This window comes from Takifugu rubripes, chromosome 5 (assembly GCF_901000725.2).
Source record: "Takifugu rubripes chromosome 5, fTakRub1.2, whole genome shotgun sequence".
Classification (NCBI taxonomy): domain Eukaryota; kingdom Metazoa; phylum Chordata; class Actinopteri; order Tetraodontiformes; family Tetraodontidae; genus Takifugu; species Takifugu rubripes.
The window spans coordinates 7,647,430-7,899,904 of NC_042289.1; the positions used below are offsets into that span (position 1 = coordinate 7,647,430).

At 49.1% G+C, this 252,475-nt stretch overlaps 23 protein-coding genes, 1 long non-coding RNA gene, 1 other non-coding gene and 1 pseudogene across 44 annotated transcripts in view; 13 read left to right on the plus strand and 13 right to left on the minus strand.

Annotated features, from left to right (window-relative positions):
* Positions 1-5,250, minus strand: part of LOC101071501 (axin-2-like) — a 14,776-nt gene extending 9,526 nt beyond the window's left edge. Inside the window, 2 exon segments of the mRNA XM_029836012.1 lie at positions 1,153-2,069; positions 3,273-5,250. Of these exon segments, the coding sequence (XP_029691872.1) occupies positions 1,153-1,964 (812 nt within the window). The 5' untranslated portion in view covers positions 1,965-2,069; positions 3,273-5,250.
* A 4,568-nt stretch (positions 5,251-9,818) lies between these two features.
* Positions 9,819-73,593, minus strand: cep112 (centrosomal protein 112). Of its 5 annotated transcripts, none has more exons than XM_029836007.1 (27): positions 73,500-73,593; positions 73,081-73,186; positions 72,715-72,905; positions 72,453-72,616; positions 68,814-68,889; positions 67,579-67,656; positions 65,661-65,708; positions 65,495-65,572; positions 61,563-61,649; positions 59,803-59,902; positions 59,306-59,424; positions 58,490-58,633; positions 56,763-56,917; positions 56,552-56,681; positions 56,381-56,473; positions 56,243-56,302; positions 55,477-55,556; positions 48,688-48,823; positions 46,573-46,680; positions 42,983-43,165; positions 37,706-37,936; positions 29,066-29,128; positions 26,065-26,214; positions 17,064-17,153; positions 11,378-11,479; positions 10,343-10,407; positions 9,819-10,149 (listed from the first exon to the last, which is right to left on the minus strand). In XM_029836007.1, exons 2-27 carry the CDS (start codon positions 73,178-73,180, stop codon positions 9,996-9,998), a joined length of 2,985 nt encoding a protein of 994 aa, XP_029691867.1. In that variant the 5' UTR covers positions 73,181-73,186; positions 73,500-73,593; the 3' UTR covers positions 9,819-9,995. The 5 variants fall into 5 exon arrangements, with proteins under 5 accessions (XP_029691867.1, XP_029691868.1, XP_029691871.1 ...); XM_029836008.1 differs by having other exon boundaries at positions 9,819-10,040; positions 59,306-59,448; XM_029836011.1 differs by lacking the exon at positions 9,819-10,149 and having other exon boundaries at positions 10,339-10,407.
* Positions 73,594-75,272: 1,679 nt separating this feature from the next.
* On the minus strand, positions 75,273-76,724 carry LOC105418400 (uncharacterized). The gene is made up of 4 exons (XM_029836230.1): positions 76,628-76,724; positions 76,501-76,553; positions 75,473-76,292; positions 75,273-75,406 (listed from the first exon to the last, which is right to left on the minus strand). Exons 1-4 carry the CDS (start codon positions 76,645-76,647, stop codon positions 75,394-75,396), a joined length of 906 nt encoding a protein of 301 aa, XP_029692090.1. The 5' UTR covers positions 76,648-76,724; the 3' UTR covers positions 75,273-75,393.
* A 1,247-nt stretch (positions 76,725-77,971) lies between these two features.
* LOC115249840 (uncharacterized) lies at positions 77,972-80,278 on the plus strand. The gene is made up of 3 exons (XR_003888466.1): positions 77,972-78,111; positions 78,251-78,282; positions 79,928-80,278. It is a non-coding gene; the product is annotated as an uncharacterized lncRNA (long non-coding RNA).
* On the minus strand, positions 78,410-84,771 carry LOC115249839 (centrosomal protein of 112 kDa-like). 4 transcript variants are annotated; one of them, XM_029836234.1, is made up of 7 exons: positions 84,636-84,771; positions 84,217-84,322; positions 83,851-84,041; positions 83,589-83,752; positions 79,948-80,023; positions 78,670-78,789; positions 78,410-78,572 (listed from the first exon to the last, which is right to left on the minus strand). In XM_029836234.1, the coding sequence occupies exons 2-6, from the start codon at positions 84,314-84,316 to the stop codon at positions 78,691-78,693; spliced, it is 630 nt and encodes a 209-aa protein (XP_029692094.1). In that variant the 5' UTR covers positions 84,317-84,322; positions 84,636-84,771; the 3' UTR covers positions 78,410-78,572; positions 78,670-78,690. The 4 variants fall into 4 exon arrangements, with proteins under 4 accessions (XP_029692094.1, XP_029692091.1, XP_029692092.1 ...); XM_029836231.1 differs by having other exon boundaries at positions 78,410-78,789; XM_029836232.1 differs by having other exon boundaries at positions 78,410-78,789; positions 84,632-84,653.
* Positions 84,772-85,530: 759 nt separating this feature from the next.
* LOC101071034 (protein kinase C alpha type) lies at positions 85,531-133,124 on the plus strand. Its single transcript, XM_029836236.1, is given in 26 exon segments — positions 85,531-86,167; positions 86,253-86,284; positions 104,547-104,629; positions 119,331-119,442; positions 120,248-120,376; positions 124,680-124,807; positions 124,809-124,837; positions 124,938-125,072; positions 125,202-125,211; positions 125,213-125,296; positions 127,194-127,247; positions 127,250-127,297; positions 127,300-127,335; positions 127,404-127,416; positions 127,419-127,492; positions 127,495-127,578; positions 127,658-127,719; positions 127,721-127,747; positions 127,841-127,893; positions 128,016-128,092; positions 128,094-128,135; positions 128,137-128,166; positions 128,801-128,881; positions 128,965-129,072; positions 129,282-129,422; positions 130,993-133,124. Coding segments are annotated over 26 exon segments (2,154 nt in total). The 5' UTR covers positions 85,531-85,850; the 3' UTR covers positions 131,158-133,124.
* LOC115249838 (uncharacterized) lies at positions 86,412-87,924 on the minus strand. The gene is made up of 4 exons (XM_029836229.1): positions 87,765-87,924; positions 87,638-87,690; positions 86,610-87,429; positions 86,412-86,545 (listed from the first exon to the last, which is right to left on the minus strand). Exons 1-4 carry the CDS (start codon positions 87,782-87,784, stop codon positions 86,533-86,535), a joined length of 906 nt encoding a protein of 301 aa, XP_029692089.1. The 5' UTR covers positions 87,785-87,924; the 3' UTR covers positions 86,412-86,532.
* Positions 133,125-134,991: 1,867 nt separating the features above from the next.
* LOC101067609 (voltage-dependent calcium channel gamma-5 subunit) lies at positions 134,992-137,403 on the plus strand. The gene is given in 7 exon segments (XM_003964620.2): positions 134,992-135,187; positions 135,514-135,567; positions 135,570-135,599; positions 135,690-135,830; positions 135,910-135,977; positions 135,979-136,056; positions 136,359-137,403. Coding segments are annotated over 7 exon segments (828 nt in total). The 3' UTR covers positions 136,620-137,403.
* Positions 137,404-137,942: 539 nt separating this feature from the next.
* LOC101070808 (cytohesin-3-like) lies at positions 137,943-157,472 on the minus strand (annotated as a pseudogene).
* Positions 157,473-165,086: 7,614 nt separating this feature from the next.
* On the plus strand, positions 165,087-168,963 carry LOC101067160 (ras-related C3 botulinum toxin substrate 1-like). Its single transcript, XM_003964618.3, has 6 exons — positions 165,087-165,431; positions 166,189-166,260; positions 166,624-166,741; positions 166,915-166,977; positions 167,300-167,459; positions 167,540-168,963. Exons 1-6 carry the CDS (start codon positions 165,397-165,399, stop codon positions 167,668-167,670), a joined length of 579 nt encoding a protein of 192 aa, XP_003964667.1. The 5' UTR covers positions 165,087-165,396; the 3' UTR covers positions 167,671-168,963.
* LOC101070580 (serine/threonine-protein kinase 19) lies at positions 168,855-170,919 on the minus strand. Of its 2 annotated transcripts, none has more exons than XM_003964633.3 (7): positions 170,791-170,919; positions 170,214-170,306; positions 169,988-170,130; positions 169,674-169,909; positions 169,497-169,594; positions 169,272-169,419; positions 168,855-169,186 (listed from the first exon to the last, which is right to left on the minus strand). In XM_003964633.3, the coding sequence occupies exons 2-7, from the start codon at positions 170,302-170,304 to the stop codon at positions 169,141-169,143; spliced, it is 762 nt and encodes a 253-aa protein (XP_003964682.1). In that variant the 5' UTR covers positions 170,305-170,306; positions 170,791-170,919; the 3' UTR covers positions 168,855-169,140. The 2 variants fall into 2 exon arrangements, with proteins under 2 accessions (XP_003964682.1, XP_011602258.1); XM_011603956.2 differs by having other exon boundaries at positions 170,779-170,911.
* On the plus strand, positions 170,909-173,501 carry dxo (decapping exoribonuclease). 4 transcript variants are annotated; one of them, XM_011603955.2, is made up of 8 exons: positions 170,938-170,981; positions 171,251-171,318; positions 171,524-171,966; positions 172,053-172,279; positions 172,388-172,607; positions 172,694-172,829; positions 172,904-172,998; positions 173,075-173,501. In XM_011603955.2, exons 3-8 carry the CDS (start codon positions 171,530-171,532, stop codon positions 173,193-173,195), a joined length of 1,236 nt encoding a protein of 411 aa, XP_011602257.1. In that variant the 5' UTR covers positions 170,938-170,981; positions 171,251-171,318; positions 171,524-171,529; the 3' UTR covers positions 173,196-173,501. The 4 variants fall into 4 exon arrangements, with proteins under 4 accessions (XP_003964681.1, XP_011602257.1, XP_029692839.1 ...); XM_003964632.3 differs by lacking the exon at positions 171,251-171,318 and having other exon boundaries at positions 170,909-170,981; XM_029836979.1 differs by having other exon boundaries at positions 170,980-171,318.
* An 872-nt stretch (positions 173,502-174,373) lies between these two features.
* Positions 174,374-177,665, minus strand: slc25a17l (solute carrier family 25 member 17-like). The gene is made up of 9 exons (XM_003964631.3): positions 177,390-177,665; positions 177,241-177,301; positions 176,633-176,699; positions 176,397-176,551; positions 176,205-176,321; positions 175,988-176,133; positions 175,622-175,717; positions 175,289-175,368; positions 174,374-175,215 (listed from the first exon to the last, which is right to left on the minus strand). Exons 1-9 carry the CDS (start codon positions 177,462-177,464, stop codon positions 175,068-175,070), a joined length of 945 nt encoding a protein of 314 aa, XP_003964680.1. The 5' UTR covers positions 177,465-177,665; the 3' UTR covers positions 174,374-175,067.
* Positions 177,666-178,509: 844 nt separating this feature from the next.
* On the plus strand, positions 178,510-181,244 carry anks4b (ankyrin repeat and sterile alpha motif domain containing 4B). The gene is made up of 2 exons (XM_003964617.3): positions 178,510-178,776; positions 179,863-181,244. Exons 1-2 carry the CDS (start codon positions 178,616-178,618, stop codon positions 180,977-180,979), a joined length of 1,278 nt encoding a protein of 425 aa, XP_003964666.1. The 5' UTR covers positions 178,510-178,615; the 3' UTR covers positions 180,980-181,244.
* Positions 181,245-181,557: 313 nt separating this feature from the next.
* LOC101069892 (kelch-like protein 20) lies at positions 181,558-185,842 on the plus strand. Of its 3 annotated transcripts, none has more exons than XM_003964630.3 (12): positions 181,558-181,693; positions 182,054-182,356; positions 182,436-182,570; positions 182,638-182,829; positions 183,081-183,224; positions 183,427-183,613; positions 183,769-183,915; positions 183,995-184,123; positions 184,353-184,529; positions 184,610-184,756; positions 184,833-184,998; positions 185,170-185,842. In XM_003964630.3, the coding sequence occupies exons 2-12, from the start codon at positions 182,075-182,077 to the stop codon at positions 185,324-185,326; spliced, it is 1,863 nt and encodes a 620-aa protein (XP_003964679.2). In that variant the 5' UTR covers positions 181,558-181,693; positions 182,054-182,074; the 3' UTR covers positions 185,327-185,842. The 3 variants fall into 3 exon arrangements, with proteins under 3 accessions (XP_003964679.2, XP_011602254.1, XP_011602255.1); XM_011603952.2 differs by having other exon boundaries at positions 181,575-181,702; XM_011603953.2 differs by lacking the exon at positions 181,558-181,693 and adding an exon at positions 181,738-181,787.
* Positions 185,843-186,205: 363 nt separating this feature from the next.
* On the plus strand, positions 186,206-189,862 carry uqcrc2a (ubiquinol-cytochrome c reductase core protein 2a). Its single transcript, XM_003964616.3, has 14 exons — positions 186,206-186,347; positions 186,976-187,071; positions 187,153-187,302; positions 187,422-187,486; positions 187,586-187,642; positions 187,763-187,887; positions 188,008-188,105; positions 188,183-188,240; positions 188,577-188,672; positions 188,745-188,944; positions 189,017-189,097; positions 189,180-189,256; positions 189,333-189,486; positions 189,585-189,862. The coding sequence occupies exons 1-14, from the start codon at positions 186,315-186,317 to the stop codon at positions 189,666-189,668; spliced, it is 1,374 nt and encodes a 457-aa protein (XP_003964665.1). The 5' UTR covers positions 186,206-186,314; the 3' UTR covers positions 189,669-189,862.
* A 527-nt stretch (positions 189,863-190,389) lies between these two features.
* Positions 190,390-199,815, plus strand: mosmoa (modulator of smoothened a). The gene is made up of 3 exons (XM_003964615.3): positions 190,390-191,379; positions 195,266-195,478; positions 197,785-199,815. The coding sequence occupies exons 1-3, from the start codon at positions 191,274-191,276 to the stop codon at positions 197,967-197,969; spliced, it is 504 nt and encodes a 167-aa protein (XP_003964664.1). The 5' UTR covers positions 190,390-191,273; the 3' UTR covers positions 197,970-199,815.
* Positions 199,816-203,356: 3,541 nt separating this feature from the next.
* sdr42e2 (short chain dehydrogenase/reductase family 42E, member 2) lies at positions 203,357-208,527 on the plus strand. 2 transcript variants are annotated; one of them, XM_029836047.1, is made up of 12 exons: positions 203,357-203,466; positions 203,854-204,296; positions 204,681-204,776; positions 205,021-205,078; positions 205,150-205,268; positions 205,351-205,426; positions 205,763-205,845; positions 206,327-206,464; positions 206,572-206,637; positions 207,075-207,138; positions 207,219-207,292; positions 207,930-208,527. In XM_029836047.1, the coding sequence occupies exons 2-12, from the start codon at positions 203,859-203,861 to the stop codon at positions 208,152-208,154; spliced, it is 1,437 nt and encodes a 478-aa protein (XP_029691907.1). In that variant the 5' UTR covers positions 203,357-203,466; positions 203,854-203,858; the 3' UTR covers positions 208,155-208,527. The 2 variants fall into 2 exon arrangements, with proteins under 2 accessions (XP_029691907.1, XP_029691908.1); XM_029836048.1 differs by lacking the exon at positions 203,357-203,466 and adding an exon at positions 204,418-204,478 and having other exon boundaries at positions 204,151-204,296.
* A 235-nt stretch (positions 208,528-208,762) lies between these two features.
* Positions 208,763-208,844, minus strand: trnal-uag (transfer RNA leucine (anticodon UAG)). Its single transcript has one exon. It is a non-coding gene; the product is annotated as a tRNA-Leu (tRNA).
* Positions 208,845-209,106: 262 nt separating this feature from the next.
* Positions 209,107-213,698, minus strand: cdr2a (cerebellar degeneration-related protein 2a). Of its 2 annotated transcripts, none has more exons than XM_003964628.3 (7): positions 213,465-213,698; positions 212,253-212,365; positions 211,624-211,772; positions 211,357-211,533; positions 210,636-210,935; positions 210,307-210,556; positions 209,107-210,238 (listed from the first exon to the last, which is right to left on the minus strand). In XM_003964628.3, exons 1-7 carry the CDS (start codon positions 213,541-213,543, stop codon positions 209,963-209,965), a joined length of 1,344 nt encoding a protein of 447 aa, XP_003964677.2. In that variant the 5' UTR covers positions 213,544-213,698; the 3' UTR covers positions 209,107-209,962. The 2 variants fall into 2 exon arrangements, with proteins under 2 accessions (XP_003964677.2, XP_029691909.1); XM_029836049.1 differs by having other exon boundaries at positions 210,636-210,977.
* A 171-nt stretch (positions 213,699-213,869) lies between these two features.
* Positions 213,870-217,093, plus strand: mfsd13al (major facilitator superfamily domain containing 13a-like). Its single transcript, XM_003964627.3, has 7 exons — positions 213,870-214,426; positions 214,547-214,861; positions 214,937-215,356; positions 215,428-215,582; positions 215,668-215,751; positions 215,835-215,966; positions 216,418-217,093. Exons 1-7 carry the CDS (start codon positions 214,214-214,216, stop codon positions 216,557-216,559), a joined length of 1,461 nt encoding a protein of 486 aa, XP_003964676.3. The 5' UTR covers positions 213,870-214,213; the 3' UTR covers positions 216,560-217,093.
* Positions 216,167-219,137, minus strand: si:ch211-139g16.8 (immunoglobulin superfamily member 6). Of its 3 annotated transcripts, none has more exons than XM_011603949.2 (7): positions 218,947-219,137; positions 218,633-218,721; positions 218,227-218,556; positions 218,051-218,148; positions 217,932-217,964; positions 217,655-217,762; positions 216,167-217,583 (listed from the first exon to the last, which is right to left on the minus strand). In XM_011603949.2, the coding sequence occupies exons 2-7, from the start codon at positions 218,679-218,681 to the stop codon at positions 217,533-217,535; spliced, it is 669 nt and encodes a 222-aa protein (XP_011602251.1). In that variant the 5' UTR covers positions 218,682-218,721; positions 218,947-219,137; the 3' UTR covers positions 216,167-217,532. The 3 variants fall into 3 exon arrangements, with proteins under 3 accessions (XP_011602251.1, XP_029691912.1, XP_029691911.1); XM_029836052.1 differs by having other exon boundaries at positions 218,227-218,389; positions 218,486-218,556; positions 218,633-219,137; XM_029836051.1 differs by having other exon boundaries at positions 218,227-218,413; positions 218,486-218,556; positions 218,633-219,137.
* Positions 219,138-219,274: 137 nt separating this feature from the next.
* LOC101066257 (ER lumen protein-retaining receptor 2-like) lies at positions 219,275-222,974 on the plus strand. The gene is made up of 5 exons (XM_003964614.3): positions 219,275-219,525; positions 220,781-220,881; positions 220,960-221,118; positions 221,205-221,457; positions 221,928-222,974. The coding sequence occupies exons 1-5, from the start codon at positions 219,435-219,437 to the stop codon at positions 221,960-221,962; spliced, it is 639 nt and encodes a 212-aa protein (XP_003964663.1). The 5' UTR covers positions 219,275-219,434; the 3' UTR covers positions 221,963-222,974.
* Positions 222,631-226,629, minus strand: LOC101068971 (promethin). 2 transcript variants are annotated; one of them, XM_029836050.1, is made up of 6 exons: positions 225,925-226,629; positions 224,634-224,721; positions 224,322-224,409; positions 223,946-224,114; positions 223,722-223,861; positions 222,631-223,628 (listed from the first exon to the last, which is right to left on the minus strand). In XM_029836050.1, the coding sequence occupies exons 1-6, from the start codon at positions 226,064-226,066 to the stop codon at positions 223,575-223,577; spliced, it is 681 nt and encodes a 226-aa protein (XP_029691910.1). In that variant the 5' UTR covers positions 226,067-226,629; the 3' UTR covers positions 222,631-223,574. The 2 variants fall into 2 exon arrangements, with proteins under 2 accessions (XP_029691910.1, XP_011602249.2); XM_011603947.2 differs by lacking the exon at positions 225,925-226,629 and having other exon boundaries at positions 224,523-224,658.
* A 5,908-nt stretch (positions 226,630-232,537) lies between these two features.
* gpr139 (G protein-coupled receptor 139) lies at positions 232,538-241,431 on the minus strand. The gene is made up of 2 exons (XM_003964625.3): positions 240,903-241,431; positions 232,538-234,538 (listed from the first exon to the last, which is right to left on the minus strand). The coding sequence occupies exons 1-2, from the start codon at positions 241,048-241,050 to the stop codon at positions 233,553-233,555; spliced, it is 1,134 nt and encodes a 377-aa protein (XP_003964674.2). The 5' UTR covers positions 241,051-241,431; the 3' UTR covers positions 232,538-233,552.
* Positions 241,432-246,862: 5,431 nt separating this feature from the next.
* Positions 246,863-249,984, plus strand: proza (protein Z, vitamin K-dependent plasma glycoprotein a). 2 transcript variants are annotated; one of them, XM_003964613.3, is made up of 9 exons: positions 246,863-247,021; positions 247,586-247,715; positions 247,954-248,096; positions 248,170-248,194; positions 248,270-248,383; positions 248,457-248,591; positions 248,717-248,832; positions 248,909-249,026; positions 249,106-249,984. In XM_003964613.3, the coding sequence occupies exons 2-9, from the start codon at positions 247,637-247,639 to the stop codon at positions 249,633-249,635; spliced, it is 1,260 nt and encodes a 419-aa protein (XP_003964662.2). In that variant the 5' UTR covers positions 246,863-247,021; positions 247,586-247,636; the 3' UTR covers positions 249,636-249,984. The 2 variants fall into 2 exon arrangements, with proteins under 2 accessions (XP_003964662.2, XP_011602248.2); XM_011603946.2 differs by lacking the exon at positions 246,863-247,021 and adding an exon at positions 247,046-247,175.
* The last annotated feature ends 2,491 nt before the right edge of the window (positions 249,985-252,475 follow it).

Below are 252,475 nucleotides of genomic sequence, written 5' to 3' on the forward strand. Positions count from 1 at the left end.
CCTCTCTGTCTTTCCTTTCTGCTCTTTCCACTCACTTCTGCTCTAGAATCCTGTCTCAGAGTTGTTTTGTCTTTTTTTTTAAAAGAAAAAGATGAAATGGGGGCGGTTGGGGGGGGGGGGGGGGCAGAGGGGAATCAGAGTAGAATTGACACAAACTACGGATGTGGTGGTGGTGGGTGGGTGGGGGGGGTGTTGATTCTCTACTGAGGCGGCTGCCATTGAAGGTTTTCTTTTTTCATAAAAAAAGGAAGTGAGATGAAAAGAGAGAAATGGAACGGGGGAAATTGCTTCCACATGTTGTGAATCATTAAGATGACAATGGGAGAATAGAAAAAAGGAAAGAGGGCGCCGCTCGCCGCTGAGCCAAGCGCAGTTTCAGCTGGACGGGGCCGTTTAATTGGACCGCTGACCTCATCCCAGCGTACGGGAACGGGGAGGGAACCGATTTATCGACTCTGCCAAGAAGGGTGGAATTAGGAACCGTAAACTTGTTAGCATCGGCGCGTTTGAGTCGCAGAGCAAACACACCACGCAGTCAGCAAGTCGCACAAAGGCAACAGACGCCGCTTCACGCATCCGCACGAGTTGTGCAACCTCGTTATCTGGCCCCAACCACCGGCTTCACACCTTACGGAGTTGGGCTGCAATCAGATAACAGATTTGGCCGAACGCTGCGGGACTTTTTAGAAAAGCTATTAGCACTAGTCAACAAAAGATGCTAGCTGCCAGATAACATAAGCTAACGGTTACAAGTTTTGCACAGCTCGCGCAGCCCGAGGTCAAAAGGTCACAACGTAGAACCGGACGAACAACCCACAGGTGTACAACAGGGTTAGCGCTCCGCCAAAGGCTGCGGGACAGGACGAGGCGCAGCAATGTCATCATCTATTATCTGCTGGCGGGGGCCGGAGTCAGTGGCGCTCTGGTGGAAGTTGATCTCTCCTCCTGCTAAACTATTTCAAAGCCCCGGAAACCCAGGCGAGTGCCAGCAGAGGGCTGCTGCTGGAGATGAGAGGGGCCGGGGGGGGCAGAGGCAGTTTCACATCAACTTTGAAGGCCAGCCTCCCGTCTTTAAGGGAAATAACACATGTTGCACTTCTGCCGAGGCTTTTCACCAAAATGTGAAGTCTTAGTTTGGGAGGGGGGACGTACCTGTAGCTCTGCTCCAGCACCTCCATCTCCCTGATGGACCCGGGTGCCTTCAGGGTCTTGGCCGACAGTCCGACAGCTAACGCTTTAGCCTTGAAATCGCAACTCCACTCCTCCTCCTCGTTTAGCGTGGGCAGGTATCCACAAACGGCTTTCAGGTCGCCCAGCCCGTTGGGGTTGACGTGATTGGGGTTCTCGCCCCCGGTCCTCACGTACTCAAGGTAGACGTCAGAGGTCAGAAACATCTGGTAGGCGTTCTCCTCCATGTCGGCCTGGATCTCGGTCTGCGCCTGGTCGAACATGGCAGAGTCGATGTGCTGCTTCTTGATATTATCCCGTATGAAGGTTTTGGTGGCGGGCTTCAGCTGCCTGGCCACCACGCCGTTGTTCTCGATGTAACGCTTGTAAATTGCTTTGGCGACTCTCTGCGTTTTAGTATCCTTGAGGTCCATCTGCCTGAAGCCGTTGCAGGCAAACCAGAAGTCTAGAGTGTCCACGCATTTCTCCCGCTCCAGAAAGGTCCTGAACAGAAGAGCGCCGTCCTGATCCCCCAGCAGGGAGTGCAAAGACTTTGTCCACCGGGAAAGCGGCGAGTCGGGGGAGGCGCTCCCCTCCGGCTCCCCGAGCCCGTCTTCGTTCCTCCTCCTGGAAGAGCCCAGTGAGCCGAGCGCCGCGGCTTTGGGGAGCTCCCGGGGTTTCATCATTCCGACTTTGCCGGGGTAGCAGGGCGCCTCGCCCTCCTCCCCCGGCACCGGGGGTCGAGGGGCATCTTCTCTGAAACTGCTGGTGATGTGGTCCGCGATCGCCTGGCTCATGGCTCCGACGGCGGCGGGAGCGTGTGAGCGCCGAGCTTCTAACTGGGATCTCCTCACTCTCTTCTGTCAGCGGGGGGAGCTTCTCTCCGGCTGCCCGTCTTCTCTCTGAAACACAAAGTATCGATCTAATCACAACCAGATCCGCCTCGCTTCAAAGGGGGGGGGGGGGGGGGGGGGGGGGGGGGGGGGGTGGGGGGGTGGAGGAGGACAGAGCCTCACTTTCACATGCTGACTTTGACAGAAGATCGGCTACTTCAGAGGAGAACCCCGCAGCAACGTTACATAAACGCACGTTCGACCGGGCTGTCACGATGCTGCGCGCTGATTGGCTGGACTGACAGCTGAGATTTTTGGGGACGCGCCTTCAGGTGCGCGGAGCACCTGGGCGACGGCGGAGCCGCAGCCTGCAGGAGTCCCGCTCGACAGAGATCGAGTCCCCCCCGGATCACCGATCCCAGATTCTCAGGACGTGGGGTCAGAGCCCGGCGCTTCGATCCCGCCTGGTGTCCGGCTCAGAAAGCCCGAGAACCGGCTCCAAACTGCCGCCACATGCCCCCCCTCCCCTCCCCTCCCGTCCCCGGCCACGCCGCTGGCTCATATCTGAGCAGACATTTCTGAGGTGGCGAAGCGTCAATTCAGCCCCAAACCGAGAGCCGTGCGGGGAGCTGGTTGCTGGTTGCGGTGGGACAGACCGGAGCGGTGCTGGGAGTTGGTGCCGTGCGTGAAGACGCGTGAAGGTCTGGAAACGGCGGCTCCGTTACCGCGGAGAGCCGCAACGCTCGGAGCCGTTTTCACGGCCGGACCGAGCGCAGCACCGCACATGTCACCGCGCTCGTCGAAGTTGTGAAGAAAATAAAGCAAAGCGACACACGCACGCCGAGAACCCGCTTATCCCCCCCAACCCGACAACTCTCCGCGGTGCGGGACGACCGCGTGTGCGCGCACAGAGTCTGTGGGGGGAGAAAATCCTCGAAAATGTTGGATTCTACAGGAAAACAAACCTCCTCTATTGCCCAATTCCAAGTGCAGCAAAGTCTCAGATCTTGTGGGGGAGGAATTCCACAGAAGGCACGAAGAGCGATCGCAACCTCCCGCTTTCAACTTCCGACCAGCAAAAATCGAAGAAAAACCCGAAAAACAGCGAGCGGCGGAGCAGCGATCCGCCGAGTTGGTCCCCGTCGGAGGGTCAGAAAAGCGTCCCGTTCCCCCGAGAACACTACTTCAAAGGCGAGTCAACGGCACATCAAAGGGAACTCCGAAGGAAGGAGGAGGGGTGCAGGAGGGGGGGGGGGGGGGCTGGTAACTTACCATCGATCCAAGAGTTCTCCGCACAAATTAAACTCCTGTTGTGTTCCTTTCCCCAGAAAAGAGGGAATAGCGCGGATAATCCAGGGCGCTCTCGTCCCCACGGCGCGTCCACATACAGTCCGTTCAGGTTTAAGTCGGTTTGTGGGGAGAAAAATGCACTCGAGAAGGGGTGGGGGGGGCAGCGCTTTTCTCCCTCCTCCTTTTCTCCTCCCTACGGTCTCAGGCTGCCATGCAGCTCTGCGGGTCTCTCCTGCAGGCGACTCCAGCACCGACTGAGCCGACAGGCTGGAGCAGCAGCGCACTTCAAAGTCAGGAACCGACTGCCGGGTCCTGACAGTCGCATACAAACTATTGAAGCGCAATGCTGGTGGGAAAAAATAGAAAAACAAGCGGTGGCGCTTTCAGGATATCTCCCATTCTGGCTCAAACAGATCCTTCTGTTCTTGTTTTTTTTTTTTTATACTTTCCAACCGGGCAACCTTTAGCCACGTTTTCTCGATCTCCTCTCCGCTCGCCAAGTTGCAGCGAGGACCTTATCAAAGAGGAGCGATCTTGAGCCAACTCCCTCAGGCTCCGGAGCGTCAGAAGTAACTGATCTACCGCCCCAATAGCATTATCGCCACAATCCCTCTGTTGCTACATAAACTTTAAAGACGAGGAGATCTTTCAAGCCCCGCATAGTTTTGGAGATTAATCCGCCAGAGTCATGCGGATGCACACTGCATGCGCCGGCCTGCAGCCCATCACCAGCAGCACCATATCCTCAAAATTCTTCTTCTTTTTTTTTGTGTAAATGGTTGTTGTTTTTGCAGAAAACACGTACGCATTTGTCCAGGAGAAGGAAATGGCTTTTTATCTGAATCCACTTTTAGAAAGGAGGAGGGGGGGGGGGAGCAACGTGGCTACTGCAGGATTATAGAACGTCCTTTAACGGGAGAGGGGGAAAAAAGGGAGTTGCATTAACCCAGATTTATATTTAAAGTCACTTCAAGAAGCCGCAAAACTCTTTTCAATCCAAGATGATGCAATAGGAAATCAGATCAGGGCGCTTTTCTCGCTCCACAGCTCCTACCAGTGGCAAAAGGTTGGCTTTGCTCTGATGGAAACATGAGACGCAGTCACATCCTGTGACCGAGGGAGGGTTTGGATGCAGAACCGAGTGGTTATTTGCTTCATTCACACTGGACCAGGTACAAAGGGTGAGAGTTTATAGAACAGGCTTAATAACGTTTTGGACGGGTCATCAAGCGCTCAAAGGAGCCACCACTGTAGAGCCTCTGTACAAGATGCCAGGCTGCGTTCTTAAAAGACAGACATTTGCTGTCCATATGTCCCCCGTCTCCGTGGACAGAGACCCACACCGGACGTTCAAAAGGCTTTGTTCGGCCGAGAAACTTTCCCAACTGATACCTTCCTTCCCATCAAGGCTAATAAAAGAGGAAATTACTCTTGAACTGGCTGCGATGACGAAGCGATTACTGGATGCCGCTTTGATGTTTCAAAGAGCCCTTTATCGCTCTCACATCCTGCACAAAACATTCCAGATTTTCCCAACTTCAGACTCAGCGCCCTGGCAAAAGAGCTGTGGTGGCTTTAGGTCGGAATGTGCGCGGGGACGCGCCAAATGCTAATGAAGTCAAATGAGTCCGTGGCCATTTTTTCGAATGCGGTAGCTACGGCTGCGGCATTAAAGAAGCTAACGTTGGCAACGAGGACAAAACATTCCCGTCAAACCGAGGCGTGGATCCAAATATCTTAGACGCAAACTCGTTTCACCCTTAGCACCAAGAAGCTGAGGGTGTTACTCCTGCCAACCGGTGACGTACAGTAACCCTGTCATCTGGAACCAGCGCCGACCGGAGCTCCTGGTGACTCAGAGTTAAAACAAGTCTGCACAAACACACTCCTATCTCATAAACACTCATCCACACACTCCCCGTCCTGCAGCCGCTGCACAGGTCATCTGGCTAATATAGCGAGCGCCACCCCGACAATGTCGGCCTTTGTTAACTCGGGAGGGTTAACGCTGACCTCTGACAGTAAACACGCCGGGGTGGAAAGCATCACCATGGCGATGGCGCGGACCCCCCGCCGGTACCAGGGGCCGGTTGGACCCTGGTGTCCTGCCTTGTCAACCCCCTGTATGTGTTTCCTGGAGGGTCCCCACAGGTCAGGTCTTCCTGGCCGCCCCTCAGGCGCTGACCTCAGAGGTGTCCTTGGCTCCTGGTCCAATAAAAAGAGCCTTGAAAGAAGGCTTCAGGGGAGAGGTTATGGGGTGTAACTATCTCAGTGTTTGGGAAGATATTATTACAGGGACGGGTCAAACTCAGCTTAACTACAAAGAACCCTATAAATAGAGATGGATTGTCTGTCATAAATCACCTGTAGCTGCAGCGATTCTCTAAAAGTCCACTTTCAGCTATTAAGGAACTATAAAACCGTCTCTCTGTTGATAAATGGCCATTAGCTCCTCCAGAAATTAAAACGTCCCGGATGGAGAGTTAATTCTACACATTTATTTCAGTCCGACTCCGCTCTGCTGTTCACCTGTGTCCACCGTGCAATGAAAGCATTTATTGATCAGGTTTCTGCTTTTCCCCATCAGGTCATCAGGAGGGACAAGGATCCAGAGGATCCAGAGGATCCAGCGGATCCAGAGGCGCCAATTCTGTGGTTGCGCTTACTGAAGGTACTGGCGTTGCATCAAACGGGCAAAAAACCATCAAAACCAGGAATAAAATGAGTTTGCTCGCTTGTCCAGACTGACCCTGAGTCCTTCTCCCCCCAATTCTTAGTTACGACTTTCCTTTCTGCAAGTTCTTCCTTGTCCGTCCCCTCCCACCTTGCTCCCAAATCACAGGTTCAAAGTCAATTTCACTTGTGCCGAGTCGCCCGGGTCAGTTCCGGTCACCCAACATTGAATTCCTGGTTCCAAACTTGGAAGACTCTCCCGCTTGCACCTAACATACTTTACACTCCGGACGTGAACGGGGCGGAAGCTGGACACGAACCGCTTCGGAACCGCCGCCGCTTTTGATGAGTGACCACAGACCCACGGACAAAAGACCCCGTTTTTACGATCCCGGCTACTGACCACCAGGGACGCGGCCGTAAACACCAAGAGTGTGTGTGTGTGTGTGTGTGTGTGTGCGTCTTCTGCCGCTCTGTGATCAGTAACTGCTCTCAATTATATTATTGTGTGCCGTTCCTGTCGGCTCAGGGTTAAACTCTCCGCGAAGCCCTTTGAAGTGCTCATCCCTTTATCTCAAACAGAGCCAAGAATTTTGGGGAGGACAATGGAAATTGAAACCAAGAGGGAAGCTTATGGGAATTATCAAGCAGGGCCATGAGGAGGAAGTCAGCGCAGAGAGAGAGAGAGAGAGAGAGAGATGTAGAACACAGGGGGTTACTGTTTCAAGTTTGTTTGGTTTGTACACACCCCGGGCAACGAGCAACTGCCGAGACAGGAAGTGGAGGCTACCTCTTCAAAGCAGGTGACAACAGGGAGACAAAGGCCTCTGAGGGGAGCAGGGAGGAGGCGCAGGAGGCGGCGGGCAGTGGGTCGGCGAGAGACGACCGGAGAGCGGCGGAGGAGAAAGAGGGCGGGCTGGGGGGAGGGGGAAGGGGGTCGGAGGCAGAAGTGGCGTTGTCAGCAGAATCGAATGACACGCGGCGAGCTGGGGAAGATGCAATTAAAGCGTGGAGTTAAGACAGGCTTTGATGTCGGACATGGTGCATAATACCCTTAAAAAGTTAAGGAAGGGCAACAACTCGCCGGTTTGTTATGGGGGCTGTTTGAGGGGGGGGGGGGGGGGGGGGGGTGAGCGTGAGTGGTGGGATGGTTTGTTTAAGAAAGGGTTCAGATTGAGGGGAATGTAGAGGACTTCAAGAGCCGGTCGGGCTCCAGAAAGTTTTTCCCCCCTCCCTTGTGCGAAGGGGAGTTTGCGCCTACCTTTGGCGACATGGGCGAGAGTGTGAAAGATGGGACAACGGGAAGACAGAGGCGTCACGCCGGATGGAAGTGTGCAGAGGAGAATGAGACATTAAACAGGTAGGGGATTTGGAAGCAAAGCAACGGCAGCCAGGAAATAAATGAGAGAAAGGAGGGTGGCGGGGGCCGTTGAAGGTTATTTATTGGTTTTTTCCCCTCGTTTTAATCCCATTTTGCGCTTGACTTTTAAGTCTACCAATGTATAGAAACAATGTCGGATGCACCGTCTAATCCAGTTTAGCCCATGAAACTCGCTCGGCGCTGACAGTAATGACTTTCATTTCCTCCACTGCTGACACTCAAAAGTCACGCAGGCACTTCACAGGCTGGACGCCGCCGCTCTGCCGCGCTTGACGGGACAGCGATCCGTCTCAAACCTGGACTTCACTCCTCCCTAATCCACCCCTTTAACCCCGTCTCCCTCCGCGATTAACTTAGTTCGACCGGACTTTCATCTCTTTCCCCACCTGCCTTTTCACGGCGGGGTCTCGCTGGCGCCGTGGCAACCAAAAGTCACCTGATACCTGCAGCTAAACGTGAAAACGCCAGAGCTCCGACGCGGCCCACTGAGGAAGCGTTGAAATCATCACTCGCGCCACCTATTTACAGGCCGGAGCCGTGACCACTCGAATGATCTCTGGTGGAATTTCATCGCCAACCTCGCCGTGCGTCGGCACGGGCGAGACAGGCCTGCCGCGCCTCAGCCGGGCGGTGCAGCCTCGCCCGCCTGCACTCGTTCCACAGCTCTACTGATGTTTGAGTGACAGGGCGGGAAAGTAAAAACACGTAAAAAAAAAAAAATCACTGCCACAAATACCGCAGCTACAAAGACGTGCGAGGGGAGACAAAAGGCGGAAAACACGACGGCAGACGCCAGCGTGAGCGGCGTAAACAGTGTTATTTATGCGCGCGGCGTGCAGCAGCCAGGCTCAGATCTCCCAGGGTCTGACTCAGAACACGCCGCCGCACGAGGGCTCCGAACGCGTCGACTTTGTCAATCCCTGCGTTGATGCGCAGTCAATCCCAGAGGCGTGCCGCGAACAGGAAACGCACGCGGGAGGGAGACAGGCGACCGGCGAACGCCGCTTTTCCTTTAACCGCCCGCGTATCCTGCGGGGAGAAGATGCTAACGACGCAGGATTGAAAGTCCCTCTGACCTACGCCAGGCACCTCTTCAGTGTGACATCAGCAGCATCCTGCAGCCCGGCGATGAGCGGAACCCTCCGGAGGCCCCGGGTGACCTTCGCTGTTGTCACACAACCGTCGGCCGCCTGACGCAGGGATCACGGAGAGGAAGCGAGGCCTTTGATCCCTGCCGGGGCCGCGTCAGCTGCACGGAAACGACTTCCCCCGCGTGTATTTACGCCGGAACAATTCTGGACGTTTTGTTTTGGTGGCGGCGATCAATTAGAGCGAAACTATTCGGGAGAGACGAGACAGATTATGGAGGGGGGGTGGGGGGGGGATACGTTGGATACGCTCTGTCAACACCGGGAGGATTCGGGGCGGTGGAACCTGCGTTCTAACGTCAACTTGAACCAGGCAGGACTGTCAGGAAACTGTGGAAGGAGATCAATAAATCCTGCCACACAAATGACTGATTTCATACTCTCCTCTTTACGGCGTCTCTCCCGACAGGCGACCTGCTGGGTCAGGAGCCAGGAAAGAAACCTCAGCTGGAATCTTCTCATTCCCAGAGCCGGTTCCATCTAATGGAAAACCTGTGGTATGTAGATTCTGAGGAAGCGTCGATTGTCTTCGACTTCCTGAGGACTTTGCCTATAGGAGACAGATGCGAGTCGTTTAAACGGCGGAGTTGCGAAACTCCGAATTCCTGTTTCTCGGATGTCAGCCTGACAGTCGTCTCTGCTTTCGTCTCCTCTTTGTTGCTTCTTGCGTCTCCGCCTGCGCAGCAGAATCAGCACATCAAACAAACACAGGGCGGTGTAGCGTTTCGCCCCCAGACGGCGGAACGGGTCACGGACAACGGGAACACGCGGAAACGTGCGGGGCGAGGGCGCGAAGGGGGCGAGGGAGGGGGGACGCCATTCCAATCCAAACAAGAGCCGAGGTCTGTTCTGAAATCAAATCTGATTTTGCAGTTCAAAGATCCCACAAAGCTGTTTTCTAGGAAGCGACGGGAGGCGCAAAAACCCTGGCGGTGAAACCGACACCTGGTCCAGCGAATGTTATCAACATAAAACCTCCGCGGGGCCCCGGGCCGCCGGGCCGGGGCTCGAATCGCATCAGGAACGCGCTAGACCGAAGCACCGAGGTTCAAACAAACAAGAGCCTTTATCGGAACCGACCTCAAACCCCCGACCGCTCTTCACGGATCAAACAGGGGCTCGGGCCCAGAGTCGACGCTCGGCGACGGAGAGGGAGGGGGCGGGTTCGAGGCCGTTGACTTTCGTTTACAACTTCGGCGCTAATCTCTGCCAAAGCGCACGTTGCCGTCTTGTGAAAACAAGGGCGACGGCGTGAGCGGCGCTGACGGAGGGATTACGGCGAGATGAAAAACCCGCAGAGGGGAAAAGAAAAGCGTGACAAAAACAAACGGTGGGAATTCTTTTAATCACAACGATGGAGGCAGGACGAGGACAGGCCACTGACATTAAACTGAAACAACAACAACAACAACAACGCGTCAAGCGAAGCTGCGGCGGACGTCCCAAACACCTGAAAACACATAAATAGTCCAAACGGTAAAAACGGGTCCACTGACTGGACAGTCACATCCGACTGGACGTCCCGTCCCGTCCTGTTGCCGTGGTCACCTGCAGAGAAGAAGCTGGATCAGTCAGAAGGAAAAGAGGCCGCAGCGGCTCCACAGCGTCTCCGACGTGGGCGATTGACTCGTCTCTGGTCTCTGCGTACGTATGGATGCTGTGCATAAAGACATTTATCTTCTGATCTGATGGACACAAAGCCCCGAGGACTGGAAGCTGTCACAGTCTAACACAAGACTGCGCTATTAATAGTTGACTACAAAGTACAATGGTGCATAATGCTCATGCTTGGCTCGCTCCCCGAGGCATGCGTTTTCCACGACTCCCAGGTAAGAGTGACGCTAACTCACCTCCTGCCGCGGCAGGCGTCCAGATCTTCCTGTAGAACAGCAGCTCTCTTCTGAAGGAAGTTTACCTGCGAGACAATTGGCACAAGCTGATCTTTATCATCCCACTTTGATCAAGGCTGCAGTGAAAACCTGCCAGAGAGCCAGAAATTAGAGGTGAAGGAGGTGAGATAGCTTTAGGAGGATTGTGGGGAGGGAGGGGGGGTGGAAGAATGGCTTAGTTGTTGGATCCAGGGGTCAAATCAGCAGGGGTTGGGGTCAGGAGATTAGGGCAGAGGGGTTAGAGCATATATGGGCGGGGGGGGGGGAGGGATTATGAGGCAGGTTAGCTGAGGTTAGGATGCCGCGAGAGGCTCTTTTGTTTGGCTGCAAAGTGTGAGTTTATTTATGAAGAGTCTTCGGCCCAAGTGAAAATAAACTCCGTCTGTATTTACGTGGTATCTGGAGTCGGAATAACGGCGGCCCCAGAAGAATCGGCATTGTTCTGGGAATACCGTGCTGGAGACGAGGCTGCATTCCTCACCGCGGGGAGACCTCGAGCGGGTTCTCGCGTTTCGTTTGGCGCGGGACGACTCACGGGCCTCAATGAGACGCGGTCGGACGATTCTTCGCCACCTTTCCTTTCGCTTTGGAAAAACAACGCAGTCCGGCGTGCAAAAACCCGAGGTGGTCAATTACATCTGGAGGAGCTGCGGCGAAACGGCCCGCTTAGGCAAACACGACCGAGGTGGAAGGGATCTGAACACACACGGCCGGACCGGGCCGTGACAAAGGTGTCCAAGGTCAGCGAGTTTCATTTATACCTTAATGTCATAGGACGGAGGAAGGCCAGTCCTGTGATTCGTGTAGCTTAGAGTAAAACCAAGGGGAAAAGCTTTGATCTTAAGGAAGCAGTCATCATCAAAGCATTTTGTTCGCCATTAATGGAAGATGGATTAAAAACGATGCGTTTGGGCCAAAGGCTGCAAAAGTAGGGCATGCTGAGAGACGCATAAGGCAGGAACTTTCTTGTGGAGGTTAAAACATTCGACCACTCACCTGAGCTTTGAGAGACGTGATCGTGTCCTCCAGCTCCTTTTGGAGCTCTGCCGGCATCAAACCTTTGATCTTCTCCTCGTACTGCCGCCGTACCTCTGTCGCCTGACAGAAACACTGCGTTAGCGAACTTTCGGCACAGATACGTGCCCGATCGAGACCTCCTACACTGTCGGGGAGGCTTAAAACATTGGATTATAGCATTCGTGTGCTAAAAAACGGACACAATTAAAGACTCTTTGAGAAGATTAATAGCAATACTCGTGTTTCCACAACCAGTCACACACGCCCGTATATAAATACTCTGAGACATGGCGCCTGTGTGAACAGCTCCTCTGGAGGAGAGACGCACCGACAGTGGGTATCCCCTCTTTATTCATGGCTCACAGTGTTCCTTTGCTCTTCACAGATGCTTCAAATCTCCACAGGGGGTCCAGCGAGCTGGCAGGACCCGCTCCGCACAACACCCCCTACTGGATGCTCACGACTACAGACAGATCTAACTCAAAGTATTTATGGACCTGTTCCACAGCTGGATTAAAAGAGGACAAGGCCATGTTGGAGGGCAGAGCACATCAAACGAGCGAGCGGCTCAAATGCTTGCTAGCTAGCTAGCTCCACTGGGGAGGACCAGAGGAAGTCTGTCTGGGGCTAAATTACAATCCACCAAACCAGAGTCTGATTATAGAAGTTGAAAAGGGTTGGGTTAGAGCAACCCCCGGATTTTTTTAACCCACAAATGCACACGAATGGACACACACACACACACACGGGTGCACGTTTAGAGCACTGTTGAAGCATTTACAGCCCTGTGAAGTTCAGAAATCCAGATGAATTAATCTGGGTTAGATGAATACTTTAACAGAACAGCAGGAGCCCTGAGGTGCGACCAAGGAATACCGGTAATCTGAGCATTTCAGTAAATTTCAGATGATCCCCCCAAAAACACACACACACACACACACACACCAGTCCTGCATTTTAAGTATAGAGTGAAGGTGGTGGTGGTGGTGGGGGGGGCTGCTTTTCCTAAAATAATTGTCCTGTTTTGGATTTGACTGATTGTTCTGGCTAATTAATCTTCGCGGGCACAATGAAAGGGATTAGGAAGCACATCAAAGCAACCTTCGATATAAATGATCCCAACATGAGGCAGCTCGCTTTGTTTCGGCACAGCGTGCGCCTGCATTAGCCCGCCACAACTTTGCCAAATTTCTCAGCCGCCGTCTGTCCTGGACAATAATTACAGGTCAAGAATCCATTAGTTTAGAGAGAAACGTCCTTTTCTTTCCACTGCAGAATTAATTTGCGGATAAAACAGCTTTAATTCAGGCGTCTGGCAGTTTAGGAAAGAAAAAACACGCCATGAGGGCAACTATCTTTAGCCGTTTCTGTAGTCATAACAGAATAAGAGAGCCAAGACAAAACACACTCCACTACCTCAGAGCCGAGCAATAAACAATGGTTGAATAAACACATCCTGACCAACCGCTCGGAATATAAGTCCTGATCCCTCAAAAGCCGGGCTGCTTAGTCGTGCATTCCCGCCTCATGTATGCTGGGGTCACGGCAGCAATGAGAGATCTGCTCTGCCTAAATTACAACCTCTTTGCTGTCTCCGTTCTGCTCCCCATACATTAGGAAGCACGGCCGGGCGCCACGCGCGCGCTCACGAGCACGGCGGAACGGGACGGGAGACGAACGTCGCGCGTTCTGTTGCGTAATGCTTGGTATAGGGTTGGGGCCCCCGTACCTGAGCGGGCCCCTGCTCTCGGAGCGGAGCTAATCCGGAGTTTGCTATGCAGCCTGTGTGGGTGGAGGCTGGCTGCTTCCACCAGGAAGCGGATGCTCTGCTACCAGATAAATAAAAACAGTGGGAACTCAGAATTCTGCCTTCGACGCGTCTATAAATGAAATTCTAATCCCCCCCCCCCCCCCCACTCCGGCGATGTCTGAGAGATGCTCCTTCGTTCCCCCCCCCTCCTTGTTTCCTTCACGCATCCATTTTTCCTCCTCTTTCAACTTTTATTTTTCAACAGCAGAGGTGTGTTTATTTTTCTGACGGGCGGCAGAAGACGTGTGACAGCATCATAGCGGAACGGGGGGGGGAAGAAAGCCTCCTCGCCTTTGAACAAAACTGTTGATCAAACCTTCCGCGAGGGTTTGGTCACTGACTGGATGAGAGCGAACAGGAAAGAAAAAGAGAAGGGGTGGGGCAGAGGGAAAAAATTGTGCTACTACTTTCCAAAGTGATGAAAAGGCCCTTTGACTTTTTTGGTGGGGGGAAAAAAAGAGCGAAGAAAGGCCGTTTCATCCGACCGACTTGTTTTAAAAAGAGATTGTGTTTGTTCGATTCTTTAATTTTCAGGACTGGGAGGAGCGGCAGTCGTTTCCCCCTCCCAGTCATCTTAAAATGACAACATTTCATCTGTATATAGTCTTTAGATTGTGGTTTTGACTCTCTGTTTGGTCCTGTCACATGGTGTGGTTCCTGACAGCTGCCAGCAGAAAGGAAAAAGCCCTCAACGCTTTCAACGCTCAACTGAAGTCTGCCTCATCCTCGGGAAGCCTGATGTATGCTAATGACGCCGCCGCGCTGGGGCGGGACAGGTAGCTGTGACAGGAACCGTGCAGGAACAAGGGGGGAGTATCAAAAATGACGCCACTCTCAAAGTTTGCACCTTCGCATCCACCGAGAACTCGCAGAGTTCGCCGAGGAGCGATTTGAATTCGGGGAGGGAGGCGGGGGGGGGCTTCACACGAGCAAAAAAAGGAAAGAGAGGAAACAGGCGGCAGAAGATTACAAGCAGCTGCGCATCTTAGCGAGGTTGTCGGAACTGTGGGGTGGATCGGGAGCCTCTGATGTAATGTGCCTCAACAAAAACAGCTCGCAGGAAAACGACAGAGGCCCCGACTTAAATGCAGCTCCTCTGCATTTCTCCGCCTCCCTCCTTTACACCTGCAACAGGACTTAAAACGGGCATTGAGACGGTTTTCCTCGCTCCGGCTCCGACCATACGGGAGAGGGCGGAGCGCCGAAGCTCGCCCAGTGGATCATTATGTATTGATACAAAGACTGCGCTCTTCAACGCTCGGCTCCTGTCTTCAAGGAGAACTGAAGCGCGCGGCGAGCAGCTGATCTGCCATTTTAGAGCGAGGCGGCCTGGAGTCAGCCTGGCAACATCTGGGCAGCTGTGCCGCTTCGGCCCGCGAGAGCGCCGTGCTAAAGACGAGCCGGGGCATCAACGAGGCGAACGCGCAGGAGTGATGGAGGAGCTCCGGCGGGGAGGCGTGGAGCACCAGCCAAGCAGCCCCTTCACCTCAATAGAGCTGCTCTTCACGTCTCCTGTCAACGGTGGCGTAGAACCGAGTGTTCGTGCTCCCGTTTGATCATCTGAGAGCGGTTTCTGTGTGCGAGGGAGTCGAGAACTGAAGCCGTCACTCGTGTGATTTATTTCAGCACGAAAAATATTTGTTTCCTTTCATCTCTTTGGGTCGGGGGTCATACGAGAGCCAAAGGATCCAGCGTGCACCACACGCCTCCTGCTGGGATGAGTCCGAGCGTGTCCCACGGACCCGTTCTCCAGGGTTATGGGCACTGGGACGTCCTCCAGCCACTACCAGCCCGTGATGACCAGGCCAGAGGCGGTGGAGTCCACCAAAGCAAAGCGTCGGTTCGCAGAACAAACACTTGCGCTCACCAACGCTGACGCGTCTCTCCTGCCAGGGAGCTCCAGCCAACCTTCCTGTTTCGGGGTCGTAAAAAGATTTACTCTCCACAAACGGGACCAAAACACTCCGGCGGGGTCAGCGGTCAGCTCTCCCTGCATTGAGGGAAGCGGCGTACAGCGCCTCTGGGACTGGAGCGGCGAGCGCCGGGCCTTTCCTCCAGATTTACGACGGCCAGACGGTGAAGGGCGAGACGGGTGTGTGAAGTGTGCGCAGGGGTCGGTGTGCGGATTGGAGGGAACAATGGAGAACGAATGCCTTTGGTGTACATACCAGGGTACAAAGGCCGGCCTCCTGTTCCCATCAGCGCTTTCTTCTCCGTGTGTGTCAAGGTCAAAACACAGGCTGATTACAGGGCATTCTGCACAGCCCGACTGCGTGAGGCTTTCCTCTGAACACAGGCGGGAGCAGCATTCCTGCCCCAAGGCATTCAAAGTCAATTCTCAAGGAATTTGGGAAATGTGTGAAGGGGGCCATATCTCTGCCCCTGAACTAGACTCAGACAGCGACCATGAGAGAAATCTGACACAAACACACGCGTGAGTCGATCTTCAGGGCTAATAAGAATAAAACCACCTTCATCTCGACCTGGGAGTTAGAAACAATTCCACACGTGCTGTTGGTGGATTCCTGCCTGTCTGTTTGGAAACGTGACGGCACCTCACGGCGACCGCGTCTGGCTCCTCTGATCACTCTGTGCTTCCATTTATTTCATTTCCTGCTGCAGCAGAATAAACACCGACCAAAGAATCTGTAAATACGCTGGTGTGACGCTTTCTCACAGCATTCCGAGGGCTGTCAGACGGCTGCGTTAGCTCGCGCAAACATGGGCTGGGACGGCGCGGCGTGAAGGAGGAAAAAAGAACATCAGACGCAAATATGTTCAAACAAGGAAACCTTGTTTAGCTCTTATCAAGTCCAGCCAGAGCCTGTTTTAGCCACAGAACCGACCGCACAAGCACACGCGATTGACGGCATATGGACAAGCGGAGGACCACACAACAGCCCCCCCCCCTCCACCGCAGGAACCTTCTTTTAGAATTCTGAACCACCTCGGTCTGTTTCCACTGAAATTTCCCGGGAAAAACTTTCCCCCAACCTCAAACTTTCCCTGAAAAAGTACCTAGTATGGGGGGGATTTTCAGATCATCTGGAATCGTTGAGGGGCGGGGCTGATCCGCGGAACATGCACGCAGCCTTTATTTCATTTCGACAAGCTTCACTTTGAGTTTTGATCACTGGGAAACGAAGGAAAAGAAGAGAAGCTGCAAAAGGCGGACGAGCAACGAGATCCAGGCTCTTCGGAACAATCGCGCCTGTGGAAGGATAGTTGGAATGCCGGTGGAGCTAAATGTAGGACACACACCCAAACAAATCACAAGATTCTAAAGGCTGAAAGGCCACAGCAGTCACAGTGGGCCTGAGCCCCGTCCCGCTCCCCCATACATCACCATCCATTATCTGGAAAACTGGCAAAATACTGAAACCACAGAGGACGCCGGGAATTTTACCCACGTAAATAAATTCCTGGTCATAAAAGTTCATTCAAAATACAGGTGGAAAAGGGGCCAACAGCAAATAAATGTGGCTGGGCATCGGTCCTGGACACAGCTTTACACCTACAGTTATAAAGAGGACAATCGGTCATATTTAGGGACGTTTTAGCATAGCAGGGACGAGCTAATGAGCAGCCACAGCTGCTGTGGTCTGCATAGAGACAATGTTCTGTTTTTGGGGAGTTCTGGTGGGTGGGTGGGTGGGTGGGGAGGGGTTTACATAAGACCCCCGTCCACGTCGGTATGCCGCAGCTATGGTGGGCTTTTGCTGCAGAGCGATGCTCAACCTGCAGCTGACAAACAATAGAAATATGAATGAGTCTTAAGGTCTGGAGGTCGGAACAATGTGACGGTGGACGGGTGCAGCTTCAGATGGAGCCGCCTCGCGAAAGATTGACTGTTACCTTTTCTTCACTCTCCAGCTCTTTGCTGAACAGCTTCTTCTCCGAGGCGTGCAGGCGTCTCTGCAGACTTTCCACCTTCTCTTGCAGTGCCTGCGGGGGGGGGGGAGAGATACAGTGTCATCAAGTGTCTGACGGGGGGAGGGAGGGAGGGAAAATCACTTTGCAGGCCTGGTGTCATGTGCAAGTGACGCACACGGATACACGCTAATCTGCAGTTACATTTGAGGTGATGAGTGACACCGAATCCAAGTTCATCTAAGGAAACAAGCGCGCTCAAAACAGACACTTAATACGCTAATCCGAAAATATTCCAGACCCAGAAAACGGAGAAGAGGGGAGGAACTGAGGGACAGATGCAGCGGGCGATTAGTTTTTGTGTATTAACTGACTAATAATAAGGTTATGACAGTAATTACCAGCAAGTAGGCCTCATTAACCCTGCAGACAAGGACACAGAGAAATCTGCTCATTTGGGGGGGGGGGGGCAAACTTTCAAGACATTTGTAAAGTCAGACATAAAAGACAGTTTCAGTCCTTCAGCTCTTCTCTTTTCCCCACAGACACCAATAAAAGAATCTATTTTACCTTAAACAGAACCAGAACATACACATATGTGCACACATGTGACGGTATCCCCCCCCCCCCCCTCCGGAAAGGCAGAACCAGATGTTTGAGCCAACATGTGGACATTTCTTCCTTGATTAGCAGAGGGAGCCGTACACTGTACACGGAGCTTCCCACACGTGCGCGCGGGCGCCGGCTAGCGTCAATAACCCGAGCACCCCTCCACCCCGGGGCTGAGTGAGGGGGCCAGGTGTCGCCCTGTGGGTTCTGAGCTGAGGAAAAACACACACCAGGTGACTGACATGAGCGGCCCGATTTACAGGCGACCGCGCCGCCATAAATCACATAAAGACTATAAGGTTTCAGAGGCCGGTGAACTGGAATCAGTACAAACAACAAAAAAATAGCTTTCGGGCCACGAGCACTCGCTAGGAAGGTGCGCTGAAACATTAATCATCCCAATGATGGAACCCAACAGGAGAAACACTCGATACACTAAACTAGGATAACTAGCTACAGGTTTTTAAAACATTCATCACTTGACTTTTGAGTTCAGCAAGTCATTTTTTTTGAGACTAATACAGAAAATCTCCATTTCTGTTCTTCAGCTTCCTCTCATGCCCCACATTTTTAAACAAGGGCTGACCTGAGTGTCCCAGGGCAGACAGCCGCTGAGCTCCCCAAAAACGAGGCCAAGCCATCTCACCTGCCCCCTGGTGGCTGAGTGCAGTACAATCATCTTATAGAAGCTTTTGATGCCATGTTGGTTTATCCTTTTCGATGGAGATATTACAGAAGACTACGTTTGGAGACAACTTTGGAAAGTATTCTTTAAGTGGGGGACGTCCAAGACCAAAACTCCTCGACTTGATGTCGTTAACAGTTCTGCGCAGCAGCATAACATCATTAGATCTAGAGGAGCAGAGCAGCACAGTGTGATTCCGCACCTGAGCTGTGCCGATGCCGATAAATCAACTTTATGGTGTCTCTCCTTCCTCTGCAGGGGCTAAATTTGGCCTCTGGCAGACAGAAAGACAGAGTTATCTCATGATTCTGGAGCACGCCGGGGTCAGTTTCAGTTCTGCAGCATGAAAGACGGCCAGTTTCCAGCATGTTGATCCCATTAATCGGGGTATTTCTCAGCCAATCACGATCTCATTGCAGCCCACGTCTCTATCCCGTTGCCTTTGATTTCATCATTTCGTTTTGTTTATTGGTGATTCAAAGGCTAAATGACACCAGAGAAGCCTTTTTAGAGGATCTGGCACCGGTGACTCAAGTTTTGATGTCTTTACAGCTCACAAAGATGGCGAGCCGCCCTCCCACCTCCCCTTCAACGGACCCACGTCCGATTCCCCGCATTGTGACACATTTGTGGACAAGGTCTTCTGGGAGGTTAGGCGCGCCGGGACTTCAGTGCTGATATTCTCGCCTCTTTCATGTGGAGCCTGTATCTGATGTGGTCCCAACAAACCCCTGGGGTTGGACATTCGACAGTTGTTGCCTCGTCGACGGAGGAATGACGATTCGGAGCTGTCAGAACCAGCCTCGGAAATATTTAGTCATTATCTCCACCACGTGTGAAGGAAGGACCGAACCGTTTGTGTGATGAGAAGCACTTTACCAGCAAGAGTTAATGCACATTAGAATGTTAACATGGACTTTGGAAGCCCACCCAAACACACTCACAGAGCAGGTGGTTCCTATAGAATCCCGGGTGAAGGTGTGTAAAGGCCTTGTGTTGAGCGGTTTAAGCGTCTCCATATGCTCCGTTTCAGTCATGCAGGCAGGGGAGTATTGTGAACAGGCCAGGGAGAAGACAACATGGGGGGTGCAGGGGGGGGGGGAAAGAGAATATAGACAATCAGAAAGGTGAAGGAGTCAAAAAGTAAACAAAAAGCTGAGACGATGAGACGGGAATGTGGCATCAGACGGAAGAAAGTTGAAAAAGAAAGCTGAAAGAGAGCGGGGGAGGGAGAGGAGGGACATGGGGGAAGGTAAACTAGTGGTCAATGGAGCTGGAGTACAGGTGAACCCCTCCTGCTGCACACTCCCACCTCAGGGAAAGCTCGCAGGTCCCTCTCACCTCTCCATCAGCCTTTCATTCCAAACTCCAGCTGAAAGGATTAACTAGGCACACACAAGCACCAACAAACACACCGCTCGGAGCAACCCATGCAGGTACAGGCACGTATTAATATTAACGGCAAAACTCCTCCAAATGCGCTGCGTTCAGTCAGACCAACGCGCAACCCTGGCTGCACACAGGCAGGGAGAGACGCAGCGATGCTTGAGTCATCTACCCTGGGTGGTCCTCCTGCACAGATAAGGCGGGCATGTTTCCCTAGGGTTAAGTAAAAGCAACAGAGGGCAGGAAAAAAGCTAAGAAGAAAGAAGAGAGGGAATAGTGGGAGGCAGGAAAAAAAAAAAAAAAAAAAGGCCAAGGGCCTCTTTAAACTTGGTGTTTTGTTAGGAGCCGGGCAGCTCTTCATGTGCGGCGGGGCCGTCTATTTGCAGCGTGCTGTCAGAAGTTTCTCCCAAAGTCTGGATTAAAGAGATCCTCTAATGACACTGAGGCTGGACGACTTCAGAAAGCAGCAAAAAACCTCACACTGCACCGCCTCCAGCCAGACACACACACACACACACACACACACACACACACACACACACACACACACACACACAGGACAAAAGCAACAGAATCAAACATAAGGGCCTAGAAAATAGCTGCATATAAACAAAGAGTGGACTGCCTCCACCCACGGACACACACACACACACACACACACACACACACACACACACACACACACACACACACACACACACACACACACACGGTGGATATATTCATCTCCCCTGATCTGATGGTAAATAATAAAAGAGGAGGTGCTAACCTCTAGTAGAGGTGTATGGCCGGAGAGGCGAGCAGAGAATCTCTTTTATCTGTGCTTTTATCAAAGGATTGTCGGAAAGGTAAAGAAGAGTGGAGCTGTGGGGGGGTGGGGGTGGGGTGGGAGGAGAGGTCTCCCTCCTGAGGTGTTCGAGAAGTGCAACTTTTGGCTTTGCTCTGTCATGCTGCAACAAACGCGGGTGCTTTAGCGAGTCAGAGCCCCCCCACCCCCACCCCCACCCCCCGGAGCCATCGCGCTGACTCATTAATCTGATGCCTGTACCAGCTCCTTCTCCTCAGCTGATTCCAGACTGATGTGTGAAGGCGGCGTCTCTCCCGATCGACGTGCGAATGAAAAGAGAAGCAGATCTCTTCGTGACATCGGAGCGGTGGAGGCGCATTTCCTGGTAATGATGGAAATAGCAAGACAATTACAGGGCTAATGAAGACATGCTGCGACTGCGCTGCGCCCACGGGGGAAACGCGCCGTTCTCTATCTGCTCGCCTGCATTTCTCTCCGACGCTCTGAGCTACAGTAAAAAGAGAATAGGAAACACCAAAGAACTGAGCGCCATATGCTCAGATTGTGAAGGAATGTGACCGTGTGTCCCCGTGTCTTTATTCTTACACCCAACTGAAATGAATCACTTGAAAACGCTAAATAAGAAATAAAACCGGTGGCCCGTTTTATCCAGGTTCGTAGTGGAGATTGTTGCTATGCAGGTGTGAAGGATTCCTCGACGCCGCCTTCCAACGCTGGCCCTGATTGGCCAGAGCAGTTTTTGAATGGTGAAACAGCGTCTGATTGGCTGAATGGTATCACGGGGCGACGCCGATGATGGATAAGGTGTTTACTTTTAAAAGAGAGGTTCCACAGTTGCTAAAGTTCCGCCTTGAATGTTGGAATACACGTGGGAAGCAAGAGATTAGGCGGCATTGTTTCTCTGTACTAAGCATTGGGCCTGTGGTTTAATGACTAATTTCCGGTTGTTGTCTGAAAATGGAGTACGGTCTATGAGCTGTTCCACTTCCCACGTTCCCTAGTTTCATCCTGGAATGTTATCTCTCTCCTACTTCCATCTCCTCTGATATACGGATCAAACACTGCTGGGAATCTGCCCACAGCCGGAAAAGTCATCAATCAGCCAACACCAGGCGCACATGGACAGTAGAGTCGTGCACGAGCGTACACGGACATTAAAGGAGCCGGGCAGTAAAAGCCTGGCAAACCACTCCACTTCATGCTAATATGAAGGATAAACAGATCTGAGGTGGAACTTGGTGTTTAGCTTTACTGACAATAGTCCTTTCAAGGATTTTAAAGGCAGAGTAGCAAGAAGAGGACTAAAAAACTAGGACCAGGTAGACAACTGGTTTACTTGATAGGACAGAATAGCCTGCTTGCCCCCCCCCCAATCATACTTAACCAGGAAGAAATGTCGGATGTTGCAGGCAAAGCAAACATCGTTAGCTACCAGCTCCTTTAATGACTATGGGGCCATAAAACCATCAGACTCTGGATCTGGATGGGAATGTTTCTGTCTAGTGAGTGATGACTGAGTTATATTTGGACGGGGATCATCTGTAGTGGCGGTCTTAGCGACCGGGCTAGCGCGAGATCGCGGGCGGCTTAAACTTCAGTGACCAAGAGTGAAGCCCAAGGTTAACACAAAGGGACGGGGACATGTGCTGAAGGGAGGGACGGACCACATGAATGGGGAACGGGAACACACACACACACACACACACACACACACAGTGTTCTTTTGCCTCTGCTACAGAGGCTGCCCAGCACACCTGTTCTTGATCCACTGCTGCCATTCCTTCCCACAGGCAAAGTCATCCTTTCAACCCCCTCAGAAACTAATGCATATATAAGTAAAGAACCAGCTGCAGCTGCTCCAACCAGCCCCCTCTGTGCTCGCTCGCCAGGCTGCCTGAGTCCATGGGCTCTTTTGTCATTCATTTCTGGTGAGCCAGGGTGGAAGGCTCCTGCAGATCACATTGACTCCATCGAGAGCTGATCCAAGCGATGGAGCCTCTCAACCTGTCAGCTCCAAAGCGAGGCGCACTCAGGAATTCACTCTCAAACGCCGCGAAGCCCTGGTCACTTCTGCATTATGTAACTTGTCTGCTGTCACTTCGTCCAGGACCTCGGCTTTGACGAGTGCTGGAAGTTACTCCACGCTGGATCAAAAGCGCAAATGCCTCCGTGCGCACGTGCGTGCACAGTGACACCTGTGGGTGCTTGCTAGATAATGTAGCGCTGCTAAAAGATGTAAAAAAAAAAAAAAAAAGGGCTAAGATCTGACTTGGGTCCCTGTTCATGAGGCCAAAACAAGAATTTTTAATTTATGGGCGGGGGTGCGTGCGTGTCTGTGTGTGAGGCAGCGTTCGGCAGGCAGACAGACAGGAAGTGCTGCTGAGGGGAGCAGGAACAGTGGTGCTGATCAAAGCTCAGGCGGGTGACACTATGGGTGGAGTGCCATTGTTTATTCACCAGCCACCTATCTCTTTTGGCAGGGTGAGATGAGGTGAGAGTGTGTGGAGACAGTTTGAGACAGAAAAAGAGATTGAAGATACACAGTTGGAAAGATACTGCAGGGTGTGTGTGTGTGTGTGGGGGGGGTTTTGTACCTTCTCCTGGCAGGCTAACGTGGGCTTGAGTTCTGTCAGGTTTGGCAGCTGCACATTTCGGGCACACACACACACACACGTGCATTCTCTCACACACACGCACACACACACACACACACACACACGTGCATTCTCTCACACACACGCACACAGAAAACTCTGCCTGCTGTGCAAGCGACCACACAAAAACGTGACATGCGCTCACTGTCTAACCTCAGGGATAAACGCGTGTCACATCAGCGATGATGTCGCTCTGCCCCACGGACGCCGGCGAAGCCGATAGCCCCGAAACTTCAGCGCCGGCCGGGCCCGGGCCGGCTCGGCTCCTCCATCACGGCCTCACGTTCCAGTGACACGGTGCGAGTCGTGTGGACCGACACAAGCGACTCCTCTTAACCAGTCGAGCGACTCGGAAACGCTCCAAAAACAACAAAACCTTTCATTTATTTGAGAAAGCTCAGGCGTTAAAAAAAAAACAACCCCAAAACAAACGAAAGAAAAAAAGAAAAAACAGGATCGACTTTCAGCACCCGCGGCGCATGTGGACGGAGCCGCCTCCCTCCGGTGGACGGGCTCTTTCCATTTCTGCCGGGTGGGTTTCGTGGTGGGAAAATGTTTGATGACCCTCGTTTGTGTTCCACCTCGGCGCTATTTGCCTCCGCTTTCATGTCGGACACTGACCCTTTTCAGCCGCGAGCGCTGATGTCCGAGGGCGAACGTGAGACGCCCGCGCGGCACGTCTGCGCCGCGACCGGGGAGGCGGCTCCTGATTGGTGCAAACCCGCCTGATGTTTGGGTCAATTTGTGGAAAACTGGCAGCGGCCGGGCAAAATTGCAAGGTTGTGCAGAATTTACAGCGATTTATATTTGGCTTAATTTTGCAACGCACCAAAAATACTGCAGCTAAATGTCACTTCTTGACAAACAGACACTGTATAATGAGCAAACTTAACTGTGCTGCCGTTGTTCCAAAAAAAGGGATTTACGAGATGCATACTGTAGGTCCGTGCAAGCGACACCCACATTTAAGAAGCCGTGAGTACAGTAGAGCCACAGAGGGAGCTAAATTTGGGCCAGAAATGGTGGAACGGGACTGACGATGGAAATAATAAGGGAGGCATCTGATCCGGCGCGGCGCACATGCAGAACAACTGTTTTGGGATTATCCAGATTCAAATGTGCGGCTAACTTTGATGTTATTTTCTTCCCCTCCCATTGTCTGAAGCCCCTCGCTCTCTTCATAATCCCAACCCTTTGAAGTGAGCGGCGTGGAAACAATGTCAGCAGGCGACACGCTCCCTTCCATGGCCCGCTGACGGCTCTGCGCCATCTCTGCCTCCTCTCCCCTCTTTCCCTCCCGTGTCCTTATGTTTGCCATCTCAGTCCTCACGCTTCCTCCCTCCTTTCATCAGTTGGCCCTCACTTATTTTCCTGTAATTGTTTACGGCCAATTCTACATCCTCTTTCAAGCCCACAACAACGCTTTTTAGTTCTGTCTTGCATTTGCACATGCTGCTGGGTGGACTGGACCTTCATCTCCCTCATTGATTGTCTGCTTTACCCACACGTCTGGCCTTTAATAAGCATCTCAATCATTAATTGGAGTCTCATTAGCGGGTGGTTAATACAGGGGGATCATAATAATGAGGGCACAGATAATAGAAACAGAGCGTCTGCTCCAACACAGACGGCAAGGCCTGAGTCCCAGACACCAGGAGGGGAGGCCCTGCATGCACGCGCCCGTGTGTGTGTGAGTGTGTGTGTGTGTGTGTGTGTTTTCATGTGTGAAAACTCAGTCAAACAGGTAGAAGCACATTACAGTCACAGTAAACTTTCAAATATTGATGTTACACTTGCTTTGACAATGTCAGAAACAGTCTTAGCTCAGCTATTAGACATTATGTTGCAACAGTTACAACTCAGACATGGGGCGATAGCGGGGGAGGGGGTGGGGGGGCTACCAGGGCCTGGAAGGAGAGCGGATCTGACGGAGGCTCCCAGACTTTCCTCCCTACTATATATGAAGCAGCGGCAACCACCAACAGACAAGGGTGCATTTAGAGACATGTCCCGATCCCAGACACAACAACTCTTTATTTAGTGAACCACACCCATCAACTGCCACTGTGGCCCAGCCTGGCTGCTGGGGCAAGAGGCAAAAGATCCCGTGAGAGGGAAGGAGGACTCAGCAGGGAGCAGGGAGAGGGACGGGGTGATGGAAAATGAGGGAAACCGCCTTGTTTACTTGCATCGGGTCGATTCTGACCCATCGGTTGGCACTCTCTCGTGCACGAACTCTACCGAGGAGGTTGTGATGCATCTGAGCAAATGCAAAGAGTGTCCACTTAAAAGCATGACACCTTAAAGACACACAGAGACACACACACACACCACTTAACAACACTCTAGTCTGCAGTCGGCCATAAAAATGACAAAGCAAACCGACACCAACAGTCAGTGCTCACAAAAGCGAAGCGGCCTGTGTGTCTCTATAAAACCTTCCTCTTTATGATGTAGCCCATCTCCTTTTCTTTGGAAGGTTTAAGTATCCGTATCAACCTGTTGTGTCCCGTTCCAGGGACGGGGACGGGGAGGGGACGGGGAGGGGACTCTGCGTGGCCAAACATGCAATAATGTTCCTAACAGGTGCCCTGTTTATTGCTTCCATCGTCACTCGGCTGTGTGAGGAGAGCTCCTGCTGCACACAGATTAAAGCGACACCATAAACCCGCTCTTCTCTTACATTGTGGTATAATTAGCTCCCGTAATTAAAGGTTGGGTTTAATTGAAATGTAACACAGGTGTATTTAGAAGTTCTGGAGAACTCCCAGTGTGTCGACAAACACCAACATGCTAGCTGATCGTCCACGACCTCCTCTGATAAATGTGTGAGGCAGCGCTCACCTTGACGGCCTGATCGGCTTTGTCGGCCATCTTCCTCCTATCTTCCGCCCACTGAGCGTCGGCGTCCTGCAGCTGCTGGTCCGTCGCCTCTTTCAGGCGAACCGCCTCCTCCTTGGCGTTACCCAGAGACGACTGCAGCTCCACAATTAACTGCAAATGAGCATATATGGGATCTGACTTTCTGTTTGGGACGGATCCTTGTGTCTGTGTTACACCTACAGTGCCCAGGTTTGGCACAACAACAGGAAGTCGATCGCATCCACGCCGCTTGCGTCAGAAGTCTACTTGTATCAGATGGAGAACGGGGACGTTTGCGTTAACAATCACCTTGAAATGTTTCTTTTCCCAGACACTCGTGTCTTTTTTTTCCCCCGACATGAGACGTGAGGGAGAACAGAGCAAAGACAGAGAAAGGAAAAATAACTTCCTTTATAAAGAGCAGAGTGACTTTGTGTTGGTGAACTTGTGGTGCACGCCGAGATAAAAAGGAACTGCCGCCGCTTTGAAATCCTGCAGTCAAAATTAACATTCTGTTAAAGTCGCTGTCAGAGAAAGGCAGCGGAGAGATGAGACGAGAGCGCCAAAAGAGATGGAAAGGAAAGAAGAGAGGAGGGGAGAGACATAGGTGGCGGCGGCGGCGGCGGGGGTGCTGATAGCTCAGGGGTAGACAGATAATTGTTTACCATGCTCAAACTGTGGAGGACTGGCCCAGCTGGAATCTGCACGCTGTGTGGGAGTTAGAGTGGTGTGGGTCAACCACAGACGGAGCCAGATGAGAGGCCGATTAGGTTCGTTCTGTCAGTGGGAAAGCCACATGAAAGCTCGGAGTGGTACATTATTATGGGAACACCATTTCTGGGTATAATAATTATTTTTGCAATATGGAACTGTTGGTCTTCTGCCCCCGGGCAGCAACGGCACTCTAAACTAGTGAACTCAGCTGTCTGCCTTGTTATTCTCGTATATTTACACACCGCAGCACTCTTTTTTTTTTCCTGTCTGATAACTGGCCAGGCTTTTTTTTCTTTTTTTTTTTGTTAAAGTCTGTAATTGGCCTGTTGAGACTTGTCTATTTTCCCAGCCTACTGGCATCTCTGTTTAAGGATAAATGTAGGGTTACCTCTCAATGAACCTGAGGTTAAAGGAAGGAATGAATAGGCCTCATGTTTATTCACCTGTTTGCAAATGTCGAAACGTGGCAGCGCTACAAAGTAGGTTGAAAAAATATCCTCCGAACTTCCTCTACAAATTTGAGGAATCGTCCTCGTGTGAGCTCGGGCTGCTTTTTTAATCAGTTATTTGACAGACAGGTGGTTCCACCTGCCTTCACCCATGCACGGAGTCATGAAGGCTCATTCGATAAACTCCATGAACGGTGACGGACTGCACTTTCAAAATACTCGTCCCAGTCTGAAGAATAGAGCAAAAACAAATATACAACTCCTACTTGGCTTCCACGTGACAAAGAGGTCACATGTTAACGGCGTGCTGAAGTGAACGCTCGCTTCTGTGTGGAAATAAATGAGGCGCATTTGCATAAGACCTGTGACCTCCTCCTTCTGAGCGCGCCATGTTTCTCATGCACCTCACGTGTCAAATTCTCTCTGCCGCCTACCTTCGTCCAGGGATGATTCAACGATCTCCCATCAGTGCCAAGGCTACCCCTCACTGAAGGTGGTGGTGGTGGGGGGGGGTCACAGGTCACTCAGGAGGAGGGCACGTACACATGACTGGTGAAAAGGCACTAATGAGAAGGCCCGCATCTCTGTGGATGTCTGTGCGTGAATGACAAAGGGCCTGATGAATGCATGTAAACACATACGCAGGTTTGGAGGGTCTTCGGGTCCCTCAGGAAAATATATGACCCGGCGTATCTTTAATTGGGCTATTAGCTATGCGGTTGGGCTCAAGAGCGCTGCCCTGTGTCAGACACCGAGGGGTTAACAGCCGGGGTGAGCCTTTGAGGTTCCGAGGCCTCTTGTTTACATTTGACTGAGTTGCCTCGAGGGGGTTTCCACCTTTACCTTTCAAAACAAAGCCGCCGAAGCCCACGACAAATAACCCGCATTAATCACGCGCATTTAAGTGTTTGCACAAGAAACGCCGCACGCACGGCGCAGCCAGGGCGCTGAATTCTGGGAGCCTTATCTTTAATAGCAGGGAGAGTTGTGTTTTGTTGAACTTGTGCCAGCTTTGTGTCCCCAAAACAGGGGATTAATCACTTGTTGCCTCGTCTGCCGCGGCGTGCCACGCCAGCATGGCTGAACTCTGGCACGGCGTCGGGTTACTTTTGAAGTCGGGCATTGTGTAACCTAATAGGCTACCGTTTTCTTGCAACATCTGCTTGTCAACCTCTCTTTCAACTCTATGTCTTTGCCAGCCAATTCACACACACACACACACACACACACACGGGGGGGGGGGGACGACTAAAGAGCAGAAGGAAGAAAGAAAAACAAGAAAGCCACCCCCTCCCCATTAGAATCTCCTCTTTGGCCAACAAAGTTTAATTACAGCTACGTTATAGCAATAATTTACTCCACATAAACACCAAGAAAACAATTTCTTTATTAAGTGGTTTAAGCTCAGTTTTACTGACGATGGCCAAAGAGACTCTGAACATTTGGCTTAAATCAGTTCCTCGTCCCAGCTGCTGGAACCTCCAACAAAAACCAGTACCAGGCTGGTTTGGTGTGTGCACGTGTGGTGAATTTACAAGCAAAGTAGAGTTCCCTCAAAAAGTCTGTCTGAAGGTTAAGACTTGGTTTTGATGTTCAGGATGGAAATGGGTTTGGGTTAAAGTTGGGGTTATTATGTTTAGAGGGAAGGGAACGTATTATGTATATGATGGTGCTCACAAAGATAGAGGAATAAGGATGTGTGTGTGTGTGTGTGTGTGTGTATGCTGGATATTCCCCAAGACTTCAATTTGTTCAGCAGGAAAAAAGCAGAATATAAAATGGGATCTAAAATGGTGGGGGTGAAAAAAAAAAAAGATTACCTGGGTAGACTTGGTGAGCTTTTGACCGTACTCCTCCTCCATCTGCATCAGCCTGGAGTTGCTCTGCAACAGGAGGACAGAGGAGGTGTGTGAGGAAGAGATACTGACAGACGGATAGAGACACAAAGAGCGGGAGCTGAGAAATCGAATCCCCTGTTAGGAAGTGCACATGTCATCCTCGCAGCCTGCCCGCACTCTCTCACACAGGCACACACACTGGCGCTGACCTCCGCCTTTTGGCAGCGTGTCCTCGTGGTGCGGGCCTGGGGCTCTTTGGCACCGCGCCACTTCCAACAATCACGCATGCCAGCAGGTAGCGATGGGCGATCGCGCACCACGGGCACGACTCCCACCTTGATCCCATGCCAACACTTAACAAGAAGGAGGGGGGAGATTTAGAATGTTGCTGCCAATTAGTTACAGGCAGAAACAAGGAGATGATTGGTGGAAGCCTGCAGACACAACAGGGCAGCAAGAGAAGGAGAATGAATGGGGACTGTTGGGGATTTAGCAAGTGGCGCTGGTCTCTTTGTTTTCAGGTGTTGCACCATGGGAAGTTTGCCAGCTGGGAGTATCGAATACAAGCTTGGCCGCCCAGCGAGACGCCGCTGTCTGAGTGAAGGTTCTCAGTCGCCCAGTTTGAAGAACTCTTCGGCGTCTAAACCAAGAGGCGTCTTTAGTTGTGAGGAACTCACAAATAAGCACAGTTGACCCATTTTAAAGCTGAAGAGAAGAACACAATGAAAGAATGACTACTAGAGCGAGTTCATGAATTAGGATTCCATCAGGGATCTCAGTGGCTCCTAATTTACTCCAGGACTTTGGGCGCGGAGCTGTGTTGGGTCTAAATATGCCTGCAATTGTTCATCTGACAGGTTTGGGTTTTTTTTGCTGAAAAACAGAAAACAGAAAAAAGGGAAAAAACACTGCTTGTTATGAGTCTCAATATCTGCCCGGGAACTTAGCCTGAGCTCGGCATTCTCACGGTTTTCCAGGCGGAATTTGGTGTAAAGAAAGAGAAAACAGTTCAGGCACACGTTGCAGCCACACAGTGGGTTGTTGCGACAAAAGACTCCAGCACAAAATCTTATCCCTACTTTAAAAATAAAGACACACACACACACACACACACACTAAACAGTGTCAGTGAAGCCGCCCTCGTGCAGCCATCAACACCTGAGCTGCTGAGAACTCTACACCCTGTCCAAACACTTCCCGACAAACACCGCCGTCCCACTCTGAGTGGACACACCTGTCACCACGGAAACACCAAAGCCATCACCAAGGATACGGGCCTGTCTTCCTGTGCCAGGACTTTGTGAGTGGCAGCCCACTCATCCCTGGGGGGCTTACAGCAGCTGATGAGAGAGAGTTGGACAAAGAAGGATTGGGAAGAAAGAAATAAGTGTGTGTGTGAGAGTGAGAGAGAGAGACACAGAGAGAGAGTGTGGAGTGTAAATAGAGTCATAGCGACTGCAGTAGTTAGTTGTTAGGAAAATCTACAGGATTTAGCACATAAAAATGAGGCGATAACTGTTACCAAGTTAAACTGAGGATAATAAATAAGTGCAAGCACAACGACCAACCCACAACTCAACACACGCACTAGATTCACCCAGTAGCTGTGGGACAGGTTACAGTTGAACTACTCCACAAAGGTTACACACAAGGTGAGTTGGAAATTTGTAAGCTGGAAAACTGACAAGAGCAAAAGAATTAGCGGTTCCTCCAACTGATGTGGTGACGAATGAAGATGATTGCAGGCTGGCGCACAATATTGTGCACATTTAATTGGGATAAATTAAACATTAAACATTCTTTTCAGGCTGACGTTTACAATGAAAACTGAATGTACGCATTTACAAAACCTGACTAAACACATACAGCTAAAGCTGCAATGAGAACACACCAAAAACAATTCAAAATTAAGATCCCAGGATTTTCTCACATGGATCTTCTCGCATAATAAATGGCACTATTCCGCTAATAGCCCAATTTGTGAGAACCAAAAGCTAAAACTGGTGGTAAAGTTTGGGAGCTGAAGCCCCGTGTGACTCAGAATTAACGTCAGGCATTACGCTGTGTGAACTAGAAACGTGCCTTCAGGATACAGGGATTGATTCTGGGTCAGAGCCATGCACCCCTCTGCACCGGTCGATTGCCTTTTAATCTATTTAATCTCATTTTGACTAGATTTTATAATCAGTGTTGAATAGAGGAGGATTCTGCATGTATTTTACATTTTTGACACTGGTAAACAGCAACAAATATGAGGCAGTTACCTTGAAGTCGAAGCGCCAGAAGTGAAACTGATCACATCAAAGTTGTACATTGCATCACCTTTACAAATGACTGGAAGGTAACGAGGCGTGCGCGACTCTGTGTTATATATGACAGTGGCTTCACAAGCGAGTGTATCATAAGAAACATATGGCCCCATTGACAGCCAACCAGGCTCAGATGTTTCATGAAAACATAAAGCGCTTGCTACTAGCCTATTCCTTTTACCCTCAACAGCTCAGGGGAGTTTACCAGGAAGCTTTATCCAACATCTCAGATTCATCCATCCATCACCAAGACATGCAAGAAAGATGGCTGGAAACAGGTGAAGGTATTGATAATGCATGCAGGTAAAAAAATCACTGTAAAGGACTCCTATGAAAGGGAAAAACATCGCTCAATTAAAAGCCCAGATATGGGTTTAGATGTCTATGTGAGTGTGTGTGTGTGTGTGTAAACACTTTCAAAGAGAATACCTGCGTCCTGCCAAAGGCATTTGGTGCTGAAGGTACACCGAGGCTCTATCAGCCTCTTCAATCGCCTCTTAATCCGAGCGGCGTTGAGTGCGTTTGCTTTGAAGTGTGCGCACGTTTTGTGGATTCGTCAGGATACGCGTGTGTGTGTGTGTGCGAGTGTTTGCGTGTGCACAGACTGAAGAGAGTGGAAGTGGATCTGAAGGCGAAGCATGCAGTGGTTACCAGGCCTAATTAATAATCTGCAGTGGGAACCAGGCCAAACACACATGAAGATCCACAGCAGTTTAAAAGGGGAGAGATGGGAGCAGCAGATCTCTTCGCTCTCATTCACTCTCACTTTTAGGGCAGATAGAGGGCACCGCCCCCCCACCACCACTAGGTGTCCGATCTCTAGACTCAGTTTACTCCTCAGCATCTACACCGTCACCTACTAGTGTTGGTGTAATAGCATAGCATGCTGTGTTATAGCTCTTAGGCATGCACAAGCCTCCACAGCTAGCTTTTAGCATCCCAAAACTGATTTAGCTACACCCTCACGACCGTAAACGGTGCACTTTAGAGCATCATTCTAGTGTGTATAGACATCTGGTGGGTAGACAACGATCAACTACGAGGAGTTAAGGCACAAAACAGCAAATGTTAATGTCAGTCCAGAGCTGTTTATAAAGGCTATGCTGGGCCGCTGAATTTAAAAAGTTCTCCACAGGGTAATTCAGCCCACACGAGTCAGATAATGTGTGTTTGCATTCACATCGAGTGTGTGACTCTGTGTTTTCAGAGAAATGTTCAGAGCAGGCAGAGTCTACAATCCGGAGCAGGATATTGCCTCCATATGGCATATTTCCCCCCCCCCTCTTGATATGTTTCAAATCATCTCGCATTGCTAAAGGCCAATTATGGTTTTCATCATCGTCCTAAAGCTGAACTCTGACAGAGAATATAAAACTACTGACGCAAGGGTGATTTCACCCCGCACGCTCGGAGCCCGAAAGGTCGCCGTTCCGATGACCCACTGACGCGATGAGGTCAGCTGGGTGGGGGAGAGAAGGCCGCGCGGGCCGACCAAAGGTGCTGCGCGAGGCGCCGCAGGGAGGACTTTCTTCCTCGCCGCTCCTCTCCCAGAAAACTCAAAAGGAGCGCTCGCTCCATCCCTCCGCCGAGCCCTGGTTTTCAGCGGCGTTTGGGAGCATTCAGCGATTCTCTGCTGGCGACGCGCGCCTGGTACCCGCTCCGGTTCAGTCTGCCAGCGAGGGAGATGTTATTTGCTTGTTTGTCAGTAATCATGGGTGTCGTGCTGCGCTCGCCTGTGTGTGCTGAGACACAGACGTGCTGCTGTAATGACAAGAGGCTTTATTTTAATTTCACAGTTTGCCATCACTGCCTGTCAGTAGCGATTCTCCTAATCCCCCCATGCTCAGTCACTGACGCACATGCGCACGCACGCAAAAGTGCAGAAATAACACATCACAGGCCGGCAGATAAACACTTATATACACAGATGTGTGTGTGTGTGTGTGTGTGTGTGTGTGTGTGTGTGAAGTGATTACACAATCGGCAGCCGGCTCTTGGTATCAAAGGCCGTTTACAGCCGTCCGTGTGCGTGAGAATAACATCTAATCCAAAAGAGGAAGAAAAGTGTAGGCGTGAAGGACAGAAAATCCTAAAATATGGAGCCACGCGGAGAGAAAAAGAGCAATAAGCAAACAAGTAAGCTGCTAATTTCTGACTGATGCTGTTGCTGGTCAATGAACTCTGGAAGAACTTTCTTCTCAGGCAGAGCCCACTCTGCTTCTATTTATGCCCCGGACCCTTGGTGGATCAATAACTCTGCCTGACCTTCAGATGTAGGATGCCACCGAGCCGATTTAAGGAACTTAACCCCCCCACTAAAAAAAAAAACAGAGCCCAGTATCGCGGTGTCCCACTTAAAACTCCACTTCAAACTAAAATGTAATCTACAGCGTGCAACAAGATGGGAGCTGCCTGACGCCATGTTTTAATGCGATTGGGAAAGTGTGTCGTTTCCCTCCCTCCTCTTGGATGACTTCAAAAAAAAAAAAAAGTGAGCGAAGAAGCCGTGTGATGTTTTTTTTTGGGACGGCGCAGCCTTTACTTTGACTCTTTCATCTGCTGGGTGACTCACTCGCTTTCGGTCTCTCTCTCTCTGCCGCCGGGCCCGATGGTGCACTGAGGAAACCGGGAGCTCAGATAGACCCGAGCATGCGTGCACCCGTGCAAACACACACGTTCGTGTGCAAACACAACTTCCGACGGCGTTTGCGCGGCACAAAAAAAAAAAAAAAAAACACAAAAAAAATACCCATTCTTCCGAGGTGGAAGGCATCTGAACGCACCGCTCCCCTGGATCTAACCTCTGCTCTGCATTCCCCATCATTTGTCTCCCCAGGAAGCACGAGGTGAATGCGGGCCCTCTTTGATCAGCCCCCAGCATGTGCCCCCCCCACCCCACCCTCTCCTCTAATCCATGACCGGCTGAATAATGTGATTTGGTGTATCTCCAAATGGCAGCGAACCAACCTAATAAGTCAGCGGTGACGGGGGGCAAGAGGGAAGAATAAGACGCGACTACGACAACAACAATGACAACAACCTCGTACCACCATCTTCTGGCTGAAAGGGAGAACGCTACAGCTGGGGAAAACGTTAATAGCAAGAGGTGTGACGGCTGCTCAGCGGCCCCTCAACAGCCTGGTGTGTTCAGCATTTTAGCTCCGTTTTGAGAGGTTGCTGCTCCCAGCTGAGAGGAAGCACTCGGACGTAGTTTTAAACACGTGACCCCGGCGGGGTTTTGGGCAAAGTTCTGTTATAAAACAGGTGTTCTCGCACCGCTTTCCCCTCATCTGTGTGTGACTCCGCACTCCCAGTTCATGTCGCACCAGTCATGCGGGGGCATCATAGCTGGAGGCTTCGCTGGTGTTTTGGCACAGGGAGCCGGGATTGGCCACTGCATGCCAAACATATGCTTTCCCATTGGCTGGTGTTTGCCTCCAGGTGGTTTTGTCACAGCCGGTTAGTTTTTGATGAAATGTCATATCCCTTTGATCTGAAGCGAAGGCACACCCTCAGCCACAGACACCGATGACTCTGCCTGTGCGTATGCACACTTTGGGCACAGCCTGGGCCAACATGTGTTCATTTATTTATATAAATATAAAAGACTGACGGCACAGACTGATGAACTTCCCACAACCCACCACCATGGATGGGCTTCAGCTCTCACCTGACAAGACACAGGTTGCGGGGGTTTGCACCCGAGTACCGGGATGCTAATGGTGAACTGATACTCGCAGGTTTCAAGTTGAGGGCATCTTTTAATTGGATTTTGCCGCGACGCAACAAGTGGAACTGGGAAGTAGGGCTGGCCGAGGCCTTGAGCTTTTTCCAGGGTTATATGTGGGGCGTGGTCGGACAACATTCCCCTGCTGGGTTGACCAATTTCATTTGGTCTGGATTGAGTGCTACAGCAGTAAATCTGACCCCATAAATGCCAGGATGTGAGGATTCCCAATAGAACATCAATCAGTCGCAGAGCAGTGCAGCTCAGGATGGTAAATCTTGGAACTGTGCTGCCTAAACTGAGCCGGATTGTTACTGTGCAGCATACAGACCAACTGCATTAACGGACCTGACAGAGCCCTGAGGATAGACTTTTTGGGTCAGCTCTGCCGCACTGCCTGCATTTATAAGGCCAGGTCTTCCAAGGTGTCAATGGTCCAAAAGTTATTCATTTTATAATAAACGGAAAATAACTCTTCCACTGAGCAGCTGGAATATGAGCGCTGCTTGTGGCCGTACAGATGGGGTGTGTTGTGTATGGAAAGACTGTTCTCACAGGTTCTCAAAGCCCATTTTGACTTTGAATCTATAGAAACCTATAATGTGCTGCTGCATGCCATGAGGTGAATGCAGGACCGGAGGGGAATGTGGGACAGAAGGAGAGCGAGAGACAGAGAGAGAGAGAGAGAGATGGATGGATGGATGGGCGGCAGAGGCCTCGCAGAGAATGAAAAAGTTAGATAAGGAGGTGGTGCTGCTGCTGAGAGCAAAGGCTCACTGTAGTCCAGAGATGAGGCGTCTTTATCTGCCACAGAGGCAGCTTCACAGGACCCTCAGTGGAGGACAGAGATTGGGAAGTCTGGGGTAGTGTGGGCCACAAACAGAAAAGAGATAAAACTTCAAACCCAGCTGGACTAAAGAAGCTCCCTACACCTTCCGCGCAGCCTGCCTCAATCACCTTTCTGCCTCTTTCCTCTCTTTCTGATACAACTCAATATCTTAATGTCTTGATCTTATCTCCTCTGATGTTCTGCTTCTCATTATTTCATTCACTTTTGACTGCCTCCTCCAAAAACATTCCCCCATCCCTCCGTCTCTCCCTTAAATGCACGTGTCTTTGATGGGAATCCATTCATGGATTTAATGGATTTCTCTGGCCTTTTTCTTCAGGATCTGGGAGATGAAAAAAAGAAGCAAAAAGCAAAAAGCTGGCCTGCTCCGGCTCCGCTTCCAAGAGTTCGACGGACTGCAGAGGACAGCGATTTCTCTCTGCATCAAAAGAATGAGAATTTTTCAGCTTACAAAACAGGACGAATGAGTCAATATGGATCTGAGAGCTGGCTGACTTCAATCCCATGTGGAAAAAAAAAAAAAAAAGACAGGGCACAACATAGTGGAACTTCGCCTGACCTCCTCCGAAGTCAAACTTGGAGACAGATTAGAAAGTAGAAAAAGGGACAAAAATAACAACCTCGACTTTGGTGATTCTTGTTTGTGAAGTCAGAAAAGGCTGAAATCATTCATCCTAAAAAAGTGGAAGTAGCACGTTGCTAACAGTGTTCTCCGATCAATTTTCAGCCTCGCGGCTTTGAATTCACTCCAGATTCCTTGAAGACTGTGAAGGCATTTTTCCTCTATTTGTTCCTTCAAAAGAGACAAAAAGAGGACGAGTACATGAAAATTGGGGACGGACTGCATTAACCTAATGTACAACACAGATGAAGAGGAACCCATTACAAAAATACTCTTTTGCCCCCCCCATATCTCTCCTCCTTTGGTACCCCTGCTTGTGTGCCATATGGAGGCAGAATGGCTGCCCGGACGCTCCGGAGGTCCCGGCATTCCGGTGCTAATGCTGCGCAGCTGGTGAATGAGGGTGCCTAATGAAAAATGCCCCCTTTGATGGGACCATTCGAAGGATTAAGTTCTGATCGACACAACCTTGGGTCAGCTTCCTGCTAGACCAGCACAAGATTATGAGTGGCTTTCCCAGCAGAGGGTCCAGTTTCTGTAGTAGCGTGGGGAGCAAATATGAGACAGAGAGAGGAAAAGAAAGAGAGACAGAATGTCAGAAGTTCTAATTGAAGCACTTCCTGGCTAAGCAGGATAGGGAAAGTGAAGCCGGTTGATGACTCTCCTGAAATTCACCTTGAACTCCAGTACATCCCATAATGGGAGGCCAATGTAAACACACTGTAGAAGTTATTCACTTTAAAGAACCTTGTATGGAAGGAGGAATATTGAGCGACGTCTTAAACACACATTCCAAACCACAACCCCTCCTCACGATCAATGCTGATGAAGAATGGAAAGCATTTACCCTGGGAGACGTGACAGGAGCACGGGCGGGAGCAGCGAATGAGTGAGAAGATAAAAACACATCCACAAGAGGTGTCTGGGGAACAATTCAGCTAAAACAAAAGCATGAAACACCTTCTCACAGCCACGGGGTGAAAACTGTCTCTGTGCGCTTCAAAGCTGAACAAAACCAAGACTTTTCTGTTAATTAAGCAATGGAAATGCCACTTTAGCTGGTTTATCACACATGCTATGGAGAGGGTTCTATTTAAAAACCTCTTTTCCCCACCTTCTCCTGCACAGCAGCTTTTTGCTGCTGGTGGCTCCTCTCGAGGTCGCGGCGGCTGCTCTCCATGTCAGAACGGAGGCGGTTCAGGCTCTCCTCTTTGTCCCGTTGAGCCCTCCGTCTATCCTCCTCTCGATGAAGTGACACCTCAGCCAGTTGGCGTTTATGCAGCGCGCGGACGCTCAGGAGTTCCTCCCTGCTGTCGGCCAACTCGGCCTCCAAAGTTGAAATCCTCTGGATGGAGAAAAATAATGAGGGTGAGTGATATTTATCTGTTCTGTGAACTCTTCAGCCTGAATCTTACCCAGATGTGCAGCCACAGAAAAGAAGAAAAAAAAACATATATGATGTTTATGATACAGGTTGCCATGGCTACACATACACTCTGTGGGTAGACTCAGTCAGTACAGCAGAAAAAGTGTGTGTATCAGTCCCATGTCATTATCTAATTGTCAACATGAATCAAATCCTTTCCTAAAATTGTAGCTGCTTTAGGTTGCTCTGCAGTTGCATCTATTTCTCCGTTATTGCACATCCTCACAACACTTTTCTGGTTTACTTTATTATTTCATTCAGAGAGCAGGCGCCCACCCACCCTCTCCCGAAAAGCCCGGGCATCCCAGGACAAGCCCACGTTAAGGCAATCAGACAGAAAGTGTCTGAAGCCTTTTTAGTGGGAGCTGGGGAAAATCAAAGAGACTTCAAAGGAGTGTCACAAAAACAGGCAGATGTTGCAGCTCTGCGTTATACCCCATCCACACACACACACACACACACACACACACTCACTCACTTATCCACACACTGACACGCTGGAGCTGTCACATATGGAACGGGATGCATCGCAATCACAGACAATACCAAAAGAAATAAAGAAACACGGCATTTTCCGTCTAACATTATCAGTCTCTGCCTCACTTCCAGGGGCGAGCCGCTATTAGATCTGAGCCCCGAAGAGTCTTTAATGTATAATTCTCTCTTTAACAACTTGGAAGATTTGTCTTCCCCCCCCCCCCCCACCCAAAAAAAATCTTTTAATAAGTTAGAGTATAATCTTGCAGAACAGATGCACTGGCGGTGACACTGCGGAAACTTCAGAGGCCAAAAGGACGCGTTTCCCGCGGAGGTTTGCGAGGCAGCGCCACCTCAGCGGGGCACCGGTTCACCGGTTCGGAACCTACGGGGTCAGACGGCGCTGGCTAAGAGGACACGAGACAGGCAGGAGCAGAGAGGAGGGAGCAGGGAGGGATGGTGGCTCGGTTAACAGTCAGCACGCGTTCAGTCGCTGAGCAACAATTTTGTTCAGCAACTGACAGCATGAACGGTGGGTGACCCCCCCTCCCACCCCACACACACACTTCATTTTTATTTCATTTAAGCTTCAGTGTATCTATTATTTTACCGCACTGATTAAAATGTGACACAAGATCCCTCCCCGACATGATGGCAACTTGATAGCTGCAGTATCCCACGCCGGCATTGCTCTAGGTCACATGAGCCGACCCCCCCCCCCACCCCCCACCTGTGCTGAAGTCTGGAGAGGACTCACTTATTTACAGTTTGATACCTGTGTGGAGCTCAGTTCATGTACGGCTTCAACAAACAACATACAGAGGAAATTAGCAAGCTTCTAAAGTGCTTGCAGGCAGCAGATCTTTTTCTGAGGTTCTCACTCACTGTTTTCCCCTGCTTCCAGTATTTATGCTAAGCGCGTTTAACTGAACCGCTGCCTCCGGCTCCACAGTTAACGCATACAAATGCATCGCAGCAGCTTCTCATCCAAGTCTTTGCAAGAGAGTTTAAAAAAAAAAGTGCTCTGGAACACAGCTGAAGGATTCTGGGCTTTTTTGTTCATATAATGTGACAGTAGAACGGTGGGAACGATCCAATTGCTTTGTCTAATCAGTTCGATTCAGCCCAGATGACAAGTTCCGATGACGATTTCAAAGCTGATAAGTGACCTGCACAAATGGGGCTGATTGAGATCAGACCTTAATGACAACGGCGTTAGCATCTTGGGGTTAGCAGAGTTGTGGCGAGGGTTTCTTTGCCGTTTTATCCGCGTGAGATATCGGCCGTGATGCGCACACTAAACGGAATCCTGTTGGAATGCTAAACGCACCGGGGCGTCTACACTGGCTGATGACTTCAAGTGTGATCAATCGCTGGGGAAGAAATAGCACGGCTGAGTTCCGAGATAAGATGTGATGAGAGGAGTTGGCGGAGTGGCTAAAAGAGCGTCTGACAATGACACCGGAGCGCTGGAACACTCATCTACTGCTGCAAATCACTGATTAGTGAGACCAGATCCCGCATCTCAGGGAGCAATAATTGCCTCCCCCCCGTCGCCATCATCCTTTCAGCTTTGACTTCTCCCTCTTCACGTGACTCTTCCTCATCACGCAGATGGGATTGAAACGCTTTGAAAAATTGACAGCATCATTATTCAGTCCATCACGGGCCAGAAAAAAAGAAGACTCGTGCTCTTTCTCATGCTGTTTGAAGTCCAGATGGTCCGTACAGCCTTTTAAAAAAATGACATAATTATTCAGGGAAAAAAAATAACACCCATAAAATGAGTTTCGGGGAAGAAGCTGTGGATAAAACAGTTTCTGTGAAGAACAAACAATTCTGATGTTTACTGAAAAAACAAGGCCTTCAAATTAATTTATAATGCTGGCCCTACTTTTGGAAGTCAAGCCTCAAAACAGAAAACAAAGTGTGGTCGTAACAGCAACTTCTATTACGAAAGAAAAGTTATGAACTGGCCAAATTTCGCAAGACTCAAACATTAATTTGGGAACGCATGTGATACATTTCTGAGCAGACAGCGGCAGGATTTGTGTTTCTGTGTTAGGAGGTTGATGGAACTGCCTCTGAAGAACCTCTGCTTCCTCTGGAGGGTAAAAACTCGGCTGTGAGCGAGCGTGTCTCTTAAACCAGTGGGGCCATTTCATCATCCTGGACAGACGACCAGCAGAAATCGCCTTTTCACACTTTTTTTTTGGAAGAAAGAAGCAGGTTGTTTTCAAAGACACCTTCAGGTCCAAAAAGGATGAAAACTGGGAGTTAATTCTCTGTGTTAGTGGCCTGAAATGTGCAAACCAGGTCCGGATCCTAGCAGCTTGAATAAATTCATTCAGAAGAAATGTCACAAAACCACCGGTGTGATGTACTCAACAGAGGGGGGGGGGGGGGGGGGGTCATCAATACCATCACGCAAGATAAGTACGCCATGATCTTCTTGTGGACGAGGACATTGTGTCCCTGTGTGGGTTTCTTTAGATCAGTCCTCCAAACGCTGCTGCGAACCCATTGGCTCTGCTTCCCAAACACAAGGAAGGAGTCAGGAATGCTATTTATGAGTGTCCCACCACATCAAGGGGATGAGTGGGTATTACTCATCTCATGTGTGCACGACATTTGCTGTTTCCTTTGGCAGCTTCCAAGCAGCAACTGTCCTTTCACTGATTCTGGGAAGACGGAGAGAAAACGCGAGGCAGCCAGAAATAATGAGGCCTGGGATCAATTGGCGCGGCAGGAGAACGGCTTTTCTGCCACCGACGTGCCCCTTGATGATTGTGTCAGTCTGACCCGCGTCACGGGAAGGGTGTGGGAGGGGCGGGAACAATAAAAGCTGTAGTGCGCCGGGCGCATTCCGTTAGCATCACCTTCCGTTTACGCTAAAACAAAACATTTGATTTGTACTTTGCAGCGTCAAAAGTTTAGGGAGGAGCAACCCGGGAGGACATGGCAGGAGGGCGACAGCGCTCTCACAGGGTAAACAACTTTGATGAGGGGAAAAGGGCTTTCATGGCTCAATGTAAACAGCTCATGTTTAATGCACAGGAGCCGCGGGTGTGCCGGCGTCCCATCAGCAGTCACACAGGAAGTCCCATCCTGCCAGTATCACAAGCCTCGCCATCCTGTCATCCGTCTCAGGCCTTAACATCTGACAATAGTCACGCGTCTCATCTCGCTCAAAACGCCGCCCGAGTAAACTGGAAGTGGGGACATGAGATGCGTGCTGTGGAAGTTTGCTTTCCGTCACCTCCTGAATTTGCCATTTTGACACGCGGTGGATGGCAACGTGTCGCGCTGTGACGGCCGACTACCGCACCAGCCGGTGGCATGAAAGGCATTTCCTCCTGACATTAGACTGGGAAACATTAACCGGAGCAGCAAAACTCTCCCCCGTGTCACACAAGTTCTATGTTTGTCAGTTTAAAGGCAATATTAAAGTAAGTCCTCTATTTAACAGAGGCCAATAATGAAAACTGAACAGCTGTGAGAATTCTGAACTTCATCCAGAGTGTTTTCATCCGTTACAAAACTGCAAAGAAAAAAGTGCAAAATTACCATCAAAAGTTTTGCCCGCCACCGTAATGTTCCCGAGGTGAGCGCGTTTGAAACAACCTTATGAGGTCCCACCTTGTTTACTTGATATTAGTGCTCGTGTCGTGATCTAATTTAATTCACAAACGTACGTACGTCAGAATAGCTGGATCTCTAAGACCAAAGAAAATGAGTCAATTAGATTCTCTGTTGGGGGCTGGTTTGTCACTGGATTCCCGCGGAGCTCTAAGCTAACCCTGGCGCGAGAGGGGCGAAGACAGCGCGAGCCGAGGAAGCACTGCAGGTTCGGCTCCATCCTGACAGAACAGGCTCTCCGTGACGGGGTTGTTGGTTCATATAGAGCCAAATGTAAAGGATCCTTGGAATTTGCAAATGCAAAAATAACAAGGGGGTGGCTACCTGCCGTGAGAGGATAATAGTCCGCATCTGTGGGAGTGCCGGGCGTCTGACATTGGTTCATGAAAGGACAGTGGAAAATAAAATCAAACTGGTTTTTCGCGAATAAAACGGGTAGAAAAAACTCAACCGGACTCATTTCTCGCGACTTCATGGCGCTTACAGATTTAAAGTTAGTTACACTTCTGCTGTGGAGCCCCGCGGTGATAAAATACAGTCTATAAAATATAATAACACCATTGAAATTCCACCCAGTGCGAGTTTTCCAGCCCGTTTCTCTGCTTTTTAACCAAACTTTTCGCTTAACTCCCTGTTGTTTTGAACCCCATTTAAAATACTCTGAAAATATCTAAATTCCGCCCAGTTCTACCATGTATCCCAGCATCCCGATCGCGTGAACAAAAAAGTCTGACAACCCGCTGGGCTTTTGAAACCCCTGGAAAACATCAAAAACAAAATGGTAGTCGGCGGGCGAGTGGTGGGTCATCGTGTCTGTGCACAAACATGGATGAGTGAAGACCCCCCTACCTGGGTATCGCACTTCCTCCACTCCTGGGATTGCTGTTGGTGCTGTTGCAGGGTGGCCCTGGCCTGCTTCTCCAGGCTGTCCACCACCCGCTGGTGCTCCTGGACCAGGCTGTCCTTTCCCGTGCTGTGCTGCTGCTGTAGCCGCGTCCTCTCTTGCTCGTGCTGCGAGCGCTGCTCAGCCATCTGATTGGACAAGCAGGCAAAGAGAGACTTCATCAGCCAACACACACTCAGAGCAACCCTGTCGTCATGACAACTTGTCCATCCAGCGATCCGTTCAACCTTCCCTCGCCCTACTCCCGCTGCCCAAACCCTTCGCCCAGAGCATCCAACCATCCCAAGTCCAACCAGGCTGGTGAATGGGAAGACGGCGGGAAAAGAAAAGTTTCTCTACTTCCTCGCGTGCAGGATTGCGAAGTGTTTACATCTGACTGGCGTTCCCGCCCTCGCACCTCTCGCGGAAATTGTATAGACCAAGAATATCCCCACTCCTTTCTCTCAAATCGGTCTCTCATCGCCTATTCTGTATTCGGCAGATAAAAGAAGAGTTCTTATTTTAAGCTATGGAAAGGAGCTGGCAGGGGTTAGCCATCTGGCTGCGGTTCCTTTCCAATGCCCCATGCTATGCGCTGACAGCATGCGAAAAATCGGCTTACACCTCGACGACAAGCGTCATTGTAAACCCGAGGAGTGTTGATGGAGGCGACGCAGAGAATCTGAGAAGCTGAAATGATTTGGTAATTTTTTAAACCCATTTTTAGCATAAATATATAGGAGACCTCGTTTGGAGGTACAACCTGCAACACAAAGAGGAACCCCCCCCCCCCCCCCCCCATCTAGATATTTCGGACTTAAGCTCATCTGTATCCTAGCATGACTGTCAGCGGGGGCACCTGCTGAGAGGTGAGGCGTGCTAGCGGAGATCCCAGTCCCGAGCCCTAGAGTCTTTCCCAGGCTCTGATCCACTCCCGCTCCCCGAATGGGGACGAGTGACCCCCACACCATCCCGTCGTGCTGTCCCAGCCGGAGCTTTGAAAGGACAGCGGGGGCCCGGGGCCCATTTGCCACCCTACTTTGAAGCTAATCCCCTAGACATTGTGCTTGATGGCACCCTACCTGGCCTGTCTGGGAAACAGGGATCCACATCCTCTGTGTCCAGTGCCTGTCCGCCTATCAGCAGACATAAATACGGACACAGCGCGCCATTCAGAGCAGGTGATGAATGAGCGGATAGCTACAGGACGCCAGACTCCACCCTCAGAGCTTGTATGAAAAGCCACAATAGACACTAAATTTCAACTTTTGAGAGAGCTCTGCTAGATGCCTCGAGTACGATAAAAGTTGAATAAAATTCTACTTCAGCGGATTAGCTAGTGGCATTGCCCGGAATTGCCTGAGAAGAGCACAATGTCATCATTTCAGTGTCGGACCACTATAGAAATCCATTAGAAAAAGATACTAATAACAACAATAATCCACAGCCAGGATGTGTTACTGATCCATCAGGGTTGGCAGATGCACAGAGGAGTACAAGTTGGAATGAGAAGCAAACAAAACTCCACGGCAGGACAGAAAAACGCGCACACAGAAAGTGGGTAAAGGATGTTGGGTCTTACTGCTCACTCCTGTTCAGAGTCTCGGGCCACGGGAGGGGGGCTGCAAGAAGATGAGACCCTGAGATAAAACCCAACTGGAGAAATGGGCGAGATAGATCCATTGAGGGGGGAAAAAAGAATAAAAAGAAAAGACAGAAGATGAGACCCGGAGAGCGGACACAGCATGGAGTCTGGTTATGACATCACACAACGCCGGGTGCAGCGGAGGATGCTGGGTGCTGCGGTTCTTAAAGGGACCGGCGTGATGTTTATGAGCGAAGACCGAGTTGGTTTGAGCACAGCTTGGTGCCGCAGATACAGAGAAGGTTGGGGCGCTACAGCGCAGCACGACTCCAACCAGCCCGGGCTGACATGGCTGCATATCTGTGTGTGTGTGTGTGTTGCACTGAGACAGGACAGTGAGGTAATGGGCTTCTCTCAGCCCCGGGGGGGAATCTGAAATGCTTGGGAAGCAGGAGGGAAGAGGAGGGTGTAGAAGAGAGTCCAACAGAAAGCCTGTCTGCCCTCAGCAGGGGAGGCTGGAGCCACCGAGAGCAGGAATGAAAGAACGGAGCCGGGGAAGGCCAACAAAATACACCGCGTAAAGACTTAAACACTTATTTAACATACATTTACATAAAAGTCAGGAGCTTTGAGGACTTTCCAACCCTGAAAACATCAAGCACTGGTCTGAATGGGGCATCCTGTCCCTACACCGCAGTCGTGACCCTTAACTGGTCATGTGACCCCCTCCGACGTCACGAGGCGCACGGGTGCCGGCGAGAAAACAAAGTTGCCTTTTCTCCTTTGTCCACATCTGAATGGACAAAGTCGACTCCTCCAATCTCACGCCGCCGATTTCTCCGGAGCGAACGCAAGAGAGGAAAGATCCCCCCCCCCCCATCCTGTCTTCCTACCCTTCTAACTGCATCATTAATGTCACTGCCGTGCGTATCGGCATGATCGTAGAGACAGCTTTGCCATTTTACATGTTTTCATCTTCAACACCAAAGCCTCCCTGATGTGCCGCTAACCTTAAGTGGTTGGCTTTAACTGTCAACTGCACCCCCCCACACATCTCACCCCCAGCCGCATGTAATAAACCCACCTTGAATAGTTTCAGAAACCCTTTGATTACTTTCCTATTTTTTTCCCCCCATCAGACAGAATATCTGATTCCTCAGAACAATTTACAGCAGCCGGCGATGAAAAACAGGTAACATCGCTGTTAATGGAGCATTATTAAGTGATAAAATGTCTGTTAGACGCTCAGAACCTGCTGAAGCTCCCTGTAACTGTACGCTGCTGGAAACAAGAGGGGGACAAGTGCGTCCCCACCTCCTCAAGATCAGAATGGAACAGCTGTGTTTTATATTTAGTCAAACTGGAGCCTTTCTGGGCTGAAGCGATCGATAACTCCCGTCCTTGAACAACAAACATTCACCCGCAACCGTCTTCAGCGAATTACACGCAGCGCAAACTCCATCTGGATGAGAAATGACAGATTGGGATGCAAATTAACCACGGTGACGAGAGCTGGGAGCACAAAACAAATCCCATTGTAGACTGGAAAGTGCGATGCCACACTAGTTAGTGCGGCTCGCCCTGCTTTCCTTTTTTTACACATAGCAGGAAAACATCGCAATTATTGTTCCACAGCAATTCTGAAAAGAGCGGTTGTGAAGTTGAATTCAAGCCGATGCTGCATGGGCGACATCGTCTAATTACACGCCCAATCTCGATCAGCGGTAAAAACGAACGGCTTCCAGATCAGGTGATATCGCGTCTGCATTTGTTTTCAGTTGTAACTGTTTAAGATCCCGACGGAGCTGCGATTAATTCAGAGCATGTCAATAATGAAAGTGAATTATATGGAACAAGTGGAAAGAAATAACAAGATTGTTCCGAATGGAAGATCGAGTGTCCGCACGGAGATAACAATGGCCCCTGAATGCATCACGGGAGGGGGGGGGGGCAGACAGACGGACAACGGACCTGCTGTTCATATCTCTGTCTAAGTGAAGCCAGTTGTTCTGAGAAGTCTTTGGCCTGCATCTCTCTGAGTGATTTGGAGCGGTTCAGATCTTCTGCTACCTTCTCCATCTGGAGGGAAGACAGAGAAAGAAGCTGTTTTTATTGGACTGATTGAAAATCATTCAGGAGTCAAGTATGATGATGATAAGAGTGAACTATTCAGGAGTAGCTTCACTCCCTCAAAAGCCAGACTTCTGTTTCACATCTTAGATCTGATGTTCATTAGCTCAAGCTGATGCGTTTGGAAACTCCAGGAAACCTGAATGTGAGACGTTAAGCGCCACATCTGGAGCGGAGTGATGCTGATGCAATGTTTAAAACTTTAATTTCAAATTAATGAGCCGCCATTGGCGTCGATTCCGCCCTTCATCGCATTACGTGTGATCTTACTGCCGTAACAGCAGCAACATAAATATAATATAATCTTCTAAATATGTAATACGAGTACTTTACAGCAACATTCTGGACTCTTCTGGGATTTTAAAAGAATGCATTTTGAACTGAAGTCCAAAACTGGCTGCAACAGAGATCTTTTAAAAGATGTTTGAAAGATGAGGGAAGATAGATGAGCGACGCTCCATTTCTATATGGTAACATTTACAGGCAGAGAAAAGCTTAAGAGAGGAGTTCTGGAGGTTTAACAGAAGGATGTGATGAGAGGGTGGGGGGGGACACGGAGGCAGAGGAGGCCACTGCTCTCTGATGACGTCGTGGGCCCAGGAACACTCAAGGTGGAGGTCGAGACGCTCGATGGAAAAAAGAAGAGACGAACGTGTGGATGGATAACATCAAATGAGGAGTGGGGAGACTGGGAGGAAGTGGGGGGGGGGGGGGGGGGGGGCAGCATCACAAACCCACCAGCTTTATGACAGACACCCACCGAGGGAGCAGATCACAGATAAATGTGTTCCTACAGCAGGTGTTCACTTAAAACTCACTGGTGTGTTTTTGGCTTTCAGGAAACAACCAAATGAGAGTTTGGGGAGCTTTCTCTGCCTTTAGGGCTCAGACGCAAGTGGAACAACTCATCAGTGCAACAAAGATTTTTAAATCCACTCTGGGTATAAACTTTGCTCCGCATGCCCACAAAGGTCCCTGCATACATTTAGCTCCCACACAAATGCTCCTTTTCTTCACATTTCGGGGGCATTTTTGTCTTTGGTAACGGAGGCAGCCAAAACTGGCCAAGATCAAACCCTTCCTACGTGGTACGCTTAGCCTGCTCGGCTATGTGAGCCATCGCCCACGCTTCATTCCTCCTGGAAAGAAAGCCTAATCACCCACTAAATCTTCATTACTGTATGTCCTCTGCAGTGCATTTCTTTACATTGGCTATGGCAATTTAAGCATCCTCATTAGTGATGCACACGCCGCATAACTGGGAAATGCCTCCAGCTAAACCGACCCATAAAGCTAAGTGCACATTGACTGGACAACTCTCCCAATTAGCAGCAGCCCTCACGACATGCGGCGCTAATTGCGAGATGGGTCGACCGTGCTGATTAGCTTAGCTCTTCCCCATAGAAGCCTGTTAAATCCCACCCACTCAAATCCCACCGGGTCAAAGTGGGGAAGCAGAGAAACAAGCTCACTCGCTGATGAACATTATCTCATTGATGTAATGATTGAAAATGGCCTTAGGTTGATTGATGAGCTCGTGTTCTTGGTTCTCGCTTAGAGATTTTTGAGGGCAAGTGTCAGCGAGGTAGAGAGGAGCAGCCAACGACGCAATATAGATTCTGAAGTGTTGCCAGCTCATCAGACTTGTGCGGCATCTGTGGGCCAGATAACATTTTCTGCGTGTTAGTCCTCCTCACTGCCGGTCAAAGCTCTGGCTTCCTTTGTCGTGAAGGAACCATGAAATGAACAAAAGTGCATGTGTGTGTTTGTATGCTCACACGAGGAAAAGAAAAAGATTAATGTGCTGCATGTGAATGATTAACATGATACACCGTGCGTGTGATGGAAATCAGGTGTTAACGTGGGCTGCTTCCTGTCAGCATATGCGGTACATTACGCTTTAATGCATGTGTGCGAGTGTGTGCGAGTGTGTGCGAGTGTGTGTGCGTGACAGACCTGGAGTTTCATTTCAGCATAGGCCTTCTCAGAGCTGAGCTCCACCTGCTTCTTTAAACGCTCCAGCGCCATATCAGCCTGCTGAATCTGCTGCCTTTGGCTCTCTCCGGCTCTCTCCAGCTGGCTTTCCAGCTCCCTTTAAACCAAACACACAAGTCTAGAAATGCTTTCTTTGGGAAAAAAAAGAAAAAGTTAGCACATAGCGGGTGTTTTGTAAAATGCCAGTGTGCAAAAGTTGCAGGTGTGTGTCTGCCTGTCTTCTAAGGAGACATGCCGCTCCTGTCGTTGGCAAATGTCAGGTCGGGGGGGGGGGGGGCTGGATTGACAGGCGGACAGCCTCATACGGAACGCTGTCAGCACCCAGCTGAGACCCCCGGCCACAGCATCACGCGAGACAAGAAGCTGTCAAGCCAAACATGTGTAGAGTGTGTGTGTGTTTGTGTGTGTGCTGGGGTGGATGCAAGACAAGAAACACAGCTGAAAGTCAAACAAATGCTGGAGAGAATTTCTACATTCAAACACGAACAATTTCAATGGCTTGATTAGCGGCGCATTATCTTCCGGCGTGTAGCAGCTTCCCACCCAGGAACCGCTGCTCACGGATGCTGGGTGGGACTGGAGCTGCAGGTGAAACCAGGAAAACCTTCAGCTTTACTTCCAGTGACGCCAAGCTTTTCACCGAGAGCTCCCGAGAAATGTCTCCTGTTTTTAGACACGCAGGCGACAATGCTGGAGAGAGAGAAAGTGAACAGTAACCAGAGGCAAATCCATTCATTACAGGCCATTTGTAAAGAAAAACCTGCAAACATCACATGCTAAAGGACGATTAACTCATTTCTGAGTTTACACCAAATATTGCATTCAGATAATTCCGATCCAGGTGTGCTTTGGCTCAATAATTACTGGAAAACATATGTAAAAATAACAACATTGGGAGAGGAAGACAAATGATGGCGTTCTCGGCTGTCATTCAACTTTTATTTGTGCATAATCTCCGTTTATGAAGGACGGCACAGCAATGTGGCGCTCCGACAGTTATTAATCAACCAGACTCTAATAGTGTATAGAAAATGAAATTAAAAAATGCAAATGCAGAGAAGTGGAAAAGGAATGTGCAGGGCTCTTTATAGCACTCTCCCTTTGTAATTTTGGTCTCTCTCATGTCGGAGATCAAACGACAAAGACTTCCCCCCCGCTCCCAATTTTGTGTACTCTGTAATTATTAATCAGTCTCCTGACGTGACTGTCTTCTGGGCTCAGGCAGACAAAAAGAAGATGTGGAGAAACTACAGGGGGAAAGAGAAAAAGGGGTGGCTGCAGAGGAGGATCTCACAGAAATAGAAAGAAAAGTGGATTTAGAACACACACACGCACGCATCTCTATGGGTCTTTGTCCGTGAGCTGCTGTGTGTGACCGACGTCTCTACTCTTGGAATGCGCCGTGGCCGAGGGACACATGTCGATGAAAAAAGGTGGCTCCAGACTCAAATATATGTAATCTAGAGCTGAGCGGGCGATCGCGCTGCAGCTCGGCTCGATCCCCTGAGAAAGTGTGTGTTTCTATGTGGTTGCTGCAGAGGTAGACAGCATGTCACCACCAATAACAGAGCAACGAGGGTGAGATGAGAGGATGGAGGAGAAGGGGGGGGGGAGGACCAGAGAGTCTGGCAGGCTGAGAAACAGAGGGTAGGGAGCCGGGGGTGCCAGCGCCAGGGCGGCCCGTTGGCTTTAAATGGATCTCTGGTCAGAAAAGTGGAAGGAGAGGAGGTTGAAATTAAAGATGTGCCTTCTCTGAGGAGGAAGTCCTCTCATCCCTCGCTCTTAAACGGTTCTTTAAAGCCGTAGAAGACGGGGAGGAGAGGAGGTAGAGGAGCGTTCTCGTGTGTGGAAGGGGTGAAGGAGCCTCCGCCATCTCGCCAGGCGGCCACATAGGAAAGGGACCTCGGGGATGCTGCAGAGTGGCGTGCAGGATAAAGGCGCACAACAAGCTAATACAAGCGCACATGAAAGTTAGCGCACAACAGAGGGAACTCTAATTGCTTTGGTAAATATTCCTTTTAAGTAAGCAGAGTATTTAAGAGCTGTAGGGGCTGTGATATGGGTGGAGCTGAGCGTGGAAAATACTGACAAACAGAGCAGAATGCACGCTCGTATGTGGGTGCCTTTGGTTCCTAGTATAAAAAGAGTGACTGTGCGAGCGCTTGTGCATCTAAGTCTGTGAGCTCATCCAAACGGAATGATAACGAATCCACAGACACATCAAAGGGGCCTGGGAGGGAGAGGAAAAAAGAGAGAGGGAGCAGAGAAAAGAGAGAGAAAATGCAAAACTGAAATATTCAGCAACCTCTGAAGGAAGGAATAAAACAGGCTTGGATTTCATCCGCGTCCCCGGAGACAGACAAAGAGAGGCGAGAGACAGACGGACCGAACTGGAGACAGACGGAGTAAAAGACAGACAGCACAGGACGGGTTAAAAAGGTAGATGAAAAAACAGGAATGGACAGTTTAGACCTGGCGTATAAGCAGACTTTCACATAATGATGACATTTCGGAGAAACGTTTCACCAAAAAACGGCGTTTGCTACTAATTACAGCGAACATGCTGCTTGCGTATCAGGCCCCCAACTTTTTTGGGTTTATTTGTGGGTCATTTAGGGCAGACAGACAGACAGACAGACAGACAGACAGACAGACAGACAGACAGACAGACAGTGCAATAGTCTTTATGTGCACGTTACAACCCCCGGAGAGAAGGCGCCTCTATGGCGCTCACCGAGAGCTCAATGAGCCGCATAACTCATTGCTGTTCGTCACTTCTCAGTTTAAAAAAAACAAAAAAAACCCTTTAATAATTTCTATTAAAGTCTGTTTAGGTGCTTAAAACTGCCAAACACAAACAAACCAGAGCAGATGAAAAGAATAACTCATTATGTTCTGCTTCAAATCGTCCATTATAAACAAGATAAACATGAGATTCTCTCTGTTTGAAGTCAAAGTCTAGTCAGGAAAACATCATTAGATGTTGCATAAACTTCTAATCGTGGATGACATTCCGGTTTCTTTATATAAACTGTCTCCTTTGAAGCTCGTGCACGCGCACTGGGGATGAAACCAGCGACTTTCCCTCTCGAAGCCAACCAAACACCCAATGGAAGGAGGAAAAAGATCAAGAGGAATCTGCAGTCCGAGCTGGCAGCTCCGTGTGGGTGGATAAACATGTGGGAGGGATGGAACAAAAAGACACATGAGCGTCAGCGCCTGTCTCAGGGTCCGGTTCTGGTGCTCAGAGTTAATAAACGTCTCCATGCGACATGGCCGTTTGTGTTTGCTTTGGAAAACGTCCCGTTTACGCCTCACTCTTAACGCGACGGTTCCCGTGGAAACGTTTGGGGACCAGAGGAGAGATTTGAGTTTTACATTTAAATGCTGTTTTGGATTGATCCATTATGCAGACTGCATGCTTAAATCAACACGGACGTCCCGGAAGTACGCATTCCGTGTTTACGCATCCCAGATGTTACACAACGGGTTTTAAACTGAGAGGGGGAAAAAGCCCCGAGAATATCCAGGCCGGCGTGACTTGTATCACCGTGTGACACATGCACCCGCAGAAACATGGGGCGAGGTTATGTGCTAGGCTAATGCACAGATGAAGGAAGAGGGGTTTACTCACTGGACCGGTGCCAGTAGCTTTCCCTGCTGCTCCCAGATGGTAATCCAAGAAGCAGACGATGCATCTGCAGTGGAATAATTCATTCTTAATTTGCTGTCGCAAAGGGCTCTTAAGGGCTCTCATTGATTATGATAAGATGCATCGTTCTAGCATCCGAGGACATAACTGCTAATTACCGCAGAGCTCCAGGTGCACAGGACCGGCTAAGCTCGCTCCAGTCTGACTTTAGCTAGTTCTGTGATATTAAACTGCTGATTAACCCACCGCCGTCCTCTCCTTCCAACGCAGCTGCCATGGGAGTAAATATTGACCTGCACTGTGCAGGCCCCCCCCCCCCCCACCCAAAAAAGGCAGAATCCATACCTCCACCTGCTCCCTCACCTCAACGCCGAGCGGGCCTCATCGGCTCGTCTCCCCGTGGTCAATCCCCCCCCCATCACCACCCTCCATTCCTCCCGTCATGGGAGAGGAATGCTGGGAAAGATAAGACCACTTCAAAAGATGTGCAGATGTAGGTTCTGGTGTGTGTGTGTGTGTGTGTGTGTGTGTGCGTGTGAAAGGACGCCGACATATTTGCAGCACGTGTTTGCCTTAGAGAGCGGAGGTTCCAGCCACTCCAACGAGCCCGTGGCTTTTTGCGTGCGCAGACAGAAACACACGGTCCAACGCGGACGCTTAAATCAGCCCGGCACACAACCTGCTGACAGCTCCAACAGATCAGACCGCAGATTTTAAAAAACACGATAATTGACTCGTGACATACATTTGTGAAGAGGTCTAAATGATCCCGCAACTGCATATAACACGGGCACACACACACTGAAACTTCATCCATAGGTGCAGCAGGGGTGGGTCTGGTTGTGTGTGTGTGTGTGTGTGTGTGTGTGTGTGTGTGTGTGTGTGTGAATTCAGACGGTAGAGTAATGTCGAAATCTAAGAATAAAGCAGATGTTAAACATTTTGCTTACTTTGAATCAGGTGATTTTTTTTATCACTTTGAGGCCACTTGTGTTAAAGCTGCCCCCCAGATGAGCCCCCCCCCCTCCCGTGGCATATCTCTCCCTCTCTATGCAAATGCCCTGTAATGATCGGAGGCACATTGGGATGAAAGAATCTTGCTCGCCGCTCGGCTTTTGTGGCGCTTTCTGTTTCCGTTGCTATAGTAACGCAGACGTGGAAGTCAAGTTGAGGCGGCGTTGCTTATTTGCGCGACAGGACAGGCTAAATTATTGCTTTAGTGCCGGACAGACGAGGTTAGAAGAATCTGAACTGCTAGAATGTTTGCCTTCCTCAGACGGAGAAATCCAATATCAGAAATAGACGTGCCCGTATTGTTTAAATCCATCCTCCATATGCCCGTTTGCATGCACAGACTCTTCCCGCTTTGACTTTGACGTTCTCCTGGATGGTGTTTAAAGAGTCAGCCTCGCCACAACAGCAGGCAGGTAACACATCAGACTCCTGCCTGTGTGTGTGTGTGCGTGTGTGGTTTGAGTGCTTAATTAGCCCAGAGCCTGATGGGACACTCGCTGTTTCTCTGTGTTTAAACACTAATTGAGGGAACGAGCAGCTCATTACTGATGCGGAGTAAACGTATGCGAACGTACGTCCGCCCTCTGCTGAGCGCTCAATATGTTCAGAGGGGGAAAAAATGCTGGTTTGTATGACTGAAAGGAGGAAAATGGATGTCTAGATGGTTTGTAAACCTCTTTGGAGGGGCGACGACGCCGTCACGAGCCCGGGCTGGTGTGTGTGTGTGTGTGTGTGTGTGTGGTGTGTGTAGGGGGGGCTGAATGGGTGATGTGTTCAATTGTGCTGAAAAACATTCTACTGTAGCTCTGCCAGAGAAACTCCAATCTGCTTGTGACCAAGTGGTTCAGTATGGGATTAATTACCCAGTGGAATGTACCGACTGACTGGTTGACTGGCTGGAGTTTACTGAAGTATAGGAGATCAGTGCTGGGGGAAAGGGGGGTGGAGATGACAAAACAAAGAGGGGACGTTTCTCCAAAACAAAGGTTAAAGGCAAGGAGGCCCTCGTGAACCAGCCCTCCAGCAGCGCTCCGCGTATGTACATGTGCTGAAGAGGGTTTCAATCCCACTCCCAAAAAGGTTCCAGGCGTAGCTTTTAAATGATGGGGTTGAGGCAGAGTTACTTAGATTTGCGCTCCTTCATTCACGCCTCAGCTGGACGAGGTCAGCTCCAGTGAAATGAAACTTTTTACGCTGACAGAAGGTTCAAAGATTTGGGAATTTGTATCTGTGAAACTTGTTTTGTGTGTGTGTGTTTTTTTTTTTTTAAATGCAGGGAAGCAGAGTAACGTGTGTTATATAACAGGTTGCTTGAATAAAGCATAGGAACATGGTTGACGCTCCTTCTAAATGTCTGTCTGCTCTGAAAATACCATCAAATTTTCATTTTTAGCCCTGCGGTGCAAGGAATTAAAAACTGGAGGCACAAAAAACAGGTTCAAAAGTTGAAGCCCTGGCAGAATTCACTGAATTGTTCCACTTTGATGCGATGCTTGGGTGAATTGCACCCGAGCAGGTTCTAAAGTGATGTTGTGTAATATCTAACCTTTTGCCCAGCTGTCAAAAGTGCTGTTTTCTTTTGCACAATCTACAACATGACTCTTCCGTGGCCGTTGCTCAAGGACATTGAATCTTCTTTTAATATAGTGCTTGACACTAGGTGTAAAGAAACCAGAGAGGGGGACTTTAATTTGTAAGAATTTAACAGTTCCTAACTTTAAGCTCTAAAAAGAAGGTGATCATAGGAGTTGCAGGAGGGTCTTTAAACCGAACTCCATCTTTAATCAGAATTCAGTCACGTTTCAAGTCTGGGGCCACAAACAACACTGAACATTCTGGAAAGTCCAAAACAAACTGCTGCAGTAGTTTATTTGAGCGGCTCACGTTCCGTGTCTGAACGACGCTGCGGTTACACACACACATGCAGGTTCAGAAGATCGGCTCTTGACCTTTATGGGCCAGGAAGTAGTGGAATTAGGACCACACAGGTAGAGGGCAGAGCTCACTAATGTGCTCACCAGTTTTCAATGACTGATAAACGTGTTCTTTTTCAGCAGTTTGAAACCCGGCGTTTTTCATTGTACCTGATAGTATCTTCAAGCTTGGCGGTCTTGATTTTGGCTTCCTTCTTCTCTCTCTCTGCCTCAGAGCTGAGGGCCAAAACCTGCGCGATAGAGAAATATGTTTAATCGCACCATCAAAACTGGTCGTTTGGTGAAACTGGACTTTCCTCCGGATCAAAAGCTCCATCTGTGGCTCTCAGCACAGGGAGCCTCTCGCTCTGGATCTGTGGCAGCCATATGTGGCCTTATATCCTGACCTCTTTTACAGGTCTTATTTAACACACATCAGAAGCAGAACGCTTTTCCTCTCTTTCTTTTTTTTTTATCTCGGGAGGAAACAACACGGAAAATGAACGGGTGACTTCATTTTTCCATTGTTTTCATCTTCTTTCACCTTGAGGAATTGTGGGAATCCAAATGGAAAGATAATGAAAGGAAAGCGGTCCACGCGGAAGGAGAGCGGGATCAAAAAGGAGGGGCTTCCTTTGAGCGAGGCTCTCTTCGAGGCCCTGCTAAATTCTTGCAGGTGTACCGGCCAGAGGGGGCCCGTCTGTGCCAATCTGCCACCAGAGCACATATTGGAACGGCGGGGCTTTGAAGACGACCCAGGTGCGGCAGGTCTTTAAAGACACGTTTCACATAAGTCTGGCCTGGACTGGTCTGATCATTAACAATGGCCTCCTCGTTAGAAAGTTAAGAGCCTCTCCAAGGCTTTGAAGAAGGTTCTCTCAAAAGTAAACGGACATTTAAGCGGGTGTTCAGGGGAGGACAATGTGGACCACGCTACCTTTTTCTCCCAGCTGATCCGCAGTTCTTCCTTCTCTTGTTGGAACTTTATCTCCAGGTCCTGAAAAGACAAAAACCAGTCCATGACGACTTTCGCAAGCTGGCATGTTTCAGAGCTGTTCCACCGCACTCATCATACCCTGACTTGGTGCTGTCTTTGAAGGTCACTGTCCAGGAGTTGCTGTTTCAGCTGAGCAACGATGATTTCAAAGTCCTCCATCACTTCAGAGGCCTGGAAAAGGGAACATTAGGTCAATTAGGCCAAGGGGAGAAGAATCTGCTAATTGTTTTAATGGAGTTTTGTGCGGACCTTAGCAGCAGACAGAGCATGCTCCTGATGCACGTGGCTCACATCCATCTCATGTTTGGCCAGGAGCTTCTGCACCGACTGCTGGTGCTGCTCTCTCTGCTGCTCTTTCTCCTTCTGCAGTATGGTGTTCCTGAGACAGTGGAGAACAGAATCAGATCATTGCACCCAGGCGTCGTTAGCTTGCGTGCCTTTACTCCTTTGTCTCACACACCGCCTGTTGGCCTCCTGCAGCTGCGCGCTGAGAGTTGCCACATGAACCTCTAACTGGGCCTTCTCCTGCATCAGTTTCTGTTGCAGCACCTGATTCTTCTCCAGCTCCACCGACTGCTGCTTCACCTTCATCTTCAGCTCGCTCAGTATCTGCTCCTGAAACAGTCACGCACACGGACGCCAACTCAGCCCAAAAGCTGGAACCAAGTACGGGATGTGGAAGATTACTGAGCTGCTTGGGCTCATATTCTCTGTAGGTCTGAAGTGATCAACCCAGACGGCTTTTTTGTTTTTTTTGACATCGTCAGCAATGACGTTCGTTCTTCAAGTCTGACACTTTTCGCAGGTGTCGTTTTTGCTCTCTTTCTTCCCCCCTGGGAGTTCTACAGAACTTTTTAAACTCACGAACTTGGTTTTTGAACAAGACACCAAACTAACTCCGAGGTCAACGATTTCTCTCAGCAGCTGAAAAAAAAGAGACCTCTTTTTGAAGAGATTTTGACGCCATTTGAAGTTTTTTCTTTGATGAATTATTGAAGATGCAAGACAATTCCTCATCCGAGATGTGATTTGGAGTTTTGTGGCTCGGATCAGTAAACAGGTAAGCACCCACTGCGTGTGTATGTTTGTGATGATATGCAATGTAATATAGATGGGCCGACAGAGGAGATGATGGGACTCCCTCACACAGACGATGACAAACCTGGAATGACAGCAGGGAGCAGTGTGCTTGAAGAGTACAAGAGTAGCAAGACAAGAGAGAGCGATTTTGGGCTCTGTGTTAGTAGTGTTGGGTGTTAAGCAGAAGGCGGAAAAAAAGAGTCTTGTGTTGCGCGAGGACATATGCTGACGCTCGGCTCTCTGGCAGGAGATGAGAAGAAGCATCTCTCTGTGCTGAGCACACCTGGACTCACGCAGGCAGAGCAGATTCCATCCCTCCGGTTTGGAAAGCCAACCAGGTAGCAACAGACAGAAACACAACAAGTCTGACTAAACACAGAATATAATGAATCATCAGCCTCGCTTTGTCTGGGCTTTAACTGAAAAGGCTGAAACCCTACAGGGGGCTGTACAGGTGGTCAGCGCTGAAGCACGCGTGTTCAGATCAGTCTGAATTTACAGCAGGAGAGCCGCTAATCCAGAGACAGAGGCTCTTTTCATTTTCTGAGGCCTTAATTATTAAAAGGTCATTAGCACTGGCCCCACACTGTTCAGCGTTTGATGCCTCTTAAATGCGGGCCTGCTGACAGATTACGGCCCGCGGCGAAGCGCGCGTGCGTGTGTGTGTGTGTGACCGTCCAAGAATGCTGATGCTGATAACAATTCTAATTATGAAGCGCGATGTTTGCCCTGCGTCTGACACTTCCCGCTAATGAAATGGACGTGATGCCACTTAAAAGAAAGGTCCACTCGTATGACATCAAAGTTACTTAGAGGAGTGTGTGTGTGTGCATGTGTGCGTCCACGTCAGTGTACAGGAGTTAATATACGCTGCGATCAAAGGCCCTTTTTTAAGGATGACACCAGAGTCCACATCACCCAGGGCTCACAAGGCCTCCTACAAATCTGAGCCATAGGACGCAAAGGTCGCTCTTTTTCTACAGTATTTAGAGGCAATACAGCTGTTTACGCACACCTGGAGGTGAGGCGGCTCGCTGATTTAACTCCATTCTGTTTCTACAATTTGCTGATAAAGTGTGAACTTTTGATCACTGTTCCAGAACTCACGGTTGCCTGCGACCGGGAAGTATATTCAGCTTCCATTTTGGCCACTCGGAGATTTGTGTCTTCCAGCAGCTCCTGGATGTCGTCCGAGTGTTTCTTCTGCAGCTCAAACTTCTCCAGCTCCATCTCTGCGGCAGCGGTGTGCAGCTGGGGAAATTTAAAAAAAAACAAAAGCACAACAAAAAAAAAAATGCATGAGAGAACTGAGTAATCCGCCATCACATCTGCTCCCATCTTTATTTATCTTGGCAGCATTTTCTGAAATCGACTCCCATAACACCTTACTCATTCGAGGGGAATAAATATCAGCGCCGAAGAGATGGCGTTCTCTTCGGTGTCACATCTGAAAACCATTCTTCCGCAGCGCCGCTCATCGTAAGCTAAGTGACCCCATCAAGATGAGTGGAAATCTCATTATCGAGCCTCGGCAGCTTTGATAGCTGGAGCCATCAGCAGTGAAAACAGTTTACCCGGGGCAGGGAATATTTATTTTTAATGAAACATAAGAGAAACACACACCCTTGTACTTCTATCCTTGTGAGCCATAATACATTCTCCAGCTCCTAACCCCAACTTGATGGTAAAATCCAAGTCTTACCCTTGAACCAGACCTTTTAAGTTGTGAAGCCCGTCAAAAATGTCCTTACTTTGCTAGTAGAATGTATATTTTTGTACTCGACATGCTCAGAAACAAACACACAGAGAAAACATGGTGTTTTTTTTTTGCAGGTTAGCAGCGTCTGCCTGTGCCCAACCATCTGATAGTTCCCCTCTGGCTTGGGGTTTGCAGAGAATCCAAGCCCGTCAACTTTTCCTCACCTTCTTCTCCCACTCATTTCTCAGGGAGTCGGCGCTGTGCTCCGACATCTTCTTCAGCTCAGCGATCTGCTTGTCTTTGCTTTCGTTGATGATCTGGGATTCCCGCAACAGAACCTGAACTGTGGGAGAACACGCAGATCCACCTAAGCCCAAGACCTGCTTTAGGTTATGTACCCAGAAACACACATGCAGACATGGAGGCGTGATTGATGTGCTATCGAGTAAATCAAAGTTTTTGTTACTACGGAACAGAGAGCAGAGGGGCATCACTGCAAAGGTATTTTTCCCATGAAAATGCTTCAAGAGGTGAACAAAAACAGAAGGGAGGTGTTACACAGGAACGGGGAGAAGAAAACCAAACAGGAAACGTAGTTTTGTGATTCTGCACAGCTGCAGATGATCACGTTACACCAGCCTCTGGTGGACCTGGGCTCGGTGCTGAGTGTGCAGAGACAAGAGAGTAAACACCCTCCGTCTACGGTGCCGCCATCTCTCACCCTTCTTCTCCAGTTTGAGGATCACCTCCTCGGATTCCTTCTGCTTGGCGCGGTAAGTGCCCTTGATCTCCTCGATCTCGCTGTTCTTTCGGTCCAGGATCTACGGACAGACGGGGACATTTTAGTCCATTTTAAGCAAGTGCTAAAGATTATTGGCTTTTTATAAATGGCAAAAACATCCCGCATCCATTTGAGCGGCAGAAACGTTCACATCGTTCGCTGAATAACCTGGCGTGACCTCATCTCCCATGTCCCTTCAGAGACTGTCGCCCAAGCGAGTGAAGTGGCGTCTAAACGAACCACCTGCGCTGTGGCAGCCGCGCCTGTTTGCTGCCGCCATCTGTGAGTCATTACATAAATGATCCTATAGTGATGAAGGATGGAGCAGGAAGTGGAGACGTGTTTCACGCCGGTGATGGATGTGATTTTCTGCTGTTGGTAAATGCAGGAATTTGCTCGCTTGTGCAACAATTATGTAGTCAGATTAGCATTTGAAATCTGACACTGTTAAAGTTTACGCAGAAACTAGGGGATTGTCTCCTGTGTCCTGATTCTAGGTCCCTGCAACCTCTTCCTTGAGCTTCCAGGACAGATCTTTAGTATGTTTTTGTTGGATCTTCTTTACTCCCTTTATTAACACATCTGAACAAAACAAACTAGTGCAACACAGATGATGCTTTCACTATGTGGGTGGTTTTTCCATCAAAGATCGTCCCAGTGGCCATTTTGTTCTACCCAAGTGCACTTATATGGTCGTCGGTAGGACAGTGGAGATGAAAGGAGGACACTACGGCAGGAGTGAAGTTCATAGTACATTTAGGGATACATCTCCACCCCAGAGATCTTTTTAGGGGACCAGTATATAAGGCAGTGGCAGCACTGGGCCTGTAGAGAGTGCACTGAACAATGGGAAATTACGGCTTTTAGAGTATCAATTTGGGCCAATTTCATGAGGCGGGGGACATCCAGCCGAGATTATCAACAAATTAAACCAAAATGATCAGCAAATGGAGCAACTAGAGATGAAAAAACTCGAGGTGGGTAGACAGGAAGTAAAGACAGAAGTAAGACATGCTTGAATGTGGCACGCAGTAGTAGTATTACTGTTTTCTGTACTGCATCGTGGTTTAACTTAATTTTTTGATAAAATGATCTGAACCAAACAGCAGGGTGACAGTGATCAGTATTCTCATAGATCTATACATAATTCATAAGAATAATTAATACTCTAGCTAGCTTGTCCCCCTCGGTAAACTTCTCAGAGTCCACCTCAGAATCAATCCGGCTTTGAAGCCATCAGAAGGAGTCCTGGATAGAATTCCTGGGAAATTAAATCAGACATAACAAACAATCTGTATGTGATTAAAGGAGAGGCACGGAGAGCGGCCTGTCATCCTGTCTCTTGTCAAACACAAAGAGTAGGCATCTGAAAGTGGGGAAGAAAAATGGATGCTCGCTCCAGCTTTTATTAAGAGCTTCTGTGGCAGCAGAGGGAAGTCTCACTGTGGACGTAACATGTCCCAGGTGTCCATCCACAACGTGACTGAGGCCACCTCCCGTGGCAGAAACCACTTTAACGCTATTTTCACCAGCTGACGAAGAGCTTTAAAGGTCTTATTTAATTAATGCTACATTCTAGGTGGCAGGAGGCGTGTAAGGTGTTCCCATGAATGCTCAATTAACGCTGCCCTCTAAACGAACCGTTGCATCTTTGATACACTTGGTTTTGACAATTGAATGTTTTGAGTTCAGATTTTTACTTTTTCAATAGCTGCATCACGTTTCTGCTGCATCTTCAGTTTCTCCTCCTGGTGCCTCTCCTCCAAAATCTTTAACTTCCTGTCAGTCTAGGGGGAAAGAAATGGAGAAAATGTAAATGTGGTAGTGTGTAACATCATCCTGGAACACGAACGAGCACAGCAGGTTCCCCGCTAAACAATAAAAACAGAAGCCTGAGGTGAGGGGCATCATGGGAACTGACGCCCAACAAAAAACAAACCAAATTCACCAAAATCTGCATCATTAACTCCAACACACGCTTGGAATCTTGTGCTGCAACATTTTCTGAGATGGAAACAAGCTGCCAGAATGACAGTGAACGTGATCTCCCTCACAGAAGCACAACGGATGATGAAATAAGCACATTAACATTTAAAAACATCCAACCGTGTGCACGACACAACCCAGCGTGGGGTTTACACGCACACAACAAACTTAAGGCTTGGGTGTGCATTTTCCTTCCTGCAGATCCACGCAGAAAACAGCTGTAATCCCACAAACACTGTATTTCCAGGAAGTTTAGCTCAATTTTATGATGTAAAGCACTTTAAATTCTTGGAAAGTTGCTACGAAAGTATAATTCATCAACTTGGACTTGGTGCCTCTCGGCAGTGCGACTAGAAAAACAACACAACAACAACTTGAAGGAGTTCTGCACGCACAGACGGCATCATTTTGGAGCAGGAATGGTTTATGCTCATATATAGCACAGAAAGGGATTTAAAGCAGGACATAAAAGTAAATATTTGTGTGGGGGTGGGCCAGAGATAAAAACACGTTACGTAAAATAAAAGACGATAATCCTTTGTGAGGATAAAATTACATATTTCCCGGCCTGAGGGTATTCTGCACTGCTGATAAGGTGGCGTTCCTCATTAAAACAAAATCAGCTCCCATCGAGTGTAAAGGGTTAATGACGCCACACAAAGTGAGTGAAGCTTTGAGAGGATGACAGATGATGTCATGACTCACATTTTTCTGCCTCGCTCTATGTAAACGCTCCTCGAAAACGTGCTCGCATCAGCAAAAAAGGAAAGCTTTAGCAACGGTTAAGGTATCTCAAGAACGTTGATTATGGAACGCGCTATATAAACAAAACACGCTTCTCGAAACATTTCAAAGCGTTGGGTTTTAAACAGAGGAATTAACGAAAGCCGACGAGCTTGGATTTTGTTAAGATGTCAGCACTTCACTTTGGACTTCAGTCATTCCGAAGATCGTTAAAAATCAAAGTCTCCCTATGATGCACAAACTCGCCGTCACCTCATTACTGCACTTAAGCTGCGTTTATTCGCTGTATCCTTGACAAAGCTCTTTTAAGTGCTCCGTCTTTTCCCGTTTTACCACCATTTCTTCTACAGTGGGGGGGACCACAGGAGACCTGTCAGAGTATAAAGAACGGGTATGAAGCTAAAGACAGAGACGGTGGCAACGGAAAAAGCTGAGGAGTAAGTTGAGACCTGAATCTGCTGCTTAAAAAAGAGAGAGAGCAAAAACATATGGGGGTGTCACTTTCTCATCCTCCCTTCAAACGTTCTTTGGAGAAAGTTTGTCAAACTAGATCAGGGGCGTTTGAAACTTGTTTATAAAAGCGTCAGTGAAAGAATGAGGAGGAGGAATGTCGTACACCTAAGGCGTCTCAGATGCCTTCAATCAGCCCGGCTGGGTGGTACAGCTCCCCCCCCTTCCCTTCTTCAGAGTTGTAGCGATCCCTGTAAGATGTCATGTTTTTTGACACTTCGCTCTTGAAAGGATGCAAGAGGAAGTAGCGTGGAGGGGGGGGCGCAAGTGACTGATTGTGAGGAGAAGACAGAAACGGTTGCCTCCCTATACTCACACTTCTTCTCAAACCTGGTGCAGGGTCAGGAACTCCCCCCCGCCCCCCCCCATCAGGAAGACGCCTTCACGAATCGGCTGCTCGGTGGTTGGGCTCCACAGAGCCACGCTGTGTTGGTGGATCTCTGTCGTCTGACATTATGTCACATAAAAAAATGGGATCACAACTTCACGTTACAGATGTTAATACTTCAAGCATGTGAAAAACCAGTAACTTCCACCAGTATCATTATGGAACTGTGTTGGTCCCATGTGTTTCCAGCCAGAAGGGCCGTAATGAGAAGCCAAGAACCAGCCTTATTTAAATGACTAAAGCCCAGCAGCCTGTTCATATTTAGCTTTGAAAATCGCATGGATGATAGAAGTTAAGGCCCTTCAAACCACAGGCTGCAAAGTCAGGCTTCATCCCAGAGGACGTTAAAGATTAGAGAGGCAGCATCACTGTTGGAAAGGGGAGCAGAAAGGGCCCGAGCCCCAGTCAGAGACCAGCAACCATGAGAGTTTGACTGCTTAACACCGAGACACTGATCCGCAGTGTCATGTTAGATGAAAACAATCTCTTTGGCCCGATTGTGTATCGAGGGAGCATGAACCAAAACACACGTGTCACCGTTAGCTTGACTCATCAGGTCAATTTCCAATGAATCCACCTTCCTTTGAGGTAAGGAGCGCGTCTCATCTGGACCCAGAGTCAACTACCTCCGACTGGACCTGAACTGGACGTCTCTCGTCCACACTAAGGGGAATCCAACAATGTCTCACTCGTTCCATAGGAAAAAGTGAAAAGATGCAGCTGACATTCTTCCGTCTGCAGCTAGTGGCTCAGCTGGACCTGAAATCCGAGATGTCTATAAGTCTCGCCGCAGCATAATGATGATGACGATGTTTGGCATTTGCGTTCCTTTGGGTAAGTTTTCAATGGGCCGAGAAGGAAGCGCTGACACTCCTACACGGCCGCACAGCAGCAGGGCTGGTACCAGGGTTGAGGCATCTCAATGGGAGAGTGTGTACGCGTGTGTGAGATCACAGCGGCATCCAGCCCCACCAAACCTTACAAAATACCGCTGTGATTTCAAATGGCATCTCCGGTATCTCCACACACTAATGTTGTGATTAGACTCAATTTGCTGGAGGTGAAGCGCACGAGCCCAGAACTTTATCAAAGGCGAGTCTGGAGCGAGAAGCTATGGATTTTTATTCCAGCCACGCACAGCTGTACGTAGGCAGCGCAGAGAGGATCAAACTGCGTTCTGCAGCGCTTTCATGTTTGGTATTGGTGCTGAAACATTCAATATGAGCCTCCAGGTAAGCTGCCCAGAAAGGTGGGTGTGTGTAGGGAGTCGGGTGAATACGGATCTTAATTAGGCAGTTACCAACTTTGTTCATTATGCCCTTTTGTGCCTTCAGATTCGGAAATGCCTGTGCGGACGCAATGTTGCATAAAATTATTTCCAATCAAATCAGGAGGAGTAACTTTCACCTAATTGTCGCCGCCAGCACAATAGCTCTACGTCGATGCTCGTGGTTTCTCAGGTCTTTTCTCGTCAGTGAAGCTAATCTGACTGACTGGAACCGGCTTTCCTCTGAGCAGACGAGAAAAGCCACGGCTATTACAGCCAAGTCATGCTCGGTTTTATATTTAACAGTGTGGGTAAAGATGGATGGCGGGGGGGGGGGGGGGAGCGGCGGTTCATGTGAGGTGGAGGGTGGGTGGTGGTGAGGACTTCAAAGCAGGCTTTCAGAAAAAGGATTTCAAGCTTACATCCACATAAGGAAAAATATGTCATCGCAGGCTGCCAGCATTATTTTGGTCTTCTGGGGAGGGGGGGCTCGTCTCGGGCGATTCAACAATGCAAACTAGGAGCGCAGATGTACGTACGCCACCGTGCGGGCGTCTCATAGCAACCAGCCGTGGAAGCAGGTTAAACTTCTGCACGTGTTCAAAACTTCCTTTGCAAAGGGGCCGCCTCCTTTGATAAGACCGAACGCCTGGTGCGCAACAGATGGCACCAAAAGGGCGATGTCTATCAGGCGGGAGCTGGCAGGTGCTGCTGGAGTTTCCAGCTGCGAATCGTACCTCCTCGCCGCGTGTGTCCCGTGCGCGGCGCTCATCCGCCGAGGCGCTGCTGCTCCTCGCGAAGCTGGAGTTGAAAACCTGAGAAGGTGACAGAAAGATTAGACTGGGCGAGACGCCGCCCACGTGCTGAGAGACGCGACACAAAAGCAAGCGTTCGACAACTTACGGGAGACAAGGGGGTGGGCTTCTCTCGCAAATACCTGGGATTTTCAATCTGCAATGGAAAACAGAATCATGAGGCGCCTGTTTCTTCCTGTCCTAACAAAGCCTCGCCAACGCCAGATTCACCCCCCCCCCCTCCCCCGGTTTGTCATAAACAAGTGTGGGAAGCACATCAAAAGCTTGTTTCTGTGGCCGGAGCCTCTTCCTTCAACTCTTGTCTGTTTAGAGAGCCGAGATGCCTCAGACGTCTTTAACTCATTACGTGTGCGGCCTCTGTTTCCATTTCAGCCTCTTCTGTCACTGCTTTGTCAACACCGCTAAAACCTCCAAACAGTAAACTATTCCCAGTCCACCGGCTGCGATAAAGATAAAGACGAGTATGCCGACGTCCTCGCCAAACACTGGCGTGACATATCTGACCGCAACGCCACACAGACGGGCACTGTGCGGCGTCAATTCTCGTCGCTGCTCGTGCACGGAAAGACACGGCAACGGACGGTCCGGCCTGCGGAGGAGCATCGGTGGTGCGTGTGGCCAACCGCTTCTTAAATTTGTCAGCGGCTTCAACAAAAGAAAAAAGAATCTATATTTACAGAGTAAGGAATAATCAATATCCCTCTAAAGTAGTGCCTAGGCGGAAAACAGGAAGGGGTTTGTTTTTAAACTCACAGACAGCCAGTCATCAGCTGTGATTGAGCACGGCCAACTGAGACGTGCAGACTAAATGCTGCGGCGTGAGGCTGGCAAACGCCGATGCTGGAGCAGCCGCACATACGAGCGCACGCACGGAGGCTTTTTCCACACACATCTGCAGCCTGGAAGCCGGCGCCGCATCCGGTGTCACTGGAACCTGACAGAACGGATGGATGGACTTCGAAGAGGAACGACGCGAGGCTAAACAAACAGCCGGTGACTGATGGCTTCTCTGGGCACGCCATCCGCACATCCAGCTCTGAGGGGTGACTGAAGGCACTCTGAATACCACAAACAGTCAGATCCCTTTTATCTAGCTTGCAGTTCAATCTGCATCCAGCTTTGCTTGCTTGCAAATAAATCTTTTGCAGACCTTTACCTGGAAACAGAACAGACGGCGGCCCAGGTGACTCAGGTTCCGGGGTTCTAAACTGACGTCCTATCTGGGTCTGGTATGGCCACCATACATTAGAGGTGGAATAAATACCAGTGCGGCCTGCTCGAGAACATGCGAGGGAAAGTTGAAGACGTTCTAGATAAGAGTGATGCTCGGCAGTGCCCAAACTTTGTGCTTTGAAGCGGCGCATCTTTAAAACTTCTGTAAACTCGAAGCAGTTCGTGCGAGTGTGCGTATGTGTGTGAGGGAACATCTGTTGATTTGGAAGATGAAGGCTTTGGGGGGGGGAGCGTTGCCAAGCAATGCCTCTTATCAGCGTCTCAACACAGAGCAGTGCGGAGTGAAGCGGTGCACGACTTCACGTCTGCCGATAGATACCTCAGATTACCCCGGCACTGAACAAGCGGGGCAAAAGTCCAAGAGAGATGGTTGCAGAGACAGTCGGAGAAAGTGCCAGAGAGGACGAAAGACGGGATTAAAAGACGGGGAGGGGGGAGATAAAACGAACCAGAAATGTCTGCGAAAAGGACAGAGGCAACAAGCAAACAAGACAAGAGCGTCTGGGTCATGCTGGCGAGGAGATAGGGAATAAATACAGGAATAAAGAGGCATGAGGGCACGGTGCTTATCGGAATCTGGCCTCCTGCACTTCACACAGCCGATAAGAGAGCTGCGTCTTCAACTGCTCAGTTTACACAACCGTTCCCCCGCTCCTCAACTGACTTTACAGGAGGTGCGTTCAGGAAGACAGGAGATCTACTCCTGGGCGCAGGTTCACCGCTACCAAGGAGGAGCCTGACAGGGGGGCTCCGGGGCAGGCCCACAGACTCACCCCGAGGTTCCAGCTGTTGAGACGAGCCTCCAGGTCACTGTCATCGAGAGCGGCATCCGACCGCTGCCCCCCATCCACCTGTGGGGGGAAGAGCGGAGCGTCAACGGGAACGTACACAACAGAGCCATGCTGGAAATTAGAGAAGGGATTTCTCTGATTGGCAGTTTGGCCCGAGGAGGAGAGCGGCAGACAGTGATGGAGCATTTTCTACTCTAATTTATCCCTTGGCAACAGTAAACGGTGTCTTTCCAACCCGCATGTGTTCTACTTCTATATCTCCCTCTCCATTATCGATATCTAACCCCTCTCGCTTTCACACCCCTCCTTTATGCATACCGCTCTCCAGATGTTTGGCAATTCCACATCATTTCCGTCAGCAGTAAATTCCATTAAAGTGGGATCTATGCAGCCGCGCTCTGTTTTCCACCAGCCTTTCGTTACAACCCTTCTCCGGTTCTGTTTTACAACTGCGAAGGTTCTGTTGATCCGGGACCAGTTGAGGAAGAGTGCGGAACGGTGGAAATGTCTCATAAAGCTGAGAACCCGATAGGGAAAGGGAAAATGTTATTGGTTCGATTGGGATCTGGTTGGCGTGTGGTCCCGGGGAGTACCTCCGCAGGTCGGAGGGAGAGGCTGCTGAGCGGGATTAAACGGCCCGGCTGATGAAAAAGGCATTAAGGTTGAGGAGCCTCGCCCCCGAACAAACAGAATAAAAGTTTCAGTACGGTATGGAGGAATGCGGGCTATGCAGGTCACCAGCTGTTCACAGCGCCTCGCTTCAGAGCTGCGATCGCTCCTGGGATTCAATGAACCGTGTAAAACTGGGCCGTGCCTCAAGATATCCCCCAACGGCTTTTGCTAAAGCAAAAACCAACCGACGGGATCAGAGCGCAGAACGGAAAGGTCTGATGTTCTGGGTGGATCCTTGTGGATTCAGCAGCCAGGCATCTGCAGGACGGAGTCCAGACTCTCCACTGCAGCCAGAGATGCTCGGTGGTTCTTCAGGAGGTGAATGCGTTTAACAATGTATTACACTGTTAGATGCCTTTAATATTTCTGAAGGTTCTAGTCTAATGGTGCGTTTACTGACAGAGATCTTGAGTTTGCTCCATTTCCCTCTAGTTTGTAGGGGACTAGGACAAGGTTGAACAGACTAAGAAAAACAGAGCAAAGCATCGTGGGTCCTGCTTTTGTGCTAACTGTCACCCATCGCAGAAACAGGTCGGAGACCTTACCGTCCTGGTGTCGCGTCTGGGGGAGCTTTTGATGGGACTGGGCTTGGACGGGCTCCTCTCTTCGAACAGCTTCCTCCTGGAGGACAGGGAGAAGCAGAAACGTGAACCCACGTCTTTATTCCGCCGGGCTCCGTCTGTCCGCATATGAATGCGCCTGCATAGGCAGCAGGCCTGGCTGTTTACACAGGCTCCGCTGCATGTTTGTTGGTCTGCATTTTCACTCCCTCTGTACTATAAACATTTAAACTATACCTCACCTCATTTCAATAGACACCCACGGGGTAACGGTCTGTGGTTTCCTCAATCCCATTAAAATCACTTTTACAGTTCAGTCTTTGTCTTCTGGCACGTCGCTCATGATTTATACATGGAGGCTGACAAGGAGACTGTTTTCAGTATATTCACCGGTAGATGTGCACAAGCACCTCTGTCTCCATACTCTGTCAGTTTCCCTCACACATGCACACGCGCACACAGCCGATCTCATTATAACAGATACACAGGGCTCTACTGAATTAAATCAACAAAGCAAAAGGTTGAACTTCAGTCGTGATCTCAAACTGCACCCTAGAGGGCGCTGTTTCGCGCTCTCACCAGCTGGTTTTCTACATGTTTCTGTCATTGAGATGGGAAACAGGAAGCTATCGCGCCATTTAAAAATGAATTAGAGCACACATGCGAGAATGGAAGGTGGAAAATCAATCTCATTGATCGCTGGTGTTTATTCACTGGAAACCAATGCTGATGCTGAAATGTGATGTTGTATTTACGGCACAGCGCTGCCAGTCACAACAGGAAGATAGTCGGCAACAATCGAGGGATCTCGCACTTTTATGGACGAAAATATCCAACAAACTTCAAGACTGAATATTTCCTCACTACAATAAATCTGGATCAAACATAAAACAGATTTCAGCTGAAGGGTCTCTCCTTATATGCGCACACGCACACACACACCTGGAAGCACACACACGCCGAGGCTGCCATGAAATTTGGATGAGGGGGCCAAGCTTTGCAAACTTGGGCCTCTAAGTCAACAGGTGGATGAAGATAATTGAATCAGATGGGTCTGGAGTCTGAGGCCCATAGATCAAAGCAGCGGCACGTCAGGCCATTCACATACACGCACACAAGCACGAACACACACACAAATGAGAACACCATGTAGAGGAGCCTCAGAAGCGGCAGCTTGACTGATTAAAGGAGCTTGACATCCATACAGGTCTGACCTCCAGGTGCAGAGCCACTGGCCCTGGGTCTGTGCTTCAGGCACCCTCAGAAAAGCAGGCTGACCTTGGGGGCATAAACACACTTCTTCCCCTAAACCCACTACCACCTGGAGGCTCAATCAAGAAGACTCTGGCCTACGTGTTTGAGACATGAACCGTGACCACAGCAATGTTAGTGTCGCAAAAATGTGTACCGCTGGCGCCACAACAATAATCACAAACATACACAATAAGTCAAGCCAAAAGCAATAGATTACAACTGCAGTAAATATTAGAGGACACAGTATTATTTTCATCTTAAGGTGAGAAGATAAAGACTTTAAGATAAAGAAGATAAAGATAAAGCGGTATAAAGATAAAGAAGATAAGGATAAAGAGGTGGAAATATGTGGTTAGTGGAACTGGTGCTATAAACTGAAGAATACTGATGAACAACCTCCAAAACCTTCAGAAAAACCTATGGCCACCATCAGCAGGTCTCTGTCATCCATGACCTTAAACACACATGAAAACTGGTGAAGGAACAGTGAAATAAAGTCAGCGTGAAGTTCAAAGTGAAGCTGTGGCCTCTGCTAATGTTTGATGCAGGCAGGAGGGGGGGTTAAAAATTCAGGCCCTGACTTAGATATCAAAAGGGAATGGGCATGAGGCAGTGCAAATTCGTTATCGAGCACATTACATGATTAGATTTTATGACAAAGTCGTTTGTGTTGGAAAACAACCATCAGAAAGACTCGCAAGTCGCTGTCACTCTCCTTGTCTGACTCCTCTGCTGTCTGTAAGGCTAAGCAGTGGCTCCATCTTGTGGTGGAACAAGGAACAACAGGAACACTGATTTGGAATAATAAACTGACCTATACACACGCGTTCGCGCGCGCACACACAGATATAACTGAAAGAGACCTTGCGTGTCAGAATATCACAGAATCAACATGAATGTTGCTCAGTTAGAAAAGCTAAAAGTGTCCGTGCCCATCACCTGACTAATGGAAAGAGAGATGGAGATCAAACGCTGCCACATCACAGGGAGGCAGTTCCTTCCTTTTAATCTTATCTAAATGAGAGAGACACATAAAAGGACTCTTGGTCAGGCTAATTTTCTCCATCAGAGCTAGCCTGTGATCTGAGCGTCTTTCATGGTCTTATCCCAATCAGAGCCCATGGTACTTAGCAGCCTGCCCTCCACAAACCATCCACAGCACAGAGGAGAAAGCCAGCGCTGCCTTTCTGACGGTTACCACCCACATTTCAACACCATTGCTTGGAGCTTACAAGTAATGGTGTTGAAATCCTTTAAATCCTCATATTTTATGGAACCAGGTTTTCATTTCGCAACCCGGCGACAAGGGACTGTGCACCACCCCTGGGATTCCAACCTTCCACGCAGAAAAAGGTCACTTTTTGCTTCAGTCTGCTCTGCATTCAAGTGGGTGTTGGCAAGCAGCAGTTAGCAAGCAACAAATAATTACACATATGCTCGTCATAAAAATTGAATATACCATTTCTTCCTATTCCAATATAAACCCCACATTCGGAACCATTCGGAACCAGCTACTGATGATGGAATCCTTGGAACCGTCTGACAGTCCGGTCTGAATAACGCATGACAGGAGAGGGTGTGGCCTCTCTGAGGCAGAGTCCTGATGGAGATTTGATCACTTGGTTTCATCATGTCAATGAGCAAACAGAAAACACGGCAAAATCACATCCTTCAGCATAACATAAGGGATGATGCAGGCATGGGGAACATCTCTCGGTCGCCGTCGTTCCAAAGAAGAAGTTAAGAAACTACCAAATACCCCGAGTGCTCCACAGGGCTCAGGCCTCCGCCGGGAAAGTGTAAATAAGAAAAGAACAGAAAGACAGACAGTCTCTTCAGCCCCTCACGCCAGCATCTGATGCGCGTCGCTTTGAATAGTTCGAACGGACAGTTGGTGCAGACTGATGCAAGAGCTGAGCAATGTTTTTGGCTCTTCAGATGGAGCTGCTGAGGAGATGTGACAGGGGATCGGTTGTCAAAGTTGCGCGCGTCAATCTTGAGAGGCTCGGCCTTTTCAGTCCCATAAACGACATCAAAACGGAATACTGATGTGCATCTGAGCAAACGTTCGTCTGCTGAAGGAAATATCTGCATCTGACAAGTGATTCGATGTAAAGTGTTGTTTTGACGACCAAGACTTAACAGCAACGCATTAATAGAACTCGACACTCAAACACTTTATACTTGAAAACACTTGTTAACCTGATTTAGACAGGAAAATTATTGCTTCATGTTTTGACTATTCTGCTGCCTATTTAAATACGGAGATGCTTTACACCATAAACTCAGATATCTTTTTCCTAAAAGCCACTCTTTGACCGTAATTTCAATAAGCTCATGTAATAATAGTTGGTACTGTTGGAACAATACCTGCGATGACCAGCAATGGGCGTCGAACTGAGCTTGTCCTTCAGCAGGGCAGCAGATAAACTGTCATCGGTGTCGTCTCGCAGCTCTCCTGTCACCCAGGCAGGCAGATCTGTATCGTTCTGCTCCAGGGACCGAGCAGACAGCGGCTCATCGAAGTAAATCGACTGGAAATTTAAGAAAATAAAAGGATGATTTGACTGCATATACCCCAAACAGAACGATGTACTTTCTACATCCAAAATAGTCGGTAACTGTGCTTTACCATGTACGTGGGAAGTGTCTTGAGGGGTCCGGGCCCCGGTTTGACAGTGAAAGGCAACTCCAGTAACCCTCTTTTTAGCATGTGAAGAAGGAGACGGGCATACATGTTTCGGTTCTTGCGAGCCAAAAGCCCCGGAGCGCAGGTGTCCGGGTCACACAGTTTCTTTATCCATAGGGCACATTGGTGGCGTTCTGATGAGGTCACACATACAGAAAGCATGCCACATTTCAGCACACTGAACTGAGGAAGGTCAAACATGTATTTTGTCTTTCCATTCCACATTTGGACACCTTAGCCCCCCTCATCCATCAATGCAACCCATGGTTTAATCAGTGAGACGGAAGAAATCTGTGAACTTGAAATTACCTGCTTTGCTGGGGTTTTTAAGGACGTAAGGCTTCATGTCCAATAGAAAATGGTCAAACTCGGTGTCCAGCCTATCGTTAAATTCTTCATGTTTGCTCATTGTTGTCTGAAACGATCAACAGGTTACCAGATCGGTTAGCATAGATTTAGCTAAGCTAAAAATCGAGAGAAAATTATGGTTTTTACATCAGGGGGGTCAAACTATGGCCATAATGGAGTGTAAAATGATAGTTTGTTAACACGGTACCTCTGAACGGCAGCGGAACTTGGCACGACAACAAAAAACAATGTAAACAGCATTAAGGAACCCGTGTTAACATCCACTGACTAAAACTCGCACAGCAAATACGACGATATACAAACGCAACCAAAAAATGACAAGTACAGAGCTGCGATATGTTTTCATACTACATACTTACGCTGAGCAGTTCTTGCAGCTTTTCGCCGCTAAAAGCGGTTCAAAAGTTCTACTTCCTTAGCACGACGTCATATCCGTTTTGTTTGGCGTTGCTCGTTGCCACGGAAACGCGTCCCACTTTTCTCCACAAAAACTCATTTTGCGACGGTAAACCAGTTGCACCCATGCGAAATTAATACAACAAATAATAGTGTAGCTATCCGGAGACTGGTAATTAAACAGTTGCTCAGAACACGACGCGTAAAAACAGTCAGTGTCTCCTCGTTGTGATTTGCGTTGTAAGCGTGACCTAAAGTGTTTAAAATATACGGTTTTGACAATGCTATCTAAGGACTTGCTTTTTCTTCTCATATCTTCATGATAGCTAAAGCGATTGTAGTGACTGTGGTTACCATGGTAACACTGAATATGACTAATAACGAACAACAACAACCTTCTAGTTCTCTGCTGGCAGCAAGACTACTGTCAGTTTACCCTTATGACAACAACAGCAGCCACTACTGTGGAATATTTCACAAGCCCCACACCTGGTGACCACTGCTAACTTTATTCTGTGCACACGCCATCAAAGTGGAACCACACAAACATGGAATTCTGAGATAACTAACGCAGGAAACGTTCCAGGGCACCAAAGAATCCAGCCCGGTTGGAGGGAGCCTTAGTGCCGCCTGCTGCGGTGGTGTGGGCGGATATTTAACGTGGTTTCTTGGCTGCGGCCTGCGTCTGGTTGGCACTGGAAAAGGCGGGTTGGTTATTGAAATTGATGGAGGTATTGAAAGGGAAGGGTTGCTTGCTGGGATTATCAAATTTAGTAAATTAAAAATCATACCTTACAAGCAACAGAGTTTAAAAACAATCTGCTAATATTCTGGGAGTAAGATTTTATTCCTCAATGTAATGATCTCATGAGCTGCTCTCAAACAGTTTTTGTAGCACAATTTAATGTTCATTGCTCTGTAAAGTAAAAGGTAGAATTGAATGTTAAATTGGAATTAAACTCTTCTCTATAGCCACAAGATGGCGCACATGGCGCTATAATGCGTAAAGCTGGTCTAAGAGTTGGATTGTAAAAGTCGAATAAAATATAATGCGACAGTCAAAGGCAGCACAGAGGCGAACACAGGTCCAGGCGCCTGATCATCCCCCCGTCATCATTTACAGAGACGGGATTATATTCCCGCAGCACGTGAAGGCAGATTTCAGCGACGTCACTCTGGATGAAAAAGAAGCGCTCAGGCGGGATCCGCGCAGAGGAGGCGTGCGCTCCGGAGAAGCCTTTCCAGCTCAGACCACTTGTCAGGAGCAGCGAGGAGAGCGGGGAATCGTGCACACACGCATCGGGACAAGTTGTGGCTGCAGTTTCCCCCCCTCCTCACATTATGGCCGACCATCTTTTACATTATAACGACTCGGCCGGGGTCGGGAACCGGTTTGCCCGGAAAGGCGCTTTGCGGCAGAAAAATGTGCACGAAGTGAAAAACCACAAGTTTACTGCCAGGTTCTTTAAGCAGCCGACGTTCTGCAGCCATTGCACGGATTTTATATGGTAAGCATCCTTTAGTTTAACAGTTTTTAATTTTACCCCTAAACCAACACCCGTATTCTTGCATTGCAGGGGATTTGGGAAACAAGGATTCCAATGCCAAGGTAAGACTACACAAGGCATCGTGCTTTGATTCATTAAAGCTGTGGACTCGGTTCAGGCTGAGTTTAAAGCATTTGTCAGAAGTATTGTAGAACTTTTGTATGTGAAAGATGAAAAGGCAGGCAAATATTCAGATTTAAAGTTTATTGTTTGAAGACCAGGAACAACTTCCTGCAAAGGAGTCACATTAGCATTGGCCGGACTGATGGGATGAACGTGTGACACTTGCCGGAAACCACAACCATCTCATTTACGTCTTGACCCTAGAAGACAGAGACAATTAGACACGTAAATGTCAATTAAATTCACTCATCTTGGGGTGGCCGTACCATTGGGGCTTCATGAAGTATTGAGAATCTGCTGGTTGAACCGCAGGACCAACTCCACTAAAGCCTTCAAGCTGGGAAGCGTCGAAGTCCGGGTCGTATCTTGACATCCTGTAAGACTGCCTGTAATTCTGGAAGGCATTTGATAACTGGATGATATGTTTTGGTGGAGGAGGAGCGAAGCCATCCCGCGGCTTCTGGAGAAGCAGTTGGCTATTGACCTTCTGTTGCCGGGAGATGCTCCCCTCGTATGGCTTGTACCCAGACTGACGAGAGGAGATGGTTCTGAATGGCCGGACCATCTCCTTCACTTGCTGCGGTGGCAAGCCGCTTTCAGCCAGCCGATACCATTGGCTCACTTTGTCGTCTCCCCCTGGTTTCTGGGAGGGGCTGCCTTGGCCTGACGGAGCCCCACTGCCCTGAGAGGGGTACTTGTAAACAAGACGGCTGTCGTCAACCCCCACGTTTGAGCCGGCGTTGAACCCAGTGTGGCTTCCACTGCCAACTGGTTTCACTTGCCAGTCAGGACGGCTCCCAGAACCTGTAGATGCAGGCAGAGGGGTGGTGTTCTGGTTCTTGTTGAGGGGAAAGACTAGCGGCTGATCAGGACGCTCCTGCACCCACGCCACCGGCCTTGCATTTGAGAGTTTCTCAACGTCGAGGAGACTGGACTTGGTTTTGCTTTTCTTTACCCAGCTCGGCCAGCGTGCTGCACTGGCCCTGCTGGCCGAGGCTCCAGCATGAGCCGGCTGGTTCCCTGAGCCTAAGGGCAACGCATCATCTTCATCCTCAACAATGTTTTTGTCATCTTTCCTTACATATCCTGCAAAAGACAGAGCAGTCAACACCAACTCCTATAGGGAGGAGGAGCAGTTCACCCCCAGAGGAGGAAGAAGAGTCCAAAAGAGTTCCAATTAAGTTACAAATGTGTCACTTCAGTCAAGCATCTGTATTATTTTAGACTCAAAACTGCACCGGGTGGTTTTATGGACTCAAACCTCACCTTCACCCACAAACCAGTCAAAAATTACCTGTCACTGAAGCACAACTGCCATGAAACAGCAGAAGACAAATCCAGGAAACCCTGCAGGAGGGCAGAGCACCATTAAAGCCATTCAAAGGTGAAACAAGACATTGGCCAACAAGATCAGAACTTACTGCAGGACTCCTAAAGCCATGGCTGGAAGCAGAGAAGATCCTACAAAACTCCTCAGAAGCTACAGGTTGCGATGAGCAGTTGAACAGGACAAACACGAGTGCAGCTGCTACTCAGGCTCAGCTGCTCCCGGTTTATATCCTGATCAGCTCAATCAGGAACAGCTGCGGGATCATTGGCGGAATCGTCCTCAGGTGTGGAGGCTCAGGAGCCCTCCTCCTCCCGCCCCTTTCTGCCGGGGCCTCTGCTGATGCAGCGTTTTCTCTGGGAGATGCAGAGAAAGTGGGGGAGAGGAGGCGGGAGGACGTGGAGACAGATGAAGTGAAGGAGGACGTTCACTGATGTGGAGGAGATCATGTATGCTGCGGTGCTCCTGTGCCGCCTGGAGGACAATCGCGGCTCCTTAGCTCCGTTTTTTTTCCCCTTAGCTCCGCCCCTTTGGTTGTGACTGCTGTTTTTGGCTTTAATATGACGGTAAAGCAATGTGAGCCCCATGCCCAACAGTCCCCGTCAGTCTTAACCCAGGCCCTGATCCGACCTAAAAGTCCGTTCTGATGGTTGTCCTCTGAGGGCCATCCAGCACTTCCATACAAAAACAGCCCGACAGGCGGATTGTGAGCGGGGTGGCGGTGGAAGAGGCGCGGCGCCGCTTCCCTGGCTGCTAACGTGCAGATAGGCGGATGACAGCTTGTTAGCTCTGTTTGTGTTTGCGATATGCCGAAGCCTCGAGGCTCCGGTTCTCTGCCTTTACACCAGGAAAATGACCTTAGAGGAGCCACGCTGACCCAACTGGCACCGCACAGGAAGCACACGCGCACAAAAGCACGCGGATTGTTGGTATCAGGCCCGAGTGTGTGGCGCTGTGCAGCTGGACACCTCCCCTGGGTCACTTTTCACACTCGCACACGCAGGAACGTCTTTATTATTACTTAAGGAGCGGCGTGTGGGAGGAGAACAGAGGTGCTGCCATTCGGGTCGGCGACTGGACCAGATCGTTACCGTCAAAGGTGGAAGAGACCACGCGGTCGAGGCTGTGGGGGGGGGCGGGGCGACGACAGCTACGCACGCTAACGGCTGCGATCGTGCACAACACCCTCAGGTTTTGGGCTTTTTCCGTTCGTTGCACCTAATTTCCGTGCACAGATTGTGTGATGTTTGCACGAACCCGCGATTCCCTCCTGGGCTTTGTGACTCACGCAGACCCCCACGGACCCAAACACTCGCCACGCTGACGTATTGGCGGCGATTTAAAGACGCCGCTGGGTGACTGCGCTGGATAAAGCGCTCTCCATTCTGTGTTTTTCAGTCATTCACAGACGGCACGTCTATTCTTCAAAAGTTCGACGGTCGACAATCTTGACAAAACCTGAGGCTCGTATCCGGGGGGCGTTTGTCCGTTCCGGGCTCCTGTAGAAACAGGCTGGATTTGGGTTGTGTGTAAACATCCCTCTCTTTCTTCTCTTTGGATCCTCCTGCGCACGCATCAGTCAGTGGAACCTAATTCGGGCTAATTAACATTAATTTTTCTCAGTGGGAGTGTGTTTGCTGAAACCTGATGAAGGGGGGGGGGGGGGGTTTTTTTTTTTTTTTACCCCTAAACCAACACCCGTATTCTTGCATTGCAGGGGATTTGGGAAACAAGGATTCCAATGCCAAGGTAAGACTACACAAGGCATCGTGCTTTGATTCATTATAGCTGTGGACTCGGTTCAGGCTGAGTTTAAAGCATTTGTCAGAAGTATTGTAGAACTTTTGTATGTGAAAGATGAAAAGGCAGGCAAATATTCAGATTTAAAGTTTATTGTTTGAAGACCAGGAACAACTTCCTGCAAAGGAGTCACATTAGCATTGGCCGGACTGATGGGATGAACGTGTGACACTTGCCGGAAACCACAACCATCTCATTTACGTCTTGACCCTAGAAGACCTGAGTGTGTTTGCTGAAACCTGATGAAGCAGACATCAATAATAGGCCGTTAAGTCACGCAGCAGTCGTTAAGGACAAACACGAGAGCGTTCTGAGCCTCACGACTCAAATCATTACTGAGCTAAACTGATGTAAAGGTCAGCTCCCGCGCGCTCCAGCCCTTCGGTTCCAGCTGTTGAGACGAGCCTCCAGGTCACTGTCATCGAGAGCGGCATCCGACCGCTGCCCCCCATCCACCTGTGGGGGGAAGAGCGGAGCGTCAACGGGAACGTACACAACAGAGCCATACAGGAAATTAGAGAAGGGATTTCTCTGATTGGCAGTTTGGCCCGAGGAGGAGAGCGGCAGACAGTGATGGAGCATTTTCTACTCTAATTTATCCCTTGGCAACAGTAAACGGTGTCTTTCCAACCCGCATGTGTTCTACTTCTATATCTCCCTCTCCATTATCGATATCTAACCCCTCTCGCTTTCACACCCCTCCTTTATGCATACCGCTCTCCAGATGTTTGGCAATTCCACATCATTTCCGTCAGCAGTAAATTCCATTAAAGTGGGATCTATGCAGCCGCGCTCTGTTTTCCACCAGCCTTTCGTTACAAACCCTTCTCCGGTTCTGTTTTACAACTGCGAAGGTTCTGTTGATCCGGGACCAGTTGAGGAAGAGTGCGGAACGGTGGAAATGTCTCATAAAGCTGAGAACCCGATAGGGAAAGGGAAAATGTTATTGGTTCGATTGGGATCTGGTTGGCGTGTGGTCCCGGGGAGTACCTCCGCAGGTCGGAGGGAGAGGCTGCTGAGCGGGATTAAACGGCCCGGCTGATGAAAAAGGCATTAAGGTTGAGGAGCCTCGCCCCCGAACAAACAGAATAAAAGTTTCGGTACGGTATGGAGGAATGCGGGCTATGCAGGTCACCAGCTGTTCACAGCGCCTCGCTTCAGAGCTGCGATCGCTCCTGGGATTCAATGAACCGTGTAAAACTGGGCCGTGCCTCAAGATATCCCCCAACGGCTTTTGCTAAAGCAAAAACCAACCGACGGGATCAGAGCGCAGAACGGAAAGGTCTGATGTTCTGGGTGGATCCTTGTGGATTCAGCAGCCAGGCATCTGCAGGACGGAGTCCAGACTCTCCACTGCAGCCAGAGATGCTCGGTGGTTCTTCAGGAGGTGAATGCGTTTAACAATGTATTACACTGTTAGATGCCTTTAATATTTCTGAAGGTTCTAGTCTAATGGTGCGTTTACTGACAGAGATCTTGAGTTTGCTCCATTTCCCTCTAGTTTGTAGGGGACTAGGACAAGGTTGAACAGACTAAGAAAAACAGAGCAAAGCATCGTGGGTCCTGCTTTTGTGCTAACTGTCACCCATCGCAGAAACAGGTCGGAGACCTTACCGTCCTGGTGTCGCGTCTGGGGGAGCTTTTGATGGGACTGGGCTTGGACGGGCTCCTCTCTTCGAACAGCTTCCTCCTGGAGGACAGGGAGAAGCAGAAACGTGAACCCACCGTCTTTATTCCGCCGGGCTCCGTCTGTCCGCATATGAATGCGCCTGCATAGGCAGCAGGCCTGGCTGTTTACACAGGCTCCGCTGCATGTTTGTTGGTCTGCATTTTCACTCCCTCTGTACTATAAACATTTAAACTATACCTCACCTCATTTCAATAGACACCCACGGGGTAACGGTCTGTGGTTTCCTCAATCCCATTAAAATCACTTTTACAGTTCAGTCTTTGTCTTCTGGCACGTCGCTCATGATTTATACATGGAGGCTGACAAGGAGACTGTTTTCAGTATATTCACCGGTAGATGTGCACAAGCACCTCTGTCTCCATACTCTGTCAGTTTCCCTCACACATGCACACGCGCACACAGCCGATCTCATTATAACAGATACACAGGGCTCTACTGAATTAATTCAACAAAGCAAAAGGTTGAACTTCAGTCGTGATCTCAAACTGCACCCTAGAGGGCGCTGTTTCGCGCTCTCACCAGCTGGTTTTCTACATGTTTCTGTCATTGAGATGGGAAACAGGAAGCTATCGCGCCATTTAAAAATGAATTAGAGCACACATGCGAGAATGGAAGGTGGAAAATCAATCTCATTGATCGCTGGTGTTTATTCACTGGAAACCAATGCTGATGCTGAAATGTGATGTTGTATTTACGGCACAGCGCTGCCAGTCACAACAGGAAGATAGTCGGCAACAATCGAGGGATCTCGCACTTTTATGGACGAAAATATCCAACAAACTTCAAGACTGAATATTTCCTCACTACAATAAATCTGGATCAAACATAAAACAGATTTCTGCTGAAGGGTCTCTCCTTATATGCACACACGCACACACACACCTGGAAGCACACACACGCCGAGGCTGCCATGAAATTTGGATGAGGGGGCCAAGCTTTGCAAACTTGGGCCTCTAAGTCAACAGGTGGATGAAGATAATTGAATCAGATGGGTCTGGAGTCTGAGGCCCATAGATCAAAGCAGCGGCACGTCAGGCCATTCACATACACGCACACAAGCACGAACACACACACAAATGAGAACACCATGTAGAGGAGCCTCAGAAGCGGCAGCTTGACTGATTAAAGGAGCTTGACATCCATACAGGTCTGACCTCCAGGTGCAGAGCCACTGGCCCTGGGTCTGTGCTTCAGGCACCCTCAGAAAAGCAGGCTGACCTTGGGGGCATAAACACACTTCTTCCCCTAAACCCACTACCACCTGGAGGCTCAATCAAGAAGACTCTGGCCTACGTGTGTGAGACATGAACCGTGACCACAGCAATGTTAGTGTCGCAAAAATGTGTACCGCTGCCGCCACAACAATAATCACAAACATACACAATAAGTCAAGCCAAAAGCAATAGATTACAACTGCAGTAAATATTAGAGGACACAGCATTATTTTCATCTTAAGGTGAGAAGATAAAGACTTTAAGATAAAGAAGATAAAGATAAAGCGGTATAAAGATAAAGAAGATAAGGATAAAGAGGTGGAAATATGTGGTTAGTGGAACTGGTGCTATAAACTGAAGAATACTGATGAACAACCTCCAAAACCTTCAGAAAAACCTATGGCCACCATCAGCAGGTCTCTGTCATCCATGACCTTAAACACACATGAAAACTGGTGAAGGAACAGTGAAATAAAGTCAGCGTGAAGTTCAAAGTGAAGCTGTGGCCTCTGCTAATGTTTGATGCAGGCAGGAGGGGGGGGTTAAAAATTCAGGCCCTGACTTAGATATCAAAAGGGAATGGGCATGAGGCAGTGCAAATTCGTTATCGAGCACATTACATGATTAGATTTTATGACAAAGTCGTTTGTGTTGGAAAACAACCATCAGAAAGACTCGCAAGTCGCTGTCACTCTCCTTGTCTGACTCCTCTGCTGTCTGTAAGGCTAAGCAGTGGCTCCATCTTGTGGTGGAACAAGGAACAACAGGAACACTGATTTGGAGTAATAAGCTGACCTATACACACGCGTTCGCGCGCGCGCACACAGATATAACTGAAAGAGACCTTGCGTGTCAGAATATCACAGAATCAACATGAATGTTGCTCAGTTAGAAAAGCTAAAAGTGTCCGTGCCCATCACCTGACTAATGGAAAGAGAGATGGAGATCAAACGCTGCCACATCACAGGGAGGCAGTTCCTTCCTTTTAATCTTATCTAAATGAGAGAGACACATAAAAGGACTCTTGGTCAGGCTAATTTTCTCCATCAGAGCTAGCCTGTGATCTGAGCGTCTTTCATGGTCTTATCCCAATCAGAGCCCATGGTACTTAGCAGCCTGCCCTCCACAAACCATCCACAGCACAGAGGAGAAAGCCAGCGCTGCCTTTCTGACGGTTACCACCCACATTTCAACACCATTGCTTGGAGCTTACAAGTAATGGTGTTGAAATCCTTTAAATCCTCATATTTTATGGAACCAGGTTTTCATTTCGCAACCCGGCGACAAGGGACTGTGCACCACCCCTGGGATTCCAACCTTCCACGCAGAAAAAGGTCACTTTTTGCTTCAGTCTGCTCTGCATTCAAGTGGGTGTTGGCAAGCAGCAGTTAGCAAGCAACAAATAATTACACATATGCTCGTCATAAAAATTGAATATACCATTTCTTCCTATTCCAATATAAACCCCACATTCGGAACCATTCGGAACCAGCTACTGATGATGGAATCCTTGGAACCGTCTGACAGTCCGGTCTGAATAACGCATGACAGGAGAGGGTGTGGCCTCTCTGAGGCAGAGTCCTGATGGAGATTTGATCACTTGGTTTCATCATGTCAATGAGCAAACAGAAAACACGGCAAAATCACATCCTTCAGCATAACATAAGGGATGATGCAGGCATGGGGAACATCTCTCGGTCGCCGTCGTTCCAAAGAAGAAGTTAAGAAACTACCAAATACCCCGAGTGCTCCACAGGGCTCAGGCCTCCGCCGGGAAAGTGTAAATAAGAAAAGAACAGAAAGACAGACAGTCTCTTCAGCCCCTCACGCCAGCATCTGATGCGCGTCGCTTTGAATAGTTCGAACGGACAGTTGGTGCAGACTGATGCAAGAGCTGAGCAATGTTTTTGGCTCTTCAGATGGAGCTGCTGAGGAGATGTGACAGGGGATCGGTTGTCAAAGTTGCGCGCGTCAATCTTGAGAGGCTCGGCCTTTTCAGTCCCATAAACGACATCAAAACGGAATACTGATGTGCATCTGAGCAAACGTTCGTCTGCTGAAGGAAATATCTGCATCTGACAAGTGATTCGATGTAAAGTGTTGTTTTGACGACCAAGACTTAACAGCAACGCATTAATAGAACTCGACACTCAAACACTTTATACTTGAAAACACTTGTTAACCTGATTTAGACAGGAAAATTATTGCTTCATGTTTTGACTATTCTGCTGCCTATTTAAATACGGAGATGCTTTACACCATAAACTCAGATATCTTTTTCCTAAAAGCCACTCTTTGACCGTAATTTCAATAAGCTCATGTAATAATAGTTGGTACTGTTGGAACAATACCTGCGATGACCAGCAATGGGCGTCGAACTGAGCTTGTCCTTCAGCAGGGCAGCAGATAAACTGTCATCGGTGTCGTCTCGCAGCTCTCCTGTCACCCAGGCAGGCAGATCTGTATCGTTCTGCTCCAGGGACCGAGCAGACAGCGGCTCATCGAAGTAAATCGACTGGAAATTTAAGAAAATAAAAGGATGATTTGACTGCATATACTCCAAACAGAACGATGTACTTTCTACATCCAAAATAGTCGGTAACTGTGCTTTACCATGTACGTGGGAAGTGTCTTGAGGGGTCCGGGCCCCGGTTTGACAGTGAAAGGCAACTCCAGTAACCCTCTTTTTAGCATGTGAAGAAGGAGACGGGCATACATGTTTCGGTTCTTGCGAGCCAAAAGCCCCGGAGCGCAGGTGTCCGGGTCACACAGTTTCTTTATCCATAGGGCACATTGGTGGCGTTCTGATGAGGTCACACATACAGAAAGCATGCCACATTTCAGCACACTGAACTGAGGAAGGTCAAACATGTATTTTGTCTTTCCATTCCACATTTGGACACCTTAGCCCCCCTCATCCATCAATGCAACCCATGGTTTAATCAGTGAGACGGAAGAAATCTGTGAACTTGAAATTACCTGCTTTGCTGGGGTTTTTAAGGACGTAAGGCTTCATGTCCAATAGAAAATGGTCAAACTCGGTGTCCAGCCTATCGTTAAATTCTTCATGTTTGCTCATTGTTGTCTGAAACGATCAACAGGTTACCAGATCGGTTAGCATAGATTTAGCTAAGCTAAAAATCGAGAGAAAATTATGGTTTTTACATCGGGGGGGGCAAACTATGGCCATAATGGAGTGTAAAATGATAGTTTGTTAACACGGTACCTCTGAACGGCAGCGGAACTTGGCACGACAACAAAAAACAATGTAAACAGCATTAAGGAACCCGTGTTAACATCCACTGACTAAAACTCGCACAGCAAATACGACGATATACAAACGCAACCAAAAAATGACAAGTACAGAGCTGCGATATGTTTTCATACTACATACTTACGCTGAGCAGTTCTTGCAGCTTTTCGCCGCTAAAAGCGGTTCAAAAGTTCTACTTCCTTAGCACGACGTCATATCCGTTTTGTTTGGCGTTGCTCGTTGCCACGGAAACGCGTCCCACTTTTCTCCACAAAAACTCATTTTGCGACGGTAAACCAGTTGCACCCATGCGAAATTAATACAACAAATAATAGTGTAGCTATCCGGAGACTGGTAATTAAACAGTTGCTCAGAACACGACGCGTAAAAACAGTCAGTGTCACCTCGTTGTGATTTGCGTTGTAAGCGTGACCTAAAGTGTTTAAAATATACGGTTTTGACAATGCTATCTAAGGACTTGCTTTTTCTTCTCATATCTTCATGATAGCTAAAGCGATTGTAGTGACTGTGGTTACCATGGTAACACTGAATATGACTAATAACGAACAACAACAACCTTCTAGTTCTCTGCTGGCAGCAAGACTACTGTCAGTTTACCCTTATGACAACAACAGCAGCCACTACTGTGGAATATTTCACAAGCCCCACACCTGGTAACCACTGCTAACTTTATTCTGTGCACACGCCATCAAAGTGGAACTACACAAACATGGAATTCTGAGATAACTAACGCAGGAAACGTTCCAGGGCACCAAAGAATCCAGCCCGGTTGGAGGGAGCCTTAGTGCCGCCTGCTGCGGTGGTGTGGGCGGATATTTAACGTGGTTTCTTGGCTGCGGCCTGCGTCTGGTTGGCACTGGAAAAGGCGGGTTGGTTATTGAAATTGATGGAGGTATTGAAAGGGAAGGGTTGCTTGCTGGGATTATCAAATTTAGTAAATTAAAAATCATACCTTACAAGCAACAGAGTTTAAAAACAATCTGCTAATATTCTGGAAGTAAGATTTTATTCCTCAATGTAATGATCTCATGAGCTGCTCTCAAACAGTTTTTGTAGCACAATTTAATGTTCATTGCTCTGTAAAGTAAAAGGTAGAATTGAATGTTAAATTGGAATTAAACTCTTCTCTATAGCCACAAGATGGCGCACATGGCGCTATAATGCGTAAAGCTGGTCTAAGAGTTGGATTGTAAAAGTCGAATAAAATATAATGCGACAGTCAAAGGCAGCACAGAGGCGAACACAGGTCCAGGCGCCTGATAATCCCCCGTCATCATTTACAGAGACGGGATTATATTCCCGCAGCACGTGAAGGCAGATTTCAGCGACGTCACTCTGGATGAAAAAGAAGCGCTCAGGCGGGATCCGCGCAGAGGAGGCGTGCGCTCCGGAGAAGCCTTTCCAGCTCAGACCACTTGTCAGGAGCAGCGAGGAATCGTGCACACACGCATCGGGACAAGTTGTGGCTGCAGTTTCCCCCCCTCACATTATGGCCGACCATCTTTTACATTATAACGACTCGGCCGGGGTCGGGAACCGGTTTGCCCGGAAAGGCGCTTTGCGGCAGAAAAATGTGCACGAAGTGAAAAACCACAAGTTTACTGCCAGGTTCTTTAAGCAGCCGACGTTCTGCAGCCATTGCACGGATTTTATATGGTAAGCATCCTTTAGTTTAACAGTTGGGGGGGGGGGGATTTTTTAATTTTACCCCTAAACCAACACCCGTATTCTTGCATTGCAGGGGATTTGGGAAACAAGGATTCCAATGCCAAGGTAAGACGACACAAGGCATCGTGCTTTGATTCATTAAAGCTGTGGACTCGGTTCAGGCTGAGTTTAAAGCATTTGTCAGAAGTATTGTAGAACTTTTGTATGTGAAAGATGAAAAGGCAGGCAAATATTCAGATTTAAAGTTTATTGTTTGAAGACCAGGAACAACTTCCTGCAAAGGAGTCACATTAGCATTGGCCGGACTGATGGGATGAACGTGTGACACTTGCCGGAAACCACAACCATCTCATTTACGTCTTGACCCTAGAAGACAGACAATTAGACACGTAAATGTCAATTAAATTCACTCATCTTGGGGTGGCCGTACCATTGGGGCTTCATGAAGTATTGAGAATCTGCTGGTTGAACCGCAGGACCAACTCCACTAAAGCCTTCAAGCTGGGAAGCGTCGAAGTCCGGGTCGTATCTTGACATCCTGTAAGACTGCCTGTAATTCTGGAAGGCATTTGATAACTGGATGATATGTTTTGGTGGAGGAGGAGCGAAGCCATCCCGCGGCTTCTGGAGAAGCAGTTGGCTATTGACCTTCTGTTGCCGGGAGATGCTCCCCTCGTATGGCTTGTACCCAGACTGACGAGAGGAGATGGTTCTGAATGGCCGGACCATCTCCTTCACTTGCTGCGGTGGCAAGCCGCTTTCAGCCAGCCGATACCATTGGCTCACTTTGTCGTCTCCCCCTGGTTTCTGGGAGGGGCTGCCTTGGCCTGACGGAGCCCCACTGCCCTGAGAGGGGTACTTGTAAACAAGACGGCTGTCGTCAACCCCCACGTTTGAGCCGGCGTTGAACCCAGTGTGGCTTCCACTGCCAACTGGTTTCACTTGCCAGTCAGGACGGCTCCCAGAACCTGTAGATGCAGGCAGAGGGGTGGTGTTCTGGTTCTTGTTGAGGGGAAAGACTAGCGGCTGATCAGGACGCTCCTGCACCCACGCCACCGGCCTTGCATTTGCGAGTTTCTCAACGTCAAGGAGACTGGACTTGGTTTTGCTTTTCTTTACCCAGCTCGGCCAGCGTGCTGCACTGGCCCTGCTGGCCGAGGCTCCAGCATGAGCCGGCTGGTTCCCTGAGCCTAAGGGCAACGCATCATCTTCATCCTCAACAATGTTTTTGTCATCTTTCCTTACATATCCTGCAAAAGACAGAGCAGTCAACACCAACTCCTATAGGGAGGAGGAGCAGTTCACCCCCAGAGGAGGAAGAAGAGTCCAAAAGAGTTCCAATTAAGTTACAAATGTGTCACTTCAGTCAAGCATCTGTATTATTTTAGACTCAAAACTGCACCGGGTGGTTTTATGGACTCAAACCTCACCTTCACCCACAAACCAGTCAAAAATTACCTGTCACTGAAGCACAACTGCCATGAAACAGCAGAAGACAAATCCAGGAAACCCTGCAGGAGGGCAGAGCACCATTAAAGCCATTCAAAGGTGAAACAAGACATTGGCCAACAAGATCAGAACTTACTGCAGGACTCCTAAAGCCATGGCTGGAAGCAGAGAAGATCCTCCAAAACTCCTCAGAAGCTACAGGTTGCGATGAGCAGTTGAACAGGACAAACACGAGTGCAGCTGCTACTCAGGCTCAGCTGCTCCCGGTTTATATCCTGATCAGCTCAATCAGGAACAGCTGCGGGATCATTGGCGGAATCGTCCTCAGGTGTGGAGGCTCAGGAGCCCTCCTCCTCCCGCCCCTTTCTGCCGGGGCCTCTGCTGATGCAGCGTTTTCTCTGGGAGATGCAGAGAAAGTGGGGGAGAGGAGGCGGGAGGATGTGGAGACAGATGAAGTGAAGGAGGACGTTCACTGATGTGGAGGAGATCATGTATGCTGCGGTGCTCCTGTGCCGCCTGGAGGACAATCGCGGCTCCTTAGCTCCGTTTTTTTTCCCCTTAGCTCCGCCCCTTTGGTTGTGACTGCTGTTTTTGGCTTTAATATGACGGTAAAGCAATGTGAGCCCCATGCCCAACAGTCCCCGTCAGTCTTAACCCAGGCCCTGATCCGACCTAAAAGTCCGTTCTGATGGTTGTCCTCTGAGGGCCATCCAGCACTTCCATACAAAAACAGCCCGACAGGCGGATTGTGAGCGGGGTGGCGGTGGAAGAGGCGCGGCGCCGCTTCCCTGGCTGCTAACGTGCAGATAGGCGGATGACAGCTTGTTAGCTCTGTTTGTGTTTGCGATATGCCGAAGCCTCGAGGCTCCGGTTCTCTGCCTTTACACCAGGAAAATGACCTTAGAGGAGCCACGCTGACCCAACTGGCACCGCACAGGAAGCACACGCGCACAAAAGCACGCGGATTGTTGGTATCAGGCCTGAGTGTGTGGCGCTGTGCAGCTGGACACCTCCCCTGGGTCACTTTTCACACTCGCACACGCAGGAACGTCTTTATTATTACTTAAGGAGCGGCGTGTGGGAGGAGAACAGAGGTGCTGCCATTCGGGTCGGCGACTGGACCAGATCGTTACCGTCAAAGGTGGAAGAGACCACGCGGTCGAGGCTGTGGGGGGGGGCGGGGCGACGACAGCTACGCACGCTAACGGCTGCGATCGTGCACAACACCCTCAGGTTTTGGGCTTTTTCCGTTCGTTGCACCTAATTTCCGTGCACAGATTGTGTGATGTTTGCACGAACCCGCGATTCTCTCCTGGGCTTTGTGACTCACGCAGACCCCCACGGACCCAAACACTCGCCACGCTGACGTATTGGCGGCGATTTAAAGACGCCGCTGGGTGACTGCGCTGGATAAAGCGCTCTCCATTCTGTGTTTTTCAGTCATTCACAGACGGCACGTCTATTCTTCAAAAGTTCGACGGTCGACAATCTTGACAAAACCTGAGGCTCGTATCCGGGGGCGTTTGTCCGTTCCGGGCTCCTGTAGAAACAGGCTGGATTTGGGTTGTGTGTAAACATCCCTCTCTTTCTTCTCTTTGGATCCTCCTGCGCACGCATCAGTCAGTGGAACCTAATTCGGGCTAATTAACATTAATTTTTCTCAGTGGGAGTGTGTTTGCTGAAACCTGATGAAGCAGACATCAATAATAGGCCGTTAAGTCACGCAGCAGTCGTTAAGGACGAACACGAGAGCGTTCTGAGCCTCACGACTCAAATCATTACTGAGCTAAACTGATGTAAAGGTCAGCTCCCGCGCGCTCCAGCCCTTCGGATGCCCCCCCCTCCCCACACACACACACACACACCCTCCCGTCTTCCCCTCCTCCCTCTTGAATACTGGAATTGATGGTTCCATCTGGAGGCCTGAGACTGGGAGCAGAGCCTGACGGGTGGCCGCTCTCGTTTGTTGATGTGTTGCTAACGTGCTAACGGCTCTGTTTAGAGAGCTTTACTGCTGATTGTGGCTTTGGCAACAAAACCACAACACCTATTATTCGTCTCAATGACTCGTTAAAAGGTCATTAAAGATAGAAGCGCTGACGTTGGGCCACCGGACTGTACTGGTCCGGTTCAGAGGCATTGCGTCTCTCACCATCGCGCGTGTGTCAGTCAGCGTGACGGGGGCCGACGCACCTCCTCAGACACCGAGCCCTAACGGGGGCGTGGGTGTCGAGCCAATCGCCTCCTCTGCTCCTAACGGAGCTTCGGATCTAATTAACCAATCAGGGAGCAGGAAAGCGTGGGCAGCGCAATGTGAGCGGGAGATTTGTGTGTAACTCCTGACAGGCAGTCCCACATGATCAGCATCAAAATGATCTGGAATATTTCCTTAATTCCACCCTAAACTGTGAGACCAGCACACATTTTGAATTCCTGGATCCATTTTTGTTATTTTCTGATCTTAACTTAACCTAATGATTTCTCATTTTCATTGAAACCCGTCTTGTAGTTTTGGGTGTTTTATTTTAATTTTTTTTGCACAATCCTGATATTAAATCAACAAATAAGCACACAAGACATGAAACATAACCTCCCCGGGATCCTAATTTAACTGGTCTGACTGAAATCAGCATAAGAGCTTCCAGAAAATCTGATTGTTGGAGAGAAATGGCCCCGATATCTGTGGTTTTAAACGTTCTCTTAGCAGATTTAATTATGTCTAGAAGTGCTTTAAATCACGCCGTTTTTCCAGCTAAAAGCCCCCCCCACACACCTCCCTGTCTCTGCCTGCCTTTCTCTCCTCGTCCCTCCTCACTCGGGGCTAATGTAGCAACAAAGTGAACCGCTTCCATTCGTCATCATTCCGACAGCTCTTCTCAGCAGGTTTTTGACGCACGCAGCCTTTCCTCTCCCAGTTTAGTGGACTGGGCCACCACCAGCACTCAGACTCAGCACTATATTCCCCATTTGGACATTTCTTTAAATTGAAATGCCACAGGCACAAAAAGAAATCAGCCTTTAGCGTCTCGTGTCTGCCATCCAGTTTCCCTGACGGAAATGTTCAGGGTGCTAGTTAGCAAGGGTGCGCCACGACATAAAGGGCCTGTCGCAGCCTCGGCGCCTTCAACGTCAGTAACGCCGCACGAAAGACACGAGGATGAGGAGGAGCGGGTGTAGCGTGGCGCGGGAGCACGTGTCCCAAGCTGCGCCGTGCAAATGTTTCGCTGGCAGCTCCGCGGTGGGCGTTCCAGGTGACGCGGCGCCATTTTCCTGTGGCTTATCTGTGAATGTAAACAGTGAGGCTGAGGTGAGGCTGCATGGAACAAAGTGGAAAGCAGTCGCTAGGCACGCGCCTCATTTCCTGCAAATTATCGGCGTGTTTATTTTGAGGAGGGAGGTCATCGCCAGGAAAATGAATGCAGAGTGCTCATGAATGAATGTGAATATATTATGATATAGAAGGCAAACCTGGATGAATGTGGCCATTATTGCCGATCCTCAACCACAAGTCCTACAGTAGCTTAGATGTAGCATTGTAGCAGACTGCTAGCAAACCATCCTAATAGCGGTATCATGGACTTGTTTCTCTTTAATTTTGAAAACATGTTGAATTTCCTGCCCCCTTTTTTGATTTTTATGCTCTCAAGCAACAAAAAACATCAGCGTCTTTTGCGCCCCCTTGTACTTCATATTTTAAATTCTGAAATAAATCACCCCCCACTAAGCTGTACTCTCCTTGCTAAAGTTGTTGGACTGTGAAAACAGTCCACCCATGACTCCACCCAGCGGATATCCTTCTGCTCTCACTTTTGCCTGGATTTGACTGGTGCATTTTCTTTAATCAAGTTAGGAACAAAATGCAAGATTTTATAGAGCATACAAATCCAAACATGCTAGCACAACTCTACTAGCACACCTAGCTTGCTTATATGATGCATTGTGATGGCAGTTAAATCTCCTCTCTTTGTCTTCTTTTTCAAATATCTACACTCCACTGTAGCCAGATACGCCAGCACTACGTGCCAAGGTTACCGTGGTAACGGCACTTGGCCCTCACTACTCCTGTGAATTGCCAAAAGTCTACCCCAGGCAAGAACTTCCCTCTTTAAAAAAGTTTTTAAAAAAGCACTGAAAACCCTTTGTTTCAGAATTAACTCCTAAATGATGAGTCATTGTTTGCATTTAAACCAAACGGCACGGCGGCCTCTCCCCGAGTCCACGGCTCCCGGGGCGGCGCTGACCGTCACGAGCACGGCGTGCTCATTTTAACAGACTGTCTGAGCGGATCATGTCACTCTGTTTGCCTTGCATAACACAATGTCATCTGGTGACATTAAAAAGGGGTCTTTTTGGAGCCTTGGCGGCATTACTCAGCAAAGAGTGGGTAGCTAATTGCCGGGGAGCTGCCTGCGTCTTTCTGCTCAGAAACAATGACAGTGTAATGAGATGACACACGCCGTTGCCTCGTAATCTCTGTTTTGTCAAACAAAGGCAAAAGAGCAGTCAGGGAGGGATGGCTGGGGAACAATAAGGTGCCGCACGTGTGCAAGGGTCGCCGGGCACCTTCGTGTCGGCGCCTGCAACAGCAAGCCAGCGCCACAGCGGCACACCCCGCCACCGCCGAGGTCGGATCTTCCTGTTGTCCAAAAATAGCACAGGAGCAGGAGAGGCAGAAAAGATGTAGGTAACTTTCCGAGACGCCCTCCCGCGCCGAGTTCCTCCTTCCCGAACGCCTGAACGTTGCGGGACACGTGCGCGTTTCCCTCATTTCTGCATATGTGCCACAGTCTGGCTGTTTGAAGGTGTTGCTGTCTGCTCTCACAGGCTGTCACGCCGATGAGGACCTGGTGTTCCTGCAGCAGATATCTCACATATTTGAGCAGCATATTGCAGTGTGAACACAGGTCAGATGCAGTTGGATGCACGTGCACTCCCTACCCTGCCCTACCTCCCTTTTCCTTCCCATTTCCTTACCCCCCGATGAGCCCGGCGCTGCTTCAGGTTTCTTCCTGTAAAAAGGTCGTTTTGCTTGTAAAGCACCTCGAGACAATGGTTGGAACAGACACCATGTAAATAAAGTTGAATTGAATAATGAAAACTTATTAACACGATTTCTGTCCAGATATGTTACATTTAAGTATGCTTGGTGCCTTAAAAAAAAAAACAGTGTGTGGGATTTGGTGGCGCCTAGTGGTGAGAATGCAGATTGCACGCACACCTGCGGTGGCGGTGGGAGCTGAAGCGTGTTGTACAGAGAAATGAAACGTTGTTCAACCGCGGGAAAATCCGCGTGACGCACGTTATATGGGATTTCCTACCACTGAGTCTGAAAAATCCGACTGGACTTTGAACTCACCGCTCAGCTTTACGTTACGGCTAAATCCTGTGCAACCCCCAGCTGGCCTGTTGTGCTCCAGTCGTGTCTCCACGGCGATAATCCCGTGCTTCACCTGTGCAGCACTTCCTGGTGTAAAAGAAGAGGAACGCATCAATTACGGACAGTGCCCAGGTCATCGTAAGGAGAGGAATGGGAGATGTTCATCCCCGATGATTAAATGGAGCAGTACAGCGGACATCTGGACCAGTCTGCCCCCCCCCCGTGCTCACCTCTCACCGCTCCAGCGGTGCTTAATGAATTCTGCAGTGATTACACCCATAGCTATTTCAGGGGACGCTTTAAGGCAGAGATATCAGTCTTGACCCAAATCCGGTGAGCACATTGTGCTCTCAGGAGGATTTCCAGCCGCCCTTTCCAGCGGCTCGGTTTGAGCCCGGTTCCCCTCCTGATCCGTCCGCTAAAGGTTACACTCATTTCTGTCTTCCCATTAAAACCAAAAGAAGATGACAGATTTGAGGGACCCCCCGGCTATTTAACACGGCACTTCTTTGTTTGTCTCACTCCTTATTTGTTGGGGGGGGGGGGGGGGTAAAGCAGAGCGGGTTAATAAAGGAGAAGACGGGGGACGGTGCTGACACGGGCACAGAGGACACTGGCAGAGCTGCAGTTCTGGTTTTGCTATTTCTGTGCAAGGACAAAGATGGGGGGGGGCAGGTGGTTTGCAAATGCCTGTGCCAGTTTTCTGAAGCCTGTGTGTGTGTAAGGGGGGTTGAGGGGGGGTCGGGTCACTCAGCATCCCTCATCATCACCAACCAGCCATTGCAGCCGTCCATCTGTCCACACACTGACCACCGGAAACAGGTTCTTCTGTCCTTGCGGGGACTCATCGATCATTTCTGTCCCGTTTGAACCGTTTATTTGTCCTCTATGGACGTGCGACTGCTGGGGGGGGGTTCCCCGGCCATGGGCGCAGAGACGGAGCTGAAAACTGGGCATTAGCCTCCGTCAGAGGGGGAGATCTGGAGTTTACGAGCTGTGGGAGGTAGCAGGAAGAAAGGGGTGGAAATATGGTTCCGTGGGAGGGGGGCTGGGCTCGGCCGCCTGGCGTCGAGCCACGACTCGAGCAGGAGATTTGGCTCTGGTCAGGATCCACCACTCACTGGAGGAATAATATTCCTTCTGGATTGGGAATGAGCAATAAAGCTGTTTATTTATTTATTTGGGATCTTGCATCCAAGAGCTGCAGTCAGTGAATTACAGTCAAGCCACATTTTGCTAATTGTGCTAATCAGCGTTGTTTCTACACACACATTAGATCCAGCGTGCACATTTCCGACAGGTTTGCAGTGTAATCTCACCTGGAACGTGCACGGATTCCAGCAGAGGCTGGTGCTCCCTGCGTGAGCAGCCCCAGAGGCTGCAGCTAGCATCACAGATCCTCAATGAAAACGGTCTCATTTGCGCTAACTGAGCCAAAGCAAAGCGATAACACATTCACAATCATGCTAACTGTAATTAATGAGCTTTGCAGCTTTAGAACTAAATTATCACGTTCGAGGGGGTTGTTTTGTTTCTTACCAACTGTTTGGTTTTAATATTTTAATAGTCTTCTACTGTAGCTTTGGACTGTAGGGAAATGCAGGCAATAAACTGGCTACGCATTGATTACAGCCCATAAACACTGCTGGTGACAATTATCGGTGTCTTACATCAGCAGCATCAGCGGCTGTAACCATGAATTTACCCTCTCGTAGATTTGAATTCCTAATGTATCAGCAGCAAGAGGGAAGGAGCCGCCAGGCCCGCGTGGAGAGGAGCCGCTGCTCGTAGACGGCGCTGACCCGCGCGCAGCTCAGATTAATGCCCAGATGTCAGGCTGCGCAGCCCGTGTTCTAATTTTAACGTTTTCCCCTGGGAACGTGTGATCTCGTGCAGTCATTTGGAGGAGATAAGCTGAGGGACGGTCAAACAAATACGCTTCTGTATGCTGTTGTCATCGGCGTGATTATCCAGTGTGAAGCGAGGGTGTAATCCTCCAACAGCTCCCGCTCCTCATGGCTCTAAAGACGCGTCATAAATGATGCAGTTACCCTTTAAGCAGCGCCTGAAGGCAAAGCTTCGGGATTTACCTGCTGGGTCCTCAGGTGTGATGGCGTCAGATTGCTACTCTGCTTCTTCTGTGGACTCCTTCAGACACATTTAGCCCAGTAATGGTCCAGAGGCCGAACCTTGATAAAGGAAGGAATGCTCCAGGTGCAGGGCAAGACCAGCGAATAATAAATAATATGAGTCATAGTTAAATGATACTAAATAACAATACAATTGTAATTTCTATTTTGATGTATTTATCCATTTATTTAAAACCGAGGCTAGTTCAGGTCGTGTTAGCCACTCTTAGATCCTTTAACATGGCTGCAATAATGTGGGTTTTTTTTTAAAAAGGGTTCTTCTGTAAGTGCAGCTCATCATATTGAGGGTTTTTAAGAAACAGTAGCAGACGGAAGAGCCAGAGAGGTGGGTGGAAGTGTCTGAAAGGGAGGTGACCACACTCACGTCCCCAGCATTTTATTAGCTCTTTAGCCACCAGGTGGTCCAGGCTGCAGCGCTGAAAACATATAGAAATGTCACGTAAACACCCATATTCATGCTCTCATTCTCTCCTTTATTCATGCTCTCATCCTCTCCTTTATTCATGTTCTCATTCTCTCCTTTATTCATGCTCTCATCCTCTCCTTTATTCATGTTCTCATTCTCTCCTTTATTCATGTTCTTATTCTCTCCTTTATTCATGTTCTCATTCTCTCCTTTATTCATGTTCTCATCCTCTCCTTTATTCATGTTCTCATTCTCTCCTTTATTCATGTTCTTATTCTCTCCTTTATTCATGTTCTTATTCTCTCCTTTATTCATGTTCTCATTCTCTCCTTTATTCATGTTCTCATCCTCTCCTTTATTCATGTTCTCATCCTCTCCTTTATTCATGTTCTCATTCTCTCCTTTATTCATGTTCTCATTCTCTCCTTTATTCATGTTCTCATCCTCTCCTTTATTCATGTTCTCATCCTCTCCTTTATTCATGTTCTTATTCTCTCCTTTATTCATGTTCTTATTCTCTCCTTTATTCATGTTCTTATTCTCTCCTTTATTCATGTTCTTATTCTCTCCTTTATTCATGTTCTCATCCTCTCCTTTATTCATGTTCTTATTCTCTCCTTTATTCATGTTCTCATTCTCTCCTTTATTCATGTTCTCATCCTCTCCTTTATTCATGTTCTTATTCTCTCCTTTATTCATGTTCTCATCCTCTCCTTTATTCATGTTCTTATTCTCTCCTTTATTCATGTTCTCATCCTCTCCTTTATTCATGTTCTTATTCTCTCCTTTATTCATGTTCTCATCCTCTCCTTTATTCATGTTCTTATTCTCTCCTTTATTCATGTTCTCATCCTCTCCTTTATTCATGTTCTTATTCTCTCCTTTATTCATGTTCTCATTCTCTCCTTTATTCATGTTCTTATTCTCTCCTTTATTCATGCTCTCATTCTCTCCTTTATTCATGTTCTCATTCTCTCTTTTATTCATGCTCTCATTCTCTCCTTTATTCATGTTCTTATTCTCTCCTTTATCCGTCTCCCCCCGACACACTAGCCAAGGTTTCTTCCTGTTAGCAGTAGCACCCCCCCCCACCCCACCCCCACCCTCCGATGCTTGCTCGGAGGTCAGGTCTTCTGTAGAGCCACTAAAGTAGAAAGTCATAGTTTTCCCATAATGCCTCAGTTTGGTGGCTCATCCACCAATGGGAGGGAGGCTCGGGGGATTGTTTTGTTTCCTTGATAGAAAGTGATGTTTGTAGCCGGAAGGTTCGGCTTCTCTTGTCGGTAAATCAAAGTGAACTCAGCCAAGTTAACTGACTCGTGCCTCAGAAGGATAGAAGAACGCATCATTGTCTACTTTTTTGAAAAGGCCTCGTGCTCGTCACAGATTCCAGGAGAGTCCAACCGTTTGAACAAGGAGGAGGCAGGAGGAGGTGTAGGAGGCAGGAGGAGGTGCAGGAGGAGGTGTAGGAGGCGCAGGAGGAGGTGTAGGAGGCAGGAGGAGGAGGCGTAGGAGGCAGGAGGAGGTGCAGGAGGAGGTGTAGGAGGCAGGAGGAGGTGCAGGAGGAGGAGGCAGGAGGAGGCATAGCAGGCAGGAGGAGGAGGTGTAGGAGGCAGGAGGAGGTGCAGGAGGAGGTGTAGGAGGCAGGAGGAGGCGGTGTAGGAGGCAGGAGGAGGAGGTGTAGGTGGCAGCAGGAGGCAGGAGGAGGAGGAGGCAGGAGGAGGTGTAGGTGGCAGGAGGAGGAGGTGTAGGAGGCAGGAGGAGGTGTAGGAGGCAGGAGGAGGTGTAGGAGGCAGGAAGAGGCAGGAGGAGGTGTAGGAGGCAGGAGGAGGAGGTGTAGGAGGCAGGAGGAGGTGTAGGTGGCAGCAGGAGGCAGGAGGAGGTGTAGGAGGCAGCAGGAGGTGTAGGAGGCAGCAGGAGGTGTAGGAGGCAGGAGGAGGTGTAGGTGGCAGGAGGAGGAGGTGTAGGAGGCAGGAGGAGGTGTAGGAGGCAGGAGGAGGTGTAGGTGGCAGGAGGAGGAGGTGTAGGAGGCAGGAGGAGGTGTAGGAGGCAGGAGGAGGTGTAGGAGGCAGGAAGAGGCAGGAGGAGGTGTAGGAGGCAGCAGGAGGTGTAGGAGGCAGCAGGAGGTGTAGGAGGCAGGAGGAGGTGTAGGAGGCAGGAGGAGGTGTAGGAGGCAGCAGGTGCTAATCAAAACCATCTCGCAGGAACAACACGCTGCTGCTGCCTTTTGTTTATTTCATTTCTTTTTTTCGTGTTCTTTTTGGCCCAGTTGAACTCCGCGTGGTCCAGGCCGGCGCTCCACAGGCCAACTAATCGCTCCGCGCAGGCCTGGCGGAACTAGGCCAATTAGCCGAGCACAGAGAAGGCGGCGCCTGGTTCCAGCCTGCGTCAGCCATTAGCAGCAAACGGGTTAAACGGTGAACTGACTGCTGTCTGACTCGCGGCGGCCTCCTTTTTATTCTTTCATTTATTTATTTTTATTTTTGGCTCAAGCCTCTTGGCCTCAATAAAGCATGACAGTGTTTCTCTGGAGCTCCGCAGCTCTCGTGCGTCGAAAATACACTTCTGGATATAAAGAAGACTGTGTCCTTGTGTGTGTGTGTGTGTGTGTGTGTTTGTGTGCGTGTGTGTGCGTGCATGTGTGTGCTTCCATTTAAGGAGGCTGCTTCATGCAGCGTCCATCTGTGAGTTCTGCCATCGCAGCTGTAGGTTTGCATCCGTGCATCTGGTTTTCGCAATCCCCCCCGACCCCACGTGCACGTGCGCATACGTGCACCACACCGGGGCTGTGATGTCGCCATGCGCTGGAACTGAAAGGTGAACTGAAACGGTGGCCTGCTGTCGTCAGATTTGCAGCTCGGGTCGGTGTTTCCGTCCCCGCGGGGTTTCCCGCCCTTATTCCTGTCCTGTAATAACCTCTTCCATGAGAACCTGGCGGAGTTCAGACGAGCGTCCTCCCGTCTCCCGTCTCATATTCTTGGAAATGGCATTATTGCTGTTTAGTTCCTACCTGGTCTTTCAAAGGCCGAACATGAATCATCTAAAATATTGTGTTTGCAGCTCTGACTTTGGGCGGATTTGTAATAGAAATGTGATTCATGCGCTTTTTATGAATTCCCTGTGATTCAGAATCGTGATTACATTCCGGACGTCATGATCCGGCAAATATATGGAGGAGCGTTTCTCTTATTTACAGTAAATTACGGGTGTTTTTCTGCTGGTTGATGAGCCTCTTTAGGACCTTGTTCGGCTTTTTAACGAGCTGAACCCATTAAAAGACCCACATTTCTGCCAAAGCGTCCAGTCTGGGGGAAGATTTCTGCCTCCTGACGGGGTTTTTACCAGCAAGCAGCTTTTACCTTCGACCGATTTGCCCATAAGGATTGCTGGGCGGCACTTTTCTGCCTATATCGCTGAAACCTTCACAGGCCAATTGGATTTTTAATGATTGAAGACAATAATAGGTTCAAAAAAGTAATTAAAGGTCCAGGCAGTCTGAAATCGAAGATCGCCTGATTATTGCCATGGCAACGAGTGTGGCAAACAGCTGTACATTAAACAGGCTGCAAGTTGGAGAAAATCCTTCAGGTGGAGGATGTGGCTTTTTTTCTTCTTCACTCGGCCGAATCGCGAATGATGCATCTTTGCCGCATTGTTGTCGGCTACAAAACCCCTTTTTCATCTCTCTCTCCTCGCTCTCCGGTGAGGAATACGAAGGTCGGGAGCAGAGCGCTCCGAGCTGCTCAGCAGCCTCTCACCTGCACGCCTGCTCCAGAGGACCTGTGGCCCGCTGAGCTCGCCCGTTTTCACTGCCTGTTTAGGCACAACAGGAAGTCGCTTTCATCGGATCCAAAATGTCCAAAAAGACCTCCAACCCCTCCCACGGTGACTTTGTCTTTCAGAATGAGACAAATTTAGAAGGACTGGTTGAAGCGAGGACAGGCAGCGCTGCGGGAGGGAGGGTGGGGGGTGCTGTGATGATGATGCGTGGTATCAGCCTTCCCCTGGGCAACACCAGACCCGGTCTTGGCTGTGACCTTTGATTTGGCTGCTTCTGCGTGTCCGCGCACGCACGTGTGTGTGTGTGTGTGTGTGTGTGTGTGAGTCTCCTGAGGCCAAAGACCGAGCGGCGTTCGCATGTTCAGGTGCTTCTGTGCCACACCGGTGTGTTTGCGTCACACCTCCCGCGGACGGACAGTCTGTTGTCCGCTCTAATCTGAGCGCGTTTGTGTTCACTGGTGTCGCTCTTGTGCTAACGGCAGCTAGCCAAAAGCGCAGACACCCGATACACACATGCAGGGGCTCCCAGCCAGACCACCGCTGCTGAGCGAGCGTGTGTGTGTGTGTGTGTGTGTGTGTGTGTGTGTGTGCGTGAGTGTGTTCAGGGTCATGTTACATTCATAAAAGAGGATCTTTATTCCTCCAGTGAGGCTCAGAGATGACAGCAGCCAAACACTCCCACCTGGATGGGGGGGGTCCATCCAGTCCCCTCGTCACCATTTCATTATACAAACGCCGTTTCCATGGCGGCGTTGTGCAAATAGAATTTCCACTGCGAATCCAGATGTTTTATGGGGTTCTTCCCATTTCCAGCAAAATGGAGGTGATACCTCTCGTCCTTCGAACGCACGCTTGCGTAACTCCTCCTATAGTGTCTCCACAGTATGCAAACAATCAACACACACATTCCCATTCTGAGAATCGAAGCTCCATCGATTTTCCCTGGACACACTCTCGTCCAGCGTTCCACCGCCTCATCCCGCCTTCATATTCTCCTACCCTCCTGCCGTCTCTTCTGTCTTTTCCCTCTTTTTCCCCCTCCTCTCCATCAGAAACCTTTATGGACGGCTCCTTCCAAGGTCACATGTTCACCGTCAGGCCCGTGTTTGTGTCCCTCATGTGTGTCTTTGTCCTCTGTGTGCCGACGGCTTACAGAGTTCAATGCATGTGCTGAAATGGAGCTTCAGCGCTGGCGTTGGAGACGCGGCTCCTCTCACTTCCCCCCTGCTGCTGCACTGACTCCTCCCACTTTTCCAAAACCAAAGCCTAAATGGAATTTCTTGATCCAATCAACCCGGCTCATTGGACATATATCGTACTCCGCGCATCAATCGGCGCATCTTGAGTCCATAAAACCCACAATCAATGTTTGGAGCCGTCTGTGATGCATTCTGCCGAGCGCCAGTAAATAAATACAATCTGTGCGTCAAAGACGTGCAGGACAAAGGCACAGTCTCCGTCGGCGAGCTGCTCCGACTGTTGCCACCCCCGAAGTCGTCCCCATCGATCACGTGACCAGGCCTTCGAGGATCTGTCAGTCAGCTCAGTGGCAGGGGGTCAGAGGTCACGCCAAGGCAAAAACAAAGCCCTTTTTTTGTTTATTATCAAGAGTTTTTGATCGTATTTAAAGGGCTGCGTGGAATTTATTGAAGAATCCGTAAGTCACTTAAAGATGGACGACTCGTAAGGAGACTTTAGATGCAACTGGATCTGAATGGATCCCGGACAGACACACGGACCTGCTGTCAATAACGTCGTGATATGAACGCCAACGTGGTGCCCGGGAGGGTTGTTGTTGCAGTTTTACGCCAGAACCAGCAGGAACACCGATAAGTGATAGTGAACGGTGATAGTGAACAGTGATAAGTGATAGTGAACGGTGATAAGTGATAGTGAACAGTGATACTGAACGGTGATAAGTGATAGTGAACGGTGATAAGTGATAGTGAACGGTGATAGTGGATAGTGAACAGTGATAGTGGACAGTGATAAGTGATAGTGAACGGTGATAGTGAACGGTGATAGTGAACGGTGATAGTGGATAGTGAACAGTGATAGTGGACAGTGATAAGTGATAGTGAACAGTGATAGTGGACACTGATAAGTGATAGTGAACAGTGATAATAGCTAACAAAATAGCATCTGATGAGTATCGTGTGAGAAATAAGGAGCCAACGCTGAAGTAAATAGGAAGTAAATCGGTCAATAAAAGGGCTCAGATTCAAGAAGCTGAGGCAGATTCGGTTTCTCCTTCATCTACAGTAGATCAGAACTTGACCCGGGCGGGAGCAGCGCCGCCCGCTGGACGTTCCAGGTTCCTCTTTCACTTAGTTCCGTCGTCCCCCTGAAAGCCCTTCGCTCAACGATCAATGTTCCCTGACGCGCACCGGCACACGTCTGTCCGCGCCCGTGCCGTGCGTTTATTAACAGCGAGGGCCGGCCAGGTGTGAATGAAAGGCCTCGCTGCCCCGCCGTTCCAGCCTCTTTACCATTCAGTCCAGAAATAAGCCAAAGGGGCGAAGCACTCCTCCGGCCAACACTCGATTTTCTCAGTTTCTCTCCCAGGAAATTGAAAAGGAGCGTTTTTGTGGGAGGAGCCAGGTGAGAACGTGGCGCAGATGGAGTCAGGTGGGTGGGGTTGTTAGCTGCGTCGGCTCCCAGGTCACATGCTTTACAAAGAGGGAGCTAATTTTAGCTCCTTTACACTGCAGGGAGATCAAACGACGTGATTTCAAAGGCCTTTTTTGATGTCTATTGTCTCTGAAACGAGGCGGTATAATTTCGCCTTTTTGGCCTCTTCGGCGGCGAGAGAGAAACTTGTTTGATGTTTGTTTTCAGACATGAAAACAACTACTAAAACTACAACTAATTCTTATTAATATACCAAAAAACCCTCTTTGTCCGCCGTCTCTGCTCGCTCTTCCATCCTTCCATTTCCGCCTTCCCGCGGACCGCAGATCAAAAACCTCAGGCTTCCTCGCCGCCCAGCGGGAGGCCCGCGTCGATTGAACACGCCGGAAGTTATCGAGCGCCACCGGTGCACCGCTGCGTCGCGGCGGCCTTTTCTTCTAGGAATCGACGTGACGGTAATTCCGTTAGCGGGGGCTCGGCGGAGCAGATGAGGCCGGGGCTGGAAAAGGCAGCGCTTCCCGCCACTTGTTGTGTCGAGTGCGGCGTGATGATACGCACGGACGCCGCGAGCGTTTGGGTTGTGTAAGCTGCTTTGTAGCACCAAACACCCTTATCTGTGCGCTAATGCTATTAGGCGGTTGAAACAAAGCCCGCAGTCATTTATCAGCAGCTCCCGCAGACGCAGTGTGTCAGTGTGTCACCTGTTCGCGCACGTCCCCGAGACCACAGACGCCATCTGCACGCCGTACGCTCCGATCGGACCTCTGAGCACCAGCGGGTGTGTTTTATTTTTATGCTTGGACAGCCGCCAATACGAGATGTTCCTGGTCGTAAAGTTCCAAATATAACCTGATATAACCCCCGGATTGGCCGCAGGTGACATGGTGGGCGGGACCAGGGTGCTCGCCGCTGCAGCTCCTTTCCACTTTCCTAAGAATCCTCGGCGCCAAGGATTAGAGTCCAAGAGGGATCCTGACTCTGCCGATCCTGCTGCTTTGTCTCTCTCCCCCTCACACACACACACACACACACACACACACACGTTTGTAATTCTATTTTTCTGAGGACTCTAACTCTAACCCTAACCTTGAGGACTCATTGTGAGGACCTCACTTTGCTAGAGAAATGAAAACAGAGCAACCACACAGACGCGGTTATATTCACACACACCCCCCCCCCCACACACACACACACACACACACCACGCCTGCTGTTACGCGCCTCCGTCACCTCCGATCTGGGACCACCGTCAGTTCCGCCAGTCAAGCTGTTCCCAGATCGGAACTAAACGGGAGTGGCGGCGGGCGGGTTGGATGGAGGGGCAGAGGTGTGAGGACAGTGGGGAGGAAAGGACGTCATTGTCCTGTGATTCACGTCTCGGGAGCGGGAAATGAGAAGGGAAAGAGGAACCCGATGGTCTCGCTCGGAGGGAATCTGCACGTTCCGGATCAGTGCAGCCGATTTCAGCTTCTTTTCTGTGTCACTGGCTGCAGCGTCGTGAACCAACCACACAAGACTTCAATTTTCTACTAGTTATTCTGTCACAGTGGTTTTACATTGTTCATTTTATGTTGTTTTATGTTTTATGTAGCAAGCTCTAGCTGCTCAGATCAAAGACCGCACCAGTTAAACCAAGTAAACATGCTCGTGTTACCACTCTCTGCTAGCTTAGCAAAGCAATAATAGTTCAGTCTTACTAAGATCGGGGAGGAAAAGTCAGCGATTCAGCGTGAGTGCAGGACATTTCCTCCGTGTCTGCGTTCCATCACATAAAAATGAGGGATGGAACAGCTTCAGAACATGGCTGTTTTGCTGAGCTCTTTTATTTCCCTCCTCTGCCTCTCTGCTTAATTTATTACTGGAATTTTCCCTCCAACACACACACACACACACACACACATTAGGGTCAGAAGATGGAAACAATCACCACCATCTGATACAGTTAAACAGTGGCGATGGTGGACGGTTGAGACCCCTGCTGGTTCTTGGTCTCTGTGGTTTAGTCAATGGTCGTCAGATTGTCTGGCACGTACGAGCTCGCTGGCAGCGCGAGAGAGCGAAAAAAAGCCTCCCAAATATGGTGGCGAAGAGCACAAAAGTGCGCACGAAGCCAACAGGCGGCCTGATAATGAGCAGGGCGGACAGATTGTGTGAGAAGAGAAACGTTTCGGGTTTTTTTTCCCCTGATAAATGGAACTGGGAAGGCTGTCGGGGCTGGAAAGCCCCCCCAGTCCGAAGCTCGCCGCTCTTCTCCCCGCAGAGCTGCAGATGCACGTGTGAGTGACACCTGTGGGCGGGGCCAGTGGGAGGCGGCCAGGCCGTGGACACGACAGACACGAGCACGTGGGAACGCTTGGTGACACTTTGGCGGGTGTAAGTGTGGGGGTGCACGAGCAGGCCGATCTGCTGCGCTGTCAGCGCGGCGCTCGTCAAAACCGCCGTTGATTGATGATTATTCATGAAAGCATTGTCTGCTTTGATGTTCCTCCCCAACACGCCAGGCGCCATCAGCACCTTCCTCGGGAGGCGGAACGCTCCAGCTAACCTCGCTCTCCTCCTTCCTTTTCTCCACAGTCTGCTGTTTTGTGGTCCACAAACGGTGCCATGAATTCGTCACCTTCTCCTGTCCCGGCGCCGACAAGGGTCCAGACACAGACGTAAGTTCGCAGCACGCCAGCGTGATGTCGTCCGCCGGCGAGGGGACGGCCGTCTCCTGGCATCTGATTGACGCCGACGCTAAGAGACGGCCTGGGTTGTCAAAAAGGCTGGAGCAGAGTTACTGTTTGCCAGTTCAGCAACATTATCCGTGGATGTGGGCCAGTCCTATCAAATGCTACCCATGCTAGCACCCTTTCTCCATCTTTCCACCATACGCGTTTTTCTCAAAAACACAGGGAGTGGTTGCTGAACCAAGAGGGCTCCGGGGTTGCTCTTAACGACCAACCATCCAGACCAGCACCATTGTGTGTTTAGCTTCACTCCATTAGCTCCTTCAGCCGCCCGCATTAGCCTGATGCTCAGCAGCTGCTAATGGCTAACTAGCTCTGCTCATTTCACTGCACAAGGTCCTTTCTGCAAGGACGGGACGTGACGTCCAGTGATTGTCGCTTAGATCACTTATGCGTTGCTACCAGGACGCTCAGATGGCCGCGGCACGTCTCCGACCACGATGCTAATAATCACGAGAACGCAGAACTCTACAATCTGAGCTCCAACAAGTGTGTTTGGCGGCGACGACTCTGTTTGCTGGCAGCGGATCGTTGGTCACAGATCTGACAGAATGCTGGATTTAACAATGTCAGCTAAGCTGAAATCGCCGTGGAACTGGACCAGCGGCCGTTGCTAATAGCAACTTGGTTCACCAACTGCTGGTGGAAGGATTCACCAGACGAGACTCCCGAGTTAACGATTCTTTTTGTTCAGTTAAATTTCTGACCGGCGAAGTCAGTGTTAATTTAAGGGGGTTGTTGTTGGATATCTGGAGACGTTTAAACCCTCAGTTTAGTTCACTAAATGTGACTGGATCAAAGACAACTGATGTTCCTTTGATGTTCATCCAGTGTTCACATGAAGGTTGGAATTCCGAAACTCCACCTCCGACGGACATCTGGCCGTAGTCCCCCGTTCTCCTCACGCTCCTCTGAGGCTGTTGAGGCAGGGCGGAGGATCAGTGTGTGTGTGTGTGTGTGTGTGTGGGTGTGTGTGTGGGTGTGTGCGTGTGTGTGGAGCACATGTGTGACCTGATGTGCTGGAGCAGTGGAAGCTGGGTCTCCTCTCCCCTGCAGCCAGGAACGAGGATCTGTCCTTGGTTAGATAAGAGACGGAGGAGTTCAGCTCGCAGCAGTCGGGTCGACCGCAGCCGGTTGCCGTGGCGTCGAGTCCACGTCAGCACCCTGTAAGGGCGGCTTTGGTTTGAGACATCCACCTTGTTCCTCCACATTCCGCGTTAATGCAGTCGGAACCTGAGCAGGACGCTTGAACCCGGTCCTGGTTTCTGTTAACCTGAGACCCCCCAGCTAAGCGGGGGGGACTCCTGGCCTCGGCCTCTGTTGGAGCTCCTCCGTGTTGTTCGTCCTCTGAAACACAAAAACACACCCACATGAACCGGCTTCAAGCACCCATTGTGAAATTCCGTTTTTTTTTTTCTTTTTTTCCCGCTCCCATTATCTCCAAACTGGCTGTGAATGAAGAGGGCGCCTGTTCACTCTGAACCTCTTTAAAATTTGGAATGATGATGAGCAAAGCACTTGTTTTCTTTAGAGTCCAACGCTAAAACTCCGCCGGCGTTGAGCGGACGGTTGACCGGGGATACCGAGTCATCCATCTGCTCACACGTGGATCGCCTCCACGTGCTGGGTGGCGTTTAAAACGCCCAAAATGCCCCAAATGAGGGCCACTTAAAGGTCTTCTGGAGCAAAGATTGATGAGTGTGTTCGGGATTCTTGTTCGACTCGCTCTCCCAGCCGTAGCCGCGAGGTCCAGTGAGCGACGTCGCCGCTAGGCGCCGCAACCTGGACACGCGCGACGGCGATAAGAAGCTAAATTACAGAAAAACATCACCTATGGCGCCGTTTATCGGAATAACGTCAACGGTTTGCTGTCCTTATTCCTTTGATCCTTTGATATTTAACGTTTGATGAACGCGATCGCCAAACTCGGGATGACATTTAGCTACCCCTGCCCCCCCACCCCCACCCCGACCTCGACCCTTCACGCTCGACGTCTGGCGGGCGCTTTGATCCGCTGAGGGAGCGGCAGGGAGGAAGTCGGAGCCCCTCGCATTAGCATGTGAGCGCCTCACGCTCAGCCCGGGTCCATTTTCCGCCTGTTCTTTCATTGAGCGGCGCCCGGCGTAGGAGGGAAATGTTGTTCCATCAGTCAAGGATCGCTCCGGCAGCCGTGAATGAAGGCGCGTCACTGAAACAATACAGGTTCCATTTACTCGGAGCCTCGCAGATGTGGCCGATGGGAGCGGGAGATTATCCGTCACCGCGGTTACGGCAAATCCTCTTTCATAACATCTGTCTTTTGACTTGTTCGTTAGCAGCACGTCACTGTTTCCACGATCTCTTACGAGCCGAAGGGATCGTTTAAAAACAACAAATATTAATTCTTGTCATTCTGGCACCGTGAATCACTTCAGAGTTTGTGAGGCACCAAATTAGGGTCCTAGAGGAGTCGAGGCTAATTCAGCCGCCACAAGAACCAGGACGCTCATCTGTGCTTGATTTATACTGTTAGCTTCTGTTGATACTGTTAGCTCGGTTTACTAGCTCACAAACATTTTCACTGACATTTTTTAGCCATTGTCTGAAATTCAACATGGTCACGATCCCTTAGAAAAGTGTAAAACATCGTTAGTACCTCAGCCTTCAACAGGTTAAACTTGTTCTGGTCACGTAAATGCTCGCGCCACGCAGCCGTAGCCGACTGATTTCTACACAAACGCCACGGTTACCGGCTGGTTTATTGTGAACGCCGTCAACTGTTGCCCGCCTACTGTCAACCCTCACACTGGGAGAGCGTTAGCCAGAACCACCGGCGCCGAACGTCCCCTCGCCGTGCTGACACATTGACAAAAGGAAACAACAAGTCTGCATCTAAATCAATAACCAGTCCTGTTTACTTCCGCTCTAGAACTGACAAAAACAAAGATTTCAACAAAACCCATCAACGTTGAAAGTAAACAACCATCTCTAGATGTAAACATCCGTCTGTCTGTTTTACTGGTGCCTTAAATGCTTAAATACTCGTAATAACTGAACCCTTCAACCATCACAAGTCCTTTTCAGAGCCATTTTCCAGTAAGCTAGTCCCTGTACCATTAGCCTGCCGGTCTTGATCCGTTAGCCTCCCTGCAGCAACAGCTGGGAGAGCTGCCGAGTCCTGATGCGACGGCGGCTTACACAATGTTGAAATCTCCCCTCGTGTCCACGCTGAAGTGCACGGACAGCAGATTAGAGCTTAGAGGCGAGCTCTCGCTGCGAGGGGGCCGGGGCGGGGGCGGCAAACGATGCCGACGGTGTGTGACGGGCCGGCTTAAGAGACAAATGTCAATGAGAGCGTCGTTAACCCCGGCACACAGATCGGTCTGTAGATTACAGATGCGGTGTTTACGTAAGTTTGGGGCGCCACGGCGACGTGACCAGGAGGCCCTCTCTCTAAAATCACAGTCTGCTAGCATCTTCACTTCAGGCTGGGCAGAGGTCCGACGCCGGCAGAGCCTCTGGTAGCTTCTCCCTGTTTTTTTTTGCTCTTTTACCATTGTTAGCGCGGAAAACGTTAGCAAGTGTCATCGACCGCGTGCTGCTAATAAACAAAGAGGACCAAAGTGAATCATTTTGCTGTATGCTAAGTGTGTTTGTGTTATGGTAATTTTGATAACCATTAGCAGCATCATGTTAGCTACAAACAAACAGTCGCTGCATCAGATCCGGACTTGTGGAACAGGAAGAATATTCCAGGTTTCCACTGTTGCACGTGGTAGAACTGGCAATAACCCTACGTTAGAGGTTATCTCCACTGTAGCGATCTTTCCAAAGCAATTGGGAATCGCGTTTCTGTAGGACACTGAGTGTCCTCGGCCTATAGCGGCATGATGCTAAAGGTTAGCCAAGTCTGCTCTAGCCTCGAGCGCTAGATATTGGGTGTAGCTGGAGAACAATGAACTGTCAAAAATGATACTCTTAAACTGAAATTACGTCGAGAGGCTGTCGTTCTCCCGTACAGGAACCTGCCTCGTTCCTTCCAAAGCAGGATGTCGGCTTCGCTGACACGACAGTGGCAGATCCCTGCGGTGAAAACAAGGGAGAATCCAGGTGGCGGAGTGTTTTCAGCGGCTGCAGGAGAACACACAGCAACAGTCACAGCGAGGGGGGGTCGACCTCATCTCCTTCAGTAAACACCTGTCATTAGTTTAATCCCCGTCGCGTTCCCACCTCTTCCTCCGCTCCGGTGTGTCCGTCGGCCGTGCAGATGAAAACATTGGGAATGTCCCTCAGGCCCAGAGGAACCTGCCTCTCCCTCTGTCTCTTTATCACACCGCTGTCTGGAAGGGGGGGGGGGGGGGATTATATTTATGTTCATGGGGCCAGAAGACGGAGCGTCGGTGTTTTCAGGGATTAATAAAGATTTTCCATGTTTTATACCTGGTTTCTGATCGTCTCTCTGCGTGAAACGGTTCTTTTTTGAGCCAGTTAGCGCTTCAAGCGTTCCAGTTTTGTAACGATCCGGGTCACGGAGCATCCGCGGCGTTCTTGAACGCTGCTTAACCCGAGAGCGTCGCTCTGATTCTGGGACCTCGGCCCAGGCTGGACCGAGGTGTTGTCTTTAAAAAGGTCCGTAGCCTCGAGGGACGGGCGGGAAGCGCTTGAGTCAAGGGAGAGGGGCAGAAGAAGGGGGGTTCTTTCACCCGGGGGGGGGGGCAACAAGGGGGCCCAGGTGAGGGAGGACAGGATGCAGGTGACGGACAGCAAAGAGGAGATCCAGGAACAACCGGAGACACAGGAAATGATTAACTAAAGCGAAAAGAACCCCCCCCCACACACACACACACACACTCATTACTCCATGTACCTCCATGACAGTGGTGGAACCCCGCAGAGATGAACAGGGGCAGGAGGGGCAATTAGGAGACTGACGGAGGTTCCCAGTCTCCGTGGGCCGATCACGCTATGGCGTCCACTCGAGTGGACACCAGGACAAACGGAACATTTAGGTCGGAGAGTCGTCCCACAGAGGGACGCAGGTCAGCGGCCGCCGACGTCGGAGCCTTTCTTCTTCGTTGGTATTTGATAGAGCTGAAAACCTGGTTTTGAGCTGCTCTTTGACAGACCCCTCAAACCCGGACCTTCAGAACGGGTGCGCTAACGTTGTCTGGTGTGTGTGTGTGTCCTCCGTCACACACACATACACACACACACACACACACACGTCGCTGCCCCAGAAACGTCAGTCGGAGTGGCTGTTTTTGTCTGAGTGTTCCTGAAGACTCCTGGACTCCTGAGCCCTCTGATGTCTTCACCTCTCCCGGGCCGACGCGCCGACGCTCCTCCGACCCGCTGCTCTTTTCCCAACCCCCCTTCAGACCCTTTTAAAGTCGAACTTCAGAAGCGGCCGGCGCCATCTTGGGCGACGCGGTGAACAAGTCAGCAGCTCCTGAGCGGAACGCCGCTGGTCAGAGCTGAGTTTCAATTTATGATGGAGATTATAGGAACGCTGCAGTGGATGATCCGGCTGGATCTATATTCTGGAGCTCTCCCTCTTAAATGCCACGGCGGCGGTGGCGGTGGCGGTGGCGGCGGCGCCCACCTTTGGCATTTAACGAATCCCGAAGTGACGTCGACGCCGGTTTTGCGGCCTCACAGCAGGACTTTAAAGCTTTACCGCCGGTTGAGGCGGAGCGAAACAGGGTGTTGGGGCGTCCGCAGAAGCGTGGCGGCGGTTTACGGCGGTTATGAGCCGCCTCCCCCCCAACTCTTCACCCCCCCCCCCCCCCCCCCCCCAACGGCTGCAGATTGTTTTTAGTGTCATTCAGTCATCACAAATGCAGCTGAAATACTGACCAGGGACATAAACATGTGTGTGTGTGTGAATGTGTGTGTGGTGTGTGTGTGTGTGTGTGTGTGTGTGTGTGTGTGTGTGTGTGTGTGTGTGTGTGAAAGCTCTTTGCTCAGCAGGAACAGGCTAGCGTCTGAAAACAGGAGTGTTTGCATTATTTTAAAATCCTCTGGAGAGAACACGTGTAAATCCTGTCAAAAGTGTTTAAAATGGGTTCAAATCTCACAGAAAATCGACGTTTTACAGTTTTTTCCGCCTGATTTGGAACCTTTAGGGGTGAAAACCTGAAGTTTCCGCAGATCCGTCTCCATCCAGGCCACAGATGGTCCAAACATGCCGATGATCCGTCCGATGTAGTTTGATGGACACTTTTATGAATGAAGTGACGTTAAATTGAGATTAAAGACACAAATTAGAAGAGATCACAACGCATGAGAAATGGCTCCAAAGTCGATTATCTGATTACTAAATCTGACCTAACGGGAGCGTTTGATCAGATCTGGAACAGAAACGTGTCGTCCAACCGCTGAAGGATGTTTTTACAGTGTGTGTGTGTGTGTGTGTGTGTGTGTGTGTGTGTGTGTGTGTGTGTGTGTGGGTGTGTGAAAAAGGATTGTGTGGCAACCTTCCCCCCCAAAAAAACGCTTGTGATTAGCATTAGCGCAGCATGTAGCTGTGACGGCGTTAGCACCGGTGATCCTGACTCACTTCCTGTTGACTGTTATAATCATCGATGCCTCCGAACAGACGCGTGGAAGTGTGTGTTTGTGATGCTGAAAGTGTGTGTTTGTGATGCTGAAAGTGTGTTTGTGATGCTGAAAGTGTGTGTTTGTGATGCTGAAAGTGTGTTTGTGATGCTGAACGTGTGTGTTTGTGATGCTAAAAGTGTGTTTGTGATGCTGAACGTGTGTGTTTGTGATGCTGAAAGGGTGTGTTTGTGCCATCCACCATCCATCCATCATCCATCCATCCACCATCCATCCATCCATCATCCATCCACCATCCATCCACCATCCATTCATCCATCCACCATTCATCCATCCATCATGCATACATACATCCATTCATCCATCATCCATCCATCCATCCATCCATCCACCCACCATCCATCCATCCATCCACCATCCATTCATCCATCCACCATCCATCCATCCATCATCCATCCATCCATCCATCATCCATCTTCCATCATCCATCCATCCATCCATCATCCATCCATCCATCCATCCATCCACCATCCATCCATCCATCCATCCATCCATCCATCCATCCACCATCCATCCATCTATCCATCCATCCATCCATCTATCCATCCATCCATCCATCATCCATCCATCCATCCACCATCCATCCATCTATCCATCCATCCATCCATCCATCTATCCATCCAACATCCATCCATCCATCCATCCATCATCCATCCATCCACCATCCATCCATCTATCCATCCATCCATCCATCCATCATCCATCCATCCATCATCCATCCATCCATCCATCCATCCATCCATCCATCCATCCATGCATCCTGAGCAGCAGGAAGTAGAGCGGAATGTTCCCTTCATTCCTCTCTGGGGTATTCCAGCTCCTTTAGGAATTCTGCCACAGGCCAAATGAGGAACGTCTCCCCTGCCTGGCTGGAGCGCCGGAGTCTCCCTCGACTCCCCATCACAACCACTCGGGTTCTCGGTGTTTTCCAGAGCCCAACACCGTCACCACTATCTGATGTTCCTGCTTGGACCATGGGAGGGAGCGTCTGGCTGCGTCCTCTGGCTGTGAGACGCTGACGGGGGTCTAACTAGCTCCCACCCAGTGAAGCTCCCACCTCCTGCAGGGGTGACAGGAGGGACGACCTGCCCTAAATGTCACATGACCCGGGAGAGGAGGAGGAGGAGGAGGAGGAGGAGGAGGAGGATGAGGGGGACATATGGGAGGAAGAAAACCTCCCTGAAATGACCTTTAATATTATTTTTGATAATTACCCTCCTGATTCATGGCCCCCAGCGCTCCTTGTTCCCCTCAGAAGAGCTGGGCTGTGAAGGGGAACAAGGAGCGTGGACATCGTGGCCCTTTGGATTATCGGGAGTGAAGATGGATTAATAATCTTGTGTGAATGGTGCAGCCGTAGGTCAGAGTCTCATATCAGCCTCATGACCCGTCTCATCGCCGTATGAGTGTGTGCGAGGATGTTCCCGTCCTGCTAACACCTCAAGGATTAGCAGCCGCTGGCCGGCCAGCTGGTGATCCGTCAGCTCCACCCGTGAGCCGCGTAAGTCCCTGACAAATGACGGAGGTGACGGTGAAAGACCACCGCCTGAGCTGGGAGCGAGCGTACGGAATAATCTCAGAGGAGGCGTATTATGTTTGGCTGATGTGCAGCAGAACACATCGACCAGTGTCACACCGCTAATCGCCAGATGTTTGGACACCGGACAGAATCGCCAGAGGGCAACATCTGACATAATCAACACGTGTCACCATGTTCTCACACACAAAAACACATCTATCTTCAAGTTAGCATGCTAGGCTAAAGTAGAACCACTAACAATGTGGTTGCTGCTCGGTTTCAGTTGATCCCCACTGATTAATAGCGACATATAGCTTTAGCGATGACATGTTAGCTTACCCTAGCGACGACATGTTAGCCTACCCTAGCGACGTCATGTTAGCCTACCCTAGCGACGACATGTTAGCCTACCCTAGCTGTGCTCATCCCTTCTTCAAGGCCCTCTGGAACCTGTTTCATGTGCCATTTTTCCCAGTTAGCCCCTAATGTGGTGTGGTTGATATTAGCATGAGTCACGATATGTACTGTAGGTACGTATGAGTAGTTTTCAGGTTTTTACCAACGCACACGATGTTAGCATTTAATTTACGACCCACGTAATGACGCTGAACGCGTCATTAACGCGACCCCATAAATCCCCAAACATCCATGACACATTAGCGTCACAGATGGCCTCCGGGGATTACGGTGTGTAATTAAGTGCCCCGCTGATAGGGGCTTTAGTTATCTCTCATCGGCTGTATTTACCCTATAGGCTCGCTGCCGTTTGCCTTATCTCGTTGATGTCACGCTGAGATTGAGGGATTCAGGCCATGGCTGTGTAATACAACACAGCTTTAAACCATCTTTGGAGGGGGGCGGACGTGCACGTGTGCACACGCTGAAGTTGGGGTTTTTACCTTCAGAGGCTCCATGGGAACCATTGAAATCTTCTTTAATATCGTTTCTCTTGTGTTGTGTTCAGTGTCCAGCTGGTGGTTAAATATAACCTGTGTGACAGAAATGGGGCCTGTCCTCCTCCAGCCGCCCTCCCGTGATTAACGTGCACTAACTCCTGGTCCGAGGCGTCTGGGGTATTCCTGGATGGAATTCTGGGGGAAAATGATAGATGACTTAAACTTTTATGCTAATTCGGCGTTCTTGTACTTGTGCCTCATGCGAAAGTGACATATTTTTTTTTTAGAAATTTGCAGTAAAAAAAACAGCGTTATTATTCATTGTCAAAACGGCGCCGGAGGCGTCTGGAGAAGTGAGACTGAACTCCCAGGTATTCTTAGCCGGCGATTATTCAGCACGCGGCTACTCCTCAGTTGGTTATTTTTAGCCGTACGTGTTTGCGAAAGGTCGCGTTGTTCTTTTCTGCGTGACGCGGCGTTGTTGTTCCCCCCGTTGGAGGGAGTCTTTTTGTGACCGGGCAGTAATTGGATCGCAGTCCCGATGGGACACAACGCTCGCCGGGATAAGGAACCTTTCCGTGACTACCTGGGGGACAGCGTTGATCGTGAGATGAAAGGTGACATTCCAGCTGAAAATGCCAAACATCCATCAATCAATCAATCAATCAATCAACCAATCAATCAATCTTTATTTATATAGCGTCTTATACAATCAAAATTGTTTCTAGGTGCTTTCCAGAATCCCAGGGCCTGACCCCCAGACAAGCAACAGTGGCAAGGAAAGACTCCCCTTTAACAGGAAGAAACCTTGAGCAGGACCAGGCTTTCTGCTGACGGCTGATGGGAGACGGGGCAGAAAGACATCCTGAAGGGGCAGATCTTAACCTGAGGGGGCAGCGGGACCACAAGCCGGAGCCCCACACCTGTTGCTTTAATTGGCCGGTGTTGCGCCGGCTCGGCACAAACGGAGCGGCCCGGCTTCATTTCGATGACTCTCCACCTGCTCTCGACAAAGTCTGAACAGCTTCGCCTCTCCGGCATCACTCAGAGCCGAGCACAGCAGCCTAACGCAGCGAGACGACCACAGACAACGGACGCCAGGGGCGCCCAGGAGGGGTTAAAGGGGGCCCAGGAGGGGTCAAAAGAGCCCAGGAGGGGTTAAAAGGTGCCCAAGAGGGGTTAAAGGGGCCCAGGAGGGGTTAAAGGGGCCCAGGAGGGGTCAAAGGGGCCCAGGAGGGGTTAAAGGTGCCCAAGAGGGGTTAAAGGGGCCCAGGAGGGGTTAAAGGTGCCCAAGAGGGGTCAAAGGGGCCCAGGAGGGGTTAAAGGCGGCCAGGAGGGGTTAAAGGCGGCCAGGAGGGGTTAAAGGGGCCCAGGAGGGGTTAAGAGGGGCCCAGGAGGGGTTCAAGGGGCCCAGGAGGGGTCAAAGGCCAACGGCCCACCGGACCGGAGCCCACCGTGATTACGCATGCGGCCTCACGTCCGTTCAGGCTAATTAGACGCCGGCCTTTGATGATTAAAGTGTTGGCGAGATGAAAGCGCGCTGGATCAGTCTGTCATTAATTAGAACGTTAGGAAAGCGGGGAGGATTAACGGCGACGCCGGGGTGGGCTCGTCTGATGCCACCGGCACTGGAAACGAGACCGAGCGTTCCGTCCCGTTATTCCCGCTCGAGTCTTAAACAACAGTTGATTGATGAAGTCAGGAAACATCCCATCATGAGACGCTCCCCAGCCTGCAGCAGCTCTGGATTAGCATGTTAGCATGTTTGATGTTCGCATCCAACACAGGGAGAGAAAGGTTCCAACGTGGTGGCGATGGCGGGCCTCCCGTCGCTAATGACCCCCAGAACGCCATCAGGGCCTTGGCAGGCGGGACGCTGCCCTCTGTGATTGACAGGGTCGGCCGTCTGCTGAGGCCCGCGGTGGCTGGCCGCTCCGATGGCGCCCACAGAACGCCCACGGACGCCCACAGACGTCCTCCTCTTCATCTGTGCGCATCTTCGGTCGACTCGCCCGTCCGTTTTCAGTCCTTTTCTCGTTGTTTTCCCCCCCGTTCGCACCTTTTTCTTCTGCGTTCGTGGTCAACACACACCTGAATCCCTCCAACCCTCCAGCCCAGGTTTCCGCTTATTTGCGTTCTCGCTGCCGACTCATTATCACCATGGCAACGGTTTCCGTTGTTCAGCTTGTTCCCCGTGAGCCCCTCGTCCCGGCACACACACACACACACGCGCGCGCGCAAGGACGCGCGAACACACATGTGTTCCTGACGAGATTTCTGTTTGCGGTCTGAGTGTCGTGCACGTCGCACGTTTGTGTCGCACACCGTCGTTTCCTGGTTGTTCACGAGTGTAAATCAGTAAATTAGGAAATTCCCTGTTGAGGCATCAGCCGTTAGATCCCTGGAATTTGTGGTTTAGTCAGTGTCTGCTGAGGGCGGTTTAGTCAGTGTTGAGGGGTTTAGTCTGTGCTGAGGGCGGTTTAGTCAGTGTTGAGGGCGGTTTAGTCGAGGTGAGGGCGGTGAGTTAGTCGGTGCTGAGGGCGGTTTAGTCAGTGTGAGGGCGGTTTAGTCTGTGCTGAGGGCGGTTTAGTCAGTGTTGAGGGAGGTTTAGTCAGTGTGAGGGCGGTTTAGTCATTTGAGGGCGGTTTAGTCTGTGCTGAGGGCGGTTTAGTCAGTGTTGAGGGCGTTTTAGTCTGTGCTGAGGGCGGTTTAGTCAGTGTTGAGGGAGGTTTAGTCAGTGTTGAGGCGGTTTCAGTGTTGAGGGTGGGTTAGTCATGCTGAGGGCGGTTTAGTCAGTGCTGAGGGCGGTTTAGTCTGTGTTGAGGGCGGTTTAGTCTGTGCTGAGGGCGGTTTAGTCAGTGTTGAGGGAGGTTTAGTCAGTGCTGAGGGTGGTTTAGTCAGTGTGAGGGCGGTTTAGTCTGTGCTGAGGGCGGTTAGTCAGTGCTGAGGGAGGTTTAGTCAGTGCTGAGGGCAGTTTAGTCAGTGCTGAGGGCGGTTTAGTCTGTGCTGAGGGCGGTTTAGTCAGTGTTGAGGGAGGTTTAGTCAGTGCTGAGGGCGGTTTAGTCTGTGCTGAGGGCGCTTTAGTCAGTGCTGAGGGCGGTTTAGTCAGTGCTGAGGGCAGTTTAGTCAGTGGCTGAGGGCGGTTAGTCTGTGCTGAGGGCGGTTTAGTCAGTGTTGAGGGAGTTTAGTCAGTGCTGAGGGCGGTTTAGGTCTGTGCTGAGGGCGGTTGAGTCAGTGTTGAGGGAGGTTAGTCAGTGCTGAGGGCGGTTTAGTCTGTGCTGAGGGCGCTTTAGTCAGTGCTGAGGGCGGTTTAGGTCAGTGCTGAGGGCGGTTTAGTCTGTGGTCACCCACCGTTTATTCGCCACCCTCTCTGAAAACGCTTGAAACACGCACTCATAAACGGAGGGGGGGGGGGGGGGGGGGGGGGGGGGTCAGTTGCTCTTGTTGGAAGACACATGCGCAGGTTTGGAGGCCGTGGCAGTGAGGGTCCACCTGCATCACCTGTTCACCAGTTAAGGCCGGCCGGCGCCTCCTGCGGTTTCTCATGAGTCGTTACCGTCGAGTGTCTGCTGATGCTTGACTATAATTGAGACGCACGTTTGACTCCTCCCCCCCTTTCTACTCCCCCTCCCCCGTTCCGCTCCGAGGAGCTTGGCAGCGCCATCATCTCGCCTCACTGGAACCTTTAGCCTCAGCAGCTGCGCCGGCGTCTTTATCCAGCAGAAGTTTCGGGCGCCGCGATGAGCGTCGGCCTTCATGCGCAGCCAGTTTGCTGTGATCAGGCTTCTGACGGCGGATCGCTTAAAAGGACCGTGGAAATCGGATCTTTACCCGATTTGTGGATCAGATTATTGACCGCGATAAAGTTCTGATCTGATAACAGCAGTAATCTGATTATGTGATATCAGATTAACGTCCTGCATCTGTAAGGAGACACAATCTTGACGGTGGTGATAAAAAAACAAACAGCAAAGGAGTGTAAATATGGGCCGCGTTAGCATGTAGCTTAGATTAGCTCCCACAGCTAATGCTACTGCCCACGTACATATTCCAAAAGAAATCTGATAAAAGGACTGAAGCGTGTAAAACAGACCTCCGCCTGACCTCCGCGTGTCTTGTTCTGTTTGATCCGCGCACGCTCGCACGTGCAGGCGGCCCTTTCACAACGGCTCTCGCTTCCTCCTTTTCGTGCGTCGCTACAATTGTCTCAGTTGTTTCCTTCACGATTTCTTCCTGCTGTACGAGAGCAGAAAGCGACCGCGGAGGGTCGGAAGCGTCGGAACGAAGAAGAATTTCCGCCTTTGTGATTCACGTCCGGGCCGAAAACCTGCGCACGCGGGTGAGGGCGCGCGCCGACGGGACCATTATGTCCAATTTCTGTGCGCAATTTGCTGCAGAAGAGTGTGAGTGGAGGGCCGTGCTGTGCGAACTTTGGCCCCCCGATTCCCCCACAGACGCAGACGCGGGGGGGGGGGGGTTCTCATGTGGAACGGGGGCCGGCGCTGCTCGGGGAGCTGTTTCTGGCTTCCACAGAAATCCTCCAAAAGTGCCAAAATGGGAGCTCAGCGACGTGCCAACGTGCTAATGATACATTCCAGGGAAGACTCGAACCGACAGTGACTCCTCCTCCTCCTCGACTGTGTTTTGCTCCTCTTTCCGTTTTTGCGGCGCTCGCCCGATTTAGCGTGTTTGTGGTGGGAAAAGGAAGAGTCACTCGGTGGCTCGCCTAATCACACAGGCCAGGTTTACCCAACCTTGTTTGCTGGGTGTTAATTACTCTCCTGTCTGTCGCTGTAGCAGCTCGCTAACCTAAGTCGCAGCCCCGACAACACGGATGATAAACAGGATTCATTAAGGAGGTCAGTTTGTGGCCTTTTAATCCAGGTTCCCTCCATTTAAAGACGCCTCCTGAAGCTCCTCCATCCGCCATCCCAGACTCATTAGCCCGAGCCATTCCTTCTCCACTGCCAGATGTTTGGGTAAAACCTGAACTTTGCCCCTCCTTGACGTGCTCCGGGCGCCCAGCTAGCGCTGTGTGTTAGCACCGCCATACGAGACCGGTATTAGGACGGCAGGAACGCTTCCAGGATCACAAGATGGCGAGGAGTGACAACCGAGCGCCGGAATGACCGAACTTTATACATTCCCACGCGTTGATAACAGCCTGACGTTTGCTTTCCATCTGGATCCTTCGCTCCTTACCTCGGTGTTGTCCAGCAATGGTGCGACACGGCTAAAAACTTGTTTGCTGCTGACAGCTTTGGCGGGTGACCGTTGAAATTAGCGTCGGTGGACTAAACAGCATTTATTTATATGTTTGGCTTGTTTAAATTAGCCAGCAAACTACAGAAAAGCAGCAAAGTCAGTCACCTGTGTCTATGTGGGGATTTTTGAAGCCCCGCCCCCCATGCTGCCGCCTGTCTGCAGCTGGAGCTTCGCACCCTTTGCCAGGGTGCTTTGGTTTTAAACTAGCATACTTGTCGGCAATGTTTCCACTGTGTGTCGGTGGCATTTTTACCGGCTGTTTTGCCTTCTCAGACTGTTTTTGCTGGGTCGTAGCAACGAGAAGGGATTCACTGACAGACTTGTTTGTTTTACCAAAAACCCCCCTTCCCAGGACCCCAGGAGCAAGCACAAGTTTAAGATCCACACCTACGGCAGCCCCACCTTCTGCGACCACTGTGGATCTCTGCTGTACGGCCTCATTCACCAGGGCATGAAATGTGACAGTGAGTACGCGCGTGTGTGTGTGTGTCTGTGTGTGTGTGTGTGTGTGTGTGTACGCGCACTAACAAGGGCAGATGGGAATAGACCTGCACCACCTTCTCTCCTCTCAGTTCTTCCACCCACCATCCTCCATTAACTCGCCCGTTCTCCCTCCTTCAAACGCCGCACGTCCCCCCCCCACTCTCCTGTCGTCACCTGCCTTTTTGTTCTCTGTATGGTCCCCCTCTGCGTTGGTCCCTCCTCTTCCTGTCCTCCTCTTCATGTCATCTTCATCCATCACCCGCCCGCTCCCCTCATCCATCTGGGCTTCTTCTGGTGGCGGTCTCACCCCAGAAGTTAATGGGAAGACATCATTACAAGTTGACACGGCGAGGCCGCGGCCGTTACCGAAGAGGGATGTGTGGCTGGATGGAGGACGACAGGAGGACAGGAGGAGGAGGGAGACGTGGCAAGGATGAAGAGTTTAGAGAGGAAGAGTCATCAGAATAAAGCTGCTAAAGGAGGAAGCGTCTCCATCCATTTGGCCACGCCCATAGAATCAATAATAATGCGAAACAGCACCCTCTAGTGGTGCTGGGTGGCAGCGCCACAGCAACCGGAAGACTCCACGGCCATTTCTAGTAAATGCATATAAAACGAAAGAGTGATGCAGGACAAGATGGAACATTTTAGGCCTCGTTTCCGTCCCGAAGGTGCAGAACTCAAGGTTTCCCTCATGCTCCATTTCCTCATTCATCGCTATTGCTAAGTAAACTAGCCGCGACAACGCCAGCGACGGGCTAATTCCAGTTCTGCTCCTTTTTCTAGCCTGCGACATGAACGTGCACAAGCAGTGTGTGGTGAACGTGCCCAGCCTGTGCGGTACCGACCACACGGAGCGCCGCGGTCGCCTCTTCCTGAAGATCGAGGTGAAGCTGGACAGGCTGCATGTCACAGGTCAGTCGTGCGGGAGCCGCCATGCCGGCGGCTGGTGTCTCACACACACACACACACACACACACACACACACACACACACACACACACACACGGCTCCAGATTGTTCTGTCACCTGCGGAGGGCCGGTCTGGCCGGGCCAGAGCTCCGCCCCCTCCCAGTTCCACACAAACACTGGGAGAGTGGAGGGCTGCACCTCCTGGAGGGAAAAGCTGCCGCCGCTGCAGGAGCAGCCGCAGGCGTGATGGGAAACACCTCCGGAGAAGGTCTGTCGTGCAACCGTTCAGATCCTGGTACCGTCCTGGTCCTGGTACAAGCCATCATGGTACCAGATGAAGTTCTGGAGTCTGTAACGGGGTCACAGGTCACCAAGGTTTCCGCTCTCCTAAATTGCTTCCATTTGATTTTGAGCACTGAAAGAAGTCTCTTGTTGCAAACGCAACGTACACAGCGTGCACAGCGTGCTTTTCTGGACCAGATTTGGCTGCAGGCTGCAGGCTATAAGTCGAGAATAAATAAATTGGAGCCTAACAGGAACAAACCTCGAGCGGGACCCCTCGTATGGACTGTGCTAACGCTTCAGCTAACGTGTCCTTAAGCAGAAGTGTGAGTTTTTGCTGAGGATGTGGATCTAAACGGGGTGGGGGGGGGGGGTGAGGGGCAGAGAGGTCAGAGGTCAGCCTGCAGTCCTCAGTATCCCACAGAAAAGGTACAGAACCAGTTGGCTCGGCTGTTTCTGCTCCCGAGATCCCGATAATCAGGTGTGACGGGTCTGTTTTCCGGCCTCGTGGGTCGAGGAGCGCTGTGACTGACGCCGTGAATCAGGGTGGAAGATCGGGATCGATGCTGAGAGCGGGAGTGCGGGAAGGGCGGACGCCAGGAAGATTCTCTCCGCTCCTCGGGACTCTCCAGCGCTGCTCCTGTGGGGGTTCGCGGATGTGAAGTTGATCACATTTTTCCTGAAAGAAAAAACACTCCCTCTGTCTCCTTCTCTCGCTCCATCTCCTCTTCCAATATTGACATTCGCTGTTGTTCCACCTGCCCTTTCGCTGACCCCCCCCGCTCCACCATCTTTCCGTCTGTTCCCCGCTGCGCTGTCTTTCACTCACTAATGTTCTTTTCCTCCTCCAACATCCACCTTTTCCCATCATCCTCCTATTAAAACCTGACGTTAACCCTTTAGCCTCTCCCTCCCCCCCCCCCCCCCCCCCCGCTGATGTAACGGGTGTAAAGAAGCCATGAGCGCCGGGTTTTCAGGAAAGGCAGTCATGCAAGCACCCCTCTACAACACCACACACACCACACCACACACACACACACACACACACTCACGAGGCATCTGAGGATAAAGCCAATGACATGTTTCGCCCCAGGTTAGAGGAAGGCAACAGGAATAGCTTCTTTATTCCCTCCCTAAACGGTCACACTGTCGCGACCGTCCCGACGTCGCCACGATCAGGTCAGCCAAACCGACACATTCGCGTGAAATTCAGAAAAGGAGGGCAAATTTCAGCTTTAACCCTTTAATGCACAACATGGTCTAAAGTGACCCGACTGAGTTTTTATTCGCTTTCTCTTTGCAATTACCGTAATTAATTTTATTACTCAGCATTCCAGGTATTCCTCAATTAACTTGTTTTTATCATAATTCATCCTTCTTGTATATTTTTCTTTTTACATTTTGAATAAAAACACTTTTATATCACTACCCCTCTAATGCACAACATGGGTCTAAAAGGACCCGTAACCATTTCCCATGTTATTTCATGTTTGGCTGAGTGTTTCTATGCTGAATGTCTTTAATCATAATTTCATCATTTATTTTTAGGAATGGAAAGAGCGTGAGATGAAGCATTAGCCCGCTGTTAACGTCCATCCATGCAGAGCTCATTGTGTAGGGGCTAATGTTAGCATGTTAGCATGCAGGTGGCGCGCTGGCAGTTAAATGCTGCTACTGTTTAACTGGTCAGAATATCTCCAGAGAATCTCCTCGGCAATGTTTGCATCCAGCGCTCAGTTCTTCCAAAGGGCTTAGCTCACATGTTAGCGCAACATAGCTTTTGGCAACATAGCGAGCAGCTCTTCACAACCGTTCAAACCGTTCCTGAAAAGAAGGGGGCTGCAGCGCGTTTTTCCAAGGCAGGAAACCTGAATTCCTCCTCTCGGAAACAGACCTCCCGTTACCTTTTAATGCTCAGCTCTCTGCAGAACGTCATAATTGCTCCTCACACAGAGAGAGGGAGGGGAAAATAGAAATCTTAAGGTCTTTTTGGCTCTCCTCCTGCCTCCACTCTGCACGTGTGACGTCTGTGTTCGGATCCTGGCACAGTTCCGCAGGGATCCGTCCGGCCCCTGTTTGGCCATGCGGATTTCCCCCCAGATTATCAGCCGCTCATTGGTCGCACGCGGCATTGTTACGCAACCCCACATTTGAAATTTGAAGCTGTTTTTTTAGAGAGATTAGAGTGTTGGCCCACCGCCGCCCAGCGCACAGACGATCCACAGACCACTGACACCACTGTATTAAGCAGCTCAGATACAGGAGACAAGGTCACGTCTCCCTTATGAGGCTGTGGCATTGCCTCTTCTCGGTCTTTTTGATCCATCTTTTTAACCCCAAAACAAATGATGGAGAGCGATCTCATTTCATTGGTAACTACATAAGGAGCCGGGGGAGGGGGAAGGGGATCCAGGGAGGTGAGCAACTCATGTTGTATCTAAGCAACAACAGACAGCAGACATGGTCCTTGATCACCACTGAGCGCTGATGATTTTTCATTGTGTGTGTGTGTGTGTGTGTGGTGGGGGGGGGGGGGGGGGGGGCATTGATGCCTGTTTTCTTCTGCGTGCAAGCGCAATTACTGTGTTTACAGGCTTGTCAAAGTTGCCTGTGCATTTGTTTAGTGCTGGCGTTGCCATGGAAGTGATGGACGCCTGACACGTTGCCACGGCCAGCAGAGGGGAGGATTTTAGACGTGAATGTGGGATGCTGAGATTCGCTGTCTCTGCTCCTCATACTTGTCTTTATTCTGCTCTCTCTCTCCCTGTGTGTGTGTGTGTGTGTGTGTGTGTGTGTGTGTGTGTGTGTGCGTGTGTGTGTGTGTGTGTGTGTGTTTTAAAATTCAATTTCATCGAGGATGCAGCAGCTATTATGGGGAGCTACACTGCCCTCTGCTGTGAGAGACTGGAAACTCAACTTCAACTGGGATTAAATTAACGTTGAACCGTGTTTTGTTTCAAATTATTTAGTTTTGAATTTTAATGTCCATTCTGACTTGATCCTTTAAAATTAATATATATATAAATATAGATATACTATTAATTGAAATTAATGTTAGTCAGGGTCCAGGACATGGTGATTTTAAACCCACTTGGAGTCTTAAAATAGAAAATCGGATTTATTAAAATCAGTAAACTGTACTGTGGCAAAAATAGATATATATATATTGAATTTGTTACATACCCTAATATGTGATACTTTTTGGTTTCTAAAGTGAACATCTAATCTGTCGGGCCTGAGATCTGAGGATCTCATCAACCATAAAAGACATACCATAACACTTTTAACAGTTCTTTGTTCTTTGAAGCTGCTTGTTTGTTCAGTTTGGGTGGTTTTTTTCTGGCTTTTGTGCGACTGAAGCTGAAAGGTCCGAACGTGGGTCCGATCTGATGGAATCGCTGATGCCGTATGTGTGTCGATGATCCTGGTGTGACAATATCATTGACACATTGGTGCTGTGTTAATAAAAACATGTCAGTTTGCCCTTTAGAGAAGCGCAGAGATTCCTGACTAACGTCCTGAATGAGGCGTCGTTGCTATGGAGGCAACACTTTTTCAAAAAGCTTTCACCCTGCGGTTCTTCAGCACGGAGCCTGAAACCTCCCTGACGGAGCCGCTGAGACCAAAGCCAGGCGATAGGCAGCCAGTAGGGGGCAGCACTGACGAAGTTCCACTCTGGACAACAGTAGTAAAAAGATCTTGTTAGTGTCCATGACAACAGATCAAGCTCCAAATTCCTCAAAGAGGACCCAGCATTTGTCTGGCAGGCCCAGAGATTAAAGGTTTAATCTGCATCAGAATACTATTATCATACAATGATAACGTATAGATTTAGCAGCTTTGCTCCCTGAAGTGTGTCAGAAATACTAAGAAATTCCTCTCCAGGCACTGAATGAAGCTGGAGCGGAGGATCTTTTGCCCCCCCGCGATTGACTCACGTCATCTCTGCTAACTCTCGACTCAGTCCGAGTCATGAATCCGGCTCTGAAACACTCGTGTTTCTCTCTCTCTCTTCATTTCCCAGTGGGTGAAGCCAGGAACCTGATCCCCATGGACCCCAACGGTTTATCAGACCCATATGTCAAACTCAAGATCACCCTGACCCCAAAAATGAGACCAAACAGAAGACCATGGACCATCCGTTCGTCTCTCAAACCCTTGCTGGAACGAGTCCTTCACCTTGTGAGTCGGCTCTCCTGTTCACCTCCACGCGTCTTTCCCGTTATTCCGAACGGTTCCGAACAGCTTGGTCTGCTCTTGTGATCTTTGTGCCCACGTTTAGCAAGCTGAAACCATCAGACAAGGACCGCCGTCTGTCTGTGGAGGTGTGGGATTGGGACCGTACCACCAGGAACGACTTCATGGGCTCCATGTCGTTTGGCGTGTCAGAGCTGATCAAAGCGCCTCACTGTGGATGGTCAGAAACCCACATTTCACATTAGCCTTCAATGCTAACTCCCCCGCTAACACAGACAACTGACCCTCCTGTTTAATGTTTATATAACAAGATTAATACGTCCGGCCTGCCGTGTTTTTAACGTTGCAGGTACAAGCTGGCTGAGCCAGGAGGAGGGGGAGTACTACAACGTCCCCATCCCCGAGGTGGACGACGTGAACCTGGAGCTGCGGCAGAAGTTCGAGGTGAGGCGGCACATGCGCTTCTTGAATTTGCACCATTTGGTGGCAGCGCAAGTGTGTTTTCAGCACACTGGCTCTGGAAAAAGCGCGTTCTCTCTCTCCGGTCACTATGGCAAACCTGGTATGTTTTCCTGCCTGTGCTCTTCACCCTGCCTGCCATAATGGGAGGTCACTCCCAGCATCAAAACTGGTTTTGAACTGAAAATCGTAAAATCAGCTTAAAATTCAATGCAACAATCAATTAAACCTTCACATCTTTTTCCTGTTTTTCTTTGCAAAAGAAAACATGCAACATTATTCTCATCTGTGAGGCTTTAAAAACCTCCTTTTGAAGTTTTTTTCAAATACTTTAATTGTGAAAGATGACGAGGCTGACGAGTGCAGCATCCAGACTGCGTTTTTTCAACATTCAACAAATAACTGTAAAGTTTCTTTGTGAATAAAACACCAAAATCAACACAGGCTGTATCGCTATAGTCCCCTAGTGGCGTGAGGGTGTACTGCAGGCACCATGACACACGTCCAACAGTTTGAAAACGCCTCGCGGCGCCAGTGCTGCCGGCGTGCGTGAACATGGTCGCTGGCCGTTCCAAACACGTCACCCGGACGTATGAGATAGAAGCAAACGCTCTAGGAGGGTCGACGCCGAGGGTCTCCAAGCACGGAACTCTATCTCTCTGACTGGCAACTGACCTTGACTTCCCTCTCGGGCTGGCGTCTTCACACAATGGCCCGGTTGCCTTGGAAACTGGCTCCGTGCGCTGTGGAGATGCAGCCAGATGTGTCAGAAAAAGGATTTTGTTTTCTCTGATTATTTTTACTGTTTGTTGACAGACGATAATGGATTGATTTCTCTCTAAATCACACACACACACACACACACACACACTGATTAACAGGAGAGTTTCCTCTTCTCTTCCAGACCTGCCAGTTAAACATCCACCACCTGCAGGTAGCGCTTCTGTTTGCCTCTTCACTGTTGTACTCACTGGTGTCTCAGGGTGAATTTTGAATCCCCACAAACGAACGTCTAAGGCACAGAAAAGCTGTCACACACGCTTTTAGTCCTCTCACACTCCGACTCCCACGTTGTCTCTGTTCCGGCGATTGTACACAAAGAGACGCATCTCTGGCCTTTTGCATGGTCTGATCACAGAACAACCACAACCTCGTAGTGAATGTGCCGCACTGTTGCACACCCCACGTCTGACCACACGGTGGCAGTGATGCGTCTTATTTGTCAACGCGTTTGCAGCGATTTGATGCATTAATTTGATATTTTTAGTCCCCATGTTGTACTACATCTCCTGCAGCTGTGACAAGCTACAGTTAAAAAGGGGAATGAGAAATGATCAGAATGAGAGTGATGTGAGGTCGACGGGAGTTTAGTTCAGATTCAGATTTCCTTTATATAGTTGCCAGATTATGTCTAAAATTTCCAAAATATCGTCGTTCTATATTTGGATTTTGGATTTGCAATCTTCATCTGATGCCAAAACTTGAAAAAAACAGTTTATTTTCCTATTTTTATCATGAAAGGGTGCTGTACTGCTATGAAACCTTCTTCTTCTGTCGTCTCATAACGCCCTGAATGAACCCACACTGGCGTTAGCGTCGAGCCGTTCGGCCTCAGTCAGATAGCGGACAAAATAGCGTAAAGTAGTAAATAGTTAAATTCAGTGAAAGAAGGAAAGCAGCTGGTCCGAATCGGCTCTGCGGAACGCCGCATGTTCCTCCTTTGTCTGCGCTATAATCTGGCACAAACAGACCGCTGGTGCTGCTGTGACCCACGGGCTTCTAATTGGTCCTTTGGTTCAACTGTTTCTTCCTCAGGGAAGCTTAGAAAAGCTGAAAAAGAGTCAAAATAAATCGTAAATACTGGTTTTCTCTCATGCGACAGAAGGCCAAACTTGGCCAGGGCAAGAAAGTGATCACGCCGTCGGACCACCGGCGATTCAGCCGGCCGTCGGGGACATGGACCGGGTCCGACTGAACGACTTCAACACTTCCTGGCCCTGTTGGGGAAGGGCAGCTTCGGCAAGGTGAGCGTCTTCCGCCCGCACTGATCTCCACATGTGGGCGGCTCGACCTTGACCCACGGCGTCCGCAGGTCATGCTGGCGGAGATGAGTCGACGGATGAGTGTGACGCCATCAAGATCCTGAAGAAGGACGTGGTCATCCAGGACGACGACGTGGAATGGCACCATGGTTGGAGAAGAGGGTGCTGGCTCAGAGGGACAAGCCGCCCTTCCTCACGCAGCTCCACTCCTGCTTCCAGACTGTGGTGGCGTAGAGCCGCCCGAGAATCGAGCAGGTGGCGTCGGGCGGCGTGACCTCCCCACTCTCTCCCCTGTCTTTTCCAGGATCGGCTTTACTTCGTGATGGAGTACATCAACGGCGGAGACCTGATTATCACATCCAACGCATGGCAAATTCAAGGAGCCGCAGGCAGTGTAAGCACGTCAGGGACGCCCCCTGCGCGGTGCCCATACCCGCTTTATTTATGACCTCATCCATCCCTCTCTCCTCGGTTTCCACCCTCGCAGCTTTTACGCCGCCGAGATCGCCGTCGGTTTTGTTTTCCTTGCACCGGAAGGGGAATCATCTACAGGTGGGTGAGTCTCAGAGAGGGTTTTCACGTGACTGGGAGTGTATTTAGAGCCCCTCCCCTTTTCACCTCATCACGGATAATCCCGCCTCCCGCCGTAATACCGCCGCCGCCGTCGTTGCGGGATCTGAAGTTGACAACGTGATGCTGGACTTCCGAGGGCCACATCAAGATCGCCGACTTCGGCAGGTTGCAAGGAGAGCATGTACGAAGGCATGACCACGCGCACCTTCATGCGGGACCCCCGACTACATCGCACCGGAGGTGAGAGGGTCTGGAGTCGACGGTGCGGAGGCAGAAACGTGGAGGGAGCCGCTGTTTATTTCTGAGCTGAGTCACAACGCGCCAGCAGACGGATCCGTTTGCTTCCGTCCGTCGGCGCTGACTCATGCGACGTCCCACAGTGGTGGGCGAGGGAAGCCCCCCAACCTCTATTTTTATCATTATGTCACATGGTACCGTGCTTCACTAGAGCCCCCCACTGGATGTTCGTGGAAGTCATGGCGGCGCCATCTGCTCCGAGTTCGTTGGAGAGCGATTTGGTTTCAATGGAACAGTTTATGGTCCCATAATCACGTTCAAACGCTCAAACATTTCCAGCAGCTCTGTGTGTTTATTGCCACAGAGCGTCAGTTCTTGTAAACAGAATAATGTCAGAACCCTCTGCTGGGTCCGTAATTGCCCCCCCCCCCCCCCCCCGGAGGCCTGAGGCCAGGAGTGACCTGCTGAAGGTCATGTTGGACCTTGGAAGCGGAACCCATCCAGCTGCTGGGCTGTTTCCTCCCTACTGCACCACCTTTCCCGTGTTCCGGCCTGTCTCCTGACACCCTACAGGTGTAGCACGGCCTGTACCTCCACCTCAGAGTGTGTTGTTCCTAACCTCACCTGTCTGTCCCAGATTATAGCGTACCAGCCTTACGGGAAGTCAGTGGACTGGTGGGCTTACGGGGTTCTGCTGTATGAGATGCTGGCAGGACAGGTAACGCTGTTTCCTGGGTTATTACTTTCCTTAAAGCACCTGAAACGTCCATGTTCATGATTCTTTTGACTTTTCTGCTCCAGCCGCCGTTCGATGGGGAGGATGAAGACGAGCTCTTCCAGTCCATCATGGAGCACAACGTGTCGTACCCCAAGTCCATGTCGAAAGAAGCCGTGTCCATCTGCAAAGGAGTGAGTCTAACTCCAGCACATTCGTCCTGGGTTGAGGGACGGCTCAATGGGACAAGCTGCCTCAGCTACAGAGCCGCATCGTGGTTGTCATGGAGATAATTATTGTGACCAATATGAGTGTTCAGGGACGCTTCACAGGCAGAAGCTTCGATTGAGATTAAAATCGCTGCTGTGGTAAAAGCTAAAGAGGAGCCCGTCTGTGTCTCCAGCTGATGACCAAGCATCCGTCCAAGCGTCTCGGCTGTGGACCAGAGGGCGAGATGGACATCAGGGAGCAGGCCTTCTTCAGACGCATCGACTGGGATCGGCTGGCGAACCGAGAGATCCAGCCGCCGTTTAAACCCAAAGTGGTGAGCAATCCTCTGCCGTTTTCGTGAAATCTAAGTGTTTATATTGCAATCTGCCACACCTCCTGGCATCTGCCACACCTCCTGGCATCTGCCACATCTCCTGGCACCTGCCACACCTCCTGGCATCTGCCACACCTCCTGGCATCTGCCACATCTCCTGGCATCTGCCACATCTCCTGGCATCTGCCACACCTCCTGGCATCTGCCACATCTCCTGGCACCTGCCACATCTCCTGGCATCTGCCACACCTCCTGGCATCTGCCACACCTCCTGGCATCTGCCACACCTCCTGGCATCTGCCACATCTCCTGGCATCTGCCACAGCTGACGGACGGGCTGCAGAACTTTAGAATCCATCATCTTTCATTTCCCTGAAGCACAGGCGCCTTTGGCCCGCTCTTCCACCCGCACAAATGATGCATGATGGGCGACGGCAGGACCTCACGATCGTAAAACATCCCGTTTTATACCATCAACAGCCATGTGCACGGTTACGTGTGCACCATCACCATAAAAGCGCTGTTGTGCGACGCCGCCGAAGAATGGAGCGACATCTTTGCCTCTTTATGTACATATACACATGAATGGGCTCATTAACCACGGCGGCGTTCCCATTCATCTTTATGCGAGTGCGTCGGTTCCTATGCAGCCCAGCTGGAGGACGGTTCACAGCTGCAGGCCGCTCAGGACCCCCCCCCCCTTTTTCTCCCTGACCACCTAAACTTCCGCCTATAACCGCAAACGCCATCTTTTCTCCCGTGTCGCCCTGCGTCCTCGCCATCCTCCTCCACGACGCCTTGTAGCGACTCCAGCAGCACCGCGGGGGGGGGTTAAAAATAGCCCTCCGAGTTCCCTCCGCTTCCACACCATGGCGGTCAGTAATGCAGGGTTACGTGGCAGTTGTGTTGGTGTCATTCATGGAGGAGGGAGGGAGGAGGAAAGAGGAGCTAAAAGTGGAGCCATCCATTCAGAATTCTTTGTGCGGCGTAGTCGGGAATTATTCCATCGGAAGAACCCGGCAAACAAAAGATGCGAGTCGGCCTTTGAGGCCGGTTGCGTGCAACTATTACACAAGCCTTGATGTCTTGTGAGAGTCCATGGACCCGCACACGCGTCAGAGCGCTTCATTCCTGGGTGAAGTGCCGCCGTTTTTCTTCCCAGAGAGTCGTGGACAAAGTCGGCGTTCATGACACAAAGCAAACATCCGCCTGCGTAATCAGCTGATGGAGACCTGCGGCCTGCCGCCAGCGGAGCTCCAACGTGATGACCTCCACCGTGGACGCTGGGGGGTTAGCTGCTAATCTAATTACAAGTGCTGCCCGGGTACTCACCCAACCACCTACCCTCTGGGCCTGGGGTGAGGCTACATGGGGGGCTTCGTGATCATGGTTACTATCAATTTTCTGTTTAGCATTTCATCCCTATAGAAATAGGGTATATCATCAGGAAATGCAAGTGTGCTAAACGCATGCTAATATAATGTGGTGGATATTAGCTTCAGATAGCATAGAACACTCCATCATGACTGCTAGCTATCCACGTGCCTAAATCCCCGACATTCTCTTGCAGGGTGGCAAAGGAGCAGAAAATTTCGACAAGTTTTTCACGCGCACGCAGCCCGTGCTGACGCCTCCCGACCAGCTGGTCATCGCCAACATCGACCAGAGCGAGTTCGCGGGATTCTCCTACGTGAACCCTCATTTCGTCCCTCCGTCCCTGCACAGCGTGGTATGAGGAAAGAGCGGACGCACAGAAGCACGAACTGTCGCCACAGAATCCTTCCAACTCCTGCAAGCGTCCCGCTGTCAAAAGACCCATGTCGTTCTGTCTACTAGCTACCATATAGCAGGATTGACTGAGGAGAGGGCGGAGTCAAGTGTTAAAAATGGTGTTTGTGGATCGGGAGAACCTACAGTCTATGGCACTTATATTTCTATAGCACTTCTCCAAATCCCTTCATGTCAGCTTCCTCTAACTCCCTATCTTTTTTTTGTTTTTCCGTCTCCAAACCGCTGGCCGCCTCTCTCTCTCGTGTGTGAATATGTATGAATCGGTTTCTCATTCTGGGGTTCTACAGATGCAGGATTCTCATGTCACGTCATCTCAAGCTGCAATGCACGACAGGGACGAAACCTATTTTACTGCTCGGCTTTATCTTCTGAACGGTAACGCAACCTATTTTTATATTTATATAGCAAGAAAGAGAAGAGGGCAATAGAGGCAGTGTGTTGTTACACAAGTGCCAAAGTAGAGTGGGAAGAAAATGTTTCCTCCACGTTTTGTCCTCTCGTGACAACCGTCGCACTCGGGAAACCCCGATAAATAGATGCCAGTTCTATCTGTTGTTTCGTAAAAAACGTGAAGCTACCCTCCCTAACTGGTGGACAGAGCAGAAGCTCAATGTTCAGGAGATGACGGTGGTTTTCAGGGTGGAAGCAGCCCAGTAGGTGGGGTCAGAAGGTCCAAGGATGCTATTTTCCATATGCACAAAGCCGTTGCATGCTAACTCTGTGAGCAGTACACTCTGGGTGCAGTACATGTCTGGTATTGTTGTAAAGTTTAGTATTATGACACAAACCATGTTGATATATAATTGTGTGTTTTGAGGAGCACTACAAGAATCAAAGGTCCTTAGCGATACGTTGTTCCCGTTCCATGTTTTAGCCGAAGACTCTACTCTTGTCCACTTTGATTTTGTAAAGAGGTGTTTCCGAAAATTTGCCGATTTTATACTCTGAAATGAATGTGCTTTTACTACTTTAGAACGTTTAGATCTGCCCCCTGACTTTAATGTTTGGCTGAATCTTTGCTAGGCTCGGCGCTCAGCAAACCTTGTGATAACCGTGTTTTCAGCGTATATCCGTTCTTTTCTACGAGTCTTGTAGGATATGCATACATCTTTTCCCGCGTGAAGCATTTGAATCCCGTCTTGCCTTGGTCTGCTCCGGGGCGCTCGGCTGTATCGTGTGCATGTCCGAATGAGAGCTAGCCTAAGCATGAAAAAGACCCCTGCATGATACAGAGGCCCTGCTACGATACGTCCTCACAATAAGACACTCCTGTCCGACTCTACAAAGCTCTCTTTTTGTTGTCTGTCTCCTTTGTCCCCTCCCACCGTCGCCCCCTGCTGGTTGGCATGTAGCCCAACCTTTTTAACTGAAACGCAGAACTTTTTACTACAAGACCAGACGGAGGTTTCTAAAACTGCCAAATGTGGGAACCGTCGCATTACAATCCTCCAACGGCCATATTTTCTCAAATATTTTTCTCGGATGATACTCGAGGTCGTATTACAGATGTGCCTCTAGAAGTTAAAAAAGTAGGCATACGATAAAAAAAAAACGATGTTTTAATGAGTTACCGTAGCAGAAACTCTTGGTGTCGGTGCCATCGGCATCATTTGCGGAACTATTAAAGCGTCCCATAAATTATGTCGCAGCCGCACTTGGACCAAAATTCGAGCGTTGGATTGTTTACACGTCTGGTGTCAAACCAAAAATGTTTACGCATCAGGATGAGAAAGTGGATCCGGAGATAATCAGCCAGGACACGGCAGCTCAGCTACAGATGGAGCCGCGAGCATGTCCCTATTGGTTCCCTCTCACTGCCTCCTTGCTTTGGTGTCCTCCCCCTTTCTTCTTGTTCCCATGTTCATTGTGGTATGACGATTACTGTGTACCAAATAAAGTATTGAAAAAATATTCATCGCTTCCTCTTTTTTTATCATCACTAAATAATGACATCATCTGAGGTATTAATACTGTATTTATGGACACCAGTTAATGTATGTAATCACGTGGACATATACTGTACTTCTGTCATTGATGGTGTCCAACAAGGCTCGACTTTAGGTCCACATGAATTGGACAAATAAAGTAGTTTAAGATGAAGACATCCCCTACTTTACAACTTTTTCCAGTCTCTTCTGTTCTAATTTATTCTGTTCTACAAGCCTCAATGTCTTCATCCACTACATAACCACTAGGTGGCGCTCTAGTTTAAAACTATTTCTGGGAATAAACTACTTGTATATTTAAGCGATTTGAGGAACACTGACATTTATATTTCAGGGGTGAAAGAAAGGTTTAGCTGTTTCTGCCAGAGACCTGACCCGTGTCCAGGGTGTCTTCCTGTCTCTCCCCAGTGACTGCTGGAACAGATTCCACCAACACCAGTGACCCTGGACAGGAGCACCAAGGCACCGGCTGATGGAGGGGTGGAGAGAATATCGATGGTGGATCATTAAAAATTGCAAGTAATGTGTTTCAGATTAATCGGAACATGTCAGAGGACCAATCGCCTTCTTGGGCGTGGCTAAGGACCAACGTACCAGCCTCTCTCTCTCCCATATACTTGTCTCCCTCTCTCCCCCTCTCTCCCCTCCCTCCCCCTTTCTCCCTCTCTCTCTCCCATATACTTGTCTCTCTCCCTCCCATCCCCTCTCTCTCTCCCTCTCTCTCTCCCTCCTCCCTCTCTCTCTCCCCCTCTCTCCCCTCCCTCCCTCCCTCTCCCTCTCTCTCTCCCTCTCTCTCTCCCTCCCCTCTCTCCTCTTCCTCTCTCCCTCCCTCTCTCTCTCTCTCTCATGCAACAGATCGCGTTCCTACTCTGGTGGTTCGGTTGTTGGTGTCGCACCAGCAGGGTTTTTCCACTTTTCCAGATATTTCAGGTGTTCAGCGGTCAGTCACGTGCCCAGAATACCTTCAACGCTTTGTCCACGCGGACGGATCTCTGTCAACAGTAAGTTATGAAGATTGATTGATTTAATCGCTTAGAAGCCTTAGATTCAAATTCCACAAATCAGATCTTGATTTCAATTACAGCAAAACAACAAAATATATATGTATACGTATATAGTGTTGGATTAGATTTTTGAAATACTGTTCATCCATCAACTGATTCTGTATTAATCTTTGGTTGCTTTTCTGTGTTTCTGTCTGTTCTACACCTTTGCATTAGTACTAGTAGTAGTACTAGTGTTGTTGTTGTTGTTGTTACTTTCCTCAGTGCACCTCATTTAAAACTCTGAGTCCAGATTCATATTCAGGTCAGGCTCCTCTCAGACAGCGCTCTGTCCGTTTGTCCTTCCAACTGTCCCCCTGTGACAGCAGATCAGGGGTAACCGACCCTCCACGCTCTGATTTATACACCTTTCAATTGTTGGCTCTGCTGCGACCGATCAAAAATGTTCACCTTGAATTTGGAAGAAGGCGGATCTCCATCTGCACTGGCAGCAGCGCTCGGTCCGAAGGCGTCCATCGCTGATTTATCGCGCTCCTCATTTTCCTGGCAGCGTTATGGTGGTGACACGTGCGGAATACATTTAGATTTGCCACAGTGAGAAAACAAAAAACACCTAAAGGTTTCAAATAAGGGTTTCGAGTCTTCCTTGACTTGGGTTTCATTCAATTAAAAAAAACAAAGTTTTTGCACTGTCATTGGATGATATTGTTTGGATGGTATTGTTATCCGGTCAAGGTAATCCCATTGCATGAATGCAGGTAAATTGATTAAACCCAGACTTTTCTTGTTCCCGACGCCCCCGGAGGCGCCCCCACCCCCACCCCGACCATGAGCGCCTGCAGCAGGAGGGCCCTGACTTTGCTGAGCAGCGTCTTCGCCATCAGCGGCCTGGGGCTGCTGGGTTTGGCCGTCGGCACCGACTACTGGCTCTACCTGGAGGAGGGCGCCGTCACGCCTCTCAACCAGAGCATCGACATCCAGACGTCGCTGCACTCGGGCCTCTGGAGGGTGTGCTTCTTGGCCGGTGGGTGGATCTCATGGATCAGGCTTAGATTGGAGGAATCGGTCGCCCGTGTGGACGTCCTGCATGCAGAGAGGACGAGAGCGAGTAATGAGATGAAAGTGTTGCAGATAATTACAGACGATAACTACAGATAATAACACACACTCGGTGTGAGGACTGAATGCCCACTCTTCTCTCTCTCTCACGTTTCTGGGGACAGATGTCTTCTCTTCCCCTTAAATCAGCAGAGCTCTGGTCCCAGTGAGCTGAGGACAGATCTAAGGAAAGAGTTCCTGTGATGTAGAGTATAAGAGGTGATTCCTGAGTGTTTGTCTTCTCATCCTCAGGCGAGGAGTCTGGCCGCTGTTTCACCATCACCTACGTCCTGCCCATGAGCGTCCACAGACGTCAGAGTCCACAGTCAATGTCCTGAGTGAGCCGTACCTTCACATTAAGGAGAACTGCATCTTATTTCTTGTTCTTTCTTGTGGATCTTGCACATTCGCTGTTTCTGTCCTCTCAGAGATGATCCGGTCGGCCACCCCCTTCCCTCTGGTCAGCCTCTTCTTCATGTTCATCGGCTTTGTCCTCAACAACATCGGTCACGTTCGGCCTCACCAAACCATCCTGGCCTTCGTCTCTGGGATCTTTTTCATCCTGTCAGGTACCCCAGCCTCCGTTCCCCCCATCACATGTTTGTGCCCACTGTTAACCCCAGCGGGACCTCTCTCTGTGTTTGTCAGGGCTGGCTCTGGTGGTGGGTCTGGTTCTTTACATCTCCAGTATAAACGATGAAGTGCTGAACAGGACTAAAAAACAGCGAGGCCTACTTTACCTACAAATATGGATGGTCCTTTGCCTTTGCTGCCTTCTCCTTCCTGCTGACGGAGGTGAGGAACTAACTGCAAAATGTCTGTTTCATATGCAGCTGCAATCATTGAAAACGAATTCAATCGGTGGGTTTTCAGGCGCCATCTAATGGTCAAACTGCAGAACTGCAACGCACTACTAAATCAGAATTAGATTGAACCGGAACAACAGCTGCAATAGCATCTGATTATTGCCAATAACAATTATATTAGTGATTCACCTGTTATATAGCTGTGGCATTTGATGATCTTTATCTTATTATTATGCTGTGGTTTTCTTAGTTCTGGCAGATTTATTTGGATTAATTAATCTAACCCTGCAGAGTGCTGGTGTCATGTCCGTCTACCTGTTCATGAAGCGCTACACAGCAGAGGAAATTTACCAGCCCCGCCACCCGAGTTTCTACCGTCCTCGGCTCAGCAACTGCTCCGACCACTCGGGTCAGTTCCTGCACCCGGAGGCCTGGTCCCGCCGGCGAAGCCCCTCTGACATATCGAGCGAAGCGTCGCTGCAGATGAGCAGCAGCTACCCGGCGCTCCTCAGATGCCCCGACTACGATCAGATCTCGTCCTCACCCTGCTGACTCAGCACCAAAGAGGCCAATAAAAAGGTCACCTGTGGGTCAGCCGATGTGGAATTTGTCATCTTAGAGAACAGGAGGCAATACGAAGTGAAGGTGTGGTTCAGTTGTATCGGTGAATTCTTCTCTCTGGTGCCTCCTTAGTGCTACTATTTGTAGATAGAACCTGTAAGGAAACCTTAGTTTTATTTTAGCATTCACCTGTGACACTGAACATCCCTCAGAACGTCTGGCGTCAGACTGACAGGAACCTCTGAGCGACGACTGTGATATTGGTGTTTTGAATGAAGGAACCATAAAGAGAGGGCCAGAGTGTCCGGCGTCGACCTCCTGCTGTGCTGTGTGGACAGAGATCAGCTCTATTAGAGACGACACACACATATATATAGACACAAAAAGAAGAAAAAACACAAGATGAGACATGACAAGACCTGACCTCTCCGGTGACCCGGGGACGAGTCCAGCCTGAGCCAGCTGATACCACAGGTTTATGTAACAAACAACAGATCCAGACTTTGGGTCAATCCCGCTGCGTTACGAGTGCTGTAATTCCCTTTATAGCGAACAGAAGGAATTCATCTGCGCGGTAAACCCCGTAGATTTATCCACCCGTAGCATCTGTCTGTCATAAAAGATGTAGCATCCGGAATCACCTGAGTGAGTTGAAGTTTGGGAAACGTGAGGTTCTTCCTTTTCTCAGCAGGACAAATATTTCACATTCCTGTGGAAATTGTACTGCAAATGTTTTCCCCTGTATTTTTTTAAAAATAAAGTTATATGCATGGCAGCACAGTGGTCAAACGACATCATCATTTCTGTTAAGCTTCTGAGCTTCTTGTTGCCTTCTTTTCTCCGTTTTTCCTTGTAATAACGACGACAGTAGTTGTGTGACATCATCACATGGTTTAATGTGATGTATTTGCTAATTTATGAATAAATTATCTCTTAATAAATCAAATTTATTTAGTATTTGTCTCTTTCTGTTAGAAGGAAATGACCAAATCAAATGAATAACAATCAAAAATCAAATCTTTTTTTTTAGTAAGAATGATTAAATCCAAATATGGTTCCGCTGTTCTGTACGCAACCAGCAGAGGGCGCGCTCTCACCAGAAAATATTAAATACTCAATATCTTAAAATTTCTCATCGTCTCAACCTGTTTCGGTTCATATTTTTAATCGATTTGTCTGCAGCTGAAGCGGGATGCGTGAAACGTGCGTGAGAGTTCAGCAAAAAAACAACATGATTATTTCATGAGCGACTCATTAGGCACATATGTAGGTCAGGACGCGCATCAATAATGAAAAGACCCCGAGCCACAGTCATTAGAATGTATACTTTATATAGATACGCGTCTTGTACAAGGTGACAACATCTTTTACAGAGAATATAAAAGTTAGTGTAACTATGAGCCCACAGGGGGCAGTAGAAGGTAACATTTGCCCCGGTCGAGGCTTGCATTTAGTTTTACAATCACATAGAAAACTACAGCTGATTCGAGCTTCTGACTTCATCCTCATCATCATCACCTTCTTCACTATTATATTTCACTGTAATCACATCACAGACCCATCAGTCATGGCTTAGAAAAGTATAGATATATGTATATAATCACAGTTATAGATAAATACGATATTGCCCGTCTTGGCATGATCTTCATGGCCATCTTCATCATCCTCCATTTTTTTTTCTATAGTAATCATTATTATGTTTAAGGCTTTTGTAAAGAAGACCCCAAACGTCTGAGACAGAGAGTGCATACAAGAACAGAGACCCACACGTCATATGTACATACTTAACTTAGGTTGTTCCAGTAGAATCAAACCATATTCACAAACGTAAATAAATACAAAAGGACTGCTGGTTACGTTCACCCAGTTTTCGGGGGGGGGGGGGGGGGGCACACAAAGGCGAGCAAGCATAAAAAGAACACAACACGAAGACCTTCACTCACGTCGAGGAAAAGTAAAGAGAGCTTAATCAGACTGGGACCCTCGCAGGCCATTGCACAGCTATAACTTAAAAAAGTTGACAGGAATCCTCCACAGAAAGTTGTTTTTTGTCCTGAAGTTGAAATCTTTAAGGGTTTCGAGACCCGTTTAGCTCGATATTATTCAAAAAATAAGAATATTATTAACGCAGCGTGTTGCCAAAATATGGGTTGATTCAGACACGAGCCAGGACTAAAAAGATTAAGAACATGGAAAATCAGCCCAGCTGACTGGAGCCTGCTCATGTTCCGTTCCGAGGCTGGACGCAGGAACTGTCCTCTGAGGCAGGAGAACCGGCGACGCCGGCCGCATCCTCCCAACATCCAGGCGCCGGCGCTCGCGAGCCCTGCAGATGCTACGTTAGCATGCACACGCCAGCTCACACAAACACAAACACGTCACACCCTGCATGCACACATGTGCGCCCGAAACACGGCGGTTGTGCTTTGGAGGGGAGGAGAAGTATTGACTGGGAGAGGGGGGGGGGCGGGAGGTCCACCGTTCCCTCAGCGGAACGTCACGTCCTCCTGGGGCCGAGGCGTTCCTGACGGAGGCTGGGATGGAGGCGGGCGGGGCAGATTGTCTTCATTTCTTGCTTGCGATGCGTCTCTTCCTGGTGGCCAACATGTCGTAGAAGGGGTCTCTGCTGATGCTGGCCCTGCAGCCACAGCCAATCAGAGCAGAGCAACAGAATAGTCTAAACAGCAGCACGTGACACCTTTGATATGGAAATGTGGGCACATTTACACAACCCCTGCCTTAACTAGATCAAAAAAGGAGAACAAAGTTTATGCAGTGACCTACTTTGGTTTCCATGGTTTCTGAAGATACCCCCCCCCCCTTGTTTTTATTTTTTTTATTTCTCAGTTCTCTCTCGTTGGCTAGAACCTTAGAACCTCCTCCAGAACTCCTCGTAGTAAAGCCCGCACAGGTTTGTGGGTCTGAAGGAGGGCAAACAATAGGCTCCGCCTTCTTGGAGGATGAGCGGCGAGAGCGAGCGAGCCAGGAAGCCACTTGGGCTGGAGTGAGTAGCCCAGTTTCACGGCTGCTAAATCCCGTTAGCACCAGCACAAAGCAAGAAGAGGCTCAACCCCCCACTGCGGATATCTCCCATTCCCTTCACAGCGCCACACGCTGAAGAACCAGCCCGTGAACGATAAGTATCCCGCTCTTTGCCGCTGCTCATTGTCACTCGGCGGAACGCAATTTAGCGAAACAAAAAGCCCGTTTTCCAGAGCTCGGATCCCCAAAAATAGATGAAAACGTAACCCGGCCGATGGAATGTGAAATATAAAAGTCTAGGCTCGCTCCGTAACCTCATCCTGTGTTTGTGAATCCAGATAAGCAGGAAAACCAGCGGGCGGCATCGTCATCACCACAAAGTGCTTTTTTATCTCCCCGATCCCTCTGGACCCCCCCCCACCATCCCCGGGTTAAGCCCACGCCGCGGTGCGTTAGCCTCCGTGGCTGCAGATGTGTCAGCCCAGTTTGGAGCTGGATCTCCTGGATGGGCTTGCTGGTTCACCGCTGGGGGGCTGTAAGCGGTGCCTAATCCTCCACGGTTGCCCGGGCGATCGCGGGGGAGGAGAGGCAGTAGAAGAGCGTGGAGCGTGTCTGACTCCGCCCCACATCCCGTGGAGGCTAAAACTGGCGAGCGTTTAGGTGTCAAGGTGGCCAATTTGCATATTTCCCACGATCGCCTACATTTACGTCTGATTTGTTTCCTGTTTGGACCTGAATGAACAGCTAATACTCTAAAGATTTAGACTGGTCATCCTGACAGTTCAGGCTGCTCCGCACATTCTGGAGGGTAGACCTCCCGGAGTCCTAATAGGCCCCTCCCCCTGCGTCACCTGTGCACGTCTCTGCTGACACTTGCTCTCAGGCTGCCTCTTCCCACAAATTCTCCCCCATTTGTGTTTCTTTACGCTTCAATTCTTTACAATTGTCCTTACAAAGTGTAAAGTTTTTGTACTTCCTGCACTGAAGTCACGTATAAGCCACGCCCCCTCCACATTTCTGACCAATCACTCGCTAGTTCTCAGACGGGGTTACCAGACCACGCTGAAAGGGACGACGGTCCCCACCAGAACCAGAACTTTTAATTCTGGGGGGGGGTCTTACTTGATGGATTTGATCCACTCCTCCTTCTCCTCCGGCGTGGGTGCCGATATTCTGTAAACCACGTGGTTGCCCTCGACGACGCGCCCATCTGCCTCCGTCTTGCAGGCTTTGATGACTTGGCCTTTGTGGTTGGGGTTGTAAAGCTCAAAGCAGTTCTAGACAGGGGTCAAAGGGCGGCACATGGACACGGCGCCGCGTCAGATCATTATCACGCGTGGGGAGAATACAAATGCAGGGAAACGGGTCGCTGAGGCGCCGACACTCACGGGCTTCCTGGGCTCCTCCACCATCCCTGATGCTGAGATTCTCCAGCGGGATGATCCCACGAGGCTCCTTGTCCTAAAGGAGGGACGCATGGGAACCATGAGGACACCAGAAAAAACAATCTGAAGGAGCGGAGCTTTGGAAGCATCCCGCCCCTCCTTCGTCCTCGCCGCCCAATAAAGGCGATAATGTGGAGCAGCCGGGCCGGAGGACGGGGGACGGGGGACGTAATGACAGCGTCCTGAAGGATAATATCAGGGCAGGGACGGGAACAGTGCTGATGCTAGCAGGGACACAGGGGGCTCTGATAAATATCTCACTGCTAGCAGCGCTCCAGGATATTAGAGGCGAGTTTAAAGGGGAAGAAATCCTGCTGCCACAGGGGGAGCGTGCTGAGGTCAGATTATAAAAGATGTCTGACGTCCTTCAGATTTTAGCAGCGGGGGGGGGGGGTACTCACCGTCGTGTACTCGAAATAGTAAAGGCAGTTGTCTGTCAGGATGAACCAGCGTCTCTTCCAGGTTTTCACTCGGCCTCCTGGCAGGAAGAGGAAGAGGAAACAGGAAGTCACACAAAGGCCGCGGTGACAGAGCGGCTGCTGACCAGCAGGAAAAAGAGAACTGGGGGGGGGGGAGACACACTTTGTTCTGTGTACCTTTACACCCCAGATTGCGTGTTTACACCCTGGATTCAGCTAATCAGCGATTCGGCTCCGATAAAGAATTACTGACTTTGCTGTCTGCAGGCAGCCGATGATTCCAACCTAACCTGGCAACCCCCCCCCCAAACCCCCACCCCCAGCCCCCCGCAGACTTGCAGCTAACATTTGAGCACAAACACGCACCGAACCCCAGAGCAGGTTCACCACCTCATGCGCAAACTATTAAAAACAAGCAGAAAGAGCAAATGTCCACTGTGCTGGACCTGAAATTTCTGATCTTTGAAGGTCATGGTAGCGTCCAAGTGTCCCCCGTGTCCCCCCCCCCCCCCGTCTCACTTTCAAGCCGACACAGATGATCGAATCAACGCGGCCAAATCTGTTTTTAAGAGTGCTGAATTGGGGGAAAACATAGCAAAAGCCGGTGTGGGAAGAGTGTAATCGCGTTAAGTCCGTAAGCTGCGCTGGGGCGATTCGGATTCACGTCCAGCAGTTTGCTGGGACGGAGACGGAGACGGAGACGGAGACATTACCCCTGGTTGGAGGAATGTGCAGGTCGGAGCCAGGTGTGTGTGCAAGTGTGTGTGTTAAAGCTAATAAACACAATCACCTGCAGTGAGATTGATCTTTAACCTCTGGCAAATAACAGCCAGGTTCTTACAACGGTTTTATGTCCGCTAATAAATCTGAAAGCCTTTAAGTGTTCACGGGTGTGTGGTGTGTGTGTGTGGGGGGGGGTGCGAAGGTAATCTGCAGCATGTGTAAACTAACGGGCGGGGGGGGGGGGCAGAAAAAACACCCCAAAACTGGATTACCTCACTGGGAAAGAACACAATGGTTGTAATCTCACACGCTGAACAAATTAGCCTGAAAAACTTCAGGACCGTGGACATATGTAGTCCCCCCCCCCCATCTCCACCCCCCACCCCCCCAGTGACCCTGGGCCCTGCTCAGTTCAGAAATGGTCTCCTGAGATTCTGTAGAGCTTTTGGACAGAATTACTACGACGAGTTGTGAGCTAAACTAAGCCAACGGAAGCTAAACCTCCCGTGTCGTTCGGTTCGTCCCACATTTAATCACCACGGTTGCATTTCAAGGAGGTTTGGTCCTCAGCCGCGTCCACCAGAGACGTCAGTGGCCGGGTAAAGTCATTCAGGACGTCCTGCAACCAGGGGACCGCGCAGACGCGCGCACCAACCTAATTTGAGCAGCCAGCCTTCTCTGTCGGGGTTGAAGAACGTGTGCGTCAGGTCGTTCCCGTCGTCCTCTGGGATCTTGAAGGGTTCGCTCTTAATGCTGTCGTAGAGATTCTGCAGAGGACGTTAAAGGAAATGAGAGGGAGGACAATGTGGACACCAGCGCGCACTTCCTCCCCCTCCGTCCTGACAACGCGCTTTCACACCCACGGTAAATGAGGGGTTTCAGCACCCTGATTATCGAGGGTTAAACCACACGTTGGAGACGCTCCCGCGTCACGTCTGGTGCTGTAACTGGAGGACGAGGCTCACCCGGAGCAGCTCCTCTGGGAGGTCCCCGCCCTCGTTGATCCCTCTGTTCATGGAGATGAAGCGTTCCACGGGCGGCTTGTCTCTGACGTTGGGGTTGTGCAGGCTGGTGTTCAGCATGATGATGGCGAAGGACAGGACGTAGCAGGTGTCTGTGGAGGAGATTAAAGGGAGCCGGTGGGCGGGCGGAACCTGCACCAACATCTGGAATTAGGAGCTCATTTACTCCTCCAGCTGCAGATGCAACTAAACGAAGGTAGGAGAAGAAGGCAGGGGGCTGGTGACCACCGTGACCTTTGCAAACAGAAAAGGTGAATGAACTGACAGCGTTTAAAAGTCAGGAGGGACCAGGACGGGCGGTGGGGGGGGGGCTCTCCAGTTGACCTTGGTGCACGTCAAAAGGTGGTCCCAAGCATGATGCACACCCATCATCTCTCACCCTGGCAGGTGCCTGATCACACCAACGCCCCCCCCCCTGACAGCTGACATCAACACCTCATCCCTCCGCCCCTACTCCAACAGGCCACGCCCCTCCAGAGAGCAGGGAGACAGGGGGAGACGTGGGGAGACAGGGGGGAGACAGAGGGGAGACAGAGGAGACAGAGGGGGAAGAGGGGAGACAGAGGGAGACGCGGAGACAGAGGGAGACGGAGGGGACGACAGGGGGAGACAGAGGAGACAGCGGAGACGGGGGAGAACAGAGGGAGACAGAGGGAGACAGAGAGACAGAGGGAGACAGAGGGGGACAGGGGGAGACAGAGGGAGACGTCCCTCTGTCCCCAACGCTGACATTGTGAGCCAGTTGTGGTGTGTCAGCCCTGCACTGATCAGGCCGTCAGAGCTACAGGGTCATTCTACCTCCGTCTGGGTCACAGCCTCCTGTGGAAGGTTCACACACACACACACACACACACCCCCCACACAACACACGATCCAGTACTCCAGAGTCTCCGCTTCTCTCATCCATCCTCGGCCCCGGGCCACCTCCCCTTCACTGTAATTTACAGCAGTCAGAGCAACTCAGTGATGGCCGATAACTAATCTGAGCTCAATATTCATGGCCTGAGCCGTCACCTGTGTCCTCCTCGGGAGCCCAGTGCCCGACACGGAGGGCAGCAGCCAGACAAGCCGATCAATGTGCTCATCATGGCCGGGGACGTCACCCGCGATCACACGGCAGCTAACGTGCTAGCCGCTAACGTTAGCGGCGCGGGGGTCCGTTTGCATGAGGCGTCATCGTATGCTAACGTAGGCTAATATTAAACAGTCCAGTAGAAATGGAATCATCAAGGCATCAAAATTCTGGACTGTCTGAGTGTGACTCAGACTATGTCTGTGTGTGTGTGTGTGTTACCTGTAGACTGGAAGACACCAGGATTGCACTGGCAGTACCTGGAGGCAAACGCCTCCATCATCCGATCGATCTTCTGGGCTTCGCCAGGAAGTCTGAAGCTCCACAGAAATTGTCTGCAAAAGAAAGTAAGAAATAAAAACAGCCAACGCCGAGTGAGAGAGGTCTGTCCGCTAAACTCCGCGTCAATAATGGCCCATGAACACACACAAACGGGCCGATTTCTAACGTATACATTTAGAAATGTAAAACAGCGCCTACAGCCTGTGGCGCTCCAGTTCGGAGGGGAGCAGGTAGCAGTAGACCCAAAAGAAGAACTCTCCACCCACAAACAGGACCAAAAACAACAACCAGTCTCCTCAAACTGGGTCTGCTGGGGTCCACTTCCTGGTCCTCCCACAGGAACAGGGAGGCGTCCACGCCGTCTTAAAGAAGACAATTATCAACGCACCTCAATGCCTGGACCAGGTTTGAGGTCAGCGAACTCGTGAAGCTCCACAATGCCAGGAGAACCTTGATGTTAAAGTCGTCCCTGCGGAGAGAGGCACCAGCGTCATTCACGAGCGCGCGCACACACACACACACACACGCACACACACACACACACGCACGCAGCAGATCTACACACTAAGGCCTGAAAATCTGCCATGTCAGCTGAGCCAGGCAGCACAAACCCCCTGTTTTGTCGGTCTGATCCCCGCTGATTTTCACCCTCCATAAGAGCCACGTGTCCACGTTCCTGGCAGAACCTCCCGCTGGCACGCCGCTCCGTAAAGCCGGACCCATTTCCCGGGACCTTCCGGCCTCATCGGAGCTCAGGCGCATCAAGAGGGAATAGAAAGCCAAGGAAAAAGGGAACTCACCGCTCCCCTAAGTAGTCCCCGATGACGGTCTTGTTGAGCCCCTCGCCTTTGTAAAGGAACTGCGCGATGTCCTCTGGGGTGTTCTGGAGGAGGTCGTTCTCCTGCAGGAACTGGATCCCCTGATGCAACAGAGAGCCAGTCAGCTCATCTAACCCCGGATTAATGACCAGCCACAACAGATCGTAACCTTTTTCGGGGTCCATGTTGAAACTTCTTCCTCCCCATGGCGATCTGCTTATTTCTCTGTGTGGTTTTGCTGCAACGAAAGAACACAGGTGAACCTCGGTCAGGTGATGGCTGAGGGGGGCGTGGCCTTGTCCCCGGGCTGCGTTTGTTCAGTAGGTCAGGTGAAGGATTCCGTCGCGCCGTGCCTTTGTTTTTGTTTTTTTTTGCTCCCACCTGAGCAGGCAGCGAGTTTAACCTGCAGAGGAGCGCACGGCTGCACAGGTGGGCCGAACAACTCACCTGTGCAGCCGTGGCAGCAACACAAGGAGCCGCCAGTCCGGCTCCTCCGGCGGCCGCTTTCCATCACAATGACGTTTGTTTTTCTAGATATTTTGCATGTGACCCCAGAGGGAAGTCGTCTTCGGTCTTCATCCACGCTTCATCTGCTTTGTGCGACACACTCACACTTTGTGTTTTTTCTATCTTTGTGGGGACGTGACAGCTCCATGTCCAAAGGTACACTAACGCAATATTATCCTTTCCATTAAAACCCCTCAAAATGTCCTCGCTTTGATAGTGAAATGCTTCTCTATTTGAGAAAGCTGCAACGTTCTGGATGGTTTTTTCCCAAATCCTCGGAATAGGAACGCTCCGAGTGGATCAAAAGAATGAAAATAACTCGCAGATTAACCTCCAACAAAATGACCCCGAACGCTCACCTTTCCCCGACACACGTCAGCTGCTCGATCTCCGTCATCACCTCCGCGATCTCGAACTTCAGCCGCTGCGGAAACAGAAACACCGTCAACAGTCGCAGGATCCCAGGAGGGGACGGGAGACGGAGCGTCACCCACTTCGATATCGTCCAGAAGCTCCTTTCTCATTCCTGCGTCCGTATGTTGGACAAGCTCGTCCCTCTCATCGTGAGACAGGTCTTCGGGAACTGGAAGGTAAACAGAGCGGGAGGAATGAAGCATGTTTGAGGGAGGGCGAGGTTATTCTGGTGGATTAAACCCAATCACCTCCAGATCGGGAGGGATTAGACCTGATGGAACATTCCTGTTCAGTGAATCCATCCCAGCAACGTTACTCAAGACTCTAATCTGACAGAAAAAGTGGGTTTGGTGTGAAGTTAAGCAGCAGCCCGCTCCTCCTCCCGCCTTATGTAATGAAGCCGATTTCTAAAAGGTTTGTCGCTAATCTGCCGATTTTGGAGGCGGCGCGGCTCGTTTCGCACGCTAACGGAGCCGAGCTGCAGGTCCGTCGGTCACTGACGCCGGACCTGGAGATCAGTCTGTGCGCCAGGACTCATCTGTTCACCACCCGGGTCAAAGGGTCACGGGGTGAGAGGCAGGACATTTAGAGCCTCCAGTCAACCCAGCGGCCCCGTGTTTGGACCCCTGGGGTCAGCGCCATCAGCGGACAGATTTCAGACATCAGTATTAAAATCCAGAGAAAAGAGGAATAACGAGCTAATGAGGGAAGACGTTCCTGACGAGATAAAACATCTCAGATGCTCCACACACACTTGTGGAACATCTGCCGATTCCCGCCCCCCTCAAATATTGGCTCTCTGACGCCTGAGTCCTCATTCGGGTTAATTAACCCAGCAGGGACGCAGCGGCGAGCAGGTGACTGCACATCATACATATGGTCTCCCCCCCCGCAGCCGTCTGATCTCTCATTTAACCGTGCACGTCGACATCTACTCCCGGACCCCTCGGAGGACCCCCCCCCCCCCCCACACACACACACACACACACGCATCAGAAACAGCGCTCCATCTGAGAGCGCGCTGACAGGAAGTAGGTCATTTTCACACGGAGCTGGAGCAGATTTTGCTTCTACTGTGCAGTTTTTCCTCTCCTCTCTCTCACACACACACCACACACAACACACACACACACACACACACACACACACCACACAGAGCTCTCTATCTCTGCTTTGTCCACCCCCGCCCCGGTCTTGAAGTGTGGGGGGGGGGGGTGAGAGCGGATTCAAATCCCCCAACCGGATCATACCACTAAGCAGCTTTGCAATTCATTCAATTTCTGGTCCCCCCCGCCTCTCGATAACAGGAAAACAGTCGCTTCCTCTGTGTTGTATTTATCTCCACTGTGTCACTCTCACACACACCTGTTTCACAGGTCGGAGGAAACCTGACCGAGGGGTTGTGGGTCGCCACCAACCAGCTGTTAATCAAAAGAGCAGCCATTAAAAAGCAAACGCTGATGGCTTTTTAACAGCGGGATCATCTGTCGCACGTGCACGTACACGTGCACGCTCAAGCCATTGAAGACAAATATAAGGTTCATTTTTTTCGAATGTATGGAACCATAAAATCCCAGTTGTTCCCATTTATCAGCGAGCAGCTAAATGATGTCTGACTTTGCCATAATTGTTGCAAAGCAATGCTGGGAGAGAGGCTGCTGGGGCCCGCGTGGGTGGATGAACCAGGAGAAGGTTCCGCTTTCACTCGCTAATCGTTGTTTTTTCCCTCTTTTCTGGGAGGTTGAACGTCTGGCTCGGAGGAATAAACGTACCCGGGTGATCAGAAAGGGGACGTAACCACCCGCATTTAAAATCGGTTTCATCCTGCTGGTGCTGAAAAGGCCGTCCTGGCTGGGAGGGCTGAGAAACTTCGGCAAGACTTTCCACCGGCACGGGGGTGGGTTTCCGTGTTGAATCAGACACCGTCCTACTTAGTCCGCAGACTATTTTTATTCTTCATTTGAACCTCATTTTCCTGGATTTGGCAGATGTCCCTGTTTATCCGCGCCAACTAGCTAAATCGTTAAATCATATTCTGCCACCTTTCATCTGGAAAACTGCAGGAATCAGCCCAGAGAATCATCAGGTCTGCTCTGGGACTTGGGAGTGATGGGGCAACAGAGCTCCTCACACTCCCCCCCCCCACCCCCACCCCCACCCCCGCCCTGGCTCCGGCTAAGGAGCCTCATAAAGCAGCGATTGTGCAGCAGAGAGACCCCCGCAGGCAACCTACGTCTGTAATACCAGAGGAAAAAGCCCTGCGACCCTCCTCCTCGGGTTGAAAGAGTTGGCTGGAGAAAAGGACGAATTGTCCGAGACGACGGAATGTGTTCGGGGTCAACCGTTCCCGTTCGTGACTCTGAGAGGCGCGCACGGGCCAGTCTGACATCACGGCGGCCGCGTAGCCGAGCAGCTGATGGATTATGCACGAAACCCAAGGAAGGAAAATCCATATTAACTCTCACGAAAGGCTCCACGTCTCACCTGAGGCACGGCCCTCCGTATCAGCCGTAAACGCGGCTGATGTCACCGGCCGGGAGCAATCAATGGGTCTCCATGACAACACGGACACCGGCCTATAGGAGCCGAGTTAAAATACAAGTTGAAATTCATCACACTTTCACCAATGGAGACCCATCGTACCGGCGCCGGGGCCCAGATCTGACATCGATTTGACGTAGACAGTCGATGTGTCAGCCAGTGAATCTCATCAGCTGCTGTAACCCTCCGCCTTGACTTACACCCCAGCGCCCCCGTCCTCCCAGGACAGGAGGACATCAGGCTCGGCTGTCTGACCGTTGCATCTGCCTCTGGGTCACATGACAGCGTCAACTGACACAACGCAGTAAGATTGCAGAGCGTCCCCGCCAGTCACGCCTCTCCAATTCCTCGGCTAAGCTAGGCGGGTAGGGCGGCTCCGCAAACAGAAACTCCCGCGGTGAATCATGAGTCACAGCCAGTTCGGAATGAATCCGAGCCCCAGGGAATACGAGGAATACGAGAACAACCCTCACCCGAGCCGCAATCACGTCCGACGGCCGGACGTGGAGCAAGTGTTGTGGAAGCATTTTTAACCGGAGTCGCTGCAAAGTTTCCGGAGTTTCAGCGGGACGATGGAGAGACTCCTGCAGTCAGGACCCGGTCCAGCCGAATGCTGAGGGACGGCTTACACAAGAGACCCGGCTGACTTAAGTGTGATGCAAGGAAGCGGTTTGCTTGCATTTGGCGGCGTTACCCTTCCGTCGCCGTGACGCCGAGCTGCATGTTTAAAAAACAAAAACACATATACCGCGTGACCGTTTCCTCTCCCCGCCTCCGTGAAGTCTGACATTCCATCAGCAGACGGGTCTGTTTCCCCTCGCGATGGTCGACTCGGTACAGCAGCAGGAGGGGGGGGGTGGTTTGTGAATTTAGCTGCTCTTTTCCCGCCCGCGTGGGCTAAAACTGTGGCTGGTAGGTGTGTAATAATTGTTTTTTCCCCCCCTTCGGCGTAACTCCTACTCACGGCTCAGACTCCGCTCGCACACTGACAGCTGACAGTAAGTGGTGTGGAAATACTCCACATTCCACCGGCTGCTTCTGCCCGGTCTGGTAGAACCTGCTTTCCTGCCCAGCTCCTCGTCTGATTTCATTTAATCAATTTCTGTCCTTTCAGACTCCCCCCCCCTTTTTTTCACATTTTCCCCAATGCAGAGATCCCAAAAGTCGCCTGAGACGTCTGTTCGCCTGATAAAGAAATCAAAAAAAACCCTCAGAAAGGCTCCCGGAGATTTGCCGTCTCGTGCTTCTGATCTGGTTTCTCATATGATATTTTTTACAAACACGCAGCAGCAGGTTTTTTATACTGAAGTGTTGAGGCAAAATTTGTTTTAGCCACTTTCCAGAGATTTGTCTTTTATTCTGGTGGAACTGGTAGGAAAAAATCAACAGAATCCAGCAGTTATGCTAGCCCGGGGCCAGGAAGTGGGCTACAACGATCCCACTGAAAACGTTCAGAAAATTACATTGATCTGTTAGCACGGTATTTTAGATGTTTGCACAAGTATGTTAGCAAAATGGGCGGCAATAATGATGACAGTTATGGAAAAAGAGGTTAGCGTAACACACATCATAACATGTTAAGCTCAGCTAATGCTGTGCAGCATCAACCTGTTTTAAAAGGACACCTAGACAGCATCTGAGGAAGGCTGGAAGGATCCGTTTCACATTCCATGGGCAAAATATTTCACACGATAGTTTCCAGGGCAAATTTTGACAAGCTGGTGGGCGGATTTGATGCCAGGACTGTGCCCGTTTCCACGGCAATCTGTCCAAAAGTTTTGGAGAACCGTCAGACCAACCAAGAAGAAGCACAAAAAAAAGGCCCGTGGCGTCGCCACCTGAGAGCCAGGCCTACAGGGAGACAGCCTAAAACTTTAGCTCAGGATCACCACCGCTCTCGGGTCACTCGCGAACGTCCCCGTATGAAAATGAGATCACGGGTGTGAAGGAAACAGCCGACGTTACATTAAAGACAACAAGGCCGTTTGATGCTCCGAATCCCCGCGGACCTTTGAACACAAACCCTCGAAGCAAGACGGCCTCTTCAAAGAACCCACTCCTCTGAATCATGAAAAAAACCTGCCAAATGTCCCCCCTAAAGGAGCCACTTCCTCTTTATGTTGAACCAAAGAACAGCCTCCACTGTGTCACAGTTAGCTGAAGGATTTGGGTGGAAGCGACCGTCTTTCTTTAGGATTGTGGCCATAAAACTTGATCGTAGCTTCAGCTTCACAGAGCAGAACTTTCAATGTTAATATGATGTTAAAGCTTATTGAGCAGCCTTGGCCCATCTGCCCGGCGCCCATCTGTTGCGTGCAGGAACCGAGGAACTCGTTTTTTTCTTATCGCTCAGGCGACATGCTGCTCAAACGCGTCCACCGCTCTTCCCTCTGCCTGATCAGCTCTTTACTCTGCGCATCCGTGTGGTTTTGAAGTGCAGGAATCTTCTCAGAGCTTTGGTCAAAAAGTCACCAGTGGCTTTTGTACCGATCTGGTTCCAGGAGCTATTTGGTATAACTCAGGCCGGGTTCTTCCCTTTTCCAAAGCCAGACTCAACAGGTTTCCTGTTCAGAGGCAGGAAAACTAGGCCCACCCAGGGCCCCGGACTCTGCTGTGGTAGACCAGTTCAACTTTATTTAGACAACACGATAAAGAAGCCCAGAGCCTCAACAGGCAGAAACCAAGAGCAGGACCAGGCTCCTACGGGGGACCCTGCGGGCCCCGTGATCCCCAATCACCACTAATATGTCCCCTAAAACCAAATGACTGAAACTCATGCCTGAAGACGTTGACAGAGGTCCGGAAGGTGATTTAATCCTGATGTCATAGAAGTTCCCATGCGAGGACCCTCCTTAAAAGGCTTTAACAGATCTGAGGCTGGAGCTGCTGCCACGTAATGGGATTGTGACTCAACAGTCTTCAGAACTGCCTCAAAATCAGCAGCGAGCAGGAGAAGGATGGCTCTTCGTTTCATCCCCGCGGGCGCCCACGCCAGGGCCTCCCTCTCGGCGCTGCGTTTAGGATGAACGAGCGCCGCGAGCACTCCTTCTAGAGGAGCCGGAAGCAGGAAATAACTGCGAGGTCTCAGCAGCACATCTGGTACCGAGACAGACAGACAAACAAAAGCTGCACGTGACGGAGAGAGGACGAAGGCAGCGGCCCAGGCTGTTCTCATTAGGCGAAGCATTTCACTCTGGACCGGGGAGACACAGACAGACGTCTGCTGGAGTTATTGAAGAGGGGGAGGACAGGAAGTGGAGTTCTTTTCAGGTGTAGGTGTACAGATCGGAAAGATCGTCCTTTCAGTACTTGTTGCTTTTATGTGGTGAGGTTGGCTTTAGTTTTTTAAATAAGCCGTCTGCAAAAGTCATTTATTTGAGCTCCTAAAATCGCTATAAGCTAACGGGAAGACAGTCAGTTGTCCATAAAAGGCCGACGTCAGAGAACAGCAGCTGAGACGATCGGCGAAAATTTGCTTGGGTGTTTGCGGGTCCGTGTTAGCGGCGCCCTGAAAGGCGCCCTGACCTGCCATTATTTCTGTTCCATTCCTGTCTACAAGAACAATGGACCATAAAGAAAATCCATCCAAGAGCTGGAGCGGAGGAAACGGGCCTAAAAATAATTAGGAGCGAGGAGGAGAAACCAGCGGCGTCCACGCTTCCAACCCCAGGATGAGAACAGGAATATCCAAGTTAGTGGGGAAGTGACAGCGAGCACGCCGAGCCTCTGACCTATAATCCACTAACTGTCATCCATATCCTTCCCCACTTGATCTTCCATATTGCTGAGGGCTCGCAGCCCCCGCTAATCCTCCGTGCGCGCACCATATAAAGAGATGCACGCTCATCCTCGCATCCACACGCCCCCGCAAATGAAATACTGGAAGTGGCTGAGGCTCCGCGGTATACACAGCTGGGCCCAGCGCTGCGCCACTAACCTACTTCAGGAATCCGGAGGCTCCCGTTTTTGCGACATTCCGCACGTTTTCAGACGCGGCTACAGACAAATTACTCAGATTATGACCTATAGGCAGCGCTGCCCTGTTTAATCCTAATCCAGAGGAGGTGAGAACACGGGGAAAAAAACAATTCAAATCATTTTTTGTGGGATTAAACGTGGCTACACACCCCCTCCCCCCTCCCCTCCCCCCCTCATGAACATATACAAACGGTCTTACTGTGCAAACACAGAGTCACGAGCGCACGTAAAGACACGCGGCGGCAGGGTCTCCTGTGGGTCACAGTCGACCTGCTTTCCTGTTTGTTGTCCGCCACATCGAGGTTGCGCTGTAACTCTGAGCAGCTCGCCACCGGTGGCGAGGAGGGGGACGCCGGCTGCTGCTCTTCCTCACAGACGCCCGGAACATCCTCGCGTTCTCCTACCAGCTCCTCCAGGAGGACAACGGAGACTGTCTGACCTCCTCAGCATGTTGAGGGGTCCCGGACTTCCTGCTCGACAGGCCGTAACACCTTTCCAGGGAAACATCTGGGAAACATCCTTGGCTACAGATGGGTGAACTATAACAGCTGACTGCTCGCAGTGCGGAGGAGCTGCAGCTGTCAGGTCCTCGAGGTGCTCCTCACCCCTCACCCCTTCAGACCACTGGTGAGGATTCAAACATAGGCTAAGTCACGAATTTCCACCTTTCGCCTCCACATCTACAAAGGCAGCCATGGAACCAATCACATGTCCCACTGAAACTGGCATCACACAGATTACTTCAGGTTACCATGGCGCAGGTGATGGAGGTTTAAGGAATGATTTAAATACCAAGACCCTCTCCTGGTCGTCGTAACTTAGACAAAAGCAGTGATTTATTCAACCATTTTCAGGAAGAAAAGTCAAAAGAATCAAGAACATTTTCGCGAGTAAACCAGATCTGACGCCAACCAGCATGAGACGCTGGACATGGGGAGTCAGACGGGGACACACCTCTTCCTGCATCACCAGCAGGTCAAACAATCTTACATAATTGTTCCAGCTCTCCCTTTTCCTGCCCATTCTGCTCGGCGTTTTCTTCCGTTTCCTACTCGCTCCAGACAGAAGGAGCCGAGCACCACAGTAAACGGTTGGGCTTATTGCTTCAGTATCTTGGGACCTTTGGCTCCTTTTTGTTTCCTTTGGAACAGAAAAAAACCTTCAATACAAGCTCAATGCCCTGTGAGGGATTCTTCCTTTCTCTCCGCACAGATAGAAATCCTCGGTGGTGGTGCGGGGGGGTCGTCCTGCACTATGTGGCTCCGCTTTTATTAGTTCGAGTACTCATAAAGGTGTCTTCTGCAGCACTGCGACTGACAGTGTGTCGACAGGTCTCGTTGAGTCCACTCAGCAAATGTGACGTGATGTCTGATAACTTCAACAGAACCTCCTGTTTTTTCCCCGAGCTCCTGAAACATTACCGGCAGGAACAACGGGGGAGGGGCTACCTTTCTCTTTGAGTTAACAATTAATATCCAGACAAAAGAACTTCTCTGGAAATTTTCATAAAAGACATTTGTTATTAAGACTTGTCTCTGGATGATGACATGGACTGGTAGCGCTCAATCTGTTAGCATGAGCTGAACTCAAATGCTGCAACGGTGTCCTTGAATGGGATGGAACTAGAAAGGAACTGTCCTCAAGCCCCTCAACTGTTGGAGAGTGTCAGAGAGTCTCTTCCCGACACACTAGCTGCAGAGACAGTGTGGTAAAGGCGACAGTGTCCACCTCCGAGAGCTGCGCTTCCACATAAATGTGGGCAGCTTCCCAAAAGGGCAGCAGAAGTATGGACAGCGCAGACATTCAGCACGACAGGATTTAAACCCAAGCTCCACGAAGTCCTCGGAGCCCTTGGCAAGGGGCTGCAGAAGCAAATCGGCCCCCTTGTGGATCATGTGATCGCGGAGAACCAATGTAAAGAGACCACACATAGCATGAGCAACAGTACTAACAGCTAAACTATAGTAGTAGCGTGCTAATGAGTTTACAGTGTGAGTGACCCGGTTAAAGCCTGGTTAGCCTGGTTCAAACTGTCCTGACCACGTGGGCTCAACATTTTCCTCCCGTTCAGCTCATCAGCCTTCAGATTCCACCCACCACTGCTCCACAAGCCGTCGCTAACCAACCGCAAAGTTGGAAGGAAATGTGAAGATCAACAAAATAGAATCTTCTGGGGGATAATTGACCCACAATGCATCAATAATGACATCCACTGGTGTTCATAACTCTTTTTTTTTGGTAGAAACAGACACCTGAAACCTGAAACTCCATCCAAGCTCTGGCCTGGTTGGATGCTTTTGGTCGTGAATGACCACTTACTGAACGACCGGTAATTTATGACGGTACCCATTGGAAACCTCAGGCACGTGATTTTCCTGCCTTGCACCGTCATCTCCTCTCAGACGACCGTAGCCGAGCGTTCCTGTCATCCACATGCCAGCACTTAAACTGTAACACCTCGGTATCGGGCTCTGTCTAACACTTTCTGGCCTCTGTCGCGCTCAGCTTGACGCCTGGCGAAGCGTGCGTGTGCATCCCTGATTGGAACCATGCCTCTGATCTACTTCCTGTGCGCTCTTGAGTGGGTGCCAAACCGTTGCAATAAAAGAAATCGGCCAGTCAGGGATACAAGAGGTCATTGTTACAGTTCATGTTCACCGAGAGCAGCGTGTTATAACATTAGAGTACTGCTAAATAATGGTTAACTGCTCCTGGTAGCTAAACCGCTGCCATTACCCAAAACTCAGTTCTTTTCTGTTGAGTTAGCAGCTAGCTGCTGCGACCTGCCTTAACTCTCGCCGCCATCAGACACACTCTGTTAAACACCAGATTTCCATGGGAATCCTGGGCTGTGATTACCCCCCCCCCCCCCCCCCCCCCCCCCCCCCCCCCCCCCCCCCCCCCCTAACAGCATCTCTGAGGAGCAAACTGTACCGTGACTTACACACCAAGGAGTTCCAAATATAGGTATCAGGGTGTACAGGGCTTATTTATTCCAGATGAGGAGGCAGATGCTCACACAACACACACACACACACACACACACACACACACACACACACACACATCATCATCATCATCATTATTAATCATTTAAGGGTGCAGACAGAAAATGGGAAGAAACTTAATTTGTTAATGTGTGTTTTGCGTGCGTGCGTGCATGAGCGCTCAACGCTCCTGGCAGTTGTTGGCTACCCCCCCGACGGGCATCGCAGCACCATATGTCTGTCCTGGCGGCTGCGCTGATATGCACCGGGACCGCAGGCCACGCCACCGCCGCGCCACCGCCGCGCCGCACAATGACAGCTTTTTGCACCAGAGTCAGCAAACAGCACGTGAGAGCACATTCCACTGACCTCCAGACGAGGCGGGCAGAGATGATCCCGGCCGTTGGCTCAGTGTTGACAAAGCAGGAGTGGATTGTTAGCGTCATCGCGCTCAGGTACCTGAGGACCGTCCTGACCAGGACCTCTGAAGGTATGAGCCAGTGATGCCGCTTCAACAGACTCACTGGGGCAACAGGAGGACATTTAAGTGCAGTGACCAGAGTGAAATGCTTGATTTTAAAACCCTTTCTGCTTCTGCCGGTTCGTAACCTGGAGGTCACCTGCACGTTTCCATACATGCTGCCAACAAAACGGTCCTGTTAATAGCAAGCACAACATGCAAGTTGTGGTTTTCTGCCCATCAGATACTCGATCAATAAATCCATCGTCAGTTGAAGTGACAGGACGGCAGAGTCAAATGTTCATACAGACTATCTGGAAACCAAATTAACCACAAATGCAGCAGGGGAACAATGAAGACCTGAGAAATGACCAGGCTCGATCTGCGGACGCGGTGTGCGTGCACCCACGTGGCGCCATGACACGCATTTTTAACCACATCTTCAATCGTTTCACGTCTGCACCGTTTCACAGCAAAACTGCTCCAAACTTCCCGAAGCCGCTCCTGCTTTTCTTTGCAGTTGATATAAAGCAAACTCAGCTTGTGTCCTGAGTCAATAAAGGTCAGGTCAGGAACCGGGCTGCCAGGGAGCGACCTGTTGGGCCAGCGTGCACACACCTGGATAAACACCAGCGGTGCGGGAGCGACGTGAGGCTGCCGGACCACGCAAATCAAGCAGCGAGGGTCTATTTGACATCATCAACACCGAAAAAACTGCTGCAACTTCACCATCTGTCCAGGTGATAGGACGCAAAAGTATTATTGTTATTATAGTATAATTATTGTTATTACACCGACACAAGTCTGCTGACACACGCACAGCTGTAAAGCCCAGAGAATAAATCTACCTTGGTTGTCCTCGTCCATCATCGCAGCCTGGAAAATCTCAAGCTCGGTCGCGGAAACTTCCGCCGTGCAGTGAGAAAGGGGCTCTAATTTACAGCCGGCGTGCGTCCTAATTTCCAGGGCGCATTTGGCGCACAGGTTGTCTCACGGGCAGGTTTCTCGTTTCGGGAGATCTTGTAAGATCACTTCGCGATTGGTCGCCGGGCAGCTTCTCTGTTCCCTGCGAGCGGCGGCTCCGAGATGCGGCAGCGGCGGCGTCTTTACGCCCACAGTGGCCGGCGGAGTGGTCGTTATCCTCTTTAATACGCCTTCACTCCACTAGTATCTGGAGAGTTGTTGACAGGGCTGCGGTAAGCTGCCCAACACGCGCCTGGGTCGTCGCCGGAAGTCGCTGGAATTTCGCTTTTCAAACAAAAGTCTCAAAGGCGCAGTGGGCTGGATTCTTTTATTTTGAAGGAGGCGGCGGAAGCTGCGCTTTGATAATGACGTCAGCTGACGCGGGTCTTTAATCCCCTCCCAGCTCCGCTACGCGGCTCGTGCTGCGCGTCATCGTTCATTGCTGCTGATCAACGCGCACGTGACCCCAGGCAACAGTGACATTATTGTAGGAGAATATAATAACGAACCCCAGCGAGCTACACGGTGGCTTTGATCAGGCTTTAATTAACCTAAATAGATCAATAGATTACCGGATAATTAGGCACAAATATAAATAAATACAGATCTGAGTTTAAGACCATATAGCCACGCTTCTGTAGCAAACATAGCATGCTGCGTTCTGGTTTAATTAGCAGCGACATGTTTACATTAATATTGATGCGGGTCTCCCTTCAGAAGCCGCCATATTTATACAGAAGCCTGAAAAGGACAAACTGACAAGAATGCGAACTTTTGTGCTAATTTACATCACTAATTGGCGATAATCTGCCGCTTCAGCAGTATGGAGAGTTGTTCTAACTCCAGCATCAGCATCTAAATACATCCACAACAACAAAGCTGACATGCTGGCTCAGCTGGTTGCTTCAATACGTGTTGTCCCCAGTAGGTGGCGCCAGATCTCACACACCGGCCCTTTAAGAACACGGCGAGGTTCAGTTTCACCAATATATTTAATATTGATGATTCACTGCTTCCCCCTAAATGGGATTTTAACGTTAAGCATTAACAAAGTACAAATGTGAAGAAAGAAGTTAAGAAAAAACTATTGGTGGGCTGGTTGGACATAATTATTCCATTCCTAATTGCAGCTTAAGGAGCTTCCTATTTCTTATTTTGCTGCGAATTGCATCACTGTGGCCTGTAGACGCTTACATAAGCAGCAGGTAGAGGGCCGCTGCTTATGTCCACCCACATTGAAAAAGGTACGAGCTTATTTCTAGAAAGCACATGGTTTCAATTACAGAATTCCTGCCTCCGCACAGAAGGAGGGAGTCTCACTTCCTGTGAGGATTACTGCAGTGGTCAAGTACGAACAGATGTTTTCATGTATTCAGTCATTGGTTTATTCTTAGGTGTCTCTCTCGAACAAACGCTTCATTCTCAAAAGTCAGCAAACAAAAACAGCTGCCGGGACGTTACTTTTATGAGTGGGATCATGGGAATGTAGCTAATAGCAGTATCAAACACAGGCATAAGGTTGTTTTTTCCCACATTAGGACTGTAAGAACAGAATGTATCTGCTCTGCACCAGAGAATGGAGCAGAAGCGACACATCCTCTGTGCATGTAGAGCAATAATAGTGCTAATATTGTTGCGACAAATCCGGCGGCGCCGTCCAGTTAAATCCTGCTAGCGCTGTGTCCAATCAAGCGAAGAGGCCTCCACACTTAAAGCTCATTTAAGAGCAATTAAATTCCAGACTCTGACTCCCTGGCACAAAAACAAGCTCCATTCTGCATAAATGTCACGCTAATGCATTTATGAGTCATAAGAGGAACATCCCAGGGTGGCCGCGATCTGATGAGCAGCAACCACGAGCAAGCTAAGTTTAACGCCCAGGAATTCTGATTGATTCGCTTTGTTTTCAGTACTTAAATTGCATATTTTGCACCACAAACTACATGTAAAACCATCAGACAGACTGTGGCTTGAAGTGAGCATGTGTGTGCGTGTGTGCCCCACTCCCCCCGGGGGCGTGGGGGCGTAAAGGTGATGTGCGTTGGGTAGATTAGGCCCATCAGCGGGGCTAACGTCTGTGGCGCTCCTGACCGACTTCACGTGACCTGATTGTGCAGTCGTACTGCTTCACACGCTCCAGTCAACATGTCTGTGCCCGGAAGGTCACCCCCCCAACACACACACACACACACACACACACACACACAACTTTATAATACACTCAAGTTCCAAGGAAAAATATTATTCTACCAACAGTGTGAGCTTACTGACCGTGGACAGAAATAATACTAATTATTTATGAAAACAGTTTGAGTGGGTCTTAAATACCACCTATATTCTGGTGGAGGCAGGTCCCTACAGCAGTCTACCACTGGGGGGGGGGGGGGGGGGGGGGGGGTAGCCTTCTATCATTCACTTGCTTTCTGGGAAGTTTAGTTTCATATCACAAAAAGAAAGAAAGAAATCCGATAAACGGATTGTAAAGTGTAAATCAGGTATTTTTTCAGGTATTCAGATTCAATTATTACAGATTCAATTAGTCGCATCACTTATCTGATTTTAATCTTCATATAAACGAGCAGAACGTTATTGGTCTAATCACATTTACTCAATTTACTCACATTTACTTTTACTCTTAAATCAGGTTTTGCAAATGTAGCCTGTTAGCGGTGCTGCAAACCGACATAGTCGAGTTGCAGTGAAAGTTGATAGAACACAATTTTCCCTTTGTCACCTTTAACCTGCTAAAATTCCTGCAGCGTCGCTTTTGTCTGTCTCACACATTATTTCCTTCACGCTCGAGTTGAAAACTCGGTGTTTTTCTTTCTGTTGCCTGGAATCCATTGGGGTAAAAATTAGGCAGCATTATTGAAGCTCTGATTTTATTTTAATAGTTTTCAATCTTAGAAATAACACCAGGCTGATTTTAGTCTGTTGGATCAGCTAATGTTGTGCCGTTAGCCTGTAGCTTCCTGATGTTCCAAGGAGAGACAGAAGGAAATCTCTTCAAACTCAAACCACAGACAGCAACAGTCATCAAGTCTGTTGGCCACTTTCACCAATTGTAGAGGGACAAGTATCGGGCCTTGAGGAACACCGTAGGAGACCGGAGCCAAACAAGACCTGAAATGATCATTTCCTGCTGATTCTCTCTACACTTTTTACATGGACAAAAAAAAGTGTTTTTCTAAATGTCTGAATATCCACAGAGTACAAATTGTTTTTATCTAACAGTCTTGAAGCCTTCGCTGACTTTTGCCGCACAATCCACACGGGTCCTGTTATCTTCAAGATAAGGGAGAGGATTTGAGGAGAAGACGAGCTTCTCACCTGCTTCATCTCTCTTTTAAAAGGTGATACATCGCTGAGCCGATTGTGTGAGTTGCCGCCCAGCTTGGGCTCACAGCCGGCACAGCGTCACATGACTGACTGCCAACTTTGTGTCTTCATCCTCATTTCCTTCTATCTGTCTGTGCGTTCTCGGAGCATCTGGGAAGAATATCTCAGGGTGCATTTGGAGCAGCATCATTACACATGTATTAGCATAAAAGTTTGATTTATTGTTGTATTGAATACTTTTCCCACATAATTTCCATTTCAGTAGATGTCCCAATATAAGCTCCTGCGTGAACAGAAACAAACTTGACTGTAACAGATGGTGTTTCAATGAAATTCCATTGGACTCTGGGTGGACCAGGACACACTGATTCTCACTGCTGCACGTGTGTTGACATGTATGATGTCAGAGATGGACCCTGGGGGGTGTATGGTGGTTTTGACTCACTGCACATTCATGAAGAGAGATGTGGGGTTCATTTTTAGATTTCAGATTTCAGCCTGAGAGGGGCGCCTCTTTCTGCACGCCGAGGTGGTTCTCAGCTGTACAGTAATACTGTCTACAGTCGGAGAGATACAGCCTGCAGAGATCTGAAGAAGAGCTGGGCTCTTCACCAAGCAGTGTCTGGTTTACCCTGAACCAGGCCTTCCTCCCTCGAGGGTGAGCATCAGTGTGACAGATTTATAGAATTGTTCTACACGGTTCCTCCACAAAAGCTTGAAAATGAAATATTAGAGCTATCCAAACCTTTGTGGGACTCAGTAGTTAAAATTTTATTCTAAATAGCAAATAGCAGTTATTCCAACGTGAGCCAGTTAGTCAGATGTAGTAATAAAAGCGGCCTCTGTCGCCATCTAGCGGTCAGTGATACAAGGTGCACTGCAGTAGCGCTGTCCGCCGCAAGGGGGCAGTGTTAAAACATAGCTTTAATAAAAATGGTGAAAATAAAAACGAATGACGAATTTGCTTGTTATACAGAGCGGAGGTCTCTCCCGATGGCAGACAGCTCACCCCCTTCCCCCCCGGGCCAACATAAAAACCGCACAATAAAGGAAATTAATCAACACACTTTTGCAACTATTTTACACATCGTCTCATTTAAAAATGCATTTACGAAACTTACGACACCAACAAAAACAAACAAACAATCAAATCCCTTTTCCAAAAAAATGGAGGTGGTGAATGATGTCTTGTCTGTCACGGTGAGGAACAGTTGCCTTGACGACCACATGCTCTGCTTATTGAAAGTTTGCGTGGAAGGATGTTGTGTTGTGTGTGCATATTGATATTTAACTGAAAATATGAAAATGTGAAACAGGATCAGATAGAAAGTGAAGCTTCTCAAATTAGTCCTAATTACCGTAAATCCGTATTATTTACCGCTGAAGCGATGCCGCCCCCACGCGGACAGAAGCGGTACTGCAGGAGTGAAGGGCGCCCGAACTGTGTAAAAAACTATAAGTTTGTTTGAATTCTCCCACAAGTTTGATCAGGGACATCCATACGCAAAATATACGCCAGCAGAGAAACGTAAAATAATAATAATGTCAGAACTATGCTGTAAATAACAACAGTGCAACAACAGAAACAACTTCAAAAATGTAACAAATTGACTTAAGACACCTGAAGAATGACAAAAGGCTCCGAGTTATCACTTCATTCCTTTACTCATTCCCACATCAGATCCTCTTGACCCTGAATCCTGTGATTCCAAACACCTCGTGAATATTTTTGCCTGCAGAAACACACACTCGTCAAATGCAGCAACTTTTGCAGCAGGCATCATTTTCCTCCCACTGACGCCCCTCGAGAGTACCGACACATGCGCAGGACACCGCTGTGGTCCCGCCCGCGTGTGCTGGACTTAAAATCATGCAGCGTTTGTCTCTGAGGATGCATTTAATAAAATAAAAACAGCAGTGTTTGCCACATTACCTTATAAATATGTACCATTTATACTGCCCTTTAGGGGCAAAAAGACTGTTTATGTCCAGGTGTATAATAGTTATGAACTGAAGTTTAATGCTGGGTGCCTCTTTCATTGCACGCCGTCCTCCGACGTACAAGCGTCACCACTCCACCGGGGACATTCTGTGCGGATGTCGCTTTCTCCCTGTGCAAAGGCGCCAAGATCATGTGACGCAGGCCGAGTGAGCGCCAGCTGCGCGGTGACGGCGGACGGCAGGATCTCGTGTCCTCTTGCTCCACATCGGTGCGCAGTGTCGTACAGTCTGATGTTACCCCTAAAGGTCCAAAGGCCGACCCTGAATTTTCAGTGGATTTCAATGTGGACCTGTGAAGACACGAGGAGGGAGTCAGGGAACAGATCTCTTAACAAGCGCTTGTTCCTAATCAGAGTCACTGGGAGTGTGAACCAGCGGCCACTGGGTGAGAGGCAGAAATACAGGCTGGGCAGGACAGTGGGCCGCCCAGGGGCGACCTTTCCACCTCCTGGTCCGCTGTGCCATAAAGATACACTCATTCCAATCCTGCCTCTTCATTACCTTTAATGCTTATTTGGGCCTGTTTACTGTGAAACTGCTTAGATTTGCCTGATTTGTCAATTTTCACAGGATTAAAGAACAACCGAGAGGAAGTTGGCCGGACAGTTTAAAATGGTTCGTGTTTATTCCCACAGTCAAAAGGTCAGTTGAAAAGTAAATTTGGCATGTTAATCTTTAAAAAAAAAGCCTGACCACATGACAAAAGTCCCCGACGATGTCCTGGCAACAGCCGATTATCAGTCCAACATCACGGTTCAGTAGAAACCACTGGAAACCAGAGCTCCCATTAACTAAACCTGTTGCACAAATATTGTTGCATGTCTTCATTCCATAACACGATGAAGATTATGGAAATATTAGGCTACCTAACATCACTAACCGTTTATTGTACAGGTATAAGTTTTCAGGCTTTTTAAATTGTAATTTACTTCCATATCACCCGGTATTTCAGTTAAAGTCTGTTTAGATTCATTTAACCACACTGAACAACTTTTCTTGGAGGGTGATCGGAACCACATTTTGTTTGGTGCCACCTTTATTTCATTACTTATCTTTAAACTATAAACAGCCCGGACAACGTTTGTGGGTATTGAAGTGACAATGACAAACTTTCTAAAGGACCGTGAACGCGTCTTAACAACTTCGCTTCTTAACGTTACCTGTAGCCTGACGTTAAACATCATCGAAGCGACGAGGTAGACATAAGGGAATCTGATTCGCAGACGCCATGCGAGCTCAAAAAATATCAACAAAGTCCTGGTCAAGCCTTTGGAAAACACCTCGTAAGTCCGACCAGCCGAGCCCGAAAATCGGAGCACTAAATGAGACAGACTCGCCATACAGGCGACGTCCGGCCCCGGAGGTTCCTGGAACTACAGTGTCAGAAAGTGGGGCGCACAGACGACAGGAGCGGGGACCGACAGTTCATATTTCTCAGAGTCGAGTGACACAAAACCCCATTTAACGACGCCTGTCTGTTCTGTCGCAGCTGCTCCACCCCGGCGGTTTCTTCCCCGAGTTCTGTTAAAAGAAACAACACAGGAAGATGGACGTACGGCCGTGACGTCACTGTTACTTCCTGGGGAACCGAACTGCCTCCCAAACCCGGAAATAGCGTTTTATGGGGGACAGTAAACGGTGTGACACACCAGGAGCACTGTGAAGATAACAAACGGCTCAGATTTATGACTCATCATACATACACACACACACACACACACACGCACACACACACACACACACACACACACACATACATACATACATACATACATACATACATATATAGGATTTTCTGTTTTCATGACCAATCACCAGTTTTTTTAAAAAGAAGATGCTCCCAAAATCAATATAATTTCCCCCATTTGCTTATTTCAAACCCACTATAATTATTACTGAAAAAAATGTTCTAAGGTTTTAAGTTGGAATTTTTTTCCTAGGTTCTCAGAAAAGTCTTTAATGTTCGTCTGGGACGTAAGGTACATGGTAATAAATACGGTATGCACACGGTAGCAAGTATTCTTTAATATATTTGTATGTACATATTGTGAGCTATTTTGTGCATGTAAGGCTGATGGGGGGATCAGTTTCCACTGTTCCCTTCACCCTTTGGAGAGTCCAGTGTTTCACCACGTACAACACGGCCTTTAGCCTGACTTTTGTATGTTTTGGACTGAAGTAGGCAAAGGAAAACGTGGAAAAACTGCAAATAAGCGACAGTTTTCTGCTGCTGTTATTCTGTGTGTGTGTGGTCTTTTAATGTGTCGTCACTTCCGCAGTGTGTCACATTTTTTAGCTTATCTTATCTAAATCCCCATTGGATTACACCTATTTAAAAATGAAATAAACTATTAATAATAACAATAATAATAATTAAAATTGTATAGTGTAAGTATAATGTTTTGCCAGGATGGAGCCCGACTTCTAAAAGCCTCTGTGGAATCATTCGTTCCGTCGGTACTTCGGCCCTGTGGGCGTGTCCTTCTTCGTCGACTGCGCCATCTAGTGGTGGTGGTGGATAATTCCTTTTTTTCCACAGGGTGGTGGCCGCTGTTTTGCTTTATAGCCTACCGATCAACCACGAAAGCATGGGAATGTTGCGACGCAATTTCTGACTTGACTTTTTTTAAGTTCCCAAAACTGTACCACGTCGCCCTTCTACGTCCTCGGAGCTTTGCTGGGCACAGCCGAGGCCGGTAGCAAAGCGTTTTTGGCGGATTTCACCGACGAGAAACTCCGGACAAAGGAAAAGAGACTTGTGAGCTAACGTTAGCAGACACCCGGGCTAACTTAGCATTCCTGTAACTGCAGCACCATGCAGGCCATAAAGTGTGTCGTTGTCGGAGACGGGTAAGTTTAATAAATCGAGCTGCGTTTAAGTTCCACTAACTTATTGTTTGCTACAAATCAGGAAGTGCTGCGATAGCTAGCCATTAGCTGTCACTGTTCTATCCGACCGTAAACCAGTTGTGTCCGATAAAAAAATTCCCAGTAGAAAAGTCGAGTAAAGCGAGGGCTTTTCTACATATGTACAAGTGTTATCCCTAAGGTTCACTCTCTGTTTCCTCGAAAACCCTTTATTGCGTGAATGTGAACTATTTAATCGCGACCGTAGGCGGTAGCTAACCATTGACTCAGCGCTAAATAATTCCTCTAAAATCGGTTTCCTCATTCTTGGGTCGAGTCGGACTTTACTGGTCACCGATCCCTCCTACACACCTTTTTAATTCTGCCTCTTGGCAACGCCAGTTGAGCAATTTTAATTTGCTGTTGTGTGTCTTCACGTCGTTCGGGTGATCGCAGACGTGCAATTAATGGGTGTCTATTCCTGCGGCTTGTTTTTAGCCTTTAAAAGCTAAGATTGACGATGCAAATTCTTTGTTTACAAGTCTGTTGACTTGAAATGCAGCCGTCAGATATTGTTCAGGCTGCGTGTGTGTGTTTGATTTATCATTTTAGACCAAACGCCAGTGGTTTTTATTTTGCTAATAGTTGTACAACACACACAGCAGCCTATTTTACCAACCAATGATGTGGATGCAAAGAGCACAGAAAAGAGCCGGTCTGCAAACACGTGAAAATAAAACATCTTGTGCATCTCTTGCAGAGCCGTGGGTAAGACCTGCTTGCTCATCAGCTACACCACCAATGCCTTTCCTGGAGAGTACATCCCCACCGTGTGAGTATCCGACACTGCAGTCCACGTCGATGCAGAACTGGCCGTCCGTCTCATCGACAGTTGCCCAACATCTGGTCTCCACCCTTCTTATAGAATTGCTGCATAATTAGGAGTGACAGTTGATTGGCATTCTGCTTACACGAGATGCTGATTACATTTCATGCCTCAGGTTCTTAGTCTGGCAGACTGGTTTTTATTACTAGTAGGGTTTTCTTGAGGATGGCCTTTACCAGTTTTTCATTCTGAAAAGCTGGACAGAGTAAAGAGGCATTTTATATTCATATATATTCGTTTATATTTGTTGTGAGTGTCTTTAATGTGTCCCCGACGAATCGAGCTCATTTTCCACATTGCTTCTGTCAGGTTCGACAACTACTCTGCCAATGTGATGGTGGATGGAAAGCCAGTGAATCTGGGCCTCTGGGACACAGCGGGACAAGAGGACTATGACAGACTCCGCCCACTGTCATACCCACAGACGGTATTAAAAATACGTTGTTGACATTTGACCGTGGGCTCGTCCAAGAAGTCTGCGACTTGGCCAACGTGTTGGAGGAGGGAAAAGCACCTTTGCACGGCCCGCGCCCGCTCAGTCAAGCAGAGATTAACGAACACAGGCTCTGATTTCCTTTTCTCCTTTCTTTTCCTCACCAGGATGTGTTTCTTATCTGTTTTTCACTCGTGAGTCCTGCCTCGTTTGAAAACGTCCGCGCCAAGGTGAGTAGATGAGATAGATCCTCTTTGCTTCCCCCCCCCCTCTCACCTGGTCACACGACCTCCCGCTGCTGATCCTAGAGCTGGCGTTTGTCGGAATCTTTCACATGTTCGCAGCTGTCTGGTTGTTTTTCCGATAAAGATGTGGACTATTCAGTGGCGATTAAGTTGGTTTGTAAAGCCACCGGCCAATTGTAGTGCCCCCCGGCATCGTTTGTTTTTTTTTGTCTCTCAATTTTTTATTTGTCCATTTTAATCTTGGCGTGTCCCCGTATGAAGCTGCTGTCTGTGCTGTGTCATTTACTGGCTGCTGTTGTCTCCGCAGTGGTATCCTGAGGTGAGACATCACTGTCCCAACACTCCCATCATCCTGGTGGGCACCAAGCTGGATCTGAGGGATGACAAAGACACCATAGAGAAGCTGAGGGAGAAGAAACTCTCCCCCATCACGTACCCCCAAGGACTGGCCATGGCCAAAGAAATCAGTAATGACAATTGACTGTCTTGGATTTACAAACCTTTTTACTTAAGATTCTCTCAAATATTGACCGCCTTCTCTTCTCAGGTGCCGTCAAGTACCTGGAGTGCTCAGCCCTGACCCAGCGCGGCCTTAAAACCGTGTTTGACGAGGCCATCCGGGCCGTCCTCTGCCCCCCACCTGCAAAGAAGAAGCATAAGAAGTGTAGTTTACTCTAAGCCTCATTCCTGAAACCCCGCCCCCTAGCGGTGAGGGTTTGCATCATGGCAGGAGAACCACACCAGTATACACAAAACCAGTACTCCGCATTCTTTCCTTCCATACATGTAGCTACACCAGTAAATCCAATCATTTCCACTCGGTAAAATTGTCAAATCAGGTCCAGTATAGACGAGGTTGGGAATGTTTTTAACCCCTAAATTCCCATCAAAGAACAAGTGAAATTCTCGAGGCCTTCTAGAGCAGATTGGGTGCTTTTGTGTTTAATCGATTTGTTTTTCCACAGTTCAGAACGATTTTTTTTGTTTGTTAGTTTACAGTCCTGTTTTACATTTTTGCCAAATGCATCCTCCAGACGTTCTGTATTTTAGCAGACAATATTTGTCCGATAAACGATGAGGTGACGCGGCGTTTCTCTGTTATGTGTCAAACTGTCTACTTGAAGTAACTGAGATTGTTTTTGTTTTTTTTCCTGCCTCTCATCGGTTTGTTTTTTTCCATATCCGACGATTCCTGAAACATTCTCAAAATCCAGCTCTGACACCAACAGTGCTCTTAATCCGCGTAAACCCCAACAATCCAGTACCGTATTTAAAACCGTGCCCGTCACCTTTAATGGTATCCACACACACACACCATTTAACTTGACTTTTTGTCCCGACAGGATCGAAGCAACATTTTTACACTTTGGAATCGTTTGGGTGTTTTGGTGGCGGTAACAGGAGCCTTTGATGCTCTGTGGGCATTTTTCTGAACCATTGGTGCAGCACGTTTCTTTATTCCTGCAGTGGCATCACTACTGGCTACGCGATATCACCAAGAGCGCTAACGCCTGCTAATAACGGTAACAAAGCTGCTGTCGGTTATGATGTCGTATACTATGTTACCATGTACTCGTCTTTGTCATAATCATGTGATTTGAGGTTTTTTTTTTTGTATCTATAAGTTACACTTCACTCACTGTATTTTGAAACTAACACTATGAATATCCTTTTGTTTTAATACCTCTGCAGTTAACGCTACCTTTAATCTCCCCGCAGGCCATGCTTTCTGTAATTAATGCTAATGGCATGTACGTGCAACATATACTGAGAATTAAGAAGCGCTACATTCTATTTTTTTTTGCCTGTTGGAACACATTTTGAACTACTAGATCAGGGGTAAAGCACATGTTGCTCGTGTTGTATTCAGACATCAAGCTGCGCTTTAATTCAAGCAAATGTCGTTATATGGATACAAGCTATTGTCACTTTTTTGAAAAGCCAATAAATTCAAGTATAATTAAAAAAAAACTTCAATTCAAGCCAAAAATGAGTCAAATGCTCTGGAAATACATTGACAAGACAAATCCAAGCCTGTTGTGTCCACCACATAATTGACAGTCCATAAACCCACAAGGTTTTCTAACATTTATGGCACAAAATTCCTTCTTTGTGTGAAAAAAGAAAAACTCTGGGTGGGATGTTGCTTCAGGAGTCCACAAATCTCAACAGGGTTCCAGAAGTTGTTGGCACACTGGGGAGGAAATAAAAGCAAAAGTTATTGGATCATATATTTTTTAAAAAACACTGTTGGAACATGTGCGATTGGCAAATTCCACCTCTGCACGAGCTCGGCTCCAACGATGTCATTAATGAGGTATTTCATGTGGAATTTCACTTGTGAGGGCGTTTTGCGTTCTTCCAACTCCGCCTGTAAGACTTCGCCATATTTGGACTTCCTCACCATGTTGAGCACGGCCTTACGACCTAACGGGGGAACGGTGGAAAAATCTTTGACTTGAGAACTGTATGAACATCTGGAACCACATCTGTGTGGTGCCCACCTTGTATAAAGTACTTCGTGAATTTGCCAGAGTTGGGGATGGACAGCCACCAGCTGCCTGCGTCCCTCACCGTCAGGACCCCTGATTTAACCAGCTGCCTACAAGGGGGAAGAATACGCAGAGTTCAAACGTGCTAATAAAAAGGGCGAACCAGCATCTGCGTGGGTAAAACCGTACGTGATCTCGGCGTCTGTGAAGAGCAGCCCCCTCAGCATCCGGTCTTTACCGAAGCTCAGGTCCGTGCAGGACGGCAGCGCTTTCTCCAAGAACCTCCCGACCACCTCTTGAGTCTCCCTGCCTTCCTGCCCTGCCAGCACTTTGGCCTTGTAATCCGAAGCGAAAACCAGGCCAAAAGCTTCCGCGTCAAATCCGAGCTGAAACATCAGCACTTCCCCTCCTTCACGAAGTTTATTCTGTCAAAAGTTCGAAAAATCCAAATCTGTCATATTTAGACAGGTAAACCTGAACTTTGTGGCACAGAATAACCGTACCAGCTCCTTGTCCACCATGGTCTTGTCCCGATGTAGGCTGTAGAGTTGGTGCTTCAGAACGATCCGAGGCAACGCGTCATTGAAGAGCTTCCTAGGGAACAATGTCATCAGGTACTCCAGGGTCGATCTGATGTCAAGCGCTCCTTTGCCATGGAGCAATCGGACAGTTAAACATCTTGACTGAGATTTAAGTATATTGACACAGCTCTGGAACACGGACACCTACCATCTTTGTTGCAGACGGTCCCAAAATGATCGGTGCCAACTCTTCTCTTTGCGTTGAAAGTGTCTGAAATCAAGGCCCGTTTTCTATTCATGTCTACAATAGAAACAAGAGATTATAACGCGACATTAGTGAACGCACTTATGTAAATAACCAATCGCGCTTCTTAACTTAAAATACATCTATAGGAAGTCAAGATAAATGGTGCTTTTAGTTTCCGGTTAAAAACACCGACAGTCCAATGTGTTTATGGAATAATTGCTTCTTTCGTCCACTATTTTCAACAGAAACGTCCTAATTGTGTAGCTCGCCAAGTGGACCATTGTGAGACAGTTTTAGACGCTTCTTAAAAAAATAAAACAAAACATACGTTGATGTAATGATGTTATCCACTTCCATACATATTTAGAACATGACAAACACTCTATCCGTTAAAAACACCTTTATTATGGCTCGGGGCTAACACAGTTAGCCAGCCAGCTAGCGTTGCGTGTAGTTGTTATTGCTTGTAAGATAAACACGTAGTTGTCATATTCTTGACAACTAAAGTTAATTCTTGATTACAAACCTGTAAAATTACCTGACAGCTTTTGTCAAAAGAACCTTCATCTCTTCTCCGCTACTGAACTAGAGAGATTATGAGGCTTTTAAAAACAGATGACAACATGGCTCAAATTATATGTAATGGTCCCGACTTCCGCCTAGCGGCTCGGAGGACGAATTGATCCCGGAAGTGAGGTCAACTGTTTAGCATAGCTACTTTAGCATCAGGTAACGAACACGCATTATTTTGGTCTGGCTTTAGCGACATTTTTTAAAAGTATTTTAACATTTAAACATTTTATTAACTAATAAGACGATTCTGCAACATGTGATTTGACAGATCATTATTTCAGAAACACAAGGGTACTTCTCAACGTCATGTTATTAGGAGAAATTCCCGTCACACCACTGTTTACAGTGCGTGCTAAATGAGTTGTAGGGTGATTCGCGAAACAAAAAGGCAATATTAACTACTAATTTGCTTTAAACTATCGAAGAAAACGGTGTAAACCAGGAGTGTCCCAGAGGGCTGCGATCCAGTCGGGTTTTGGATCCTCCCAGGCAGGTCAGAAAACCCAGTCTGATTGTGACCCTCCATGCCTGAGACAACCCTGATGTAAACAATAAGTTTTAACGGGGTTAAAAATATATATTTATGCATTATGAAGATGCATATTCGAGAATCTACAGAGAGGAAGCTATACTGTCAATGATGACTCAAAACAAGTGAATAAGAACATTGTTTTGCCCCTTGCTCTTTTCCTCACAAGGTAACAATGGACCACGGGAGGTCAAACAACCCCCCCTCCAGCTACAAAAGTCACAGGTTACCCTATGAAGGCGACGGGAATGACAGCAGACGCAATAGGCACCCCAAAACAGACTACCAATATGATTCTAGGCAAATTCCAGGCAGACCTGAGTGTTTGAGCACCAGAAAGGAGCTTTACGAGAGGAACTTTCCTGTGTATAAACAGCCTGCCGAGGTGGGAAGTTTCTCCCTCGACTCCAAGCGGAGATTTTTCAATGACAGCAGGCAGATTAGATACTACGCAAAACTGGACAGACGACCCAACTTTGACCTGACGGATGGATACAGGGATCGCCACGTAAAGAGAGACGAATCTGTCAAAGAGAATCTCAACCACCTCCTTCAGTGGATTTTGGCCAACAGAGCAGCAGTCGGCTCAAGTCAGGCTGCGGCATCACCTTGGTAGGCGCTTCAAACTCTCTGATCCCACTCTAGCCGTGTTCCCCGTTGAGCTTTTTCCTTGTGCATCTAATTATTGCTCTTCTCAGCCCTATAGACACCGACTTTGTGACGTGGCGAGGGCACCTGACCAAGCTGCTGACCACTCCCTACGAGAACCGCGAGGGCTGGCTGCTGGCGGTCACCAAGTTCAAGGGGACGCTTTATGTCAGTGAAGTGGAAACGGAGGCTGCGCGCACGCAGCGTCAGACCCGCACAGAGAAGCACGAAGAGATGATGTACTGGGGGTACAAGTTCGAGCAATACATGTGTGCCGGTAGGACCGTCAGTTCTGCTGCACCTTCACAGACAACATTTATTCTATGTGATGAGTTTCAAACCAAAGATTCATGGTTAAACGATGCGGCTTTTCCTCGCCTGTTAGACGACGCCCAGAGTTTACCCAACCCAGGAGGGGTTGTTAACACCAATGAGGCCTTCTGCGCTGTGGTGAAGACGCGTCTCGCGGATCACAGGCTCCTGTTCTCTGGCGAGGTGGACGGCCGTGATAAAGACCCCAGAGCTCCGCCCCCTCCAGAATGCTACATCGAGCTGAAGACCTCTGCGGAGATCTGCACTCCTAAGCAGCGTAGCAACTTCCACCGGTAAATAACGAGTGGGTAAAACGCCACACAGGAAGTGTCTTCCTGTGGTTTTTTCTGAAGGTTTCCTCGTTTTTGCTGGTCCTCAGGTTCAAACTGCTAAAGTGGTGGGCTCAGTCTTTTCTCCTCGGAGTCCCTCGGATTATCGCAGGATTTCGGACTCACGACGGAGTGGTCGTTGACGTGGAAACCATTTCAGTCTCGGAAATTTCTCATATAATCAAGGTATCTTTATTGTTATTTTGTCAGTTTTTACGAACAAAGCTTTAATAACTGTTGTTTTTTTTTACTTGGAACAGGCTGAAAGAAACTGCTGGAAACCAACAGTCTGCATGAACTTTTGCTGTGCTTTCCTGTCTTTTGTCAAGCGTACAGTCACAGAAGATGACCCGAGGTGAGTCCCAACCATAGAACTTACTGAATTGACTAACAGATCTTTATAAATTATTCTGGGCTCTTGTCTTCTTTAGCGTGGTGTACCTGTTCTCCTACGAGCCCCATGGAGATGTAACCTTCACTGTCCACAGGGACTCCCAGTATTCCTTCCTGCCACCCTGGTATGTGGAGGAACTTATTGGCAGACAGCGCTGATGTACCATTTATACTGCACTGGGAAAGTTGTGTTTGACATCTGTCTCAATTTTAAGGTTTTTAATTTTTTTTATACATTTTAAAAAAATATATAGATGGATTGTAGGATGAAAAAAATACCAAAACAAGTGTTGAGTATTGCATCAGGAGTTACAGATTAATGAAAACAGTCAAGACAAAAGTTCTGAAGAAAATGTTAGCCAAGTCTACCGTGACCACCTCTACATGATATACCGTAATAAAAACTGCATGTTAACTCGTCTCCACCTCCTTTTGCCTTTTGTTTAATAAACTCATTTGGTCCCACTTGTTCACTCCTAAACTTGGTGTCCACAAATGAGTTAACACAGTATTCGAGAGTGGGACTCGAGGGTTGCTGGAGAGGCGATAGATTATGAACTATGATTCTGCAACTGGAGGATGGTGCAACAACGTCCAACTGGGTTTTATATATTTTATTGAGAGTTGAGATAAGATGCTCCAAGTTACAGGTTCACAGTTGCTATGGTTGCTAACAACTAATAATTCGAGATATATATTGATCCCTTGATAAATTTATCCCAGGATAATGCCCTGCGGAATCGCAATATTTCCGCTCAATGTGCTGCCCAAAAGGTGCAACACTCCCAGTTGGCGCCACGTTTAACCAACACACACAAGGTTAGCAATAACACTAATTATTAATGAATTAATTAACACTAATAGGTCCTGCAAGTGATTATGGCTGCTGCTTTTGTCCCCACTGAAGCAAAGGCGAAAACACAGGCACAAGGTGGTTCAGATGAAACAGCAGGTGGTCCGATAGTTTTTCAGGCAGGACAGTAGAAAGGGGAAACCTGCTGATGCCGACTGGAGGCTTCAACCAGGCATAGCGAGCCTCTTCTGGGATGGTACGGGCAGCTGTTGGCAGACCTATTTGAGACACGGGAGAGCGCTCAGTGTCCTCCGTTTGTCGCCCTTCACAATCAAGGGGTGGGTGCACTGGCTAATCAGCGGCCGTGTGCCCTTTTTCTATATGTTCCCACCAATAGCTCTAATCTCCGTGGCCGGATGATGATCCTCATAGCCCCTCATTGGCCATCAAAAGACTGACAAACATAGCGCAGTTCCTCTAAAATTGAAAGGTTTTTTTTAAAAAAACATTATATAGATGGATTGTAGCACAAAAATACCACAAGAATTTCTCAAACATTTTTATTTTTGCTTGGTGACAACGATCATTTAACCCAAACCATTTTAACTCACATAATTAGATCAATATTACACGTACAAAACAACAAAATAAATTAGCGTCGAGTATTGCATCAGCAGTTACAGATTATTTTCATGTAAACTGTCAAGACAAAACTATTTAATGACAAGTGGAAGGCAAAAGTTCTGAAGAAAACAGTCGCCAAGTGCCCCTATATGATATAATAAAAACTGCACGTTAACTCGTCTCCGGGTCCTTGTGTTCAATAAACTCATTTGGTCCCTCTTGTTCACTCCTAAACTTGGTCTCCACAAATGAATTAAAGGTCTCTTCTCTTTTCCCATTGGGGTCATTTGGCACAAATGGATCAGTAAAGGGTTATTTTAAAATTGGACACAGCTTTTGTCAAAGTGTGACGCTGATATTTCAGGCAAGCTTGGAAGTGTTTGTAAACGCACCGATCCTCTCTCATTCCCTCATCGATCCTCTCTCATTCCCACACTGATCCTCTCTCATTCCCACACTGATCCTCTCTCATTCCCTCACCGATCCCCTCTCATTCCCGCACCGATCCCCTCTCATTCCCACACCGATCCCCTCTCATTCCCGCACCGATCCCCTCTCATTCCCACACGATCCCCTCTCATTCCCACACCGGGGTTATGGAGCTCACCACATCTTCATGCCTGCAGCTTCCTGTGCAGGCCCATGACTTTGAAGGTGGCCGCGGTGATTTTTTCGTACACCACAAACATGAGGGCAGCGGTCAGAACTGTCTGAAGCAGCTTGGCCTCCAGGCCTTTATACAAACCAAGAGCCCCGTACCTCCTGCAAAACAGCAGTAACACACGTTATCCGGCGGTCCCTGCATCAGGCAGCCTGCTGTCAAAGTCCAACTTACTTAATTCTGTCCATGAGCAGGGAGAAAATGTTCGAGAGGCTCCCGATCAAGCCGCCTTTGCCACCTTTGTACTGGCCGAACTGTGGAGAAACCATAAAACAGGTTGTCTCCTTTCATTCCAAGAGATGTGAATATTCATTTTTTAACCTAAATAACACAAGGTCATATGTTTCTGTTCTACATGAATGAGATAAATAGCCTCATTTACAAGTTATCTTTGCAAATTGCATTGAAAGTCATCTGTTCAGTGAAAAAACACTCAGATCTGCACGGTTGTTATCTATCAGAGGCTTTTTACAGCAGTAAAAACATATCTTTCAGATTGGTCTTTACCCTCAGAATGGTCTGAACCGTCTGAAGAGGATATGTGCTGGTGGCAGCGATGGCCTTGGCGATAGCTCCAATGAGAAAGATCTCAGCTGAGGAAATCTGTAGTAGAAAACAGAGAATCAATCTGGCCTTGAACACAACCCTGATGAGTCCCGACAAGCACTACAACACCATAAAGATGGTGTGCGGACATCACAGTCTGGCTCTTTGGTTATGTATGAGGCAATAATTCCCCAGAACAGAATGGATTTTGATCATTTAAATATCACACAAGACTCTTAAAGTTGAGTCAGCAATGTGTACTGGACCCAACATGGTGGAGATCAGCGCAAACTTATAATCCCCCATTGGCCACTTTTGTCCTCTTACCTTCCGTCCCTCTCTCCCTGCCTTCCTCTTCATGGCCTCGTAGAACATAAACTGCACGGCCGGGTTAAGGACAAGGATGAGAGAAGGTAGCGTGCCGTTCCACAGCGCTCCCACACCTTCATTGGATATAATCTGAGTGAACGCATCTGTACGGGGAAGGACAGAGGAGGGTCACGCTAACAGTAATCAGAAATACAAACTGTCGAGCGTCACACACCAAATATGCCTGTATAGTGGGTCTGATGAAGGTCTTCATTTCTGAACTTGGCCCCCTGGAGCTTCAGTCGAGTGTTGACCACCCACATGGGAGTAGTGAGGATCACGTTCACGGCCCCTTCATGGACAACGCTTGGTTAACTGTACTGATTCCTTTTTACAGGATCCACATGGAGTTATTCCGCACACAAACCTGATACAATCCCAATTAGCAGATCTTTGCTGGGTCTGGACCCATTTGGACCAGATATCATCAGCTTTTTCAGTGTGTTGAAGGTGTAGAAGTAGACAAAGTTGGAGCAACAAAGGCTGGAGATGACGGGCAACCAGCCTCTGTACAGAGACAGACTGACACATTTGGGTCAATAGAGTTAATAACAATTTATTGGCAGCATGGCTGCATTTTTGTGAGAGCAAAACTATACTTACAGGCCTTCTTCCTTTGCTATCTCAGCCAGAATGACGGGTGTAGTTTTAGATTTCCGCTTCTCATCCACTTAAAAAGAAAGAAAACAATTCATAAACTTTGACCAAGTGTCCTGAACTAGGTGAAAGGGCAACCCACCTAATCCTAGAGTTAATGCTTCGGTTAGAAAAATAGCCCCGTGTAGATAAAATGTAGCTGTATCACGATGTACCTGGCCAGCTGCTGAATAACAAACCTGTTATAAAGGGATAATAGAGGCAAATAGACTGGTCAGGACTGTAAATCTAAATCTGATCAAAGTTAAATGAATGGGACAGAAAAGTGACAGATTATAATGGAATGGGAGCATTGGGGACTATTTACGAGAGAAAGATGGACTGAACTAGTATGCTGAGGTAGATATAATAACAATAAATACACAGAGTTTTAGTAAAATTGCACGTGTGCACTTTTACACGGTAAAGTTCTTGGTTAAAACGTGATTTAAACTTTTAAAGTCCTTTTTCAACATTGTAGTAGTCTTTTACGTGTCTGTAAGTGACGGCAAAGCATCCTAAAGTGGAAGTTTTAAGCAGCTGTAATCAGTTAAACTCCGAGAGCTCCAGCTCACCCTGCAGCCTGCTTTTGGCCGTCTCCAGAGGGAAGAAGACGGTCATAGCTGTCACACTCCCCTGACGGAAAACAACCAAATCACTATTTTAAGAAAAACACAAACAAGTGGCCCGCAGGTTGCGGGCTTCCCATGTTATCCGTACTCACCACAGCACCTGCCACAGCATGAACCAGAGTCTCGTACGACAGGAGGCTGACAGCCGAGCCATTGTTACCGGACATTCCTGCAGCGCCTGGAGCAGCCGGACTACCCGGAAATGAGCGAACCCAGGGGGGACAGATGGAGCTCGGTGTGACTCGTCGGTGTGGGACCGATTATGCGAAGGAGATAAACATCGACTCGTCCAAAAACTGTCAAAGGGAGGAAAGAAAGTTGTTTTAAATCAATTCTGAAATGCCGAGCGAGGCTCCTCCCACTCTCCGCTCATTGGCCGAGCAGGAACTTTCTTCTTCGTCCCTTTTTAGTGAAAACGCGCTTCTTGATTTTCTTCTTCGTCGATTGCTTCTTTATTGCGTTGCAGCCGCTCATTGACGCGAAGAATGCGGCGCCAGATAGAACTGTCAATGTTATCCGAATTACATACTGTAAAGGTTTAAGCATTAATCGTTTTTGAAGACATTACATTTTAGGGGTTTAAACAAGCAAACAAAACAAAGAATGCGGAAGATTATTTCAACCAGTCAGTTGACAAATTATTTTTACAAAATTACAAAGAAGTAATATGCAAATATGACTACTGTGGTTATATACAATAAAGAGTGCTGCATATGTAAAATGTAATCAAACTAGTTCCAAAAGCAGACCTTTACCCACAGCCTATAAACTTACCATAAGTCTACCATAAGTAACTTTAAGTCTACCATAAAGTTACCATATTCCCTGAAACTGTTTGTACTTTAATCATGTCTTATCTTGTAGAATATTTAATTTACTATTTATGCACAATGTACCATGTAATTCCAATTTTAATGGAAATTATATGGGCATAACACATAATATTGTAAGGTTATTTTCCCTGCAAAATCCAATTTAATACAACTAATGTGACATTGAAACTAAGAGCAAACACTACAAGACCTCGTTTTGGAATGTCTCAGACAAAAAAAAAATATGGGGGAGCCTCAAATTTGTGCACATGACCATGCTTTTATTACATAGGCCTACTCTGTATCGTAGCTACGAGTAAATTGTGCTGTTTCCAGCAGTGGACCGGACTTTGCCTTTGTTTTATGGCTCTGAGCTGCTGATACGTCAACACCCAGTGATCACAGTGTTTGCTCGAATCTGCTTTCGTGTCAGTTCTGCAAGTGATGAATGGTGTAGGGGAAGTGAAGCAAAGAGGAAGATCTTTTTAAATCTTTTCTTTTTAGAGATGACTCGATACCACAAAGCAGCAATTGATGGATACTTGGACCTCCTGAAAGAGGCCACAAGGAAGGACCTGAACACCCCAGATGAGGACGGCATGACTCCCACTTTACTGGCTGCTTTCCACGGACACATCGATGCCCTCCAGCTTATATGCAGCAGAGAGTAAGCTTAATAAGCTCTACATAATTTTTAAATGATAAGTGCTTAAAAGCTGAAATCATTCATCATTAAGCATGTGTCATTTTAAGATTAAGATTAAGATGTACTTTATTCATCCCCGTAGGGAAATTGAATTGAATTTTATGACATTTAGTGAAATGTTCTATTGTTTGTAAAAAATACACTAATTCAAGGTGTAATGGCCAATTGAATCCAGCCTACTGTATATTTTAGAATATAGTGTTAAACACTAACAAGTGAAACCAATTGTGTCAGGGCAACTATGTTATGTCACCATTTTATGATTGGAGAAAAGAACATTTGTTATATAGTTGTAGAATTGTGGGTATTGGTTTATAGGTCAATCATGTAACTAAAGTACAACTATTGAGATTTTTGTGTCCTTAGAGCTGAGCCAAATGTGTAATGAACCAAAGATTCATACCTCACAACAAAAAGCCCTTTATCTACTCCCACCACCCTCTCATTAGTCCCTCATTCACCACAACAAAAGAAAGGCTGCTAGCAGAAAATCTTGACAGTAAACCTAGTTTCAGAATGGATTTCTGTTGAATATTTAGCACAATGTATGTTATTCCTTTGTGCTTTTTGCATTTCTGGTATCAAAAGGGATTTATGACTAGTTGGTCCAGGAATGAGGCAATTAAGACTTTTATGAGAGCCACACTAGAGCGAGCTGTTGGAGGACTTTAATTCTTAATAGTTTACTGATTATCTCATCTGAATTCAGAAATAAGAGACATATTAGATAACAATGTAATTTACTTTAACCCGCATATGATTAAAATAGCTGCTGAGTAAAGTGAAGTGAGATAAAGTGAAAATGAACCATGGATGTGATGTAAATGTAGCAGGAGCCCCAGCAATTAGAAAAAAGAACCAACAGTAAATCAGAGTCTTTTCAGGTTCGAGCGTTTGAATATTCTGACGATTTAGCTTTTTATCAAGTAAAGTACTATTTCCCCATCTATTGCAAGGGCACATTTATTGTTTTATAGTGTCTTTTTTCTTTTTTAAAGTTGTATATTTAATTAAAATTAAATAAATGTTTTTTCTTGTGTCGTGCAGAGGTGATCCCAACAAAAGTGACATCTGGGGCAATACACCTTTACATCACGCTGCATCTAATGGCCACATGCACATCCTCAGCTTCTTGGTTAACTTCGGTGCTAATATTTTTGCACTGGACAATGAATTCCACACAGCCATGGATGTTGCCGCTTCTCAGGACCGCATGGACTGCGTGCGTTTCCTTGACGCAGCTGCCTCACAGCAGACCAACCAAAACGCCAAGAAGGTCGCCATGCAGAAGAAGGAGGCGGTTAAGGAAGCAGAGAAGCGTGTGAAGCTATGTGAGAAGGTGAAGAAGAAACACCAGAGCAGGATGGATAAAATGCAACGTGGGCCCGTTACAGAGGCTAATGGTGCAGCAACGTTCTCAAATGGTGGCTCTGTGACTGGTTCCAGTCAGTTCTCTAAGCTCATTGCTGCAGAAAAATCTGGGTCTCTCTCAGCCAAGGTTAAAGGAACACTCCAGAGGAAACTTGGGAAGAAAGATAAAGGCACACTACAAAGTTCAGGAGGGGACAGTAATGTTATTTTTCTCAAACAAGAAACTGGAGCGTCTGAAAAGCCCGAGTTTCTGGATGTCTTTCATGAACAGGATGAAACGTTAGAAAATGATGTGACAGAGAACTTTGAAGAGGACGATGATGAAGACGAACTGGCCCAAGGTAAACAGTCCATCTTCAACCGTCCTGGCCTTGGTGGGCTAATTTTCATGAAGAAGATGGGAATGGACTCAGATGATACCCCAATGGCAAACACAGAGAGTCTCGGCTATCTTGTTCAAAATGAACTGTCTATTGAGGAAGATGATGCTGTTGGCTTTGAGGAGATTGGTGACACTGATCTTCCCTGGCACCAGGAAGATCTGGGTCTGGATGATGATGAAGATGATGATAGCTCTCCCTTGGATGTGTTCTTGTCCGCCATCTCTTTGCCAGAGTTTGAGCTATCATTCAGCAAAGAACACATGGACATGGAGGCGCTTATGCTGTGCAGTGATGAGGACCTGAAGAGCATTCGCATCCAACTTGGACCCCGAAAGAAGATCTTGGAGGCTGTTGCTCGCAGGAGAAATACCTTGGAGAACCCAGGCATGATTAAAGACAGCTCTTTATGATTTTATGGAAGCAAAATTAGCTGCACTGTCCATGACCATGACTAACAGTCCATATATATAAATCGATAATGTGACTATCAATCTGATATAGTCAGTCTATAACTGCACTGTGTACTCAAAAGCAAGAGTGAATTTGGTTACTGGTGCCAGTATTTCTTGCCATAAATATGATTTCAGGCTCATAGTTTGATTATGCTGTTTTCGGGTGTAATTATTTTGACTGTTGAGAATATCACTGTATGAAAAAAGGAATAAAATGTGTATAAAATAAGTTTATGTTTGAAGTTTAGATGGGGTCTGAATGATCTTGTCCACGAGTGCGTTTAATATGCAACATAATCTACAGCTGAGAACACATGTTGGGTTGCTATAATGGAACTAAAGTAGATTTAGTGTTCAGAGCAACAAAAAAAAACCTCCATGAGGGTATACAGATGATTTAGTGTTATTAATTATTTAATATTATATCATTTAATCTATTTAAGAGGGAGAGAGAAGGAGAGCGAGCGAGCGAAAGAGGAGGAGAGTCCCAAGTTAGATTGAACTAGCCATCGAAGCGAAACCGGAAGTGTGTGGCAGGGAACTTTCTTGCTCGTCGCAGCGTCGATGGGAGGAACTTCCGGTGGGAGGAATCGCTCGAACGGCTGCTGCTCATTACCGTTTAACGCTTGAGTGGAAGTGGAGGATCGAGTTAGTCACGATTATGCCATTAAGGTAATATAGGTCAGTGTTTTAACGATACTTGTTTGTAGAGCCTTTGTGTTATGATCTTCTTAATATTATTCTGATTTGAAAGGGGTTTCAAAAGGTATTGTTTTGGCGGCGAAGCCACTGAATAATAGCTAAGCCTCATTAGTGAGCTAAATCTCAGCCTCTGGTTCCGCCCAGTAACTCTCACGACTGTTACACTTTCAAATTAACGCTATCGGGAATACCTTATCAAAACCTACTCTGACTCTTTTGTATTTGGGCCATTATTACCAGAAGTCGGTGCATTTTATGTTGTCAAATGGTCCAAACTGGTTTGTGTGTTTTGTTTTCTGCTTGTTTGTTTCATGTCTATTAACTTTCCAGCGTTGCCTAGCAAAGGGAGACATGGCTGAAGTGATCGCAGTCAACGCCGGGCTGGCTTTGCCTCCCACCATGAACGGCACATTGCCGATAGAAGAGGACGTCGGAGTCGCTCCTGCCGCTGTGTCAGTCCCTCAGACGAGCGAGGACTACCTGTTTGTGGAAGCCAGACACCCCAGTACTGTTCTGCAGGGCCTCAATAGCCTCCGGCTCAACAACGCCTTCTGTGACGTCACCCTGTGTTGCGGGGGACAGGAGTTCCCTTGTCATCGCATTGTTTTGGCTTCCTTTAGCTCCTATTTCCAGGTGAATCTTGAAGAGATTGCCACAAGGTTCATAAGTTGGAGAATAATGTAAACCTAACGCGACTCGTGCCTCCTCCTAGGCCATGTTCTCCACTGACCTGATTGAGTCGAAACAAGAGCGAGTTGCCATCAATGGAGTCGAGCCTCAGATGATAGGCATGCTTGTGAGCTACGCCTACACATCTGAGGTCTACATCTCCAAGGCAAATGTGCAGGTAAGGCATCTCGTTGCCTTTTTGCCCTTTTTGAAGCGTGCATAAACTTGCTTTATGTGTGCCACAGGCCCTTCTGGCAGCAGCCAACCTGTTGGACGTGATGGCGGTACGAGAGGCCTGCTGTCGTTTTATGGAGCGTCAGATGGATGAGATGAACTGTGTGGGGATCCATTGCTTCGCTGAGGCCCATTCCTGTAAGGTGCTGGAAAAACGCAGTATGGAATACATTCTTGAGCACTTCGGCGGTGTTCATAAACAGGTAGCAAACTGATGCAGCCTCATGTGTTTTGAAGATTAGCTGTCAAAAACAAGAATATAGACATGTGTCCTAATAATAATCTTGTACTGTTGTATTGTACTATTATCCCAGAGGTTTATCAGACCTGAGTGTGTTGCTTGTTTTGTGTATGACGTGGTTTAAAGATGGCGTGACTGTCATCGGTTACACCTGCAATATGTCTACATGTGTTTGACAAAGTTGGCGCTGATGTCTTTTTGTTTACCCACCAGGAGGAGTTTTTGTCTCTGTGTGTGGACAAGCTGACTGAAATCCTCGCCAGTGACTTCCTCAATGCGTCAAAAGAGGAGATGGTGTTTGAGGCCGCAATGTTGTGGCTGAATAAATGCCCCTCCCGTAAACAAAGCTTTGAAAAGGTTAGATTTTACATTTTAATTTAGTGTCGCTTTATGTAAAGAACTGTGTCTTTTTTATGTACTGCGTGCTGCTGCATTATTGTCCAGAGCTGTTTGTGGATCAAAAAGGCTGAAACAGTCTTGTCCTAATTAATACATTTAGAATTTGATCGATGGTGGCAGTTTTTATTAAATTATTACCTATACAAACCGTTTCTCCAAGGTGCTCGAGCATATCAGACTGCCTCTCATCAGCCCATATTACCTCCACGATGTGATTGAATCTCTGGATGTGGTGAAGGAGAATCCAGGCTGCCAGAAGCTCATCTCAGAGGCTAAGGACTACCTTCTGCTAAAGGATCGTCGTGGAGAACTTTATTGCCCCAGAGCGAGGCCGCGCAGGTCCACAGGTAAACACAACTGTGCAATAACATTTTATTAGTTTGTGCGCTCAATAGACTGATTATTTAAAGCAGTCAATCATTATTTGCCACCTCACACTAAAAGCCAACATCTATTGGCTCACTCCTGCTCTTTTCCCCCACTTCTGTTACCATGGCAACAGCCACAGCTGAAGTGATCGTGACGGTAGGAGGAGAGGATGATAAGGTGGTGCTGCGCAGCGTGGAGAGCTTTAATCCTGTGACGAATCAGTGGAAAAACCTGGCGTGCCTGCCTTTTGCTGTGAGCAAGCATGGACTGGTGGTGTCGGGTGAGAGATGAGCACCGACTGGCTTACGTTCCTCCTGATTTACAATTTGGGTTCACCAATTTCCCCTCTTCCTTTCCAGATTCCACTCTATATTTGGCAGGAGGAGAGTTTCCTGACGGCTCGGCCAGCAGGGAGATGTGGCGTTACGACCCCTGCTTCGACTCCTGGACCGAGATGGCGCCGATGAATGTGGCTCGCTCAGAGTTGGGTGAGCAGGTCTCAACCCTTTTCTTCAGCCATCGATAGATCATTATATTTTCTAATAATTTCACTTACATTGTTGTCGGGCAGTCTTTAAAATATAAACTGACTGGACTCATGTTCAGTTAACAAACTTAAGTATTATCAGATTAAAGCTGGAGGGGACTAAAACCTTATTATAAACTAGCTGGCAGGCTGTGAAAATGCTAAATGTCTTCAGCGTTGTCTCTCTTCAGGTCTGGTGATGCTGGATGGTTTTGTGTACGCCGTCGGTGGTTGGGAGGGACGCTCTCGTCTTGACTCGGTGGAGTGCTACAACCCTCACACCAACTTGTGGCAGTTTACAGAGTCGTACAAGATGGCCGTCACCAGTCCTGCTGTTGTGGCCCTGGACGGGCTGCTCTATGTGACTGGTAGGAAATGCTGTTGCCTTTTTCCTACGGCCCGTGTTGACATATTTCTTATTTTGATTTTATTTTTCATTTCCTGGAAGGCGGAGCAGTTTTGGAGGATGGTGACGGCACCGACCTCGCGCAGGTATACAACCCTAAAAGCGGAGCATGGACTGAGCTAGCCCCCATGCAGATCGCTCGTTCCGGCTCCGCCGCTTGCACACTCAAGGGAAAGATTTATGTCATAGGTGAATACTGCATGCGACCACACACAAATGGTCCAATAAAGCAGGTCGAGATGATCGTGAATGTTTGCTGCCACAGGGGGGTGGCACGCCTCAACAGAGAACACGGATAAAGTGGAGTGCTACGATCCAATAACCAACCAGTGGACCATGTGTGCCCCCATGAAGGAACGGCGCTACCGGCCTGGCGCTGCTGTGGTGGATGGGAAGATTTATGTCCTGGGAGGAGAAGAAGGTTGGGACAGGTGAGAGAGTAATCTGTGCCACCTTTTTTAGACCACAGGTACAGTTTGGCTTATAGAGCGGTATCTTACTTTTGCTTTCATTTTCTGTAGCGTTACCATAGCAGAAATTACACTTGTATAACAAATGAGACATCCTGAGTTCATGGATATGTACTTTCCCATCTGTTTTAGGTATCATGACACTATAGAGAGGTACTGCGAGGACACCGACACGTGGGAGATTGTCAGCGAAATGACCACCAGTCGAAGCTGGCTGAGCTGTGTGTCGCTACAGCTGAGGAAAGACATCCACATGGGCAGCTGTAACGGAACGCCAAGTGACAGCTGAGCCAGGGAGTCGGAGAGACGCCCATCTTTCCAGGTTATCGTTCCGAACCCTCAAAGAGACAGGGGTCTACAAAGCTTGTGGAGAACCACTGCCCTTTTATGTGGTAACAAAGGACACATGTGTGATTCTTCATCTGTGACTCAGCAGTTTGAACTTTTTCTCTATGTGCTGCATATGTTTCCGGTTTTGATATGTGGACATCTTAAAGGTGAAGATTTTCCTAGCAGACTATTTTTGTATAATTGTTCTGTGGTGTATTTATTGAACTGTCATTCGCTGTGAGATTTAAAATATTTAACGCACCAGTCTTAAGATGCTATGTGAGCCAAAGGTGCGTATTTAAGCTGGTGAATGATTGTCTTGGCTACTCGTAACATTTTGATTATATTTTTATAATGTAGTGTATTAAAATGCATTTTGGTGACTATTAAATTCAGTTGTTTTGTAATAAATGTTTAAGTCTAAAATGTGAAAACTGTATGTTAACTTTGCTGTAATGTTAAAGCCCTTCAGCACATTTGATTGTTTGCCTTATGTATATAAAAACTATAAAAATACAGCACACAAAAGACATTTAAAGAAAATTCATGAGTAGATGTGTATCTCAGTTTTTTGGAAGGAATTTATCTTTGGAATGATTCTGCCAATTAATACATAAACCTGTATTGTCTGTTAATTATGACCATTAAAATTAGGATTATATTTGGCGGTTCAAATGTCTATCAAATGAAATATCTAAAAATACTACATATCACCATGACATTCTAAATAACTGAGATACAGGTTATTAAAGTGGTTTAACAAAAATAAACGTTCTCGTCTTATTTATTTGATTACTTTTTCTGATCTTTTCAGCGATTGGTTGTTTAACTTCCGGCTTTGCTCCAGCTGTTTGCTCCGGTGGATTGTGGGTAACAAAAAAATCCGCCCTCCGCGCGATCCTTCCTAGGAGCGGCTGAAGGAGAATCCGGACAGGGTCATTTGAACCATGAGAGGACTCCGGTCTTTTAACTGTCTCCCAGTGAGTTCTGGGATCGTCTCAAATTTGTTGGATGTGTGTTGCGGGCACGACGTAAATGCTGACTTCCGAGATTGTCTGGAAGGGTGAAAGAGCATTTAATCGTAGTTAGCTTCTTGGCTAACTTACACGTTAGCACAGCCGGCTAGCTAATTCTGGCTCCCATGACCGTGTGGCTGTCACCGCCACAAATCACTGTTGTTGTGATGTGGGTTTAAAACGCCCGATTTCACCATGGATAATGTCCAACAACCTTCTTTTGTAGCACATTGGTGTAATTGTTGCTCTGCTTGACAACATTTGAAGGTCACCTGAGTTTGTAGATTGAGATATGTCGGGACGGTGTTAACAGTCTTGGCTGTGTTACACTGTTTGCCTTGTTTTTATTGCTGTTTGAATTATACACATCTTAAGTAACTTACGTGCAGCAATTTGGTTTTCTTTGATAAAATAAGTTACTTGAGAACACGTTACTGCTGATGCATTCACCGCAGGTCATGACAGCTGCCGTGCATAAAATAAATACATTATACCATGACCTATGCCTACTTAGGTTTATTTCTTGTCAACACCAGGATTGAAAGCACTGTTTAAAATAAAAGTAAGTATAAAATATTATCACTTCCTGCAGAGACGTTGCTATGCTGCTGCCAGAAGGAGCCAAGATCTGACTGTACCCCTTGCTGGACACAAAACAGTGGCACCTTTCCCTCCCCAAAATGTCCAAGTAAGTGCCTGTAAAGAATCGTGTTCGTATGTGGCTTATTTAGATTTGTTTGCACATACTTTCTTTTTCCAACTTCTTCAGGTGTCCAAGCTTCCGAATGGTCTGGTGGTTGCCTCTTTGGAGAACTATTCCCCCCTGTCCAGGGTTGGTGTGTTCGTGAAAGCAGGTAGTCGTTATGAGACGGCTGAAAACCAGGGCGTCTCTCACGTGCTGCGACTTGCAGCAAACCTGGTAATTAGCTCACACGCCAAATCATCAACTCCTGCTTTAAATCTTATGTTGGTTCTCAAGTGAGACTTTATCCAAATAGAGGAGAAGATAAGTCATCTTTCTGAAACGCTTGATTTTAGACTACCAAAGGTGCGTCCGCCTTCAAGATCTGCCGTGGCGTGGAAGCTCTCGGGGGCAGCCTGACGTGAGTCAACGTACTTGCACAAACTATTGAAACTGCGAGGCAAAACCGCTGTTAGAGTGTAATTAGTTGCTATGAGCCAATTGTGTGTTTTACCTGCAGCGTGACGTCCACGAGGGAGACCATGGTGTACACCGTAGACTGCTTGAGAGAGCATCTGTGAGTGCTGCCATCTTCATATTTGATTGACTTCATATAGATCGTATAGATTCCAGCTTGCAGGATTCTGCGTCAATGCTTCGGTCCATAAGTGGGTGATTGTGTGTCCTGTCCGTTCAGCGACTCTTTAACGGAGTATTTGGGCGACGTGAGCACAGCTCAGGAGTTCCGTCCATGGGAAGTGAGCGAACTGGTGTCCAGGGTGAAGATAGACAAGGCGGTGGCCCAGCAGTGTCCTCAGACAGGTTAGAAACCGAAAATACAGGATTCCGGCACGTGTGAAACGTGCACGTGATGAACCCCTACTGTGTGTGTATTCATCAGTTCTGCTGCTGATTCATGTTCCTGAATCGTTTGTCCTGCAGGAGTATTTGAGAAGTTGCACGAGGCGGCATACAAGAACGCCCTGTCCAACTCTCTGTACTGTCCTGACCACATGGTCGGTCACATTTCTGCTAACCAGGTACGGGGTTCAAGTCTGGTGCTGGTGGATGTGCTTGTTTGAGTGTAGCTCTCAATCACCTCTCCTCCTCCTCATAGCTGCAGTCATTCGTTGAGGACAATTTCATCTCTGGCAGGATGGCTCTTGTGGGCATAGGTGAGTGTCCTCCGGCTGTGTCTCACTGTCGAGCTCTTCACGTCGCGCTCCATTTTGCTAACGATTGTGTGAATTCTGACTTGGGCTCATCGATGGAACTGTAATCTGCGTGCACACGCTTGTTTAATATTTGCCCTGGCTCGTGCTCTGAGACCGGAGGTCAATAGTGAGTCTCCAGCAGCTGCGATGGCTTTGCTACGTGTTGAACATGTGATGTAGCGGCGAGTTCAGACTTGCCCGAATGAATATAAACGTTGGTATTCTGTGGGTTGTTTATTTTCAGCCGGGTGGGGGAGATTACAGTTAATGAGGACGCCGTGTGATTTACGTCTCCAGGTGTAAAACACTCTGTCTTGAGGCAAGTTGGCGAGGGGCTCCTGAGCGTCCGAAGCGGTGCTGCCACGCCCGCGGACAAGGCTGTGTATCGCGGAGGTAAAGCTCGACGATGCATCTGTAGACGGAGCACCGCTTTTTTGTTAACGTGGTTTGTGCGTTTGCCCTCAGGTGAGTTGCGAGTCCACACTAACGACGACCTGGTCCACGCGCTGATCGCCAGCGAAGGCGCCGCCAACGGCAGCGCACAGGCTAATGCCTTTAGCGTGTTGCAGAGGATCCTGGGATCTGGGCCACGGGTGAAGCGAGGCTCCAACATCACCAGTAAATTGTGCCAGGGTGTCGCCAAAGCTACCGCAGACCCTTTTGATGTATGTAAAAGAAAAAAGTAAAGAACCAAAAGTGAGGTTGTTTTTCTGAATGCGACCGAACCTGCCTTTCAGGCCACAGCCTTCAGTTTGTCGTACTCGGACTCCGGCCTGTTCGGGATCTACACCGTCACACAGGCTGGCTCCGCAAGAGAGGTGATAAAGGGGTCACGTGACCACACACAGCCCTGCTCAAGTCTTTAGTTCACCGAGCTTACGCTGTTCCCCCCCCGCGTAGGTGATCAACGCGGCCGTGGCTCAGGTGAGAGGCGTGGCCGAGGGCAACGTGTCTGAGGCCGACGTCACCGCAGCAAAGTGAGTTGACCGGAGCCGCCATGGTGCAGGTCTACAAAGGTCTTCAAACTTACCTGCCGGTTTCTTCTGCCTATAGGAACCAGGTGAAAACCGAGTACCTGATGCTGATGGAAAACTCTGAGGTCATGTTAGAGGAAGTGGGCGCTCAGGCTCTGGCCGCCGCCGCTTACCAGCAACCGGACGCCGTTCTGCAGGCTGTAGATGCCGTCACCCTGGATAATGTCGTCAAGGTAACGAGAAGATGACGACATTTACATCTATACGCTTTTTTTTTACATCAGAGATGCGAAGAGAGGGGATTTATTAAGAGTCTGTCTTTCATTTACAGGCTGCAAAGACATTTGTGGATGGGAAGAAGACCATGGCAGCTCTTGGGCACCATACGAATACCCCATTCGTTGATGAAATATGAAAATGTCTTTTTAAAAAAAAAAAAAAAATGATGATGATGAAGACGATGTCCTCAAAACCAGAGCAACCTGCAATTTGAAACGAACAATTTCCTTCCGCCCCACAGCAACAAGGAGAACGGGGGATGCAGTCCATCCCTTGGGCTGTTGTCCGTTTAAGTGTATATCTGTGTAAATTAAAGTGATTACAAGAATATCATCTGCTACCGCTTGTTGTCGTAGTTTTAGCACGATATAGTTCCACTCATCAGCCAATAGGGGGACCCAAAAGCACAAGGAATTAAAGGTTTTGCTTAATATTGATGGGACTAAATATAGGCAGAGGTGAGTGCCTCGTTCATCAAGGAGGATTTGTTTTACCCCCGTTTCGAAAGTAGGAGAGGATGGCGGATGGGCACAGGAAGACTCCGTGTGGAACAGATCCAGGAACTTTATTTTAAGGCGACTTTGGCCCCGACCATCCTTGCAAAAGCATTTGAAAGGAAACAGAGGAGACAGATAAAGCGGTTACACAGCCACCCGCGTTTCACACAGGTTTCCTCTAAGGTTATCTCGGTTTCAGCGGTCCAAAAACCAACATTCGATCGCTTAATTACGGTTTGCAATTTAGTCATTTTGATGTTAATTAGCGAGTCTCAGAAGCCGGAAGAGGTAATCAAGACGTGTTAGGGTGAATAAATATGAACTAACGCACCCCGTTTTTCTGTTATCGCGAGAAGAGAGAGCCCCCCCGCCCCCCCGGGACATTTCCATGGTGTGTGTTTGTGAGGGGGTGTTCGTCTGATGTCATTTGAGAGAAAGGAAGGCAGAGCAAACGGTGGACATATGGACTGAAAACAAACAATAACCTTCCATCCAGACGTCTGGACGCCGGCCCGCAGCGGTAAAAGACCGAGCTTCACTTGTTTTTAAGAGGAGGAGGAGGCGAAGAAGAGGAGAAGACGCTGGCTAACGGACCGAAAGGTACCAGATGCTATTCCAGCGGAGAAAGAGAACGGGCTCGAATAGGCAGGGGAGCGTGATGGGCTCTCATTTTCCCGACGGCTAACGTGACACCTTCCCCCCAAAATACGGAGTCTTTGTGCGGAGGAGGGGAGGGGGACCTCGCTTAGCTTCTTCTCCATCCTGGTCCGCGTCTGAAATGCTAGCGCAGCCGCAGTCTCGGTCGTCGAGCCGCCTCTGGGCCGCAGCTCGGCACACCGAGCCCGAATCTGGGAAGTAGCTAAGCTAGCTGCCCGCTAGCCGCAGCTGTGCCCGATGCTGCGGCGGCTGCTGCTGCTGTTTAACGGATTTAAAAGGCGACACAAGCGTTTTCATGGCCCCGTTAACGAGTGACCCACTGTCTGACTTTATTTGAGTTAACGGGCGCTTGAAATGTGATGAATTTGTGCCTCCCATCCGAGCCTTTTTGTAGCTGGAGGCTCCCGTTGGCGTGACGCGAAGGAGCTACGTTGCTGCAGAAATGCCCCTCCGAACCCCGACAGAGGACTCCTGCTGAAGGGGGGGCGAGGTTAGACTGATAACAGCCACCCCGGATTTCTCTTCACCCCCGTTCGCAAAGCGAGCAGCAGATTTCCTCCACCCCTGCGGCTGCTTCTGCTGGCGGTATGGATAAACTCACCATCATTTCGGGCTGCCTGTTCCTGGCGGCGGATATCTTCGCCATAGCGAGCATCGCCAACCCAGACTGGATCAACACCGGTGAATCAGCAGGTAAATGACACGGGCGTGCACATCTACTGTCATGTTGCGTGCGTGCGCCCGGCAGCACATGTCCCAGCTGTTAACACAGACATCATACTCTTCAGAAAGAGTTACATTCGGGTGGGTTTTAATCTGCTGCAGCATCTTTAGTCCGATCTGTGCACTTCTGCTGCTTTTTACTGACCTCCAGGCTAAAATATCACTTCAACTCCATGTGATCAATATATTTGACTTCTGCCATGTTCTACCTCTCATTGTGTTTGGGGTTTGTTTGGTTTTAAAAAGGTTATTACCGTACTACACAGATTTAGCCTTGATATTTGCAAAAAATAAATACAAGTATGCAAACTTAAATTGGTGCTAGTCATGTGTCATGGGATAGTTCAAGTGTGACGTATTCATGGCCTACCTGCTAATTTTGGAGAGAAGCACACGTTGCTAACCTCCGTATTTATATCGGCGCTAAAAACACACATGGCAATTGATGGACAAGAGCTCCTCTTTGTTCCCTGTGCAGGATGACAGCTTGGTAAGTGGGTCAGAGCGGGACTATTGTCTACTGATACCCATCCTGTCTGTATTAGCTCAACAGAACAAGCAATCTGTGCAAAAACCAGTATTAGGGTTCCAGGGAAAGGAGGCCAGCGTTAAAGCGTATCCCGGTCAGTTGTTTTGCAGAGGAGGGGAAGCATCTGTGTGTAAGGGAGACCAGGTCCAGACTTTAGGCTATGTCAGCATTTTGACACCCCCCCCTTCCCGACTGTGGACGTTGTCATCTGGTGGGTGTCAAACAACAGTCTGCTTCCACCTCATTGTCTTTCCGCTCACTTCAGCCCACAAACTCCCCTCCTCTTGTTTTGAATGGGCAGTCCGACACGTGTTTGTGCCCTAACAGTATCGGGAGCGTCCAAGGTCTAAACACATTTATTTGCACATTGAAATGTTAACATTGTAGATAAATCCTCCCTGCGCCAAATGGTTTATTTGATGTCCGTGTTCATTCCCAGATTCTTCGCCACCAGATGCTAAAGAGTTCTAACGAGGAGCTTTTTCATATATTTACACCAAAAAAATAAGATTTTAAAGGACTTCTGTGGCTGATACTTGCCACCATTGCATCTACAGTTCAGCCACCCTCATCATTACCCTAGATTAGCAGTCCAGTCAGTTTTATTTCCTTCTGCGAATAGCAGCAGGACACTTTTGGTTTCAGAGATCCCATGTCTGTAAACGCCACACTCAGGGAAGCGCTTTCTCAAAAAAACAAACCCATACGTGCTCGTTATCCACGTCTCTGGTGTCCCTGGGTTATAAATACTCTCCAGACCACACATATTTCACTCAAAGAGGAAGATTATCGCAAAGTGGCTGCTGTTCCGAGCTGCTTGTGTAATAATAAACAGCTTAGTTATCCCGCAGCACAAAGAGGCCCCGATAACTGGAGTTTGCAGCTACACTTTGTATCAGTCACTCATTTTCCCCAAAACTCCGTTAATCCGTTTATGCAAAATGTAGATTTTGTGATAATAATAACACGGGTTTATACCAGAAATAGATGAAATGGGAGACTTGGGACTGTTTTTGGCGTCCTTTTCCTGAGCACAAGGACAAGCGCTGCCGTTGATACTGGAGGCTCATGGAGCTGCCCACTCAGCAGAGTCTGGTGGCGGCCATCAACAGGAAGAGCTGCCGACCGAACGTGACTCTGGTATTTCAACTTTAGACAGCGAGTGGCTCTACCGCTCCCTGAGTTGGAGGACTCTTGGTGCCTCTGACCGCCCGGTGCTGATCCGTCCCCGCAGGTGTTTTTCTGCTGCGCCACGTCTCCCTCTTACATTTGCACTGTCACGCGTAAGGAAGACGGCGGCGACATCCCAGCCGGGCGGATCGCCGGGAAATGTGTCGGCAAAGACGAACCCGAGGAGGCAAAGGGGCAGCTCAGCTGTTTTTGAGGCCGCCGGCTCAGAAAGAGAAAGCTGTACCACGACATCACCTCACGCGCTGTCAGGCAGGCACCAGGCGACCTCGCCGGGAGCTTTAGCATAACCTTTTGTTTTCTCCTAAAATAGAAAGAAAAGCGGGATATAACCGGAGCAGATTTGAGGAAGATTATCTCCAGGCTAGACGCAGTCGCCACTACTGATGCGTTAATGTTGGCAGCTGATGAGGGCCGCCGCTCACAACAGAGTCCATAAGCTTCTTGGGTAACGATGTGTCTTTTTGGGCCCGACACAGCTCTCTTGTCGTGGTCCGGTGGGCGGTGTTGCCTCCAGCAGCAGGAGCGCCGCGCCACCCACCACAGTTCAGAGGTCCGTTTGACTCATCCCCCAGAGCTTTCAAACAGCCGCGTCCTCGGCTCCGCTAACGACAACACCGTCCTGGGGATCACGGGCAGAGCCGGGCCTCATTTCCCCTCATTTAGAGTGAAAAGCACATTGTTTTCGTAAGGTAGCCGATCCACTCGCGATTCACCAGAACCGACCGGCTCCTGCGCCATGTTTCCCTGTTTCCACGCACCACTGTGTGGCAGAAATTCCTGCAGAAGCAGTGAAACAGCAGGAGGCTTCAGAACCCGGGAGGGGGGGGGGGGTCAGAGTTTCCCCCCATTAAACCTGCCTACTGTGGCCACCTGCCATGTTCTGCTTCGCTTCTCCATTGTTTCACGATGAGATAAAAGTGTTTGGTTCCTAAAACAATCGCCAAATTGGTACAAGGAACCCCACCCAGAGCAAGTTTCTTACGCGCTGACTTTCTTCACCGGGAATATATGTGATAAACAGGAATTCAAGGGGGGGGGGACAGACTGCGCAACATTTATCTCTCAATAAGTGCTGATATTGAACTGGGCGTATAAACGAATGAAGCGTCATTGTTGGTGTGGACTCCCGTGGTGAACAGGACAGGACCCCCCCCCCCCCCCACACACACACACACACACGGCAACACGAACGTTTCCTTCACATCTTTGCTCCTCTGCGTGCGTCGTGACAGAACTGCCGCCAAGCTCCCAGCTGCCTAGACGCAGCGACTGCTACACATTTAAATATGGACAGCCTGGACAGTCGGAGGACGCCGCTGGAGGACGCTTGTCTTAACCCCGAGGGGGTCGTTGGTCCATTTACAGCTGGCGTAAGAGTGTTTGCCACAGTCGTGTGTTTCACTCCCACCCAGAGATGATGCTTGGGTCTGATTTTAACGAGTGTTCTGTCCCCGTAGGCCTCTGTTTAGAATTCTCTGAACCGCACGCCATTAAGCTTCAGCCTGTTTGTGAATGGATTCACGCTGAGCCGAGCAGCAGGCGGAGGGACAGGTGCCCTTCATTCATATTCCGTGTCGGCGTTCCGGGTAATCCTGAAATCTGCGCCGTCCGCGTGGATCAGCCTGCAAATGGCTGTAATGTGCTCATCGGTTCCCTGCCGTGCGCGTGAGAAGCTGGAGGGCCGCGTGCAGCTCTCCGAGCATGTGGCGCCGGGCTGCTCATCTCGCACTTGTGCGTCCTTTTAGCTGCTAACTTTTTGTTGCACCGATTCTGTCATCCGCCGCTCAAAGGTGGCTAATTTTAGCAAGGTTGCAGATCCTGATTTGGTTTGAAAATGACACGGTTGGGGGACGATTTGGAGGGGTGAGAAGCGGACAGCGATGAAGCTGCTGACTGGGTCTCGGGAGCCCCTCCCTGGCGAGTGCTGCCTTCTCTCTTTTGGGGCCTGTGATTAGCAGAGAGCTGTCTGATGCGCCGTTGTTTTGCTCAGTCAGCTAGAAGTTCCCCTTGAGAATCTGCTAAATGAACAATGTCCCTCAGTTTAGATGCACTATTGGAAAAAGGTTCCACGTGTCCTGACTCGTGACTCTGGACTCTATTGTGAAGGATGAAGCTAACGGCATCTTCTTCCCGCAGGTGCCCTCACAGTCGGGCTGGTCCGGCAGTGTCAGACCATCCATGGACGGGACCGGACCTGTATCCCCCCGCGGTTGCCGCCCGAGTGGGTCACCACACTGTTCTTCATCATCATGGGTATCATCTCCCTCACGGTCACCTGTGGACTCCTGGTGGCTTCACACTGGCGCAGGGAGGCCACCAAATACGCCCGCTGGATCGCCTTTACCGGCAGTAAGTGGCTCTGAGTCGGGGTCCTCCACTTCAGAGGGGGCGGGAAGCACATTTCACCACCCGTCTCACTGTATCTGTCGCCATTTAACCTTTAAAAATGACTTTGCCACATTAAATTTATGAATAAACATGATTTTTCTCAAGGCAAGAGGATAAAAGACAGCAGCATGATTTGATGTGTGACCCAATGACCTTCCGAGGGCATTAGAGATCTGGAGTGTGAACAGCGCTTCCGCCTTGATGGTGATGCATACAAACAGTTTTGCATACTTCAACTCCCCCCTCCCAAAATACTTGAGTGGGTGGCTTGTGTGCTAGTACGCATCCTCTAGCATTTCTCGCTCTCTCGTTCTCCACCAAACATCTGCACAGATGCACTTGGTTCCAATCGGCTCCCATCTTGTGCGCTGTGGTGGATCTCTGTTTCATAAGGCTTGGGCGGGGGGGGTTGTTTGGGCAACAAACAGCCTGCGGCGACACGTCCTGACGCTGCGCTGCAATTCAAACCCTACTTGTGTTTTCTGCCCCGCAGTGTGTGGACACTGATATTTTCAGCCCGCCAGGTTAAATTGGAAGTTCTTTATCGGGTTTCACAACTCTTCCTTCCATTTAAAAGGCTGTTGAGTCACCAGACCCCTTCACAAACTGTCCCTTTAGCACCAATCTGTGTCACAAACTAAATTAGAAGGTATTGAGTCATTGTGTAACCATTGCAAAGGGAAGTAAGCTGGTTACTATGGCAACAGTGAGCAATTGTCAACCATGTCCTCCTGCAAAGCTTGGCCATATTAGAGAAGAGGTTTATTTATAGTACAAACGTCCTTTTTATTTTCTTTTACAGGAGAAATGAGGTTTAAACTTGCTAAGTGAGGGTCAGGGTCTCCCTGTGATGCATTTTTATAGCCGCAGCTGCAGCTAAACCCTTAACGGGGGTGTGGGGGGGGGCGGACGTTGGCATTGGCCATAGAAAAAAATGTAGAGCGTGAATATGTTCGTCGAAGTCGCCAAGGCTGAATTAGCGAGAGCCGGGCACCAACATGGGGGCACAAATGGAGGGAGAGGAGCGATTGTGGGGACGGGGCCTGTTTCAGAGAGCAAAACAGGTGATGAAGCGTGAGATACGGAGTCGAGGTTAGTCTGCACTGAAGGCAGCTCCAGGCAACCAGCACCTGAATGGATAGCTTTGTGTAACCAGCACAGACCGGCCTCTGTGTCTGCGCACGCACACACACACACACACACACACACACACACTAGCAGTTTAGCCACAATTGGCAGGGGTGAATGGATGGTATAATAGTCTGTACTGTGTAACATAAGACGTTAACAGGTTACTAAATATGATTGATGATTATAGAATATTATTATATGTGTGTAATTTCAAGTGTCGGCCAGGGTTTATGTTTAGTAGTAGCAGATCTGAGGTGAGCGTCAGCTGATGAGCGCCTGAGATTCACTCGTGAACGTGGCAACAACCCCCCCGACGGCTGTCAGAGACTTTTGGAGTCGGTCAAATTATACTTGAGTGAATTTCCATCTCACTCAAACGTTACAGCAATTTAATTTAATTTTTAGGCTGTTAAACTGTCCGGGCGAGGCGATCTTCTCCTGAATCCACAGAGAGACGCTTCTCTTCCAGCTTTTCTGTCGTCTGCGTCGACGTTCTCGTCGGAGAACCGCAGGTTTTTCTTGTATTTTTCAATTCCCCTTGACGACGTCCGCTCAGCTCAACAGGCGCTCCAGCGTTTGCTGGCCACATGATGGTGTTACAGGCTGTCCTGTCCACATCTGGAAGTGCCCACGGTGGTAGAGTTGTGCCGGGAAGACTAAACAGCTGTGAAATATCCCGTCTCAGCCTGCAGACGCCCTCGTTTTAATCTCTAGACTCCGGACCAACAAGCTGGTTCACATTGTGCGTTATTGACACTAATGGTGATAAAATACTATAAATTCGTCTTCCCTCACGACGAATGGCCCGGAGCTACGCAGGACTCAAACCCCCCAGGGACGTCTTTAAATCACCGAGAGAGTGCAGCAGTGGAGGTCGGCAGCCATCGGAAATATTCCCGTTTTTAAAGATGGGAAAAGCTTCACTCCCACGTTGCTCCTGATACGTCCACGCCGTCTTCCAGGACTGTGGACGGTTCCAAATAATCTCTAACCTGGCTCAGTTTCTGTCGCTAACTCTGTTAGCTTCCTCCTCCTTTATATAATAAACATCATCGCCAACGGTGATGGATGGTTATTGTGTTCCTGATGCGACCGCGCGCCTCTATTAACGCTTTCTTCTGCCTTCCTCTTCCCAGTGATCCTGTTCTGCATGGCGGCGCTCATCTTCCCCATAGGCTTCTACATCAACGAGGTGGGGGGGCAGCCGTACAAGCTGCCCAACAACACGGTGGTCGGCTCCTCGTACGTGCTGTTCGTGCTCTCCATCTTCTTCACCATAGTGGGACTCCTGTTTGCGGGCAAGGTTTGCCTCCCTGGCTGAGAGCCGACCGCGCCTTGCCCCCCCCCGGACCGACGGCTGGGGGGCTCTGGGGATTAAACAGGATTTTATAAAAAACACACAAAGACTGAAAATATCGACAAACTGTGGCCGCCAGCCTCTCACGGGCTTGTAATAAGGGACCGCTGCCAGCAGAGCGCCCGGGTACGGCAAAAGGAACAAACGGACAAAACGGCAAAGGCGGGCCGTGGACAGGAAGCTGTGGGGGGGAGGGGGGGTGTAAACGAGCACCCTCCTCCACCGTTGAATTAAATACAGCCCTTTCTTTGTTGTTGTTGGGGAAAGAGTGCCACCGCCATGGCAACCGCAGCCACAACGCCGGCACACAGTGGTTGAAGACCATTCGAAACTCCCCCCTCTGTTGCTATTTCGGGTTTTCTCGGCTATTTTCAGTTGTGTGTTTTTCTGTTGTCGTACTTTTTTGTGTTATCAAACTGCTCACCTCCACCTCCCGCCGCCACACCCCCCCCCCCCCCCCCCCCCCCTCCCAAGCTTGAGCCTAATTGAGGGTCGCTGACGTGAGTCCTGGTGGAGACCTGAGGGATTCTCTGCCTCCTTTTTTTAGGGGTTGGTTGAGCCGCAGCCGCAGAGGTCTGGAGCAGCGGGCGGACCTGTAAAGGAGAACGCCACTCGCCGCCAGAGCTGGCATTATGGTATTCACCCCAGGAAAACCGTCATTGGCATTTCACTAAAAAGCCATGTTGCCAATAAATCTAAAACTGTGAATTTAGAGAGCCATGATCTGAACCTAAACGCAACACGAACCATTCAAGTACAGGCGCAGCGGCGCCACTCTCCAGTCTCCGGGTGTGCGTCACCGCGGGGGTGGAGGTGAGCTCCATCGCGGCTGATTTGCGGCAAAAAGTATTGACTTACTGATGATGACATAAGGGAGCGCCGATAGTTGGGGGGGGTTCTCCTTTAGTGTTGGACAGGAAAGAGTATTTCTGTTTTTGTATACTGGTGATGACACTGGGACTGCAGGTCAGGTCCATGCATGGGGCTGTGCCTCGGTGTGCTGCACATGAGGCCTGTGGCTGGCACACACACACACACACACACACACACACACACACACACACACACACACACACACACACACACACACACACACACACACACACACACACAGTAAGATCACATCAGGGCTGCAGCGTTTGAACCGAACTGGGTCATAATCCTGATTAGCGTCCCAGATTTGGAGGATGCTGCAGATTTTCCCCTTTATGTGTGTGACAGATTCAGGTGTGACGGATTAACTGGATTAGATTTCTAATGCAACCATGACGTTGTAGATGACCGGATTTCACAGTAGTGTGTCTGCAGCGGGATCAGTAAAAACAAAAGTTGGCTAATTACGTTGAGATTCTCTCCCCTCTCCCTCCAGCTGACAGAAAAGTGTGTGTGTGTGTGTGTGTGTGTGGCGTCACAGAGCCCGGTCGCTAAGTCTTAGTTTGCTTTTGTCGTGTTCCTGTCGACCGCTCGGCTTCTTCTTTCAGCCTGATGGCGTAAAGGAACCGGACGCTCCGCCGTCCCGGTCGGGTGGGTTTTGGGCCGTGACCTGTTTTTGTTTAATACTGTACAGACACAAGAAGCAGGGTGTGTGTGTTAGGAAGCACTGTGCATTCAGCAGTATAGCTAACAGAATTCGAAGCACCGCAAATGTATAAAAAGAGAACTTCTTACCTCATAGTTTTTGTTTCTGCTATTATTTTGTAACCGTGGCAACGTGTGCCCTCTGGTTTGTTTCTCGCCTTGATCGGACGTCTTCACATAAAGCCTATGATCATAGGAAATTATTTATCACTGAATAAACAGAGAAAACGGGCGCTGGCCATGTGATTCATTAAAGGGTTTGAGGGCGTTGTTGTGGTTCTGTGCAGCTGAAGGTGACACGGCAGCTCTCCCCTCAGGACCGCGCCTCCATTAGCCTGCTCAGAGACGGGCCCGCTTCTCCGTCTCTGAAGTGCTGCAGCTCGGCCAATTGCGTCGCTCCGAGCGGACGCTCGAAGGTCCCTGAAGACCGGCGCGGCGGCCGGAGCGGAACTGATGCATGCTGGGTCTCCGTGGTCACGTAAGAGTCAAGAACACCTGGCTGCTCGCGAGACGTTTCCTGTTTCTGGCTGCAATAAAAAAGGTATGATTGCAAGTCTAGATGATTCATCCGGGATTTAAAAAAACCTCCAGAAAACCGGGCCCGGCATGTCCGACTCCTTTAAATGAAAACATGTAAAACATGAGTTCATTGTCCCGGTTGTTTCCCAGTCAGCTCTGCTCTCCCACTCTGGATTTTCCAGCAGAAAGGCTGAATCCTGCACAGACGCCGACATTCATCACCAACGCTGCAGGGTGGAGGCACCTGACCTCTGACCTTTTGTTCCCGACACAGCCGGCTGTTGTCTCAAGGATATGGTGTCTATTTGATGCGTCTCTCATATCATTTTTGAGGGATCTTCAGAAAATACAAGTGTATGTGTGTGAAGTTGAAGTATTTTGACTCTAAATATGGTTCTAGCCTGGTTTCTGATGTTTAAAGGAGTAAAATCTCATATGTAATCATTCTGGTTCATATCGGTTGAATATGGACAGATTATATTAATTCTAACCTCATATTATCATATGTAAATTAGACTGATATTATCCAGACCGGTGATTATGTGCAGTACATGTCGGTTTAGCTTATACTGAGTTTATATCTGCATTAGGTTAAAAACTAGAATGAAAGTGTTGGAGAGATTTTTCCACCAATATTCTCAGTCTGATGAGTAACAGAAGGGGACCCGGGTCGGGATTTATCTGGACAATACTGATGGAAAATGCAGCATTTGGGCTGCTATTGTTATCAGACATGTCTGTATTATGTTTATTATTGGATGGCCAGGCCCTGAAAGCCCTCAAAATGTGGCCCGACTCCGATAACTGACGCCATGGACATTAATTCTGTCCGACGGCAGCCGAGGATGATGGGAGAAATTCAGGTATTTGGTCATAAAAATGGCCAAAACTACTCACAGGTGTCTCACATCGGTTACCATTGGCGATCACTGAGGCTCAACAACAACACACGGGCGTAAAAATAGACTCCCTCAGCCTTCCTCTATGATGAGTGCCTCCTCTTCACCCATCAGCAGCAGCAGCAGGTCTCCACGGGTGCCCCAGTGCATGCTGGGAGTGCACAGGCACAGAGGTGCGTTTTAATGACCGTGTGAGTGGATTCTTCCTGGATTCCTTCAGCAGATCACCTCACTGAACTCTGTGACGTGGTTAAACACTGACGTCACGCGGACGCTCCCCCCCCGGCCCTTAATGGTGCTTCCGTCCTCTGCTTCTCCTCCCCGGTGGGCCCGCGGGGGCGTCACGACAGGTGGAGCTCTGCAATGATGCTTCCAGGAGTAACAGCCAAATACTGATGTTGCCGAAAAAGCTCCGACGATGGTGAAGCCGAAAGGTCGGAGGTCAAACACTGGCAGCATGTCACACAGAAGCGGAGTATCGGAGAGAGAAAGTTACGTGCATTAAATAACCGGATTCATTTATAACATACACATAGTGTCGCGGTGGGGGGGGGGGGTGACCTTCAAAGATGGATTAAAGAAACCATAATTGCTGCCGAGCTGAACAGTCATCTCCAATTTATATAAAAACGTAGAATCTTTTTGACCCGTGGCCAGCTGGCCGTGGTGAAGATCAGCTGGAGGTGGACTGCAATTTCCTTCCTGGTGTTTAAGGTTGAGTGAAGGTCAGTGAGGAGCGTCTCCTCTCTCCTCATCATATACCTTCACACACACACACATATATGGCTACACGCACTCACCGCATTAGTATTCACTGCTGCCTCCTGTGTCCCACTTTATCTGACAGGCGACTGAAAGACTTTAATTGATTCTTAAAATCCTCTTGCAAAGTGTTCACGTTCGGCGCCATTTCTCTTGAACAAGTGTGACCTCAGAGCTCCTGATCCACACACACGCATGAAACGAGATGACTAATCCACTTCAGTTGCTCGGTTCAGCAGCAAAATAAAAACTCGCCAATAGTAGCATAAAATCATTGACTACCTTTTAGATGGCGAGTCTAAAGCTTTTTGTAACAACAGCATTCTATTTTTTGCTACATATGTATTTGGTATCTCTCCCTTCCATTCCTGGGCCTTTCTGTCACGCATGTTTCTGTATGTTTATCTGTCTCATTCTCTTAGCTTATTCCAGTTTCCTCTCATTTATCAGCATCATCCTCGCGCAATCCCCTCTCTTCAGCAGCTTCCTTTCATCCCTTTTTGACCACTTTGATATTCTTCTTGTCCACATCCTGCATATTTTTCCTCATCCATCTAGATCTTCTTCTTCTTCAGCTTCTTCTTTCATCGCTTCATCCTGCTGATTCATTTCAACCTGTTGGATACAAAAACAAACGCCTTTATTTAGTCTGAAGTGGGCATCACACTATTGCAGGATCTTTGATCACAGGAACGCCTGGTGCAATGGCGCCACCTGGTGGTGACGTTTGAAACGCTCCCAGAAGTCGTGACAGGCGCGTCATTGACTATATACAGTACATCTAATCACACACACACACACACACACACACACACACACACACACAGATATATAGATTAAAAAATGACTAATGTTCCTTAGGGATCGATCCCCGCTGATAATAACCGTCCTATTTAACAGATAATTTAATCGTGTCTCTCCGGGATCCAAACCGCAACCTGTCCAATAACCGCAGCAGAACACGCAGCTTCATCTCTTGTCAACGTTGCCGCTTATCATGAAATTGCTTCTCTCCTCCAGAGCTGTAATCGTGTGTTGATTGTCGGAACATTTCAGGTCTTTTTTTCCGCTGAAATTAAATGTCAGCTCGCAGTTTACAGCCCGTCTGCTGAATAAAACATGAGGCGTCTGTTTCCTACAGAAACCGCAGTTTGAACCATCAAACATTATTTCTGTTTATTTCTGCTGCTCACCGTCAAAAGGTCACAACCTTTCCGGAACGATTTCCCCACATCGAAGCTTTCTAAAGATACTTTTGTGGTAAACTGTCCTCATGTTATGGGACAAGTTGTCCCAATCAGTAATCCAAGTGTAAAATTATCAATTATATTCTATGTGTAACATAATACCGTTATTATCATTGAAACGGTTCCACCACAAGGTTTAATTTATCATGCGTGAAAACACAGACATGATAGCTCCTAATTTTAGGTTGAATATTAAAATACATTTCTTTGTCCGTCCTGTTTGACATTCAGACCTCATTTCTGATAATAAACGTTTGACGTTTCTCTACAAAATAAAAGGCAGTAACATTCTGCGCGCTGCGTCCAGACTTTACGGTAATGGCGCAGTTGAACAGGTGATTGACAGGTGAGGGAGTCGATCCGTGGCGGGGGGATCCGACCGCGGAGAGGATCGATCCCGGATCATTCCAGCACGAGGCCGGCGCGTGGATGTGAGCGACCCGCGGGGACATTAAGGCAAGTAAAGTCTTAATCTGAGTATTTATACCTTTTTTTAAATTATTTATTACTCCTCGTTTATACTGCAGCTTTTCCTCCTTTTAACTTATAACTAGATGAACTACGGGACTAGTTTAATAAAATAAGTCAGAAACTAGAACTCATTCATTTGAAGGCCTCGTGGCTGTGTAATCAAATGTTTATTTAAAAAAAATATTTTAAACTGTATCATAGCTTCACCAAATATCCCTAAATAAATTTGAGAATGGATTATTGGGAAACTGGTGCAGCCCCCCCACCCCCCATCATCATCATCATCATCATCATCATCATCATCATCATCATCATCATCATCAACTCTCCCGTGTTCATAAATCAAGGATTAACCGATTGCCTCCCTTCCAGGATTTATGGAGCTGTGTGGTCCCGACTTGCGTGACCGTGGTGGCCCCCTGTGCCAGGTGAAGCACCTCCCCCACCACGGCGCCCCCCGCTGCCGCCTGCAAGCCGGCGGACCCGGCACGCAGAACCTCCCCCACCAGCCGTGGGTCAACCAGCGCCCGATGGCTGTCGCCTGCAGCCCGACTGTGGCACGCGCTCCCCGGGCCAGCGGGGCCGTGGCGCCCAGCTTCAGCAGCCAGGAGGGCGCCTCCTCCAGGAAGGGGGAGGAGGCGGCGATGGCGATGGCGCCGCGGGGCCTCACCGCGGGGAGGGTGCTGGTGACGGGAGGAGCGGGATACTTTGGGTCCAGGCTGGGAAGAGACCTGGCGGGTCAGGGGATGTCAGTGATCCTCTTGGATGTGAACACGCCTCCCCGTGACGTCCCTGATGGAGCCACCTACTTCCAGGTCCAAATCTGCTTCTTTTAAATGTCTTCACTAATTAAGAGTATCTTTAAGGTTCCGATAGCAGGTTTTTCTTTTATTCGCTATCGTCCAATGATTGTTTCGCACCCTTTACCCCCCTCAGTCACTCTGCCATCCAGCCCGGCTCTCTGGCCGGTCTGAGCGCCGGCTGGAGATGGACGCAGGTGAGTGATCGCCTCAGGTTGCCAGCTGACACCTGGATCGGGGGGGTGGAAGCCTGATTCGGGTTTCACCTGCAGACCTCGGGGCCTGAGCGCCTTAATTACAACTGTCTGCCCATTGGTTATTGACTCACACCACATGTGCTGTTTATTAGAAACTGGTAAGAATATAAAAGAAATGTATGTTTTTAATGTTTCCTCACAGGAGGACATCCGGGACTACTCTTCCCTGTATAAACTGTGTGAAGGCGTCGACTGTATATTCCACACGGCGTCGTATGGCATGTCCGGACCTGAACAGGTGACCTGGACAACTAAATTGCCTCATTGGTTCATTACAGACTTGTGGAAGAACAACAGATAAAAATGTACATTTATGATAAAGTACTGAAAGGCCAAGTACTAACGTAACAAAGCTAACAGTGTTAGCATAAAGCACAGCCAAGAGTGTTGGGGAAGACCAAAGTTTGGGGCTTTGGTTTCAATCTTTGACTTCAGCTGTTGTTTTTCTGTGTGTGTGTGTGTGTGTGTGCGTGTGTGTGCAGCTGAGGAAAGAGCAGGTGGAGTCGGTCAACGTCGGAGGCACCAAAAACGTCATAAACGGTGAGGAGATGCGACGTTTGATGCCATTTAGGTGCGTTTCAAGCCCGTTGGTGACTGTGCTGCGTCCTCAGTGTGTAAGGACAGAAACATCCCCAGGCTGGTGTACACCAGCACCATCAACGTGGTCTTTACCGGGCAACCTATCGAGGAGTGTGACGAGTCCTCGGCGTCGTACGTCCCCCCCGGCCTGGTGAGTATCACCAGGACGCCGTCGTTTCCTCCTCAGAACCGCCGACTCTGTGCTGAAGGCCTGGTTCTGTTGCGTGTTCCAGTACATCGACCACTACTCCAGGACCAAAGCCATCGCCGAGCAGATGATCCTCTCGGCTGACGGGATCCCCCTCAGAGGTACGAGCATCGACAGGAAGACGATTCCGATGCCGTGGAGCGACGCGCGGCACAAATTCCTGCTCTACTAGCAAGGGTTTCGGGTTCGCGCGTGTTCTTTAGGTTAACAGGTGCAGGGCCTCTTCTTTCCCCTGCCAGCGTAACCTTACACCTGTTCACGTATTCATGCTAAACCTAAAGCCAAGAGCTGCCTCCTTATGTACCGCAAGCTAAAGGTAAATAATCGGACGTCTCTGGCCCCGCCCACTTCCCCCCCACCTGTCACTCATGCTTGTGCGCTGTGCAAATGTGATGTTTTTCTACATCTGGTTCTGGTTCTGGTTCTCTGTCCCGAAGGTGGGGGCCTGCTCCGTACCTGCGCCCTGCGGCCGAGCGGGATCTACGGTCCGGATGAGAGGAGACACCTCTACAGAGTGATGGTGAGGCGCTCGCGCTAACAGCGTGGAAATAGAGGAAATACGGGTCCAGTGGAGTCTGCCCGGCAGAAAGAGTTCTGCCTGAGGCGTCTACATTATTGATGGCGTCCCGCAGGCGTCCGGTTACATCACCGCTTGTTCCAGCCGGGCCGACGCAGCCACGTTGCCGCTACGCCACGCCTCGAGAAAGTTGACGTGTGACGGGTATTTGTAGTGTTGGATGTGCATGGGATGAAGAAAAGAGTTGAATTTTTATGCAAATATGTCTGAAAATATCTATTTGGCAAATAAAAGGGCTATAAAAGAAGTGACGGTTAATCAAGTGTGCCCCCTAGTGGTCAGGTGACGCAACCCAGCTAAGCCCCTCCTCCTCCTGCGGTAACCGGAGGTCACAGGTCAGCGCGCTCGTGACGGGCAGCAGAGCTGTCGATCAGTGGCGGGTCACTGCGAGACGCACCAACTCTCTCTTGTCTCTGTCTCTCAGAGGAACGTGGAGCGCCGCCTCTTCTTTTTCAGGTTCGGCGACCCGCGGGCCCGGATGAACTGGGTTCACGTGGACAACCTGATCCTGGCTCACAGGCTGGCGGCCGAGGCTCTCACCCAGCAGAGGGACTATATCTCCGTGAGCGAAGTTATCAGGAATATGACAGAACTCCAGCCTCGGAGGTCTATTATTCATGTCCTGAACTCTCCAGTGTTTGTTGTTCCTGTTGTTGTTGTTGTTTTCAGAGCGGGCAGGTGTACTTCATCAATGACGGAGTCTCAGTCAACCTGTTTGAGTGGCTGTCGCCGTTGGTGCGTTGACGCTAAAATCAACACAAAACAACACTTTTTCCTCAACACATGTGTAAAAGTGTGACAGTCAGGCCTTTTGGGGTGCGCCACTTAGCAGCATCTAGCGGCCAGAGCGGGAACTGCACGCTTTGAACGCCAGTCCTCAACCCCCTCCCAACATCAGCGTCCTTAATGGGAACAAACAGGTCAAACCCAGAGCCAGGAAAGAACCCAAGAAGGAGGTTGTGGGTTTCACTGCAGGCTCGGTGTCTCTCTGGGTGTTGGGTGATTTGTGTCTTTGACGGCGAGTTGCCTCTAAATCTGATCCCAGTGAACTTAATAATCGACTAGCACAGCCTCTTGGCCTCTTAGCAACAGGACTGAAGGATGAATTCAGACTCATGCCTCCAGAATTCACTTTTTTTTTATCACTAATATTGATTGCTTTTCATCTGTAGTTTGAAAATCTGGGCTACAACGGATCTCTGATACGGCTGCCGGTCACAGTCGTCTGCTTAGCAGGTATCACTTCTTTTTTCTCTTTTATTGGGACGCCTGTTGGAAGAAAACACTAATTCCTGTCATGTTCTTCTCATTGTCAGCCAACCTGGTAGAATATTTACATGTATTTCTCAGACCTCTGATAGAAGTGCCTCTGCTCTTCACCCAAAACGAGGTAATTAAGCTGTTCTTTGGTTTTTAGCCTTTTCCGGGCGTTTGATTCCGATTTGACAGAGACGACGCGGTGGGACAGTCCTGGTGGGACAGTCCTGGTGGATGTCTTAGACGCCGGGCTGGTGTTTAAACCTAAAGACGGTTGTGCTGTCCGGGGTTGGCGAACGTGCGGTGTCTCAAGGAGCCTCATGAATACGTGATGAGGCTGTAACCAAAGCTGAGTGCGTGGGCCCGGGCCCAGAGGTCATTCAGTCAGACCGCTGCCGGGGGTGATCGATGATTAGGCCCTGAATAAATCATCGCCTGCCGAGGGTCAGCAGGAAGTTCAGGATGACGTGTACAGGAAGTGACCTCAGCAGACCCAAGTCAAAATAAATATAAATATCTCAACTGTTCAGAAAGAAAACGGGGGACCAGTGTAAGTGTGAGAAGAGTGTGGAATCTATACAAGGGCGAGGTGTGCAGCTCACTGCTCGTACATCAACCCTGACATTTTATCCCTGGGCTGTAAGAAGACGCAGCGACCATCAGTCACGGGTTGTGTCAGCGCGTCGCAGCGTGTTTGCCAGATGGTGGCTAAGAGGAGTCACCTTCAGGAGCTCAGTGACTGATATTGAGTGTGTTCTCCTTCGGTGCAGGTGAGGAGCATAGCTGTCAGCCACACGTTCAAGATTGACAAAGCCCGCCGAGAGCTGGGTTACTGCCCCAGGACCTACAGCCTGGTGGACTGTGTGGAGCAGTACCTGAAGAACCGACGGCGCCGCCCGGAACGGCTCTCTTCAAACCTGCTCCTCCGACACCTCCTCCTGCTGCTCCTCTTGGGTCTCAGCCTGATGCTCGTGACAGTATTCAGTCCAATTTAGACGCATTTTCAAAGAAAGACTGGGTGAAAGGCTGCCGACTAGGTTGTTTTATGTTATTTATTCTGCCACTGCAAAGGCTTTGTGAATAGCAGTCACCAAAGAAACATGCATTAGTTTTCATTATGTAATTCCTGTTTTTACCAAGTCAAAGACACTCAATTATTCCTCCTCCAGGCTGCTGAAAAGTATTAAAAGGTTATTACTGGGTCTCCAAAAAACCAAAACTAATGTCATACACAAACTATTTGAATTTTTGGTTGTATTTTCGAGATAAGATAGAGATTTGTTGTGATTTACTCACTTTGCTAGATCGATTAGAATGTAATTACTGATTTTTTTTAAATCGTTTTAGCAATAAAAGCTAGAATTCTGACTGTATTTGATGGCTTATTTATTATGTATGTATGTAGCTGTTTATGTCCACTAGAGGGCGCGAGTGTACTTTTTTCCGACGTTATTAACAATTCACAAGCCACGCGTTGCGTTAATAAAATATGTCTGAATAAGTTATTTTTGTCACAGAAAAGGACCACCAAGAGACAAAATATATATGGTCGAATGTATATTAATCACAAAGTTGTCAAAAGAAAAGGAAAAGAAAAATGTTCTGGCAGCGGTGGGATTCGAACCCACGCCATCGAAATGACTGGAGCCTAAATCCAGCGCCTTAGACCACTCGGCCACGCTACCTGTGACGGCCGTCTACCTAGAGGTTACCAGAAAAAGTGGTACATCGAGCGACTTGACTAGAAAAAAATCTGCCGTATCGCTCTTAATTTGAGCCGAGCTAAGCTAAACTAGCTAAACTAAACTAGCTAAATGCTAATATCAACGGCTGCTCAGTCATTAGTTTGAGGCCCATAATTAAAACTATGTGCTTGTGCTTATGATCTTACCAATATTTATCCCTTTATGCAAACGAGGAATTAGTTCAGAGCTGGATGGGGAAATGTCTTTAACATTTCATCAAGTTTTTATTTGTACATAACCAGAAAATAACAATATTCACAGCTTGACCTCTGGTTTAGTGTAGTTTTGAGTAAGATTATCTCTCGTGAGTATAACATGGAGCAGAAAATGAAATATTGTCCCCCTTTATTCACATACTATTAAATTCCAAATATTCAGAGGATTAAGCAATACAGAACTTGGAATTATTTCTTATGTGATTGAATTTAAATCTACTTAAAAAAAACAACATAATTTCTTCATCTGCTTTTGGTTTATTACCAAATGTAAAAAGAAGCACCACAGTGTGTATCTAGTCTCACATTGTTCACTTTGATCAATAATGCAATAGAGAAAATAAATACTAACTTTTTCCAAAACTCCAAAAACCTAGGAAAAAAATAAATAAAACCAAAACAAATCAGTCATAAAAGTGCAGTTTTGTGTCCTGGCAGAGAGACAATTGTCAGAAGGTGTCAACAGACATAAAACAACAAACAAACAAAAAACTGATTGTTATCAGGTGACCCGCTAACAGCAAAGCTAATAATCAGAAACTCCTGAGAATTTAGTATTACTACAATATTTCTATCCTATTAGGTTTCAGCATTTGTGCTTATGCAAGTTGTACTTAACAGCCAGGTGACGTGATTAACGTTCGGCCACGTGAGCAGGGAAAACTATCGCAAATGGACATAATACTGAAGATATAGAGGACAGAAAACAAATTTGATCAGAGCTCTGCAACCGTATCTCTTACTCTATCTCCTTTATCTTTATGTAACATACCTTACAGTTTCCTTCCGTAACAGGACTAAAATGCCCCAGTGCACACCAACCAAAGCTCTACGCAGCTGGGATCAGAACCCCTGAGAGGGGTCTCCCGAACGACTGCCCTTAGCCAGACGTTTGCTCTCGCTCAGGTCTATTTTGGTCTTCTGGATGCGGGTGAAGATCTCGTGGAAGAGCGCCTTGTACTCGGGCTGCTGGCCCTCATCCTGCGGGAACGCCGGCGAGCTGGAGAGTCGGCGGCGGGGCCCGACGCTGGCGGCGGGACAGTTGGCGGTTTGGACGGCTTTGTGACTGTGCTGGTCGGAGGCCTGCTGGCAGCGCTCCAGCAGCTCGTTATACTTCACCTGCGAGACATCACTTTAATCAAGCGAAAAAGCCAAAACCGCGTCTGAACGTTTCCGGAGAACGCCACCTGCAGCGCGCTGTACTGCGCGTCCACCTCGTTGAGCAGCGAGATGCCCCTCCGCTTCACCGCCTCCGCTCGTCTGATGCACAGCTGCTCGTGGCCGCGGCGGATGTCGTCTGCCCTCAAAAAGCCGTCGCTGTTGCACCGTTGCCGGCCGTGCCGCGTTGGCTCCTCCCCCTTCTCCACCGTCTCGGCTCTTTCCTCGGAGATGAAGAACACCGTGTCGGGCACCAGCATCTGCTGCGGCCTCCTGACGCTGGTGGAGGCGGAGACAGACAGTGAAGAACTGGGGAAATGGAGAAAAGCTCTCGGAGTCCGCTCGGTCTGGCCCCCACCTGTTGGCGCAATCCGCACGCCACTGAAGCCGCAGCTGCTCCACCTCGGCCTCCAGCTCCTTCTGTCTGGCCCGGCAGCCGTCCAGCAGGGCCAGCCTCTGCTCCAGACCTCGGTTCTCCTTGACCGTCAGCTCCATCTCCTGTTCCGCCGCCTCCCTTCGGCTCCTCTCCGCTGCCATCTGGCTGTGGAGGGTCTTAATGGAGCGCTGCAGGGCGGCGTTCTCTTCTTCTGGGTCTGGACGCATTTCTCGCCAGCAGGAAGAGGCTTGCTGCGACCAGAGTCCATCCAGGTGTAGAACACTGTGGGGGAGGGGGGGCAGGTCGGGCTTGAAGTGACGGCATCTGCTCATCAAATTTAACCTTCAGTTTGATCACACCGTGAATGTTTTATTTCAAATCTGTCTTTGGCACAAATAGGCAAAAAGATACAGGAGGAAAACGTCATTATGTTTTCATTCACGTCTAATCTCTGAACAGCTCAACAGAAGAACTGAAACAACGGTGGCGGGTTTGTATCTGGAGGAACACCGCTGACAACAGGAGGATTAACTTCCTCTTATGGATTATGTCTAACAGAGTCCGTCTGACCTTCAGTAGGTGGCAGACGAAGGGCCGAAACAGTCGCGCCAAGAGGCTAACGGAGGCCCAGACGACACACGGCAGCTTTTCTGCTCTCATGATGTCCTCCTGAACAACCACACACACACACACACACACACACCTGTTTTGGTGCACGTCGTACAACTCTTTGAGGCAGGAAACACTCTGCGAGCCGATGCTGCGGCGCTGCTCTGCCAGCTCTCTCTTATTACGCTCCACCTGGGCGGACTTGAGCTCCTCCACCTGAGCCTGCAGGTCCTCCATGTAGGTCTGAAGGCCGTCGATGGTCTCTGTTAGACTGGAGAGTTAAAAAGGAAGAAAAAAACCTGCTGAATGAAAACGATGGAATTAGCATTCAACTGCTCCGATTCTCTTTAGGCCCGCTGACCTGTGGATCTTCTGCTGGGCCAGGCGGTTGTCCCGCACCAGCCTCTGGTTGCCTTGCTCCAGATCCTTGGCGGCCATGTCCAGCTGATCGTACACTTTTGCGTGCTGGTCGTTCATGTGACGCAGCAGATCCACCTGCTTGGTCAGGTACTGTCGAACAGAACAAGCTAACGTGAGCTAATGCACGCGTGGGTCAGATTTTTGGTTCTGGTTAAAAGGAACCTGACTGAGAGCAGCAGCATGGCAGTAAACGCCATTAATGCTGGCTGGGGTCAGCTGGGTGGCAGCGCCGCATAAAGATGAGGGTCAGTGGGATGTATGGGATTACATATCAACCTCCATAAATCCTCCAGCCCTTGGGCCTCTTAATGCCGACGACTAATCAAAGCTACAAACAAATGACGGCCATCACCGGCGTTTGCGTGCATGTCGTTGAGCTCAGCCCGGTCGGAATGTCTCAGACTCGAAATACAAATCCCGACTGTGCACGCACCCACACCCAGTCCAGAACACACCAGCAAGGGCTGACTGTGGCCAAGCCGAGGCTGCAGGGCGTAAAGGCGTGTTTAGAACGATCACAGCTCGCTCCCAGACGGGCTTAACCGCCGCTCCCGTCCCGACATTTCTCACCTCGATCTCCAGCAGCTGCTCGTGGTTGGTGGAGTACATCTGCTGCAGGGCCTGCTCAAGCTCATGGTTCCTGTCCAGGAGCGTTTTCCCCAGCTCCGCCGCCAAGTGGAGATCTGTAAACACGGGGCAGCCGCGTCAACACAAGGTGCGAAGCAAGCGCCGACGCCCTGAGACCTGCAGAGGATGTGAGCGCATGTGTGAAGGGGCTCAACACGCACGGACAGGACAGCCATTGTCTCCTCCTGCTGAGAGATTCTCCAGACGAAGCGCACGAGAATCCGAGGAATGCCTTGGGATCTCCTTGTGACCCATCCTCCCACTAAAATCTGGATCTCGTACCACGGCAGCTGTGAATAAACCCACTTGAGGCGGCGTGAAGCACCCCTTATGTGGACATAAACCCACTAGTAAAATCTCTCATGAATTTCAATTGATTAGTCGGTGGGTTTTGCTCATGAAACCAACGCGAGAGCAGAGTTGCACGTGAACACGAGAGGGGCGACACGCACAAACAATTCAAGGAAACGAAGACCTCGAGTGTTGCAAGCCGTGTCTTTTAGTGCAAACGGACATGAACTGTGATTCACTACTGCTTTAATGCTACGGTGGTGGAGAGATGACACGTTTTCCTCCCTTTATGTATAAAAAAACAAGAGTATTTTCAGCTTTTTGGGCTGCACGGTGGGGGGGTTGCAGGAAGCTGATGCCATCACTCACCATAACAAATCAGTTCTGCAGCGAAAGTTCCCACAATCTGAACCTTTTATCAGGTCATCAGTTTAATTATGCGAGTGATTCGTTACTTACAGCTGACGAAGGTTTCATTCATCAGAAAAAGTTATCGCCGAATTTATTAAAGAAAAACACAGCAGATTTTTTTTTTTTTTAAAGAAAAAAACCCCCACATACGTGCCAAACCCCGAGTGGGTTTAATGGCGATCAAAAAACTAAATCACTAAGTTAAGAATAAAGATACATTCTGAATGTTTTCTGTTTTCCCCTTGGCGGTATTAATTAATCAAACATCTAATTTATAAAACCCACGCTGTATGTTAAAATACATTAAAGTTCCAGCCGGAAACAGCAGTGGACACAGGACCTGGCCATATCTTTAATATAAAGGTAACAACAATATTTGTGCCAATAACAATGACGCCAGGGCACAGCCAGAGTTTAGGGTGCGACTACAGCCCAGACTGAAGTGGACATTACCGTGTTCCAGGTCCCGCGGGTCGTACCAAACTTCTCCATTCTTCTCAAAGTCCTCCTCCAAGATCACATCAGTTAACATTGTGCCGCAGCCAACGCGAACAAAGGCTCCACCTCTTCAGAAACCTGGCAGACAGGTGTTGCTCAGGTCCGAGGCTTGGAGCCGCCCGTCGAGGGGAACATCCTCCCGGAGTTGTGAGCATCCGTCTGTTGTGTGCAGCAACGTGGCAAATCTAATACACGCTAACATCCGGTAGGTGGCAGATATACGGCTGGATCTACTTTTAATCTTTCATTTTTACAGCGTTTCAACATTACGCTCAATTGAACTCAATACTACAGATACCCGAGGCTACTGGGGATGCTTAAAAGAACGCCGAAAATAGTTATTCAAACATTTTTTTTTCAATCAAATTTCAAATGTGTTTATATTTTTTAACTTCCTGCTTCCTCATTCCTGTGACGAATCAGGATGTAGACTGAAGAAGACAGACGGACTCCTGAGCCAATCACACGTGCGCCCGTTCATTTAAGCCCCGCCCCGAACGTCTGTTTTGGCCCGGTTCCTGCATATTTCATGGCTTCACGTCAGGACTGTGAGATCGTGAGGACAGTTTTTTTTAAAATGAGATTACCTGAACAGGGCGTTTTATTTGGTCTCTCGTGCCTTTTGAACAACATTGCTAATAGCTGTAATAATTGCCGATAACACGGTTGAATAACGCTGTAAATTCGAAACGACGGCAGCAGCCATGAGCACGGAGGAGAAAATGGGCTCAGGTGTGCGTTCCGGTACGATGACCACGGGCCAAAACTGGCTGAACTTTAAGGTCAATCAAGCCGCTCTGGCTTATGCCATGACAACGCTGGGAGCCTCCATGATTAACAACATATTCTCATTCTACTATGTCAAACTCTTTATTAATGAATACAAAACATCGGAGACAGCTTTCCACCAATCACAGGTGCGTAAATCATTTCTATTAAATTTGTAAAGAAAATTTGTTGGGACCCCAGTCACGTCCTGGGCTTTGGTGAGATCGACGACGTTTCTGCTCCTGTCAGCGCGGCTCCTTCCTCCACAGTTGGTGTTCATGGTGTGGAATGCGTTCAACGACCCTCTCTTTGGGTACCTGCAAGACAACTCGAGGATGCGCTGCTGCTCCCAGCGCCGCCTGTCCATCCTGTATGGGGCTCCACTCTACTCGCTGAGCTTCCTTCTGCCCTGGTTCCCGTGGAGATCCTATTACCCCGGCGACTGGTTGAGCGGCTTGCACCTGATGGTGGCTCTCTGCGCTTTTGATGGTCTGCTCACGTTCGTGCTGCTGGCACAATGCGCGCTGTTTGCAGAGATCTCCAGCAACCATCGGAACCGGATCCGACTCGTGCAGTACGGTCAGGTACTGGACCAGATCCTCCAGAAGCCTGCGGGGGTCAGTGTCCGGCTCTCTCACCCTGTCTCTGTTCCCTCCCAGGTAGCCTCTCTCATGGGCTCCTCCAGCATCCTCTTCTGTGGCGTCCTCTCTAGAAACATGGAGGACTTTGCAGCTTTCCAGGCGTTCTCGGTGCTGGTCGCGGTGCTGAGCTGTTGCTGCATGCTCTACACGGGCTTCTACAGCCAAAGTCGCTACGATTACAAAGGCTGCAGTCCTGGGGAAGCGTGCATCGCCGACCAGACTCCGCCAGTTTCCTTCGCTATGCTGAGAACTTTGATGTGGCAGATCCTGACCAACGGGGACTTCCAGCTTTTCGTCACGATGAACTTCTTCCAGGTGTTCATGGTGGCTTTCCTGAATAATTTTACGATGATCTTCACCGAGCAGCTGATTCCCGCGAATGTGCTTCCGCCGCTGGCCAAGAGCCTCATGTACGGAGCCGGATTCATCTGCCCGCAGGTACCGTCTGCACCAGCACCGGCCTCCAAAGCCTTTTGTGTTCTTCTCTCGACTCTTCTCGTGTCTCCCAGCTGTTAGTACTGAGCTGTCAGCGTCTCCTCCACGACATCGGCTATTACAGGATCATCCTCTACACCTTCTACCTGGAGGCTGGTCTGGCCGCTCTCGTCCTCGTCCTTGGTCCCCAACGCTACTACGTCCTGGCCTTTTTTCTCACCTTCACCATGTATGTGAGCAGCAGCTGCTAAAATTTGCTCCGGCTCCTTTCCGGTGTCATGGAGCTCGCTCTAAACTGCTCTTGTCCTGTGTAGGGTTTTAATCCAAGCCTGCTTCAGTCTTTTTGGTTTGCCTCTGGCCGACATCATTGACGCAGACCTGCTGAAGCACAAACGCAGGTAACGGATAAAAGATAAATATTGATCGACGCAGACAGGAGTCCTTTAAAACGGGTCCATCTCTTTTTTTCCCCCCTGTCTAGCTCTCCTCTCTCTTCTATGGTGTTCGGTACCAATGCTCTGTTCACTAAGCCGGGTCAGTCGCTGGCCCCCATGATGGTGCTCAGCATCCTCAACCAGTTTGGATACGAACGTCGAAAGGATGCAGCTGAAGCGTAAGAAATAAACATGATTTGAATCTGATGATTTAAAAAAAAAAAAAAAAAAAAGATCTAAGGAACAACATCAGAGCCTTCCAGGTTCAGTGAAATCATGAAAGAGTGTGAGAAAGATTAGAAGTTGCCCGTTTGATGCCAGCACACTTTAAAACCTGCAAATAGTAAAAAAAAGAAACTTGATCAAGAGGTGGCAGCGCTTTGTTTTAAAGTTCATTTTTATTATAATTCAAATTTTGTATTCTGGAAACCAGAGCTACTGATAATGCCCTAACCTCTGTTTAATGACTTTTGTACATATTTGGAGAAGGCAAGTTAAACGCACAAGCTGCTCGGCAACTATCACAATTACGTCTTTAACTCGACTGAACTGGGGAAAAAAAGGTTCACGACTCGTATATGTTCTATGGTCGTCACCAGGAGTGAACTAACTGGGTTATTTTGTCCGCAGGGACCTGCAGCTCCTCCACAGCGTCATGTTCTACTTGGTGTGCCTGGTGCCCATGTGTGTGGCCACGGTGCAGGCTCTGGTCTGGAGGCACTACTCCATCCGCAACAGTCACACGGTGGACACGAAGTACATCGACAGCTAGCTCGGCCGCCCCTGAGAGAGCGGAGGGATGTTACTTCACCAGGGAAATTCTTTATTACTGCTGTAACTAAGGTGTTTTTTAAATCACAAACTGGATTTAACCTGATATACTGTGATTACGTGGGATCTTTAACCAGTGGATTCAGTTTTGGGTGATTAAGGAAGTTTATTTGTTCTTGCCTAACGACCCCTGTCACCTGACTCGGGTTTCTTTTTCTAATTTCTTTCCTTGAAAGCGGGGGTGGCGATCAGTTCTGACCTTTTGTCCACTGGCTGACCTTAGCGGGCGCGCTCTGTGGGAGCACTAGCCCAAACAGGCCTGTTTTTGCCCTTTTGACAGGTGCAATAAACGATAATAGGATTAAATGAAGGAACAATCTGAGCAGCGAAACTGCAACGGGGAAAACAAAAGGCCACGAATGGCGGCTGTCGGACAGCAAATTCAAACGACACGGCCACACCGCCGCTGGAGCTAAAGGTCCAGACGTGGGAACAAAAGCTGAGTCGACAAAATAAGCAGTTCCAATAAGCTCAAGGTTTTCAGTGGTGTCTGTATTTTAGTCCAGAATCAAGTTTGTTCCATCAGGACTTTGTTTGCTAATATCAAGCGTCATGAAATAGGTGTAAATCACTCTGGAGCCTTAAAGACAAAACAAAGTTGCCTTACTGTCAATATAAATCAGGTTTTAAGTCACTCCAGCTGAGACAGGGCTGTGACCCTTCAAACACTTCTTAAAAGCACCTTTTCACAAAAGTAGCAGGACGTGTGTCTTAAAAATAAAAAATTCAGCGGGTGAAAATAACTGATGATCTGCCGCAGCCATGACGGTTGCTCAGTTTATTCTGCTCGCACGTTCCTTTCCACGTCTGGATGAATCCAAAGATGAATAAACTGTCCTGTCCGGACGGTCGGCGTCCACCTCGTCTCTGTTTCTCATTGGACTCGAGCGGTGAAACTTTGTCCCCTCCGAGCGTCAGTTGGCCGTTTCGACCGTCTCCACGTTTTGATAGACGTCGTCGTCCTCCTGCAACAGAGGGAGATTTTAGAGACCGAGCGTGCAGACCGTCCCGTAGAATCCAGCAGATCAGGATCCACCTCAGTCTGAGGACTCTTGCTGCTGTTCTGTTTGTGTGGCTCCCTGAACTTCTTCCTGTGCATTTCCTGCAGCACGTCTCTGAATTGAATCTTTTTGATCGAGTTGTGCTGCGGAGAAAAGTGGACAACAGAACCAATTTTCTTCCTTCCCTACGTTAATCTCAAGTAAAGCCACTTCAGCGGTGTCGTAAGAGCCACCCCGACTGGCTCTCTTCCTCTTTTGGCCGCTCAAAAGAAAATCTTTAAAGTTCAAAAGAAGCTGAAAATCAGCACAAACCTTATCGATTTGGTGAATCTTCCTGCAGCCGTACTGCACAAAGACAAACATTTTCAGTACGGAAACAAATTCAAAGCAAAGTGTTTCTTTTTTTGTTTTTTTAATTTTTCCTTATTTACCTTCTTTACAATAAGGGTCACCATAGCCAGGCTGTAGACTGTCAGGAGCGTGAACACCACCCACAGATAGGTGTTGGTCGCCATAGTTTTGTTCCACTCTTTAAAAAAAAAAAAAAAGAGCAAACAGGATGTGTCTCTCCAACCGCTGCCCACCTTTCAGCCCTCCCAGCTCTCACCCTTCACGACGAGGGTGGTGCCCGGGCCCACATGCTGCATCCCTCGGCCCGGTTTCCCCTGCAGCGCCGCGGCGCAGTAATAGATCCCGCTGTCGTTGGTGTGGAGCGCGCTGATCTGCAGAGACGCTCCATCCAGCTTGTATTTGTCCGAATTTTCGCCCGGCTTCAGGAGAATGTGGGAGTTTTCCTTGAATAAAAACCACTCATATTTCCAGGGTTGAGTGTGGCATTCCGGATTAACAGTGCACGAAAGGACAACCTTATTTCCTGCTTTTCTCCAGATGATCCTGGGCTCCTGTGATAAGCAAGTCAAGGTGTTCTTCATACAGTCTAGGGTGGACAAACACGACCGATTAAGCATCTGTTTGGAGCAGTCAGATTAGGCTCTAATCACACAAGATCTTACCTGATAATGTCAAATAGCTGAGCAGGAGAGAAACCCAAAGCAGCTCCATCGCTCTACAGCTTGTCAATGTCACAAGGCTGTCTAAAGGGCTGACAACATGGGAAGTGGCTATTACTGCACTTCCTCAACCCTTATTTTCAACACTTTCCTAAAGCTGTGTGAAGTGCGGGGTTTACCAGTTTTCTTTATTTTGTAAAAGTAATTCTAACAATTGCCAATTCAGCAGATGTGAATCTTTTGTCTAATAACAAAAAGCCCACCGGCTCCACCCCTGAATATATATGAAATATATGGAATGAATCATTTAACTCCACCTGATTCCGGCAAAATGGTATTCAGTGATCAGTGGGGTCGCTCCATAGGTCAGTCGAGGCGAGATTAATTTGGGCTAAAAGGTCAATTTAAAGTACAGAAGAATTATGGAGTGCGGGTTGCTTTTATTGCCATCTTGCTCACACACCTACACCGACATGCGGTTATTACACAAGAGTTTTGCAGCAGTGTGCACGAATGTTGAAGCGTCGCGTCCGGCGATCAACTCTGCTCCTCGTAGGCGGGTCGATCCCCGCCGTGGATCCGATTCCGGTCCAATCAAAGCGCGCCCGTGTGTTTTTTCACGCCCCCTTCCACGTCGACCTGCACTTTCGCCATATTTTCAACCCGTGTGGACCCCGCACCCCGGTTTAGCAGCAGCTTCAGGAGGATACGCGCACGAACCGGCCGGTGTTCGGTGTGGAACGATCCGAGGAAGGAAAAGGGAATTCTGCGTTAGCCCGCTAGCTGCGTCCGTCTTTCTGCGACCATGAATATCTTCAGGCTGACAGGAGATCTCTCTCATCTGGCTGCGATCATCATCCTGCTGCTCAAAATATGGAAAAGCAGGTCTTGTGCAGGTGAGCCAAATAAGTCAAAGTTGGCTGATCTCGGTCAAATTGCATGCGTTGTCTGCTCCGTTCTTCGAGTTTTAACTGTTAAAGCGTCCCCGGCTTTGCTGTCTGCTAACCATGTTAGCCACATGCTAACTTGTCTGATTCATTCATTAAAAATGTCGACAATGGGAGATCGGAAACGTTTACCCGCTCCTCCTAAAATCGTCCATCTCCAGTAGCGAAATATACCTTAGACGTTTACGTCGGTGGGGTTATTATACGAACCTGACAGAGAGCTAACTTTATAGTGATTACCGTATGGGATAGCGGTTGTGACAGCTAAAGCTACGTTAGCCAGCCGCCAAAGTCAGCCCGTTATTTTAGACATTCTTGCGATATTTCCGTCATCACTTGTTGGCTATGGGTCCCCACTGTTTTTCTGATTCACAGAAACGATCACATTCTTCGTATTGAATCACTTCCACTAATGTAAATTTTAATTTTGTGGTCTGGGACTCGATTTTTTTAGTCTGGCTTCTGACGTGGCGTTCTAGAAGGCGCTACGGAAGTAGCAGGCTAATCTGCTAATTAGTTAGTTTCTATTTTCAAACGGATTCTTCCCGTTTGATCGATTTAACACAACGACCCTTTATTATTTTAAATGATAGCAATAAATATTTGGTTAAAAATACTATATACTATACGATAACAGTTACAGCTGAAGACACATCTGTATTGATGTTTAATAAACTAATAAACTTTAATCAATGCACAACTCCAAGGGTTGATGATTTCGAGGAGGAACAATCGATGCAAAGACAGACATTAACACAGGATCCTTAAATGTGATGTAAAGAGATGTGATACAGAGAGGAAAGAAAGAACAAACAGTGAAATAGTCAGACAAATTGCACATGTTGACGTGTTTACATCCAATGATCCTATAGAGCAATGACTGCTGTCACCAGCACCATTGCTTTGAGATAGGACATGCCATAAAGGATAAATACACACACACTCACACCTAAATTGCAGTGGTCTGTTCGGTATCTTTTAGTGTTGATGTCCTTGGTAAAGAGAGTTGTTGTTATGGTTTCCGCCCCAGAAGGTTATCAGTTTTAAAGATGGGAGTAGTTAAGCGAACCAAATCCAATGGTGGGGAAAAGGGTATTCACCATCTCTCCAGTAGATGTCACTGTTCAAAAAGAGACACGTTCCGTTGATTCGAGCTGTTTTAATGGCAAAATGCAACCTAACGTGTCTGTTTATTTTCTCCAAGGTATTTCTGGAAAGAGCCAAATCTTGTTTGCCATAGTGTTCACCACACGCTACTTGGACCTGCTGTCCACCTTCATCTCGCTATACAACTCGTGCATGAAGGCAAGTGTCCATCAGCCCCCAGGACTCCATCCTTAACCATCCCTCAGTCCCTTAAATAATCATCTGTCCTCTCACCAGGTGATCTACATCGGGTGCGCTTACGCCACAGTCTACATGATCTACATGAAGTTCAGGGCCACCTACGATGGTAACCATGACAGTTTCAGGGTGGAGTTTCTAGTGGTTCCTGTTGGGGGTCTTGCAGTTCTTATCAACCATGACTTCTCCTTTATGGAGGTTGGTTCAGCTTCCTTCAAAGTTTGAATTGGCCCCTGATCCCGTTTTGGCACACTAACATGTACTGTAAATGCACCCGCCACCAGATCCTTTGGACCTTCTCCATCTACCTGGAGTCAGTGGCAATCCTTCCTCAGCTCTTCATGATCAGCAAGACCGGCGAGGCGGAGACCATCACCACTCATTACCTGTTCTGCCTGGGCCTGTACCGGGCCCTCTACATCTTCAACTGGGTCTGGCGTTTCTATTTCGAGGGCTTCTTCGATCTGATCGCCATCGTGGCCGGAGTGGTGCAGACTATCCTGTATTGTGACTTCTTCTACCTTTATGTCACAAAAGGTGGGTTTGCTCATGCTGGGAGGCACTTATGTGGTTTGTTTCTGCTGAGTCATGTTCTTTGGACAATTTTGATGATGTTTTTTGTCCTACTTTTTCTGGAAACTTTACAGTCCTGATAAAATTAGATGAGTTGACCTTTTGTAATGGGAAAGAAACAAATCTCTCTCTGTTTGGGAGGCCCTGAGACTGTTTTTCCCCACATCTCCACATCCAAACTACCTCATTTAAATGAGGAACAGCATCTTTTTGTTCCTCCTCCTGCGTTGACATGTGCACTGTCATCATCACATCATTCTAATTAATCGACACGCTCCTCTTGAGGGGTGAAATGCGCCATACGTCCACAAAGGTCTCCTTGTTTTGAGGATAATAGTTCCGTGAAGTGCAAATTGATTTCTGAAGGCGAGAGCGTTTCTCACTGAAGAGTCCTCGAGAATCCAGAGTTAATGAATCTTTCTGTCTCTCCTCAGTGCTGAAAGGCAAGAAGCTGAGCCTGCCGGCGTAAAACTCGCAGCAGACGGCGACTCCCAGCAGACTCGGGGTGAGGGTGTGTGTTGAGATGACCCATCTCGCAACCCGCAGCAACTGAGACGGAGCACCAACTATCGGGGTGGGGGGTGTGGGGGGTGTTGGGGGTTACACTAGTCTTCTTGTTGATTGCTGATTGAACTGGTAGACGCCAACAAACACCAGAGCTGAACCGATACACATCCGGGTCCATTTCTGGGCCTCTGCGTTCAGCGTCTTTGCCTTAAATTCCTTTTCATCGATACTCAACTAGGAGAAAAAGGCTTTTTTTTTTTTTCTACATGTGAGGTGTACACGCTTGTTTTGTTTTTTTTGGGTTTTTTTTTCTATCGTGTCACGAAAAAGGGTCGACTCCAGAGAAGAAGCTTGTTTGGCTCTAAAATGCACAAATGTACAGTCTTATTAAAGAGCGAGATAAAAGTGATGCAACGGTGCCTGTTAAGGATTGTGTCCATTTTCCCTCAGTATTGTTGGATTTGTTCTTTTTCTTTTACGGTGACCACATACATGTAAATCACACGATGTTTGAGGAGTCCAACGGATGTCAGACATTTCTCAGATTGATATTTTTAATGCATTATTTTGTCTTTTTTAAAGCAAAACTCACACGATGGTTTGATGCTTCATATGCCAGTCTTTTTTTATTTTTTATTTGTCCAAGTCGACTAATAAAATTTGTTAGGAAGATACATAGTGCATGTAGGCAAGTCTGTCTGCTGCACCTGAGTAAAGCAATAATACACGGTCAGTTGTTAATGACAAAAAAGGTGTGCAGATATTTGGGATTGCCCGCGACTTCGTTTTTGATGTTTCAGCTCTTCACATCGGACGGACTCGACGCGGTGCTGCTCGATGAACCGGTGGCGTTTGTCCAGTTGGTGCAGAAAATCACAAGTTGAAAGTCTTTGTAACTTCAGTTTGCCATTCCTAAAGAATTGTTTCCTTTTTTGCATGATATCACCTCCATTAAAGATTTTATGAGAATCGCCTACAAGTGTTTGTTTACTCCTCTTTGCTGCGGAGGTCGGGCGCGCCCCCATGGTGCCGAGCATCAACCAGTTGGATTTGTGTAATTTCCCCTGTTACTGAACCAAGAGTCTCTGTCACTGAAAGCTGTTTGTGATGAGGACACCACATAAGATTAGTGTCACAGAGATCATCTTTGCACATCTTTAGCTGTTTCCTCTGTGTAAAAAGACAATTGTGGAAACGTGCTTAAAAAACAACAAAGAAATTCACCCTATTTACATCTTAATGTTTTCCAATAAATACAATTTCTGCTCACAACCACCGGTGCCTGTAATAAACCCCAATAACATGTGATAAGCATCTGTTACTCTCTGCTGTGGAGTAACAGCACAAATATGACCGCTCGTTTAAGCCCGGGGCTAATAGTTAACAGCTGAGAGAATGCTCATTCTCTATTGACCTTTCAAGTTAGACGATAAAACGCCCATAAACATCCAGGAAGTCGACAGTAAACATTTTATACTGGTTTAGAAACCCAGAGCCTCTGTAGGGATTATTTTAAATTCATCCATCAGTCTTTAGTAGTGCAGATCAGAGGCTTCTGGACAGAATCGTGTCTATCACTGATCCTCAAGCAGCTTTGACCTTCCCCCCTCCTCCTCCTGGTGTTTGTGCTGATGACGGAGAAGAAAAAGAAACCTTTGATAAATTTGATTTATGATAAATTTGGGGATCTGGCCATGATTACGTCCAAATTGTGGCGTTACCTTTGTCAACCGCGGGTGGCTGAGGATGCTGGAAAGGACGAAATAAAACACGTTAAAGATGAGAGAAACCACCACGGAGAAGAAGGCCACCCCCACCAGGGCGCACAGCAGGCTCATCCCTCCAACAAACAGCAGGAGTCCTGGAGGAGGCAGACGACAGGTGGGTGGCTGCGGCCCACAGCAAGTGAACAACAAGGTCGGACTGGAGAGGCGGTCACACCTACCTTGAAAGAAAACAAACCCAGTGGCAGAAATGATGAAGGTCACGACGGCAAAGGCGAGGAAGAGTGCAACAGGCAGCACGGCGAAGGCAGCAAACAGCAGCAGCGTGGGAGCAAGGGTGGGGTGGCTGAGGAGGTACTGGCCAGGTCTGGTGCTCAGCAGCTGAGATACCTGCTCATGAGACAAAGATCATCATTTTTATGCATTTCTGTTCAACACGTGGCCAAAAATATTCATCCCTGCAGAATTAGCTTCTAATGTGAGGAATGCATGAGCACTAGCCTAGTGCACAGTGAAGGCACACAAACTTCTTGACAACAAAGAAGGGTCATCAATAACAGATCCTAACGACAGATCATAGAAATATTGACACGTTACCCTGGGGTCCTGACGGAGCTGCGTCATCAGGAGGGCCCAGTTCCCTCTCAGCTGTTCCGGGTCCCTGTCACCGTCCATCCTCACGCACCTGAATGGCAACAGTTCAAACTTGCAGCGAATTCCTTCCACACAATGAGGATCGGGGAGCCGCGCGGGGAACCACTTTTAAAACTCGCGCCAGAGTATGCGACAGAAACAAACCTGATCGTTGACCCCCCCAACCCGACCGGGAGCAATTTAACCAGATTACAACGACTCAAAGTGTTGATTAGAAGTTTGGTTCGGTTGCTTCCGCAGCGACAGGCAACGCACCCTGGTAAAGCCCCGCCCCCTCCGCCTTCTTCCCTTTCTTCCTCCACCTTCTGCTCCTCCTCCTCTTCAGAGACGCTGCTGCCACCTACTGGTCACACGAGTTACAACAGTTTAAAAGGTGTAAGACAAGGATAACGATTATTACCATGGTTACACTTTCTGCCTGCTTATAAATGAAGACAGTTTAAAATCAATACAATTTTGCGTCTGTAAGATAACAGTGTATTTTTCAAATTTGTTACAGTATAGATAGATAGATAGATAGATAGATAGATAGATAGATAGATAGATAGATAGATAGATAGATAGATAGATAGATAGATAAAATGTATTGACACATATGGCAGTGTGTATGTGTGTACGTGGTCGTGTGAGAGAGACACCAGTAGCGTTTCTGTAATCTGATTGGCGAATGCAATAATTCCAGTGTGTATCTGAGAGCACAGAGCCAGTGAAACATGCACAACTCAATAATGAGATTGATTTTAGAGCTGCAGCCAGGGCTGTTTTATAGCCACATGAGAAGTTCTGAGCACTCCAGAAGAGGAGGAGGTGGTGGGGGAGGTAATGGGATTTCCCAGTTTGCCTCCCTGCTGTCAGACTAGGAGAGTTCCACAAAAATAATGGCTGCACTTGGTTGATTTCTTCAACCTAGATGGCGACACAAGTCCGTAGCGCTGATTGGAATACGAAATGACCAAACATCATCACCAACTCTGATTACTTCTTCCGCCGCCCTGACAGCCATCACCCACAAATTAAGCTCTGCCCCTTGAGTTTTGTTTTGCATAAAGGTTTCGTGTTCTGATCCGAACAACACCGTGGAGACCTCCAGGGTCCGGCAGTGACAACTTATTTGGCCCTCTGGGCTGCTGGAAACACTAATTAATCACTTTCCAGTGTTGTATTGAGAGAAATTATTTAGTAGAAGGGAGGATGGACGCTCCATCTAGCTCTGCAGACCGCAAACACACTGAACCCGGTGAACCAGAGGAGCCAGCGGAGGGAAGGTTCTGCTGCAGGTTCTTTTTTTTTAATGAATTTACCTCCTACTGTTATTGAGTGGAGGAAAAACAAATCAAGGCATAAATCACGCTGAGCATGTACAGCTCTAAATGCTTCCGTCACTGTCCTGAACTGATCCGAAAACAGCGTAGCACATCATACTTAACTACCGCATATTCTTCCTGTGGCAAACATAATTCATGATGGTTTTTAACTGAAAACCACGGGATGAATGAGAATTAAACCTCGGGGTCGACCTTTTTCTTTTCGGAGTTTCATTTCAAACCTTTTTCCCCCTGTTGGACGAGATAAGCTGTGTCAAAGTTGTCCCGCGGCTCCCGGGACAAATGACTGCTGGGCCAACCCGCCTGCCCGAATGCAGAGGAAAATGGAACGTTCCAGCGTGTCCCGTATAGGCATGTATGCATCTGTGGGCGTCTGAGGGCGAATTCAAATTGACTCCATGATATGTTTACTAGCTGCAGCCACTCAATACTCTGCAGCCGGGCTGTGATGGATGGGCTGTCCGTTTCTAATTTGCATGTGCTGATTGTAAAAACTAATCACCACCAGGGGAGGAGCTCGGCGTAGTCCGAAAAACCTCCTGTGGCTCCACCGTGCACGTCCACAAAACTGCATCACGCCGCATAATTGACGTCTGGACCTCGCCGACACACAACAGCCGACGCCAGGTGTGATGTATGAGGACAGGAGGAGGATCTGGAGTTCTGTCTTTCTGTTCCCTCCGTGGTTGCGACGTGCACGTCTCCCCACCTTTCTTTGAAGTTGCGCGGCTGTGCACGGGGGGCATCTGTCCACTGGGGGGGAAAAATGTCTCCGCAGTCTGCTCTGTGTCAAATAAGATGGCCTTCATCGTCCACGGTTGTCATCGTGTTCAAAGACGGGAGGCTGTGTTTGGTGCCTCTGCCTCCACCTGAATCTCCCTGGAGAACAGAACAGGCTGCTGAGCAGGAAGGAATTAAGGGCATCAAAGCGCCTCGCCACCACCGCCAGTGTTACTACATAATAAAGACCCATTACACGGCTCATTTGTTGGCAGCAGGTCAGAGGCTAAGAGAAGGCACTGGGTTATCCTTCAGGTGGTGCCGTGGCGACTGAAGCTTGGAGGCCATCCTACGGCCTTCAGAGCTTCTGTGTTCGCCACCGCCGGCGCAGCTCCTGTCCGGAGCATCCCAGATGGATTTTTCATGGAGGTCACATCCACCTCACATCCATCTCTCAGCCTGAGCACTGGAGCTTTCTGAAGAACGCTGTCGTTGGAGGCGGGGCTTATTCATTTACTGCAGACCACCAGCAGAGGGCAGATGAGAGAAATATCACCATCCTTAAGAGTGTTTAGAAAAACTAAATAAAAAACACAGATTAGTTTCAGTCAACATTCATAGCAAATTAGATGCGAACGAAAAAGATTGTACATATATCGGAGGACGTGAGGCTCCCCTAAAGACAAAGGACGTTCTTTAAAGTTGGGTCAGTGGGTTTATATATTTTAGCAGCGGCTGAAAGAAAAATGGGCCACATCAGCGCGGCGTTGCCTTCTTCCCGCTCCTCATCAGATATGCAGTCCCCCCTCTCGGCGTCATTGTTTGATAGATTGCTGCTGCCGTTGGTTCTTGGGATTTGATACAGCGTCGGAGCGCTGATTAAGGAGGGAGAGAGCCGGAAACGAAAGCAGGATTAGCGGCAGGATGCACAGAAGAGGACGAGGAGGAGGAGGAGAGGCCATCATTAAAAGAAAGGCAGTGTTAGGGTAGGAGACGGCTGCGTGTGGTTTGAGGCACCTTTGCTGGGGCGTGACCTGGGGAGCCCCCTGGATGGATGGCGGAGGCAACATGGCGCCGCTAGAGCTCCTCCGTCTCATTAAACCTGCGGCCATCCTTTTGTATTCCCCATCACTCCACAATGTGTCCCCGGGGAAGCCGCGGAGAATGTCCTCTGTCCACGTGCAGTGGCTTTATTGTCAGCTGCTGGGCCCGCTCATTAAACCTCTCTTGATTGCCTCGTGTAGAGGTTAGCAGTCCGCACGGCAGCGCTCGTCTGTGCAGGGCGTTTTATGAGGGGTGTCGGCAGAGCGCCACGCCGGGGAATATCGGCTCAGGCTGCAGTGATGAGCTGTCATTAGTGAAATGTGCATAATTGTGTCGTCACACAAACCCGCCCACGGACTCACGCCTGCTGTCGTCGCCACAGGTCTCTGTCTGTGCGTGTGGTTGTTTGATATCGCTCTTTTTTTGTAGTTTTTTAAACGTTCCGACCACTCTGAATTAAACACTGCTCCAACATCAATGCGCCGCAGTTAGCAAGATGAAAGCAAACGGGGGCCGCATGCTGGGTGATACATTAAACAGGGGTGTGATGAAAGAGGGATTAGCATTGATTCATCACCGCTGCTTATCACAGGGAAGCCTTGAATGCTACAAGGAGCCACTTTGCAATTGTCAGGAGAGGACAACAGCAGCTTTGTTTGTGGAAATAGAAGCAAAACCACATGTTAAATACATTAGGGATTAAAATAAAACCCCATCAAACTGGAGATCTTAATTTAAATGTAATCCTAGATGGGTATTTCTTCAAAGTAAACAAGAAATCAGCCTTTGTAGGATGGGTCTCACTTTTAGTTAACTGTTTTATCAAGCGTTGAGCTACTAAACAGCTGAACAGATTCCTCCCGTTTATGTAACCCCAACACGTTCTCTTCTCTCGGTCGTACACAGCAGATTACAAACAAAACGGCACGAGAGGACTGTGACATTGATGTTAGCAGGTAGCAGCAAATGAGCCCCCCCACTGCCCTGGTTGTTGCCATAGAAGGTAATAATACATAGAACTGGATGCAATCTGCAGGAAATCATCCATATTAGCTTTTTAGTTCCAAAAAAACAATGTGAAACTTCAAACGCGATGAACATCTCAATCAAAAGGCCATCAAGAAACACGTAATGTGATGTTGCAGCAGCACTTCCAGCTCTTCACGGGGGTTTGGGTGTAAATATTGATATTGATTTATTTACAATCCTAAATTTCTCCACAGTATCACAAGCTTCTGGGCGACACCTCGATAAACGACGGCTCTGTTTTGTAAATCGCTCTTCGCCCTGAGAATCCCAACTTCATAAATTACAGTTTACATGAAAACAACAAGCTGGTAACAACCAGAAACACAGAGGATTTGTTTTGTGTCAAAGTACAAAGCACCCTGAAACTGGACAAATCACTGTGGGGGCCATTGTTTTGGTTTTCATTCACTAATTGTATAGCCTTAACATGAAAAGCTTTAGATTTACCTTTATCTTAAATTCCATTCAGACCCCACATATTCAGTAAGGCGCACGCATGCACGCACGCACGCACGCACGCACGCACGCACGCACGCACACACACACACACACACACACACACACACACACACACACACACACCTGTTTTCTGCTGCTGGTCTGTCCTCGACTCACTGTATAGGCTTCCCATGAGTGACAGTTCAGGGCTGAGAGCCCATTCATCAGCTCGTCCTTGTTTCAGGGTGCGTGTAAGAGGACGATCTACTGAAAAGGAAGCCATATCTCTATAACCCACGCGGAGACAGTCGTCCTTTTGTCCAGCCTGTAAATCAGGTGCTGTTGCAGGAAAATATCAGTTGACAGTGAGTCACATTTAGAGTGTGGATGTGAGATGGTAATCGACCTGCGAGCCCCGGGCCACGATAACTCGTTGACTGCTAGCATGAGCAAGCGTCGCTGGTGCTGGACGTAACCAGGAAATGCGATGACCATCTCTTGTCTTACGACATTGGACACGCACACCTACGCAGATCTCCCACCGTGCAATTATCACCCGGGCTGTTACAGCTGAGCTGCTGCTATGGAGCAACAAATCCCCCATTGTCTGCGCGCCGCGCCGCGTATCCACCTGAATTATGACCAACTGTTATCACGCTGTAACACACCCACGCAGCAACGTCCTCTATGGACACGTCCCGCGCTGTCGTACAAGCTCTGGAGTCTGTTATAGACACGAGAAGGTTATTGCTCATTGTCATAATTTCATCATTCTCATTTTTCTGCTCTTCACAAGGCCAAGGCCGCAGGGTTCGGAGGGAGATTTCTGCACTTCTGTGGTGAAAGAGCTTCCTGCAATAAAGTCTGACAGCTTTGTTTTCTTAATCATGACTTCAAAGTCAAAAAAAGACAATTACCTTCTTTTCTTGAGTGTGTTGATTGGTGTGTGTCTTGGAACACTTGTGTCCCACAGTGATAGAAAAACAAACGCACGTGTGTGTGTGTGTGCGTGCGCGTGTGCGTGTGTGTGTGTGTGTGTGTGTGTGTGTGAGACATAGAATCAGCAATGCTGAGGCCGTTCTTAAATTCTTTATTGAAAAATATTGGTAAAGTCAACACTTCTCTGGAAACTTTCTCACAACACAGCAACACACACTTTAAATAGAGTCAGAACACTCATGAGTACTGTAGGGACAGAACAGTTGTATGCAAGCCTAAAATCACTCCAGGACAGTCAAAAGAAACCACAGGTCTAAGCCACGGCCATGGAGAAAGGTCGAAGATCGCATCAAAAAGTGTCATCGTGTAAAAAAACAAACAAACAAACAAAACCTACAATCACAATCAGAAAATACCAACAAGAAGCATCAGCTTTACATTCTGTGGAATAATACTGTACTGTCTTCATCACGACTGAGTATAAATACATATTTCGCACATCGCTATTGCACAAGCACTTTTTAAAGCTTAGTTCTGTCTAAGATAGATGTACACACGCTTTTGCACCAGCACACGCTGAACCGAGCATGCCAGGAAAACATCATCTACTCCTCTGATTGATGTATTTTTGCTTATCTTTTTAATATCAGGTAGAGAAAAAAATATAGCTGCTAGGGGATTTTTTTTGCTAATATTTTCTTGGCATCGCCTCCCCCCCCCACAACCCCCCTGCTGCTCCCTCCCACCTCACACGGGAGACAAAGCGACACCTGCGTGTGGCACTCTTTCAAGCCCCGCCGCGCCTCTTCGGCTTCCCAACATGTCGGCCCATTTTCCCCGAAGGCCGCGGGAACAAGGCGCCCGTTTTAGCGCGAATGCCACATTAACGCGGCCGAGAAACGGAAAATGAAGGTCACAGCAGCATTGATCTGACACGAGCTCAAATTATTTCGCTTTCCTAATGGTGACAGGCTGATCATTAGGCCTCCCTGATTAAGGTTAAAGTACATGTTTCAGTGCCGTTACGCTACATCCTGGTGGACGTGGATATACTGGGGAGAGTGCACGGCTGAGTCATTACTGGGTATTGACCTTTCGGCTCAACCACATAATGCTCAGCTCACAGTCTATAAATGCAAGGATCAATCCTCCTGATGAGAAATACTTGTGTGATTTGCACAAATTAACTATAAGGGAGAACCTTTACAATTAAGTTGATGGAAAATGGAAACGGAGGGCGAGGTGTCCCTCAATTTAGAAGAGATGGTTGAAAGTGGGAAGTTCCTCGAATTCAAGTCACTTTTGACTGAGCAGTGAATGGAAGAGACCGATGTAACATGTGCAAAACCCAACTTTCTATCCTGGCATTGACCTGACCGAGAACTCCAGCAGAACAGACTGAGGATGATTCTAAATTACGCTGACACACTTTATTCTGTCTTTAAATATCATATTTTAATGGATTTGACATACTTTTCTCCTGCAGTACCTATGACGGACCGCCCACTTAAATGGGTCTGGTTTTGGTTAGCATCTACATTAGCTTTGCTAGTTAGCAACATTACAAAGATCTTTTCTGACTCACTGACTGCAGATAAAGTCACACATGAGCATTAACTGATGGGTTTGTTCAACCAGAGCTGAGCTACTGTGATTTTAGCCTGTAGTTGTGTGTATCGGTGGTGATGGCTCTGTTCATTCCACAGCAGGCACATTTTTATGCGCCAAAAACCACATTTTTGTTCTCACTCTTGAAAAAAAGGGGGTTCAGGGCACTTCTGTAGACCTCCTCCGTGTCAGTTTTTTAAAGTAATAGATTTTAAGATGCTCGGAGGATCATCAAAATGAGTGATCAGACCACTCGATCTGTATGTGCTGCTGATGTTCACGAGATCGGCAAAAATGTGCCATTCCAGTGTTTCTCCAGTGAAAGAAACACGTTTTTTTTTATATTTCTGGCTGAACCACCTTGACGGCAGTTATTGATTCTGCCTTCTTTTTTTTTTACATGGAAGCAGAAAGTCCAATGTAATCCAAATACAAAAGCAGAAAATATGCATGAACATGCGCAAATGTTTTCTGTGATCTCGTCTTATAAAGGACCCTGTGATTAAACTGAGCTGCTGTGTCACCGTGTCCCTGTATCTCGGCAAAACTGGTGAAATGTTGAGTAAAACGACGCCATAAAGGCAGCACCCGTAGCCCGGACTCACAGCGGCGGGTGCTTTTTATCACCCCAGATGCCTCCGCGAGGGTTCAAAGGTCGTGACTTGACAGACGCCTGGAATGTCCCCAGATTTAAAAACCTTATCCATTAAAAATAAAACCACCTGGCGCGTCTGAGCCGGGCGGGTATTAACAGGAAAATCTGCCCTCTGGCACATCTCCATTCTTGCCGGATAGATGAACACGGCTAATGCCCCGAGGTGTCCCCAGGATGGATACGCATTGATCTCACTGTGCTCTATCTGCCGCCAGTACAGTGCACGTGCATGTGCGTGTGTTCACATTTATGGATTGTTAAAGGGCAGGATTCAGACTTGACAGACACGGCTTTGTTGTAGTGCAGAAACTGTCGGCCCTGAGACCTGAACGCACCGCTGCACCATGGGACTGAAGGGGAGGGGGGGGGGGGGGGGGGGGGGGGGGGGGGGGGGGGGGGCATGATTTCTCCCTGTTGTCGCACGTGCCCTCGTAGGTCCGAAGGCTTTGAAGATAAGCTGAGTTACATTTATTACATTCACCCAGATAGAAGCTAAGAGTAAGTCATTAAGAGCCATTAATATTTCATTGAGGACTATCTAATTGGAGAAATGTCCTCATCCTAAAACTGGAAATGGGATTTCTAGAGTAATGACAACTCAGATATCTTCGTGCGTTTACTTTTTTGACTTCTGTTTTGCAAAGCTAACGGTAACAGTCAAGTCTAGCACTGATAAATATGGAAAAAAAAGCAGCGTGTCTACTTGTCCTAACACAACCTGTGAGCTTGAAAGCGTCACCTTCCATAGCCAGTGCCGACGTGTGGGTGACCTGCACTGCTAGGCTGATCGAAGCGCACACAAAAAAAAGTTAGCATGCCTTTGAGAGTCTGCTGTCTGTTAAACGGGACATGACACAGCGCTTTCATGCTTGAGAGAGAGGCAGCAGAAACGCCGCCAGCTTCTGCCCGAGCTTCAACGCTGTGTGTCCCGACCCAACTGGATTTTTGACTCAGAGAAATGACCTTGGATGGGCAAAGGTGCCGCCGTCCCTTTTGCTTTTTACCGCGGCGAGAAGCGCCCGTAAAGAAACCAATAAATGCGACCGTTTGCCGCTTGCTCGTACAGTAAAGTCGCCGCTTTTTCCTCCCGCGCTGTGACAAATGGTGCCTCTGAGACCGAATTTGCTCTATCGAGCAGCCAGCCGCTCGCAGCTGTTCCCTTTTTGCATGGAGGAAATAATCAGTAAACGTTGGACGCTGTCTGCGCCTCGTGAATGCTGTGAATTCATGCTGTTTGCTTTTCCACCTCGCCAGGTTACCACTTTATCTCTCTGAGCTAGAAAAATGGTCACCTCTGCACTCTTGTAGGTGTGTTGACATTTTCAAGCCTCAAAGAGTCCCATGCGGGAAAAACCGGTCACCAAGGTGACAAAGCCCAACTATGTCCCTCAACAAGCGAGGGTGGGGGCAGGGGGCTCAGGAGGAAATGCAGATGGGCTTCCCGTTTTTATCGTACTGGTACACCAACATCTTGATGCAGTGGGAGTTAGCTGGTGAGATCCAGGGGCTGCTGGTGATGGAAAAGTTGTGGCTGGCGTAGAACGGCTGCGGCTGCTTCCTGCAGTGGACCAGAGCTCGCAGCACGTTGGCCGCCATGCCCCGGAAACGCTTGCTGATGAAGCAGTAGAGGAAGAAGTTGACGCCCGTGTTGAGCAACGCCAGCATGTTCGCCAGATCGGTGAGGATGTGGAGCAGCCGCCCGGCGCCTTGCGAGGCCGGCGGAGGGGAGTAGAAGTGGTAGAGGATCATGAGGGTGCGCGGCGCCCACAGGACGGCAAAAATGGAGGTGATGGCGAGGAGGATGGCGGTGGTTTTGCCGGTGGAATAGCCGCGCAGGCGGAAGCAGCTGCGGCGTCTGCGGAGCTTGTGCACGATGACGGCATTGAGGGAAAAGAAGACGGTGCACGGGAGGAAGTAGACGGTGATGCAATGAGCCCACACGAGGATCTGCTGGGCAACAGTCCTCCGGTTGCCTCCGCCTGCGCCCCCTCCACCTTCGCCCGTGCCCGGGAGGCTGTGCCACAGCTCGGGCCACCAGTAATAAGGCGCCGCAGACAGCAAACACCCGATGTACACCACGAATATCACTTTACGCGTGCGGGCTGGGTACGACACCGTGTGATAGCGCAGCGGGTGGCAAACGGCGATGTAGCGGTCGATGGTCAGGGGCACCGTGATCCAGATGGAGGTGTGGATGGAGGAAAATTCCAGCACCTGCACGGCGCTGTTTAAGGACGGGGGCAGCGGGGTGGCCAGGATGAAATCCTCCAAGATGAAGTCCACGAAAACGATGAGGAGCAGGACGAGGATGTCGGCAGCCGCCAGGGCCAGGAGATAGTTGTAGGAGGACTTCTGACGACGCATCACCAGCTGGGACAGGATGATCACCGTCAGGATGTTAGCTGCAGGAGGAAGGGGGGGGACGAGGGAGCAAAGATTGATGGAAAAAAAATAGGTAGAGGAAATGGGAAAAGGATTGGAAAGGAAACGAAGTAAGGAAGGGAACAGGTAGGGCAGGGAGGAGGAGAGAAAAGATGAGTGTTTGCTAGGAGAGAATTGAAAAGAGGCAACGTAAAATAGAGTCTGAGGCTATTGGGGTGTATATTAAAGTCAGTGTAATACACACGCACACACACACACACACAGAATACCAAAATGCTGGAGGTTTGATAGTGCACAACACATCATAGCAGGTGAACTGCTGCAGTGTTATTGCTTAAAATGATAAATAAGTAAAATCACATTCGGTTCAACTTCTGAATTCGATTCAATCTGTGAACATCTCTGTGTTTACTGCCCCGATCGCCCCCCCCCCCCCCCCCCCCTACACACATCTGCAGCACCTGACTCTGCCGTTGGCAAGATGATTACCTGTAATAAAGAGTAAAGCCTTGACAACACCACAAGGGCAGCGTGCAGCATTACAGCCTCTGTAGGGCTTTTTTATCTCCCCAGGTTCTCCTGCATCCCTCAAGCTATTCAGCTTTGAAAACAAAGCACAAGGACACCCCGGTCTCTCCCCGTCTGCTTCTCGTTTCAACCCAATGCTGCAGTATCATGTCCTCCGTCATCTAATGGGATGTTTCTCTCATCTGCTTCTCCTCATTTACTCCAACTCTTTCACAGGGCAGTTAAAAATCCCAAGAGATGCACTAATATGTGTCATAAAACTTGTGCAGACACACGCACGCACACACACGCACACACACACACACACGCACACACACACACACTCACACGCACACACACACACACACACAAAGCTCTGGACGTGATTTATCCCATCGCTGCCAAAGCATGGCCTCCGTGCAGCTGCACCAGACGGCCCTGCGCAGCTTTATGCCTGTCACGTGGAACTGCAGTCAGGCAAAAATTGAACCGAACAAGCTTCTTTAACATCTCTTTTTCCTGTTCCCTCCTGTTCCCCGTCTGCGCCGTCCTCTGCTGTCAAGTGGTCACGCTTTCCCGGTTAACTGTCATCATCTGTGCCAGGTTAGTTCCAAGTGGTGCGAAGGCGTCTTGCAACAGGGGTCTGAAGAGAACCCGGCCGAGACAGTTAGCTGGTATAGACGCCCCGCTGCACACGGTCGTTTCAGGCTTTACAAAGGAAGGCGCTTGGTTTAAAGGAGGGTTTACGATGCATATCTGCATAAAGAGGAGAATCCTTTTATTAATTTTCAAACATGCTTGGATGTGAGGTAACCCCTTTTACCACTGCGGCACAGTCCCCCTCTCAGCTCATAAAATTCAAAGGTTGGCCACGAGGAGCCGAGACTCTACATTTCCAAACTGGGACTCTAGATGGCTGTCTGGCATCTGGTGGTCTTCGGGATTCGTGTGCAGCCAAAGCCGGTTCACCCCTGTACCAGCAGCTTTACCTCCTTTGTAAGGGTGACACACACACACACACACACACACGCACGCACACACACACACACACACACACACACACACACACACACACACACACACACACACACACACACACACACACACTGACAGTTTCTCCCATCAGCTTGATTTGTACAGTATATTTCTGGACTGGTGGGAAATCAGAGTAAAGTGAGAAACCCACTTGCTATGAGACCACTCTGCTCTGTGAAACTCTACACCACTGTATTTATTTATCAGTGCAGAAAAGTGTGAGCACTCACTTAAGGAGACACACAAGTGTAATCTTGTTCAGGCGACGCGAGATGATGTGGTCATGCTGCGAGCCATGTTTTTTTTAGTTGCAATCATATGGCATCTGTTTCAAGATGCCTCTGACACTGATTTGCATTCGTGCGTGTGTGTGTGTGTGTGTGTGTGTGTGCGTGGTCTGTGGCTCTGTCCCCTTTGCAGTAATAGATCTAGAATTGGATTAAGTATGGCAGCTATGAGTCTGGTACATCACACTTCACAGCCTCAACCACTATCAGCTGATTACAAATTACATAGACGGCTCCAGATAATGACTAAAGATGTCCTTGCCAGCCTGAAGGATGTGGACCGACACGCACCCACACACACACACACACATACATACACACACACACAGCTGCATATGCACCTTAAAGCATGTCTGCATGCATCCACATGTTCCAATTTATTAAAATGTCATCTATCAATATCAATAAACGAGAGAAGTCAGAGCACTTTAGGGTTCCATGTGTGAATGTTCAGGTACACGTGCGGGGTGGGGGGGTGGGGGGAGGGGGTGGGGTTACATAACACTCTTATCTTGAGTCTTGAGCTGCTGAGTTCTCCAAGATCAGAGAAATGTATCAATTTTATGCACAACCTTGTGCTGTTTTGAGAAATTGGTTCTGAAACACAACTATATCAGACCAATTTCTGCAGGACCTGCGCCTGAACCTACCTCACTCAGATGCACGTGCAGGTTGATATTGAACTCAGACTTGTGTAACACTAAAAGCCCCCATCAGTTGCCTTAAAGCTGCCTTTGACAACATCCAGTGCATGTGGAGCATGTGCCACTTCTCACCTGGCTTATCTAAAAGGGGGTGGGGGGGGGCACAGCAGCAGCGGCAGCAGTTTGCTCGCAGGAAAAGTCCTCATCTCCTCTATAGCCTCATTTTCTCTATTGCACCTCTCTCTTTGTACATCGAGCTTAAAAGAGGGGGCAACAGGAGATGGAAGCGGTGAGGTGTTGACTGTCACCAGTTCAGTATTATTCTGTTTGTGCTCCCCAGTGAGATGGGCCCTCTACAGACAAACAAAAGGCATCTGTGGCGAGCTTGACATTTCCATTTAGCTCTGTAGCCAGGCTGCACTGGCTCACCCATTCATTTGGAAGTCCAGGGAGGTGGGGGGCAGGGATCTTTGCTTGTCATTCTGCCGGTATGAGATGGCACAATCCGGGTTGAAGTCTCTGCGGGGACTGATAAATTGGGAGGATGCACGCTCACGCACGCGACACATGGGATAAAAGCATGACAAAAACCACACAAAGGTGCCCAAAATCCAGTGGTTCGTGTCTGGACTTTACAGGTGTCCAGGAAAAGGTGAATGGAACCGCATTTCCTGTTTGCAGGGAAAAGCATTCCCCAACTGAGAGGGGATGAGGAAGAGAATTGCTAATGAGCGAGTGTGCATGTTGCTTTGCACAGGTGACCTCTTCTGTCTGCACGTGGAGCGCTGCTTTTTTTCATGTCTCGGTCCCCCCGTTGCTCCCCTGACTAAAAGAGCGTCATCGTCTTGTTTAGCAGGAAGGCAGAAGTCACGGTGTGCCGCCCGAGGTGTGTAATGAGGCTGACTCATCCCGTCTCCAAAAGGACACGTTCAGAAGCCCATGTGCCTTTTAACCCCTACAAACCGGTGCCAACACCTGATAAGCTCATCAGCCTTTCGCACGCTGGCCCCTCACATGGGCCTAATATAAACACACTGAGCGCTGCATCAGGAAAACTGTCCCCCTGGAAGAGCGGAATAGATGTAGTGGTTGCAATTAAGGTTTTATTATCATTATTTCATCAGGAAATTGAAGTCTGGTAGGCAGGGTGTAGGAAACTGTGGCCGTAGTAAAGGTTATAGAAAAAAGACAGGGGGGGGGGGACAGATTGGGAGCTGGAGAACACAAATCTGGTAGGAGGGGAGGGAAGAGCAGGGGAAAGCAGAGAGGGTGCATATGAAAGCCTGCTTCAAAGGTCACTATCACTTTGTTCCCTGTTGTGTCTGTTAAGAGCACATTTACACTTCCGAGTTAAATCTGTGCCAGCGGACCCGCAAGAGAGGCGTCTTTGAGTGGCAGCGAAGTGGACCACAGTAGCTGAGATAGAGCCACCTTCACAAAGGAAGGAAGGAAGGAAGGAAGGAAGGACAGAAGGAAGGAAGGAAGGAAGGACGGAAGGGATGTTTTTTTGTTGATGATATTGATGTGACTGCAGCGCTCTGACTCCACAGCCGAGCCACCAGCGGGTTTTAGGAGGTTTTATTTGCTGAAAGACGACAGGTGAAAGTCGGGACTGGGAGAGCAGGATGTCCAGGCTGTGCCGCTCGTCCTCGGATTGATGTGCCACTGATGCAGAGCAACATGCGGGGATTTGTGTTTGCAGTGTTTTCAGCAGCCCTACAGTCACCTGGTCAAACAAAATCAGCTCTGTCGCTGCATCAACAACACCACCTCCCTCGCCTGTCACATCTGTCCTCCCCTCCTCCTCCTCCCCCTCCCCCTCCCCCTCCTCCCCCACAGCAGGTTGGAGACAAACCAGGCCCAGGGCTTCGTTTAATTCTGCGTCTTCTCCTGCTTGCGTGTGTTTTGGTTTGTTTTTCTCCTCTTCCCCCCTCTATCCTGAAGTTAGAGTTATGGGTTCGCTCAAAATAAAATAAAAAAAATGGCAGATTGACAGAGCTGTCGTCCAAACTGAAAATTAATGGGGCAGAACTCTTCATTAAAAACTGACTGACTGGCGTCGACAGCCTTGTAGAGGTGGGGCGGTTGTTAGCAACAAACATCTCTGACCTTTCTCCCACGAGGTGGCTAGATGAGCGGGAGTGGGAGGAGACGTCTCCGAAGTGGGAGCAGCGACACGGGATTGACGCTCCATTACCAGGAAAAACACACGACATGTTGCACAGGCATGTCAGAGTACACCCCCCCCCCCCCCCCCCCCCATCCTTCCTCTAAACACACTGTTGCCGTCACGTATTCAACGCTCCTCACTTCTGCCTGTGTTGACACCAGAGCAGAGGCGTGGACGTCCCTCTTTCCTGAGTCGATGACAGAGTTCCTCACAGATTTTTTTTTTTGGGTTCGGTTGAAAGACAAAAACATCAGTGTTTAGATTTGACGTTGTCACGATGTCCCCTCTCACACCACAGCGGTAATACCCCACAAGAAGAAGAAAAACGATTAATTTCTGTATATGACACTGTGTAGTGATTTTAAAACAGCCTTTTGGGGTATTTTTAAAATGGTGGTGAATGGGTAGGGGGGTGGGGTCAGACGTTGGCTTCTACTGTCATCAATCTCCGTCCCTCTCTGCACCCCTGCTCTTCTGGATGTCCTTGTCCACCTCACACTTCAGTCTCGCCCCTGTCGATCCCGAGCAGACGCCTCTTCACTTTGCCTGGGTCAAACACTAATCATGTCCCACCACTCGATCCGCGCGGTCCCCCCTTTTTTCATCATCTCGCCGTCAATGCGAAAAGGTCAAAGCGAGAGATGCAGAAAGGTCAGAGGCAGCGAGAGTCGCACGGAGGGCGCTCTGTCGCCGCTAACTAATGGAAACCCGGATTGCAATCAAGGTAACAGTCTGGGATCTGGTCGGGGAATGTGAAAGACGTCTGAGTTTGTAGGTGGGGGCGACTGATCAAGCTGCTACGGCTCATGAAACATTCATGATGTAGCTTGACTGAAATAAGCCGTGCCAGTCCGACTTTACAGCTGCAAAGTGTCAGAGGCCCCCGACAGCTACTGTAAGGCTGCGCCGGCGGCCAGGTTGTCGGCGCACGGTGACTGAGCGAAAGACATCGGATGTGTTCATCAGCGGCGGCCCAAGCGGCAGAATGGCATCGAATTTAAGCAGGAACTCAAACGAGGGCAGGGACATTCACCGATCAGCAGGACGGACTTTCTACTTTGACTGGAACCGTGGGGCTCCCGCAGGGGGGGTTCGGAACAGCGGGGGTGAAGGGGCGTAGAGCCGAGGAGCAAACCAAAAATGACTATTTTACTGAATGCCCTCAGCAGACATGAGCGTCATTCATCATCTGACCTCCTCTTACGTCTCTGACACAGAATCGCACACCCATTTACATGATCAAGACACTTTGCCCCCCTGTGTGAGACCAGGTCCATAGATCACGCAGTGGGACGGAGGTAATAAATGGCGTTGGCGTGACTGTGAATGGACCGATGTTGAGGACGCCATCTGGAATTGTCATTCATTAATCACTTGTCCCAGAGGTCAAGTGTACGTTCTCATCCACGTAAGCTCCAGAGGAAGACATCCACAGATCTGCCCTTTTTGTTCGGAAGCTACCTGAGGATTTCAAAAGTGAAGAGACGAGTGTTCAGTCAAACTACAGCGATTGATCGCCCCAAGGTCAGAATGACAAACCAAGTGTGTGTGTGTGTGTGTGTGTGTGTGTTTGCAGACCCCAATACTCGGGAGCAGCTGTGTGTGACACGCACTCTCACTCAAACCCGCAGACGAGTGCACAACATATCAAGGCGCAAACTCTCCGTCAACTCCGTCGATATGAGCTCCGAGCACACGGGCAGGCGAGTGATTAGCGTGATTAACCAAATACATCACTCACCCGGGAGGCCGAGGCACAGCAAAGCACTGTAGTAGATAACGGGCAGTGGTCCGAGAGGGCATCCCTGGGTCGCCTCGGAGGGATGCTGTCCCGTGCTCCAGCTGCTCTCGTTCGGGAGAAGCGCGGAAAAAATGTGGCTGTGTTCCATGGCCACTTCCTCGTCCTCTTCCTCAGCTGAGCTCGGTGTCAAGAAGCCTGGCGGTCACACCGGCGAGCCTTCCGGACGCCGTCTTTTGAGAGAGAGTGTGCGCTCCGTCCTTGGGTGCCAATCAGCATGAGTGTGTGTAAGGCTGCGTGAGTTTGCACGAGACGGCGAAGGCGAGTGTGCGAGAAGGAGGAGAAAAGGAATGGAAGGGGGAGACGGAGCTTGTGGTGTTGGTGGTGGTGGGGTGGGGGGGGGGCAGCAGACAGATGAACGGTGTTAGTAGGTGACGGAGAGGAAGAGGAGGTGAGAGGAGCGGAGTGAGGTGAGCGTGAAAGGTAGAAGTGGAGAGGTGGAGGATGCCGCCTGAGTGTGAGAGGGAAAAAGGGGAGGTGAGAGCGCAGTGGTAGGAGGAGGAGGAGGAGGAGGAGGGCGAGAGGGAGGGGAAGAAAGAAGGTAGATGCAGAGCAAGGGCATGCTGGAGAGCAGAGAGTGAGGGAGAGAGGCGGAGGAGGAACCCGTCTGCATCCGAGGCATCGGAGTCGAGAACGGGGGGGGGGGGGGGGGGACAGATGTGACGGATCAGAGAAGACAAAGAAGACCTCAGTGGGCCGTCAGAGGCACGTCTGTCATCATTTATCGGCAAAAATCGGAACAAGAGTCCAGCCTCCCATTTGCATATAATTAACATCCCATGCAGCATGTGTGTGTGTGTGTGTGTGTGTGTGTGTGTGTGTGTGTGTGTGTGTGTGTGTGTGTGCACGCACTTGCGTGTGGAGGTGCGAGCGAGGGTTGAGAATCTGTCACTTGGTGTGAACTGAGTCTCCATCGAAAACCTGCTAATGAGAAGAGAAAAATCTTCCATCGCCTTCATCACGACTGCAGCCGACAGGCGCAGCTGTTGAAGATGAAAACCTAGTTTGGGTTGAATAAACGCATATATGAAAATAGATCGTTTCCAGTACTTTAAACACTGGATTAGAATATTTCTGCAAACTGTCACAGAGGACGCAAACACCACCGTTAAAAAGTCTGTGTTTTATGTGGACCGCTGGTCCCAGCAAGGTGTGTTTATTCTCCACAAGTGACACACTTGCTGCTAATATATGTGTGTGCAGTCACATCATTAGGGATGACCGGCATGATTAAGATACACTCAATAATTACCCATAAATACAGACAAGTCAAAGAAAATGAAGGCTTAATGAGTGAGTTTAGGAGCAGGAGCGGGGCTGCCAGATGACATCGCAGTTCCTGTTCATTCGCCGTTCTGTCACACCACAGTGGAGATATTGATGACTGGCTTTTTATGTAATAATCTGTTTATCCCATAGTCTCAGATCATAGAAATTACTCCACATATGGGTAAACTTCCTAGCAATACTCAATACACACACACACACACACACACACACACACACACACACACACACACACACACACACACACACACACACACACACACACACACATCCTCATATTCTATCTGTTATATTATATTCTATTTTTGTGGGGACTGTCATAGACAAAACACATAAGCCAGCTCGCTACTACTCAAGATGTAGCTAATACATGGAAATACAAACACACACACACACACAGACACACACACACACACACACACACACACACAAAGATAATGGCGTCAATTTGCATTTTCAGCCTTCACTCATGCACTTTAATTAACATTGTAGGGTGGCATAATTTATAAGAATTATGTGGTGATCATTTTAATTTAAAAGATAAACATAGCAGGCAGTAGCAGCGTAGTAAATTTGCACCGTGCTGGTGAAGGATTTATCATTCTCAAAGCCACATTGTACTCCTGAAATTAGGATTCATAAAGATGAAATCCATCATTGAAAGACAGCGATGTTTTAAAGTGGAGCAGAGAAATGGGTCACTGGGCGCTTTGACACCTTAGTGTGTCTCAAACGTGCCCCCCAACCAGCAGCACCAGTTCAACTGCCTGTTACTTTTCCAACATTTCCAACGGCAATTAAGAGTGAGGCCCTGGGTTCGCTGACAAACCTGTGTTGCACTGGCTGTTTGATTATAGTTCTGTTTGATTGAATCTATGTATCTCTGTCACCTAGCAACAGCAGCCTTCATCCACCCTTACTCATCATATGTGAAGAGTTATTATTTCCTCCATGAACTACATCAACTACATAGAGCACTTTTACACAACATTGACTCATAAATCGGAATCCATGTACAGTACATTAATTGACTATTACATAACTTTGTTACGTATCAATAATAGATGTGTGCTTAAATCATCTGCTTTTTATTTATTTATTTTAACTCTAGCCTGCCTGTTATTAGCTACTACAACAGCCTGGCCGTTTCCAGGATGATATATGTGAAGAAAACAGATGCTGGAGCAGTTTGGTCAGGAGTCTAATGAAACATCAAGCCCATTTAGAGTTCTATCAGCTGTCTGTGTGCCTCCTGAGCACGAAACTGTGCCTGAGCCAATGCACGCAGATATAAACAGACATTTCCAAGCTCAGCTCTTCTGTCTGAGTAAGATGTAGCATCATTTTAGAGGCAGCGCATGAGGCCGTGGCCTCTCTGGGGCAGACAAGATTGAAGAGCTTCATACGGACAAAGAGAGAAAAGATGAGGGTTGTTTGTTTTTTTGTGGGTCAGGGCGCTTGAGGAAAGTACGGAGCAAACAAACTGAATCAGGACCCTATTAAAAACCTTTAGAGCTTCAATCATAGCATCTCAAACCTTTGCCATCTCTCAGATTGGCAGCCCTGTCTGAAAGGAAGAGTTCCTGACATGAACAGGTGACCTGTACCTGCTCAGTGCCACTTGATGCAGCAATAGAAAAGAAAAGAGAAGCGGCAGAATAGGGGGGGGGGCATCACGTGCTCGACACCCTTCGTTCCTGCATGTGACTAAATGAGCTGCAGGGCACGAGGGGAGGGGGAGCGCCGCAATTAAATGTTAAATAAAACATGGCCTGCTGACGTGAATTGATCATGGGGAAAATGTGGGACAGGGCAGGGTGATTCTTCAAAGGGAGCTGGAGCTCGCGGGTGAAAGACCCCCACAGGGGTAGAGTTCGCCCGCTCGCCAGTATTTAATACAACATCATCATCGCTCCCTGTCAACAAATTCGATTACACGCAGTGTTGTGGCGCTTGGAAATGAGTGCGATTGTGTCGCTGAGGGTTGGTGTTTGCAGCTGGATCGAATCGGGGGCGACACTCAGCTGGGGCGTTCGAGGTTTATGCCGACTGTGTGGCGTTCCACACAGAACAAAGCAGGGCAGGTGATGTTCGCTACGGGCGGCAGCGATAGCCCCACCTGACCTAATTTCCTCCTGCAGGGATCTACGTGGGGAAGGTCGGCGGGGGAGACGGCCCGAGCGGGTGTGAGGGCGCCCGTGTTCCTGTTATTACCACATTATATCATCGTCGCTTCACGTGGTCGGAGACATCAGACTGAGCCGAGCAGCACGCTCACACCTGCAAGAACAAACATGTTTAGGTGTTATGCGCTGAAAAATTTAGCAGCTGGAGCTCTGGTGTTAATGTTTAGAGTATGGGATACACAACCATGGCCTCGGGGCATCACTTCATATAATTTCAGCCCCTTATCCAACAAACGCCTACAGGAACTTTAATTACCTTTTACCGATTATTTTTTATTATTATTTCTTGCCTGGGTAAAAAAAAAAAAAATCCTGGTAATTTCAACAGAAATGCTCAAAATGTTTTTGTAATAATGTTTAAATGCTAAGAGTTTCTGTGTTGGAAAAGAGGCTGCTCACATGCACAGATTTGAAAACAATTGAAACGTTGACTTGAAGTGACCTTGCGACCAGTAATGTTTGACCGTTCTGCTGTACGCCCTTTAATCCTGAACTCTAATGGGAGCCACAGCTAACTGGTTTAGCTTCACAGCAACAGACTCGCAATGCTCGCGAAGAATTTCATGGTAACCAGGGGCTTTTAAAGATGCAAGGCAGGGAATGGGGATTACAACCTGAAGGGAGTCGTGGGATTCCATCTGCAACACCGTATATTTATCAAAATGTTGTCAAGTATGAGGGGGCGTTAATTATAGATGCCCCCGGCTGGGCTATTTGTTTAGTGTTCCTCTAAAACTGGTCTCTTGGCTTGGAGAGAAACAGGTCGGCAAGGTTACACGTGAGCACGCTGTTTCTTCGCTGCTAGGGGGTGGGGGGTGGGGGGTGTAGGAACAGAGGAGAGACACAACGTGAGAGACAATTCAAGAAGGAAGAGCTGAATAAAAGATAACCAGGGGAAACAGATGCATAGTGAGGGCAGATATGCTCTCCATCCGTGCGGTTTGTATTCTAGACTCTACTGTACATGGTAAACACTGAACACCAGCGCTCCTCCCTGTTCTCCCCTCACACCACCAGCACCACCGCTGCCCTCCCGGTGACATCAGAGCAGGTCGTGGCAGGCTCTCCCCGCCCGCCTGCCTCTCTGGACCGGTTCAGTTCAGCTCTTGATCCCCGTCCGACACCAGGGACCAGCTGGTCCGAGCAGGCCCCGGTATTAGCTCCGTTATTAAAGCCGGGACATGGAGACATTAACACATGTGCGGCGGAGTGTGAAGCCCCACGGCCCCCCTCTGTAAATTACATCGCGCTCACAAATGATCCCTCTGAAATAAAGCCACTAAGGAGGATGTTCAGCAGTTCAGAGTGGAGCAAGAGTCAGCAGCAGCAGTAGCGCGTGTGTGCGTGCGTGCACGCGTGCGCGCCAAGCCTCACTAATCATAAAGTGTACTATTTAAAAATCGAACGTGCACCACCTCAGCATCAGCTCCCATCCAATCTTGCTCTCCCCTTTGATTTTCACTTTAGCTGATTAGCGCGAGCCCCAGTTCGGTCGCTGGCTGTTTGCTGCTGTCTAGGCCGACGTGTGTTTGTTTTGTGGCGATGCCACTCATATTGATCAGAGGAGATAACAACCCCATTCCGTTTGATCAAGGGTACGCCTCGGAACTGATTGGGATTCCGATCACACGCCTGTGTAAAGCAGTGGTCGTCCAAAATATTTCAGCGCCACGTCCATGTTTCTGCGTATCACTTTGTTTTACTGCACCTGTGGTCCCTAAATCCAGAAAAATACAAATCCTCATGAAATGAAAGATAAAGTGGAAGGTCTAGACAGTCAATAGTTCCGCCACAACTATTTCAAACTAAACGAAATGTAACTGAAGAGTTATAGACTAGATAAACAAGTGACAGAGGCCGCCACAATGCCCACGACTACTGGGAATACATCTGAAAGCAACAATGCTCCGCAGCAGGTCCGCGAGGGATTGGAAGGGTGGAGGGTCAGATGAATGAGATGAGGCAAGCAAAGTTTGGTCTGCCAGCAATCCAAAACGAAGGATCTAAAACTCTGCCAGCGAGGCTAGCATGTGCATGCATGACTCAAATCTCTGCATCAATTTTGTGATGGACAGTTTAAGGTCGATCAAATCAACACTGACTTGAAGCGAGGAAAATTATCCTTTATTTAGCTGTCAGTTAATCTGTTCGATTATTTACATTAGGGAATAAAGAGATACATTTTGAGCTCACATGCCAAAGATTGGCATTATGAGGTCTGTTTGCAGCTCAGGGTAGGGTAAAGTACATTGAAATGTGCAATGTCATGTTTATCTAAACTCGCAAATTTAAGTTGTCATTTATAAACATTATTTAATTAAATATTCACATAACAAAAAAATTATATATATATATATTTTTTTTTTTTTCAAACGGATCTCCGAGCAAAAGCGCGATGGCGCCCTCTGTCGGTCGATGCGTGTCATCGCACACCAGCAGCGGTAAACAGCGGAGGGATGTAAACAGGCTCGGATCTGCTGCTGCTCATCGACCGCTCTTTACTCATCGATACCGGGCCAAACGCCTCCGTCGCGGCTGGGATCTGCTTCAACGCCACACTTGGCCGATACTGCAACCCTAATTAAAACGGTGAGTCCCAAATCAGCACCGTTACTTCGAATACCGCGTTGGTCCGGTCCAATGACCCGCCCTTAAATGGTGACAAGCCGGATCTATTTTAGATGTCTGTGGAAGATGATGCGCGCTGCTGGAAACTCGATAACAGGGTTATCACGCAGTTACTGTAAGCGTTTATTGCTATTATTTTAATACTGTACAGATTTGAAAAAACGCAACATGTAATTAATGCCGTATAAACGCTGTTTCATTGAGGTTATGAAGGGTTTTAAAGGCCTATTTGTTTATATTGAAATTCTCCATCATGGCAGCCGGAAACATCAAATCTGCACCGTCACTGATGCTTCGTGCGTTTAAACCCCATAAATGTCCTCAAAAAAGCACCACTTTGCTTTAATTGTAGTGAAAATACAAATACTTTTTCACCTTAGGACAATGTGATGCTGTCAGAACTGATGCTTTAATGCTTTAATTCGAAAAACATGGAATTCATTTTGTTTTAAAATATAGGAAATAGTAAAATATCAATGTATCCATGATCCAGCATTTATTTGACTTTTATTTGAACATTTAAAGGAATCACTGTTTCGCCAACCTCTTGACTCGGGTCGTGACCTCGGTGTCACCATGTGCTCCTCCACCACGTGCGCTGCCCTGCTGTGTCTGCTGGCGGGCGCTGTGGCCGCCATCCGGGGTCACCAGTCAGGTGAGGGGACCGGGGACGGGGCCCGTCTGGACGGATGGACGCGTGAGGTTAAATAGTAGCTGAGATGATATTATTAGCTTTGTGCCGTTTGTTTTCGTCCTGTGTCCTTCTTGTCTCAATACACCTACAACAAAAGTCTGGAGGGGAAAGAGGAGCGAGGAGGAAACCCGGAGTTCCCCCGACACCTGTGATCTCAGCACGAGCTGCTGCTAAATCTCCCTCCTCCTTCATGCTCTAGTCTTCCTGGACAAGCAGCAGGCCAGCTCTCTGATCTCCCGTCAGAAGAGGGACGCCGCAGGCTCCACGCTGGAGAAGGTCTGCATGGAGAAAGTCTGCACGTACGAGCAGGCCAGAGCTTTCTTCCAGGACTCCTATCGTACGGTAAGCATCCGGAATTCTCAGTTCACCTGCGGCGCTTTAACTTTTGGCTTTAACTTTGCGCGTTTCCTTCCAGGATATCTTCTGGGCCGTCTATGTTGGTGAGTCCTCCCCCGTGGCGTCGCAGCCTTTTGTCGTCCTTTACACTTTTTAACGCACTTCCTGTCTGCGTGTAGACGGGGACCAGTGCGCGGAGAAGCCCTGCAAGAACGGAGCCATGTGCTCGGACAGCGTGGGAGGCTACGACTGCGTCTGCAAGTCGGGTTTCACGGGGGTCCACTGTGAAAAAGGTACGGGCGGCCGTGAGCAGCCCCATGTTCGGTTCGGTCTGTACCGGCCCTAATCTTCCTTTTGCGTCTCCAGACGAGACCCTGTGTGTCGTGGACTCGGACAAGGGCTGCTCCCAGTTCTGTAAACCGGGCTACACATCTTTTGTGTGCTCATGTGCTCAGGGATGGAAAATCAGCAGTTCCGACAGGACCAAGTGTGTACCCACAGGTAGGTGCTTTCTGCCTGAGTGTGTGTGTGTGTGCGTGTGTGTGTGTGTGTGTGTGTGTGTGTGTGTGTGTGTATCTATCGACCTCAATCGTTTCTGATGCAAGAGCGGGGCGTTCTTCCCTCAGGGAGATTCCCCTGTGGGAAGGTCACCAGTGTCAGTCAGTGGGAGAGCAGAATGGCCACCAACAAGCTGAGCAACTTTGAGGGGGTCAGCTGCACGTCTGGCCAGTGCCCGTGGCAGGTTAGGGGCTCTGACACTGCAACACCTGACAGGTGATGAGCGATGCTTCATACTGACTCTCTGCTGCTGCTCGCAGGCTCTGCTGAAGAGTTCGGAGTCGGCGGGCTTCTGCAGCGGAGTCATTCTGAAGGAGAAACTGGTCCTGACATCAGCTCAGTGCGTCAGGAAGTTCGGCTCGTTCCAAGTGGCCGTCGGTGAGTAATCCAAACCAAAAACATCCCTCCCTCCGTGTTCAGGCATCCTGACCGGCTCCTCTTCACTGCCCGTCTCCAGGGAAACACACCACTGGCTTTGAAGTAGGGGAGCAGACAGTGAACGTGAAGCAGGTTCACGTGCACCCGCGTTTCGTGGAAGGTCGGCCCGACAATGACTTGGCTCTAATTGAACTCAGCAACAGCATCGGGTATAACAAAGACGTGACCGCCGCCTGTTTGCCCGAGAAAGACTTTGCGGAAAACGTCCTGATGCCCCTCCCAACCATCATCACGGGCTGGAAGGAGGTCAAGGAGGTAAATTCCTTACAGGGTCCACTCACGCTCAATGACCTCACGTATGACACCCTGCCAAACTGTCTGGAGGCTCACCCCAACCTGGTGACCAATAAGATGGGCTGCACCCTGGCGCTGGCTAATGCTGACTGCACCATGAGCTCCGGCAGCCCCTTGCTAACCATGTACAAGGAGGTGCTCTTCCTCACGGGGGTGGTCAGCCAGCCGCCGGGGGCCGACTGCAGTAAAGGTTACATCGTCCAGAAGGTCTCGCGCTATCACGGCTGGCTGCAGACACTGATGAATTCACGTTAGAATTCCGGATACACAGTTTAAACCAGGGAATTACAGGTGATTTAGTATAAGTTCAGAGAATGTTCGTCTGCACATGTGTGTGAACCTTGTTTAGATCTATCCAAACACGTTCTGAGCGCGTTATTGCTGAATTATGAGTCGTGTGTACTTCCCCGTTTATCCACAAGGGGGCTCGCTAATAATATAAATACAGCAGAAGACGGAAATGAGATATTCGGCATGTTTTTTGTGACATATATGCATATTAATAACCTGTCAGGGGAGTAAATTTGAGAAAACTGTAGTATTATGCACCTTGTAATGCTCGAGAAAATATGCTTTAAATGTAATAAACTCCGTAACACTACGATATTGGACTATTTGAAGATGTCATTAGGCTTTGATGAAGCATTTTATTGTATTTATGTGTTGTATAATGTAATGTACTTGTCCCAAACCTCTTTAAGGTGCAAAACTGGGGGGAAACTGTGAATCCACTGCATTGGTAGCTTCTAGGTCAATGGGAAATGATGTGCATGGGCAATACTAATGTGCTCATTTCAAATGGGTCCATTATCTTTTACATTCCTCATGATTGTCAGTTCTTAAATTAAGATATTTATTTGGGGGGAGGTTGGGATGATTAAGGGTTTTACCCAGTTTAGGTTTTTATTATTTCAAGCCAATGGGTTATTTTAATACTCTTTGTTTTCTCTGATAGCACTAAAAATCCAGCTCAGCTTGAGTTTTTTTTCAGTCCTTATTAGCTTTCCCTCACCGTCACTCACCCCTGGGGTCCCTGGCAGCATTTTCCCACAGTCCTCTGCCATCTTCTCACAGCCTCCCTGGTGAAGGCTCAGTAATGTTGGGAGAGAAAAGAAGAGGCAGAAGAATGGCTGAGAGACGCCGTATAACAACAAAACCTGGCCTGACACTTCTGATCGGGCTCTTGAAAAGGACAGCCCTGAAAGCCGAGGCCCACGTCGGCTGTTGCCATGGTACTCACCAAGGAGATGGCTCCTCGCTCCCAAAAATGGCCGTGCTTCTCCTGGGCCGTCCAGTGGCGATTCATCTGAGTGGAGCTCCTTCCTTCCTTCCTTCCTTCCTTCCTTCCTAAATCTCCACCTGCTCCCTGCTCCTGCAGGCTTCATTTATATGCTGCAGCCCGGCTGCTGAGTTCAGGTGGTTTCGGGGTTCAGATCAGAAGGAAAACAGCGTTGGGGCTCCTGGCAACAGCCTTCACTTTCCTGAAATCCTCTGCTGCAGCAGATGGGGGCCAACGGGACGGAGGCTGTGTTAGCGAGCTTCAACAGCAAAGCTCTGAGGCCGGAGTGTGGATGTCTTTGAGTTGGACCACATGGGGTCAGGCGTGGGGGGGCATCTGGCCCGTGTCCTAAATCAATAATCCTCCACTCTCCCCAAACAGCCCTCCAAAAGAACTGCATGCTGTGACCCTAAATCCCCCCATACTGGGTGTCTGCATGTACATATGCACACACACACATACACACTTATCTGTGCTTCTCTTTCCGGGGGGGCTACATCAAATGACGGACTTTAGGGGGATTATGTGTCTGCGTGGTGACTGATTCCACACGGGGGGTGAGCAGTATGTCTGAGCGGCACATGCAGATGGAGTTAAAGTCTGGTGCGATGTGTGAAGTGGCGTTTGAAGGCATGATCTTGTCCAATAATCCCCCGTCCCTAAATCCACGTCCCCAATCTTCCCCCCCCTCGGGGATCCCGAGAAAGACAGTCCGAACTATGAAACGCGTCGAAAGTATACGTCACCCTGAACACGTGCGCGTGCCGATCGGGCTGTAAATCCAGAGCTGCCTTTAGTCCACTGACCTCTGACCCCAGAGGGTCTAAATCCTGTTTAGAAACCTAAAGGAGCCGACAGAAGAGGCTCCGGGACTCGCTGAAGGAAAACAAGTGTCCCGCGGTCGGCGTGGCGGCTCCTGAAGCCGTGAGATAAGCCTCCGGTGTCGGAGCAGGTGACGGGTGAATGGCTCCGCGTGACCTTCGCTATCAGCCTTTAACATCAGGCCCCTGTTTTGAGTCTCACGGACACGGATGAACAAGCGAGGCCGCGCCTACATTTGTCTTTTAATCTGGCCTGACAAACTCAGGCTGTCCAGTTTAGAGTCCGGAGGCTCAGCAACTATCTGGGTTATCCTGAAACATCTGTCCAGCGCGCTCTCTCTCTCTCACACACACACACACACACACACACACACACACACACACACACACACACACACTCACACACACACACACACACCCCGAAGCCCTGGAGGGTGCCAGGTGGGGCCTCCATGGATTAGACTCGATCATTGCTCCTTAAACATTTCCTGAACCGTTCACGCTTGAGGTTCTGGAAGAGGCCACAGCGATGAGGGAACATCCTTTCATCTGTTGGACCGGACCTTCCGGGCCAGCCTTTCGCGCCCCACTGACCACCTCAGACTGGGAACATTGGTTGAGCCAGTCTTCCAGCCCCGTTCTCCTCAGCAAACATCAACAATGAGCCCGTGTTCCACAGCTGGAGGATATACTGTTGCTCTTTAAAATTAGCCCCACTTCCTGCTGATTCAGGACACCTGCTTCCTGTCATAGAGGATACATCCTGTGAGGTCATAGCCCCTCATCCTGACGCACATCACCGGGAACCAATCCAGCGCGTGACCCCTGCTGGCCGGCCACCCCGCTGCCTCCTCCGGCGAGGTAACGTCCACGCTGCGTGGAAAGGAAAGATGAGAGATTAGGAGAAAAAAGAGAAAGATAAGCTGTAGCCGGGACCATTGGGACGCACGGCAGACGGTGACGGAGTCGTCCCCGTGGACTCATGACGGGTCATG

Excerpts from the sequence above, each read along its gene's own strand:
- LOC101069892 (XM_003964630.3), top strand. The coding sequence starts at position 182,075 with ATGGCTGAAGTGATCGCAGTCAACGCCGGGCTGGCTTTGCCTCCCACC. Across the intron at positions 183,614-183,768 it reads GAGGCCGCGCAGGTCCACAG|CCACAGCTGAAGTGATCGTG; the intron begins GTAAACACAACT and ends CCATGGCAACAG. Across the intron at positions 184,757-184,832 it reads GGGAAAGATTTATGTCATAG|GGGGGTGGCACGCCTCAACA; the intron begins GTGAATACTGCA and ends TTGCTGCCACAG.
- LOC115249839 (XM_029836234.1), bottom strand. The coding sequence starts at position 84,316 with ATGAGCAAACATGAAGAATTTAACGATAGGCTGGACACCGAGTTTGAC. Across the intron at positions 84,042-84,216 it reads TAAAAACCCCAGCAAAGCAG|AACGCCACCAATGTGCCCTA; the intron begins GTAATTTCAAGT and ends TGACCTCATCAG. Across the intron at positions 80,024-83,588 it reads CCCATTGCTGGTCATCGCAG|GAGGAAGCTGTTCGAAGAGA; the intron begins GTATTGTTCCAA and ends CCTGTCCTCCAG.
- cep112 (XM_029836007.1), bottom strand. The coding sequence starts at position 73,180 with ATGAGCAAACATGAAGAATTTAACGATAGGCTGGACACCGAGTTTGAC. Across the intron at positions 67,657-68,813 it reads CCAGACGCGACACCAGGACG|GTGGATGGGGGGCAGCGGTC; the intron begins GTAAGGTCTCCG and ends TTCCCCCCACAG. Across the intron at positions 43,166-46,572 it reads GACAGAGATATGAACAGCAG|ATGGCTGAGCAGCGCTCGCA; the intron begins GTCCGTTGTCCG and ends TTGTCCAATCAG.
- LOC101070580 (XM_003964633.3), bottom strand. The coding sequence starts at position 170,304 with ATGAATAGAAAACGGGCCTTGATTTCAGACACTTTCAACGCAAAGAGA. Across the intron at positions 170,131-170,213 it reads GACCGTCTGCAACAAAGATG|GAGCGCTTGACATCAGATCG; the intron begins GTAGGTGTCCGT and ends TCCATGGCAAAG. Across the intron at positions 169,187-169,271 it reads GGAGCCGAGCTCGTGCAGAG|TGTGCCAACAACTTCTGGAA; the intron begins GTGGAATTTGCC and ends TTTCCTCCCCAG.
- uqcrc2a (XM_003964616.3), top strand. The coding sequence starts at position 186,315 with ATGAGAGGACTCCGGTCTTTTAACTGTCTCCCA. Across the intron at positions 187,487-187,585 it reads GCTCTCGGGGGCAGCCTGAC|CGTGACGTCCACGAGGGAGA; the intron begins GTGAGTCAACGT and ends TTTTACCTGCAG. Across the intron at positions 189,257-189,332 it reads GCCGACGTCACCGCAGCAAA|GAACCAGGTGAAAACCGAGT; the intron begins GTGAGTTGACCG and ends TTCTGCCTATAG.
- dxo (XM_003964632.3), top strand. The coding sequence starts at position 171,530 with ATGGACCACGGGAGGTCAAACAACCCCCCCTCCAGCTACAAAAGTCAC. Across the intron at positions 172,280-172,387 it reads CGAGCAATACATGTGTGCCG|ACGACGCCCAGAGTTTACCC; the intron begins GTAGGACCGTCA and ends CTCGCCTGTTAG. Across the intron at positions 172,830-172,903 it reads AAATTTCTCATATAATCAAG|GCTGAAAGAAACTGCTGGAA; the intron begins GTATCTTTATTG and ends TACTTGGAACAG.
- anks4b (XM_003964617.3), top strand. The coding sequence starts at position 178,616 with ATGACTCGATACCACAAAGCAGCAATTGATGGATACTTGGACCTCCTG. Across the intron at positions 178,777-179,862 it reads CAGCTTATATGCAGCAGAGA|AGGTGATCCCAACAAAAGTG; the intron begins GTAAGCTTAATA and ends TGTGTCGTGCAG.
- LOC101066257 (XM_003964614.3), top strand. The coding sequence starts at position 219,435 with ATGAATATCTTCAGGCTGACAGGAGATCTCTCTCATCTGGCTGCGATC. Across the intron at positions 219,526-220,780 it reads GAAAAGCAGGTCTTGTGCAG|GTATTTCTGGAAAGAGCCAA; the intron begins GTGAGCCAAATA and ends ATTTTCTCCAAG. Across the intron at positions 221,458-221,927 it reads CTACCTTTATGTCACAAAAG|TGCTGAAAGGCAAGAAGCTG; the intron begins GTGGGTTTGCTC and ends GTCTCTCCTCAG.
- mosmoa (XM_003964615.3), top strand. The coding sequence starts at position 191,274 with ATGGATAAACTCACCATCATTTCGGGCTGCCTGTTCCTGGCGGCGGAT. Across the intron at positions 191,380-195,265 it reads CAACACCGGTGAATCAGCAG|GTGCCCTCACAGTCGGGCTG; the intron begins GTAAATGACACG and ends TTCTTCCCGCAG. Across the intron at positions 195,479-197,784 it reads CTGGATCGCCTTTACCGGCA|TGATCCTGTTCTGCATGGCG; the intron begins GTAAGTGGCTCT and ends TCCTCTTCCCAG.
- LOC101068971 (XM_029836050.1), bottom strand. The coding sequence starts at position 226,066 with ATGCATACATGCCTATACGGGACACGCTGGAACGTTCCATTTTCCTCT. Across the intron at positions 224,722-225,924 it reads CGTCCAACAGGGGGAAAAAG|TAGGTGGCAGCAGCGTCTCT; the intron begins GTTTGAAATGAA and ends TCGTGTGACCAG. Across the intron at positions 223,629-223,721 it reads GCCACCCGCGGTTGACAAAG|CACAAACACCAGGAGGAGGA; the intron begins GTAACGCCACAA and ends CTCCGTCATCAG.
- slc25a17l (XM_003964631.3), bottom strand. The coding sequence starts at position 177,464 with ATGTCCGGTAACAATGGCTCGGCTGTCAGCCTCCTGTCGTACGAGACT. Across the intron at positions 176,134-176,204 it reads CCACTATACAGGCATATTTG|ATGCGTTCACTCAGATTATA; the intron begins GTGTGTGACGCT and ends TTCCCCGTACAG. Across the intron at positions 175,216-175,288 it reads CTGCTCATGGACAGAATTAA|GAGGTACGGGGCTCTTGGTT; the intron begins GTAAGTTGGACT and ends GCTGTTTTGCAG.
- gpr139 (XM_003964625.3), bottom strand. The coding sequence starts at position 241,050 with ATGGAACACAGCCACATTTTTTCCGCGCTTCTCCCGAACGAGAGCAGC. Across the intron at positions 234,539-240,902 it reads GCTGTGCCTCGGCCTCCCGG|CTAACATCCTGACGGTGATC; the intron begins GTGAGTGATGTA and ends TTCCTCCTGCAG.
- cdr2a (XM_029836049.1), bottom strand. The coding sequence starts at position 213,543 with ATGTTAACTGATGTGATCTTGGAGGAGGACTTTGAGAAGAATGGAGAA. Across the intron at positions 211,773-212,252 it reads AGCAGCTGCTGGAGATCGAG|TACCTGACCAAGCAGGTGGA; the intron begins GTGAGAAATGTC and ends TCTGTTCGACAG. Across the intron at positions 211,534-211,623 it reads GCCCAGCAGAAGATCCACAG|TCTAACAGAGACCATCGACG; the intron begins GTCAGCGGGCCT and ends TTAACTCTCCAG.
- sdr42e2 (XM_029836047.1), top strand. The coding sequence starts at position 203,859 with ATGGAGCTGTGTGGTCCCGACTTGCGTGACCGTGGTGGCCCCCTGTGC. Across the intron at positions 206,465-206,571 it reads AGCAGAGGGACTATATCTCC|AGCGGGCAGGTGTACTTCAT; the intron begins GTGAGCGAAGTT and ends TGTTGTTTTCAG. Across the intron at positions 206,638-207,074 it reads TTGAGTGGCTGTCGCCGTTG|TTTGAAAATCTGGGCTACAA; the intron begins GTGCGTTGACGC and ends TTTCATCTGTAG.
- mfsd13al (XM_003964627.3), top strand. The coding sequence starts at position 214,214 with ATGAGCACGGAGGAGAAAATGGGCTCAGGTGTGCGTTCCGGTACGATG. Across the intron at positions 214,862-214,936 it reads GACTCGTGCAGTACGGTCAG|GTAGCCTCTCTCATGGGCTC; the intron begins GTACTGGACCAG and ends GTTCCCTCCCAG. Across the intron at positions 215,357-215,427 it reads CCGGATTCATCTGCCCGCAG|CTGTTAGTACTGAGCTGTCA; the intron begins GTACCGTCTGCA and ends CGTGTCTCCCAG.
- LOC101067160 (XM_003964618.3), top strand. The coding sequence starts at position 165,397 with ATGCAGGCCATAAAGTGTGTCGTTGTCGGAGACGG. Across the intron at positions 166,261-166,623 it reads GGAGAGTACATCCCCACCGT|GTTCGACAACTACTCTGCCA; the intron begins GTGAGTATCCGA and ends TGCTTCTGTCAG. Across the intron at positions 167,460-167,539 it reads GGCCATGGCCAAAGAAATCA|GTGCCGTCAAGTACCTGGAG; the intron begins GTAATGACAATT and ends TTCTCTTCTCAG.
- LOC115249838 (XM_029836229.1), bottom strand. The coding sequence starts at position 87,784 with ATGGCTTTAGGAGTCCTGCA. Across the intron at positions 87,691-87,764 it reads ATGGCTTTAGGAGTCCTGCA|GGTTTCCTGGATTTGTCTTC; the intron begins GTAAGTTCTGAT and ends GCCCTCCTGCAG. Across the intron at positions 87,430-87,637 it reads CAGTTGTGCTTCAGTGACAG|GATATGTAAGGAAAGATGAC; the intron begins GTAATTTTTGAC and ends TGTCTTTTGCAG.
- LOC105418400 (XM_029836230.1), bottom strand. The coding sequence starts at position 76,647 with ATGGCTTTAGGAGTCCTGCA. Across the intron at positions 76,554-76,627 it reads ATGGCTTTAGGAGTCCTGCA|GGTTTCCTGGATTTGTCTTC; the intron begins GTAAGTTCTGAT and ends GCCCTCCTGCAG. Across the intron at positions 76,293-76,500 it reads CAGTTGTGCTTCAGTGACAG|GATATGTAAGGAAAGATGAC; the intron begins GTAATTTTTGAC and ends TGTCTTTTGCAG.
- proza (XM_003964613.3), top strand. The coding sequence starts at position 247,637 with ATGTGCTCCTCCACCACGTGCGCTGCCCTGCTGTGTCTGCTGGCGGGC. Across the intron at positions 248,097-248,169 it reads TCCAGGACTCCTATCGTACG|GATATCTTCTGGGCCGTCTA; the intron begins GTAAGCATCCGG and ends GTTTCCTTCCAG. Across the intron at positions 248,195-248,269 it reads CTTCTGGGCCGTCTATGTTG|ACGGGGACCAGTGCGCGGAG; the intron begins GTGAGTCCTCCC and ends GTCTGCGTGTAG.
- si:ch211-139g16.8 (XM_011603949.2), bottom strand. The coding sequence starts at position 218,681 with ATGGAGCTGCTTTGGGTTTCTCTCCTGCTCAGCTATTTGACATTATCA. Across the intron at positions 218,557-218,632 it reads CAGCTATTTGACATTATCAG|ACTGTATGAAGAACACCTTG; the intron begins GTAAGATCTTGT and ends TGTCCACCCTAG. Across the intron at positions 217,965-218,050 it reads TGACCCTTATTGTAAAGAAG|TACGGCTGCAGGAAGATTCA; the intron begins GTAAATAAGGAA and ends GTCTTTGTGCAG.